General features: G+C 47.9%; 5 protein-coding genes across 6 annotated transcripts; 3 read left to right on the forward strand and 2 right to left on the reverse strand.

The window, feature by feature from the left end:
- Positions 1–878: 878 nt before the first annotated feature.
- On the reverse strand, positions 879–2,151 carry LOC135906932 (probable transcriptional regulatory protein OEOE_0768). Its single transcript, XM_065438557.2, has one exon. It carries the CDS (start codon positions 2,093–2,095, stop codon positions 1,151–1,153), a length of 945 nt encoding a protein of 314 aa, XP_065294629.1. The 5' UTR covers positions 2,096–2,151; the 3' UTR covers positions 879–1,150.
- Positions 2,152–2,345: 194 nt separating this feature from the next.
- mRpS29 (mitochondrial ribosomal protein S29) lies at positions 2,346–17,252 on the forward strand. Its single transcript, XM_065438555.1, has 13 exons — positions 2,346–2,440; positions 2,561–2,682; positions 2,748–2,852; positions 3,532–3,640; positions 5,712–5,804; positions 6,798–6,934; positions 7,927–8,007; positions 8,086–8,165; positions 8,371–8,449; positions 8,865–8,924; positions 10,056–10,169; positions 12,815–12,929; positions 17,041–17,252. Exons 1-13 carry the CDS (start codon positions 2,422–2,424, stop codon positions 17,124–17,126), a joined length of 1,200 nt encoding a protein of 399 aa, XP_065294627.1. The 5' UTR covers positions 2,346–2,421; the 3' UTR covers positions 17,127–17,252.
- Positions 17,253–25,642: 8,390 nt separating this feature from the next.
- Positions 25,643–181,528, reverse strand: LOC135904104 (elongation factor-like GTPase 1). Of its 2 annotated transcripts, none has more exons than XM_070531876.1 (20): positions 181,106–181,528; positions 180,856–180,923; positions 180,205–180,289; positions 179,379–179,506; positions 178,535–178,672; positions 177,578–177,673; positions 174,256–174,371; positions 166,807–166,930; positions 163,140–163,219; positions 159,975–160,111; positions 158,758–158,877; positions 152,846–152,945; positions 151,123–151,247; positions 150,489–150,634; positions 150,273–150,414; positions 147,989–148,268; positions 145,534–145,666; positions 143,761–144,619; positions 29,617–29,801; positions 25,643–26,059 (listed from the first exon to the last, which is right to left on the reverse strand). In XM_070531876.1, exons 1-20 carry the CDS (start codon positions 181,194–181,196, stop codon positions 25,871–25,873), a joined length of 3,342 nt encoding a protein of 1,113 aa, XP_070387977.1. In that variant the 5' UTR covers positions 181,197–181,528; the 3' UTR covers positions 25,643–25,870. The 2 variants fall into 2 exon arrangements, with proteins under 2 accessions (XP_070387977.1, XP_070387976.1); XM_070531875.1 differs by having other exon boundaries at positions 150,489–150,637.
- On the forward strand, positions 73,147–93,972 carry aos (protein argos). The gene is made up of 4 exons (XM_065438552.1): positions 73,147–73,557; positions 89,153–89,392; positions 90,541–90,702; positions 91,646–93,972. The coding sequence occupies exons 1-4, from the start codon at positions 73,393–73,395 to the stop codon at positions 91,844–91,846; spliced, it is 768 nt and encodes a 255-aa protein (XP_065294624.1). The 5' UTR covers positions 73,147–73,392; the 3' UTR covers positions 91,847–93,972.
- On the forward strand, positions 126,995–139,626 carry dsx-c73A (doublesex cognate 73A). The gene is made up of 4 exons (XM_065434727.2): positions 126,995–127,338; positions 135,125–135,373; positions 136,173–136,434; positions 137,442–139,626. Exons 1-4 carry the CDS (start codon positions 127,222–127,224, stop codon positions 137,513–137,515), a joined length of 702 nt encoding a protein of 233 aa, XP_065290799.2. The 5' UTR covers positions 126,995–127,221; the 3' UTR covers positions 137,516–139,626.
- Positions 181,529–221,545: the final 40,017 nt, after the last annotated feature.

The following is a 221,545-nucleotide window of genomic DNA, read 5'->3' on the forward strand; positions in this document are numbered from 1 at the left end:
ACAGGTGCAAGACATCTTTTATTCTGATGCCCGTTGCCATCAAGTGTATTCTGCTTCTGGTGCTGACAGTTTCTCACAAAAGTTACGAGAAACTGTGCAGCTAGTGCCTATGACACAAGCACAATTTTACTAAACATGAGCAACCATCTTATTTTAATCTTCTTGTACAGTGAACCAGAAAGGCAGATCAACTATACTGCATGCATAGCTAAGTTGTTTAAAGCTAGAAGTTAAGAAAAATGGCTAGGAGCTGTTACCCTAGCAATCTCGTAATCATACTGACAAGCAAAATAATTAACAAGAAGATGTAAACACCGTTAAGGGAGAGGCTACCAATGTTAGCGGCAGCACAAATATTTTCGAGTGTTTGCGGTTGCCTAGTTGAGGCCTTCTTTATTAGCACATCACAAAACTTGCCTGCTGGCACTATGTGAAAGGCATGTGCAAGTTTAAAGTGACAAGCATCGAAATACATGTAAGGGTGCTCCTACTTTCATAGACTGTAAAAAATTTTGTAGCATTTCAAGAAGCTTAAGATGGCATGTTGCTGCAGACCACAATGCTCTCTGCATTTACTGCAGTCCTGTTGTGGTATGCTTTCTAGAATAAAACATTACATTTCAAAGCAAAACCTGTGTAGCTGAGGCAGTTGATTACAGCACAGCATGTTATGAAATAATAGTTTAGATATTACAGCACAGTTGGACAAGACTGAACAGGTATTAACGTAGTCAGATGCAGCAATCATTTGAGCTACAGTGTATTTCTCCCTAGTCACGCTTGTTCTTTCCACACAATCACCTACTGCATAATTATGGATATTGCTTCTCTACGGAAACTATGGCCCCTTAATGTAGATGAATAGTATAACGAGCGTGTAACAAGCCCACGTTTTTAATCGAACACTGGCCCATAACTTATGGCAGAATCCTTGTGATAGCCTCTGCTTATAGTAATTGAGGCACAAATAATTAAATAAGATCAAGATGGGCGATTCTTCCGTGACGTGTAAGTGTACCCAGGAGGTGGCACGCAACAACACAGCACACTGCTCTTCATGAAATGAGTAGCAGCTTTATGTACACATCTTCCTTGCAAACCAGTTTTCCTAGATTGCATCATACTTAAGATTCATCTTTCATTACAAAGGCTACGCGATGTTAGTGTGAACCGCGACGATGTCGGAGTGTCCCTCAAGCTCGTCGCAAAGTTTAACAACTACTTCCAAGTGTTCTTCGGGGACAGTGATGGGTACATGGGGTACGAACTTCAGGCCGCACTCGGCTATCACGTAGCCGTTGGAGGTCAGCGCTTTGGAAAGGGCGAAATAGTCGTTAGGGTGGCACAGGAACTCGCACATCTTGGACTCGCCGTCGATCTCGACCACGTCTTCGGCGCCGTGCTCGATGCCCACCTCAAGAGCAGTATCGGGGTCCAAGGTGCCGCCGTCCTCCCGACCCGAGACCCGCACGAAGCCCTTTTGCTGGAACTGTTCCTTGACACCTCGCGCTTGTCTGCACGTGTGCTTCTTGAGGATCTGCTTCAGTTCGTTCCCGAATTTGCTTATATTTCCCGTCTCGACGTCTAGAACAAGCAGCACACCATGCTCCATAACGATTTCATAGTTTGCGCTCTTCAGGTTTTTCGGCTTGTCAATGCCTGCTCCCCGCCGTATCGCTTGCTCGATGCTCGCGTTGGATACGACCTGTGTTTTCTTCGCATTCTCGATCGCATTCGCCAGCGCGCGGTTTAGCTTCGGATCTGTGCTCCCACCGCCGGCTTTCACAGCGACTTCGATGATGCGCATGTACTTGTCCGTCATGGACATCTTATGTGCGTCTTTGGCCGCCTTGATGTGACGGATGTTTTGCCAGTGGCTGTGCCCCGCGTAACGTCGGCTTTCCCAAATGCGACCGGCGACGTCCCGTGGTTCCCGAAAGAGGCGATTTAGCGCCGGCATGCCGGCACAAGAGGTACTCACAAGGGCGAGAGAATGTGCTGTCCTTATTGTGTTTCTCACCAAGCATTGAGCAACCGGAGATTCAGTCACGCGAAGGACATTCAAGGGCAGTCGAGAAATAGCGTTGGCGAGCATGGTTTGTCAGAACGTGATTTACCAATCGCCAAAGAAAAACCTTCAGCCCTGCAGTTCGCACTCCTATCACGGCCAGAACGGCCACAAATCACAGTGCACGCAGAAAATGGAACCGGAACAGGAACTCCTAAAACTCAAAAAACCAAAGCGAGAACAAAAATAATCCATATAAATACTTCAAAGCTCAGAAATTAAAATAAAAACAACTTCCTAATTGAGAAAAATAATACTCAGAAGATATAAAAAAACAATGACACCAAGAAACCCAATAGTAGAGGTCGCATGGGTCTGTAGTGCCGGCAAGGTGGCGGCGCTCTGCAAGCAGCATGGCTCTGAAAATCAGCCGTGAGTCTCTGTGAAATCAAATCAATAATTTTTCCCGTCATTTCACCGACAAAGCGCCGTAATTCATTGCGGCCGCGAGTTTACGCGGCATGTTCTTTTCTTCTTTTTCTCTCTTTGAAGGCTTGCTGCTTCGGTCGAAACCAGGGAGACATGCGCGTTTGTGCGCAAAATGTCTTGCGACTCAAGTCGCTGTTGCTCCTGAAAATAATTTTCCTCACTTCAGAACATTGGAGTCCAATCCTGTAAGGCTGCATTATGCGCAGCATTTTTTGCTGGACAGTGATGACACGCTTGCGCTTTCTTGCAGACAAATCACACCATCGATCACGAAGCGAAGTTCTACACAGTTCCTGAACATGTACAGAAATCATTTTTCGAAGTTTACAAGGTGCCGAAGAAGTTTCAGGTGTTGGTAAGAACTTTGTGCATACATACAATGCGCGTACAAAGACTCTTGATGCGTGGTACTCTGGAAAGCGCACACGACGTGCCGACTTCGCAAACGAAGGTAACATGAAAGAAGCAGGGGTACAATTAAGGATACGAAGGCTGAAGAGCTCGGCTGTAGGAATTAAAAAAAAAGGGGAGGGGGGTGCAGGTAGACGGGTTTAGTTTAGTTTATGTATGTTGGGCCAATCGGACATAAAAAGAAAAAAAGAAAGAGAGATAGGTGGAGAAGGAAACTTGTAATGGCAGCAAGTTGTAAATAAAAGCGAAAAGTCGTACTTTCAACAGCACGTTGTTAATCTGGACATTATATTAAAAAAAGTTGCCGGTAGCCTCACTGCTGTGTCCGGAAATGCGTATTTCCTATTCCTGTACGGAAATGCGTATGTACGGAAAAGTGCCCTATTTATTAGATGAAATGTGCCTAACTTGTGGCTGAATTATTGTCTGTGCTTGCGTGCATCATTCAAAACTTGTATCTTTCAGAGCCCCAAAACAAAAATGTTGTGCGCTCTACATTTCTTGTGCATGACAATGCTGTCCCTGTGTGTGAAGTACTATTTTTCATTTCGAAGATAAGGAGACCTTGGTTAAATGACCATAGTGCAGACCTTGTTCTAACTTTTGTTTTGCCCTAATTTCAGAGTGAAATGTTTGCAGAGATGTCCATCATGGTGCGGCAGCCATTTCTTGAAGTTAAGTCGTACATCGAGTCATACGACTATTCACTCCCGGCCCTAAGGATCATGCTTTGTATCCACATGTGGTATTTCAGTGAACGAAGGGAAAGTGCTGTCTGTATCATTTCATTTTTTTGTGCACTGCAGTACTAGCGTGCTAGTAGTACTAGGATTTGAGGTACAAGCTCCAGAGGGATATAGAACAGGAAGTATTTGCATGACGACGTGAGCACCTTGTTGTCCAAGTCATGGCTTACACAGTGACCATAAATAAGCTAGAGGTCAGTCAATCAGTTTAATGTGACATGAATGCCTATTCACAGTGCTAGCTGTGCAACATTATGGGAGCTGTGGTAGAATCAGTACGCATTTATACACCCCTGTACTTGGTTGTTAAAGGTCGGATAACTGTTACGCAGTGCAGTATAACAAATAAAAAAAAGAAGAAGAAGTCTTGCCTGTGGATTGTATTTGCCAGCTAACCAACTTCATGTAACAGTGCGATCAAATTTGATGTGCTTTACTCATGCTCGAACAATAGGCAATGCTCCACTTGTGGTTGCAGCTCTTTACTAGACAATACACTGCAGAATTACCACATGCCAACTTAAAATATTAAATGCAAAATTTCTTTGTCATATGCATTTAAGTGTGTATGTATATGTGGGAACCAAATTTTGCAGAATCTGCACTCGCATGCCAAACTGAATTCTTGTGCCCTCAATTGAAGAAAGTGCCCGATGTTGCACCATTGGCGCACACACAATCGCTAAATGTGCACATGTGCAGTGCCATGCCTCGACACTAAGCACTTTCATTGTCAGAGGGCACAAGAATTCAATTTGTCTTGCGATTGCAGATTGTGAAAATTTTTTTCCCACCTGTGTATTCCCTCGGCACTGTAAAACACCATTATGTTTTAGTGTTGTCTCCTTAATGAACATGTCGAAAGCTGTGGTAATGCACTAGCATACATCCTTGCATAGTTCACTTGACTGAGATGCTACAGCACCTCAAAAAGGTTTTAGTTTTTTTTTTAACTCTTAAAGTTGTTAAAATGATCATCTAAGGACTGAAACATGATGGCACATCCTTTCTGGCATACAGCTTGAAAGGGCAAGTGAGGGAGGAAGGGGGGTGGGGTCTGACTTTTTGCCTTAAGTGTGCATAAGAGTAATATCTTTGTCATAGTTTTCACACTACAGACTCTTGTACTTCATTGGCACGCATCGTCTGATGTCTATGGCAGTATTGTCCCCAAGGACCTTTATAAGAAAAGTCACTGGTATTTATCTAGATGTAGGGCGTACTTGTAACAATAATCGCTTCTGTAGCGCCTTTCTCTTTTTGCTCAAACACCACTGGTGCCTAAATTCTCTTCTCATGCTATCTGTTCATCTGTCTTTCCAAATCTTGTAATATGAGCACAATTCACTGACTTAACAGTTCTCCTCAGGCAGATTGGTGGAAGATAAATTGAAGATAAAGATAGAAACTATAACTGTTTCCTGATGAAGTTGCAAAGATGTTTTTTTTTTCTGTTATATTCTAAGTGAAGTTTTTAATGATTGACTGAAGTTGGGGTGTGCATTAAAATAAGGGCATAATTTTTAGCATAAGCTAATGCAGAAGGTTAATATATAGATGACTGTAACTTGTGAAAGGTAAATCATTCATTTTCAAAACTACATAGTAATCTGCACTTCAATCGCCTAACAACCTATGTCGCTGTACAGTGCCTCCCCTATACCTATAATTTTCAGAGCGGAAGTGCTGGTTGAAAACTGGCCAGTTGGAGACCGTGGAAAGTACCACAAAGATGCTGGCCTATTGAAATGACATTTAACATAATCTGATAACAAGAATTGCATGATTGTTGCATTTTGACTTGAACCTGTATTAGCAGCTCTGTTGCACATAAAGTTGCGGGACATGGATTTTTTTTGTTTTTTTGTGATGTACTGAAGCTGCATGCAGAAAGCAATAGTAAATTATTTAATTTGTTCAGATTACTGTTTTATTTTCTTTTATGTTTCTTTTAGAAGAAATTCATTAGTGTTTGAGACATGCATTAAGAGAAGTTTGAGGTATTTCAAGTAAGCTGCCAAGCTGGAAAAAAAAAAAGCCTTGACAGCATCTTCAAGATGGCCAAATGGGCTGTGGGAAAGCACTCACACAGGCTCATCTGTTGCACTATGCAGCGGTGAACAACTGGATTATTGTTTCGAAAGAGTGGGGTGAGTATTCTGCTTGATGTTGGCATACCTTGCATTTAATGTATGTATGAAAGGATTACTTGTGGTTCATCATTGAAGGTGGAGATAAGTGAACCCATTGTGGTACCGTTTTACTGGATATAAGCACTAGTACTTGAGACGTGAGCTTTTCTAGTTTTTTTTTTTTTCGTTATAATCTTTTGGCATTCACTGGTCCTCACAAGTTTGGGAAGGAGTAGTGTTTAAGTGTGTGTGTATGTGGAGAGGATATCGCAAGAAAAAAACCACAAGAGGAACTAGAAAGGAGTTACATAGTAATAGTGAAAAGTAAAAATGGAAGTGGCCAACACACAATACATCTCGATAAAAAAACAATCATTACATTTTTGTAGTAATGGAAAAGTAATTGCATCACATAATGCTCCCATTTCCTATTTCTCTAGTTAGTCTTTTGTTGTATACAAAACAAGCTTTCATATGTTGTATACAACAGTCGCTTTACGCATTATGTTTAAATGTTTTGCTTTATAATTAAGTGCTTCTTTGTAGTTTGCCTCACTAATTTTCTCTGTAGCGCAGATGTGCCGTACTTGTAATGCTGAGTTATAAACAGTACGTGATTATAGCAAGAGTTGGCTTGATATTGTCATTAGTACAGTGTAGTGTACATTGGTCGTAGAAATAACTTGTAATTTGTCTTATAGCTGTTTCGGTACATCTCACAGTCGAAAGTGCACAATGTGACTAGGGTGCCATATAGGGCTCTGGCAGCAGTGATACTACTAGGGTTGATTTGGCACACTGTCAGTTAGTGTGTGTGAAAAAAAACACACAAAGAAAGAGTGACTTGCTCTTGCAAAGTTAAACCTTTGTTAAACCACTCCTTGCAGAGCTATGCTCAGCATGTGTGTGTGTGTGCGTGCGTGTGTGTGTGTGTGTGTGTGTGTGTGTGTGTGTGTTGGTGGCAGGAATTCATCTGGGAGAGTATTCCTGTATTGGGCTGTTTCTCTGCAGCTGCCCATTGGGTCAAAAGGCCAAAGGACAATGCCCAGAATGCAAGTGATGAAGCTCTGATGGACTCGCCGATTGACGCAGCCGTCTGGATGCAGAATTTTCGAGTCCTCAATGCTGCACGGCTGAAAGAGCTGAACGTACGTGAATTTTTTTTTTTGCTGTTCTTTTATTCTGTTTTACAATGCTGTCGCAGCACCTGGGCACAGTGACTGTTGCATATGCAGAACCGCACTGTTTTCAACCAAACTGCTGGTTTACCGTTGGTATCACTTCTGCGCGTGAGCTCAACATTAAGCTTTGAAAAAGCGTGTTACCATGTCCAAGTGACACTGCTTTTGCATGTCAACTTGGTCATTGTAATGGTCTGAGTCAGAACAGCTTTTGTTTTCTATTTGTTGTGTTAAAAACTATGCTGCCCTGACCTATCTCCGAAACTAGAAAAAAAGAAAAGAAATACGTGCAAGACATACTACAGTTTCGACACATCCAGCGTCTTACAGGTGTGGCCAGTGAAGCTGCTTAAAGGGAAGGGACACAAGAGAAAACTTAGTTGAGAAATGTTGGTAATTTACCCTTCTACAATATCATAAAAGACCCTATTACTGTGAGAAGATGCTTGATAAGCCAGGAACGAAGTGAAACTGAAAGATGTGTGGTGCCGTCGCCTTGAAGTTGCTGCACCATCCTGCCGTGATGCCATGGATTTCGACGGCACCTGCTCGGGCCCAGTTAATTATACATAGGCAGATATGGAGTACATTGTACTTTAAAGGCGCCAGGGGCTGAACTTGGCAAGCTTCAAGAACGTTTGTTGAGGCACAACAACAAAAATTTGAAAATTATTTGAAACCCACAATGTCACATTGAAGTACCAGCGCTGGGGATTTGATGTGAAGTTAAGAAGTAGACCTTTATCCTTAAATTTCTCTTTTTCAATAAACCTCTTACCATGAAATTAACAAAAAATTGTGTGTTGAAACAATAAGTGTAGTGTAAGCAGAATTAGTGTTTCACTTTAGTGTCCCGCTAAATCTACAGTTTTTACCTCACTTTCGTCGTTACAAATTGTGACAAATAACATTAAAGTGAATGTCTTCAGACATCTGATAACCTCCCTCCTTTTGTGCAGCTGACCACCACACAGACCTACAACTGGTCTGAACGAGAAGCTACACAGAAGGGAGAACCGTTGACAAACATAGTGGATCATGTGGGTATTCATTGTACAAGTCTTGCACGTGCATTGTACTTGGCCGTCACATGACAAACAATATGTACACATGCACAGGGGGTTGAACGCATGAAGCACGCATGCAGCTGTATGGCTGCTCTCCTGCAAGAGATCAAGGTGCACACCGACTCTGGGAGGTCAGTCCTCTGTGATGTGGTGATGTCAGCTGGCTTCTTGCTTTAAATTGTACAGCTGACCAACAGACCTTATTTCACACTTTCTACATTTAGGTGCATGCAAGAAAAGACGTAGTAGAAGTTGGGACATGTATTTTGGCATTTTATGTAATGAATATTAGGCATGTTGTATCATCAATCGTGATATTTTTACTCTTCGCTTAAGGATGAAAACCATGGTCATTGTCAAAGGCGTCAACAGCTTCTGGCAGGACACCTATCTCCGTCGACTCGATAAATCTTATGTGAGTGCTGCATATGCTGCTCATACCCTTTTTTGTTGTGCGGCTGTGTGCAGCTGACATTGAAGCAAGCATGTTGTCGAACATTAGATACCGTTTACTTGTTTGTGGTACTTTTTTTATTGGTTTTTATTAAGCATCACAATCTCACAGTCAAACCTTGCTGTAATGAACACGGATATAACAAAGTAAATCTAAAATGTTTCTTGCTAATATCAGCACATAACGAATATGTGCTTATAGCAAATAATGGATGTAACAAAGCTATTGTTATGTCAGGTATGACTTCATTATAACGAGGCTCGGCTGTAATGTTAGTCTATGGCCACAGGCAATATGGTTGCTCTATGTGATAAGTCCAGTAAAGTATTGTGTGCTTGTGATCTATGAAGTTTTTAACCAGCATATTGCTTTCCAGATTGCAGCAAAGGACCTGACTATAGTGAGGAATTTCAAAGAAATTCTTAAGAATGACTGGGTATGTATGACGATTATTTACTTATGGTCCTAATGTCCATAAGAGGGGGGTCCACGATAAGCAGATGCCTGTCTTTAGTTATTTTACAACTTCAAAAGGTATCTGCTTCTTTGAGAAATGCAAACTTTATTAAGCATAGGACAACCTAGTAACTGTACTGCTATGCAGATGATAGCAGACAACAGTGCTTGACAGCGCCCAAGACAGTGCCATAACAGGCAGTGTTCTGAAATTTCGTGACTGCTTTCCATCTATAAATGCACTCTACTGGTGTCCTTGTAGATTATTTCGCGGCCCTGATTTGACGTCATGTAACATCATATTGTGGGGTTTGGTGAGGGAACAGGTGTAGGATCAACTTGAAAGATAAAATTAAATTTCTCCATTGTGGTTCTTTGGAAAAGCTTGTGGACACTGGACAGTGTACGTAAATGCTTGCAGGTACTAAGAGGCAGTGCATAATTTAAGGCTATGCAAAAATTTTTTATCCTCTTTTCTCAGAATCACATTGGTTTATAGGTTATTAGTACTTTGATGCATACCTGACACTTGCATACTCGCATACCTGACAGCTCACCTGAATTTTCCATGAAGTTTATGAATACAGGCTTGTCCTATAATTTTACTAATGTTTCATCAAGTTTTACGAGAAATGAATTCTGTTCGCAAAAAAGTTTTCTTTGTTAATGTCCGGCTATTTGGAGGTCTTCAGATTGTGAAAGTGTGTGCCTTCTTGGAGCAGGTTTATTCGGACAAGCTCCTGAAGCTAGTAAAATTGGCAACAAAGTCACTGAAAAAGTAACTGTGATCTAAAAAAAAAGTGTGTAGATTGTCAGTTTGTGCTGTTGCAAGTTTGCTGCTGCTTGTGCGCTACAACCAAAGGTAAATAATTGTTAACGACGACTATGCTTACAACATGTGGTTGCTCATTAAAACCTTCGAAAATTGTGTGCCATCCCTCTTCCCACCTTCTGGTTTTGTGCCTGCGGGATATTTAAGAATTTAGGGTTTGTAGGTAAGCAGGTATGTACTTGTCAGAATTCCAGAACCTCATTAATCATAAAGACCACCATAAGATGTTCACATGAATAAAAATGTGCTGTGAGTTTTTGCTGCTACTCTTTCTTGCAGAGGAATGCAGCCATAGTCGTGAGTGTAGATCAGGCTGCCATGTCCTTGAAGCACCTTGGATTCACACATGAGAATGTACCCTGTTACTATCCGAAATACCTTCTGGGCCTTGAGGTAGGTCACACCTGCTTCCTCTGTGTTTCCACATTTTCTTGCCCATGTAATCCACGTGAAACATGGCATATTGATGTTTGCACAGAGAATAGAGCAATATCACTGTGTTGACAGCACTAGGATGTCGTCTGCTGGCATTGTGAAGCCAGTAGATGGCTCCTCACTTCTGCAGTCATGAGGCACCATTTAACTGAGTATTGAAGCTAGCTGCTTCCTGTTTGTAAACAATATTTGTTGCACGTGCATCATGGCAGGCTTTGAAAGTAATTTGTTCTCACTTTTTGGCAATTTGTGACAAAGGAAAGACTAAAATCCTTTATTAAATGTTCCAAATACAGTGGAATCTCAATAAACAGAAATCGCTTAAACGCAACTGCCGCTTAAACAAAACAAGATCCTCACGGTTGATTGATTTTGCATTCATGCAGTGCTCTCTGCAATGTCTCCCAGTAAATGGAACTTCTGTTAAATGGAACCAAGTTCCTTGGTCCCTTGAGGTTCTGTTTAAAGAGAGTCTACAGTACTTCCCTCAGTAGTTACCATTTGGTCAGCCCAAAATTAACTTGGGAAGTCCCTGCCACATTTATTATGCACTAAGACTAATCTTTGTATTTTATTGGTTAATGAAGTGAAGAAAGTGAAAAGAAAAGGCACTTGCAAGTTTCAGCTACCAACAGAATTACCTTCAGATCAAGATGAAGCGTGCACAGCACTTGCTCTGAATTACATATCTCCTTTTGCTTAAAAAGAAATCGATCTGCAGTCATCATTTGTGTTTGTCCTTCAGAAACTGTTACGAGTGATCTTGGTGTAACTGAATGAAGCTTTCTTGAAAACCTGCCACATCATGTTCTTGCATGTTGGACGCTAATGAATGAACATTATATACAGGGTCTGTTCTAAAAGTAGTAGGACTCATTTTTTAGAAAAAAGTTTTGTTCATGAGAATAGTACAAACGATCAAAATTTTTCAAAGTAGCACGCTTCCGCATCTACACACTGCTGCCAATGAGTTTTCCAGTTTTCATACGCCTCCCGGAACGCCTGGACCGGAATGCTGTTTAGCTCCCTCGTCACGGTCTGTTCAACCGCCTCTACCAGTCCGTGATACTTCCCCTTGAGTGTCGATTTTATTCTCGGGATTAGAAAAAAAATTTGGCGGGGCCAAGTCGGTGCTGTAGTTAGAATGCATCATGTAACCGCGTAAACGACAACGGACGAGGAAAGAAACACACAGTGCTGTAGTGGGGCTGAGGCAGCGTTGCCACCTTGCACTGGGCAAGATACTCCAGTATGCAAAATGCTGTGTGGCTCGACGCATTGTCATGGTGCAGCCGCCAATTGTTGGGGATGGCTGCATGGACACGAACAATGCGTTTTCACAGTCTTTTGAGGACTTCCACGTAAAAAACTGCATTAATTGCTTGTCCAGGTGGTACGAACTCTTTGCAGATGACTCCGTGTCAATCAAAAAAGCAAATGAGCATGGATTTGCTCGTTCATGCTTTCTTGGAGCGTGGGAAAGGAGGGCTGTGCCATTCTGAGCTCTGCCACTTGCTCTCCGGGTCGTAATCAAACATCCACATCTTGTCACCAGTCACTACATTGTACGAAAAGTCGGGGTTCTCATTCACATGAAGAAGATCCTGGCAGATCGCTTTCCGGTTGGCCTTTTGCTCCTCTGACAACATTTGCGGCACAAACTTCGCGCACACTTTCCTCATAGCTACCTAAGTTTTCAGTCATGATCTCAAAAACTTGGGTTTGAGGAATGCTCAAGTCATCAGCAATCATTCTGATACTCATCCTATGATTACTGTTCAGTAAAATTTTTACTCGCGACACATTTTCATTGGTCTTGCTGGTCGAAGGGCGTCCGGAGCCGTCGTCATCTTCCACGCTTTCCCTACCTTCTCGGAACAGCTTGTGCCACTCAAAAACACCTGATCTACCATGGCAGCATCACTGTAGGCCTGCTTAATCATGTCGCGAGTCTCTTTGCCCATTTTACCAAGCTTTACACAAAATTTGATCGTGTATCACTGATCCAGCATACGGTCCATGATTCTTCGTGGCATTTCGAGGCATTTCGACAGGGGTTCACAGTACAAGCGACCTGCTCTCTTCAATGGCCGAGAGCCGCCTGCCAATTTTTCCCAGCGTTCCCAATATCCCCCTTCACCAATCCTTTCGCGCACAGTCCGCCTCTCGTCCACCCATTCGTCCAAGAAAAAAAAACCAGTCCTACTACTTTCAGAACAGACCCTGTATTTCACTTTTACTATTTGGGCAGTGCTCTTTAGGCACACAGATGATGTTTACTGTGGGAAAATATTTATAGTGTAAAACATGAATTCATTGAATGCTGGCATTTTCCTAGAGGTGCATTCCTCCCTGCTCTTCCCTTGCTTATCACATTGAATGTGACAGCATAAGAGTTTATTTTGATAAACTGAACCATTTAGGTATAATGTACAGCTGGCCAAATTTCACTTTGTTCGAAGTCTTTTAGCCGAATGTGTAAGGATACATATTTTACTTGATGTGTGCCCTGCTTGTCAGGATTTGTTCTATTGTTGCACTGTAGCTGAACATAAGTTATCTTGATTACTGCAACAAACCAGACACTCTTATTATTCCAACAGGGGTTTGAGTTTTTTGAGCCATTTATACCGGTTCATGTGCCCAAATACAGTGAGAAGGAAATTGAAAGTTGCCTTGACTACTACCTTGATCGTGGTTATATTCAAAACCCAAATGGTAAGACTTTCTCTTTTTTTTTCTAACATTTGTTTAAATCAGATGGCATAAACCATCTAGAGCTCGTTGCTGTGTGGCCCCCATTGCACTTTTCATTTGCTTGCATGTGTAGCTTAAGAAGGTAGCTTAAATCTGAAATGATATTATAGTTTTGTACAAATGCACTGAGTCGATAGGGCAGTTCCTCAGCAGTTCCGCCTAAGAATGTGTACTGTTTGCCACAGCTGTCATCTGTACACATGAATTTTTGTGTGTGTGTGTGTGTGGTGTGGGGGGGGGGTGCAAGAGTAGGGCTGTTATAAAGAGTTTCTTAAAAAAAAAAGAAAGAAGCTGGGCTGCTAAGGTTAGTTGAACAGAGGCGAGTGGTGAGAAGGAATGCGACAGGAAGTTGATGATGGTGCAGTGACGATGGCAGCCGGTGGTAGGTGGCATGCACATACATACAGTGATGTCTTCTTGCAGCCGAAACAGTAATGGTACCAGCACTGTACTGTGTTCACTTTCTGGCACTGCAGGTGCGTGCAGCTATCTACAGCGTGTAGTGACTGCCCACTGTAGAAAACATGAGCACTACATTTAAGCATCATTTTGAGGCCACCATCACCACAGTGATGAGAAAAACTATGTTTGAAAAAGACGTGGGAACACATGTGGTTAAATAAACCAAAAGCAAGCAACACTCTTCACTGCACAATGCTGTACCTAAGGAGGCCGGACATAGCACGGCCACACGGAATAAATGTTTAGGGAAAATCAGCAGCTTGAGAGGAAGGAAATTTTTACCCACCTATTCGAGATAAAATTCTTATAAGTGACCTGTGGGAGCTACTCTTCACATCTAAGCAGTACTCTTAGGTATGACTAAAATTGTTTCAAGGACCATTTAAGCGCACGCATTTGTCTCTTGTGCTACTTTGTAAGGAGTGGCTGTACCAACAAAGTTAAAGGGGCCCTGAACCACACCGTGGGCTTGGTGAAGTAACATAGTCGGCGATTAGCATATACTGCTGTGAACATCTCAGCCAAGTTTTGCTGGTGTGCGTGGTGCATGGAGCTCGCAACTGGATCGCTAGGTCACCTTTCTCTCAAACGCTCTCTTTTAAACAAAAGGCCTTGTTCTCACTCTTCTAGACGCACTATTTCGTTATTCCCTTCGACGGCTACTATTGGCCGACAGCTGACATCAAGCTGCGGTCGGCTACATGGTGTAGATACCGCGGCCGCCAGAAGTCCACCGGCCAAGCACACTGCGGCTTGCAGCGGACAACCAAATTTGGCTTATGTTTGGCGCATCATAGGCACCAGAAGTGGAAGTCGTGGCATCTGTGTTAACATACAAAATGAAATTTTTAACTGCGCGGCACGGTGACATTTAGAAGGCGGAGCGTTGTGGGCATGCCCCACTGCGCCATAGCTTTTGCAGTGTAAGGCATTGAAAAAGGAACGGGAGCACAGCGGAGGCTGTGTTTGATTGCAAATAACTCAGTTTCTGCTGAACGCATTGAAGTATTTTTTAATAAAGGGAAAATGAGACATCCACCCAATCATAGCAGTTGCTACAAAGGAAACCCATACGGGTTCCTCGGAAGAAAAGCCTCACAGTTGAAGAAAACTTCGTCCTGGTCTGGGACACGAACCCGACATTACCGTCTTTCCGGAAGTCGAATTCGACTTCCCCCTACCATCTGCTAGCTGCCTGGTTAGCTCAGATGGTAGAGTGGTTGCCCCGGAAAGGTGGTGGTCCCGGGTTCGAGTCCTGGACCAGGACGAATTTTTCTTGAACTGCAAGGCATTTCTTTCGAGGAACCCGTATGGGTTTTCTTTGTAGCAATTGCTACGATTGGGTGAATGTCTCATTCTCCCTTTATTAATTACCTCTCTCCACCTTGCGCGTTACCACAGAACTATTATGCTCAAGTACTTCTTGCGGCAAAATATTTCTGAAATAGCCTATTTTCACTTCAAATGCCTTTCTTCCCTTTGATAAAAATTGGTTCAGGGCCCCTTTAAAGAACCTTAAAGTGTCATAGCACTGCACAAATGAGGATGGGAGTAGTGCTGCTGTTTCTCCCGCTTCTTTTGCTTTGTACTGATATGCTACAGTGATGGTTGGCCCAAACCAGTTTGTCCAGTTTGTACTTTTGCTGGAACCTAGGGAAAAAGATGTGGACACATTTAGCCAGGGACAATAGAAACGCTTGGCAGCTAGGCTGCAGAGGGGTGGGGTATTTGCCACTCATGATCCGAGTTGCCTGATTTGGTGTGTGTAGTGACAGTCATGCAAAAGTTCGGGAGATGGAGGGGGTGGGTGTTGTTTGATCCGCACCGATGGCACCGGCTGTTGGAATCTCAGTGCTGACGCCCGTTATTGCAACTGGGTCGCAAGCCCCAAGGGTAGCGTTGGCCTGGCGGCCTGGGGCACACTGGAAGCATCCGAAGGTCCCAGCAAAGCATGAGGCGACTGCTAACAGAACAACTTGTTTATTCTAGCATCGCAAAGAGCGGGCGGTCAGGTCGACCGAAGTAGAGAGACGGGAGAGCACGTTACTCAACAGCAGAAATCGGAGCCTCTCTCCTGGCGTCCGGGGGCAGCTGCTCTTATACTCTCGTAGTTGAGAGCAAGAGGGAAGGTCACGGGACTACGTCACGTGACAGCGGCGACAGACGGACTGATAGACACGTTGGAACAAGGAGGTGACGCATCAGACGGGCCGGCGCCGGTCAGACCTCCTCGCTTCACACTGGGGGAGCTCCTCTCCCCGGCTGCCGCGCTTTGACAAGCGTGGGCACACACACACACACGCACACACAAAGACACGTGGCACTGAACATGCCGGGACGCGCTCGGCGGGGAATGCGTCGCGGCCGCTCCGAACGGGCCAAAATGTCCGCCGCTTGGAACGAAGCTCCGGCGTACGTTGTATCCGCGCTGGCTTTACCGCGCGTCGTAGGCGAAACGTAACAGTGTCCGGCAAACAACATATTCAAAGCACAACGCTTTTTTCAAGAAACTTTGCCTCTAGCACCAGCTTTGAGAAATACGAACTCAGTCAAATGTATTGCTGCTCCAGGTAATTGCTCTGCATTTTTGCAGAGTGTGTAAACATATTAACCAGGACAGTAATGCATTTTGCTGCAGTTTTGAGAATTTGTGGAAACTAGTGCAAAGCACACACATAGTTGCTAGCAGAAGGTTATGCTTTGAGTACTGGGGCAGACTTTTACAATTTGTGCCCTCTTAAGTTATTACTTCAAGTTAATCAGTAAATATTCGGTAATAATCATAATAATATTAGCAATTACAGATAACCTTATGTACACTGCTACTATAGAATTTGGTGAGTGAAAATTGTCTTAAATGTTCAACTTGAGATGGGCTGAAGTGTTGCTGCAGTAATGCATGGTATACACTAAAGTTCTGAAAATTAGCCACGTCACTGCTTCTAAGTGTTCTTTATGCTGAGTACCTTAATCATATCCATTAAAGGGCTTGCTTTCTTTGGAGACCAAAGTGCTATCAGGATAAAAGAAGTGTGTGTGTGTGTGTGTGTGTGTGTGTGTGTGTGTGTGTGTGTGTGTGTGTGTGTGTGTGTGTGTGTGTGTGTGTGTGTGTGTTTGTGTGCGCGCTGAATTTGAAATGGAACAAATGATGTGAAGCATACATTGACGCATTTAGCAAGAATTGGGAATCAAAGGACTCGATTATTTGTTAGTGACAGCGATATAAATAAAAGCACAGTGAAAATTATAAGTGTGTATTTAAATCAGATGTAAAATTAATAGGGAAAACGGAAATGAAACGTGGACCGAAGGACAACCTGTCACTGCCAAAAGCCAGACCCACAGCCTCCCTGCATGATGCTTTCGATGCTCTGTCATAAAAGCTACATCAGTGGATAGCCCTCCATTCACTTTCTTGGGTGTTTGTTTACTAAACCTTAGCAATGGGAGCTTTAGCAAACGTTACTCGCAGATATGGTGGAGGATGTGGAACATGGTGTATGAGTTTCTGAGGCTTTGACATGGCTTTGAACCACCATGATTGCAGACATAGCTCAATGCCCACTGCCAGTCATATAGACGGTGCCTAATTTCTGTTGGATTTTTGCAGGTTGGACAGAAGAAGGCAAAGCTGAGTTGAAATTCTTAAGTGGTTACAACCCCAGAGAACTTGGAAGGATCTGTCGGTGGCGGTGACTGTGGCACGTCACCTAAGCCAGGCAGAATGACCACACGTACACTTTTAGCTATGAATAAATGGAATGTGCTCTGTTTATCAAACATAATGTAAAATAAAATAATGACGCTAGTGTTATGGGTTCATTCATGTCTTGTACACATTCAATACTGTACCTATGAAGGAAAGTACTCGCAGCATGAGATGCCAGAGCAGGTTATGTGAAAGAAGCTTCACTGAGTGGAAGCTTTACCCGAGAAGCTATCTAATTAATGTGATGTCTCTGCAAAGTAGCGAGACTGGTTTTATTGACGGTTTGTTTATATGCCAAATGGCAAGCTACATGGCATCCCCTTCAAAGTATAGGTAATCCTCGTGCAGGGATAATGTCACACGTGACATAATTGAAGCAGGAAAAATTTTATGTTCAAAGGATGGGTGCGTCAGTACCCCCTCTGTCACACCCACCGACATGGAGGTCAGATGCCTGGGACTATCGCGGGGTTGAATTTCGTGTGGTTTTGTCGCAGCTTTCTGCACATGGTTGCACACACACTTTTCCAACCTTCTTTGCCATGCCTTTGTGTACTTTAAGGTTCAATTAACAGCACAGGGACACCAAAGAGGACATTGCGCTGATTTGCAACAGTTTTTCTTTTCAGAAAGCATCACTAGTTATATAGTCACACACTACCACATCAACCATGTGCCATCAATCTGTCAAGATTTGCTAAAAATAATAACTTAATATGCCCTTTGTAACGAGCAATATACCGGGACGTATGGAAAAACACCAGGATTCATGAAAATGGAACTAAAACAAAAAAATGCTTTCGCATGGTTTATACCAGCCGGGAATACTGGGAATTCTCAGGGATTTTGAATAGTCTGGAAGTACTTGGGGAAAACTCGTGGAATTAGTGCGTCTATCAGGGAAAATCAGCTGAAATTTTATTGAAACGGAATCGCGGTAATGCTGGCTCGAGTCACATATAGGAATCGTAGCGAGTCGTCTTTGACGCCGTGTCGTCAGCTGGAGGAGTTGCCAGTGTACAGTCAACGACCGACTTTACGGTCGCACCCTAAACCATAATTTAATTTAACTAATTCAAACGGTTTCGCGGCACCACCACGTACTCCATAGAGTCAATGTATAAGCACGTCTCAAATTTCAGACGCAAGAACCCTTCGCCCCCAATTTCCCAAAATTTTTGCCATGACTGCAGGTCTGAAACGGCATTAACCAAAGCCACCACTGCCGCCATGTTACTTGGCGCTCTCGCACGCAGATACACAGGCAGCCGTAGCCACTAACGCGGCAACGCTAGGCATAGCTGCTTCCACGTTTGCTATCAAGCTTCTTGTCGTTCTATGCAGTGTTTTCATTGAAAGAATTTGGTGCTGTCAGCAATGGCACTGACACAATGGCACTTTGCGGTCCTCGTTATTGGCTTCGAAGTTCGGAAAAGCACGGCGCGTTGCATAAGCTGGTTTCCGAAAGTCAGCTTTGCCTCACTACACTAATGTTACACGGTGAAGCACATGCAAAAGTATTGCGGTGAAGCATAAGTGTGAGAAGGGGTAATTGTCACGGGACGCAGTATGTATTCCTTGATTATTCACGCGTGCACCCGCCATCTTCTATCACAGTACGAGCACCGATATGCCTAATAAGTGTACTTGCAGGTCTTTAGAGCTGTTTCGTATGTGCCTGTGACGACCTGAGCTCTTGAGGGCAGTAAAAGACGCGCATTCATTTTTTCGAACTGCCTCATTTTTCGGACGTTTTCGCGGCCCCTAGGGATTCTGAAAAATCGGACGTTGACTGTACGACTAACCAAGAGGATGCTTCAAATGGTCTGTGGGTCGAACGCGCAGCGCAAGGAGGACGAGAACAGAAAGCACTTATGCATTGAAGAATGAACGGGAAAGGAAGCGTGCCGCCGCTTTTTTGAAGAAGCTTGAGCTCAAAAAAACGAAGTATTGGCTGAAGCCGAGATGCAGTTGTCCCTCTAACCAATCCAAAATAAGCTCTTCAAGAGAGTACGCAGAACACAGAATACTTTTGGTAACAGCGCACTGACAAAAAGAAGAAACACGTAAACACGGGCACCCGTGTTGTCGTGTTTCTTCCCTTTGTCCGTGTCCCTTTGCAATGTTACCAAAAGTACGATGTGTCCTAACCAACTCGCCAACGTTGCTATCTTTCTTCATCACATGTCACTACTATGGTGGCTAGCATAGTCACCACAGTTGAGGTTGACGACTTGCCAGCTGTTGAGAGAGAATCTCGCTTCTGACAAAGTTCGCGCGGTATGCGAATAGGCTTGCTGTAGCTCATGTTCGAAAATATTTGCTTCTATATTCATATACTTTTTATTCGTATTTTAGAATGTTCGACTCGGTTTTCAATGGGTTTTACCATTTTCTTCGAAAATATCTTATTCGGTGTGCATTTTACTGACCACTCCCTTCTGTTTGCTTTTTGAATAAAATAAACGCTACTCCTTACTATTCAAACTGGATTAAGTCGTTTTTTTTTATTTTTTAACGTGCTTACTAGAGTCTGAAAGCATTAGGCGACATGGTGTCAGCCCGTCTTGACATTAAACAAAGTTCTGTGTCAGGAAATTTTGCGAAAGCACTCAGGGAAGACCTGGAAAACTCATGGAGTTTAGAAATGTCAACTTGGTAGACACCCTGTTTGGGTTGGTGGCGCCATCTTGTGGTGTAGAGTTTAACTAGAGGGGACACAGTTATTATTGAGCTAACAATACATTATCTGCTGTAATAAAGTGTCAGCGGCGACTAAACTGGCTCGAAGCAGTCCTTTCTTGTATTGCTTAGACGAGAACAGCTGACAAAAAAAAGCACGTGTAAGACAAGTGTCACAATATGTAGCTGCCGGCGTTGTTGCTGGTGTCTACATTTGGCCTAACCCAGCACTTTCGCAAAGAGTAACTAAAGCTCTCCAATATCCACTAAAATTAATATTTCGCACTTGGCTCATAGTTCTTTTATTGTGCAAGGCCTGAATATTAGCAGCTATCTTCATTATCACGTTACCGTACGCATTGAGCAACGCGCCGTTAAAATGTATTTGGTCATCACGGAATAGCAATACCGTGCCATATACCGCACTTACCGTATAGCGTAACCAAACACTGCTAAAACTCTATTTAGTACTACCACATGCATCAAGTCGACATTCTTTCATTTTTTTTCTTCTGGTGTCTGCTAAGAAAATTAGAAAACAAAGAAAAAGATGCGGATCCCATGCACTGTGGGAACCGATGTAAGCGAAGCTTTCTCTGCTGTTTGCTTTGATTGACGATAATTAGCGGTGATGTTGACGGCGAATGTTTACTTCCTTCAACGTTTATAGTCTAACATGATAGTGGCGAGTTGATGTTAAACGTTACCTTGCCTGCGCCACCACTGCTTGTCTGCGTAGTACACAGAACACACAGGGACAGGTGTTTGCTTGAGACGTTGTTGTCCGCCACACTTGACAACCTCCGAGATTCGGGCATAGGCGATTGCCTCACATGGCACATCGCAGCGTGGCAGGAGTATTAAATTTTTATTTAAAAATGGGACTGTACGTGCCAAAACCACAATCAGATTATGAGGCATGGCGTAGTGGCGGACTCCAGATTAATTTTGACACCGTGATGTTCTTTAACGTGCCCTAAATCTAAGTGCACGAGCGTTTTTTTTTATTATTATTTCGTCCCCGCCGAAATAGGCTGATGATGAAATGCGACTGTCACGGTCAGGATCAAACCCACGACCTCGAGCAATGCCATAGCCGCAAAGCTACCGCCGTGGGCACAAAAGTGTTGATTTGACGTGTGGCTGCTTCCTAGACGTTACGGTGCGCGTTAATGCTGCTCTGCTTCTGCACGCCCTGCGTAAGTTGTCCGCTTGACAAATTTGCATGGTATTTATTTTTCAGCAATAGCAGGAACGTACTGTGCCTTACACTTAAATTTATCCCGTTTGCCCGCAAACGCTGCCGAATCTATAGTAGTAGCGTTTATTTGTCGCCTCACATCACATTTTTCCTCGTCTCTCTCCCCCTCTCCGGAACTGCGAGTGAAGAGTGGCACTCGTTTCGCGACTGCCATCGGTTTTACCCTTTCTCTGCCTCCTCTGCCCCTCCTTCCTACCATTCCCTCTAGCTTCCCTCTGGACTTGCACATTAGTAGAAAAATAAGCGCTGCAATTCCTGCAATGCTTTTGAGGGGTGTCACAGATATTTACAGCTGTCAAGAGGCTAATGTGGAGACGCCCAGGGAGCTCCAGAGGGCATTGTGCACATTCCACGCGCCGCAAAGGTCTAAACGAGTTTCTCGCGTAGCCTTTCTTCTCTGCCGCGTTCCTGTCGTGTATACACACGCTCTGACCCCCCTCCCCCTCCCGCTCGACGCGGTGTGCCACACAGCAGCAGCAGTGGTGGGAAAGTCGCAGGAAGAGGGAAAGAAAACTTCGCTTTAAAATGTTGTCGTGGTGCAATATTAGAACACTTCGCTTGCAAACGAAAACTTATGAATAAGCCGCGGGGCTTTATTGAATACAGAAAATCTTTAACGTATATACGTGTCTGTGACTCGCGGTGTGCACGCCTGCGTAGATCGCAGCGAGTCGCCATTTCTAAAGAAAAGTCCGCAATGCATATGTTACTTAGAGCGGCCAGATATATGCGTCCAAGGGAACAGCTACGATAGACTAGCCATCGTCCGATTTCAGTGTCGTTGCGCGCCCCCGCATTCCCCAGGCCCCTGAAAGGTCTGCTTTTCTATACTGCACAGTTGCCTCGTGGCGGAGCGCGTCGCATACAGAAGGCAGTTCAAGCGGTGCCCAAGAGCTTGTTTTTCGTTTTTCATCGTGAAGAAAAAACTTCTACTGTCTTTGCGCTCATTTCTTATCTGATGCGCGCGCCTGTATTTCGGAAACCACTGAGCAGATTGCTATCCTGCACGGTACGGTTACCTGATGGAGGAGCGCGTCGCATACAGAGGAAGTTCAGGCGGAGTCCAAGAAGTTGTTTTTCTCTTTTCACGGTGAAAAAAGATCGAACTTCTACTGTCGCTGCGCTCATTTCTTAGCTGGTGCACGTGCCTGTATTTCCCGAACCACTGAGAGGTTTGCTTTCCTGCACAGTACAGTTGCCTGATGGAGGAGCGCGTCGCATACAAAAGACAGTTCAAGCGGAGCCCAAGAGCTCGTTTTTCGCTTTTCATCGTGAAGAAAGATCGAACTTGTGCTGTCTTTGCGCTCGCTTCTTAGCTGATGCGCGCGCCTGTATTTCCCAAACCACTGAGAGGTTTGCTTTTCTGCACGGTACAGTTGCCTGGTGGAGGAGCGCGTCGCATACAGACGGCAGTTCAAATGGAGCTCAAGAGCTCGTTTTTCGCTTTTAATCGTGAAGAAAGATCGAACTTCTACTGTCTTTGCGCTCGCTTCTTAGCTGATGCGCGCGCCTGTATTTCCCAAACCACTGAGAAGTTTGCTTTTCTGCATAGTACAGTTGCCTGGTGGAGGAGCGCGTCGCATACAGAAGGCAGTTCAAGTGGAGCTCAAGAGCTCGTTTTTTCTTTTCATCGCGAAGAAAGATCGAACTTATACTATCGTAGGGCTCGCTTCTTAGCTGATGCGCGCGCCTGTATTTCCCAAACCACTGAGAGGTTTGCTTTTCTGCATAGTACAGTTGCTTGATGGAGGAGCGCGTCGCATACAAAAGGCAGTTCAAGCGGGATTCAAAAGATTGTCTTTTTTTTTGCTTTTCATCGCGAAGAAACATCGAACTTGTACGATCGTTGCGCTCGCTTCTTAGCTGATGTGCGCGCCTGTATTTCCCAAACAACTGAGAGGTTTGCTTTTCTGCACGGTACAGTTGCCTGGTGGAGGAGCGCGTCGCATACAGACGGCAGTTCAAATGGAGCTCAAGAGCTCGTTTTTCGCTTTTAATCGTGAAGAAAGATCGAACTTCTACTGTCTTTGCGCTCGCTTCTTAGCTGATGCGCGCGCCTGTATTTCCCAAACCACTGAGAAGTTTGCTTTTCTGCATAGTACAGTTGCCTGGTGGAGGAGCGCGTCGCATACAGAAGGCAGTTCAAGTGGAGCTCAAGAGCTCGTTTTTTCTTTTCATCGCGAAGAAAGATCGAACTTATACTATCGTAGGGCTCGCTTCTTAGCTGATGCGCGCGCCTGTATTTCCCAAACCACTGAGAGGTTTGCTTTTCTGCATAGTACAGTTGCTTGATGGAGGAGCGCGTCGCATACAAAAGGCAGTTCAAGCGGGATTCAAAAGATTGTCTTTTTTTTTTTGCTTTTCATCGCGAAGAAACATCGAACTTGTACGATCGTTGCGCTCGCTTCTTAGCTGATGTGCGCGCCTGTATTTCCCAAACAACTGAGAGGTTTGCTTTTCTGCACGGTACAGTTGCCTGGCGGAGGAGCGCGTCGCATACAGAAGGCAGTTCAAGCGGAACTCAAAAGATTGTCTTTTTTTTTTTTGCTTTTCATCGCGAAGAAACATCGAACTTGTACTATCGTTGCGCTCGCTTCTTAGCTGATGCGCGCGCCTGTATTTCCCAAACAACTGAGAGGTTTGCTTTTCTGCACGGTACAGTTGCCTGGCGGAGGAGCGCGTCGCATACAGAAGGCAGTTCAAATGGAGCTCAAGAGCTCGTTTTTCGCTTTTAATCATGAAGAAAGATCGAACTTCTATTGTCTTTGATATGTGCCCTTGGATATGTGCCGCTCTTCAATTAACATCTCTAACGCCAACTTGGGTTATTGGGTACGTGCCACTCTTTAATGACAAAAAACAAGAAAATAATTAGCCATTACACCCTGTGAAGGTGGATTACCAATGAACCTTTTTAGCACGTGACAATTTTGAAGAAATGTACGAACACATTTATTGCACTGATCGGTGATCACGATAGGCACGCACACACATTCTCGTATTACCTCTGTTATTATATTAATTCCATCATATTCGCGTATACATATAGCCCGGACTCTGGAGGAGCAACGCGCCTGCGAAGAGCGACGGCAGCAATAGAGACGAGAATGCAATCGCCGCCCCGAGGAGTCGGTGGATATTATAGACACGTGACGTTTCGACGGCACCGCCACCACGGGTGAGCGGAAGGAAACTAGATACGCAAGCACTTGGGGCCGAAAAGGAGAGGGCGGTGCGAACGTAGACATGGCCTACGTGGGTCGGCCTTTTAGGCTAAGATCCGACCATCACAACGTGACGCATCATTAGCCGTATGGACACCATACCTTGAACAATAAACACTTGTGTCATTTTCTGTTTACATTTACATTTAATTTTTGTCTTACCGTTATATTTTTAACATTCGAAAAAACATCTCTGTTCTTACCCTTGTGCCTGGGACCTGTTTGGGACCCAGGCGTGACAGGGTAGTAGTTCAAGGGCGCGTTAAAGGTCCCGGAGCTCACCACCCGGTGTCCACATGCGTATGTGCCATTGCGCTTGGACCCTTTCTACACTATCAGCAGGATCGGCACACATTATTGCTTACGGAGTCCTACAGAACTTACTGGTGCAGGGCGAAATCGAACCCGCGACGCGCGCGCGCGCGCGCACACACACACACACACACACACACACACACACACACACACACACACACACACACACACACACACGCACACACACACACAGGTGGTGTCTGGATATACAGACACGCGCAACTCGCATACTGCGCGCCGCCGCCACTACATGGCGCAGCGTCCAGAGCGAAGCGCGAGGGAGGAGCCCGGTTGCAGTACACGACTCATCGTGACTGGTTTCGGTGGTGGCAATATGGTGTGTCAGTACATCGCTTCAATGTTAATTGCACTAACAGCGACAGTCATCCAGAAATGATTTCTGCCGTAATTTTTTAAAGCTCACACATTTACTCATTGTAATATTTATTTATATTTATATCTCTCATACCTATATATTTTACCTCCAAAACTTCCAGTTATTAATCTAGTTTGAGTTTAGTTGCCTCCTAATTATTATTATTATTAATGGAGTAGCATCCTTTGGCAACTTAAGGCACTTGAGTATCTATCTATCTATCTATCTATCTATCTATCTATCTATCTATCTATCTATCTATCTATCTATCTATCTATCTATCTATCTATCTATCTATCTATCTATCTATCTATCTATCTATCTATCTATCTATCTATCTATCTATCTATCTATCTATCTATCTATCTATCTATCTATCTATCTATCTATTCTCTTAGCCGACCTAGTGACCAAAGTTGTTCACTAGCTTGGGCCACCATGTACGCCGTGGTCGTTCCAACTTTGTCATCGAACTCGCGTCACGCTGTCGTCGTACAGTCGCTATTTCAGAGACGTCATCCTATTGTCGTCATACTGCCGTCGTCGTTCCACCGACACCATTCAATCGTTTCTTTTTCTCTTTTAGCTGAGTGGTATATGACATATAAAGCATTAAGGTGGCCTGGAAACACCGCGGATGTAACATTCAACAGTGTGCGGTACACTTTATTCCTTGTACCAGCGGAACGTCACTGCGCAGGTGCAGCCTTTCCATTTAAAATTATCCTTTCAATTTACGCTTCTTGCAGCTGTCAGCTGCACGTTCTTCGTAGTGCTCAGGCAGTGGCGGAGCGTTGGAAGCACCGCGACACGTTTAACGACCGTCGCCTGCTGCGGCGGCGGGTGCCCCGCCAAGTCGCCTTGCAGCTGCGGCTACTTCTTCTTGGACAGAGTGCGCTGCTTCTCGGCGTGCTCGACCACGTTCTCGCTGACGGGCAGGCCCTTGCGCCTGCGCACGGCGTTCATGTACTTGCGGGCCCGGTTCTCCGTGTCGGCCTTCTCCCCGAAGTGCGCGTACTCTTCCTCGGTCGACGGCACCCAGAAGGGATCCACGTCCACGAGCTGCACAGAGGGGAAAACGAAAAAGAGTCAGTGCAGCAAGGTGGCGAAATAGCAGCGTACTCGAAATCGCGCTCTAGCGCTGCAATTGAAAGTGTACGTTGTGATATAGAATGTTTAGAAACTTTTGACGTGAAACTGCGTCAAACGAACCGTGTAGCAATAAATGGTTCCCATTTAGTTTTTGCAGATAGTTGGGACGCATTCCATTTACAGCACCGCGCGCAATTTATGACGCATGTACTTCCACGAGGGCCTGTAGAGACTCGTGTGTGTAACAGCATGCACGAAGGTTTGAATTAACATCGCTTGAAACACGTATCGCCGAAGCTCGCCCGTCGATTGACGCGGCGCTATTTGTAGAAGAACGCGCTAAAAAAAGTTTACCCTTTGGGTCTCGTACCATTGTTACAGTTACTGGGATCTTTCTCCTTGACGCGGCGTGCCAAAAGCAAGATGGCCTTTAAGTACGTAGCATTGCCTTCGAGGCATCACCTATGTGTTGACAGAAGCACGTTTCACCGCGCGACATTCCGGCGACCGAATTGGCCGAAAAAGTTAATTTATAGGTGACTTCGCCACACGGTCTCATATTTAGGCGAACAATGCGACAGTTGTGTGGCGAAGTGTTTATTTATATATATATATATATATATATATATATATATATATATATATATATATATATATATATATATATATATATATATATATATATATATATATATACAAACACACATACTGCACTTTTCGATGTGAGCTAGGGCGGATGCATTGTCATGAGCAGCGTTAGTACATAACCCTTCTTACAACGCTAATGAAGTCACTCTTACCGTGAGAAGGTGCTTAAGCCACAAAAGGTGGGAAAACGAAAGAAGCGTGGCGAACATGGAGGAAGGGAAAAGTTACGAAAGAGCAACGTCACTCAGCCAGCCTTAGCAAGCGAACGTTCCGTGACGCCAGTCCCTTTACTCAGTGTCGGCCCAGCACGTGGCCTCCTGCGTCACGATCACGGAGCAAGAATCGAGATTTGCCGTCATGAAGGAACTTTTTCCTTACTCCATGCGAGTGGGCATCGAAAAAAAAAAAGTACTAAAACCTACCGCGCGCTCTGACGTATCCTCCGTGCTCTGACGTTTTCACCACGTGTTGAGACGACACTCTTGGCTTTAATCGCTTTGCATGATGCTCCCTCCTAAATCGGTGACGTCGCACTTACGTACCCGGCTGAGGCTTCGGCACGAAAGTCAGAAGATTTGGCTTAACTGACTTCCTGTTCCAATAATGGAACGCATTACAGCGAAATTAATGAAAACAGAGTTTTGATGGAATGCACTATCAGTATTAACTGGTTTAGAGTTTCCCTTTAGTGTCACGTTAAGGGAGTTGCGAGTCCACTTTTCAAACGGGTGTTGCCAATGCCACACGCCCGATATCTGAGCGGAGAAAATACTATAAAACGAGAATGGCGGAGAAAAGAGACGGCGAATTTTTCTCTCTCGCGAGCGTTGCGGGAAAGCATATGGTGCGCGCACCCGTAATACGCATGCATGCAGGTCTCTCGCATTGCCGAGAGACCTGCATTGCCGAGATAGCGGCTTGCGCAAGGCGAGTCACGCGCACAACACCTCCCGCGCGTTACGGCAACCGCTGAATTTCTCGAAACGCGCTCGGCGTCGCGATACGCCCACGTGCTTATCGGCGAGCCCCTTTATTCGTTCGCGGTAAACAAGTGACAGCTGCTGGAGTGAGAGTCGAAGACCTCGTTTCGCAGAGCTCCTTATGCAAACGGTCGCGTACGCGTTAATTACTACGGCGCTCCTCGGAGTTGAAAGCCGAGAAGGTGCGGACGAGTTTAGCTATATATAGGCACGTGCGCTCCACCTTCTTCGGCAGTTAACGCGACAGGTTTCAAATTGGTGTCCAAAGTGCTGTGCTTATATACAGCTCACAAAGCAGTTACAGAAACTGTGAGAGGCACATCATAGCTCATCTGCAAAATGGGAGTCATTCCCGAACGGTTTCAAAGAGCGTCGCTGAGAAGATTTCTTCGGACGGGCCCCCACTGAGGGAATCAATGCACTAAACAGCCTCGGAGAAGCGTTGGAACGCCACCGTCGTATGAGTTGCACTAGCACCAGCTTTCTTCCGACGGTGAGATCACCGACGGAACGACGTCTGATTCTGAAGTATGGTAGTGCAGATTTAGAAGGGTAGAACAGACGCGTTCGGCGCTCCACAGACGCGTTACAGGTTGACGCAACTGCGCGCAAACGTAAGAAAACGTAAGTATACAGTGGCAGCGCCTCAGCTACTTAATCTTCAAACGCTCCGAGGTTGCACAGTCGCTGGCCGGATTCTCAGTATGCCATGTAACCCTCTATTGTATCAACGGCCAACGACCCCTTAGGTCAGTGCTCTTGCAATGGCATTCAACTGTGCCAGTTCTAGTGGCTGCAGGTCGGAACTCCGCCAGCTATCACCTTTACAGAACGTGGAAGCCGCAACGTATATGGCGTCATCGGGTAGGCATGCCGAAAACGTACTACGCATAAGAGCACAACCCGGTGAGTATAGACAGCTTCGTGCCAGGCCGCGATGGCTCCCGGAGGATCACGCGTCGGGGCAGTTGTCAGCCGTTTTTCAGCTCCTGCCGGGAATTCCGGCACAGGCGGGCGGTAATCGCTTCCGGCGGCAGTCGTCATCACATGGTCATTACACTATAGCTACACGGAGCAGCGTCTGGAAAGGCGCTGGTTCGTGCAGACATCACAGCGGCTGCGACTATATACTTCGTCCACAACCGATGAGTTCAGCGCGGACATGCGTGAGAAGCTGCGCATGGGATGATCGGACGGGTTTACCTACACGGGCGCAAGCGCACGATTTATACGTTAGTGACCGCTCCGCGAAGATTCTTGGGTGTGTGTTTATTCATAACTTCGTGCAGGGCAACGAAGCCTATATCCTAAATTTATTATGCATGCTTACTGGGGAGATAGCCACAGAAAAATGACGCACTTTCAGACCAAATAAAAGTACATCACAGCATCAAGCTCGGCAAACCATTGCAGGGTACAAAATTCACGACACTGAGAGATTGCAGCTGTCCGCTCGCGTTATGTCCGTATACGAGAGGCGAGCACCACGAAGTACACGAATTTGGTTACCAGGGTTTATCGTGTGTAGTTTGAACACACACACACACACACACACACACACACACACACACACACACACACACACACACACACACACACACACACACACACACACACACACACACACACACACACACACACACACACACACACACACACACACACGCACGCACGCACGCACGCTCCTCATACGATTTATAAGCCGAGTCTTTGCCAGCAGTGCCGATTCCATTGAAGTGCTCAGAAAGTTACTATTACTTTTTAAATAAATTAAATGGCGAACACGGGAAACAGTGCCATCGCGTGCAAGCTACACATAACAGCACGGGTCCGGTCCAAAAGAACAATAGAAACGAACGAGTAATCAAAAGCCCCAGCAAAGGAACGACATGGCGTCACCTCCCAGTGGCTGAAGACGAGCTGCGGGTTGGCCAGCCCCGAGGTTTGCTTGCGTATCTCGTTGGCGAACTGCATGCTCTCCACCACGGGCAGCACGGCCGTCACCTGGAACATCTGCGAGCCCTCGCGCAGGTCGCCGCCCAGCACGCGGCCGTGACGCCGGCCCAGCACCGCGTACATCTTGCCTGCGCAGAGAGGAGGGCACACGTTATAACACGAGGCGCGCTGACGCGTTCGATGCAATGAGCGTCGGCACAGTAGACGCTTGTAGCGCTCACGTATATTATAGTCGATTCGTCGGCTCGGGGGAACCTGCAGCAACTTGTTAGTGTTATGCGGTATACGGTGTATACCGACATTATTACGGGGGAAATAAACAGTCCATGTTCTGTCTATAAAGCAAATGCTTACGCATTAATTGTATCATAGCCCGCAAAAGCGCCGTCCAAGCTAAAGCTGCTGTATACCAAGCGCTTGGCTATAAACGAGTAAGGTTGCCAACTCTAGGATGGACGAAGTCTGGACGCAAGGGGGTGGAGAGGGGCGCGCTGCGAGGACTGATCCTGTCAGTGCCAGAAACTGCCAATCTGTATACGTGCAGCAAAGTTGAACAATTCTTTTATGCGAAGCATATTACGAGAGCTCAACCCAGCTCGTCAGGCGCGGCGGTGTCGCCTTCAATATCACGTGACACCGTGACGTCACGACAGAGGAGAAACGGGGCTCCAACTCGCGGCGTCGCGGAGGTATATAAGCAGCTGCTCTTGCCTCTGCTAGACACTCACGAGGTGAGATGCCTCTTGGAGACAGAGCTGCTCGTTGGAATGAGAAGCGAAGGTTGCGGCGTGCTACAGAGACTGATTTTCTAGGTGGCTTTGGCTCAACTCTTGCAAGATGGGCTGGGTGGGAATCGAACCAGGGTCTCCGGAGTGTGAGACGGAGACGCTACCACTGAGCCACGAGTACGATGCTTCAAAGCGGTACAAAAGCGCCTCTAGTGAATGCGGTGTTGCCTTAGAAACGAGCTGTTTCTAAGGCTCAGGCGTGCGTCGCTTGCTCTGGCGCACATTTCGTTGCCGCGCCGAACGCTGCGTTGCTCGACGCTCAATACCCGCGTCCACCGCGTCCAATGCGGGGCGCGTAGTCGCTGCGCCGTAGCCCATTGTCTTACACCCCTTGGCGGGTCGACGGGAACGCTATCGCGTTCCACTCTTGAAGGGGAAGCAGAGTAACGCATGAGTTGTTTCTTCGTCCAGCCGAGCCAAATATAGCCAAGCAACAGCAGTTCACCAGGCTAAACAGTGGTTCAACAACTAAAATAAAGGCTAGTATGCTTCGCATCCTGGGCTTAACCTTAGCTAAGCCACAGCCATTTTTTTTTGTCCCTACCGTGCCATGATTTGAAACAAGAAAGGCGCACTCTAGTTGCATGACAAACACGGCTACCCGTGTGGATGGAGATATAGTAATGGAGGTACTGTGAAGGTTTAGGGCACAAACCAGAACTCGACCCACGGCAAAAGGAAACCGCTTTTATGTTTATGACAATGCAACAGAAGACCAAAAATAAGAATGTGCTACCACGCTGTCAGACATTGTAAAAAAGAAATCTGTTCTATTTATTTATATTCAATAGAAGAAAAAGCCAATGTCAGCTAGGACACTTGGCCGTCCCGAATGCATCCAATACGGATACGGGACATTCACTCAAAAGTCGGGACTGCCCAGCTAAATCCGCTGCAAGTGAACGCAAAAGAAAAATTCAACTTAAAAAAAAAAAAACGTTAGAGGCGATGATATATATGCATAATATCTTGTGTGTTCTGAAATCTCTCACGCCTGTAAGCGAGTTAAGTCATGGGAGTTTTACGTGCCAATTAATTGGCAGTAACGATAAATACATAGTTTGATCGATGTGTCTGGAACATTCTTGCTGCAGCACTCCAAACGAACTCTCGCAAAGGTTCTCGCTCCTTTTGACTTGTCTCGAACATCCCGTAAAGTCAAGAAATACGCGTATTTTCTTTTCTCTTTCTTTTCATTTCCGGAATGGTCCTATCACTCTTTGCAGTGACCTTCAGTGTCCCATGAGGAGACGTACGACGACATCTCTTGCCTAAGTATGGAATTATTCTCTTTAATGCTTGCGGAGACGGCAGGCACGCTAACACAGAAAGCGGGTCAACAGTCGACGAATGCTTTGCATTACGTTGTCCGTGCTCGTAGTCCATAACAGTGGCTGTTTCTTGCACTAACACCAACGTAAAACGAAGAGATAGGTTCACAGGAAGACGGAGGTTTGAAGTGATTACCCGAAGTCGAACAAGCAATGTCGCTGAAGCCAACGTTTCGACAAGGGGACTTGTCTCCATCAGGGCTGAATTTTCTGCACTGACGGAGACGAGGACCCTCGTCGAAACCTTTGATTCGGCGTTCCTGTTCGACGACTGCTGAACTCCAACGCATAGAAATGTGTAACTGAAATTGCAAAAGGATAATTTTCTATGCAGTTGTGTGACCGACATCGCCAGCCGTAAGCGAAAATTCTTGATACCAGTGATATCGCAAAAATATCCCTTACCTATACCCGCTCACCCCGCCAGTTGCCTCAGCTCGCATGTAATGACGTAATGCATAGGGCCTTAGGACAAACGAACGAACGAACGAACGAATGAATGAATGAATGAATGAATGAATGAATGAATGTGCATACATGGGCTGAGTAATAAACAAACACTGAGTTTTCTGAACAGGATTACATTTAAACCGCTTATTTCGCCACGATAAAGAAGCGGAGATGTGGGATATCTTGGACCGATGCAGGAAGCTTGTTCGCAGTAGTGCTACAGCTGATTTTCTGCAGTTAATGTTTTTTTTTTCTTCTCTGAGGCAATATGGAGCGAGCGCAGGAAAACACACATGTCATGCCTTGTTATTCGACGGACAACACGCCTGTACACAAGGTATATCTCGGGCGCGCCGCACAACGCGGCCGTGGTTTGAGATCGAAACATGGCGACACAATTGGGATCGCAGCTGACGATATGCAACGAACGATAAAAGTTGCACGTAAGTGCGCGCTTCACCCCTACGCACCAGGCAGCCGTCAGAATTTAGGCGTATAATCGCTTCGCCTTGGATCACGTTTTCTTCAAAGACAGGCTGCTCGGTTTCTGCTTTCCCAACAGCGCACTTACGCTAACAAACGAAGTTGACTCAAGAACTGTTTTCCGTTGGATGAAATGCTAATTACTATTGGACTCCTTTTACACGCGTCATTGTAGTAAAACAAGGCAAAGGGAGATGGTATACATATGCCCATCGCGTAAGCCGATTTCATTCCAAGCGTTCGTGTTTTCTTCGAAACTGACACGCATAAGCCGTAACTTCTCAACCTCCGCAACCTATGGCAAGGGTTCAAGGAATGGCGAAGTAACACTTGCGTGGTCATATGTAACGGACTGAAACCACGCGTTTTATGAGTCGCGTGTTGTTCGTGTGTGACTGTATATTTAACGCAGTGCGCCCAGAAACACGATGTATCCATGCGAACACCGGCTGCCAAGTGGGACTGGCACTATCCCAACTACATAGCTAACAAGGCAAGTGGGAACACCCCGGACGCCGGCGGCTAACATGTGTGCGCGTTACGCACGCATAGTCCGTGCGAAGCGACCGCTCAAATGCCAGCAGTTTAACAAGCAATTGCAGAATATAACGGGTCACTAAGAAAATTCATGACTGATGCTCGCATGCATTCGAAAGAACCTGGCATCCTAGCGAGTCCGGCCGTCTAAGTGATCATATCCGCACTAATGGCGTCGGATTGAGAACGTTCAAATGGCTCCGACACGTCAACAAGAAAGCGGACCAGATCGCCTGTAGTGCTTCCCAGAACGCCACAATGGTTGCAAACACGAAGCGCAATCTCCTAATTCACTACACACACCGCGGATTCAGAGAAAAACGCGACGCGATTGTGCAATGCGCATCCACAACAACCACGCCACGCCGAGTTCGGCCAAGCGCGAAGCGACGAATGGGCTCAGGTTCAAAGAGAGAGAGAGGGCGTCGGTTTCGCGATCGCGTAAGGTGTCGAAATGCGCGGAGAAGTCAATGAGGCGCCCGAGAGCCGACCGTGCAGACGGCTTGGCATAAGACGCCGCCTGTCTGACGTACGGTCTGCGTCATGCTTAACGCGAACGCGAATCGTACCAGGCGGAGCCGATTTCGCGCCACTTACGACCAATGATGATTCACATGAAAGGAGCGGCGCTTATGTCTTTGACAGCCACTACTCCCAACATGCGGTCTGCGGCTTCCGACGCGTCGCCGAACTGTCTGTCGAAAATAATTGGCGCATGACAAAACGTGCAAGACACGCGTTGGCGCGCTACGAAAGCGGCATCCATGCAAGAAAACGAACAATTTCGCAAGGCAAGTAACACTAATTACACATGCTTTTAAAGCGAATGACTTTCCATGGCTCTTACGGCCGTTTTCGTGGTACGACGGTGGTCGGACTTGGGGGAGGGAAGGCCAGGAAACGCGTCGAGGGAAAGCCGCGTGGTCTCGGCGTCAAGGAAAAAGGAGGCGGGGGTGGGGATTGTCGCTTGGTGGCTAGCTGGCTGGCTCCCTTGCTCGTTCGTTCGAGCTATTCGCTTACATTGACAACGATCGTCGATGGTTTCTATTTCACCGCTAAATCTGACTGTGCCTACGTACTCTCACTGCTCTGAATGTAAATGGATTTATTCGTGAAGTTCCGCGATTTATTAGCGTCATTAAATTGTATAAGGTCGCTCATTCGTGTGCGTGTAGCTGTGAATGTGCTACTTACGATGGCCCGTGGCTTCGTCAAGCTATCGATCTCGGGCAGTTTTTTTTTCAGCTCGTCTCCAGCGTCACGTATGTGCTTTAGATGCAAAATGAATGCACTATACTCTCAATTCACCGCACTGGCTGAGCCAACGTTTGCACATGCTGGCGGAGCGCGCGCAGGATATAGCGCTCCATTTTCATCCAGGATGTTTTAGCATGGAGCTCCATGACGGTGGTCACAAGATGTCAAAACTACTTGGAAGGGTGGCGACATGCTTGTTTTAAGCAGTAAAAAAATTAAGGCGTTATAGTGTAAGGACGACCGATAAGAAAGAAAGGGCCTCAATGTTAAACGATTCGTTTGTTACAAGTAAAGGTGCAGTCGTCGTCATAACTTTTGAAGGCGCAACGAATGCACATGTGATCGGGCCGACTCGTCGGTGCGTGTGAACAGTCGGCTCCCGTAGAAGTTTTGAAGTTTCGGCGTGTCTCGCCGTGGGGGTCATTGCCCCGTGCTCTTTCTTTAAACCGAGGTGGCTGCCCGACTAGGGCGCCACCGCAGCCAGTCGAATCTCCGTTCTCACCTGCGCCAAGCCGAGCTCACAACAGTTTAATCGCGTATGCGGCGTGGTTTTTCTTGAGACCGTACAGAATTCTGAAAAATCACTTGCGGCAGATAGCTTAATTGTAGTCCTTGAGCGGGATTATTCGAAGCAGTGACCATTATTGGCACGTGAAATCGAAATGCGTAAACGACTAATTAATAAAAATTAACTACATAACTTAATCAATTACATTACGGTAAATTTTGTCATTTACAAATTGTAACCGGTGAGCCTGCTCGACATATCCACTCGGGAAAAGCTATACGGTTTATAGATATGCGCCGTGAAACTTGCGGTAAAAAATATGCAGATTCCACGCACCGTGGGAATCGCTGTAAGCGAAGCTTTGTCTGCTGTTAGCGTTCATTGAGCTTATTTGGCGGCGATGTATTGACGGCATACGAAAGTCGTGGCGGTATGTCAAATGTTACCTTGCCTGCTCCGCTTGCGTTTGTTGTTCTTGCTCCGCTCGACGCTTTATGCTAGCCTTCATCTCGTCGGCACTAAGTGCACGTTTCGGCGCCATTCCGGGTTGTATCGTTGTAGCTCACAAAACTGCCTCCCTCTTTTTCTCTCTCTCTCTCTATTCCCTCACTAACATTCTCCCCACCTCCTCCCTCTACTGTGGTTGCTGTTGCGGGTGAGCCCGGAGACAAGCGCGCCAGTTCCTGCACAAAAGTGTAGAAAGCATCCTTGAACAACTCCAGGCCTAGTTAGGCGTCCAGAGGGCATTGTGCAGATGCAAAGCGGCGTAAATCTTGACACGAACTTCTCTGGTCGTATTTGTGGCACACTGCCGTCGTGTACTAACGCGATAGCGTTAAGGGCCCCGTGTGGCAGAAAATCCGTTGTCGACGCCGCGGGCGTCGCTCTGCGAATAATCACTCTGAACTACAACCGCGCAGGCCCTTCCCGTGTCGCAAACCTTGTCTTACATTCTTTACAAAGTTATTCCCCGGAATTCTGAGAATGACAGCTCATAAACAAATGTCATGAAACGAAATACCGACAGAGCATGCCTTTTATGTTTTTGTGGCATGGCCACGTCTCGGCCATGTCTCGACCACGTCCCGACAAGGCCGGCGCTAGTGGCGTGCCTCTCAACTACGCCCTGGGCAGGTATTCTGAAAGAGTCCACTAGTGGACTCTTACTAGTGGACTCTTACATTTCGGCCATTCCTGATTGGCTAGGGCCGCTCGTCTCCTCCTCGCTCGTAAGCTGCATCCAATCAGCAGCGGCCGAAATGGACAGTCCACTAGGTGGACTGTCCAGAGAACGGCATTCGCTCTCTACAGCGCCGGTTGCCGCAGCAGCAAGGCCCAGCAACAGATTCCACGACTCGTGCGGTGGGTTCGTAACTTTTGACAAATACCTAAGTAATGGAGAGCCATAGATTTGGGTTTCGACAGAAAGCGGCTAAACACAGGACGAGGAGGAGGAGGATACAGGAGAGAGGACGGGGAGGGATTACAGCCATCAGAGCGCTGACCGCTGCGTGGCGACGTAGGGGGGGAGGGCTACGCGTCGCGTACATCGGAGCTGCACCCATAACTTCACCCTGCAGCCTCGAGCAACTGCTCCCTCAGGAGGCACGCGCGCATATCTGCCGCAGCCAGCCTGCTGGTCGCCCGTGTGGGCGTGGCTCCCGGCCAGTTTTTTCCGAGGCCCCGCGCAGCACTCGGCAGGCTAGCTGGCGCACGACGCCACGCTTCAGGCACGCGCGCGAGGTTGTTATTCGGCGCGGCGCGTACGGGTAAAAAAAAACGAAAAACGAATGCAAGTGAGGAGGGAGAGAACCGATACACGACGCGTGCGCCGCACCACTAATCGCGCCACAACTTTACCCGCCGGCCAAGAAGTCAAGAGAAGCGCGCCGGATGCGCAGCGGCGATTCGCGGAACGATTTCGAGGGGCCCTCGCTCGCCGCAGCGGAGCAGAATAAAATTACATAAAAGCGAAATAAAAGAAAGCGCGCACACACACCGGCACGGCCCGTGTGGACGGTGAACCACTTGAGCCGCAACCACCACTCTCCGCCCGCCGCGGGTGTAGCGCGCACAAGGGCAGGGGCCGAGTGTGGCACGCGCCCCTCCGCCGCCGTATACACCGCAGGACGAGGGCTGCGTGGTGGAGGCGACGGGTGGTGGTGCGGCCTTACCACCGCTTCCCGGAAGACTTGGCTTCCCGAGGAAGACGAGCGCGTAAGCTCTCATCTGAGTCGAAATGAAGCAGCGCTAAATGCACGTGCGCAAAGAAACCATTCGATCAGTCACACGACTATGCGCATACATCCACAAGCTTCCAGCGAGTTTCCTGCAGATTCACAACAGCGTCGGCAGCTCCCTTTCTGACGCGGTCGTCCGATGGACAGGACGGTTTTGACGGCGTCCGATTCAGGCGTTAGACTAGTCGAACCAGCAATCGCATCCAGCAGATGACATGAAGTTCTAACAACCTTCCGGCGTGCCCCGTATCGGAAGTCATGTCGTACGCCATTTGTCTCCTGCTGCCTAAAGGAATCGGCGGATCACTAACGTGTGTCTTGGGGAATCGTTGATAGGCGACGCTATCCCAGCAGTTTAATTAAATGCTTTCACTTCATTTCTTGTAGCGCAACAGTCTTCGCTCAACGCGCACGCTGGTCCATATATTTTGTTCACTTAACATGTTTCCCCACATTCGGCTGCTTAGATCTGTTGCCGACTTCACTCCTTGCCTCCTGTTCCCATCGTCAGTGGCACGTACATGCCCAACTGCCCCGAGTATGCTGTTCGGGCACATATTCAATGGCTCAAGTTCTGTCCGCGCACACTCCCAGCGAGAGAAAAAGAAAGCTTCGATTTAGAAACATCTGTAGCCTTGAGCGTTTCTCCGGCTCCGACTCATTCACTGCAACAGCAGTGACTGACACCGCCATCTCTGGAAGAACAATTTCACGTTTGCGATGAGCACAACGTCGTCTTCGTCCGCGCTACAGTATATATTGCCTGCCGTCGCCTCCGAAATGCATGACCAAACGCCACCATTCTCAGAGTCTGCGTGGCACACAACGCCCCGCAATTATTAACCAGCGAGTGTTAAGCGGTATAGCTCAGTAGTCGCCGCAGTGGCATGAAGTTGGAAGTGGTGGCGGCGGCAGCGGTGGGCCAAGTTCTATTGCGAAGCTTTTTTCTTAGCGAATCGCCCCCCCCCCCCCCCCCTCAACTTTGCTGACAGTGGCTACTGTGTTGCTGTCTTGTCGAATAGCGCACACGCAGTAAAAAACAAAACACTGACGATTACGGCACTTCCTAATGCGAAATTTGAGCTCAGCTCTATACATGTCTTCATTTCGCGATATAATAGCGAGTCTTAGAATTGGGAACCCAAGACTCTGTTCCCAAGCCGCGTTGCGTAGGCTGCTCTTGGGTTTAGAGGATTGGCACTGTCTGGTTATGAGGCACGCCGTAGTGGAGGACTCCGGAAATATCGACCACCTGGGGTTCTTTAACGCGCACCTAAATCTAAGTACATGGGTGTTTTCGCATTTCGCCTCCATCGAAATGCGGCCACCGTGGCCAGGATTCGATCCCGCGACCTCGTGTCCAGCATCCTAACACCATAGCCAACAGAAATTGACTAATTCACTTCTTAATTAATTTACTTATACAGCACACATTGCAATGCACGAACTGTATATCCGGTGAGCTTGCAAGACGTATCCGCTTGAAATGACTTTCCAGGATGACACCAGTTTCGAGATATTATTTCCCAAGGCGTGGAACCAAATACATGGGCGTTCCGGTTACATTAGAGCTTCAATATATAAAACAGCGTTTCGTAAAAAAAGAAAATAAGAGCAACAACAGTGCACTTTCAGGGCAAGTATGATGGCACACATCTCCACATTGGCGTCATTCTGGAAATTCATTCTAAGTGGTAGCGAACTCACCGGCTACAATTCGTAAACGCAAAGTAATTCATTAAAAATATAATTAGTGGATTTTTGTTAATTACTTGAATATTTGTTGCGATTTCTCGTGCAAGTATATGTACGCCTCTCTGAATACTCTAGCTCAAGGACTAGAATTGTGTTATCTGCAACAGGATGTACTTACATACTTACAGTATCTATAGTCATATTTACGTACAATGAGAGCAACTTCGCAGACAAGAAGTCTACTAAAGCGTACACGCGTCCGCTTTTGTTTGTTGTTGCTCGTTTCGCTTGCTTTTAAATATACGACGCATGCCGTTGTAAGTACGTCCAAGTGCGAGACTCAGTTTCTAATCCTATACTGCTTAACCAAGGAACGCCGCAGACATCTACTGAATAGTAAGTTGCGTGCGCGCGGAGGATGCATGAATGACGATGCCATCATCAAACGGTGCCGCAAAACGTATAGACAATTGTTGCTATACAGGCTTAGGGCATGGTTCTCCACTACGGAGCCCGACACCTGATGGCAAGGCACACGAAGGACCTGATTCGGCATTTTGGATGGAAGGTGCCCGGGCGCTCCGTTCTCACCTTGTTCAAAGCGCTAAACAGTGCCTGACCAGCAGTAACGAAATGACGACCTCTGGTTTGGACTCAATAAAGGCACGAGAGACTGCCTCAGGACAGTAAATAGGTATATGGAGAAGCTTATGCGCCACGGTGTGACAAGCTTACAACAGCCGCAGCAGCCATGCTTTCGTAACAAAGAAAGCAAAATTCCAGCAGAAGGCATTTCACGATGAATGTCGACGTTAATGCGATTAGCAATGAGGCAATGCAGAGACACGCCGTTGCCGCCGCAGAAACGCGTTATGTAGGCTCCACGGCTTGTATGCAGCCGGGTTTCCTCTCTCGCGCGTCTCGCTGAACACGCTGCGCTATTTAGCTGAGTCATTTATAGCGGCGTCGCGGCCGCGACGTCTTCGCGTGTGCGAACATATATTCGGACAAGATTGTCTCGATATATATGACGCACGTTCGGTTCCGCCCACAGCAGATAAATTATTATTATTATTATTATTATTATTATTATTATTATTATTATTATTATTATTATTATTATGCCACTGACGAGCGGCACATATACCCAGTGACCCAAGTGTACATCGCCGTATACATTTTCCCATTCTGAAATTTGCTGGGTGAAATTTTTCGTTGCCTCCGGTGCATCGCTCGAGGCGTCCTCGAAGGAAGCAAAATTTTCACGGCGCGCGTCAGAAACTAAGTGCGCAACCAATACATCGCGCTTGGCGAATGACGCGAGAATGACAAAGTGACACTGACGCTGTTGACATCGCGGAGTGATTGACATTGACCTCCTCGGTGTTGATGCACGTCTCTAGCGCTTAGATCTGATAGCCGGTACACAAAAATTCAACCCAGTCACGTGACAGCAAAAAAGCGTACACGAGCCACACGCTTCGAGGACGATGGGTTGCAAAACAACAGTCCCCAATCGTTTGCCGCGTGCGAGCACTTATCGACAGGACGTGCCGGATAGCATACGCACGTCCACTAAATGTGTGTACGCCCGCCCGAGGCATGGGCCGACGGGAAGGCGCACAAGGCTCGAGACGACACCGGAAGAGCTCAGGTGCTGTTGCGCACCGCTAAAAGCCCGCGGGAGGCGGCGGAAACGAGCGTATTCTTTCCAGGGCGCCGATCGGTCGCCTGCCGCTCCGTTGTTTGCAGCGGTCAAGAGCACAGCGCGGACGGAAGCGCGGGAGACGTTGACAGCAGCAGAAGCGGATACGCGCGCTCCGTCGCGATAAGCTTCCATATACGGGTTCTCTCGAAAGGGCGGCCCGTATATACACCTGAGCATGCAGTCTTCTTAAAGGCGTCGTATATGCTTACTATATACGCGTGTGCTCAGCAAAACGTATGGACTGAGTGTTCTCTAAATACGCTGGCTATGTGCTTGAATACAGGCTACATAATGCAAAGAAGGGGTAAGGCGTGCAGACATGGCCACAAGAGAAGTGGACAATACGAATTCGAACGCCGACTATCAACTGACGGATGCACTGAGGCGAAAAAATAAAGAAGACACAAAATTCATCTGCCTCACACTGCCTCATGCTGACTGACGCGCACTGCCTTCGATTACCTTACATAAGGAAGATATCAAATGCCTTAACACTTGAACTCTCGTGCGTGAGACAGCCTTCGATTACCTTACATAAGGAAGAGATGCCTTACCAATGCCTTACCAGTTTTACCTCTCACGTAGACCGGCACGTGTGCCCGAATGACACGTGGTGCTACTATACTAGAGCATGCGCAGATGAGTTTTGTGTCTTTTTTTGTTTTTTCGCCTCAGTGCTTCCGCAAGTTGATAGTCGGCGTTCGTATTGTCTACTTCTCTTCTCTTGTATCCGTGTCTGCACGCCTTACCCCTTCTTTGCATTATGAATCCGTACCAATTAGCTCAGTTGTCTGTCATTCTAATACAGGCATGCATACTGCCCTTCTGTTTTGTTTTACTGCGACGACAGTCAGAAGCTCGAAATTGCAGGACTTGTTGCGTACGTGTCAGTCCCTCCTTTACGTTACGCCAACCTGGTCAAGTCTTCGTTGTTATCAGGTCACCTCCTCAACCTCACCGTCGCCAGGGGGCGAAGTAAAACTTCTGCCTACCGCAACTAGAATTCGAACTCGTGGCCCTGCGACAATGTGCGGTTGTTAGCTGCAAGCGGTAACTGCGCTATACCACGCACCGCACAAAGAATCTCTAAGATGAGTGGTCGCGTCGGTGAAAAAAAAAAAAGAAAAGCACTAGTTTAGAACAGCAGGTACGAAAGGAAATGAGAGGCGGAAGGCTGCATCGCCGATCCATTGTTCGCGCGCGACTCAAGAACGCAAGTGAGATAAAGAAAGGAAGCCGTCATTGAATTGAACGGTCATTCGCATTAGGCGTAAAACACACGTACGTTAAAGAAAAGGGGGTGGGGGGAGAGAGAGAGAGATGACCCCATATGACTAGCTCGTAAAAACAAGGCCCACTTACAAAATTTCTTCCAACGGTGTTCCAACAGGTCTATGCATGTGGCCTTTTTGCGACGCGTCGTCCGGCGGATCAGACTGTTTCAGAACAGGTGTGACACAGATCATACGTTCAGTCTCATCACCGACACGGCACCGGTGTCCGTCAGAAGAGAGCTGTTCCTATAGCTCGCCGGTTTCCCCTCAAAAACGAGACGCCGGTGACCAGGTTTTCTTTCTTTTTTCTCTTTTTCTTTTCTTTTTCTTTCCTTTAAATATAAACTGGCGAATAAAAGGTTTCTCTTGGCGGAGGCCGTGACGGTGACGGGGCGGATGACGGCTGTGATAGCACAGATGATGTGGGAAATCAGGCGAAGTTAGAGCATTGGATGTGTTGTTTGTTGCGTGCGTTTATGACGACGGTGAGGACCAAGCGTCACATTATATAAATGTCTTCTCTCTCTCTTTGATTAGCCTAGCGTATGCGAACAAGCCGCGCGCCGTCGTCTCACAGGCGCACTGTTTGCGGCGCGCGCCCCGACAATCGCTTGCAAGCAGGCGAGGGGCGATATAGAGTGCCGGTGGGACGTGGCCGCAACCTCAAAGGCACGGGATCGTTGCACTTTCACCCCAGCGTGTTCGTTCTTATGTATACATACGTACGCCGATCAGAGGCCAATGCGGAAAGCGCGAAAAAGAAAACGAGAAGGGGAAAAAAAAAGAATGAGAAAGCGCTGACGATTCCTACGGCCGTGGTGCGGGAGTAAGTGCGCGCGCCGCTGGAAACGGACGAGCACATCTACAAATCAAAGGAACGCCAGGCGCTTCTGCGCTCTGCGTCAATGGGCCGCAATGTGCCAGTAATGAGGAAGTTTCGTATACGGCAGGCGCTCGTGGGGGCGTCCTGCGCGCGCGTCGGCCGCAGTGACCCGCTCGGCGTCGGCGGCCCACACACTCGGACTCGACCAATGAGGAAACAGCTACATGGGCACACATCTCCGCGAGACGACGAAGCCTTCGTTTCGGAACATCACTCACGAAACGTTACATAAACGGATACGCAGCTGCCACACATGTGCGACAGGTGACGTGACGCGAACATTCCCGCGCTCGCGACGGGATATGCGCGCGCGCTGAATTAAGGCACGGGTGCACAATGACCTGTGCATAAAACTGGCGGGAAGTGGCCGCCAGTTCCGGGAAGCGCCGCAGGCAGCGTGCCGGTGTTCAGGGCAACAAACATCCTTTAGAGACGGAGGCGCCAAGGAGGTATGCGATTAATCCTCGCAAGGACGCCTGCGGATTTGCCTATATAGCTTGCATGTGGGCAATAAAGCGATGTAATCAGGCTAGACTAGATGATATTTTCCAAGCTAGCTTATCAATTCTCCATGACGGAACACGACATCCGATGACAAGGCGAACGAAGGACCTAATTCGGCATTTAGGATGGAAGGTGCTTGGGCTCCGTCATGGTCCTACATGCACCAAAACGCTAAACAGAGCCTGACCAGCAGTAATGAAATGAATATGTCTGATTTGGACTGATTTGGACTTTTCTTATCGAAGTGGAGAAATGCTTTTGAAGTTAAAACAAGCCATTTCAGAAAAACTTTGCCGCAATAAAAGTACTTGAACGGTTCAGCAGAAGCGGAGTTATTGGCAATCAAACACCCATTTCGCGGTGCTTCCGTTTTCTCCACTGTCTTGCACTGCGAAGGCTACGGGGGAACGGGACGTGCCCACAACGCTCCACCGACTGAACGTCACCGCGTGGTGCGCAGTGCAAATATGATTTTGGATGTTCACATGGACGCTGCTACTTCCGATTTTGGCAGCTACGAAACTACAAACTTAATGGGCTTTATCGCGACGTAGAGTTACTGTATATATGCTCCACTTAGGGAGCATATGCAGCAACTCTAGCACGAAGTGGAGGCGAGCGCCACCTGGTGGTGTTGCAAGGATTCCAGCGGCATGCGTGGCAAGGCAATCACAGCAGCAGCAGCAGCAGCAGCGCTCGGAAAGTCGGGAGAAGAGGCAAAGAAAGCTTCGCTTTAAAAAAGTAGAGTAGACCTCTGTTGAAAAAAAAAAAAAAAAATCAGGACGCTTACGCTTCGCCTTTAAGAGTGGAACGCGATAGCATTCGAAGATACCTATTTCTCACGCTTCCCGGCAACTGCAGCTTATGTAACCGCAACGTTCACCGGGAAACGCTGGCGGTGAACGCTATACATGAAGGCGAGCTTTCTGGTAGAAACGCGGCCTCTTGAGTGGGCCGATCCCGGAGATAGTGCACAGCCGCGCCAAAACGATTACATCATTTTCAGGTTTCTATAGATGATGCTGTGGCCAACGACACCAGAAAAAATGGGCTGTGGTTTAGCTCTGGTTAAACCTGGTTGAATTGCGAAAGCAACGCTGCAACGTCTTTCTCTCATTCTTCCTAGCTTGATTAGCTTTCGCCTTAGAATGTAACTGTTCCGAAGCAGTAGAGCAACTAGATTCAGATATAGACTCTTCGTCGGTAACTTCCATGGCGAGACTGATCAACCAACGCGTAGCGCACCGCTATATATCCCAGTGAAGCCGCCATGGAGCGAGCGCAGTGCGAGGAGGTCGTCATATCAACGGTGGTGGTGGTGGTGGTAGAAACATTTTATTCAAGAAGTTAATAAGAGAGTTGCTTGCTGTGCGCCTGAGAGTGACAGCCCCTAGTCCGGGACGCCATTGGAGATGGCCGCTGCCCGGGCGCGCTCCACGAAGGAACGTTGAGGCACAGATGGGGGAAACGCAGCCGCTCACGCAGTTGCCGCGCAAGCGGGTGGGCTTGATTACACCGTACAGCTCCCCACACTCCATTTCCTCGCCAAACCCCGCGGACCAAAATCCATAACTAAAGATAATGGCCAAAGGCTCGCCTAGCAGAGCACTGATGCATTACATTCGCACTAAAATAAAAGCAGACATTAAACGGAGACTATTAGAAGCTGTACCAGTACATCTGTTTGACGACAAGGGCGGGAATACTAGCGCGGAAGAGATTTTTTTGATGAAGGTTATGGTCAACATTAAATGCACACCACACATACTTGAGAAATGGCACCAAACCAGACAAGCTACCATTGCGAACACTTGTACCCGATGCACACATTGCCAGGAGTCATGCAGAGCAGACTTGCAACGCTTCATTTGGAGCTGTGCAGCTTTTTCACAAGGGAGATCGACATTCAACATTTACTACACGGAGACATTAGAACACTAGGAATTGGAATGCAAACTAACCCTGAAACACAGAAAGCCATTGCGACATATGGCAGACAAAGCGGCTTGTTTCGAGTAGTGTAGAAGGGGTCGACCATCCCATGCGAGTGCAGCGGAACTGAACATGCACCTCAGTCAACAATCCGGGAACCCACATTCCTTTCCCACCTAATCCCGAACAGCGGCCTAGAGCCGTCCCCTTCTTTAAAAGAAAGGATTCATTCATTCATTCATTCATTCTGTTATTGTTTCGCACTTTTAAAATTTAAGACTAAGAAGATTTAACATCGGTCTTTTGTTTCATGACATTTGTTTGTAGGCTGTCACTCTCAAAATTCTGAGGAATAACTTTGTCAAGGATGTAAGACACAAAACTCATCTGCGCATGCTCAGGAACGGTAACACCACGTGTCAATCGGGTACACGTGCTGGTCTACGTGAGAGATAACTGTTAAGGCACTTAATCTCTTCCTTATGTAAAGTAATCGAAGGCTGACTCACGCACGCACTTCCACCATTATAAATATGCCAAGCCTCTACCATAAGACGCGTATCTTCATTCTTATGCCTGTACAGTATCGCGCATTCATCTAACTTTGGCTTGCAGTTACAACCTCGGCAATGTAGCGAAAGATTAGAAGGCGATCCACCGGTTAACGACCTTTTATGCTCCATTAGCCTCTGATTGATACACCGTCCCGTGTCAGAGAAAGGGACGTGGTGTCAGAGAAAGGGACGTGGCCGCTATAGTGTCAGAGAAAGGGACGTGGCAGGTCTGTGTCGCTAGTTACCTACAGAACTGCCTAGCTTCACTAATTTTTTCAGATCCCTTTTGCCTACGTAATTCTCAGGTGCTAGTTCACTATTTAAGAGAGGAGAATCCGGGTGATTGTACAGCTTTTAGTATGGATATCGAAGACCTGTATTATTCCTTGCCGCATGACGGGTTGCTAAATTCCGTAAATGAGTGCATTAAAGAACAAGTGCAAGAGTCGGCTTTTATTGACAGATGCGGTGTTTCCACGGGAGCTTTTCTAGAAATTCTTTCAATGTACTTGAAGTCGACGCTGATTGGGTGGAGAGATGGCGTTTTTCTGCAGAAATCAGGCATTTGCATTGGCTCAAAGGTTGCCCCTATTCTTAGCAACATTTACCTGAGTAAGGTTGACAACTGCTTAGAGAAAGCCTTAGGTGATAGCGTTATCAAGATATTTCGTTACGTTGATGATTACCTGATTTTCTGCAATAGGGAAGAATTAGACTCGGCTGCTACCTCAGTAAGTGAGCAATTTAAACTTTATGGGGGAGGATTAAAGTTTACCAAGGAATTACCTCAGCGACGCGTAATTCAGTTTCTTGACATTTCCTTGATCTTCGAACAAAATCATGTTTGTTGGCAGTACTCCCCAAGATCTTCGAAGCCGTTGCTAAACTTTCAATCCAAGCATTCTAAATTACTAAAAAACGGAATCGCCATGTCGTGTCTTAAGTCTTCCCTCACAAGATCCTGCATGCACAAAATGAGCGCCAGTTTTAATGTGCAGGTCCGGCGCCTATTAGAAGCAGGTTATCCTAATGTAGCGGTGGCCACTGTAGCTGAGCGCCTAAAGAAGTCTGTTTCCAGGGGGACGGACGTAATCACAGAAAGCAGTAATCGCAAAAAAAGAGTAGTGGCTATTCCGTATATTCATTCAGTGTCGCACAGGCTTAAAAAAGTTGCTAGTAGATATGATGTTAATGTTGCTTTCACTGCTCCCAATAAGCTAGGTAAGATATGCGCTGCCGTACAGAATAAAAAGGAGCGGGTTAAAGGCAAAAAACGAACAGATATTTGTCCAGTGAAGCACAATAAGAACAACAGTTTTACGGAATGTCGTATGGGTGTGGTATATCAAATCCCCCTTAGCTGTGGCCAGTTCTACGTAGGGCAAACGGGACGGTGTATCAATCAGAGGCTAATGGAGCATAAAAGGTCGTTAACCGGTGGATCGCCTTCTAATCTTTCGCTACATTGCCGAGATTGTAACTGCAAGCCAAAGTTAGATGAATGCGCGATACTGTACAGGCATAAGAATGAAGATACGCGTCTTATGGTAGAGGCTTGGCATATTTATAATGGTGGAAGTGCGTGCGTGAGTCAGCCTTCGATTACTTTACATAAGGAAGAGATTAAGTGCCTTAACAGTTATCTCTCACGTAGACCAGCACGTGTACCCGATTGACACGTGGTGTTACCATTCCTGAGCATGCGCAGATGAGTTTTGTGTCTTCTTTCATTTTTCGCCTCAGTGCTCCCTTCAGTTGATAGTCGGCGTTCGTGTTGTCCACTTCTCTACTCTTGTGTCCTGTCTGCACGCCTCACTTCTAGTTTGCATAATGAATCCTTACCAACTAGCTCAGCTTTCAGTCGTTCTAATGTAAGACAAGGTATATATGAGCAACTTTAGTGATAGAAAGGTGTGGCAATATACAACCCGCAAATACCGCAAGTCATATATAGCAAGGTGTGGCATATACACACACCTAAATATATAGGGAAATTTTCGCTCACAAAACGCCAGTGCCGATGCCGACGCCGGCACCGGAATTCCTGCGACATGGGACCGTTAACACTATCGCGTTTAAAAGGGAGCGTTTGAGCCAACGATGACTTCGCGCTCCGCTTGCGAGCTCCACGCGCCGCGCACGGCTGCAAAACTTGGCTGAGATGTTCACTGCATCGCATGCTATCAGCGGACTGTTTTTTCACCAAGCCCGCGAAGTGGTTCAGGACCCCTTTAACATCTCAGTTCGGTAAACAATTACCTAAAGCAGAGAAGACGCTGTCATATGACGTCCCGGGGATCTAGCGTCAGAATTTCGAGGTGGCCTCGCCAATCGTGTTTAGTCAAGAGCTTGCTGTTCGGCTAGTTGGTATACACGGTATTTTTTGCGACCTCTCTGGCGTATCAAATAACCGCTCACGGGACGATTGTCTCCTATCGCAACTCCAGCACTGTAATTTATCAATCCAATATACAGCTCAATTGTCCTCTTTAGCGTTCCTTTAATACTCATACGACCGTAAGTGACCGCTGGTGGGACGACAGCGTTAAGCAAATGCACTCGATCGCTTCCAAGTGTTTCCCACGTTCGGAAGAACGCATTCCGTTGGAAACAAGGCGCCGTGAAGCGGATCCAGTGGCAGGAGCAGCAGTGGCGCGCGAAAGGAATTTCGGGGCTTTCCAAGGAGGACACGGATGACGACGTGACTGGCAGCGCAGGCCGCGAAACCGTCGGACACTCGGCGATCTGCGCCCCCCCCTTCCGTTCCCCCGACTTAAAACCCTCCCTTCGCCCCTCCTTTTGTTCCCTTTCCGTGAGGCGCCGCGGATTGCATGCTGAGAATGTATACGTTGACGAAAAGAATGGGGGAGTGAACAAAGAGCGAGCCTCGAAGAATAGATTATGCCCTGTGAGAAACAAGGGTAAAAATAACAACGAAAGAAAGGGATGGAGGGAGAGAGAGAGAAAGCGCAGAAAGGCGAAAGCGTCGGCGGGCCCGAATCAGGCAGCGGAATGAAAACTGTCGCAGCGCAATTACGCCGCGCCACTGTCGCCACTGCTCCTGCTTTTCTATGTGCTTGATTGAATGTTTGCCTGTTTCGCTTTCTTTGGCTGAGAGAACGCCGTCCCACGGCGAGTAGCCTTCTTGCGTGGTCCGCAGGCATCCCAGAAGTTTCCCGAAGGCGGCGGGCCAAGGCCTCGTGGCACGGGTCAGCGCCGTGGAATGCTCTGCCTGTGCGAAAGCGTCCTGCATAGTCACGCGCTGCGTGCGTTCGCGCGTTTTTTTTTTTTTTTTTTAGTGCGTACGCCCGTCGCCGGCGGCCATCACGGCTCGTCGTTGACGGGTGCACGCCTCCTTCCTTAATGGAACCGCCTGACGAGCAGCAGCGGCGGCAGCGACCGTGTAGTGGCGCCGGCAAAGCGTAGTAGCACGGGAGATGCTCTTCCTGCCGCGGGAGCCGAAAGAATAAGCACGGCGCAAGCCGTGCACGGCTGCGCGGCGCACGTCGGTACTACACGCATACACACCCGTTCGTGCGCACTGCGACGGAAGTCGAGGGAGCCAAACGGGCGGCCGCGCCCTCGCCGCTACTGTAGCAATGCTCCCGGAATGGCCAGTGACGCGAGGTTTGCGTGATGGCCCCTCACGAAGCCATGAGCGAGCGAGGAGAGCCACTTTTCGGAGGAATGGGCCTTCCATGCAGGGCGGACGCGCTGACGTCGCCGTCTAGCGCACGAAAGGACTCGAGGTATGTGCGTGCCACCGGCCACGAATACCGTCGATTAGTTTCCGCGATACTTGCGCGAATGGCAGTTATCCCGCTCTGCTCTTTCGACCGGCATGTTTCGAGAGGCATCTTTTGCCGGGTACCGCGGTCAGTGCCGCTCTACGAACATGCGAGGTCATACAACAATGCCAAGGCGCGTTGTTCTGGGATAGTAACAATTCATCAGTGAATCTGTTATTATGAGATGTGACAATAAAGCTCCGCCTGTGGTACGACGGAAGAGGCTGCAATCGCCCTAGACATCATACAAGTTTCGACCATACCGGCGCACCGGATGGACCCATCACAGTGGCAACCGATTCACAGACCGCCTGCAGGACTTTGGCACAAGGGATGGTGACACCCTACACACACCGCATATCATTACATCGTTACACCCCACAGCGTTACACAGGGTGCTTATATATCGTCTGGACAGCTGGACATGCCTCTCTCCATGGTAATGAACGCGCTAATGCGGTAGCCCGAGAGCTCGCTAACCGGGCACCATTGGAAGAGCTGTCAAACCCAGACGACGCACCGACAGAACCACTGAACTACACTGAAACTCTACTACGTTACAGAGATAGCAGGAGACACTTCCCCCAAACACATAATTCCCTTAATTGACAAGGTGCCGTCGCATGGCGACAGCTTCAAGCTAATTCATTTCCTTGTCTCTTTTATCCTCACCTCTTCCACCCCACACAATATCTCTCATACTGTCCCTACTGTGGAGGAAAGCCCACAGTATTTCATTGCACCTGGGAGTGCTCACACCCTGCGGGTAACTCCCCTATTCCTTCATCTTCCTCCTGGGAGACTGCGCTGACTAGCTTAGACCCGCAAGAGCAACGACGGCTGATCCGGCGGGCATGCGGAGTGGCGCGAGCCAACGGGGCCCTGAACTAAGGGCTCCACCTATAGTGTACTAGAATTATTCTAGTACACTATAGCTCCACCCTGCGAGGAAGTCACCCCACCTCATTAGAAATAAATGGTCCCCTCCATCCCTCCCTCCTTCCCTCTCTCTCTATCTCTCTCCACCTGTTCGCTTCGCAATTAGCAACCTGCGCCGCTATTTTGTAGCGATGCCTTCCGCTCGATTCTATGCCACCCTTATCAACTGCCATTCACGGCCAGCTGATCCCGTTGATAACGCGGGCGAAGAGTTGCTCTAACCACTGACGAAGCTCGGAAAAAGCATTAGCATCGGAAGATGCGTCACTACAACATAACGGCACCGCCTCTCTCCTATGCAACTATCCCTCTGCGGAAGACAAACGCGCCGCGTGACAACGCACAGATGCCTCAGCGAACGACAATCACTGAGAAGTGCCAAGGACCCGGTCCGTCCAACCAAAAGCGTCACAGACGCTAAGCACCGACGTGCGTTCAACTACAGTTGGTTCAACAAAGAGCATTTCGATAGGCTGAATGTTTGCGTGGGAAATGAGTCTACGAAGACACAACGTCGGTGTTCGTTCGGCCTCAGTTGCCACCAACTTCACCTATTATATATATTGCTGGTCGAGACGGCCGCTGCTTTCTTAAGGGTACCATTTTGGACATCAGCCAATTCCGCCACATTGTCAAATAGTGTAATTGCGGCCTGTTGTGCCGATCAAAGAGGCCGTATATTGCAGCCACCTGCGCCAATCAGAGCTGACAAGGTGGCGAAACCAACAATAGCAATATGGAGAAATTCTACAATGTCCAGAATAGTAGCCAGGGGTGGTATTCTAAGGCAATCATTTTCGGCGATAGTTTCCCTGTAAAGAGATTTTACGAGACTCAGCCAACGAGACCTTCTTTCTCGCGCTTGCCCAACCCTTGTTGGCATGCGTCCCAGTGCCGATTCACGTGAAATCTCGCGAAAGTGAAACCATCTCCGAAAATGACCGTCCGAGAATACGTCACAAACACCTCTTTTCTAACGACAGCACCGCTGACATCACGCGGCGTGAAGTGCGCTATGCCTCAGTTCGAACATAGAGCGAGCGGAAGGAAATGCAGTCGGCCCATCCGTAGCTACTGTTTCTGTCAAAACGGGGCCGTCAACGTCAACTAAGCCACAAGAGCCCACGTGATGACCACAGTTGTTTCCAGAAGGCTCCCGAGACTTTTCAAGGGCTGCGGTGCCCCGACCGCAGCGCATTACGCCGCAGACAACAAAAGCAGCCACGGCTCCGTCGTTCGCCGCAACCTCAGACGTTCCCTAGAAGGGCGGCAAGGCCGCATCTGTCGCTCGCCCTCCCAAAGGACACAATATCTACTTTCAGAAGAGAGGTAACCGTAGGGTGTCTCCGTCGTAAACTATACGGCTCACGGCTTTCAACACGGGGCGCGGCGGCAGCGGCACAAGTCCCGAGCTGAACAGCTCGCGTACGCTTCCAGAGAAGGAATGCCGCGTAGTAAAGTCGGTCTTCACGGAGGCGTATATAATTCGGCAAAAAAGAAAGCAAGAAGGAACCGGGCCCAAGTCCCCGTCGCTCCTCCCTTTCGCGCGCCAAGAAGGCCTCGCAGCTAGTTGCTGCTGCAGCTGCGTGCCGCGCAGCGCATCATGAAGCGACGGCGCGCCGCGCCTGTTAGCGCACGGGGCTATATTGCGCGCCGGTGAAAGGACCCGGCATGGGTGTAGCTCCTCGTCGCCGTGTCGTAAACCGGCCAGTGGTCGTCCTTCTTTTACGGCGCCGGGCTCGCCCCGCTCTCCCCGGCCGCCTGAGCGAGGCTGGGCTGGCCCACAGCGCGGGGGATACAGAACGTGACGCCCTCTTCCGGCACTGCCTTCCCGTACGCGCAGGCGCCGCGCGGGCGTCGGCGCGCCACAAGCAACGTGGCAGGAACGTTCAGCGCGCTGCCGCGTCACGTGACCCCTTGGGTGCATGCGCGGCATCACGAGGACACGAATACCTGTTTAGGCCATGCCACACACTCAAATTACACGTTAATGTTCACCGCCATGTCACCGTAAGAATACATGTGAAACAGGCCCTATTGGGGAACAGGGCAATGTCGCAAAACCGTATATAGTGTTCGCACTGTGAATGCACGGAGAGGACATGTGGAGTGCATTATGCTAAGAACAGGGCAATGCGGATAGATACAGCGAACGTAGTTATTTTATTACACGTAAATGAGATGACGAGCAGAAGGTGATACATGTGGCATTCGATGCATAAAAATATAGAGTGCGAAATGACACAGAGTGACCGAGGCATTGAAGTACAATTGCCTGAATCTGCACCACTAGTGTATCACAGGTGTATAAAAAGCCGAATCGAATACAAAAGAAAAGTGAATTCAGATTTTTACTACACGCAAGCACTGCATACCGACTGCGCGAAGAACAAGAAAAAAGCTGCATTAAGCTCCGCCGTAGCGGTTATTCCGATAGACAACCTTTTCCAGTTTAAGCAATGGAGTCAACACTGCATGAATACAGATTGCTTTCAAATGAGCTGTGGTCGACGGGCGATCGTAACATTTTCTCATCTTAATAAAGATGATTTCACGATAGTCAACACCGTATTCATTTACTGATGCTTAAACGCAGTATTAACCCAAAGACGCCCACGGCGGCTTTCAACGGCCTCCACGTCTTGACGCTTTTGCAGGGAATGTCCATAGACAACGGCGACACTGAAGGGGCATGCAGCAGCTCGACGTCATCTGAGAGTGTGAGTGAGTACAACATACTCGTGGCATCTCCAGCCCGTATGCAGAAAACTTATCTAACAGCCCCTTCTATGTTATGACAAACGCTCTTGATACTTCCTTGACACTTCGTTCCCAAATAGACCTTCCCAACGAGAGCTACCTCTGCGTCGCCATAGAGCCCTCTGGATTGTTGTGGACCAGAGTGAGAGACATGAAACTTTATTGCTGCTCAGAGATGCTTGATGAGCAGGTGGCCTCACTGCAGGCCTCCTCTTTCAGCGTGCTTCAGAGCGGATGTTCATGAGCCTCCGCTCATAAGCACCGCAGAAGCGAAACCACATGGGCTTTGTACTCAGGCGCAAAATACCAGAGAGGAGGGGCTCTCTCCCTCCGAAAGAGCTGAAGATGCTTCGCAATTCAATTTGGTAAAACATGGATAACCCGAGCTCGTGCGCCAGCTTCAGTGCCAACAATAATAGCCAACGGTAGGCATTTGAGGTGTAAACTCATGTCGGTTAGAGAGAAAACTCATCGACATCATCTGCTTCTCTTTGGCCAACCCCGGCCCTTGTGCCACATCCCCATTTATCATTACCATCATCCGCCTATCTATGTATACTGCAGGACCAAGGCCGCTCCCAGCGATCTCAATTTACCTGTGTTGCGCTAGCTGACCTCATATTATGCCTGCGAATTCCCTAATCCTAAGAGAACTTATACGTGAACAAAGCGAGAAAAAGAAAACGCTAAAACCCTCTACTGCAGAGCGCTCACTCAAAAGAATCCACAGAGAGCACCATTTGCCACGAGCAAGGTAGTGCGCGCCTGCTGGAGACATACAGAGAAATATCAGCAAGGGCAAAATTATCTACGGTGTTCCCAGAAGAATGGTAGGGTGCGCCAGTTCTGATAGGTTATTCAGAAGCAGCCATCGGATTATGACGAGGTAGCTTTCAGGAACAACGGCGAAGATCACTTCGAAACCACTGCACGAGCGCACCGACGAAGCGCCAGACAGAGCTCGCAAGATTACAAGCCTCTTGTCGCTGCGTTGCAAGTGTGGGCTTCGCCACAAAGCGCGCGGGCTCGACGCGTAGCCGCCGTCAACGCTGCAGCAGCAGTATCCCGAACGGGCTCGCTTCTCTCATTCCCGCGAGGGCTTGCCAGACGCGCGAATCTTCCCCGGACGGCAGGAAACACACCGGGGCGGGCCCCGCCCGCCCGACGACGGATCAAGCGAAGAACAAAGCGAAATCTCCCACCGCACGCAAATGGCTAGAATGCTAGCGCGGAAAAGCGGCAGATAAATGGAGAGAGAGAGAGACTCTTCCTTTTTCTCAGCTCCGGGGCGCAAGAAAGAGAAAAAGTCGGGGCGTCTGAACACACTTGCCGCGAATAAACAGGGGGAGAACCGGCACTCGTCAACGGCCCGAGCGAGAGTCTGCTCCATCTGAACCGACAGCACTGGGGCGGCGGCTGCGAGGGGGCGGAAGGGGTCAGGGTCGCGGCAAGGTCGCCCGGGTCGCGCGCACACCGCCTCGCCACCTGTCGCCGCCGAGGGAGAAGAGAGGTCCACCGACCGCTCCCAGTGGAATGCGCACGTGCGGCGGCGACGGCGGCACCTGCGGGAGGAGAGACAACGCCCAGCACTCGCGCCCATGCCCCGCGTGCGTGTGTGTGCACAGCACCGGGGCCGTGCTCTATGGGCCCGCGTCGCCGGGCTGCGGCCGACGGTGGTCGCCGAGCGCTGCCTTTTCAGGACGCGCACGTGCGCGCCGGACACGCGCGAGGCGCCCGCACGAGGGTAGGCGAGCAACGACTCTGTCGAAATGCAGGTGCAACTCCTCGCCCGGGAGGCACTCCGGGTATAATAAAGGTGGAACCACGCCAACGCTATCTCCGGGTTCGTCCGCAAGGTTTACAAAGGTCTTCCATTATATAAGTGAAGCTCCCGCACTGAACCCTTTCTTCTAAAGCAAGCGTATGTGTGCGGAGCGAGGAACGCAGACAATGACGACCGAGAGAACCACGAGATTATGCCTCAAAGGACGGAGGGAGAGGTTCAACCTGGGCATTGGCTTCCGATGTCTTTTTTTCTATGCCGTCCGGTACGATAGCGTAAGCGACGAGGTGCGGATTATCAGTGTAGTTGGAACGCCATGTCAACAAGTCCACAAAAGCCATTACTTGGCGCATGCGCCGACGAGTTGTTGCGTTACTCGCGCGATCACGTTAAAAGAAACTGCGCGAAATATTGTTTCACTGATCTATCGCGGCTAATGAGATACATTGGCGTTACTCTAAGCTTCACTTCGTAAATGCGGATGACCTATTACATGCAAACGGTTCAAGCTATACACTCCCATCTTTTTCTTTTGGTCCAAGAAACTAAGGCAGAGCCCCACGAGAATAGTTTGACGTTGACGTCTGCCAGAGAAGGACCTCAAGTCTGTCGTTTCTGTTTGTATTGCTATTCAGTGCTCTCAGATCTGCCCACAACAGTGGCAGCTGCGTTTCGTTCCTACTATCCAGTACGAATACTTACGAATACAGTACGAATACTTTCAGTATCCAATACTGAAAGATATCTATAGCGGCTCCACAGCTACCGTAGTCCTCATAAAGAAAGCAACAAAATCCCAATAAAGAAAGGCGTCAGGTAGGGAGATACGATCTCTCCAATGCTATTCACAGCGTGTGTACAAGAGGTATTCAGAGACCTGGATTGGGAAGAAATGGGGATAAAAGTTAATGGAGAATACCTTAGTAACTTGCGATTCGGTGATGATATTGCCTTGCTTAGTAACTCAGGAGACCAACTGCAATGCATGCTCACTGACCTGGAGAGGCAAAGTAGAAGAGTGGGTCTAAAAATTAATCTACAGAAAACTAAAGTAATGTTTAACAGTCTCGGAAGAGAACAGCAATTTACAATAGGCAGCGAGGCACTGGAAGTCGTAAGGGAATACATCTACTTAGGGCAGGTAGTCACTGCGGATCCGGATCATGAGACGGAAATAATCAGAAGAATAAGAATGGGCTGGGGTGCGTTTGGCCGGCATTCTCAGATCATGAACAGCAGGTTGCCATTATCCCTCAAGAGAAAAGTGTATAATAGCTGTGTCTTACCAGTACTCACCTACGGGGCAGAAACCTGGAGGCTTACGAAAAGGGTTCTACTCAAATTGAGGACGACGCAACGAGCTATGGAAAGAAGAATGATAGGTGTAACGTTAAGGGATAAGAAAAGAGCAGATTGGGTGAGGGAACAAACGCGAGTTAATGACATCTTAGTTGAAATCAAGAAAAAGAAATGGGCATGGGCAGGACATGTAATGAGGAGGGAAGATAACCGATGGTCATTAAGGGTTACGGACTGGATTCCAAGGGAAGGGAAGCGTAGCAGGGGGCGGCAGAAAGTTAGGTGGGCGGATGAGATTAAGAAGTTTGCAGGGACGGCATGGCCACAATTAGTACATGACCGGGGTTGTTGGAGAAATATGGGAGAGGCCTTTGCCCTGCAGTGGGCGTAACCAGGCTGATCATGATGATGATGATGATGATGATGATGATCTAGTACGGACGCAGCAACCTGACTTGGTTGGATTATACTTAAGATAGCATAGGCCATTTTGGATTCGAGGATTCGAGTATTAAATCTTGGTGCATGATAGTTTTGATAACCTGTTGTTCAACAACAAGTAGGTTCGTTATTATTAACTGTGAAATGACTACGTTGTTTTCTGAGCTCTCATGCTGCCCGTCTAAGCGAGTCGGAAGCACTTCCCTCGAAATATAACACAATTATAGTCAACAGAAGGAATTAAGCAGCGTACAGAGCTGGAAACCGCACGAGAAGCAACGAATGCAGCAGTTCCGAGACCTGTATACGAGCCCAGCCCTCAACCCACGATTTTATACAGGCAGCTGAATGGGCTGGTTACTTAATTTTGGATTTAGGAACGAGTGTGCTTGAAATGATAGCGAGAATTGCGCAAGAAATAAGAAAGCGTGACGTGAAGAACCGCGAAGAGGCAGGCGACACGCCTTTATCTTGGAACCGCTCAGCCAACGAAGACGTCAACAAAACACGGCGACTTCCACCTCCCTTGCTCCAAGTGGTGACGTCTCCTCACGGCGTCTCACGCGCTTCTCGGAAGGAAGCCGTTTGAGAACGAAGAGAAAGCAAGGTCGCCACGGTTCAGCGCGTGCACAATGCATGCGCTTTATGTCTTCTAAGAAGTCTCCCCTCCTTCCGAGACATGCAATGTAGAGCGATAAGGACGCGTCCTTGCGCACTCTCCGAAACATAAACGAGATCGCATTTTACAGTAGTATACAAAATGAGTCGAGAGGCTATGGCTATGCCTAAGCAAGGTAAGCCGGTCTAAGGCAAGAGGAACGAAACAAAGATGAGGCAGCAGAGGGCAGCCACCTTGAGTCGACAGGTGAGAGCCCGTGGTCACTACATGTGCCATCGGCGTACACCATGCGGGACTGGATTTTTTCCTCTGTTATCCGCATTCACAACTGTATGCAGCGCAGTTCGTCTGCACTGCATACACTTCGTGGGCTGAGGGCTGGGCTCGTATATACAGGTCTCAGAACTTCTCAGTTCCACATGCAGGCGCTCATCGTCGCCAGGACCAGACGGCATCACCTACGCTGCTTTATACCACCTAGGTGAAGATAGCCGAAGTAGACTTCTGGAATGTTATAGCCAGTCATGGAATGATGGCGTCGTTCCTGAACGGTGGAAGTCCAGCCGCTTGAAACCACTCCTGAAGCCTGGAAAGTCGCCACTTGACCTAGCGTCCTACCGACCCATTGCGCTGTCCAGCTGTGTTGGGAAGGTCATGGAAAGAATGATTCTCACCCGCCTACAGTGGTATCTTGAGCGCCACAACGTATACCCCAAGGCAATGGCTGGGTTTAGAAGAGGACGCGTTCCTCTATTGACAACGTCATCGACCTCGTCACGTCTGTACAACAAGAAAAACACCACAAACGTATATCGGTTGCACTATTCCTCGATGTGAAAAGCGCCTATGATAATGTAACGCATGAAGCCATCCTTGACGCCCTGGAAAATAAAGGAATTGGTGGACGCATGTTTCACTGGATCCGGAGTTATCTATTCAAAAGATCCTTCTTTGTGCACAGTGCAGACGGCCGAACCGCTGACCATTACACTTGCCGTGGCGTCCCTCAGGGTGGGGTTCTTAGTCACACTTTGTTCAACCTGTTCATGTCCAAAGATTGCAATCCTTGGACATGCCGACGTTCTACCACATACAGTAAACCTTTCCATATATGCTGACGACATATATGCATATGGGCGTCGGCAGTTGCACGTCTCCAGGTGCGTGCACGGCTCTAAAAAGCAGTGACCCTGACATCATCGTATCTGCGTGCTCAAGGCCTCAGCATTTCGACCGAGAAGTGCGCCTTAGTCGCTTTTACCCACAAGCCCATGACCTGGTACCCCATTTCTATTGACCACCAACCAATTTCCTACGCAAAAACTCACCGATTCCTAGGCGTTATAATCGACAGAGACCTTTCATGGAGCCCCCACATCTCATACTTGAAGAAGAGGCTTACTTCTATCTCCCATATACTAAGGTTGCTTGCCGGTAAGACGTGGGGCACATCCGTGGCATCTATGCTTCAAGTATACAGGACGCTCTTCCTAGGATACTAGCGATATAGCACACCAGTGCTGTCCAATGCTAACAAAACTAACATACATGTCCTCCAGAGCATTCAAGGCCAAGCTCTTCGAACATTTCTGGGGCTACCTCGAAATGCTTCAACTGTGGCAACAAGTGCCACCGCAAGAGACCACCCAATAATGACCTATATAGCTATCGACGCACTCCGGGCGCATGTTCGCCATATATCCAGAGTCCCTGACCACCATCTCGCTCGGTTGCCTGCGAAAAGACCCAAGGCAGCGTTCTCCAGATCAATTGCGGCTAACCGGCACTCTTTGTCTTTGAGGCACTCACCCGCAACAAGAACGCCATCCTCTATGTGGTGCTTGAAAACCCTCCTGTGTACCTTGTTGTTCCAAGAATAGCGAAGAAAGCTAGCTTGACCACCGCGGCTCTCAAGCAGATCACATTGGAACTTTTCCGTTGTTCATACACTAACCGAATCCATGTTTACACGGATGGTTCCGTCTCGGAAATTTCTACGGGCGCCGTTGTTCTACCATCTCAATCGGTCGTCTTCAAGTTTAAGACTTCACACGTAACGACATCTACAGGTTCCGAACAGGTCGCTCTTCGCGCTGCTGTCGAATACATTGAAAAAGAAGCGCCCAACAAATAGGCAATATTCTGTGATTCAAAAGCAGCCCTCCAGAGCTTGCGAAGTTTACGACGTGGCAATTATGAACAGCTGGTGTCACAAATCAACAAAACCGGCCATTGCGCTTCTGAACGAGGACATGATATCATATTTCAGTAGCTGCCAGGACATTGTGGCGTCGTTGGTAATCACCTCGCCGATGACGCTGCCCGACGTGCCCAGGCTGGCGCACCGACACTCCTAATACCTTTATCGAGAGTCGACGCTGCAAGAGAGCTTCGCAGTCTCGCTCGTACCATCACGTTAAGTTACTGGCATACACCACAGATCTCTAAGTGTCGTTTATACAGCCTCGACCCATCACTGAAACTTAATTTACCAGCGAACCTTTCACGACATGACGCAACACTGCTGTGTCGGCTGTGGGTAGGAGTAGCATTCACCAACTCCTACAGCTATCGTATTGGAATGGCGGATTCACGAATGTGCGTATAGTGCAAGAGTGAAGAGACCATCAGTCATCTTCTGTGCCACTGTTCTCGCTTCGATAATCATCGTGAGACTCTCCAGTGTGCCTTGAATAAACTGGATGGCAGGCCATTTACGGAAGCGAAGATCTTGGGAGCCTGGCCTCACAGTTCATTAGCCCAGAAAGCAGTTCGAGCGCTTTTTCACTACCTGAAGACAACAGACTTGAGTGCCTGACTATAGACATCCTACACCTAAGTTTTTTCTCTCTCTCTTTCACTCTCCATTACCCTCCCCACGTGTAGGGTAGCAAACTGGACTCAGTCTGGTTAACCTCCGTTCCTTTCCTCCTCCTCCTCCTCCCCCCCCTCTCTCTCTCTGTATGCAGTGCTATATATACGAAAGATGCGGGCGAACCGCAGTATCGCATCCATGCTGGATCACTTAGTAGAGCTGCAATTAACGAAGCTGAGGAGATAGTGGCACCGGAAGTGCGAGCGTGTGTGTGGGAGGGGGGTGTCTTCTAGAAATCAGGATGACTGTTACCGCAGGTACTCGGCCACGCAGCTGAGTGGTGAGCACATGAACGCTCCCTATTTCCCCGTTTCTATACCCGCCAAGCGCGCGCACCTGTCAAGAGCGTAAAGTAAAGGATAAAAATGGGTAGATCTGATAAATGTTGAAGAGTGGCTTAGTAGATATAAGTCTTGACAAACTGAAATCAGCGGACACAGGACACAAGCTCAACGCTGAGTCATCCGTCTGTTATAGCTTCTTTTCTTTTGTTCTCTCTGTTCATGCAGTTATCGCTGTTTTCAGCATTTCAACGGAAACCGAAATGAGAACAAATTGCCTCGGTGGCAAGAAAAGGAAAGGAAAAAAAAAAGAAGAGAAGAAGAAAAATTCGTGCGTGCGCTTCTGAAAACGTGACAACAGCAAAGACCCGTCACGTTGGTGTGCACTGCCACTTCCTCATTTTCTTCGCTCGCAACACAGCATGTGCAGCGTTGCGCGTTTTCGAAACGAGAAATGACTCTCTCACGCTTGCTTGCATCCGTGCAGGGAAGAACCGCGGGAAAAGCACCAGTTTGGAGAAGGCCGCGGTTCTCGCACAGATATTACGCAAACATACGGCGCAGAGGTCATACACACACACACACACGTTCGCGCGGTGCAGCGTACGCTTTGAGGCGCCAGCAGCGGCGATAGGAATCCACGAAGGCAAGTATACAGAGGCCCGGAAGAGGCGAAAGCAAAGCGCAGCGTTCCAAGGCAAAGAAGCCAGGCCGGAAACTCGAGCCAGCGGCGCGCCGCGCGTGAATCAAATGTCCTCGCCGAGGCCTCGACAAAGAAAGCACACACGCGCACGACGAGATTATCAGCCGCCAAGGCTCGGATCTACGGAGTGCCGATAGAGCGATTGCAGTGGATGGCACGCTTTGCGTGTGCTATCCACTGAATTGATTAATGCAAGATGGTAATGTTACCTGAGCAACTGTACTATAGCCGTAGCATACGGGCAGATCCATGGTGCGTGTAACGAAGGTAGCAAGAAGCAAGGCAAACCGACTGCGCGGATTTTCAGCGCTCAGCGAATACTTGCGCGTCCCTGCGCTTGAAATATGCTTTCAAATTGGATAAGCTCCGTAAGCGTGGCTCATTCTCAAGGGAATCGCGCTCCTCCGCAACTGACAAACAAAACTGCGCTGGCAGCGTCGTAACTGTCCACTCGACGGCTGATCTGGATATTAGCCAGCAGTTAATAGGACTACAGTGGGGTAAAATTTCACAGTGACAGGCTCGGAGAAAGCAGTGCGACTCAAAGAACAAAGGAGATTATTTAATACGTTTAAAAGAAGGATACGTGAAGTTCCGCAATCATGGCGCAGCCAGTGCAGCGTTCGCTTACGTTTATATGTATATGTCGTGAGTAGCAGCAGCAGAATGTCAAGCCCCGACTGCTTCAGGCTACGACAGGCTACGATGCGCGTTCCTCGCACGAGCAGGGCCACGCTGCTGCGTGGTCGTGCGCGCGCGCTAAAAGTAAGTGTCAGAGCCTCTGCCATGTAAGTCGTCGTTCGCGAGATAGTGGCATGCCTTCCGCGCCAGCGGCCACGCACAACCGACGCGGCCACAAGCCAACGTTGCTGTATACGTCGACCCAGTCAGCAGGCTTCCCTGTCCAACTGCCCCCTCCCTCCCCCCTACACACACGCTCTCTCTCTACCTGTCCAGAGAAGAGCTCACTATGCCAAGTGGCCTTCGCCGAAGCGAAGAAGCCAGTATGCTCCCATTCATCGAACTCTACAGCTCGAGTCGTGCGCACTGCGAGTCGACAAACGGCCGGACTTTCTTCCAAATGACGTGCGTCAAAATTGACGGCGAAGAAGGCAGGGAGTAGAGAGACTTCAAAAACTGCATGCTCCACAGGTGAACGTAGCACATACGTATACAGAAGAACATAGCGAAAGAAGACGAGAACGGACACACCGAAAGAACTGGATTCGCGGAAAATACCACACAATGCCGGACAGGTCTCCCGTTCGAGAAACCAGAAATCTAGCCGGTGCGTGAACGGGAACAGCATTGCAAGGGGGGGAGGGGGAGGCAAGAACGATGAGAAGAGGGTCGCTCTGGCATGATGAGGAGTGTGCGTGCATTGCGCGAGCGTGAGTCTCGTGGCAGTTTTGCGGACAGCCCATATAGAGCTCCCCCCCCCCCCATTCCGTCCCCCCCCTTGAACGGCGGAACCTCTCCGACGCCCTCCCCCCACCAGTGCATCCCTCCTAACTCCGTCGCCGAGCCCCTCTGGAAGCTTCCCCGAGCCACGCCGATGGCTGTAATTTCCGGCCCCTTGCCAACGCGCACCTTCCGAGCTCTTCGACGAAGAAGGAAGAAAGAAGAAAAGGAAACCAGCGCTCCCCTCCTCCTCATCATCAACTTCTACTTCGCCCGCCCCCACTTTTCGTGATCGTGGGGCTGCGTTGCCTCGAAGGCGCACCACCGCTCGCACCTAGTTTTTTTTCTTTTCTTCGTCCTGCCCTCCCGTTCCAAAGGTCGGTCAACAGAAACATTCGTGAGTTCTGCAGCGCTGTGCACACTCGTATACACGTGGGCACGCCATGCCGCCCCGGGGGTTACCGTTACTCGAAGCCGCATGGGCGGAGTCCTTCACGCCAATGCACAGTTCTCCCTCGGCGCGTGCCCGCATGCCAAGGTGGTTGCCAGGTCCAGAAACAATCTCGAGATCTCGATGAACAGCGAGATGAAATCGGCGGTGCATTTCTTCTACCACGAGCTAGGCGCGCAGATATGCAGAAGAATATCTGTACAAGGAGTAATCTGGAGCTCAGAGCGGTATTTCAGAAAGTTCTCGTTCTCGCTACGATTAAGCCGGGCTAGGCTACTCTATGCGCGAGCCTTGGCTTTTCGCTAGGAAAAGGTCGATACAGTCACGGGTCTTATCTTTTATTTTACGTCATAGTGGAGAGAATTCGTATCATCGTTGTGAGAAAATTCACTTGTTCCTTCATTTTCTTTACCAAGAACATTTAGTAAACCATAAACTATGCCTGCCTATGCACTTTCACAAATAATAAAGTAAGTATACTGGACGGGCTGACTGCTTTGTCAGTGCAGCGATTGGTTCGATACTTGGCGACCTGCTAGGAGAACGAAAGGACGAAAACTGCAATACTAAGGTACTATAGCGAAGAGAAAAGAGCCGGTGATTTCATAAACATCACCTTCCCTAGAGTGTATACGCTGACAGTGATGACAGTTTGATTTTCGAACTTCGCACAAAGGAAGACCTAAGAGACTTACTTAAGGCGTCCTCCGCCACTTTCCTGCGTTCTCCCACTCCTAATTTCGTAATGGACTCGTGCGCGGAAGTTTACTCTGGCTAGAGAAAGGGAACCATCCATCGTGCCTCTTAGAGTACATTTCCTTTTCTTTGAGAAGACGAGTCGAAACCGAGCTCTTCCATACCAATATACTGCATTGCAAAACGTAGCACTTGACGATGATCTAGCACCACAGTGGAAGCTACGAGGCACACTAGTGATTGAGCAAGCGACGTTGACGCGTAGGGACTCGCGCATGATCGCTATGTACTGACTGGCTGATGCCCAAGTCTATAAGCTTCCACTTCAAAGCCACCTTATTGAGAAACACAGTATACATTTCTTTCAACCCGCCGTGGTTGCTCAGTGGCTATGGTGTTGGGCTGCTGAGCACGAGGTCGCGGGATCGAATCCCGGCCACGGCGGCCGCATTTCGATGGGGGCGAAATGCGAAAACACCCGTGTGCTTAGATTTAGGTGCACGTTAAAAGAACCCCAGGTGGTCCAAATTTCCGGAGTCCCCCACTACGGCGTGCCTCATAATCAGAAAGTGGTTTTGGCACGTAAAACCCCAAATATTATTATTATACATTTCTTTCAGCTCGGCGGCAGTGCGCAATAAGCGGGCAACGCCAATTCATCCTCTCAAATTAATGAAGCCAATTCCCTCTCCCTCGCAACGACGGGAGTGCCGCGCTCCGCAGCGCCGGGGCCCGGCCTGCCCACGAGGAAGAAGGCACGCGCCACGCCGACCGCCTCCGGACAGAGAGCGCATGGCAAGCCAGGGGAGGAAGACGAGAGGGGCGCACCGCCGGGGCGATTAGCTGCCGGGCAGCCAGCTCGCGACCGAGGCTCGTTACGCAAAGAGGGGCGCTCGGCGAGCGAGACGAGCGGCTTCTGCGAACGGGGCACCCACATGCCGGCCCACCGGTTGCGAAAACGCCGCCACCTCGCCTGCGTTGCCCGCTGAGCAGCGGACTCCCCGATCGCTGCCCGACGGCGGCTACCGGCGCCGCATGTACGGGGCCCGCGTCGCGACAGCCGGCGAGCAGCACCGAGAAGACGCTCTGTCCCTCTCTCTGCGGCACGTCACCCGTCGGGGACAGCAGTAACCCCCGTATACGGGCGCTAAGCAGCACAGACGCTCTCGGGAGGCCGTTATGAAACGCACGCCAGGTACGTCGGCGGGGCGTTACGAGTGAAAGCTACTGACGTGGTACGTGTCGGAGCCCGTCTGCGTTTCGTCATAAAACTAATTTGACTAGCGCTTGTTCGGTCGGAATGCACTGCGTGGCTTGCTTTTCAGGGCGACACCTGTTGCCGAGGAGACTTGCTCGTCTGCTTTCGTCACTTGCAAGCGCTTGGACCGGGCCTTGTCCAGCAGCTGCGGACATCCGCGATAGTCGGTAAACTCGCATAGCGTTTATGTCTTAAATTTATTCTGACGGTGCCTCTCCACTTTGACGCTTAAGAATATCTGTCAAAGGAGGCCTTCACTGGCGACGAGTCAAATTCTGTGCGCCGCGGAGAAAGCATCCACACGATACACCCTTCCAAGTCTCCTGTAGCGCTGCACTTCAGTTACACAACATTACAGGTCAAAGTTCTCTTGGGCATTCAATTACTGCACAGACGTTATCAGACTGGGCAACATGTTAATTAACAGCGCGGAAGCAACGGGTCGCCGGTAATGTGTCGCACCAAAGCAACAGCTGTCAGGCTATATACATCGTCGGCTGCATGGTTGTGTTGTACCCTGAAAGCTGTTCATTCGGCGTTACAGGACGACCGCGGTCACGCATTGTTTGCCGATTGTGTTGGTTCTCGGCTTTGCAAGTGAGCTTTGTACCTGAAGTAGTCTTCAGGTACAAACCGTAAGTCGCTATAACCTCAATGACCGCGAAAGCTCGCCCGCTTGCCGCCGATGCTCGGCACTAACCACCCCCGCTAATCACTCACTTTCTCACGGAGGATGCACGGAATGCTCGTCCACCGCACCTCGCCACACTATATCCGGACCCTGAAATCGCGCGCGAGCAACGAATTTCCCCCAATCTGTGCGCGATCGCTATAGCGACGGCAGCGTGCGGTACTGCTCTCTCTTCGCGTCGGCTGTGTATGGACATGGGCGCGAAAGGCCTGCCTTGGTTTCGCCACTTCGGACTTTTCCAACAATGCGCATAGACGGAGGCGCTTGAACATTTGCTGCTACACGCTGCACAGTGTTACGAACTTGTACCGCTGCACCACGATTACGGCTTTGTGGTCCCGTAGCGCTCGTCACCCGTTTCGTGACAGAGCGTTGGTAGCGAAGACTCCGAGCCAGGCGTCGATGAGAATAACGAAAGGGATTTTATACATTATATACAGGTCATTGTACAGGACAAGATCGGATCGGCACTGGGGCCGAGAGCTCACACAAACGCGACTGTTCCCGCACGACGGCGTCCGGCGAAAACGCGTGACACATCTCACCCCAGTCGGGAGCGACACTCTCTCCCGGTGGGTCGGCGGATTCTGTTTTTCAGGTGGCGCGTCGCTGCTTTTATAATCCCCGAGGAACCATTGTCACTCAAACGGCCCAATACAAAGTCAGCACACGACGGTCGTCCGAGGGGTCCAACCAGCGACCGCGCTGGCCACCCGGTTCAAAGTTCGCGCGCGCGGTGACCTCCAGGCAAAGGGAGGTGCGGCGCCGGGCTGTCTGGCACACGCTGACACGTCCAAATATGCGGCTCGCCGGGGCTTCTCCCGCAGGACCCCGCTGCCTGACGGCTCAGCATCTTGACTTGTGAAGGGAGAATTAGGGCGCTCGCAGGATAGATTCGGCATCTTGCAGATTCGGAATCCGGGCTTGTGGTAATGGCACAACAGCATCCCCGCCCTCAGATAAGGCGCCGGGAAGACGAGCTGCCTCCACGTGGCTCGGATGCCAGGCGCGCACGTTCGTCAGGCTCGTCCAAGTTCACGTCCAGTGTCGGGACGCCAGGTAACTTCACGTGCCCAGGTCCGACTCGCCAGGACAGGAGCTCTGCTCACCGCGTCGTCGCCAAGGCACCTTGACCAGCTCCGCTCGGGTCGTTCCTAAGACCTTGCTTCTCGCCACTGGTCCCGCTTGGTCGTTCTGCAGCTTGCAAAACCGACCGGCAAAAGGCAACACCCAACACGAACAAGTGCCCTCTGTCTCCCGTCAAACACCAGACAAGGCCATAATCCAAATCAACCTAACTAAATCGCTATCCCCTTTTGCTCCCGCTGCAACAAGAGGCAGGTGTACGATCTAGCACACAAGGCTCAAACAATCAGTTTTCAAATTAACAACACACCAAAATAGAAACAATTAATAATCAGCAATAATAATTACAAATGGAATGGTCCCCTTGAAATCACTTGGACCGAAAACATACTTCTGAGGAAGCAAATGAGGTCATTCATTTTTCCCGGTGATATTTTCGCGGAATCCGAAGCTGCTTATATTTGCGACCCTGCTTATCCGTGTAGCGGCGGTACAATAAGCCAGATTCCTTGCCAAATGAAACCCTCTTTTTTTTCACTCCCCGTTTGACGCTCTTCCTCAGATCGGCTAATGAACAGCCTTCCTGTTGCTCGCGAATCAGACTTTCTCTTTCAACTGCAGCCTGCTCCTGCCGGCTGGCGGAAACCGGAGCGAGTGTGGAGCCCGCGTCGCCTAATTGCGGCGTCGCGTCTATATCGCGGCTAGCACTGTACGCGTCACTCCCACTCACTTCCAGGACCCGCTCGTCTAGGCCAGCCTCCGAGCTCTGCCTCTCCCGTGACTGCTCGCCACTCAAGTTACCTTGATCAGTCCGTGTGCCGCACCGCCTTTCGCTCACCGACGCTAAGTCAAGTTCCCTCGACAGCGGGCGCGCTTTGGATCGCGTGGGGGCCATGTACGCCACGTCGGCAAAGAATGATTTGCCCTGATCCCTCAGCAGCTGCTCCGAGCTATTTGAGAAGAGGTAGGAAAATTGCTCCGGGAGGGCGGCTGACACAGCGGCTTCGGTGTTAAGTTTCCCAAACTCTCCTTCAATGATAACCGTTGCGATCGGTAAACAGACACTCTCCTTCTCGGCCACTTGCCGTATCCTAACGCACTCTCCCGTAAAATCACTCGAGGAGACGAAAGACGGGTGAACAACGTCCATAGTTGCTGCAGAGTCCCGCAGTGCTCGGCACTTCTTGCCGTTTACCTTAATTTCCTGCACATAGGGCTCCAATAGACGTATGTTTTTGTGAGTTTCCTGTATCGTTGCAAAAGCAATTCTCTCTGGGCAGCTTGCAGCGATGTGCCCTTGCTTTTTGCAATTGTAGCAGGTTAACGGTTTCCGTTTTTCAAAAGAACGCGTCATTTCGTTTCGCTGTTTCGGACCATCGTCATCATTCTGAGATGCATTCTGTCCATCCCTTACAGTTTCTTTGGGAAGGGACTCGTCTTCCCGAAACTCGCGACGCGTGATTTCCTTCCGTTCGTCGGGCTTCCCGTAAAACCCATCTCTTCTATCTGCTTTTTCTATGCGCACTGCCTTGCTGTGCAAGCTGCGGCGGGTGTAATACTCTTCCGCTAACTCTGCTGCCTTGTTTAGCTTAACCTCCTTTAGCCTATCTTGCAGCCAGAGCCGGACATCCTCATCAATGCAACGGTAGAACTGCTCCAACGCGATGCATTCGACAATTTTGTCGCGGTCGTCGTAAACCTCTTCGCCCTTCAGCCATTCCACCAGGTCGGCTTTTAGACGAAACGCGAAGTCAACATTCGACTCCTTACCCTTTTTTGCATACCGGAACCTCTGCCGGAAAGCTTCGGGCGACAATTTGTACTTCCGCAGTAGCGCTTCCTTCACATCACTGTAGCTCTCAAACGCCTCTTTCGATAAGCAAGTTATTACGTCTGATGCCTCCCCAGGAAGCAACGCTAACAGATTCTGTGCCCAGAGGGATCGCTCAATGCTATTCCGTTCGCACACGTGCTCAAATTTCACGAGGTATTTGGCCATATCCTCTCCGACGACAAAGGGTGGAAGTTGATCGCGTATTCTTGGACCGTTAGAAGTGAGACTAGGCGCTGGCGAGTTATTTCGGGTCTCCAACTCTTTCATTTTAAGCTCGTGCTCACGAATCTCTCTCCTTTCCTCCACGCAACGTTCCTTCTCCCTCTTTTCCTCCTCGCGACGTTCCTTTTCTTTCCTTTCCTCCTCGCAACGTTCCTTCTCCCTCTTTTCCTCTTCGCGACGTTCCTGTTCTCTCCTTTCCTCCTTTTCCTCTTCGCGACGTTCATTGATACCCGCCAAGGCCTCTGCGGCTTCCTCAGCCGTTACGTCCCCAGTCCTCATGACCTCAAGGATCGCATTCTTTCTTTTGGTTGAGCCCAACTCAATGCCCAACTCCTCACAAATTTCGAGAAGTTCCTTCACCTTGTACTTCTCCATCGTTCACACTGTCCTCCTGCTGTTTACCCTTTTTGAATATACCTGCCGTACGCTACTATAACACTACTAGTAAGACATATGCAAGTATTTCACACACTGCCCTGTTTACCCCCTCAGCATCCCCTGGTTTTCAAAACACTCTTACTAGGCTTGAAACACACAAGGTTATCACAATGCAACACCAAATCCTTCCCTAAGCTACTATAACCTGTGTCAGAGAAAGTCTGGTGTTTGAGCTAAACTTCAGGCACTCACCGCGCCGAGGTAGCTGATGCCGGTCAATCCCGTAGCTGCCATCCAGTGTTACGACATCCCACCGCTGCCACCAGTGTTACGAACTTGTACCGCTGCACCACGATTACGGCTTTGTGGTCCCGTAGCGCTCGTCACCCGTTTCGTGACAGAGCGTTGGTAGCGAAGACTCCGAGCCAGGCGTCGATGAGAATAACGAAAGGGATTTTATACATTATATACAGGTCATTGTACAGGACAAGATCGGATCGGCACTGGGGCCGAGAGCTCACACAAACGCGACTGTTCCCGCACGACGGCGTCCGGCGAAAACGCGTGACACATCTCACCCCAGTCGGGAGCGACACTCTCTCCCGGTGGGTCGGCGGATCCTGTTTTTCAGGTGGCGCGTCGCTGCTTTTATAATCCCCGAGGAACCATTGTCACTCAAACGGCCCAATACAAAGTCAGCACACGACGGTCGTCCGAGGGGTCCAACCAGCGACCGCGCTGGCCACCCGGTTCAAAGTTCGCGCGCGCGGTGACCTCCAGGCAAAGGGAGGTGCGGCGCCGGGCTGTCTGGCACACGCTGACACGTCCAAAATGCGGCTCGCCGGGGCTTCTCCCGCAGGACCCCGCTGCCTGACGGCTCAGCATCTTGACTTGTGAAGGGAGAATTAGGGCGCTCGCAGGATAGATTCTGCATCTTGCAGATTCGGAATCCGGGCTTGTGGTAATGGCACAACAACAGCGTCCGCTGCAGCCCGTCAGGCGCTAGGTGATGAGCACATGTGCCCTTGGCTTTTCCGTCAACAGCGCGGAATGCCTCCCCTGGCAGGGTGGATTCGATCGCGTACTAGACAGGTCACATTGCAGCCTGGCCAACTTCAACGATCGGTAAAGATTGACGGCGCGTGTCTAATGTACGCGAGGTAGCGCGATTCGCACCCGCAAGGTAACGGGCGAAGTAGACTTTGTCGCTTTCCGAGTTTCTACTGAGCGCGTATATCGTTTACAGAGTAGCTTATGTCAGCAGAGGTATAAGCTCCAAGCACTCTCTTCCTTCCTAATCTCTCTCTCTCTCTCACCTCTCCGTCTCTTCTCCTTCCCCACACTGCTGATGTTCAGGTGTCAGCTGGGCGCTACACACATTTACGCTGCGGTCAGCCAGGTTTGCCTCCTATCTTTCAGCCAATATATATATGCAGGAAAGAGACGACGAACTTTTTGGAAGACTTATGTACTAAACGTTTTCGGCTGGTGGACCAGCCTTCATCACCCTAATATACATAGGGTGTCCCACATAACTTAAGCCAAGAATTTAAATGTGAAAGGCGCGTCGGAAGCGAATTGAACCATCTTATTCGCAATAGCATATAGTAACTCAGACAATGTTTTGTTTTCCCCATAACTCACTAATTAATGAAGTTTTTTTACCCAACTTTTTAATTATTGCCTGAAGACCCCAGTATGATACGCAGCTTTGTAGAGGACCTTCAGAAACCACCGATCGACTTGTTTTCTTTACGATACGTCTCACGTAGTCCTTTTTTTCGGGTTGCAAAGAAAGCCCGCGAAATATGAAAAAAAGCCACTTGAAAGAGCGCTTGCGCAGTGGTATCGTGCTGCTCTCAAGCGTGCGTTCGGTGAACAAGGTCGGCTCCCGTCGGATGACAGCGAAAATGCATGCTGCTGGCCGAGCGCTGCCGGTGAGATACCTGCCACTGCCTCGTCGCCAGCCACGATGCAGCCGACCTTGTTCACCGAATGCACACTTGCAGCAGCACAATACCACTGCGCAAACGCTCCATCACGTGGCTTTTTCATATCTCGTGGGCCTTCTTTGCAACCAGGAAAAAAGGACTACGTGAGACCTATCGTACAGGAAACAAATCGATCGGTGGTTTCTGAAGGTGCTCTACAAATGTACGTATCATACTTGAGGTCCTCAGCCAATAATTTTAGAAAGTTGGGTAATTAAACTTAATTAATTAGTGAGTTATGGGGGAAAAATATCTGAATTACTATAGGACATTGCAAATAGAATGCGTTCGGTTCAATTCGCTTCCAACGCGTCTTTCATTTTCAAATCCTTGGCTCAAGTTATGTGGGACACCGTGTATATATCTTCCTTTCATCCAACAGACTTCCGCTCAAAGGTCGCGCACAGCGCTTTAGCGCTCGCCATAACGGTCATCTTCAACGAAAGCAGCGAAATAAGGATAACCTACGTCCAATAATGCTTTCTGATATTGCTGCGGTCTTTCGCACTCCTCCCTTCCTTTAGAGTGGCACACAAGGGAGCCCTTTGCTGGCAAATAAATTATGTTTTCAATGGAGGGTACTCTTTCTGAATCTCTCACACTCAACAGACGCAATATTCATGCGCCTACCCATCCTATATACTGAGCTCGCTCACTCAAAGAGTGACGGTCGTCGCGACCGCGGTCGTGCAGCCGACTCGCCGCATGAACCGATAGCCACAGCGGCGACCGCGCTCCTACGCGAGGAAGCAGGACGCCCTCGAGCGTGACCGAGAGCGCGCGGGTCCAAGTCCGGACGATCTCTCTCTCTCTCTCTCTCTCTCTCTCTCTCTGTGTGTGTGTCTGTCTCTCCTACACGATCAGCAACACGCATGGAAGGGAAAAGGGGAGGACACTACGCGAGCGCACTCGAACGTAACGCCCGGGAAATCTGAAACCCTCAATCAGCAGGCGACCGGGACAAGGTGTACACGTACATACGATTGCAAGGAAGATCACGAGAGAAAGAATGAGCATCGATGCAAAAAAATAAATAATGTTAGGACAAAATCGAGCAACGTCCATGGACTGTCTCTCAGCTACGGCTCAAATAACAAAGAAAATAAAAAAAAAGGCAACCAAAGTGCGGGGCCAGCAAGCGCCGACGTATGCAGCTTGCGGCAAGTAAATCTCGGGTCGCGAAAGCGCGGGGACTCGACACCCATGCATGCGCAGAGTTGGTCGCGTGCCTCTCTTGTATCGCTTCTGGACGAACAAGTTCCACGCGCCTGCGGGGCAGCATCGCGGGCCAAGCGGTAGTAGCACTTCGTATCTCTACTTTAATACCAAGCAGGGAGATGCAAGGCAGGTTGGCGGGTCTTGTAAATTGCGAGCCCCTCTCTCCCATGCCGAGGGACAGCACGACGCAACCGCGGCCGACGCAGATCACGGGAAAGGATCGGAATGACGCCGCCCCTCTCTCACTTGCCAAGAAAGAAAGAAAGAAAGAAAGAAAGAAAGGAAGCAGAGAACAGGATGGGGGCATCCAGCGTGGACTTGGACGCAACTTTCGTCCACAGAGCAGGGTCGCAAGTACGCACGATACGCGCCACGCAGCTCTCTCGTCGTTCGCCCTTCTCCTCGCCTCCCGCATTCATCTTTCCACTCCTAAGTGACGTCACGAAGCGCTCCTTCTCGCCCTCTCCTAGCAGTGGAACGGCGCTCCTTCCTTCCTCTCCGCCGCCGTGTTTGTAAACACACACACAGCGAGCGCGGCCCCCGGCGAGGAGCGAATCACTCGAAGAAGGAGAAGGAAGGAAGCAGGAAAAAGAAAGAGAAATAAAGAGAAGCGCAGCGAGAAAGCGAGCTCCATTCACGAAAAAGCTTTTCCTCCTCCTCGAAGAAAAAGAACTCGCTCACACGCACGCAAGCGAAGGAGCCGGAGGAGAGGAGGCGCACCCCACCACCGCCCCTCCTCCTCGCGGCACGTCAGCGGCGGGGAAGGAAGCAGCGAGCAAGCAGGCAGGCCTAGTCGATGCCAAGGCCCCGGCACTCACGCAGCAGCTCAATGAAGTCGCAGGAGGAGCCACCACGGCCGCTATGAGACTGCTGCCGCTGACGGACCGGGATCAGGCCGAAGCGCTGGGCTCGTCGAGGCCCCCGACGGCGACCGCCGCCACGCTGGTCCTGCTGGCCGCGCTGCTCGCTGCGCCGCCCGCGCTGAGCAGTGGGGCCCGCGTCGAGAGACTCTTCTACCAGAGCGGGGTGAGTGGCGCACCTGCCGCGAGCATGCCTGCGGTGCCGCAGTCGCGCATCTTTATAGAAGCTAGGCGCAGGCATTTCGCCGCGAGCACGGACGGAGCTTAGGGAGGGAACACACCGAGTGCGCCCAAGGCTCGCTATAGGGGGATGCAGTTCAACCGCTTGGAGAATACTCCTGTTCTCCAAGCAACTCGAGACTCGTGCTTGCGTTATAGAAGGGCGGCACGCGTTCACAGAGGCTCGCAAAGACGCCACACCATTCGGCACGTAGACAGTGGGACAGTGGCAGACCTCAAGGGGGCAGACGCGTTGTCAATACGAGGCGCACTCCGAATAGGATAAGAGCACGCTTGCTAGGAGCACTGTCGTATTCCCGAGGCAACTGAAAGAGTCAGTCTTGTTGGCCTGTTTTTCTTGCCCTGTGGACGAGAAGCAAGGTTTCACTGGCCACGACGCGGCAGGCTCCCATGGTCACTAGAGTCGCCGCACAGAATTGACATACGAGAGCCGCTACAAGTCGGGAGAGCTTTACCGCCGCCTTGAGAAGTGGCGGCACTTGAGAAGCTGCGCGGTTGTGTCAATGACGAGGAGATAAGATTGACGCCAAGAAAGAAGGAGCTCCCCCACGACGTCGAAGCTTCATTGACAAGTCGCGGTCGCTGACGGCTTCCTGCACTTACGCCTCCCTCTGCGCGTTTTATCGAAATGCGAGGGGCGCTGCGCGCCCGCAAGCCTGATCGTCAAGTTCCAGGTTCGCTGACGTGGGACAGGAGAGCCCGCGTGTCAAGTGAAACGCACATCGCCGCTGCTGTTTTCGGGAGGCGTAGTAGTAGTGACGGGCGCGCTTCCTTCCGGTTTCCGCACTCGGCATTGACGGCGACGCTTTTGCTTATTGCTACTTACCGTAACGCAGCTCGCCCGTGCGACACAAGCCTGCCGCGAGATGAGATTCGTAGAGGACACGATGCCACATGCCAGTGCGGCCGGCGCCGCCGTTTCGTTCGTTGGCGTGCCGGGCTTCGCTCGAAAACACGCGCTCGCATTTCGGTGTTCAATTTCCCGCGCGAACCGTCGCTCGCCAATCGTACCACTCCTGCCAGGCGACGAGAGGTAACGTGAGCGACCGTTTCGTTCGCGCTGCGTTCAGGTGCATGCAGCGAACGGAGCGCATGCGCCGCCCGCCCTTCGGTAGCTGAAGGCGATTTGGCAAAAGTGACGAGCGTTTTCGTCAATGTTGGCGGATAAAAGCCTGTGCGCTAGGTTATAGAATCGTCTCTCTGACATCTGAGCAAAGGATGGCGAATCTTTTCGCAGTGGTCGCGACCCCCCTCCCATGGGAAAAAAAAAAGTTAAGCACGTTAGCAGCGGCATGATCTGCTAATCGAGTTTCGATACCCATCGTCGTCGCCCGTATCGCGAACAAAACGACAACTGTGACAAGAAGCATCGAAACGACCTGCTTGAAAAATGAAACAGAAAAAAAAGAACAATGAAGCGCGCAGCTACCGATAACATCGCCCACCAGCCTGTCGCAACTTTCTCTCATGTAGACGCAATGCTTCTTCGCGGCGTTGCCTTTACACACACACCGCATTTCGCCAATCCACGCGACGCGGAGTCGACTGCTAAAAGCGCGCACGCATGCTCGGAAGAAGGGGACCAGAAAAAGAAACAAAAGGAGGAACCGCGCCGGAGGGTGCGGGGGGGGGGGAGACGTTATGGGGGAAGAAAAAGAGGGAGCACACTTCCTAAACGACCTTCACAGGCCACGCCTCGGGCCGCCGTAAGGTCGCCACCGAATACAAATCACCGAGGGCCTTTCTGCCGCTGCCACCACTGGCACAGGTCGTTCGTTCCGGCATCTCTTCTTCCTTGCTCGTTCCTCTTTCGCCGGCGGCGGTGGCAGCGCGGCGTCTCTCCGGAAGCAACAGGTGCCGCTCCGAAGGCGTCTTCGCGCAGCTCCAAAATGTCAGCCCCCTCGTTCCATTCTCGTTCCTTCCACCGTGTTACGACGGGCGCCGAGCCGTCGCCGCCTTCGGTCCGTCACCTTGGCGCGCGACGTGCACTCACTCGACGCCGCCAACGGGCTGAGGGAGGCCGCATGGCGCCCGTTTTCGGAGCCCGCCCGCTATGTACGCGCAGCGGCCGCCGGAGGATATAAGTGGCATAATTTGTAGTCTATCCGGCACTGCACGCAGGTGCCTAGTAGCGGTGTGTGTACAAGCACCTCACACGGCCTTGGCAACAGAGCGCCTTCGCTGCTTGAACCGCCGTTTCGCGACCGTTCGCTGTGATGCGCTATGACCAAATACCGCGGGTTGAGAAGCACACAGTGCAGCTAGCTGGATTGGCATGTGTTTCAAACGGGCGTCAGAGAGCACGCGGGACAGATGGGATAATCGCAAGTCGCGTTGACAGCCTTGATCAACACCGACCATTGCGGTGGTTCTGTTGCTGCTGTGGCCCAGTACTCTCGGGCGACGTTTTGTAAACGGAATCCGCTTCCTAAGAGGAAATGTGGAATCGTGCCGCAAGACCTGGCGTGGATAGATGGATGGATATTATGAGCGTTTCCTTTGAAACGGTGTGGCGGCGGATGCCACCAAGCTCGTCACTTTTAAGTTTCTTCTGCACTTACCTACAGTATTTAGAACCCACAGTTCGTGTTAACCAATCATTCAACTTGAAATAAATCCATAGCTCTAAAATGTATTCCTTTTGTTCCCTGATTTTGCGCCATCGATATTCCTGTAGTCTTTTTACTATTCTCCACCGCAGATTCATTAAGCTTTTCATTACTACTGCTACTACTACTACTTACTACTCATTACTACTACTACCACTAAATCACAGTGCCTCGGGCAGAGTTGCTATATGTCCTCAGTTGTAGTACGATTGCGCCAGGGCACAAAAGTCCCGCTGCCTTAACTCTCGCCATTCCTGCCAAAACTACAGGCAGGGGCCGCGTGAGAGACCTTGTAATGTGTTTAATCAAAACGATGCTCGAACCCCTGTGCGATGTGGTATCGTCTCTCAAGCAATGACGAGAAAACCTTTTTTCGGAGGTATTATGTGTCTGGCAAAACAATATGGCAAGGGGGTCGACAGGGCGCGACGCAGTAAAAAAGTTCTGTCGTATATTTGCTAAAAAACAGCGTCACACCAAGTTTCCGCTAGCACTGCAGCTCCCCAACGCCTCTAAGCACCACTTACATTCGGTGACGGCAACACATGTGATCGATACGTATAGCAATGACGAACTCTTTATAACGGGCGGTACAGCATGCTGCAAACAGCAGGGACAGCATGCTGACAGGAAGGAATGCAGCACAGTCGTTCACCAGAATGTGGTAGGGTGAAGTTAATGTCTCTGCGTACGAGTTCCGCGTTTTTCTGCGGCTCTTGGTGATCACCATACCAGAGACAGTTCGCAAAGTGCCTTTAAGTGTAGACATGTGAATGGGCAAGAAAAAACGCGACTCCATAAAAAGAAATTGCAATAACGAACTCCCAAGTTGAACACTCGAGACTGGTTCGTTTGGTCAAGCACAAGTTACCTTAAACGTTTCCGTGTAGGATGTTCTACAAAACAAATGATTTTGGATCACATATTTTTTTCCGACGACGTATAAACAGTTGCAACATGCATGGATTGCTCGCGTGGCATAGTGCATAAGTGCATGATCAAGTCGCCGCATCCACATACATTTCATGATTCAGGAAAAGTAGGATCAGCAATCATTAGAACATGCGAATCACTTGCGGGCGGGACGTGAGCAGACGCTGCAGCGACAATGACGTAAGACTATAGACGATGTCAAAAGTAAATAATAAAAAAGCAAACAAACAAGATTTCTTACAGAAATAATCAGCGATGTGCAACGGATTGAGTCGGTGGTTGATCGGGTAGTCCCTTGAAACTGCACTCCAATTATGTGTGAGAAACGTAGCAGAAGTTGGTTCCGGGTTAATTTCGAGTGCGTGATGTTCTTTAACGTATACGCCGAAGCATCTGTAAGCGCACGTGCGCTTTAGTCGAAGTTCCGCCTCTGATAGAATGCAGTCGTCAATCGAACGCGCGACATTGTGCTCTGCACGAACCATCGAGCCGTTCCAACGGTTCTGACAGGTAGACAGTATACAGTGCGTCCCAGCTGACTTTAGCCAGAGTTTAAAATATGCCGATACACTCTAGTAAGACGATGCGACCAAATGCATGTTGCTGACTATTGTATGAAGTCACACTATCTTTTGTATTCCTGTATTTGTATCTTTTGTATTTGTATATACTACGTTCGTTAGTACGCGGAGCGTTTGGGAGCGCTGAAATCACGTCGCGCAAGCAGATATGTCACGTGGTGTGTTTTTGTATTTCACGGGCATCTGCAGTAAGCGGAAAAACACTAATGCCTAATAGATAGAAAGTTAGAAACTGTTTATTCGGGCGTTTTGCAAAGCGCTCTAAAACTTTCTAATCGGAATTTTTTGCCTAACTTTGTTACTTCCGAAGTTGGTTAATTAATATTTAATTATCCAATTAAGCACAATACAGAAAATAGCGTGACTTATAATCCGTAGAACAGTCAGCAACATGCGTTTGGTCGCGTAGTGCATCGGCGTATTATTAAACTCTGGCTAAGTTAGCCGGGACACTCTGCATATGTATATAGGACAATGCCGGATTAGCGTTCGTTGCGGAAGCGCGCGGAACTTGTCTCAGGCGCTCTCTTTCACAGTGCTGGCTCTTTGCGACGCCTATATGTTCTACTGCGGAAGCGTGCAATTATCGCAAGATACAACATCGCCGCCTGGTTCAAACTGGCTGTCGTTACCAACGAATGCAATGATATGTCAAGAGGCCTGTCAACGTCGCGTGTGGTGTCGCCGAGTTGACTAAAGCACAATGCCATGCGGGCATGTTTTATTCTGCTGTCAGCGTACAGTGTTTAAACGAAGCGCGCTGGCAGAGTACAAACGTTGTATATGTGCGTATTTAACGGCCCTGTGAGGTGGTGTTTCTGTGCTTTTGAAAGCGGACAAGATCGTTCGACTTCAAGTGAACGCAGAAGCCACACGCCTAATACGCATTTTCCAGACATCGCATGATAGAGGTAACCAAGCTGCACGACGATGCTAACGTCTAATAGCCTTAAAGCCACACAGAACCGTTAAATTGTCACGAAAGAATGTGGACTATCAGCTTCGCGCATTCGGGTGAAGGAAGTCAGCGGAAGACCTATGGCCGCTATAAAAAGCTCTCGAATCAAAAGCAAACGAGCACAAATACCAATCTCCAGTGACCAAGAAACTCGAAGACAAAGTCAACTGACGCTTCGGGTGTATGTCGCGAAGGAATGGATGAGAGAAACATTTAAACGAGAGGTGAACAAGAGTACGTGGCCAGCTACTGTGGACGCAGAAGGGGTCTAAACGGAGGACGAAGAAATAGAAAGAAAGAAGGCTTCGCGTATAAATGTACCGTGACAAGCGGCAGGGAGAGCCCATAGCTGCGGAGTTTTCCATTGTCCTCTCTCGCTGATACAAGCTCTTGGTAAAAATATATGTTGAGGCTTTTGGTGAGAAATATATAAAAAAAAAACTATTGATAAATTCTAAACAGCGGCCATCTATGTTCTGCTACAGTTTTCGACAGGACGTTGATGAGGGACGAAGCCACATTCTTTCTTTTCTGGTTCTCCAATGCCTTTGGGAAGCGCTAATTCCGCTTATACAAACAGTGATGTCCCTCGTCGTCTTGCGATGAAACGGGCTGCGGTTTTGCAGGAGTCGCATTGATCACAAGCACGAACGTTCGCGTCTGCACGGACGGACCACACACGGTCACTCATTGAAATCGGTCAAATCGCGCAAGGAGGGACAGGGCGGGAGCCGGTGGGGGCGTGGCCCGGTGCTCACCGGCGTGGCACGCGATATATAAGAGGACCTGAAGACCAGCGCAGGGAGTGGCCCTGCGGAACGGTCTTTGGCGGGAGCGCCTAGCAGCGCAAGCACTGCACCATGTCGTGCTCGCTTTGTTTACGCGTTCTTCAGCAGTTGGTAGGGAAATCCTCCCAGGGTGTTCAATAACGCTGCTCTTGACACCTCTTCGCCTCCAGGCCTTTGCTCAGCGCGTCCGTGACGTGTTGGGCCAGACATGGTATAAGCATTAATAATCTCAAAACAATAGCTCCGTATTAAGGGCTGCTATTAAAAAAAATATATATTATCTCTTTCTCTTGGCGCCCGAACGAGTATACGTTCGTCGTGGCGACGCCTTGACCGTGCCAACTTCGTAAAAGCTCAAGTTTGCTGTACTCAGAGCAGAGCGCACTCGGGATCATCAGAAGTCGATAGCAACACGTATCTGCTCTGACCGACCAGTAACGCGCGTGGCAAGTGGTGGAGCATGCACTATACTGTCCCTCGACAAGGTCTTACCTTTCACCTGAAATTAGCGTCACATAAGTTCGAGGGAAGTCACTTCCGGAGCAACTGCTACTCCTCCGAACGGAAGTGTCGTAAAGGTTGCCAACACTGAACTCGCCGAGCAAGCGTTTGGCGTGACGGTGCCGCCTCCACGTGCGGATTTCTCGTGCGCTTAGCAAAAAGGTTTTGCCGCGGTAATAAAACTAGAACGCGTGGCGCCTGCAGAGTGACAACGCGCTTTCCTACCGCGTTCGTACTTAACTTCAGTGGCACATTCGCTTCTACAACGACACTTGGAAAGGCCTCCGCAGAGCACGATCACCGTATGTCGGTACAGCGGTCGCCAACCCGGAGAAGTCGCGAGAAGCAGTGTGTGTGCTCGAAGCCAGCGCTATGCTGCATCCTTGCCCCACTACCTCGCCCCACGCGCCTTGAATGGCCGAGCGCGCCGAAGAAGCCCTCGGGCTGGCGATCGGGCAGCGATGAAGTGAGGAGGGGGGGAGTTGAGCCTGCATTGGAAGCCAAGATTCCGAGGGCGACGACGAAAATGACGACGACGCCCTGGGCGCGGGACCGCACTTACTACTGCCTTCCTCGGCGGCAGGAGCAGCAGCAGCAGCCCGCGGGCCGTCTTGAAAACCGGTTCCCGTGCCTCTGCTGCTTCCACGGCTCTTTGCATTTTTTTTTCTTCTCCCCCTCGGCTTCCTCTCCATTCTACGAGAAGGGGCGTGCGTACAGGGCCGAGAAGCGTGAGTGCCGCGGCGGCGGTGGCGCGGCGTGCGTAGCGTAGAGCCTTCGTGAGCAGCGCTGGTGTGCGTACGACGACGTGCGCCGAGAAAGGAGGCGGCCGACCGCCGCCGCCATTCACCCCCCGAGCTGGTTTCTGTTTCCTTCACTCCCCTCCGTGGAATCCAAACTTTCTTTCTCTCTTTCCTCCCTTCCTTCTTTTTTTTCTCTCCTTCATTTCTTATGCGCGCATGTGTATACGACACGCAACACACTCTCGCGTTCATTCTCGCCTGCATCCAGCACCACCACTCTGCACCGCGCCTGCCGCAGCGTCGTTGCCCCAGGACGCTTGTTTGTGTGTGTGTGCGAGCGAGTGTGCGCTGGACATGTATACATACACACGTACACCAACGGACGGCACGGGCGCGCGTATTTAAGTGCCCCCTCGGTTATGCGTTCGCGTATGTACGCGCGTGGTCGTTGCAGGAGGACCAACGTTCGTCTTTCAGCGGGCGTAGAGAGGGGTGGGAGTGCGTGCACGCAGGCGCCCACTGGGCGAGCGCGGAATAAAGGGTCTCCTTGATTGCACCCTCGGGAAAATGAATGCGCCAGGCGCGGAGGAGCCAATCCCCCATTGTTGCCCGTGAGCTGCGCCCCAGCGAACAAGTGGCCCCGGAGAAAGTGAAGCACGCTGGAAGGAGAGGAAGACAAGAGGTAGGGCGCCACTCGGTGCGCCGGTATCAATCATGCCTTCTCGGCCCGGGCATCCGCTGACTGGCACGCGGGAACGCCAGCAGCCCGCGCCCGTCCCATCGGAGCGCGATGAGTATCATCGGCAGGCGCTGGCGCAGCGCGTTCTCCGGACGCCCGCGGACCATCAGGACCCCCGCTCCTCTCCCCACCCGATCACCTGCCTCCGTGCTCTTTCGTGCAAGTAGAGGGTGCCCCACGTTCCCCCTCTTTCTTTTTCTCTCCTTTTTCTGCTCGCTCGATGATCATCCCCATAAAGCGCGCGAGCTTATACGCACAGCGTCCGCAGCGTTGCGTGCATGACGTCCTTCGTTCTCGGGGGCGACGATGCTATTTCTCCTCCCTCCCTTAGGACCGGGCTGGCCGGGAAATAAGTCTCGAGATGCGAACTGGCCCCGCTCCTCAGAGCGCAAGAACGTGATCGGCACGGGACGTGGAGGGAGAGAGAGAGAGGGCACGCGAGCCAGAAGGAACCATCGGGGTGTGCATTTCCTGAGGTTGGCTCCCGCTGCTCTTGCCCTCGCATCGCGAAGACGTGGGCAGCCCACGTCCTCCAAAGGAATCTGTGCGGCCCGCGGGAGGAGAAGAAGATGAACCGCGGACGGGGCTCGTCCGCGACCAACGGCCCACCTGTCCGCGATGTGCGTGCGTGCGTGCCTGTGCGCGCGCAACCACAGTCGTGCCATTCTTTCTCGGAACCACGCGCACTGCATGCCGGCCAAGCGGGCAGCGGCGATCGGCAGTTCGAGGCAGCGAGAGCGGAGAACACCGCCCACGCGTAGGGGCGCGTGGCCACTGCGCTAATAAACGGGTTTGCCATTGCCGAGAGGACGCTCACCCCGCATACCGGCCGCGCACCACACAGCGTTCCGGGGACACACATGAGTGGGGAAACGAAAACGGCCGTGGGACGGCGGTGTGCGAGCAGGCTGACCCAGTTGGCACCGCCTGCGCGCCGCGGCGACGGTGCCGCCGCGCGTTCCGGCCCGCGCCGGAGAGGTGTTGTTCGCCCACGACGGCGGCTGCGGCCCTGGTGGACCCGCCGCCGCGTTTCGCATGCCGCCCAGCAGCCGCGTTTTCCTGGCGTCGAAACTTCTCGCGGCGACTGGCGCGGAAGCGATGCAGATCGGAGCACCGCGCTACACTGTGCGCAGCGGGAAACGCAAGGGGCCAGACGACGCTGTGCGTGGTGTGTGTACAGCGCGCACGGAATACTAAATAAGCGCGGATTCATTTGTTTTCCACGAGAAGTGCCAGGCATACGCAGAACGGGGCTCCGAGTCCTCTCGGCAAAGTGCCAGGATCCCCGTATAACATTCCGCACCAACAGAGTGGAGACAGCACGTCATCACGCCGTCAGACAATTGGCTGCTTGTCTCCCTTGACGGACCGGTCGATTCGAAGCAAGGCTTTCCACGAGAACGAGTTGTCGTGCGAGACAAGTTCTCGTCGTTCCGCTTGCGGGAGCTTGCGCACCTTACGTCGACTCGATAAAGAGAGCTTCATTCGACTGTGGATAGGGCAGCACCGATTCACCCATTAGCCAGAAATCTCGACGAGCTGAATCGATCAAACGAACAAGCGCGCCCTCTTATGTGTACTGTATACGCAGCCAAAAAACAAAGGGCAGCAACTCCGACAAATAGAATTCGCGAACTGCTTGGGACTGCCCAAGCGCACCTCCGGACGTTCAGCAGACCCAATTTCGAATATCGACCAGCGCTTGCGCGCAGTTATTTTTTTTTACGGTCAGCACGTGCCATCTGTTTCAAGCTCCTCTGCTTCTATAATCTCGGCTATATACTCGACCACGAAGAGAAAGTTGCCAGAGAGGATCCAAAAGGTCGCACGTTTCGGGTCACGGAGAAGGTCGAAAAACAGAAAGAAAAAAAAAAATGCCGCAGGCAGACTCCGTATACGGTCCATCGAAAAACGGGGAAAGCTGAGAGCGAGGCTGTTTACGTGCGATGCCCACGCGCCAGGTCTCTGCGAGCCGGTGGAGGGACGGTGGGGGGTGGAGGAGGGGGGGGGGGGTGCAAGACGCTACGCGCGTGAGCGCGCTTTAGAGAAGCTCCTTTCTCGAATCGCTGCTTCTGCTATACGTAACGCCCACGAGTGGCCGAGGGCGGTCAAAAGAGCTTCCCAGAAACTTTGCCGGGCACCGAAAATAAGTCCGCCGTCAGCGTGGGCGGCGTACCGACAGCCGACGCCTTCTCTTCCCGATTCCTCGAACCCTGCGCATCGTCGCGCGGTGATAGCGATAGCCCAAGAGTGCACGGCCACACCACATGATAAATTTGCGCGCAAGCTAAGGTTTGGATGGGAAACACATACTATATGCGCCCGCCCGCCGCCCCTCCCTGCCGCAGCGACGTGTACACGCAGGATGCTCATTCAAGGCTTCCAATTCCACTCGGCGCATTTCCATCCCGGTGTACTTGCCCCATCCATTCGCCTTGCACACAGATGGAAACGCACTGGAGGTTCACTTGATGACGCGCTTTGCTTGATTACGTTGAACAGTGTGCGACACATACACGTCCGTGCCATTAGATGGATGTTGAGGTTACAAGAAAAAGTGTGTTTCATATAGTTGGTACGCCCCCAAAACAAACGCGTTGCGAAGTTTTAGCCACGGTCCACTGGCCGCCTTTTTTTTTTCTCTTTAAGAAAGGAAACAAAATCCAAGTCTCACGTGGTGTAGGGGTTGGAGTACGGGACTTCGGGATGAAAACCCACAACTTGGGAGGAATTTATTCTACATTTATACAGGGAGGGGAGCGTCAGGTAACAGTCGTACTGTCATTACGGGCCAGCAGCAACTCGGACGCTGCGGCCCGTGGCAAGAAGTTCGAGAGAGGTGAATCAGGGAATCAGGGCATGTCCCAGAATGCTCAGGTCTCTCTGGAAGGCTTCTTATAAACCCTTCGAGCACTGCAAGTCACGTCATGTTTGACCAATGGGAGAGTCCACTCCGATGACGCCACTTGCAACCAATGGTAGGCGCCCGTGTCGCGGGGCACACCTGTCGGGGCTCTCTGCGGTCTTGCCACGCAGACTGGCAATCACTTCTAGGCCGGAGAAGGAGGGGGGCTGCACCTGCTCCATTGTCCGACGCCCACCTGCAAATCCCGGCGACTCGGCTCCGCAGCGGTGGCAACAGCCTTCTTCAAAGACGAAGGGGGTCGAATGAGCTCCATTGTCCCAGGGCCCCTTCTAATCCCGGCGACGCACGAACTTGTTGCCTTAAACTTGTTTGCTCGGCCGCTTCTCTGGAATGCGCTTTCCTGCTCCTGCATTCCTCAATTAGCTGTGCTGCCACTCGAAGCGGTTTGGGGAACTCGAAGTAGCCTCAGGAACCAGCTCCATATCTAACAGCTCGTCCTCGCCCCGGTTGTTCTGAATGGCCGGTGAACTCAATTCGCTGGCCAGGAGGAACGCTGAAAGAAGCTGCAGGGTACTGGGGTCGAGCCTCGTTTGACGAACTTCGGGATCCTAGGCCCTGGAGAACAAACGTCAAACAAACAAAACAACACAGCGCTGCCCCACGTGTAAGCGCAGGCTCTTCGCCCCTGACTCGCCAGGCTATTACTGCGTCAAAATGAACCCTGATCTTTTAGTTCCCCAATTTTGACAACAGTTCCAACCACCCTTCCAAACAGCTATCCATTTCTCCTCGATTGCCGACAAGACCAGACTACTATTGTTGTTGCAAAACAAAAAGGTCGCTGACGATGCAAACAACAAATGAAAACAGCCGAACATAACATAAGTGGCCTAACTATACGAACAGCATGTTTCCAATCTACCGCAGTGGCGTACTTATCACACGTATTGGTGCCACTGAACAATCTGGTCAACCTCACAAGTACGTAATCACAAGCGCACTAGCCTTGTGGTCACTAAACAAAACGCGTACTTGCGTTGTAGGCAAACTTTTCATTCACGCTTACTCACGTTTCTTTCCTGAAAGTCCTACAGGACACGTGACATAAACGAACAATTAAACTTGCGGGACTTACACACTCCGCAGAACTCTTAAACTAATGCGTCTTTTAATAACTCGTTCCACGCGTACTTATAATAGAAGTCAGAATACGGCTGCCCTTCAGACACGAGCAACCCAGTCATAAATCTGCTTCCTTCCGTCCACACAGGACATGCGCTAATGGAACTAAGAACGCTTCTTCGTGCAAATCATGCACTCACTGAAAATCTACGCGCTTAACCTTAAAAAATTCAAAAACACTTAAAAAGAAAGAAGGTTAAATAAAACACACGCGCGTTACGATAGGCCTCTCAACAATAACCTTGACCCTCAGGTTACTCACACACACACAAAAAAAAGCCTATCTACTTATTAATGAGCATCTCGCGAGACTACATGTTTACATAAAACGCATCTTTCAAATTTCGAGCTTCTCGAACGAAAAGACAAACAAAGCTCAAACCTTACACATTGAAAGAAATCCTAGTCTCAAATCGCGAAATTTTCCGATGCTCAAAAATAAAAAGCAAACACTTCATTACTACGGAAGGGCTCTTGGCCTCCCTTTCCAAACGCTTGCGTCTGACTCATACTTTGAGTCTAACCCGGGGTGGGCGAAGTTTCAAAGCTACTCTGGCTGCCGAGAGACAACAAAAGGGCTGATTCACTATCAGCTCCCCCAAGACGTTACGGTCTCCTGCCAATTTGCGTCCCGGCGCCCCGCTTTCAACACAAACACGATTGACCGCGTCGCCACTCCCCACCTGGTCTCGCCCTGCCACCTTGCGTTTCTTCGAACTGCACGCTGAGCTGTGAAAAGAACTACGGAACGACGAGCAGCTTAACTGCCTCGTGCCCTTTGTCCGCGTCCGTGCAGAACATTCTTCGCGGTCCCCTTTTGACCTGTGGCTTGAACGTTTTCGATGCGTCAACATCGTCCGAGACGACCGCATCTTTTTCCTCGCGCCCTGCCCATTTGGGTTTCTCGCCATCTTTGGCGGCGCTACATTAATTACCGACTTTCGGTCTTTAACGCGCTTCTTTTTACGGCGCTTTCTCTTCGCACTCACTTTCATGTCGCCTCGTGCTTCGTGCTGGCCGGTACACATTTCGTCGGCCCGGATCGGTCTCTTACCCGCACAGTCTGAGTGATTCTCACTTAAATCAACACTCACTTTGCCTCGACTGGCGGACAGCTCAACCGACTCTGGCACAATGCAGTAGGCTTTACTCGAGTAAGACAACTCGCACTCTTGCGAACTGCCGTCTACTACATTGCCCAGCTCACGCTGTGAATCGGCACACAGCCCGTCGGTATCGATCGCTGTCTCACGCGCACAGTCCGAATGATTATTAACTGAACCATCCCTCTCTAGGCTATCTAGACTGGCGGAGAGCCGCACCGATCCCTGAACAATGCAGTTGTTCTCTCGTGAGCTACGGAGCTCGCCACCCCGAGAGCTATTCTCAACTGCATCGTCCAGCTCGCACTTCACTTCTGCACGCAGATCTGGCTCTACATGGGTGCTCGCTTCTGTCTGGTCAGCCGTACCCTTTTCTTCGCTAGCAACCTCGCTAACATTACCAGCGACGCACACGCTCGGTAACTGTGCCAATTTGTTCGCAGCTGGCCTAGCTGTCTCTACAGTCATCTGTTGGCACAGCACCTCGTCGCTCTCCTTGCGGCCTTTAACGGCCTCTGTTGCCACTAAGGCATCGTTAGCAGCTAGCCTTTTCCCTTCACTTATGAATCTGCAGCTACTCTCACAGGCACTACTCTTTTCGTCGGCTTCTGGCGAAAAGCCGCTCGATGCTGCCTCATCCTTTCGCTCTGTACTACCTACAGAATTCTCAGATAGCCGTTGTCTCTGTACCAATAACTGATCACAATCCTGTATCGCTTTGATCAGTGCTGCCTTCTCTCTCTCATACTTTTCCTCTCGCTCAAGCTTACGTTGATTCTCACGTTCGTGAAGCTCACACCTAAGAGCAAGTTCTTGAAGCTCCTGCTTCCGTTCATTCTCGCGTTCTTCACGCTTATGCTTACTCCTAAGTTCACGACGAACTCGCAAACGTACACGACGCACACGCTCCCGTGGCTCCTGTATCACCTCCCAAGCAAGCTCAATGCTTTTGTCATCATTGCCACTATCTTCAATCGCCTTTATGATAGCCGGCGTTTCCATCCGTTCGTCCGCCTCAACTCCCAAATCGTCGCACACCAACAACAAGTCCAACCTCGTCAACCTTCTAAGATCCATGGCAGCTGCCCCGACAGGTGGTTAAAACTGTTTTCCTTAATTAATTTGTGCAAACACACAATGCAACAAATTCCCGATTCCCAGAACTATCAAAATTGAACACACAACCTTTGAGTCTGGCGAATCATAAGGAAAAAAACCACGCGCTCACTTACGGTTGCAGCACCCTGCCATCCGGTTCGTTCGTCCGCTGTTCCCGGCTCCTCCGGACTCCCTGGGTCGAAGGCTCGCTCCTTCTTCGCTACTCCCAGTTTCTTCGGACCTCTTTCGACGAAGGCTTTCTCTTCTTCGCTCTTCCCGGTTCCTTACGATCTCTCTGGACGAAGGTTGATCTGTAGCGCTGCCACCAGCTGATGCATTCGGAGGCGATCCTACCGCTGCCAACCAGATGTAGGGGTTGGAGGACGGGACGTCGGGATGGAAACCACAAAACTTGGGAGGATTTATTCTACATTTATACAGGGAGGGGAGCGTCAGGTAACAGTCGTACTGTCATTACGGGCCAGCAGCAACTCGGACGCTGCGGCCCGTGGCAAGAAGTTCGAGAGAGGTGAATCAGGGAATCAGGGCATGTCCCAGAATGCTCAGGTCTCTCTGGAAGGCTTCTTATAAACCCTTCGAGCACTGCAAGTCACGTCATGTTTGACCAATGGGAGAGTCCACTCCGATGACGCCACTTGCAACCAATGGTAGGCGCCCGTGTCGCGGGGCACACCTGTCGGGGCTCTCTGCGGTCTTGCCACGCAGACTGGCAATCACTTCTAGGCCGGAGAAGGAGGGGGGCTGCACCTGCTCCATTGTCCGACGCCCACCTGCAAATCCCGGCGACTCGGCTCCGCAGCGGTGGCAACAGCCTTCTTCAAAGACGAAGGGGGTCGAATGAGCTCCATTGTCCCAGGGCCCCTTCTAATCCCGGCGACGCACGAACTTGTTGCCTTAAACTTGTTTGCTCGGCCGCTTCTCTGGAATGCGCTTTCCTGCTCCTGCATTCCTCAATTAGCTGTGCTGCCACTCGAAGCGGTTTGGGGAACTCGAAGTAGCCTCAGGAACCAGCTCCATATCTAACAGTGGTTAGTCTGCTGACCCAAGCCTGCAGAGACTTCTGTGCCATTTCTCGTTTGCATGCAGCGATAGATGTGAACTGCCCCATTGCACACCTTGCATCAATTTTCTCAGGAACCAGAGCCCGTCACGTGTATTGACGAATCGAATCGTACAAACAGGCCCCGACCAATCGAGAGTACGAACATAATTACCAGCAAGGGCGATGACAAGTCGGTCCTCACGAACCAAAACCTTTGCCTGAAGCTGGGCCCCCGACCTGCCTGTGCCTCTGTTAGCTACACAGCGCTGCAGTCACCGCGGCAACAGCTCGTGCAGTCGGCTTTCCTGCGCAGGCACCTCGCCGCGACGGTGCTCAATGGCGCGCTTTGTTTCCTCGCAGAGCTCGGAGTCGGAGCTTCCCGAGTGCGGTCCGCGCGCCGTGTGCAACCGCGTGGACACGTACGGCACCCCGTGGGTGGAGCGCCAGTGCCGCTGCCCGGGAGGCCAGAGCTGCCCGCGCAGCCTCGACGCCCACGACGGCCACACGGTGCGCGACAAGTGGCGCCTGCTCAAGCTGTGCGAGCCCGTGGACGACCTGCCCCGCTGCCGGTACTTCAGGGACGCCGCCTGGACCGTGCAGGTATGTGTTTACGCACGTACGCAACCACCGCTTCGCTACATGTCAGGGCACACACTGTTTTCATTCAAGAGCCCCAACAGGTTTCACAGCTGGAAATGCGAAGGGCGGGACTACTCGCTTAAAACAGTTTGTCCCGCAACAATAACAGTGATCTGCCCTGCTTGCGTTTCCTGCCGACAATGCTATGTAACGCTGATAACGCGCATGCTGTTCGCGACTTGCGCTCGCAGCGTTAAACAAAGGAAATGCGGGCAAGACAGGTGACGATTATTGTTGTTGGACAAGATACACCCCAAAGGGTGCAAACGTGTTTAAGAGTGTAGTTGTCTCGCAAGAAGAATTTTGCCTTCATCAGCGGGAAGAGCTTGCACTTATGCTTGAGCTTAAATGTCGGTCTCCCGGCGGCCATTTAAGCGACGCGCTAAGTGTGACAAAGAAAACCAGCAGGCACGGATTATTTGTGAACATTTTAGACAGACGTCAAAACCTAATGTCTCGCTACATATCACTAACGCAGCAACGCAAAAGAAGCATTTGTCCCGAAGAAATGAAGCCAAGGCTTCACGCCGCAGTGCTTCTAGAAAGCACTGAATGACTACAAAATTCGCATGCGCGCCTATCGGCTGAGTCCCGACACACCATCATCAGATGGCGTCCACGCGTCCATACATGACTCCAAGTGACACGGTGACTGACGACACGAGGAAAACGCGTCTTTGTCGCTATACAGCGGTTCCCCACGAGAGCAGCGCCAAGACACAATAAACACTATGTCAGTTGTCGATCCTCGTCGGTTGCTCGGCCTACCAGGTTCTGCAAGGACGACGCGATTTCAGTACGCCATAAGCTTCGTTTACACAAACCCGACGCGTTTCGACGGTCGAGTCAGAAGTTGAGCCCACCCAACCCGACACGACTGCGTTAATTTAACATACATTCGCAAAGTGGGTTTGGCGAGTCAACCAACCACTTGCAGGTGGATTGACCGAACTCGCCTAGACGCTCGCTCGACCCGACTTGTTAGTGCTTACAAGCCGACTCGACCCGACCGTTATCGGGTTCATGTAAACGTAGCTCGGGCATGCCATTCGCGGTTCTCTGGGAGTGCTCAACGGAGAGTTAACTACGTTTCCTCGTCCTCCCCGCAGGCGTCTCCGTCGAACGGCACAATGCAGCAGACGGTGCACTGCCTGTGCCCACGTGGCTCTGTGGCCTACATCTTCAAGCACCGGCAGCCGCAGCTGAAAGGGTCCAACCCACTGGCGACGCCATCCGTGCTACGCTACGCCTTTGCCTGCTCACCACTCAGCGTAAGTAATATACCCGGCAACATACGTGATGTGCGCATGCTACGCGTTCCTGTGGTGACGACACGAACCAGTCCACAAGTAGCTTAGCGAAGTGCAGTTTTAAATTACGTTCGCACCATCTACGCATACTAGAAACTCAACGACCGCCATCAATAATAATAATAAGAACAAGAACAGACACGCCCACTCGCGACTTGAAGAGCCGATATGTATATATATATATTATGAGCTCGTCGCCAGCCTCGAGTGACACCGGACCCAATATTTCCTTTCGCAACAACCTAAGATGTCACAGCATTAAGCACAGAAAGGCGAATTGTCAAGTTCAGAAATTTTAAAGGAGAAAGAAAAAAAAAAAAGCCCCACCGAGGGGGTCAACTTGGCGACGAGCGTATAAGGAAACAAGCTTGAGCGTGAGTGCACAGCGAAACATAATTTATTAACCAGCTTTCCTTCTGGAGAGCGAGTGATTCACGCGACATGTCGCAGTCTCCCCTGAGTTTCTCGAAAGGAGCACTAACTTACAGCAGCTATAATTAGGCTGGCGCAGTAAACTTCACTTTAAATGTCCGATTTCCAATGAATGGATCTCGTTACTCCGTATTGTTTCCGCGAGGAGGATCGAGGGAGAAAAGAGCAAGAGAGAGGCGGCGCTGTTGGCTCGATAAGCTGGGTCTTTGGCCCGCTACTCCGCGTATGGCTGAGCAGGAAAATACGAGCGAGTAGACAGCTCAGCTCAATCAGCTATGTACTACACGTGTAATGCATGCGTGACGTCGATACATGCCTGTACATAGCACACTAGCACTTCAGCACACACAAGCGCCTGGCAAGCGGCGTCACTGAGCCTACAGTCGAGGTGTAAGAAGTGTCAACAGCGCTTTCTTTTTTTTTGTTTGTGCGGTGAAACCGAATGTAAACGAGCGTTTTACATCTACCGCAGAGGCTGCGCTGCCAGCGGAAGGAGCCCTGCCGCCTGTTCACGGTGCGCAAGAGGCCCGACGTGGAGGAGGTCAACGCCAGCACGCTCTGTCAATGTCCCAGGGGATGGCACTGCCCCGGCAAGCACACGGAGGCCGTGCCCGGACCCCGGTACGACCGGGTCCGGACGTACTCGGCCTACTGCACCGCGCCCGACCACTGATGTAGCGGGGCGCCAGACCCCGACGCCCCACACAGGTTGCAGAAGAGCTTTCGCCCGTGCGTCGAGGCAGCACGACGGTCGACCGCTGCCACCGATGAAAGACCTCTCTAAGGAAGCACCGCGGATACGCCGTGCACGGTGCTTGTCCGCCCGCCGGGCCGAGCTCCGGGGATCGTGTTTAGAAGCGGACTTCTGAACCTTTTCTCATCACAGTTACCCGGCTTAAACGAGTTCACTACGACACGAAGCCGACGCATTTCGGGAGCAACGACGACAGCGCACTGATATTCGTGGCCCAATACGTTGCGACCTTTAAGAAACGCTCAACCAAGGAGAGAAACGAACGAGAAAAGGACAAGGCACGATCAAACGAAAGCAGCACCTTGCCTATACGAATTTGCCAGTGGAAATGCATACAAAAGTGAGCGCTCTAAAGGTTTCTCTACCAAAAGGCATACACGAGCCAGCCGAGGAATAAAGAAAGAGCAGGGTGCATGACGAAGCACAGCAGGCAAGGCGAATGGAAGACTTCTGGCTCGCCATGTAACTAAGGATGAAGTGCAAGCGAAAGCGCAGACCCGGTGACGAATCGCAAGAAAAGAAAAGAAGGAATGCGGCGCCCATCGTGCAGCGATGACTAACGTCCGCAGCATCCGTGAATGCTGGAAAGCAGCAGCCCAGCAGTCTGTGCTCCTCACTTCGCGCACGAAGCAGAAAGGAGCGCCGGGGCCTCTCGACCCCCGAGGCTTCCCGACGCAAGTTGACGCCTCCCTCTGGTAGCAATTCTCGTCCGAAGAAGGCAGGCGCAAATTAGCGGGAGCGAAGAGCGAGCGGCGCAGGCTTGTCAGGGAGGGTCGACCGAGGAAGGAAGGGGCCTCCGAAGTCATTCGTCGCGGTGGGTCGCCTGGCACATGAACGTCCCATCGGCGCCACACTGACTCAGATGGCCGAAGGCCTGGGCCATCTTCCCTCCGAGAGACGGCGCGGACGCTGCGCCTGCCAACGCGGAAGTCGACGCCGCGCTCATGGCCGAAACAGGACACCGCAACCTTCGAGCCGAGCAACATTGGCAGCGTCCACGATACAGCGCACAAGATGGCGCCAGATCCGGCGGGAACGCGGGCTGTTCGCGCTGTTAGCAGCGTGGTATAACGACGAAGAAAAAAAAATTGCTTTCACCTGCGACAATTTGCGACTTCTCCGCCTCCGAAGAGGAACGTCCAGAGAGCGTCATCAGCTTCCAGCGGATGTTGCCGCAAGGGTACGCAAAAGAACCACAGAAGCTGGCTGAAAGCGCCTATTGACATTATTCGGTATCAGCACAACTACTGATCGGCACAGCGAATTCGAGCCCACAGATGGCGTGTCGTCGGCTGTACATACGGGTTGAGCAGAAGAGTAGCGGAATGTCGGCGACAGTTTCGGACGAAGCAGGGTGTTCGCAGTGTGTACTCCATGAGGACCTGGACTGTGGCGAGGACGCCGACGCAATGCAATGTCGCCGACCGAGTGACATTGGCCCTGGCGCTAACACTTCACGCGCTGAGTGGTACAGCAATGGAGGGACGCATGAAACAGGGCCCTCGAAGCGGTCTACGAAGAAAAGGCCACCGGTGTGACTCTCACAAGCCTACTGGTACTGCATGCTGCATGCAGGGGAATTCTGCAAGTACGGACCACAGCAAACAGCTCGTGAACGAACTAGATACGTTGGATTCGCAAACAAGCATAAATCCATGTGCTCGGCCAGTGTGCACGTGCGCGCCGGTGCTGAACGGGGGTTGCCATCTCGTCTCGCGCTTGCAGTGACGACAGTTCGACAGCAGGGCAATTTCGCCGTTGTGTGATGTGTGCGCGAACATATGAACGGGTGCGCGAAAAGCAAAAACAGGACCGCTAGCTACCGCGTCGGGATCACCCGCATGCGACGTTCCGGTGGGACTTACGCCGCCTCAGCCACATAGGCCGGCATCAATTTTCTTCCTTTTTTTTTCTGTAGATAGGCTTTCCTTCTCGACGGAGGTGGAAAGAAAACGAGAGTGAGTGTTGCCCGTTTTTACTTGTACAGATGTAAATAAGCCAGAAGGTTGTTATCAATAAATATAATTAATGAAATCATTATAAAATGCGAGTAGTTGTCTCTTCAGTACCGGGGGAACAACGCCATAAGGGCAGCGGAAGAGGAAAGAAGAGAAACTCTTCTCGGAAAGCAAACACACCTTCGCGCACAAGGTACACGACGCTCGTCATCTGCACGCGCTTCCTGCGTTTTATGCGGGCCTGGCCGCCGCTGGGAGAGAGGCAGGTACACCACCAGCACAGGCGGTCCCTCCTCCTCGCCCCATAAATAAGCCCACCCGGAGGCCGATTAAGGTGACCCGGTGCCCGCCTCACAACAAAAGGGTCGGCGATGACCTCCGTGACCCCCCGCGTGACCCCCTTCCCTGCTCAAATTTACGATAGCGATAAAGAGTTATTAGACGTGGCAGGGCGCAGGGGCGCCCGTTCCCACGCTGTGCGTGCACGCGCATCGCGCGGTGCCCTCTCCGCCGGCTGCTGCTGCTGTCGCCCGCGGCTGCCCCGCTCTCCTCGCGTGCGCTGCGGGGACGCGGCTCGGAGGCCTGCGCCCGGCCGTACGCGGTGACACGCGCGCGCACGGAGAGGACGCCGCACTATCGCCACGGGCCAGGCTGCTGCAGCGAAACGGGGAGCCGCCGCGACAGCACTGCTACGGTAAGGAGCACTCGGTGGACAGCGGCTATCGCGTCATCTTCCTCCGACAGGCATCACGAACACGGTAAACAAGTCGTGCGGTTGCCCCTGCACTTTTCGCTCGCGGTGCGCACCGGGGTGCCTGCAGGCGCCGGCAAGCGATGTCGCAGCAGGAACGATGGACGCCGTGGCGGCGTCGCCACCGATCCCGCGACAGGAGAGCAGGCACCCACGCGTGCCGCGTACAAAGCGTGCAGCCCTTTCTCGCACGCACACTGCCTTCCGCAGATAGGAAGGCGGTCGCCCAGTGGGGAAACCCACCGGCGCGCTTCCTAATGACACAGCGCGACGACCGGGCTCCCTCCGTGGCGCCTAAAGACGTGGCGCCGCTCCAGGCGCGCGGATGGCTCCGTCTCGGCTCCCGCGCGCACCGGCATCACCGGAGTGGGGAGGTGGTGCACGATATTTCAGTTTCAAGGTCACAACCCAACCTCCCTGCGCCCTCCCTCCGCACGCATATGTTCGGCGGGGCAAGGTGAAGGAGGGGAGGGGTCGCGAGATGGGAGTGGTGCACAACGGGCGCCTTCTCCGAACGCCACAACCTGTGCTCCTCCGGCGGCAGACGGTGGCCCGTCTCTCCCTTGTCCCGCGCGGCAGGCACCTTCCACGCACGCTGACTCGCGGACGAGTCCGTCTGCCGGGGGCCTTCCTAGCGCGACTGTCTTCTGCACCCCCGACTGTACTATTCAGCTCTTCCTTTTTTTACGCCCCTGCGTACACAACACACCCTTCTCGCGTCGCCCCAAGCTCGTCTTTCTCAAGCTTTCTTTTTTCCTCTCTTTCGTTTTTTTCTATTTTCCTTTCTCCGTCTTCGTCGTCTTCGTGCCGGTTCAACTCCCCTCCGGCGGTTGTGCGCGGGGAAAAAAGCAAGGAAAAAAAGAAAAGGAAGAGGAAAAAAGAAAGGCATACGAAGAAAAAAAAAAGGAAAAGAAAAACGAGAAAGTCGGCTTGCGACAACGGCGCTCCCCCAAGACTGGACGCCTGTGTCCTAGCGAAAAACTCAACGGCGCCCCAGTCCAGACTACGGCGCGTTGAACTTACTACGGCGCACCGATGTCACGCGTTGTATACAGACATGCATGACTGAAAAGCTTTTTTTTTTCCTTCATTAGCGAGACCGCAGACAGCCAAGTCACAGCCGAAAGTCGTTGGCAGGTGTTACGAGCAACTTGGCTAGAGGGGAAAACCCGTGAGCATTTGCTGCCCACATAAAAACGAAAAGTAACGCGTAAACCCGCGGAAGTTTCGTGAAACACGGAAGCGCCGAGCGTGGCTTTACAAAGCGGCATCCCGGACGCCTAAGGCCACACGTCCTTGTGCAAGAGATCAGAAAAAAGAAAGAAAAAAAAGTTGTTGGCGTTCTTTTCACATACTGCGCTTAAATACAATATAAAGTTCAGACATGTTGCCCACGATTGCCGAAGCGGCGCATCACTTTAGCAACTTGAGATCGACTTACTACTGGTGAGTCTCCTCGCATCCTTTATGAGTCTCCTCGCATACTTTAACTGTGCCGATGAATTAGCGCACCACCTCTGTGCCTGTTCACACTAGAGTAGCGCATGGAGAAGCGATGCGCAATGTACTTGACAGGCGTACAGACGCAGACGCAGACGCAACACCGCCACCACAGCAACTCCGCCTGCGAGCGGGATTGCCCTCGCTTGTCCAGTTCCCGACGTCTACGTGCTTGCATGCTCTCCGTGCTACCTGTGCATCGTGTGGACCCTTTATGCTATTGGTGCTTTTCTCTTACTATAGGTTCTCCTTAAAGGCTAAATCAAATCATTAAAAAAATGTCTCGTTAACCTGCCTGCACTGCGTAAGCTCTTACTATCTCTCTAGTGCCGCAATGCGTTTTTTACATCCACACTCTATTTCACAATAAGCTAGAAGCGGAGCGATAGTACGAAGCCCCATCTAGAATGAGAACACGACTCCATGATGCGTGTGAACGCGTGTCAAATAAGTGTAAGGAGTGGAATACACCACGAAAAGCGGCATACCACTTTCATATTTTTACACATGTGCGCCATATCGCTTTAAGTCTACGTATTCAAGTCATAACAGCATGCCGATCGACGCCTACTGAAGCTCTACCACTGGTACGATGCAGACGGGACCGGGCCGTAGAAGAATAGGGCCCATATGCGCACACAAAGGCACGCACGCACGATACAAGAAGAAAAAAAAAGTTCACATGAGAAAATTCCAGCCGATACTGATACAGAACATATTATCAGTGAAGGTGGCCAGCCAATGGAAGTGAGTACGTAGGAGCAAAAGCTTCGTGAATTCGGCTTCACATTGGTTGCCACAGAGTCGGCCGAGCAGGCGGCGTGTGCGATCCTCGCCTGCGCGGTATTTCCGGCCCAGACGGCTCTGTCACAGCTAGCGGCATCGCCAATGTCGGCAACAACTTATACGTCTGACACGAGATAATATCGCATAGAATAAAGTGGTACCGAAAGACCGCCTGTACTGAGAAACGGCGCCCAGTATACAACCCCTAGAGTGATCGAAAGCCGCGATACAAGGGCACTTCCACTCCCAGGCATTTCTATACCACAATGCGCTACAAACGTTACATTTCTTTGTTTCCCCCATTCAGGTGTCACTTCGTATAGCGGCTACAGTTCTGACAAATATGAAATACAAAAGGATGGTTCCATGGTCAATGACTGCATTGGGACCTACACACTGTGTCGAACTTTCCACCTCGGAAAAGAAAAATGAAAAAAATTCGTGACGGTTGTGTCATAGTCGATCTCGAAGCCAGCAGGTTAGCGAAACACGGGTCACCGCCGCAAACACACTGTCAAAAGATGTCGTCACCAGCATTGCTTCTCAGGTGTATACGTCACCCGGTATTTTCCGGTACACGTCAACGCTGTAAGCCTTCGCTACGCTAAGGGTATACATGCGAAACAGAATTCGCTACATGCCCACGGGTTGCACACTCAAGTCAGCGATTATTCTGAGAACTAATAAGTTGACGCTTCCTTGCCAAGCCTCAATATTTTTGGAAACGGTACAAAAAAACCGAAAGCTAACTCTCATAAACGAAAAGGAATGACGCCAAACTATATGCACCTACGGATGAAAGCTGCCGTAAAATTCGTCAAGTTAACAAACTAACCCTCTGCTTTGCGATGTCAGCTGTCACGCTTGCATCGGCACTTAGTTTATTAGGTAAAACTATAGCTAACCTTCATGACAGTAATCCACTGGGCCAGTCGGTGCAACATATCGTAAATGAATGCGCGGTTTGATGGCACGAGTGAAGAAGCGTGAGTCCTGTCACACCTTCTTCACTCCTTCCGTTAAACCGCTGATACCTTTACGATAGCTAACCTCACAACCTCCTCATTTTTCGAACGCAAGTGACTTAGAACTACTATGGGACTTTCTCGGGAGAAGTTGACTCTGCGCAGCAAAGGCAAACGTCGAAATACAAACTGGTGATGGTGCCATGCAGTGCTAGAGTTCCTGTGCTGCACAGGCTTTGAACACTTGGCTTTCCCACATGTGCGATGTATTCATGAGGAGAAGAAGGTTCCACGTCCTGAAACATCTGTATTTAATGAGCTCGCATCCGCATATATGTGACAGGCACACAGTTAATGCAGTCCATATACATGAGTGTGCATTAATCTCCATAAACTATGAATGCGGGGTTCCGTCTAAAGCGCGATTTTGTGTGCGCGTGCCAGGCATCGGCAGTAATTCTATTTCCTTCAATTTTCTAAGTGGAAACTGTTGGACAGAGAAGCCTCTCTCCGGGCGGCATGCCATGTTTGATTTTTGTAAATGTTCTATCATTTCTCTCTCCTCTCTCTCTCTCACACACACACATACACACACACACACACACACACACACACAGAGAGAGAGAGAGAGAGAGAGAGAGAGAGAGAGAGAGAGAGAGAGAGAGAGAGGCGCATGCTTCAGGTAAGCGCTGAAGTAACAGAAATGTTCTAACGACCATAGTGCGAGTTGATATCTTGGCAATACGGAACTGAGAGTATACCGAGTCCACCGATGTGTCGCCGTGCTAGCAGAGAATGCGATCGGCGTGCACATAAATTCGTAGGCTGTAAATGCAAAACGCAAAAGCTAAGCAATACAGGAAAAGAAACGAGCCGTGGCAGCTTGAAAGTCCGGAGCAGGAAAAGGCACGTTTTGCTGCTTGAATTAGCATCGCTTAAATGAAAATAACGACTGCCACACGGAAGCCACACAAACACGGTGAGACTATGTACTCTCAATTTGCACGAGGCCATTTCACGCATTAGCTGTGGCTTACACGCATTCGGGTCGTCGCGCAAGATGTACACGGGCGCTTTATGTTTCTACGAGGACTCAAGGTCAGAAAGACACCAGAATCTTTCTATTAAAAAAAAAAAAAGAGCCAGAGAAAAGAATATCGTGTGCATACTTTCCCAGGCTGCTCGCGCTGTTCCTCAACGCTTTTCTTTTGGCGGAGCATCTTCCATCTTTCCGTACCCATAACGTCGCCGCCGGTCTCGTATAGATCTTATTTCCCCTTGTGTTTGTCTCTCTGCCTTTACTCCCAAGACGTCCATCCATCTAAACGTCGCAGATAACGGAGTCGTATTATGCGCAGACTCGCACCCGTTACGTACGAGAGAAAGAAGACAAGAAAACAGTCCCCTCAAAACGAAGCACGAAGAAGGTGAAGACTGTGCACGTCGCGAAGGAGCGGCCGTGCAGGAGGAGGAGGAGGATGCATATATTACCGGCCGAGGACACGTTCACGGGCGCATCCTGGCGGCAGTACATAAAACTCAATGCGGAAGGCGATAAATTTCGCGCGATCCCGGCAGCGAGCAAACTGAGCCCAACGAGGCGTGACATTCGCAAAATGGAGCGGAGGGTGAAAAAAGAAAGAAAGAAAGGGGGAGAGGGTGCTGCTACGGTCTTCTTCGCAGATACCTAAGCGTTGCGCATGACGCACAGCCGCTGCTACCTCGGCAGCGTTGGGAAGGGATCGACGGAGACCCACGAGGGACTGCAAAGAGGAAGGCACCCGTCTTTCCCCTTTCTGAGGTCCGCGGGAAAACGTTCAAGTAAACAGAGGCAACACAATGCGTGAGCGAGAGATGGCACTGGCAACACGGAGAGGGGCGCCCAGCGGTGTATTGTGGGGATGCAGAACACACAGGCGCACACACATGCACGCATGCACGCACGCACGCACTCACCCAGCTCGGCCACATTTGCCGTGTGCCGCGTATACGCGCACGCATCGCAGATTACGCGCACACCTGCTTGCGGTGTGTGACGGTGTGTGGCACGAAAGTTAGCCGCGTGACCGAGCAAATTAACCGAGCAAATCTCCGCCGCTCTCGCTTGCACGTGAACAATGGAGGAACAAGAGTCTATACACCGTGGTCTGGTTGGACGTGCCGTAGCGCGGTACACCCCTTCAGTTGGGCATTATCAATAACTGTACCGAACGTTGCAGTTAAGTCCGCGAATCAAGGAGCATAACGGTGCTTACCTCGGGAACCGAAGCGTGTACAAGCGAGTGCAAGAATTAAAACACTTAATGATGTAACATCGAGAGTTTGCCACTGTGAGCAAGGTACTAATCAATCACAACGAGCGGGAGCGACACCCAATTCGGACGTTCTAAAAACAAGCGATGAGGGATCGACACCTCAGTGTCTAGCTCTGCAACATTTTTTTTAAAGGTTCACACGGACGTATCTATTGGCCTCGAGCTCCACCACTGGAAAAACTGGCGCCACCATCGGCGTGACGTGCTAGGAGGGATCACGTGGACATAGCGGCCGCGTCAGCTGCTTCGGGCGCGCCGAAGCGAGCTGAAAATGAGTTTAAATTCCCTCGTACGCTGCGGTCCTCATTTAGTGGCGAAATTTTCCCGCTTCGAGTGTCTCCTTTACAACGCTTGAAAGCACTACAATAGGTAGTGGCTGCCTTTGAAGGCGCGCAACATGGTAGGCTACTGCTCGGTGCCGCAGGGCCGGACGCACGTAACGGAGGCCGGTGTCAGCCTTCTTCGCACGTAGCCGCAGGACAAGAAGCTGTGTGAAGCTTGGCTCGCGAAACATAAAACCGGCAAACAGTCATCGGCTACAACTCGGGTATGCAGCAAGCACAGACGCGAGGAAGATTTCTGCTACGGCGCCCGGTCTGCGATGTTCTGAAAACGCGAACTAAGACGCTCGCCCGAGTCCGCTACCCGACTAATGTCATGATGGTTTGGTCTATAAACTTGTCGATGCTATAGATACTGGCAAGTTCAGTGGAGTGGAAAGGCAGCGGTAAGAAGCACATTTAAAAAAAAGCATGGCATATGGTCATGTTTGTGTTATGAATTAATGCACTGGATTACAAAAAAGGAGCAGTGGGAAATTGCACGCTGAGAACACCGATAAACATACAGTGCGACGCAACTCGAGAAATAGTATTGAAAGGTCAAAGAATTTAGAAGAAAAAAAAATATTAAATCGTCGCGACGGCACATCACAGTCCCCGTAGGCGTCGAAGTCTCTACAATGAAATTATTTTTGAACAGCTCTGATAGCGCCCACGCAACAATGGTTGCTTGTATACTGTCAAATGCTCATATTCTGCGGCCTAAAGCTCATGGCACGGTGCGAAAACGCGCGCACGGAGAAAGCGAAACAGTGCGCGGACAAGCATGCAGACGTGCAGTCGGTCGCTGCGAATCTGCGCAATCGCTGCATTGAGGCTTCGTTCTATTACACTCCATTTAGTTATACAAACACTATAAGAACAGATATCACATAGTTTGCTCTCAGCGTTTACCTACCTTTCACGCAAGAAGCCGGTTCGGGAGACTCCATGCATCGCGGCGACCGCGCGCAGTGGCGTTCACTGTGCGTATTCGGTAAAGAGATAGCGTCTGTAAACGATTGTGTGCTTTCAGTTTGCGCAAGATTATTATTTAGACAGTAAGAAACTTCTCTCGTTTCGAAAGTACTTACAGAAATTTCCGGGAGAGCTCGTGCGTGGTGTTTTCAGTGAGCGCTGACAGCAAAACCTATGAGGAGCGCGCCACGTGATCCCTCATACTACGCCAGCGAGGCGCTTCCGATAGATGGCGACTCCGTAACTCCTCGCCGCCAATATACATTCCACCCGCGTTAGAATATGCGGCCGCCGACGACCTGGCGAACCAAAGTCATATTCACATAATCTCGCGTGCACCGTGAAACTGCGCGAGAGACTTGCGGTGGCGCATCGTCTCAAAGCGATGCACTGTCGAATACGTCTGAAACATTTCCTCCCAGCATAAAAACGCGGGTTAAAGAAGAGATGGGTAACGTAATCGGTTGCGATTTGCCATAAAAAGCGCATGCGTGTTGCACAATTTCCTTCATCCTTAGTGAGTAGGAAAGTGGAAAGATCATGGCATGTCTGTAGCTACTTGCAAACAAGGCCGCGAGGCCTGCCTGGTAAGTTTCTTGTTTCTTATTATTTATTTCCTGTCGAAAAAAAATATTAATCAGTGACTACAATTTCGAACAACTTATTAAGCGTTATTTTAGCGGTGATCGCATCACTGCCAACCACACCCTTAAAGAAAACAAGACGCCTCGCAACAAATAAGCGCGAGCCACACCAACAACGAACGTCAATGTGGCAAACGAGGCTCGGTGTATACAGGGTGTTTCAGCGAACACTTTCAAAAATCTTTAAAGGTTGCCTGTGGTAGATATCACAATTCTAGTTCATGAGCTGGTCTACTCGAAGCGGCGTACAATACCTGCACAGAAAATTGAGATCCAAAATGGATTAATCGATAAAAATTCACTAATTAAGTTCTTAATTAGTAACATTATGGCCCATATTGCAATTTACAAATACTAGCCGCGGAGTTCGCAAAGCGGATCCACTTGGAACGAATTTTCAAGATGACCCCAGTTTCGAAATATAAATTCCCGAACTTTGCGGAGAAATGCATTGGAGTTCTAATTAATTTGTTAACAAAACGTCGTTTCATGCACTGGAGCACACAAGTAACTGGAGCGCCAATGCATTTCTCCGGAAAGTTCGGGAATTTATCTCTCGAAACTAGTGTCGTCCTGAGAATTCGTTCCAAGTGGATCTGCCTTGCGAAGTTCACTGCTAGAATTTGTAAATTGGAATATGGGCCATAAGTTAATTAGCTAAAAGTTAATTTGTGAATTCTCGTTAATTAGTCGATTTTGCATTTCAATTTTTCGTGCAAGTGCTGTCCGCCGCTTCGAGTAGACCGGTTCATTAACTAGAATCGAGGTATCTGCCACAGGCAACCTTTAAAAAATTTTGAAAGTGTTCGCTGAAACACCCTCTATACCAACACAGGGAAGGGATTACGGTTCTTCTCTCGCCTTACGAACATCCAGCGCGGCTTGCTGTCCCATGTTTATGACAGGAAGATGTCCTCTCCCCTGTCGTATTCAGCTACCAGCCTTCCTAAGTGTCGTCGACTACCTCGACTCGTCGGGGCTCTCGGCGAGACTATAGGACATTTCTACAAAGACGGATGGCCTAACGGCCATCCCACCACTTCGGGCTTCCTGATCGGCCACTACTTCGCTTCCATCTCTACGACACTCTACCTTACTCCCTCCTACCCTCTCTCTCTTTTAATCCCATCCCCTCCACCCTGCTGGCGCTGAGCTGTGCTCCCGCATGGGTTGCAGAAAATAGCGCTAGCCTTTTCTCCTTCCCCTCAAGAACCACTTCTCTTGCTGTCCAAGTATAGGCATGTGGGATTATATGCCGCATAATCGTAATGCACAGATGAATCACGTAACTTGCCAGGTAAGTACAACAGTGGCGAAATGTGCTCTACTTCCGTATCGAATGCTAACGGGGCTACATCGAGAGACTTTTAGGCTTTGCTAAACGACCGAGCCGGAAAAAAAAAGAAGAGAAAGAAAAGGTGAGAAACACAGCCAATGCCGCTCGTACGAGCGATCTCTCAATCGAAACACCTGCTCCAATCGGTATAGCTATACACACACGTGCATTACGCAACTCTCACGAACGCGCACCACCCAACGCAGGCGTTCTGCCCTTCGTTCAATCACTTCCCCGTCCGAGACGGAGGTTATGCGCTCGTGCCGCAATAGTAGATGACCCGCATACGACGTCTCCCGTGGTAGCAGCAGTATCATCAGCAGCAGTAGCAGCAGCAGCAAGAGCACACTGCCGTCAACGGCTGCATTTCGCGAGGCAAACGGCAACCGCCTCAGACTCCGAGAGGCGAACGTGCAATGGAAAACGGCATGCAGGGCTGAATTAAGGCAACACACACACACACACACACACACACACACACACACACACACACACACACACACACACACACACACACACACACACACACACACACACACACACACACACACACACACACACACACACACACACACTGCAGAAAAAAAACCCAACACACCTAACATCCCTACCATTGCAACCTCTCTCAAGCACGATCGAACACATAAGGCTATAGCTTGTCGCTGCCAAGAGGATAGGTGGCGTAGTCCAATAACAGACGCGTGCGAAGGACGAAAGGGCGGGAGAGAAGGGTCTGCCTTGTACTCGAAGGATAGAACTGATCGATGGCGGCCAACGGCAGCAACAGAAGCAGCAGCTCGCCCAGCCACCGCGGTGTCGTGTGTGAATGAGCCAGAGATCGGCCGAGCCGATTGCCAGATGAGTGCGGCGTACACGTGCTACTACGCGGCGTGGCGGAGGCGGAAAGCGCGGTTGCTCGGCGGCGCCAGCCATTATTAACGCTCCTTTAAATACTACGGCACGACTACTATACGCCGGGACTCTCCTTATCTGCTTGGGACAGGAGCCAGCCCGCCAAGGCGACGCCATTCACCCGCGCCCCGCAGCTTGCTGCGTTGCACCTCACTACGCCGCATATCGAAGTGCGCGACACAGAATATGCTTTTCTTTAAAGCGAAGCTTTCTCCGCGTACCTTTCCGGATTTTGATGACCGTCGCTGCTGGGTTTTTGCCGCTGTTTTGTCGAACAGCTCACTCTTGAATAAATAAATAAATAAATAAATAAATAAATAAATAAATAAATAAATAAATAAATTACATGCGAGATGGCGGCATCCAACATCGGTCCCCCAGAACAGCAGCCCAACTATTCGGGCTACAATAGCACGAACACTTCAATCGCGTCAACGCCAACTAGCTTTTTTGAGATTAACGCCGACTGTATCGCAATGCGTAAATAGCACGGACGCGTGAGAGCGCATGCGCGCGCGCCAGTATCCTGTACGTAAAAGACGCCGGAATGAAATGAGCAAATTCATAGCATTTAATTAGCCGCTCCACGAAAGCTTCGCTCTACATATATTAGAACATGTGTGTTGGACCTGCATATTATTTTTCAATGAACGCGCACGCGTTTATTTTATCGACGTTTCGACCAGCCTCCTTCATTAAGGCACTTCTTGAACACAATATACGAGGGAACTTCATAAAGTTCGCATTGTTGCCATGAAGGAATAGAGATTAAGCGACGGGACTCTGGTGGAAGTTTGATATGATCCAGTACTCACGTTAACCTGCACGCTGCACAATTTCCGAACAATCGTCCGCCGGCATGCAAGCGCTAGAGTATCTGCTTGCGCATCAATTTGTGGTTCACCACAGAGCGACGGCCGGTCGCTGTAGCTTGTTCGGCCGCGTTGAAATCGTCAGTGCCGTTTCACACAGCAGCGTAATAATAAGCTGGGTGCATGCAGTTATACCGCGCACCATACAAGCTCGGTATAAGTTTCCTTAGCATTGTTGTTCCCTCCAATTCAGAAAGCGGATCACTGCTGATGCTGCAACCAACATTTCCGATGGATGCCGCCATTTTTTATTTGATGTCCCAGGACTGTTCAGCGGTATTATAGGGAGCACAATTTTCACATTTCGCTGAAACTAGAGGGACGTGTATTCCAATCAATTTTTATTCCAAATCGACCATTAGCCCTGCCTGATATGTAAGAATGGTTCGGGTCCAGCCCATGCATATGGGTGGGCGCCACACACACATGGGCAGAGCCCGAACCATTTTGACCTGTCACGAAGAGTTAATGGCCGATTTGGAATAAAAGCTGATTGGAATAGTTTTACGTTATACCGGCCATGCGCTCATTTTGATGCCTATTGTGTAGTACGCCTGTTCCAGATTTATGGTACCAATAATATGAACTTTATGAAGGTCCTTCGTGTGTGCGTGCCTATACTGTGTTTATATATTGAACCTTCATCGTAAGAAAGAAAGAAAGAAAGAAAGAAAGAAAGAAAGAAAGAAAGAAAGAAAGAAAGAAAGAAAGAAAGAAAGAAGAATGCGGGATTGAAACATGCGAAGAATGATGTAATGTCGAAGCGAAAAAGGTGGCTTCACTGTGTGTCACGTAAGTACGACGGAGAAGTGTAAATAGGATGAACGAAAGTGCACGGGAGAAAGCATAGATAATTTGGTATAATATGTGAAAAAAAATAAGTGAGAAGTGGTAAGGCATGATCTAATTAGGTTGAGGAAAAAACACACTGAGTGAACGTAAATGAGTAGTACAATATCTAGACCCAAAAATTTTTTTGGCTTTTTCCTTCATCTTGATCATTGCTCTTACCGCTGTATAAGTATACATACATACATCATCACCATCATCAGCCCATTTTTATGACTACTACAGGACGAAGGCCTCTCCCGGCGATCACCAATTAACCATATCTTGGGCTAGCTGATTCCACATTCTGCCTTTAAAGTTTTCTAATTTCATCACCACAACTAAATTTCTGCCTTCCTCGAAAGCGCTTCCCGTCTTTTGGCACCCATTCTATAACTCAAATGGTCCACCAGTTATCTGCCCTACGCATTACATGGTCTGTCCAGCTACATTCTTTTTCTCTTAACGCCAACTAAAATAGCGGCTATCCTCGTTTGCTCTCTGATCTACACCGCTCTCTTCATTCTCTTAATGTTACGCCTAACATTTTTCGTTCCATCGCTCTCTGAGCGGTCCTTAACTTGTTCTCGAGCTTCTTTGTTAACCTCCAAGTTTCTGCCCCGTACGCTGGCACCGGTAGAATGCAATGATCGTATACTTTCTTTTCCACGACAGCGGCAACTCTCAGTCAGAATTTAGTAATGATTGCCGTATGCACTCCAACCAATTTCTTATTCTGTAAATTTGCTTTTCATTGTCAGGGTCCCCTGTTAGTAATTGATCAAGATAAATGTACACCTGCACAGACGCTAGTGCTTGTGCCATAGCCTCACGGAACTGCAGTCGGAAAAACAACGTCCACGTCTACGTCTCTCTTGATAACTTAAACAAAGTGGCCATACAATGTTTGACAGAAGGCCGTGCATTCGACGGATGATGTGGCATGACGTCGACAAACTCACAGGTAGGGGCATCCAAACAGAATTGTACGCACGCAGTGCTACGCAATATGATAGTGACGCTGCATTCGAGAGGCAAAGGCGACATCCCATCGGTGTCAAACACAATCTGTGCGACGCGTATGGTTGCCATGAACGAAAATATTATCTGGCACTTGCTCGTATCTAAAGCTCGAGCTCGCCGCGTAATTTCCCTTCGAAGTGAAATGACACTAAACGAGAGAGAATTTCGCGGTTGTGGAGAGGCTGGGCTAACCAGCCCCTGATTTTCGCGTTTGGCACACGAATTAGCTATTTAGCTAATAGCATAATTAGCTATAGCATAATAGCATAATTTTCCCCGTAACCTTACGTGGCGTGCTGAACTGCTTCGATTCCTCAGCGCGTCTCCATCAAGGAACTTCCTTCGTTCCTAATTTTCCCTGGTTTCTAACACTGCTTCAGACCGCATATGGTCAAGTTTTTTTTCTTTCTTGCGTCTAAAACGTAATCTCGGGATGGACGCAATCGGTTGGGGCCCAGACGAAAACATGCTGTCACTTTAAAAGCGCGCGTCTGAGATAGATTCACGTCAACGTCATACGACACAAATTGTCCAACAAGGAAACGTAACGAGAATTTTCTTTTCTTGCAGGTCGTTTGTAATGCATTGGGCAACGGAGCTCCTGCAGTACTCATTCGAACGTATCAAGCAGCACTTATTTTCCGGTAAGCAGAGCAATTAAATTTAATGAATTCAATTATGGGGTCTTACGTGCCAAAACCACGCTCTGATTATAATGCGCGTCGTAGCGAGAGACTCCTGATTAATCTTAAACACCTGGTGTTCTTTTACGTGCACCTAAATCTAAGTACACGGGCGTTCTTGGATTTAGCCCCAGACGAAATGCGGCCTCCGTGGCTGCGATGTGATCCCACGAGCTTGTGCTTAGCAGCGCAACGCCATATACAACCACGGCGGGTACGGTAACCTGACGCTTTCAATCATTGCCTGAACTGCACTGTCTCCTGTTTCATGCACTCTCGCTATTCAGTCGCGGCTCGTGGGCGATCGCTCTGACGCTGATCGTCAACTCTGGTCTGGCCATCTTTAATATGCTCGACAAATCTTAGCACACTGCTCGATCTCATTAACGCACAGCCATGCACAAGCTGTAACTTATTATCAATTCCTTCCACTTGAATTTGCTCGTTCACCAGAAATAACACCACCGCAACATGAAGCGAGACGTCGTATACTGCCGTTTTATTTAGCGCCCTGGTGGCTAGATTAGGTAACCTGGTGGTGCCAAATGACCTTCCATGATTGCTATAAAGATGGCGCCAGGTACCACCAAACACCCATATTTAGTACGCTTCCAGACTAGCGTACAAAAAAATAGTTGATCATTACTTTCAGTAAGACCCTCGTTATGCTTAGGCATTTTCTTCTTTTCTTTTCTTTCAGAGAGGTGAAGCCCTCCCAAAGTTTGGATATATATATATATATATAAAGGCCTATTTTGTACTAAGCACCGCGACACTTTCCCAATGCAATAAACAAAAGTCCTGCTTTGAAACTTAACAATATTCATTAACATCTCGTTGGTTCCATACTGCCTCTTACATATTTTTGAAAATAAAGAAAGTTTACGCTTCTTTATCACGGAAGTGGCTCTTCCTCTGAGCCCTCTATACTATATTTTCGTCACTGCATGAAAAAAGAAAAGAAGAAATTGATAGAACTGCTCTTCAATTCGAACTTTTTTTCACAAAATAGTGACAAGTAAGTGAAAATTTGCCATTTAATGCACTTGCGGCCGTGTGTGCGCACTGAAGAGGTCTAAGTAAAATCGGGTTACCCGATACAGCTAATAAGGCACGAGTAGGCAGTTCAGAGAGCTTTATAGAATCAAATTTCGTATAATATATATATATATATATATATATATATATATATATATATATATATATATATATATATATATATATTGCAGGTTCAGCCCGTGCTGCCACTTCACTGCACAACACCTCGGTGTTTTTTTTTTTTTTTGCCGTTCAAAGCGGTGTGTGCCAGGTTGCGTCCGTCGGTGCCACAATTATAAATACTGTTTTTTTGCGTTGCATCATAAGACGACTTGCTAACGCCGCTGAGGACTAGAGAAGACGAGAGAGAGCTTTCAGGGTTGTCACTTAAGCACCATGGTGGGACCCTTTTCATACTGTGAAACATAGAACGGCTAAATCAATTAGCAACAGGCTAGAGCGTTGGCGGGCCAGTATAGCAGACAACTTTGCCAGCCTGGTGCATGTCATTTGTTGCGCTGGCTGCAAAAGTCTCCCGCACAACCCCCACTGTTGGCAGGAACCCTAACGCGCTAGGTTCACCCTTCCTACTATGAGTGCGCTCTACCGCTATACAAAACGTGCATTGCGGAGAAGCACACTAAAGTACTTTCGCCACTTCAGAACACATGTATGTAGGACCATTGCGTTTGTGCGCGGTGTGCAAGACGCAGCAGGCCAATGTTCGCTCACGTTTAAAGCGTGCCCGGTCGTTGATTCGTACTTTCAAGAGGTGGTGCGATCAGAACTGAGCCTAAACCGTCGCACAGTTTCTCGTAAATGCCAGTGACGTTCGAACCTGGCGCGCAGACACTCGCCTTCGTTACTCGCCCGGCTTCCATGCCGCCTTCAGACGACTAGGGCCACCTGTTGCTTGTTCCGGAAAACTGGCGTCAGCGCGCGCGACGTTCGAAAGCTCTACGTTGTTCAGCGTTTAGCCTCCGGCGGCAGAGGCGTATCGCTTTGACTACAAATGGGGGCACTTCGTAGAACTGTTGCTCCCATAATTAATTATCGGTTGTTTGACCGCTTTTAACGTCTCGAAGCAACGTAAAAGCCATGCTAAGAAGGTCCTGACTTCTGCCAGTAAAGGGCCCGTTATTTACTTCCACCAGGCGGGACTCGTGTCAAAATGTCAGCATGATAACGTTTTTGCGATTTCCTCCCACCGGAATTCGTCCGCGGCATTCCAAGTAGAGCTCGGGTCCCTTGGCCGTCACAATAGGACACCATAACCGCGCATTCAAGCTACGGCTATCTCGATGTTTCAAGAAAATTTGGTTGTTGGGGTGAGGAACGCGCAGCGCGATAAAGTGATTATAAGAAACGAAGCGCAATTTCCAATATGGATGATAAATTTACGGTGGCAATCAGAAGTTACCTTGATACCAGGCCCAGCAGAACGTTACCTTGCTTGGGTCACGTATAGTGAGTGCATTATTGTTCACAACAACATGGCAGGCAGTCAAAGGAACCGCCAGTGTTCTTTCACGCACCTCCCGCAACTACATGTTTACTTTCGAAACTGCTTAATTACTAGAAAAATATTAATAGAAATTTAAGACCTGTGGTGACGACCGAACACCATAGGTTCTGTGTCTTGTACCGAGTTTTCTGAAATCTTTATTTTTTCTTCGAACAGTTTACCTAACGTTAGCTGGGACAGACAGCATTTCTTTCGCGTTTGTGTTCTATTCGCCCACCACCGACAGCTCGGGGAAAGATGGCAACAAGGCAGCCTTACGGTCTCTGAAAAAATCAGCGCCCGCATTCACACAACTTCTCTTACGTAAGCGCCACTTAAGATTCGCCACTGCCGCATCGGTTGCCTCGTTATCGGGACGATCGCCCTCGTGAGCAGAGGGGGTGCCGGAATGGTGGGCAAGGAGGAAAAGCTCTTACGCAAGAGAAATTGCTTCGTAAATACGGGTCCATCATCTTCGATGACGTCCCTCACGTGATCCATCAACATAATGGCGATGGCGATTTCTGATGGTCTCCCCTTTAAGTTGGTCCAATCTTTTGGCTGGGTGATTATCTTAGCATTCCATTAAAATTTGATGAGTCGTGTCCGGATTTCGTCCTGCAACAGGCACACGCTCACCCTTTTGCAAATGTTTGTTCCTATACGTTTTTGTCCTCATAGACAGCCAGCTGGGGCCACAGAAAGCGAAGCACTGCACTTTGTGTTATTGTAGATATTTTCTTGATTTCTTGCTTTCAGTCGTCGTCAATTTTCATTAACTTTTTTGTTTCCGCACGTTCCATCCGTTGCATTCGGTTTACCGTCTCTTCCCCGTACACTCTCTTTGATGACTCCGGGTTGTTTGTCCATTTGGACGTTCAATTATGGCGCACTTGAATTACAACTATCTTGGCCTCTTCCTCCATTCCGTGACCCTGCTATTGAGGTCCAAATATTGAGCCATGCATTTCTTTTCGTCATTATATTGAGCTCTGAGCTTATCTGCCTTCAAAGAAGGCTCAACCCATGCCGCCCTGTACTGCGCTTCATTTCTGGTTTTACCGAAGGCCCCCCAATGCCAATCGGCCCATCGACCTTTGGTCAACTCCCGACGTCGACAAACGCTCTGATTTTAACCACAGAATTGCATTTCCGAACGTTAGCGTTGACACAATTACTCTTTTCCGAATTCCTCTCATCCCCTCATATTTATTGTAGTCCCGAGGTGTTCTAAGTTCCATTACAGCTGCAGTCCACTTACCCTTCATCCTCAGATTATCTTGTACATGTTTGTGCATTTATGTATATATCTCGGTATTTAAATCGCTTACCTGTGGATGTATGACTTGATGTTTAATTGATAACACGTTATTACTCGTCTTTTCACTAAATACCACACGCTCCAATTTCTCTGAGCTAAAATTAAGGCCTAGATATTCATTGCCACACGGATTCACAAGTCTCTGTAAATCGTCTGCGTTGTGCGCAAGTAGAACTATGCCATCCGCATACAGCAGCCCAGGGACCCTCTGTTGCACCATGTGCCCACTACGGATATAATATAAATTAAAACCTAATTCACTGTTTCCCACTTGCCTTTCCCTGCATTCAACACAATGCGTGGACAACAATGGAAACAGAGGGCATGCTTGCTTCGGTCCTCGGCGTATTTCCACAATTTCCATGCATTTACAGCGTTCTGACGTGATTTGTACTGCGTATTCCTATGTATCTCCCTGAGAAGCTCTACGAAATCGTAATCTACGCCCTCGTGCTTCAGGTTATTCTTAGCAATTGCCTGTCTACGTTGTCGTAAGCTTTCTTAATATGTAGAAATGCTTATACTGAGATAATAAAATACCTATGCACTGAGTTAGTACAAATATAATATGATGACGATGATGATTTACTGGCATACCCTCTGAAACACGTCGATGACAAATAGTCACCAAGCCTGCTTGAGCTAATCAGGTATGCTATACAAATGATATACATGGCACACATACATCTGAAGTTTTCGCACCATTGATCTGTACCCCAGCAAAGTATCTTCCGGAAAGCGCAGTGCGATCGCCATGATTAAGATGCGTCGGTGTCCACCTAGCCCGCGGCTTCGAGCGAGGAGGACATCGAGGCACCCTAGCCCTGGTAGCTTCGTTAAAGAGCTTGCGCCTTTTCACGCTCTTGTAGCTGCGTTTTAAAATTTCGTTGGTATGCTAAAGACTGGTATGCTAAAGACACCTGGCAATGAAAGCCAATAAAATACGTTAGCTCATTAGTTGCTAGCACTAATCGAACGCACCGTGAAAAAATATATATAGAAAAACGAGATAAAAGAACAAGCATTAGCCGGCGTGCATTCCCATACTATAATCTAGCGATTCCTCCGCTCTGAATTGGTTTGCTGCGATAGCATCAGGCTCTCATTGCGGACACTACCACGTCCTCAAGAACAACTTTTCTGCTAACAAAACAAAGCCGTTCTCGTCCGCTACACGTAGTACTGCCGGCGGGCAGCCCGCTCGCGCCGTCAGATTTCAAAGCTCATGCGAGCCCACGCGGACACCATGGCCTCCGAGGTGTGACGGGCGCCGACCTATACCTCGGGGGCCATGGTATCCGAGAGATCCTTCCGAAAGCGGCCGTAAGGTGGCCTCAGAAGGCTTCCCCTAAGCTTTCTCTGGCTTTTTCGTTTCTTCGTAAGGCTGTGACTATATTCTCTACCGTTACACTATGTCTACGTAGAGAAGTACATCTCTGTTTTGCATGTTTACAAACTGATTTACTGGTTCACTAGTTTCTACTATTGAGATTTTCTTTCTATAACGGCATACTCGTCGTGTAGCTAGTTGAACGACACATGCTTCTTGTGCTCGCTCTGTTCTCCTAACGCACTCTTCGTGGGCTTTGTGACACCGACGCCTCAGAAGGGAACTCTATTATGCTCGTTATCGAGCCCGTCTCTTCCTGCCTCAGTCGCCTTGAAAGCCACACCTTTCCTTGAAAGTCGTCGTCCGACTGACCGTAATGATGGCACGTGCCGCCGCAAACGGTTGGCTTTGTTTGCGGTGACTACAGTGGCCAGTTCAGGTCGAACTCCTTTCTACGCCATCGTGCCGCGAGCTTGCACCGAATTTAAGACTACAGATCGAAAGACTGATCAAGTGGAACCACATCGCCTACGCGACGCGGACAAGGGAAGACAGACAGAGATGGTGCGCTTCAGTATCAGAAGAAAATATAATGCAAAGGTCTGTTCTCGTGAACCGATTAACGCCGTCAAAGACAAGTCAGCGGATAGAATTGATGTATCCTCGGTAATTATGAAACCAAGCTGCCCTCTCACCCTGAAAGCTTATCGAGGTCGCGTTCTTCTGAGGAAAAAAAAAAGTTACAAAAAGAAAGACGGGAGGGGGGGGTGGAGAAGTAGAAATTCGTGAACTGACCGCAGCTTTTCTGGAAGCTTCAAGAACACAGCCTACATAGGAACAGTGCTTAGTCGCGGGAAACGACCGAATGGAGATTATACGCGTGTTCTCACGTAACGTTTTCACGCCCCTCGGATATCCTTCTTCTTGTCGCTCATATACGGCGCTATGCAACTAAGTACAGCGCGGTGTGACTATATATAACGCTACGAAATTATGCAAAACGACATACATTTACTGCAGTGCAAAGAACGACGTGCCACAACGCAATTCACTATGCGAGCTAGGCGTTCAACAGGCCCTACCTTTATTAATATAAATTTTGTTGCCTATCTCATGCTCCCTACACGCGTGATAAGCAGAGCGCGGCGGAGACACCTAAAGCCCTCTGAACCCAGCAATGCGAAAGCACCGCTCACAGTTGCAGCTGAAAAGGTCACAGCTCGAAGGTACACGGCCCAATCAAGAATTCAGCACCACAATGGAACGGACGGCGGAGATCGTCGCTGCTTAATTACGTTGAATTCTTGACGCGCCTAAACCACTCTGCGATGCTTTATCTATAGAATATATTTGGACTGTTCCAAGGTTTATTTCTGTGTGTACTTCATGCTGAAATATAATGTTGCGTGAGGTGCATGGGGCAATCGCGGGAGTCAGCGCAATTCGTGCTAGCTACTCGCACGACGATTCTCTCGTTAAAGTCACCTGCCAACATAAAAAAAAGAAGATCAACTTATACATCGAGCACATCGAAGCTGTATAAAAAAATTAACACACCCTATGAATGTATAAAAAAAAATGCTTCTTGGGGGCGGAGGTCTCGACGCCATTCTCGCAGGTCACACGGGAGGGCCGGCGACGATGGACTGAGGCCCCCTATGTTAGCTGCAGGCGGGATCTCCGGCAGGCTCGTGCATGCCGAAGCCAACGCTGATGATCGTGCGTGAACACGAACGCTGAGGTGCTTGGTACGCCGCTATTTCGCTTCTCAATGTGGTCTCTCCTAGCTGACTTCCAAAGTGGAGCCGATTAAACGTCACGTGAGAAACAAGAAATTGCGGCAGAACCCAACTCACGATGACTGCCGACGGTAATGCGTTAGCACAGAATAAATACATCTACACAGCGTATTGCCACCGTCGAAACGAGTTATGCATGAGGCGGGTACTGCGACAGGACTCCTCTTTCGCGCTTCCCCAAGAACAGTCGGCCACGGTGCACCCGGCGCAATATAGCGCCACCGACGCGAAGCCTGTTCGTGGCCTCTCAAATGCATGGCGTGCCGATGCGAGCGAACACTGAGAAACGCGTCAAGGCTTCAACCAAGCTCCTTTCTCGTGCTTCGTTCTGGAGACGCTGCGCCATCTAGTGGCACTGCCGATAAGTCCGTGCATGGCCTCCGAGACGAGAAGCGTGACACGCCGGTGCCTATACGAACGCCGAGAATTGCTTCCTCGCTTGCCGCACACTCAGTGGCACATACTCAGTGCCACCCAAGTTGGCAACAGGCTCACTGAAGAGCAGCACATACCTAGTGCATTTGCGGCGCAGCTAGCTAAAACGTTGGCGTGAAAGGGGTTCATTGAAATGCGGCACATACCCGATGCAGTTGTGGCGCAGCCTGTTAATGCGTCGGGTTGCTGTCCATGAGGAACACTTGTGAGTCGTGACAAGGGTCCGATTTGGCTCATCATCGGAGAAATTTAAGGGATCCCTTTCGTCACTGCAGAGCGCCACATTCCAAATGTCACATATCTAGTTACGCAAGTTGGCGTCAAAGATGTTCATTGAAGAGCGGCAGGCACCTACTGACACATCCCATGACCCAAGCTGGCGTCAAAGAGATTCATTTTAGAGCAGTACAGACCGAGTGGCACATACCCAGTGTTCCAAGTCGGTGTCAAAGAGTTTCTGCGAACAGCAGTTTACTTACCCAGTCCCTCTTTTACAGTGACCCATGTGGGCGTGAAAGAGCGTTTGCTGAAGTGCGGCACGGGCGTACACATTACCACATACTCCGTGACCCAAGCTGGTCCGCTGGTTAGCTTCGAACCCTGTTACCTCAGCACAACAGCCCGATGCGCTACCCATTCGGCCACTGACTAGCCAGAGATCCAGGTATAGGCGTGAAAAAGGTTGGGTACTAACATACAAACATTGATACAAACATAGATATAAACGTAGATACAAAGATAGAAAGATAGATGCATAGCCCCGGAATGTGCGCGAAGTACCCTAAGAATGCTAACGCATTAAAATTATTAATTACTGGATAAGATAAACACGCAACGAAGTTGATGTCTATTCGAGTGAGGTATACAAGCAATGTATCTTTGATTTATAATCGTTGATAGTTAAGTTTAAAAGCAAATATTCGCTACTCTGATGCAGGTTGCTTTGCCGGCTTTAAGGAGCCGTTGAAAGGTTGCTTTGCCGACTGTTAAGGACCGAATAAGGAGCGGCGCGCCAGCCTTCACCGCCGCACGAAAACGACTGTGAAACTACCCTTAAACAGCTTCGTTGCAAAAGTAGAATACAGAGACGGAAAACAAGGAAGTGAAGGGCAACAGGAACCCTATAAATTCCTAACGGCCGGCGATTTGCTCAACGACTCTAAAGAGCCCGCGACCCGTGCACTGAGCGCCCGCAACGTCCCATCGGGCGCGGAATGCCGAGACGCAAGGACACATTCCGCCCCTGCTGGCCGCAGGTCGGCAATGCCCACTTGCTCCCTTCCTCGCGCAAGAGGATGGGGCGGCAAGAAGAGCCTCTCGCTGTACATTTGCATGCGTCGTCCAACGCCGGCGGCTGCGCGGATCAGCATTGCGGGCGGGTGGGGGATGGGAGAGTATACGTGTATGCGTGTATACACATTTTTGTGTGCGTATACACGTACGGTCGTGTGTGCGCGGAACGCGCCACCACACCGAAACACTCCCCCCCCCCCCCCCCCCCCGAAACGGGGGCCGTCACGGCCTCTGGTGCAGCCCAAGCGTGGAACAAACGCGGCGGGAGACCGTGGCGGCAAACTTCCGGGGGGATTACGTCAACGCCCGACCAACGCGACGACGGGACAACGAGCGCGATACCATCGCGATGCGCCTCCGAAACGGAGAACGCTTCCACGCCGTGCGCTCCCTGCTAAGCTGTGTTTCCTTGTTCTTCCTTGGCTCATACCGTATACTTTCCAATCCTTGGTGAGCGGTTAATTTTGCTTTGCAATTCAAATCCAACCATTGTCATGCAACTTACTTGTAGATATAGCGATAATCTCGTTTTTTGTCAAATAAATTTGTTGCCTAAGGTAAAGTGGCAGGACAAGGACAACGGCGCATGTCGCGTCAATTCTCTCCTCCTTTATGCTTGTCTCGCTAGCTAACCTAAATGCAGCTATGAATCAATTCGAATTCGTCCACTCATTTTTCAAATTAATTTGTATTATGATTCTGCATTACCCTCTTTCTTGGTCAAACGCCGTATTGGTTGGTTATGATTGGCTTTTCCCGGGGGTTTCGCGTTCGTCGTGGTTTCTTTGCAGGATATATTAATTCATATACATGTCAAACGCCTTTATAACGATGTACTTCGGACCTCCAATTATTCGTTATACAAGCAACTTCGTTGTAACGATCGCACACCGTTCCGCTCACAATACAGCAGGCGAAGTGCGTTCAACATGAGAAAACATTTATGTAACGTGAAAGACAGTGACTTTAGCATACGCTAAATAGGATGAAGGCGAAAGCCTGCCTGCGCGCTCCCGAGATCCTTAATTAACTTCGCCCTAATCGACACCAAAGGTCGTGGGTTCGAGTGCCTTGATAACTATATCTTGAATAACTGTGTCTTAATTGGTCTTAACGCCAAAGGTGGTGTGTTCGACCCCCCCAATATTGGTGCTTAAATTTTGGTGCCATAACGCCAGACGGTCAATTTTTTCGACCCATGAGCCTTCTAAGGCATTCGCCATAATAAGTCGCTAATGTTTTGTGACACTCCGTCTAAAGGAATATGCAACTGCAGCCAAACTTATTGCACCACGTTAACGGCATGCTCCACGGCGAGACAAAGCAGTGACACAAGGTATAGCTGCACATCGTCGCATGCTGCTCTCACGTGGCTTGCCGTCGAAATTCGTGGTTCGTTTGAAGGCGCTTCATTACAGTTGCTTTCATTCACATTCGCGTTCTTTCCGCCCTAGATGTCGCTGAAAATGTCGTCAGTCGCCAGTTACGATTACTTCATCACGTTGTAGTCAAATGTGACGTATTCGTCAGCCACCGCACCCGCTGTTGAGTTACAAGCAGCACACGACCTGAGTGATTCATGAAACAGTGCAACAGAACCGCAACATTCGCCGACACCGGCACGCACGTCAAGTACGTCACTCGAGCTCAGTGGCGTAGCTCAGTGGCGCGCACATGCGGAGAGCAGCGGTGCCACCGCTACGCGGCGTTCGCTGTAAAGCAACGAGCCAGCCGTCGAAGACGCCCAAATTGCTTCGTTGTACAGACAAATTCGTTCTAGAGGTCTTCCTTGTAAAGGGGTTCACAGTGTACATACGAGAGACAGGAATTTAGCCGGGACATAACTATAACCAATTGTTACACAGGACATTTCGTTGTAGCGGCGTTCGACTGTATACACGAAGGTTACAACGAGATCCATCGTACTCATTCCAGCTTCATGAACCCATCGTCGCCCTGCCATCTTTCGCGATGCCACCACCGTGACATCATCATTGTCGTTATATCGCCGTCATTCCAGCTTCATTATGTAATTTTTCGTCATGTCATCGTCGTTATACTATCGTCATCATTTCGACATCGTCGTCCCATTGCCACGACGACGTCGCTGCCATTCCAGCTTCGTCATCCCATTGACGTCACGCTGTCGTCACAATACCGTCGTCGTCATTCCAACGTCATCCCATTGACGTCACGCCGTCTTCGTCATTTTGTCCTCACTGCGTCATCGTCATACAGTCGTCACGTCGTCGTGGTTGTTCCATCATCGTCATCCCATCGCCATTCCGTCGTCGTCGTTCGTGGGATCCCCGTACGTTCGAGCGCCGTTGAGCGAGGAGTTTCCCGCAGTGAAAATGTACCATCCTGTCACACTGAGTCATTTTTGACAAAATAAACGCAACCTTTAATTCCTAGCTGGACTGCTATCGTCAAGCATTCGCGCATGCGATCAAAACTCAATCAGCAAAAAGAGGAAAAAAAAAAGCACAGCTACTACTGAGTTTTTTTAGTCATCGAACAAGATTCTTTTTCTTTAAATATTGACCAAGATCTTTTAAATTTGGACTTAAATGTCAATTAGATATTAAGGTTAGTATGCTCTACGTGAACCTTCTGTATAGGAGAACAAAAACAGTGACTTCGAATTCATGTCCTTTGTACTATAAGTAGACGCTTATATGAAAATATTTCACGCAACACTTCCGGTACATTTTATGAACGTAAAGCTTTTTCGAACGGTATTGAAGAGGCACTTTACCACTGATCCAATGAATTTCTTTAAGACCTGCTTTTCTTCTATTCGCAGCGTCACTACGGCAGTAGCTGATACTTTAGAATATAAAGAAAACCTGTTTAAAATGTTTGACATTCTTGGTCGCCGCAAATCCTAACAACGAATATACTTAAGGGTATAAAAAAGAAATTTTCGCAGATTTTAAACATTTCTTCAGAGGAATATCTGAAAAAAAAAGAAGAAAGAGCAGTAACGATGCTCATTGCAGTGCCGCATTTGTAGCATTTAGCTACAACCAACACGGACTACATAAAGCCTATAAACACGAAACCTTCACGAAGGAGTTTACCCCATCGAAAGGTACTTATGAAGCTAAATACATAGAAATGATTCTATGCTTCTATGCGCCCATTTATGGTGTACCCCTGCGCCAGCGCAAAACAAAAAAAGAGAAAAAAGAAAGCGATGGTCAGACTAACATATATAGTAGAATGCTAACAGCGTCGTATGTTTGCGGATATTCGATAATGACACCCCCCCACACACACACACACACGGAAGCCACCACTTGACGAACGAATAGAATGTTTCTGCCCCACGCACCAGCGACTCCAGAAGCGTGTTGTCGTCCGGCATCGCCGAACGGCAACATTCTCGCGTCAGAAATACGAACATCGGCACGTAGCGAACGCCTATATATATATATATATATATATATATATATATATATATATATATATATATATATATATATATATATATATATATATATGTGCGACAAAGCCGAACTGTTGCGCCGAGGTCGTTCTCGCCACTTGGTCATCACGGATGACTGGAAACGAGAGCACCGACACGGGCTACTTCACCACGGTGGGGGGTTCTCACTAGGAACAGTGTGCGCAGAGCCAGCGACAACAACGACAACATCCGAACACGTCTTTTTCTGGCGGCTTCCGCGACCAAGGGCACTGTGCTGTCAAAGGCAACCGACGGGCGCGGTACAACAACCACCGCTGCATACGCGCGCAGGTCGACGACGCCAGCGCGGATGTGGGTGCGCTGAGCATCGTATTCGAACGGAGACCGTTATTTACGACAAAGCCCGCCCAGCAATAGCTCTATTCGCACGCCGTCCTGACAACGCGGTCGTCAGCCAGGAGGCGCGCATACGCGCACACGCTGTAATCACAAGCTGCGCGAGCAGTCTTCGCGGTCCCGCGGTTGCAGTCCCATGTGCGAGTGAACCTTGTCGCGTAGAACACCGCTGTGCTGATAGAGAAAATTTCTATAGTTGAGGAAGTTGGCATGCTGTAGAATATATAATAATAATAATAATAATAATAATAATAATAATAATAATAATAATAATAATAATAATAATAATAATAATAATAATAATAATAATAATAATAATAATAATAATAATAATAATAAAATATCGTATGCGAGGTTTATGATTAGAAAAAAAATAAGCACGAGAGAGAACGAATACGAAAAGGAATGCAACAGGACACGTGTCCCACGCAGAATACATCAGTGACACAAACGTCAACCTAGGAGAAAGCGAATATGACAGGATTACAGTTAGAATCCCACGTATGTTATGACGATTAGCCATTGCATCCGTGCATGTTTCAATGGCAAGGTTGTATATATTTGTGCGTCTTTTCAGGAATAAAGAACTAGTTCACGTTGATGTTGAGTCCTTTTGAACATGGCATATGTCCATGAGGGAGACTGGCCACAAGTGAGACATTAAATGAGGTAAATCAATGAGAAATTGAGATAAATAAACTGAAATGAGAAAAGCCGGCAGATCCCACACCATGTGGGAATATATGTTATGCGAAGCAGCGTGCGGGCGGCTGACCAAGTTAACGAAACGATCATGAGAGCACCAAGACGTAGGCGGCCGTTTAACGACCTACATGACACACATATCATGACATTCATGTCACGACCTATCATTTATGTTCGTCATACACTCTTGTCATACTATGCCAATTTTGGTAAAAACAAAGTTAACGAAACTACCATGAGAGCACCAGAACGTAAGCGGCTGTTTCATTACCAACATGACACACGTCATGATATTCATGTCATGACCAATAATTTATGTTCGTCATACACTCTTGTTATACTATGCCAATTTTAGCGCAAACCAAGTTAATGAAACGACACGGAAGAGCACCAAGACGTAGGTTGCTAGATAGATATTGTCAAAGTGACAGATGTTCGCAAAGAAATGCCTCGCATTTAATAAGTGAACACTCCTACTGTTGTCGTCCTTGTCGTTGTTCTGTGCGAGAACTGCAAAGAAGGCGCGATAATTAATGCTTTTCTATTTCTCGTACGGACACTACACGAGGTCCCACACGCAATTCCTATCGTAGCGCTTTGAAGCACAGGCAGTATGCATTCATCGGTCACGAAAGTACGCCTGTTCGCGTACTTTCGGCAACGTATTGATTTGGGCAGTTGGTACACATTCATTAACGGCGTGAGACACGGGACAAGAAGCTAGACGACACGTACGTCTCCCTCCCTGGCCCGCATTTATCGCTGTTAAAATGCAGCGAACAAGAAGCCGGATATCGTTTTCCAATGCCAGGCGACGCTTGAACTGCTGGGGCGTTAAAACTGCTGGGGTTAACGTTCTAAGGCTTCTGGGCATGTTATGGATACCGCAGAAGCGTTTTGCTCGGTATCACTTGTAAGCCCTCTCGGTTTGTTCAAACCTTATAAGCAATCGCTTTCGCAAACCATAACGCGGCCGCCACGCCCGGGATTCGATGCCGCGACCTCGAGTTCTACAGCAGAGCGCCATAGTCACCTGACCTACCTCTTTGTGCACGGCGGAGCAGTCGCACACCGTATGTGGGCGCCCAATCGTGGCGGGGTGTAACCGCACTCTGATGGAAAACACGTGTAAAGCGTGTCACGCGGAAGGTCCCCCTCCCCCCTCCCGTTTTTTGCCCTCCTGACAAACGCAATGTAGCGTGCGTGAGTGCCGACGGCTACCGTTGCAGAAGAACACGCGAAGACAACCGAGACAGGCATGCATGCATGGGCGCTCCTCGTTCGTTCCTCGCCCACAGGAGGAAGCAGCAGCAAACACCAGCGCGCTGGGCGCACTCGAGCCACGGTCCAGCGGGCAAATTCAATCCGCCCGCGTAGAAGGGGGCGGCGGAGGTCTTGTTCTCGCGAGGCCCGAGCGCAGTTCGCTTCGTTTCGCTCGCAAAATAAAGACGCTCGGTGATCACTGGAACAGGGGCGAGGTGAAGGAAAGGGGAGCGGAAGAGAATGCAGGCGGAAAGGTTGAGGGGGGGGGGGAGGGTGTATCGCCGACGCTTGTACTCGAATCGGTGCCGACAGTGAACCGAAAACAGCTGGCACGGCAGTGCAATTCTGCTACCGGAACAGGAGATACGTCGACAGACAGTGAGCTTTTCTTCTGAAGCCAGTGGCTCTGTGAGCTCTGGCTAAGGAGTAACGGGGCTGGCATCACCGATCATTTGTTCAATGTCAAGCGGCAAACTACAAGGTTCAAGCGGAAAACTACAAGCGGCAAACTACAACTACAATTCTGCGGTATGGGCGACGTCGGGTACCTCCGATGGCAGCTCTAGCGCTAGAATTATGGTCATACTGAAAAGTACATGTTTCACGATCATCACCGTGCTCTCGTGGAAAGGTTTACGTAAGGCAAACTAGTCGATGTTTACCTCTTTCCCTATGGGGAGGATAGGTGCTTCTTGTAGGTTACGCCAGATTTCTTTTTCTGAAGGAACTACTGCACTCAATATTTTTTAAATTCATAAACAAAAAGCAGAATGAATGCACTTTTCACGCATAAAAGTTTTATTAACGAGGTGCATGTCACAAAAATGATATAAATTGCCAGAATCACGATTATGAGCAAAAAGAGAACAAAGTAAAAGCGGGAGCCAACGTTTCGACAAGTTGTCTTCTTCAAGGCCACTTGTCGATATGCTGGCTCCCGCTTTTGTTCTCGTATTGCTCAACGACTTGAATTTCCACCTCCCGCCTTTCCCGTGTTTTCCCAGAATCAGGATTGTGGGATAAAATTGAACAAAGTTTGTAAAGACACGCTTTTATCAACTAAGAAAAATATGTAACAAAAATTATGAGATATACAAAATGTATTGCGTGTTAATAGGCGCTATCTCCGAAAAAAAAGTTAAAGAAGTTCGTTGAATAGGCATTCCGTTACAGAAATTTAAGTGCACTGCACTACTGTCTGGCGTGCCGGGCGGCGGCTGCCGAAGTTCCGGGCTGGCTTGCGTCGTCGTCGCTCTCAAAGTACGGCGAATATCCAGCATAATAAGACTCACTGCTGCTCGATCCATCGATATAATCAGCCGCAAACGCAGCGGAATCGCGAGATCTGCGATCTTTCGCAGCGCGCGCGCCGCTCCCGGAGGCGGCCATTTTTGTTCAAGCTATTAAACTGGGGAGGTTTAGGAGTAAGGATCGACGGCGAATATCCCAGCAACCTTCGGTTTGCCGATGACATTGTTCTATTCAGCAACAATGCAGACGAGTTACAACAAATTATTGAGGTCCATAACAGAGAGAGTGTAAGAGTTGGGTTTAAGATTAATATGCAGAAGACAAAGATAATGATGAATAGCCGGGCACGGGAACAAGAGTTCAGGATCGCCAGTCAGCCTCTATAGTCTGTGAAGAAGTACGTTTAGCTAGGTCAATTAATCACAGGGAACCCTGATCATGATAAGGAAATTAATAGAAGAATAAAAATGGGTTGGATCGGATACGGCAGATATTGTCAGCTCCTGGCTGGAAGCTTACCCTTATCATTAAATAGAACGGTATGCAATCAGTGCATTTTACCGGTGCTGACATGTGGGGCAGAGACTTGGAGACTGACAAAGAAGCTTGATAACAAGTTAAGGACCGCGCAAAAAGCGATGGAACGAAGATTGCTAGGCATAACGTTAAGAGACAGAAAGAGAGCGGTTTGGATCAGAGAGCAAACGGGTAATAGACGTTATTCTAATTGACATCAAGAGAAAAAAATGTGGCTGGGCAGGTGATGTAATGCGCCGGTTAGATAACCGTTGGATCATTAGGGTTACAGAATGGGTACCAAGAGAAGGGAAACGCAGTCGAAGATGGCAGAAGACTTGGTGGAGCGATGAATTGAGGAAATTCGCGGGCGCTAGTTGGAATCGGTTGGCGCAAGACAGGGGTAATTGGAGATCGCAGGGGAAGGCCTTCGTCCTGCAGTGGACATAAAACAGGCTGATGATGATGAAGCACGTCCGATTGCGCAGTGTTTCCGTGAGCGGCGCGCGCAGATCTCGAAAGCGGAGTTTCAAACCGTCGTTAGCGGGCTCGTGAGCATCGTGCACGATGCCCAGTGGGCGAGGTATGGAAATAAATAGATATCATGATCCAGGAGCATGCACTCAACATAAAGCATGGCACCAGTTCACATTTGGCACTTCACTGCCGCACAACCTGTTTCAAACCGGTTTCTGATAAAACTGAGATTCTGCACCGGGATATAGTCCTGAAAGAAAAAAAAGGAAGAGAAATGATTGAAGCGTTTTACATGTCTTTCGAAGGTGACCGATGTATCAGTCAACCTTCGATAGCTTAGTCACAGGCAGAAGTGTGATACATATTGGAGTGTCTGCGAATCCGCTCTTGATTAGCCAGCCACGGGGTTGCCACGAGTTTGCTTCTTACGTTTTCGTGCACGCATGAGAGGACTTCTGCTATGCTTTCTTTGTGGTGTTTCTACTTATTCTAGTTCGTTGTAAATAAAATGTTAGTTGCGAGCCAGCATCCGTGTTTGTCGGTCCTTTCCTGCTCCACGTCTTTTTCATGCTGGTTTTTTGTGTGTGTGTGTGTGTTAAGATTGACACAACGGTAGGGTGGAAGCAGATGAGATAAGGAACAAGGCTGATCCAGTTCACGTGGCAACAATACTGATATAGCAAAAGAAAACAACATCCCAACGGGCACATATAAACAAAAAAAGGTCGACGGCGCCGATAATTGGCGGAAAAAATTTCGTACGTCCGCAAAACCATTCCACAGTCAACAAACAGACGTTCGACAATCAACAAACAAGCACACCCTCGAATAGCGGTTCCACCAGTTTCATCACAGCGCTACCGTAGCGCATCACTTGCACGTTGACGTTTCGCCGACTGGATGGAATTCCGAGCAAAATTATGGCCACTTATATATATATATATATATATATATATATATATATATATATATATATATATATATATATATATATATATATATATATTCGACACAACGGCATCCGGCTATTAACGCGCGGTACGCAAACGCACACGAGAGAACCGGACGGCGTTTCTACACTGACACCCCCCACCCTCCCTCCCCCGGAGCAATTCTCGATTCCGTTACGTATTCGAGGACCAGACCCACGGCCGGAATAGATCATCCAACAACGGCTCCCGGAGATGATCGGACCTGTCAGGGGCAGCCCATCTCACGCATCGCGTGTGCCCTCCGTACATGGCGCATTTTCACTCAGGCGTCGCTCGCGCGTCCGAGACGAATGCGAAAGGGGTCTCCTGTCGACGGCGCGTCAACGTAATGGTACGCCGGCGAACAAAGCGGGTCAAGTTCGGCGCGTGCGGCGAACGGAACGTGCCGCTGGCTGTTGGGACGAAGCGAGCGCGCGACCTTGATGCATTCTTCCCGAGTGCGCGCACAAAGCGCCGGCGGCTTCTTTTTCGCGAGGAGAAAGACCGACTTCTACGCACTTGCGGCACGCGCGCGCGAGAGAAGAGCTGCACTTGCTTCTGGGCGAACAGATTTTCCGGGCCACCGGGCGGCGATCCGCACGCGTAGAGGCACTTCACTCGTGCCCCCCCCCCCCCCCCCCCCCCCCGCTACCTCTCGAGTCACGAAGACGACGTGCGGACGCAATCGAGGCAAATGGGACGCCTTCCAGAGAAGGGCGAAAGACCGCGAACGTACAGAAACGAAGAAAAGGAGGTGGCGACGAAGGAGGCGGCGGGCGATTGTCCAGCTGACCCAATTAAGGGAGCCCGCAGGGGTGGAGGTGCTTGCCGCAAGCAGGCGAGAAGAAGAGACGAAATGTGTTTAATTTGGGCCACAAACCACCGCCCCTCGTCCGCGCTCGACTCACCGGATCTGAGAGCGCGAGAATATGTTTTTCGTGCCCGAAAATGGCTTCCATGGCAGTGCCGCAACAACGAGGTGCGATTCTTGAAGACCTCATCAGTACAGGGCGGGCGGCAGACGACCGGCTGACAGTGAATACGACGCCTTCATCTGCCAAGCAAAGTTCGGCCCGCGCGGATGGAATATAGGGCGCCCATAACACAGCCCGGTCCTGCCATGCGGCAGACAACAAAAGAGCAGGCTTAATTCGACGCATTCCCCCCCTGACCGAACTCCGTGTGTGTCTGTGTATACACGGGGGACCCAGTTTTTCTTCCGGCCCGCCATGAGGACGGGGGGTAACGCGTGTGTCGCCTCCCCGGGGTAACGCCTGGGACACGCGGCGAACCGACCGGGCTTGCCGTCGTTGCCATTGCTGGTACAGACGGCATCGTCGCTTTAACGAGTCCCCATCCGATGACGTCACGCGCTGGCAGCGCCTCCGGCGGCCACAGCCGGAAACAGGGGCAGCGGCCGCCGGTACGCGGTCATGTAAAGAAAACTCCCGTTACGCACCGTCGTTCCCTTCAAAAAGCGCGCCGCCGCATCCCAGCACGGTCCGTTCGGTGGAGGAAAGAGAGAGGCGGGGGTTCTCGGATGAAGTTCGGGCGGTGAGGGGAGGTTTGCTTTGCGGGGAGGTGGCCCGTCGACCACACCTGGTCCCTTCAGTGTATACTGTGACAGCGCAAAGGGCAGCATCACGAGCGGGCCCTCTATGTCGTGCGGCCGCGTGACGACGTGACGAGGGATGCCTGCCAGCCACTGGGTCCTTGCCGGGATATTGACACTCGCCGTCCCTCTGTGGCTGGCCGACGGCGCCTGGGCAAAGCTTAGCCAAAGTGACAACCAGGAGCAGCAGTCCAAGGTCAGTGCGTGCCTGTTCTTGACTTTGGTCACGTGTTTAATTGTGCGGCGATGGGGAAGACGCCAAGACCGCTGAGCTAGAGTGTACTAGAAAGGGTCAACATCGCGTGTTTTCCGCACGGCTTAATCTTGAGCGGTGCTGCCAGTGTATTAAAAATAATCCAGTCACCAAGCACAGCTTGCATCGGAGAATTAGTGAAGGCGGTAGATCCGCTCCCCGTGTACCGAAGAAGTCGTGCCACAATATCAGCGCTAACGCGCTTACGTAGTCTATTGGGCAGACTGTGCATCGTGGTGGCTGCAACAATATTCACTAGACGCAGATGACATCGGAATATTATGTTTAAATTATGCCTCGAGGCCTATATCTATTTCGGGTAGTTGGCAACAAAAAGAGAAACCGGGCTAAGTATAACTCATATGGAACCTACACATGCGAACCTCCATAGTGAGCGAAGTGAAAACGGTCTGACGTTAAAGAGACACTTAACTCAGACACGCAATGAGGTGATCGCAAAATCGGCTCTTCACCGAATAAGGCCACTACCACGAAACGACCACATGATTTGTTTCGTTGTGACATTCAACATCTTATTCTTGCGTGGCTTACAGCAGAACCACATGTAGAGTCGTAGCTGGCGACGTTATATGGCCATTGTTGACGTTCAACGCGCAACAGAAGGCTAACTTCGGCTGGTTGGCACATCACGAAGTCAAATTGAATAAATAGCCCAAGAGACAGGACAGACAGAAGGAAACGAATGAAGCGCTGTCTTTTCGAGTGTACACAAAGTTCAGTTTAACGGAAGAGTTTTCGCCATGCCGCTTACCTGTGCCAGGCGTCGACGGTATATAGTGGTATAATAAGACGCGATGTTGATGCCCGCGTGCATCGCAAATAAGGGACACCTCACACAAGCTGCGAGGCAGCGCGCTTTCGATTTCCTCGGAGCCATCGCAGCTGACCTTTGATCCTCGCGACGCTGGTCTCTGGCTCTGGAAAGTCCACAGACCAGCATGCGAGCTTCAAATAACGGAGACGATGCTATATATCTTAACGAAGCAGCACTCGACAACAGTCGCTTGGTCAGCTGCAATGCTCCCAACGCCGCAACCGTGTTCGCGAACTGGTATAGGCGGCACACATATAGGGAAATTGTTTCATTGTCCCCTTCGCACAGGAGCGAGGAAAACCGCCACAGCTCGGCGAGCAGTCGCTCGCGGATCAAAGGGCCGCGTGTACTTTTGTTCGGCGACAGATGTACAAACATAGAAAGAAGAAGAAGAAAAAGAAAACTGCGGTGCTGCAGCAGAGGAAAACCGCACGTGTTGCCGAGGACAATGCGACTCGTCGCCAGGGAACGGAGGCGCGGCAACGTGACACGGGCAGGAGAGGCCCGCCGCTGGCACGCGGTGCCACGCTCCCATGGCCATACGCCGCCGCAAAGGGCGGTGCGCGGTCACGGCGCCAGCGGTTGCCGCCGCCGCCGCCGCGTGCACGCGCATACGACGAGCTCCTCGGTCCACGGGCCACGGCGGGCACCCTCCCTTTCCTCGCCTCTTCCCCGCGGCAGCCACCTTTCGACGAGGAGCGACACCGCCTCGACGACGGCAATAGAAACATCGGCACGTACAGAGCAGAGGGTCTGCACTTTCGAACCAACCACATACACTTGCAGGACAGCTATTCATATTCTCTGTCGTGTTCTGCATCGTAATAACACGCCAAGTTTCGTTGGATTCAACCGGCTCGCCAAATTTCGCAACCTATTACATGTCATCGAGAAATTCGAAGCTGCGAACGCAAGGCACGCTTCCCGAGTTATAAAGTATAGCGTCCCGAAATTACGCAGTGAGTTATGAGGGACGAGCCACACTAAAAATAATTTCGCAACCGAATTTTTCAGCTTGCACGTGAACAAGAAGTACGCAAGCGTTTTTGCATTTCGTGCCGCCATAAAAATGGGGCCGCTATGGCCGAGAATCGAATCCGCGACCTCGATCGTGCTCAGTAGCAGAACACCATATAGCCACAGCTGTGACGTAGGCACTGACTGAGGGTGAAGGCCCCGTTTCTTATCTCACCGTTGCAACCACGCACCAGATGGTTGGCTCTCAACTATATAGTAAGGGTGATAGTCGGCTGACCTCCATGCCCTGTGTTTTTTCTGTATGCTTACTTTCCTATTGCACTGTAAGCGGAGTAGACTCTTCGCTTCACGTTTTCGCTTCGGGCTCATCATCACTTGCAATCCTTGCCACGTTCTTCTTTAACTCAACGAACTGCTTCGAAACTTCGAGTTTACAACTGAATCCACCGTATAAGAGTTTTAGCCCCGGTGCTTATCCGTATCAGACGTTTACGGTAAAACGGTAATCCTCTGGAAAGATCTACCGTGATGCCAGGTGTCTTTCCATATACGCTAATAAGGCACGGACCTAATAAACGGTTAGTATTTGCGTCACCATTCAAGGCCAAGCTTGTGAGAGCGTGCATCTTAAAAAGGCTCCGGATTAAGTTCGCGACCATCTGCAGTTCTTTAACGCGTGCACGTGGTTATTCTTGTATTCCGCCCCTGTTGCACCCTTCTTCCGCATCGACCAACACTCGAATCCCAGACACAGTGCTCAGCAGCCCACTGCAGCAGCTACTGAGTGCACGTAGGTCATGTTCACTTTCTTGAGACAGCAACTGAACACTCTGCACTCTGTGCCAAGCGAATTCTGCCAGTGGCCGGCACTGTGACTGTCTGGAAAAACTGCAATGGATTTAACACAACATGGCGCTGTCTCGGCGTTATTTGGTTAACAGACACTATATATCGCGTTCTATCTTCCTCTGTCAGCAATAACGCAAAATATTTCGCAGGAATTCGCGCGGCAACTGCCGCACGCCATGACGCCCCCTGACCCATTGGTCGAAATCCTTGAGCGTCAATAACCCTGAAAGCGTATGATGCAAATTCGCTACGGCGGTTCGCGAATATGTTCCATGTCTGGAAGAGTGTGCAATCGACTGTAGTGTTGCAAGCCGTAAATGTCTTGCCAAAAACACCAAAGTAAACGTCAACGGCATCCCTGTACTGCAGAGATCACGAGACTTCAATAACGCCCCTCGGTAATTCCTGAGCTAAGGTTTCGTAGGATGGCATGCTGTCAGCACTCGATCGAGCGCACTGGCTTTTTCCGCAAGCAACTTCTTATTGCAATGATACAATCAAGTGATGTGATTATACGTCTGCTTCAATCGAAGGGTAACGCTGGAGAGTACTCGATGGTATGGTACACATGCTTTAAAAAACATACGGCGGTCAAATCCCGCCCTGAAAGATCTTTAGCGTAATGTGAGGCTGAGTGTGCCGCAGGCCAAGTATACTATAGTGACAAAAAAAAGAATGCTTCTCGTAGTACATTGCAAATCAAAGACCGCAGCGTCGTTGCGCGACGACGCAATAACACGTTGGATTGACGTGGTGGTTGTCCAGAAACATCAGGACATAGCTTAAATAAAATCAGTTACGCAAGCAATATGAAAAAAAAAATCCGCAAGCAACGCGAACTATTACAACTCCAGGTACTTATCCACTGCCCGCGCTTATAGACTATAAACAACACCTGTACGTTGCCTGGTGTCCAAACACGTGAATGTATTCTAAGAGGTACCCTCTTGCCGTCCACTAACTCCGCCAGTAACCACGCATGCATGTTCCATTCCGTAGCGTAACAAGCAGTTCCTAAACTTCTAAGGTATTCCCCATATCGAACACCCTTGCCGCCTACGGGTACGGAAAAGTTTAGCGGACGAGCAATGGCGTCCAACACTGACCTCCCAGAAGCTCGCGTGCAATGTAGCAAACTGTAAGAACACCCCAGTCGTCACGAGAACAAGTCATCACCTCCGAGATCGGTGGGCATGGAACCCTCCACTGCGCTCAGAGTCTATGCACAAGTATACAATGATACCTCTAGTCGAAACCTGATGGCACCCGATAAAAAAAAAAGAAAAAAAAACTTCGCATTGCAGTAGCCGGACGGGACACAGTAAACGAGAAGGGGGTGGGGGGGAGCGAAAACGCGGAAGACGTGGCCTCACGCACCCGGGAGGACAAGGGACGTCGCGTGATGCTTCACATTAGCGCTAGGGCAAATATTGACGCAGGAAAAATGACCGAATCCCTCTCGATATACTCTCGGTAATTTGGCGACCACGTTACGGCACCAGCTGAACGAGAGTGCCCAGTACACGCACGGCATATGCGCGTTCCCAGCCGCTGCCGCTTTCGCCCGGCCCGAAGCCACACGAAACCGTACCGGTTCCGAAGCTTCAGAGCATGCAGCTCGTACGACACTGCACTTGCTAACGCGTGGAGATGACGGCGGAGAAAAGACCCGCTGCGCGCTGTTCGACGGCGACTTCCTCGGGGCCGCTTTCCCACGAACGCGCCGAGTTGGCGAGCGGCAACGTGAAAATGTATGCACGGAAGAAGCAGAGCCGACGTCGCGTGAGGCCGTGGCGGTAGATCCGCTTCCTTCCTACAGGCTCGCTGGCTCACGGCAGACGGCTCCCATACCTATAGAGGACCGCAAGATGCGTACCGTTGATACGCCCGCCGCAAGAAGAGGACTCCGCCAAATGACCTTCCGTTCGTCGTCTTGTGTGTGCCTCACCCTCTAATTTCGAAGACCAACGCCTATACTTTAACTTATCAAGCACGCTGTATTCTGAAGAGCCTCGTATGGCACTCTCGTTCGTCGACGCGCGTTGACTCGCGTCCTAACGTGCACCTGTAGCGGACACGAGATGGAAAGGGTGTCGCGCCTCGGCGTACGTTGCAGCAGGAAAATACAAATCGTCCCCATAAGTGAAAAAGAAATCACAACCTTTCTCCGCTCGGTGAAACACACGACACTTTTTAACAGTCAGCAGCAACTTTCGAGGAGGCGGCTCGCGCGTTATTTTCGTAACAGGTCCACGAAGTTCCTAACATTTGTGGCGAATTGTACTTGTCGATTTGTAGCAGCCTTTCGCTTCTCCGCTGACAGTACGGGTACGGGCGCTGAAGTACGGGTTTTGTCTAAAAAAGAAGCGTCTAATCCCTCCAGTGGAGTGAAAAAAAAAAGTTGCTCCAAATAGCCCAGTGTAATTCGTCAGCAGTATAGACGGAATCTTGGCGCAAACGATGAGCTAAACCTCACTGTCTCAACGCACTGATTGAAATTCAGGTGCGAGATCTGTGGTCATGGCGTGCTCCCGTTGCTCGAGATAGCGTTACTGAGTCAAGACTGAAACATATCAAGGTGTCCCTACATGGCGCGATTGGACTCGCCACGGGGATCCCCAGATCCCAGACCGCCTCTTCGAGTTCAGAACTGCTGGCTCAAAACACGCGAGAACGCCTGGTCAGGTACAATGACATCACCAAGCACTACCAGCTAGGCAGGCGGTTGCTGCCCCCACCTCACCCCATGCTGAAACGTCGCCAGGCAGTCATCTGGCGACAATTGCAAACACAAACCTTCCCCAGTCCGGTGCGATTGCAGCACATTTTCCCCGCGCAATACCCGACTGCTCTTTGCAAATTATGTCAGGCAACTGGAGCGACGCTGTCACACATGTTGTGGGAGTGTCGGGTTACATCAGCTACAATGGCAGTAGCTCCGGAGGCTCTTGCGTCGAAGTGGGCCGCCACTCTGCGCAGCTCCAACCTCAAGACACAAGAGTGGGCTGTCCAGCAAGCCCGAGAGGCGGCGACGAGGCAAGGCCTCGAAGTCCCCTCATGGGAGACCTGAGCCCGGGTCGTCAAATTTGCCGGATTCAGAATAAAGTTGTTTCCATCCATCCATCCCCAGAAGAACGGTCGCTGCCCCAAATCCCCAAGGAAGGGAAGTGCTCCTCACTCCGCCCAGCTTGGAAGCTTGGAAACATAACAGGGCCCAGCGACATACATGTTTGCCCCTCGCGCAGTGGCTTGTAAACTTTTGCCGAAAATTGTACATGACGTCAGGCATATCGCTTGCAATCAGCCAAAGATATACCCAAGATGTCTCGCGGAAAGCTACCGCAGCATTTCTTAGGCAACGGTCATAAAGTGCCGACAATTTGTTTTCGCCTGTTATGGGGGGGGGAGTGATGCCGGGAGAAGGAGAGGCAAGCTAGGTCATTAACTGCAAGCAAAAACTGAGTGTTTTTAGATGCTGAATGGGTGCCAGTAAAATGCGCCCAGCTTCAATATCGTGGTAGCCACTTGAACTAGTTCGATAACTAGACCGCAACTTACACGCGAAGCGATAATCTCAACCAAGCAATACAAAGTTATGAACAATTGGGCCGTGGACAACCGGCAAACTCTCGTCGCACGGTGCTTGACGGTGAAAAAGAGGCCCGCTTTTCGGCCAACGACTGCGTGTCAACGAAGCGCTAGGCGTATGTGGGTTTCCGCGGTTCCCGCACCTGCATTCGCTCATGGCGATTTCTCTTGCCAGTGTCCCGATACCGCGTCATTGAGCTGTGCGCCTGTTCTTCGCCTTCATAGCACGACCGTCACCGGTGACTGCGGACACCATGGACGGCGTCCGGTGAGACTGCGACACGAAGGCGAGGCAAACTTCTTCGACCGTGGAATCCGGCTGACCGCGAGGAATACCAAAGCCCCGCGCCTTTCTGCCGCATACGCTATCTTCCCATCGGCGCTCCCACTTCCGCCGTCCACCCGAGGGATTAGAACTCGAGAAGCGGGGGACCGCGACAGCGACAAACAATGAAATCGGAAGAGGTTTCACGCAGCGGGAAAAACGCCGCCACGGAAGGCAAATCGAACGAAAGACTCACGTTTCCGCGGAAAAAAAGAACCAAAGAGAGAAAGAAAGAAAGAAAAAATGGAAATAAAAGAAAAAGTCGAGGGGGCAGAGTCTAGCCCTACACCGTCAATAACTATAGAGAGGGTGATAATGTTTACAAGAGCAGGCAGCAAAGATGAGAGGAGCGGCGAACAAAAGGAACAAGGGGAAAGGGGGGACGACGATGGCATGTACACATATAAAGCAAAGCAGAGCGGCTTCCGCGGTCACTCGGCGCTCTCTTCCGCGTGCTGTTCTCCGAAGTGTGATGTTTGAAAAGGGAGGGGACCGCGGTCAGCTGCACGGGGTGAAACCGCGAACGCAGCCAAGGGCATCGGAGGAGGATAACGAGGCCGACGCGTGCGCACTGCCCGAGCGAAAACCGTTTCACGGCAGCGGCAAGGCGCGCGATTGCCGCGTCGAAGGCAAGCGCACCCAATACCGCCAAGGAGGTGAAGCCCCGCGCTACAGCGCCGCGCGTAGGAGGGCGTAACAATGCGCGGATAAAGGAAGGAAGGAAAGCGGCTGTGTTCGACCTCCCTCCCCACCCCCGTTTTATGAAACAGCGAGACAATGCTCTCGCTTACGCGTGGCAATGGAAAAAAAAAGAATGCGAATCCGCAGCCCAAAAGATACGGAAGGTCAGCCTTGACCGAGCGCTATGTTGTGCAAGCTGGTGCGCTTTAACATGTACCTCTTTAACATGTACTATACGCAAACAAAACGGGACAGACTGGTTATATATTGTAGTAGACCTCACAAAGACAACTTGAACCGGATCCGGCTCAAATTTTTGCGCGCCTCATGGTGAAAAATTAGGCACCGTTTGTGAAGAGACAAAACCGAATTATTTAACTACGCGTGCCTCAAAGTGTCAGCTTTTAATTCAGCTGCGATGTCGCCGCGCATGCGCTAATGGGGCCCACCGAAACTCCGCGGAATGTGCGCAGGCGGAGCAACGTCACCGACCCTGGCAGCGGCGCGGGACAACGGCATCGCCGGCGCGCGGGTTGGGCGCCCTGCCGGAGTGTGCGGCGCAACAGGTGTGTTCGGCGCTGTACGTGCGCGTGAACCGGACCCAGCCCCTGTGCGCCTGCCCGGCAGCCTTCGCCGAGCCCTGCTCGGACTCGGCCGAGCTCGACGAGCACACCATCAAACTCGTCTCCAACGACAAGCAGGGCACCTTCAACCTCATCAAGGTATGTGCGATGCACGTCACTCCTATGTGTGTGGGGTTGCTGTCAGACTATATAGTCTATACCTAAAGTGTGCGTTACGCACAGAGTTTCGCGCATGCTTTGTCAAAACTTCTCAAGCCACAATGCGCCGTGAGATGACCCCGCATTAAGAATACGTTGCACATCCCTTCGGGGTTTATCTTCTCTCTCAACAATAACCGTCATCAATTTTGAGTACACTTAATTTGGGGCTCCCCGCTCGCTACTTTCCTGTCATGAACACCATGACACGCTGACAGACACGAGCCGTTTGTGACCTTCTTAAGGGAGCGCGAGAGGTAGATGACGGTTATTGTAGGAGGACACGATAAAACCCAAAGGGTGCATCATTTTTTCTTTGGCAGATTCAGTTGGTGGTTTTACAGCGCTCGGCAGCACTGCAAACGTTGTGTAAGGCAGGAAAAAAGCTTTAGTGAGACCGTAAGCGAGCTGATAATAAAATAGTAAAGTTATCTTAACGCTACTACACCTGCTTTCTAACGTAACATAGCGTCAAAGCTGCTTTTGACGACTTACGCAGCATATTCAGAATGCTATAAAAGAACTATTAAAATGTGTCATTAGAGAGCTGCCGACTGGGACATCTGTAGGACTTTCGCTTCTCTAAAGCCCTGGACGTTAGGACGAACAGTGCTCAATTAACTCTTCCGAGCTTAGGGACCCCCGGAGTGCTACGGGACCCTCGGGGACTGATCTTCCTGTACTCGCGGAGCGACTGCGAAGCCCCTGACAAAGAGCGCACACAAACTGACGGGCGCAGGTATGCGAGCCGGTGCTGTCGGTGCGGCGTTGCCAGGAGCCCCGCGACTGGCAGCTGCTGGCGCTGCAGAGCACCCGCACGGGCCGCGCCCACTACCTGCTCGTGTGCCGATGCCCCACGGGGTCGCGCCTGCTGGGACCCGTGCGACACACCACGCCGCCGTACGCCAACATACCAGGCATCCGCGTCTACGGCATGCTGTGCGCTCAGGGGCCCGCCACGTCCTCGCTGCCGCCTAGGGACAGCAGAAACTTCCAGAAGGGTACGTCTTATCTTTCTTTACATGCGCGAGCCTGCCATGCGGGTGTGCCGAGCTAAATCTTCTATCACTGAGCTTCTGCTATAGGTCAAATTTGAATTGTCAGTCAGTATCGCCCGGCCTTGCCTTGAAGGACGTAGTTACATTCATCGTGCTTTCTTTCTTCCTTTCTTTCTTTAAAAATCTGAGCACATACCAACCCAGCCAGCTGTCTGCCTGCACTCGTGTCGAAATGGATTTCGGCCTCCGATCTTCCAGGGCCAATGTCCGTCGCAGTGTATAAAAGAATACAAGAAAAAAAAAGGGGGGGGTGGGACGGAGCAGGAACACGCGGTATACGGACACAGCGTTGTGCGAAGCTTCATCCCTGCCTTTCCATAACACAAGTAGCAGCAAGACGCGGATAATATGCAAGCCCTATAGCAATCACGAGTCTACGGGTCGTCCAGTTTTTTTTTCTTTATTTTTTTTCAGCTAGGCATAAACACGCGCTGCTTCCTACTGTGCAGCGTTGGTGCGGCTTGAATCTCCCTGCCCAGCTAAGGATGTCTTTAGGCTGCCGGAAAACCCCCTGACGGGTTAGAGATTGCTGTGGTTTTTCTACTCGGCCAGACAAATCACTGCAGCAGCTAAGAACCGCCGTCCTCTAATTCAGGAAAGCGATCCGAGTCCGCCTGGGGTAAATTATCCCCGTGTTGAGTCAAATTAAGCCACAAGCTCCTGAGCATGCTCCGTGACGAAAGGCGTCGCTGAAGGCGGCCTAGAATATCACGAGACACCCCTCACCTACTGTCGCCACATTTTGCCACAAAGGTGCGGAGGACAGACGGGAAAAATCAACACAAAAGCAGCACTACTACACGCAAAAGCCAAAGTTCACGCTTAAATTTTGCGAAACACCCTTCGAGGTATCCACAAAGTCCGTACATGAAACTAAAGTTTGGTTTTATTCCCTGAAAAGCAGTAAACGGCAACGTTGTTCGGGAATCACAACATTTCTTCTCTCGCAGGTTACTACCCGGAGGCCCCCTGGCCTAGGATCCTCGAAATGATCAAGAAATCCGGCCTCCATTACAAGCTCTGACGTGTAGATGTAACGAAAACTGCAAACAACGTGAACGCAACGAGGCAGCAGCGGCACATAACTTCGACGGCAGCGAAATGCAACAGGCAACGCACCCACTCGGACCTAATCGTTACGCGACGGGCACGGACGCCAGTGACGTGCGGTCACAGCGCGTGCTGCTGGCGCCCTCTCATCGGCGACTCGCGGATAACTTCACAAACGAGAACATTCTTCCATCCGCGACATCGTGCGTTGACAATGGGATAACGAGGGAACACTGAAAGTCAGCAGCGACGTGGACACTTCAAATTTAGGTGTCACATCCCGCAGCTCCGTGGCGGCCATTTTCTGGCTGCACTCGGCGCTCAGTTTCACATGCCCTGTTTCGCCACATTGCATTCGGCAAAACAACATAAGAGGGCCACTATGCTTGGCGCAACAATCTATACATTCTATAGAAACACGAATGATTATAAGAGAAAATCAGTGAGCACGCAACGCGCACGTCGCCATGAAAAAACTGTGAAAACATTCAAGAGGCGCGCCAATCGAAAACACAAACGCAACGGCAAGCTGGCTTCACCGCACATATACTCTTTATGCAGCGAAGCCACCTTGTCGACAAACTGGAGGAAGGACGCGAAATTTGCCTAGAAGAAAAGCGCATGAAAGAAACGCCTCCGTTCTTTCTTTGCTGTTCCTTGTTTTATTTCCATGTTGCGTTACCATTCCTTAGTTTTTTCTCTGAAATGCGCGTTTGAAGTCGAGAGACGAGACACTACATTTTAACGCATGAATACGTCATCCATAAAAGTTCTTTTCTCTCACACCTAAACATCGAAGCGCTAAATTGAAAAGCACCAGTGTCATTGTTTCACCAGGAACATGGAGAAACCACCCTGTCGGTTTTTCAGACGAACACTGCAAGATGTTTTATGTTGCTTACATAAGGTGCGCCTGTTGGCATTGCCATAACAGCAGTAGGATGCTACGGACATATTTCGCAACATACACTCCATCTCACAAGATGGTTTTACATGCAGTTTTTACATGCAGGCCAGTGCCACTTACATATTGTTCCTAGGCCTTTGAGCCTACACACATCACATCTAGCAGTAGCACATGGAATTAACTTTTACATTAAAGTCAGCTGACCATATCACTTCTTTTCATAAATTTGGTGTTTTGCATGTCCTCAAAATCACAAGGCACCAATAGTGTTTGTTATACTGAATATCCTTTTTCATAGAGTTGTAAGCACAAGCAAGATATCTGCAAAAAAAGTAGGCCAATGTAAAAAAAAAAATGTTTAAAGTCGCATTATATGTTAAAAAGTGTGGCTAATGTGAATAACTTATACGAAGGTCTCTGCTTGTATGTTGCAAAATCCCAGCTACTGTTGCATCATCATTTTATCACCAGTAGCTTGTTGCTTTATGCGGTAGCTGGAACTCTAATGTTATCTGTTTATAATAAGAGCTGTTTACTATAACAATAGAACCTACAAGGCAATCTTTGAACATAAACAGTTGCTGTAACCAATGAACAATCCCCTGTAAGAGGATTATTCACAGCTGCTGCTAAGCAATGATAAATGACATCTACAAACCGCATATCATTGAATTCACTGTCCAAGTGCATGTTATCAAGCTGAAAAAAAAAAAGATGCCACAAAATGTATTTAACGAATTAAAGCAATTTGAATAACCAAATTTAGTCATCCTGACCCATTCCAGCTTTCTGTAATCATAAGTTTTGAATTGAATTGCATCAGTGGTCAATTATGTAGTTCAACTGATGGTAATTTTGCAGTAATCAAATTTGGTGTTTGCGTCTCCAGTTATTTTCTGAATTCTAAGAAATTTCTTTCAGATAACTCAAGTGGGTATTTCATTAAAATAAGTAAGAATTCTGACATTGTTTTAGTTTTATTGGTGCACATCATTTTTAGGGGAGTGCAGAAAGTGACAAATGCTGTCATTACTCATCTTTAGGTAGGCATATTTGCTGAAAGGTGTTAGAAGCTTCAATATTTAAACGTTCGACTGTGAAATGCCAATATGTGTGTTTGATGTACAGCTTCATTTATGCACTGAATGCTCAATAAAGTGTTCCTTCATTGTCTCTGAGCTATTTTGCGTATTTTGTGTATTTTAAGCAAAGTGACAAAGATCCAATAATCAGGTTTGGCTCGTCTTAATTCTATTTAACCTGCCACTGATCACTTTTTCTGCCCCTTTCAGCCATTCAGCAGGTTCATGCAGTTTTATGTAATGATTCAACAAAACTATTCTTTGCATAGCTTACCCTGACTGCACGCATTTAAAAAGTTTCTGAGAACTTTCTCAACTTTATGAAAGTCCGTTGATATGTGATTATGCCAGTAAATTTTCACCACACTAGTCTGCAATCTAGTTGCAACTGATTCTCCATTTCGGATATCACTGCTTCATAATTCTGCTACAGACTCCTAATAGGCAATTAGAGTAAGGGCCTTGTTTATCTCATTTCATGTGATTTCCCAGTGTAACATTCACGATCCAGAACACAAAGAAATGACCCTATAGAGTTACGCTTCTTTTTTACTGGTAAATACATTCCCAAAAAACATTACCTTTTCACACCAACGTTCAGTACATCACCACACTGCGATCATATGATACATTTTTTGGCTGCTAGATAATAAGCGAACAAGAAAAGATACGAAGCATGTGAAGTCGACAGAAGTAGGCACCCATCATGCCAGCTTTTCTGCAGTACTCGCCCACTTGTGTCCCGTAGAAATGCCGGCACACATTCAATTTCGCCTTCTGGTACCAGCAAACCTCCTCTCGGGTTGTCACAGGCTGCATTCACGGCTATATTCAAAGCTATCACCGCCAACTTTATTGCAATAAGCACCTTCACCTACAGCATGTGTGGCTAACTGCCCTTGGAAGTGTACAGTGCACTTTAAGAGACGACAACGCAAACACACCACCGTTCCCTGCTGCAGGCGGCACGAAGTGAGCATGATGTTTAACTCTAGCAGAATCATATTCTGGTGTTGCCTACCAGCTCGAATGTGTTTGGTTTTCGTGTGCTGTACGCAATTAAGAAACGACAATGCATCCATCCGACAACGTCTGCCGCATTGTACGACAGCATCCAACAACGCGTGACTTGTCTGGGGACACTTGGACTGTGCTTTAAAAAGATACAGGATAAAAATCCAAGAATATTGAGAAAGCACCACAGCTGCATTCCCTAAGACACTATTGCTCTTGTATATAGCCATTATTTGCATTATTTTTGAGTGGATGGCGTTATTTTTGACGCTCTGTGAGCGGCCACTGGGTCACATGCAACACGTTCCCAACAACAATCTGGCGGATCTGACGTCATATCTACCTTCAGCAGCGACGGGGCGAACTGACCAGCTGCACGCTGTTTTGTTTTCCCCACGTTGCGCCGTGCACAATGTTTAGTGAGAGTGCTGGCATGAGCGAAGATGATGACTCCGACTTCAATGAGCGACCTACTGAACGACCATGTACGATAAAGGCATATGCGTATGATCCGTCCGCGTCATCTAGCGACACTGATGACGACTCACTGTAGCAGCCCCCTCCGCGGTGCCAAGGGAACCTCGACCAGCAGCGTGGTAAGTGTTTACGCCGTGCATTGCATGAATGCGCGTAGATATTGAGATATCAGGGGCGGCATCATAAGTGGAAACCATATATAAATGTGGTTCCTGCAGCTCGGGTCACAAGTTTGCACTTGTCATGAATGAGAAGGCCAGCTGCTCCGTACAGAGTGGAGACACCCATGGCATATACTATGGCATTGGCCACGCGAATTGCGGACGCCATAGTAGACGCCTTTGGAGGATGTATTGGCGGACGCATTGCTGGCGCTTGCATCTTGAAAGCATGCAGCAGACCCTCGGCATCCTGTGGCGTTGACACAGCTGCTCCTCACATAAACCACAAAACCACAAGACGAAAGACGAGATTCTTTAACAGTTCACACGAGGAAGCAGTACGAATTGGATGGTCGAGCAACAAAGCAAATGCGTTGCAGCAAATGTCAAATTCTTCCTTTTGCACGCTCAGTGCGGGCGATCGCTCGCTATGGGCGGGAAGCAGTGAGGCAGGCAAGTGTGATTACTTTTCGCTCATTTCTGCTCAGGAAGAGTGTTGTTTTGGTCCCTCTCAGTGTAATGGGGAACCAGCGCTGGATAGGCGGCGCGTCGAAAAGAGTGCGTTGCACGCCGCCCTGGCGACGAAACGCGGCATATTTCAGCCACACAACCAAACGACACACACATATGAAGCCGTATTATAGTTCGTATGTTTCCGTTTTCGCACCGCTTCAAGTGGAGTTTTTGTAAAGAAGCTAGCGCTATCAAGTGAAGAAATGACGAAAGAAGCTTTTTAAGCTTTAAATATTTTTCACAGTGCGTCGCGGCGAGCACGTGTGTTTCTTTAACGGTTGCGTCGTGTATCGATGCCACGCTTGCGTGGCTGCCTGCCTCGCAAATCTAGCAGTTATGGCTCCGGTCGTGCTGCGCTATGGTTTCGTAAGTATTAGCTGGCCTGAAGATATTCCATATTTCTCTGGCTAGACATAAAAAATTCTGATGTTACTTCGCCACAGCAGTCAATGGAGAAGAAAGCTTTATCGCATCAGCTGACTCGCGCAAGCAAAGGTTTGAGTGCTCCGCTGCTTGATCCTAACAATCCTGGCTACATTTAGCACTAATTACATAAATTTGCCGGATGCATCTCAGCGCCGAGTCCTTATCCGCATGCGCATTTCTATAAACACATAGGTGGCTAATTAGTCGCGCGTGCGCCGGCATTATGCGCATACAACTCGTATTACAAGGCAGCTTCCCTCCCACATAATTCTTGGCAATGAATGGATAATTTTTACCTTTCGTATCGTTCACTTGGTGCGGTGGCGTTAGAAGGGGCTTGGCGGTGGCATTGCGAAGGAAAAAAATGGTACATATGCCGGATGGTGCATGCTATTGCTCATTTTGTTTTCGACGAAATACCGACTGCAGATTCTGCTGTTTGGTACTGTCTGCCATGGCTGACCATCTTCACTATCGAATAAACCAGGGATACACGCGAAATTTGATTTAGAAACAAGCCCGACACCGCTTGACAGGGCGACAAGACGGGAGCTTACTCCGCTCTCCTGACTGCTTGGATCCAACGCCGCCTCCGTTTTTGTTCGTAGGGTTTAGATGGAAAGACGCAGAAGGATACATCCTCCCTCATCCCGACTTAGTTGTGGCACTTGTATAAGCAACAGTATCGTCGGCGCCGTTTTGTTTTCCTTCGACTTTAAGGGCACGCAACGCAATTTTCATCCGCGGGGGAGGCTGCATTGTGCACGTTCTGGCCGCCAGGGCGGCGCTGCAGGCGGCGCTGTGAAAACTCCAGCGCTGGTTCCCCATAGCTATAATTGGAGCCAGAAATTTCAGCAACAAATTTTTTATTCTGTATCTTTTAATGACTCCTGAAATGCTTCACATTATGTAGACTCCACTACAGTTGAGTCTGCAAAATTTTTTAGTGACTTCAAATCATTTGTTGTCCTGGTTAGTGCATTTTTTCTCATGCTTTCTTACAAATTGTACGGACCAGGTCCTACTGTATAGCTTGGTAAGTCCCTGTGAATGTTTCTAGTATCTAACCACTTGCAATAAATTATGATGCATACTTTCAGTGTACTAATTCAATTACTGAACTGAATGTTGCAGCATAGGCTGTCTAGAGGAACCAGATGTTCAATGCGAAAAATTTGCTACCATTTCCTCAAGAAATCCTCCTTGAGGACATCACTTACATTGTGTTCTAAGTGGATGGAACTGCAGTACCAGATATCAATATCTGGGGGGGGGGGGGGGGGGTTGGTACACCTGTTTTCCGTAATGCCTTCACACCACACTATGGTCAAATGCACTGACAAAATGGGCAAGAGAAACTAATTGACTGATTGATTGGTTGATAGAGTGACCAAAGCTGCACAGGTTTAATATAAGAGGCCCTGTAATGAATCATTGCATATTATTAATTTGATCACCATCTATGATGTGTATTAAAATCTAAGCACGGAATCCTTTTGTCCAGCATCCTTGAAACAGCTGAAGTGCCAGATGATCAAAAAGACATGTAACTTAAACTACATTATGTGAAAGTTAGAATTGCATCACAATGCATTGATTTAGGATGTGACATAGAGAAGAATTTGGGTGGAACACTCACGAAGTGCGTCTGAAGTGGCCTGGATGGTGCAGCTGTACATGGCACAGAGGAGCCGTTGAGGCTGGACCTGAAACGCACGTCTACAGCCCTCTTTGACAGTTGAGATGATCTGGCCAGAGAGTGGTCCGTAAGTCCCTGGATCTTCCACAGACAGGTCCAAATCCCACTGATCCACCACAAACGCAACGCCCATCATTGGCTCTTGGCACAGGGGGCCCATCAGTGTGGCCATTTGGAAGCCACTCACAAAACTGTGATCATAGTCGGCCAACGTCTTAACTCCGCTTGAGAGGGGGCCTGGAGAAGACTTAAGGTTGTGCTTGTTGTCTGGTTTGTCACCACCACTACCACCACCATATTCACATATGTGACTGCTCTTCGACTGCACGTGTGGCTCCAAACCTGCTGGAGAACTGCTGTCGTCAGTATGAGTTAGCTGCAAAGCTTTCATGCCTGTAAGGTCTACATCACCCTCCTCCTGCCTAACTAAAGTGGTGCGCTGCAGGCCTTGTTGAAACACTGCAGTTCTTTTAAACCTAGGAATCCTATTAAGAAGCACATTGGGCCCACACCTACGTGGGCCAACAGACCAAATTTGATCTATTGTCTCATCCGGCCAACCGGCATCTGTAAATGCCTTGGCCAAGTTCCTTTGAAGTTCAGTAATGTTCTTTGCCAGAGATTCTGGCAGCTTCTGGCTAGACAATGCCTGATCATAGTCTCGGATGAGTGATGTGTGCTTCTCGAGCAGCTCTGTGACCTCCTGTGGTAGTGATTCCGCTCGCAGTTTGATTGCAACTTGACGGTTTGGAGTGAATATTGTTACAGTCCCATCCTCTGCAACACTGTCATCGGCCTCCTGAAAGACAAGATGAATGCTCTTGAATGCTGCTTAGTGAAAGAGGTTGTTAGCAGTTACACCTGCATTCCAAGCCGACAAATATGTGTTATAAAAACAGGGACGTTAAAATCATTGTGAGGCATGAACTTTATTGGAGGAGGAGGACACAAGCCAACATGAATATACACTTCCCATGTGACGCAGCATGGCAATAAATGCATTGAAATGAGAGAATCGAATATGAAGTAAACATTTTTTATTTGCCCTGTTTGCATTTTGGTTATGATGGCATGTACCACAGCTTTTCATAATTAGTTGCCATTTTCTGGATTTTTTGAACAACAGATGGCCTTTACCAGTTACTACCACAACCAAAACAAATTGCAAAACAGCTCTTGCCGCAATTCTGATAAACCTTCTGCCCTCCTCCTCCTTTTTTCTTTTTGGTGCTGACGTTTGTGATCAACTTGTTCGCAGGCTGCACACCCCTTGCAATGTGTGATTGCGATTCCGTCACATGCGATCAAATCGCACCACATGAAATGGCCTTCACATTGCACCAGACATTCATGCCCACAAGAACCATACATTGTTGGCATCTTTGGAGGTCTGGAATTCTCATCACAGATTTGTAGTCTTTAAGATTTATATAAAATATCCTTTAGTTTTTCTTTATCAGTTGTAGTTGGTGGATATGATCTATAAGCCCCCCCGCAAAAAAAAGAAATGCAGGAAAGAACAACAAATGAGTACTTACAATGTGCAATAATAAAAATTTGCAGTGAGAAGCTTGCAAAAGATTCAGTTAGGTTAGCATGTTCAAATTCCGCACAACAAAGTAAGGAGACAATTAGTGGCCGAATAGCACTTTCATGAAAAAAAAAAAAAAGATATGAGCAGCAAAGGGAATGAGAGTAATCAGAGGGCCTTACATCCTTTGGTGCCTTCTGTATGGCGTTCTTGTCCTCTATAGCCTCATTCACCATGTCCACTTTGGGTGGTTCCACAATGGTCTCACGAAAGGGCACAATTGGGTCTGACACATTGATTTCCACTTTGGCAAACCTGCATGGCAAAATTAGGAGAAGTGGACCACTGCCCTGACGGTTGATGGTCTACAAAACAGTATCAGATGAGACAGTAAAGCTACATAAGCATCACATTAAAGTGTGACCATCATCTGTGGTGCTCCCTTCAGCATGCTGCAGTCGCTGTCGCTTACCAGCAGTTGGCAGTGTTATCTGTAAAGCAGACGAAAGCAGCTGTGGGCAGTAAATTTGAATAAATATAGTGAAAGCCACTTACAATGTGTTACATTTGTGAAACAGTTTATGTCCTCTGTTAGCGGCAGCTTGTGCACCCTTTTGACATTAGTGTTTGATGGCAAGACAAGCTGCTATAAGCCGATAAACAGTACAGGCCTGTGCTGATTATGCACAGACCTGTCACATGGTTTTTGGTGCACATGTGCAATACTTAAATGCGAAACGATGTTTATGTGAGTGACTAGCCAGCAGATGGAGACTTGCACATTGCTATTAGTCTAGAAATGCATGTGCACATGCCTGCTTTTGCACACTGCTGTATTGCTACACATGGAAGCAGCATAGTGGTTAACCAAGTATACTGTGTGTTTTCATTTATCCTTTCAATATGTGTGAGTGAACCAGCACAAAAGCCCATGCTTTCAAGGCAAAGTCGAATCTTACGATAACAGAGTAGCATAGCAAGTAAAAAGAGGCTATTAGTTGTTTCCAATACTTGTTGCAGAAGAAGATGGGAAAATCTGAGCATCAATGTCAACAGAACCATGCAAGCAGTACTCAAGCACCTCCCCCTTGTCCACCAGATGCACTGCAGCAAAACTTGTAACTTCATGTTTGTGACAGTGTAATATCATAACTTTTCAATTTTACTCGCATTAACATACACAATGCAGGATATGGTAACACCAATTTGATAAACGAGGACTGATATGAATGGTTCCACTACTAATTGAGGCGACATTTTGTTTGTTTGTGAAAATGTAACAGCGTTTTCACAGTTAAATAGTACAATAGTAACCTGCATGCAAATAAAAGTTTCCATTGATATAACTGATCATAAGTGAACACTTATGAGTTTAGCTAGTTTACATAAGTACAACTCCAAATCAAACAGCTGCAAACAACTGCAAAAGTAAACAATTGAATTCCTTCATTGCATTAGCTAATTTACTATAATAACAGGAGTTGCAAAACTGAGTTCTGAGGAAGCAAAAGGTTCTGTGGATGGCTTTAATGGTTTCCATGAGCACTCCACTCAATGCATACACGTCACTGGCCCTCTCCCCTTTTCTAAAGCGGGGAAGTGGCTGTTAAGGAGCAGGACAATGTATGTTTCTGCTACAATCAAGGAGCATGGTTTAGTGAGTAAAGGTGTTGGAGGAGAGCAGCAGTACAAAACAAGGTAAAAAAGAGGTAAACAAAGTATACAAGTGGACCCCATCACCAAAGCTTGCTGGGTAGTCGACAAGGTTCATAATGTGAGCATGTTGGTCAGACACTGAATTGGGATGAACTGTAGCCATACACCGGGGAAATGATGCGACAAGTAACCAAGAGGCACTGTATGTTTGTCGTTCCTGGTAGTCTCCACGTCCTGGTATTGCACAACACTTCATCCTAATTCACTATTGCTAGTAATGTTGGCTGAAGTAAGCACTGAGGACATAGTGTGGTGTACTGAAAACCAAACCGTGGATGCTCCAGTGTTTCATCAGTAACATAGTGAGCATTTGCTGGAAAGGATGCATTAACTGTTCCAGTGCTTGTGAATTGTAGCCACTACTAGTCTATGCATGATGGTAGGGGATACAGTACCATCTCTTGCAGGTCGGGCTTTCTTAAAAAAAAAAAAAGAATTGAGGGCATGCCTGAGGCAGTGCAGAAGTCAGGATGGCGGAGAACACTAAACAGTGCGATGGAAGTACATTTTATTGAGGAAAAAGGATCAAGACCTGTCTAAATAATTGCATCCATTACCATGGCTGAAGTGCTATATTAATCAATTCACATACACAAATCTCTGATACAAAAGTAGGTATGATGCTTTCTTTTGCTGCAATCCCTGAAAATATATGAAAATAGTGGAAGTGGCCAGACATGATGAAAGCCAGCACTCAAACGTCTGCAATTATTAGAGTATGGCTATCGGGAAGGCAAGGACATGACACTTCCTTGGCACCTTTTTCTTACACTTGATAGGGTTCTTTGAAGCAATAATGATGTGGAGCCTATGGGGTGACATCAATGCTTCATAAAATAAGGCTCAGCTGCACAAGGGCAAAGACAGTGCGTTGCATTCCATAGCGCTACACCACCAAAAAGTAAAGAACTGTGCGCATACCTCTCAGTGAGGTCGTTAAGGCATCGCTCCAGGTGCACCTCCCCGGCGGTTAGCAGCACATGCTCGCCTGTCTCCTGGAGAAGCACCTGGACACAGGGGTCAGCCTGGTGCAGCAGCTTGAGGCCTCGCACCAAGGTGGCCATGTCAGCTAGACGCCGCGGCTCAAGGGCCACCCGCAGGATAGGTGTCACTGGGCCCCGCATGTCCGCAAAAGGGGCACAGGCTGCACAACTGGACAGTGTGGCCGTGCGCAGCACATGTTCCTCAAGGCCGCCTATGCCTTAAGATGTACGGACAAAGAAAGGAAGCAACCAGAGAAAACGGCTTGGATCGTTAGCTCTTACCAAAAACGTACTTCTTAATACATTGCTGCACTTCCCTATTCCAGAGTTTATATATTCGCGGACAACTTTCTGCAATGAAGGACAAGCTATGGAGGCAAAGTACACGCAAGCAAGAACATTCCTGAAAAAAAGTCCCAGATTCTCATCAGCGTTAGCTTAAGCTGGAGATAAGGAAACATAAACATCCCATTTAAAAGAGCAACATACTGAGTGTTAAATTTGACTTGGTTGTCTGTGTTTGTCTTCTGTGTTCAGGAAAATGCAAAACCATTGCATGTGAAAGTGATGCTGATTCGGTATCTGCTCCACGAAAATGAAAGCACTGTGAAACGCTGCCGCACTACTTGGAGCAGCTATACACGTGCAGAAGCTCCATCCCTGTAGCTTTCCTTTCATTGCCACAGAAAGATGCTGATGAGTATAGTTGCCCATGTGACAAAGCTGTTGCAAACGTAAGCAGATGCACCTATATTGTATACAGTAGACTTCAGTCAACTGGACTATAGTTAATTTTATTTTCTTTATTAATTTGATCTTGACCGAAGGTGCCAGTGGCACCCATGCATTTCCATGGGCTCAAAATTTCGTTATTTCCATCCTAAAATTGGCCTTCACCAACCAGTTAACCCGAAATTGACCAGTTAGCATGCACGTGCCAGGCCTCTATGGTGACTCCAATGCCTATTTTCGGACTGCCCCAAGAAAGTTTTCAAGCAATAATGGTAGCTCACAATGTCTGACTACGGTACTTACTCGATTATAATGCTTCTTTTTTTCCCCCAAGAAAATTGAACCGAAAACCACGGTTGCCACGTTTGTATGCTTTGCCGCATAACACAGCTGCATTACGGCGAAGCTAATTTTCAAAAACCGCGTGGCGAAGCTGATTTTAGGAAACCGGCTGCCACTGTGCAGCACATATTAGACCCTTGCCCATTCTTTTTTCTAAGAAATCGGGTGTGTGTTTGATTTCTAAATTGTTTAGAAGCTTTAATGTTATCACTGTGTTAGCTTTCAGCTCTGGAGACACAGAAAGCGAGCGCGCATTTGGTACGGGCTGTTAGAATAAAACAAATATTGCCAAATAAATCAGCACTGCGTTTTGAAGTATTTTTTTCTTCATCTTTCTTAATTTGACCTGCCCTATAATTCTACCAATTTCGTCGGTCCTGTCAGGGTCAAATTAACAGAAGTCAACTGTAGTCACATTTTTCTGTAAGCTAGATCTTGAGTTAGTGGCTTTGGTAAATGCTGGAAATTTATTGAATTTAAGAGAGAAAGATCAATTCTAACAGCTCTAGAAAGCAGATTTTCAATTTAGGACCTTGATGTTTCCTGAAAAATTGACAAAAATCGGTAAGTTACAAAAATTAATAGAAACCTGAAGTTTACAAATCAATAACTCTGCACCAAAAAGAGATAGCATCACCGTTCCCTTAGCTGCACCTGTTAGGGCATTTTAACTGCACAAATATGATAATATAAATTTACAGCTTACGTGACACGGTTACAATGTTTACAAGGGTTTTGCAAAAGTCCTACGTGCTCTGAAATTAGTAATATATTTCTGGGTGGTTTATAGTGCAATATATCAATTTTGTCCTCTTTATATGTGTTATTAGGTGCAGTTTGTAGAATTGTGATATCATTCTTCATTGCTGAGTTACAGGAGTTGAGAACTTGGTACTTCAGATTTTTGCAATTTGGCAATTTTCAACAATTCCTGTAAAGTAACTGACCGGATAAATAAAGGAGCTGCTTTCTACAGCCACTGGGCTTTAACTTCCTTCTTTTAAATGGAACAAACCTTATCAGAATCGGTGCTGTGATCTCTGAGAAAAACTATTTCTCCATTCTGATGTATAGATAGGAGCTCCTGAGCTGAAGCTTCCTCTTAACGTTGGTGTGCAATGCAAGCAAATGCCTGAACAAGGGCTCACCAAGAATATTCCCTGCAGGAACACAGTTCAGCTGCTCCAGTTCCCTTCCCATAAGCAGATAAAGCTTCTCTACAGTTGCTACGGTGACATGTTCTTCTGGGCCTAAGTCCTTCAGCCTCAGAGCAGGATCAACAGTTGCAGCCTGCAAGGCATAAGAGATCAACTGTCCTGATGCCACCAAAGGAGACACGTGGAAATTGAACTATTGGTATGCACCTTCTCAAGGAATTTCCCAGGATCATGCTTTGGGCCAAGCACATATACTTGCTGGCCACGTTTCAGCGTGCCACTGAACACGCGGCCAAATGCTATGAATGTAGAGTCGTCCTCGTCACTCTCCTGAGAAACATCGTCTTCCTGAACTGCTGTAAGAAGCAGGAAAAGTATAGTCACATGCACATTCACATGCCTGCAACACATGATCTAACATAACAGCATCTGCTGCTAGAATCTTACAAAAACAGAAACTTTAATTTTTTCTTAATTCGTGAAAATGAAATGTTGGATGAAGGCGTCCTAAAAGGTGGTGTCCAAATCCTTGCTCCTGGGACAGATCTCTTTGCGTAAAAAAGTGAATCACGACGGTCATGCTTTAGCCAAGTGTGTGTGCTGGAAGCAATTGCGGAGCTGCCAAACGTCATAGACGGCATGTTTTGGACACCACCTAATGGATGACGAAAGACTGACTAAACGTGCCAGATGTCAAATCTTGCCTAACAGGTTGTAAGACAGAAAGAAAAAGAAGAACAAGCTCTCATAGTATGTGTCAAGTAAAAAGAACAGGCATACATTAGATTTTGACTGATGTAAAATGAGCACTGGAATAATGTGGCAAAACCTCAATTCGCACCATCATCGCCATTCTTCTGAGCATCAGGTGTTGTAACCGAGTCCACTGCCGCTAAGGCCATTCGCTCTGCATGACGCTGCCGAGCCTGCTCCCTTCGCTGAGCAATCTCTTCAAGACTGAGCACCCTGCAAGAAGCAGGCTTGTAAGATGGGATAACCAGCTGAAGTTCCTCATAGAATGACTCAATTTAGGACACATAACAACAATGAATTATCAGCACTGTTGTGCTGTGTGCTCAAGTCCTCATGATTACGTTGTGTAGTGAATTAGTTTGTTCGAGGACTAACTGCGAGAGACAAGAATAACACAACAGAACCATTCCATAACGAATCAAAAGAGAACTGAGCCAGTCAGCCGCCTGAAGTCGGCTGTTACAAAAATGTATAAATAAATGAGAAACTAAAACTGACTGAAATACTTGGTTGTCGTTTTACAGAGTATACAGGGTCTCCTAACTAATGTTAGCCTATCTCAAATAACAATGGAACCTGTGCATGCGAAACTGATGCAGTGGTCTTTGCAGCCACCTCGCACAACTTGAGATGCATGTTGTATGGCAGTTGTCAGTTGACTAGCTAAAATTGTTTAATACTTCACACCGTAACAACTGCACTGTCAAATGTCCTGCAACATCATCCTGGCTCCATTCCTGGTCCAGAGCCTTCATCAAATTGACAGGACACTGAAAATCTTGGAGTCTAGCATAAATGCATTATAAGCACACTCATGCACAGGTTATTTATTAATACATGTACTGCAAAAGAGTGCAAGTGCATACTGCTAACATCAGTGATACAAAAAAAAAATTATGTGGCTGCCAGCACAATCAATGACTTGTTGCATCGATGAGGCCCCCAAATTCAAGGACACATTTGAGATCGAGCAGTGATGGCACACTGTCTGGTCGCCACAGGATAATTTCTTACTTCCATTGACTTTCTTTTCAAGAGAGCATGATGCAAACAATTTGATCTGATGCTTTCAATGATGGCTTAAAGCTTTCTGCTTTAACACAACCCAAAAAGTTATGCAGATCCCAGATCTGTGGGAATTAATGTCACGTGGAGCATTTTGCAGGCAGCTGGCTATCTATCAGGGCTCACTCAGGGCTCTTCGAGTTACAAGATGGGTGAACGTGTTTGTGCAAAGCCTCCACATGACAACAGAAGCATGACGACATCATGTCATGTCATACACGCATGTCATGTGAACATGTCATTCATGTCATGTCGCGTCATGCATGCATGTCATGAATATCCTGATATATATATATGCAGTCAAACCTTGATATATCGAATCTTGATTTAACGAAATTCATGATGTAATTAACTATTTTCATTTCTCAATCTTGGTTTAATTGAAAATTGTGTATTTTTTCGTGAATTAACAAAGTAATTTAGTGACCCGGTTTTGCTTTAACGAATACTTTGGCCCTTTCAAGCATGCACTTGGTACCTGTATGGCTGGTAAATCTAGCAAAAAACTATAAAAATGTCAGCTGTTGAAAAAGTTGTTTACAAGCGTACCTCCACATGAAAAGTTCAAGTGGAAGAAACGCCGTCGACGCATATCCTGTCCTTTCTTACTTCTGTCCTCACCTTGCAAGGATTGCGGACAATCAAGTGTAAACCGGCTCAATTTATAGCGCTAAAAAACACATGATGCTGTTAGTATACACCATACAACTATGTAAACAGAAATTAACTAAGAAAACAAGACAAACCTTGTTCTGTTTTCAGGAAGCTGTTTTCTCTCCACTGCTACCATTTTGGAGATGCAGACGATCACTGGGGCTTCATCACATGGTGAGCAATCTAGAAAAGCTGTCGTAAACGAATACACTGGTCAAAAGTTTTGACAACCTGACTAAAAAGGTTCAAAGTTAGAAGGACAAAAACATGACATGTAGAACACACATTATACAAGACAGTGGAATGGCTACTTCAATTAATATAAATGAAAACCATTGCAACAAGTCGACAGCCGTAAGAAATTGAGGAATTGCGAATGAAGTCAGACGACACAGTGAAGTTTTGCCGCATGCAGTAAAGCATCATTATATTGAAGTTGCTCCATGAAAATACTTTGTTATATTCTATATTCGTTATAGGCACACTACCAATATAAAAAAAAAAGGAAAATAGAAAAAGAAGAGGAAAGGAAAAGAAAGAAAGAAAGATATTACGATCGAGTCTATGCGATAAACATGCAAGTGTGATGCCACCGATGGGTCAGCAAAAGGACTCCTGTTCCTTTTGACTTTGACAGTCCATTAGCAGCTTCCCATGTTGAAACATGGCATGTTGCTTTTCTTCTCCTTTCTTTTTCTTTCTATTTGGAAGAATTTGCTGAGGCATTAACCCTCACATTAAGAAAGAAAGGAATAAAAGAAAATTAAACGAAAGCTTCCAAAACCGTTGCTAGTAAGTCTGCATAATTGTTTTGCATACTTTCACAGTGTCGCGAGTTGCCCACATGTTATGTGTATAGGGAGGGGTCCAGTCTTTTACGCATCCGTAAAATGTGGATGCGGAGAACGGATTCAGAGAATGCAGTCTAGTAAGCACCGAGTTTGGATTCCACCGACAGTCAACTGGTGCGCGAGTGTTGCATGCAGTGTTGTGGCACCGGCTGGCGAGTCCTTCGCTGGCTAGAGACGTCACTGAAGTTTAGAATGGCCTAGCAATATTGGCCACGTGTTATGTGTACATGGTGGGGGTTCACTGCCCTCTGCATGCGGGCGGAAACCGTTTGTGTTATTGAGGGGTCAGAAGGTCGGCATGGTGTCGACTGACAAGTCACAGTGTGTGCCGTACAGACGTGGTACGCATGCAAAGAACATATTCGGAGAATGTCGTCCTGTAAAAACTGAGTTCGCATGCTGCCGACAGTCATTATTTTCCCACACAGACAAACCTTGAGTCGGACTGTAGTACCTACAGTAAAACACTCGTTAAACCGTACCCGCTTAAACAGCAATTTCGTTTTAAAAGTAGTAAAGTCAAATCCCTGATTCAGCAGCCATTGAACATAATGTGTTTTGTATCCGCATGAACCGTACCAGCTTATTGCGTACGTATTGGTTAATACATAGTGTTTCGGCTTTTCATTGCGCAAACACGGCGGTGCGTCATCTCCATCAGGCGGCCTGGCAGAACAACAAGCCTCAGAGATTGGAACAACGGCCTCCAAGTGCCCTGTGCACTTGCACTTAAAGCCACATCAACATCAAAATCATTTCGGCGCCAAGCCAGAGAGCGTTGTGGCGTTGTGCAATTAAGGACTCGCATCATGCCGAAGCTGGATAAAAAAGACAGCGGGTGCTCAGCATAGAAGAAAAGTTAGACATCGTTCGTGCTATCGAACATGACACGAAGAAGTCGGGGCTGGCAGACGGCAGGGATCTGCTGTTGACTATGGTGTGTGGCATTTGGAATAAGAAGAAGATGCTCGGCAGCGCTGCTGCGACCGCGAAGAGATGTCAGCTACGAGGTTCGACTTTTTGCCATCGTTGCCTCTGTTGTTGCCGGTGTCGACTAGTGAAAGTGATGAGGATGGCACGGAAAGCGACAGCATGGGTGATTCAGGCCCGGCAGTGCTAGAAGCTGCGCGATACGTCAGCCTCATGATTACAATCGTCATGATGAGAAAAGCACCCTGCAATGGAAAAGACACCCCGTGACTTCCGCAGCACTATCGCGCCTGTACAATGAGAATTTGCAACACCAACGAGGAATCTGCCATGCGAATGTTTGTCGAGAAGAGGGGACTGGCTGAAAAGCTGGCTCGCATCTTCAGTAAGTTTGGGGCCGCTGTCGTCGCTGCTACACCGCCTCGGCATCAGACGAAAATAACCCTTTTGTAGCGCGAAGTGAATAAATAGTGCATGTCTTTCTTCCCCTTTCATCGGGCTCTCTCTGAGTTCGGTTTTTGATAGGTAAGTGGGCGATCTTGTGCTATTTCGGTTAGGCAGTGCCATCGTTTAGTATGTACTTTTTCTGAGCTCCGGCCAACTACGGTTGAACAAGGTTTCACTGTAGTGTTGTGGCACTGGATCCTAAGTCCTTTACAGGATAGAGATGCCGCTGAATATTGAAGTGGCCTGGCAATAAATTGTGCATGCCTAACGCTTTTCACTGAGGCCGTCAATGATCATGTGGAAATAGGAAATGGAAACATAGTTGTAGAAAAAGAAGAAAATGTATTGTTCTCCAATACGTCTACTTTCAGGAGTAAGCTAATTCTTTTGGGCTGTGGCCCTATTGAACTTTTACCTCTCATTCGCAATTACATACATGAGACGGGCCAATGAACCTACTGCCCTTATTTTTGTCTGTTTGAGCTGTGTTAATCCAAGCAATATCCTGACCCTCACTATGGGCTGAAATCAGTATAGCTGATAGATGAATGAGGGTCCTTAGAATGTATGTTAATGGGAGTGTGGGCTGTAATCACATTTACTGACAGATGAGTAAGGCACTGTACAGTAGTCTGGGCTCTAAGTGTCGTTGAGACAGACGAAGAGTAAGACGTTGCTTGCTCTATTGCTCAAATTATAATGAACTTGTTTTATCTGCCATGTATCAGCATAACAACTGTAGGCTAGAGGAAGTGTTACAGTGCTTAAGTCATGCCGGCCTTCAGCTCAACCTGAAGAAATGCCACTTTGGCGCATATCAGCTCATTCTCCTAGGCCATTTTATATCGGTATTTTATAACGGCATTCTTCCTGATGCCTCCAAGCTCCGTGCAGTTACTGATTTTCTCAAACCTTCCTCTATAAAAGAACTTCGCAGCTTCTTTAGCCTCTGTTCTTAATTTCACCGCTTCATTCAGAATTTGGCGTCCATCACTGCTCCCTTGAATAAGCTTCTATGGAGCAACTCAAACAATTATACCTGGTTGCCCACGTGTGACAATGCCTTCCAAGAGTTGCGTCGTCTACGAACGTCTCCGCCGATACTGCGTCACTTCGACACTGCAGCTGCAACCGAAATACACACCGACGCTAGCCGTGTTAAACTCAGCGCTGCGCTCGCTCAGCGCAAAGCTCGATACAACTAGTACGTCGTAGTATAGGCAAGCCGCACCCTCACCAAAGCAGAGATGAATTATTCTGTTATGGAGAAGGAATGTTTGGCCACAACCTGGGAACTTGGTAAATTTTGACCCTACCTCTAATGCTGCCCCTTCGACGTAATTACAGACCACCATGTGCTTTGTTGACTTTCCACGTTGAAGGACCCCTCAGGCCGATTAGCTCGCTGGGCTTTGCAGTTGCAAGATTTCGACGTGCACGTTGTCTACAGGTCTGGCCACCGCCACACCAATGCTGATCCACTTTGCGGTATGCCCATGTCAACCAAAAGTCCTGCTTGCCTGTCTGCCACTGACGAAGTACTTTTGTTCCCAGCAGGCTGCGACATGGCTTCGAAGCAACACAAGGATGCCTCAATTATCGCTGTTATCCGCTTCCTTTCAAACCCGTCAATTCTTCCTCCATCTTCTTGAGCTTTGCGCCGTCAAGCTTCTCCCTTTAAAAACCGGGATGGCCTCCTTTATTGCCGGAACTACCTCTCTGACGGCCGCAAGTGGTTGCTAGTCATACCTCGACATCTTTGTGGTGAGATATGTTCTGCCTTACACGCTGACTCACAGTGTGCACATGGGGGCATCTTCAAGACGTACACCCAGCTTCGCTTCAGGTATTATTGGCGCGGCAAGTACACCTTTGTGTGCAAGTACATTTAATTGTGGCCTCAGTGCCAATGCCGCAGAGTTCCTGATCAGCACGTCTCTGGTGCACTCCAGCCAATCCTGTGTCATGTCAGGCTCTTCAATCGCATTGGTATTGATCTATGTAGTTCCCTTCCCGGCATGGCTTCTGGAAACCACTGGACAGTCGTTGCCATCGACTAGTTGACGCGATACGCGGGAACAGCTGCCCTGCCTGCTGCAAATGCTTGTGATATAGCATCCATCCTCCTGAAAACTTTATTTCCGTCATGGTGCACCTCACAAGCTTTTGAATGATAGAGGACATGTGTCTCTCCCAGAAGTCGTAAGTGCGCTTCCTGCCGAATGTCACATCATTCATCATACCACCACTGCCTACAATTCTCAAATTAATGGTTTAGTGGAAAGATTTAACCGCAGCCTTCATGATGTGCTGACACACTGATTGGGACCTTATTTTGCCATTCATCACATACACCTACAACACTGCACCACAGGCGACCACAATCTTTTCCATCTCGAAGTGACAATGACCACCCGCATTAGCACTTTCTTCCAGATTCCCTTGTGTGGCTTTGGGTTTCAGCTGTTCCTGCTGTCCTCTCATCCAAGCTTATCTCCAAATATCAGGTACCCTACCCTGTTGTAGTGCAGACATCACCTGTGAACTATATCGTCGTTTACCTATAACCATTTCTTGTCCATCTGATCTACATTGCTTCCTGTCTGCATTTGATCATCACTGCCAATCATCATCCTAGGAACTTCGCATTCCAACAAAGAACGAGAAGCAAGAAGACGAACCTGACAACAAAATTTTATTTTGGTGTTGCTGAGTATTGATGCTTTTGCTACCGGAATATATATTTCGAGCTGTGAGCGAACAAATATTCACATCATTGTAAGCAATGTTGTCTCAGATCCAGCATTTCCTTTTTTTTTATAGCAGTAGAAAACTCAATGAAATAATGCACGGCCAATCGTGTAGTGTTTTGTTCACTTCGTCATATCTGATAACTTGTTATATGAGTGTTTGTTATACTATATTTACTTGTGTAAGGCCCACTTTTCTTAAAAATTATTTTATGCACGGTGTAGGCCTTGCACAAAGCAAGGCTACTCACTGAAGTGGGAAACTGTGCTTGGACAACTATGCAGAAAAACGCAACTACTAGTGGCCGACTATGAACACTTTTGATCAGTTGTCCTCATAGCTTCTCATATCCTTGTCGTTTTGACGAGCTGGTTGTCCTTCGTGCCGTTTATTACTGTTTGAGATTCTTGCCTCCTTGAAGCTCTTAATGATAGCCTCGAATGAATGAGCACTACATGCATTTAAAATCCAAGTGCACACTTCTTGCCGCGATGCCCTCTTAGTACACTTGAAAGCATGATGTGGCTAAGCCTGCTAAATAATACAACTCAGTACAGCCGATACCACTGAAGCATACTGAATCTATGTCGTGGCGTAATTACAAACTGGCAAGATATGGTGATGATGACAATGCATTTGTCAACAGTACTGACACTAGTGTCATCTAGTAGTGGCTTGACGAAACGAAATAATCGACACGCGGGAGTGGCTGCCAAGATTGCAATGGCATCCCAGCACTGCCTTGGAGGCCATGCACGCGGCTTATGCATGTGAAGCTAAGTGAAACGTTTTTCCAAATTTTTGTGCTCGAAAGTAGGGGCGTGGGCTTTATAAGAGGGTGAGCCTCACACGAGTAAATGCAGTATCAAGGTTCGACTGTACTAGTCATATTGCATAACGAAATTATGTATGTTCTTAAAGTTAGAAAGTGGCATGTTATAAATTCCAATTTTCACATTATTGTGCATAAAAGTAGCACAAAGAACTCGAATCAAGATATTCTTGAAGGGCAGCATAAAGCATACCTTTTTTCAGCTTGCGTGTCTCATCCGGAAGGGAATCAAATGAGCGTGATGGAGGACACATCAGGGACTCAACTCTTGCTTCTGGAAGCTCAGCAGGACTTGGAATCAGTATCGTCATTTCTAAATTAAAATAATAAAGACAGAACATATATGAACTTATGAGTAATAAATTTTCATAAGCAAATTCTTAGTCATGAAGTGATATATGTATCGTTAGCTTACATGCCAGTCTGCTCAAAGAGCCACGCTCAATATCGGTGCTACATAAAAACATAGGAGCCTGGCTGTTATACCAGGCTGTATTGACAGCAAAAGCCTGGACAGAATTACAGAACCTGAAAGCATGATGTTTGGTTGAGTGTGCGTAGCAATGGCACATCTTCCATCATGTTTGAACTGTTACAGGCCATGACACACAAGTTTGACTAAATAATGAGAATTGTGAGGGCAATACCTAACCCTGACACTTGTGTTGGATTGACAAACGTAGCCACATGTCTATATAGACTCAACAGGAAGTTTTAGAACACGGGTCCCAAGCCTAGAGCGCCCCAATTAGCACCAAGACGGCAAGTTGGGCCAGTTGGTTGGGATTTATAGTAAGGTTCGTTACGGCGCAACACAAGACAAGGACAAAAGAAGGAACATGCAGCGCTGTGTCGTCGTTTTATACCTTCTTTTGTCCTTGTCTTGTGTTGCGCTGTAACGAACCTTACTTTGTGCCCCAATTAGCACCTAGTTTGCACTCCCGGGATATCTCGGCATGGATGCATTTTAGTATAAAGTTCTCGGCTTGCATTATTGCTGTGTAAGCGCCATTACAGCTGCAAAAGAAAATTTTAGAAGTACAGTAGAGTCTCTCTCATATGTTCTGGAAAAAGACAGAAGAAAAAATGTACTAACCAGAAAAAACATACAATCCGAAGTCACAAAAAATTGGCCAGGCTCAACTATAGTTGAGGTCTACACAAGGCGAAGTGTTGTACAAATGTGCAAAGCTTGAAACTTTATGCAGCTCACTTTCATCCGTTTTTAGGGCCTCCTTAATCAGAAGAATGTATCATAATTATTTCTTTAAATAAATAAGAAAGCACCTCAACTTTACAGTATGTTGCGTATTATTATCAATACTATGTAAAAGATATTAGGTACTGCAACAATGCTGATGTTCGTGAGTGGTAATTCTTTTTCTATCTCCAGACAGGAGGCACCATTACCTAAGAAAGCATCAGCCAGTGGTAGCCACTGTGAGCACAACGCTTGAAGCTGGACACGAGGGTCATTGTGCCGAGTATCTCGTGCTGTTAGCGTCACACCAAGGGACTTGACAATTTTCTCCATGGCCGCCTTGTCACTGAAAGAGAGACAGGGAAACACAATGTGAACATGCTGCTTCTTTTAAAAAAAGAATAAAAAAAGAAAACAACAAAAAGGACAGCCTTGGCCATGTTCCTCTCAGATTAAACCATTCATCTTTGGTGTGAAATCAAACAGAAGTCAAGTACAGCAAAAAGGTCATTTTATGCGAAGCATATTACGAGGGCTCAACCCAGCTCCTCAGGCGCGGCGGTGACCATGAAATCACGTGACACCGTGACGTCACGACAGAGGAGAAGTGGCTTTGGCTCAACTCTTGCAAGACGGGCTGGGTGGGAATCGAACCAGGGTCTCCGGAGTGTGGGACGGAGACGCTACCACTGAGCCACGAGTACAACGCTTCAAAGCGGTACAAAAGCGCCTCTAGTGAATGCGGTGTTGCCTTAGAAACGCGCTGTTTCTAAGGCGTGCGTCTCTTGCTCAGGCGCACATTTCGTTGCCGCGCCGAACGCTGCTTTGCTCGACGCTCACCGCGTCCAATGCGGGACGCATAGTCGCTGCCCTGTAGCCCATTGTCTTACACCCCTTGGCGGGTCGACGGGAACGCTGTCGCGTTCCACTCTTGAAGGCGAAGAAGTAATGCATGAGTTGTTTCTTCGTCTAGCCGAACCAAATATAGCCAAGCAACAGCAGTTCACCAGGCTAAACAGTGGTTCAACAACTAAAATAAAGGCTAGTATGCTTCGCATCCTGGGCTTAACCTTACCTAAGCCACAGCCATTTTTTGTACAGAGTGCACTACTAGCAGCATACATAAGCCTAGCTTACGATGAAGTTGGTCAAGCACCTTTAGTACAAGACAAATCACAGGTTGTTATTTATGGTATCTCTGGGGTCGAGAGGCCAAAAAATTTCAACGACGCTTATTTAAAAATCAAATCAAATAATGGGGTTTAATGGGCTATGAGACATGCTGTAGTGGAATGCTCCAGATTAAATTAAGCCAACTAGGGTTCTTTAATGTGCACGTAAATATAAGTATGCAAGCAGTTTTACATCCCCCCTCTTCTTATCTGAATGCAGCCCCAGTTACTGGGAATCAAAGCTGCAACCCCATGCTCAGAAGCAGAGTGCTATAGGCATCCTGCCGCACAGTTTATGTGCGACCCCTGTGCTACCTGCAACTGACACCCTGGGGCAATGACCAGATGCTGTTCGTCAACTGTCATCTCTAAGTCGAGCATCTTCCTCGACCCCAGCGCTCGATTTCTCTCCTGGTGGTAGCACGCAGGCGAGCATTTCCAACACTCGCCTGTGAGATCACACTCGTGCAGATCGTGGAAGGTGTTGCCTGCGATGGCTGCAGTTGTGCATTATTGTCGAGTCAACTTTCATTCTAGCGATGGAAATGGGCTGACACAACTGCGGCAAAACTAATGCTTGCCAAGGAAATCTTATGAGACGGGCAGATGACAAAGCAAACCGCACTCTAACTAAACTTTTGCTTTCCAGAGCATGGGCTACGCTGCAACCACGTCAGGATGCTCTGCACATTTTCTCGTGATCATTGAGCTAAACAGAGTGAGTGTGCAAAGTATGGTGAATAACAGATGGATGAGTGATGACGCAAGTCAGTCGTTTGGAATGGCCTCTCATTTTCATCAGTTCCCCAGCGGCCAGCGGCGGTGACGCTGGTGCAATAAATAAAACTGTCCTAGTGCCCTCTGGCCAGCGCAAGGTGCCTACAGTCAACCCACATATAACAGCACCAGTTTTTAACAATATACCGCATGTAACAATGAGCAGCCCATGCACGGTCAACTTTGGTATGTGCTCTATGATAAACTATAACGCTTAGTACTACAGTGATCCTGTGCCACGTTATTTGCTATATGTAACAATTAAATCTGGTTACGATGTGTGTGCACTCCAAAAGAAAGAACATGAAGTCCTTGAAAAAAAAAGAAAATAGCAAGCCCCATTGCCGTACTTGCCTTTGTGCCCTGTGCATCTCCCTCCTATGCATTGCCTCGAGGGTGGGGGAAGCGGAACAACCCCACCCCAAGCCCTTTTGTCACACCTGCTTTTGGGGCGCACCCACCTTGCACAGCATGCCTACATCGCACTGCCTCAATTAATGAACACCAGACTGCTAATTGAACTAGTTAGAATGTTGGATTCACGGTTACAAAATTCAGCGCAAACACAAGTGTCATGCATTTCCTTCTTTGTCCCTTGTGTTCTTTGTACCTCGTGTTCGCACTGAATTTTCGTAACCAAGGAAAAAATGTCAGCCCCTTTGTAAAGTCCTCCTTTCTGACAAGCACTCCACAGCGTTCGGCATGGCATGGCACGCTTTTGTGGTGCTCCTCTCCCGTCTCCATTCCACCCACTTGCTGACATTATAGGGGTGGAACGGAGACCAAAGAGGGGCGAGTAAAGCATGCCGTGTGGGATGCGCAGCACTAAGATAAGGGTGGTGAGGTGCCTCGCACTTCTTTTTCCCCCTGGATTCCGCATTCCTTTTCTTTTCCATGCAGACACCGAGAAGCCAATAATGCGGCATGAGAATATTCTAGTAGGTAGGTTATTTTACCATAGAACACACCCAAAAGTTCAGGGTGGGGAACCCACACATTGTTACATTCGAGTATTCTTAAAACTGGCAATATAAATGGATTGACTATGCTTTTTTCTGTCTAAATAAAATGTTTTAATGTTTGTCCCCTCTGCTTTTTTTATGCAACCCATCTATAACAATTATTGGTTATAGCAACAGGATTTTCTTAGCACTTGAATATTGGCACACTGACGCGAGTGTTAGTACATATACAGAGTATACTGTAAAAAAAAAAAAAAGACTGCATGGGGAAGAGACTAGATAAAACAAGAGACACAGTCTGCCTCTTTTATGTATTGTTGTCTTTACACTGCAGCAACACTGCTATACATGTAGTGATACACCAGCACTAACAAATGTTACAGAGATTAGTGCACAAACATGGTTGAAGGACACGAATGAATGCTACAGTGCAATTATAGAAAAAAGTAAGCTGTATACGTACCGTCTACAGAAGACAGCATCGTACACCTTCCAGAGGTTCTCTAGAATCAGCTGGGCAAACAGGGGCTTCTTGCATTTGGCCTTAAAGAGGACAGCAAGCATGAAAAACTGGCGTGAGGCACCAAGGCGTAATGACGCATATTGAAGCCCCCAAATTTCCATCACAAGCTGTGCTACTAGACTGGGGGTGAAAAGCAGTCCCCAAGCTTGTATCCACTCAGCACCAGTATACTTAGGTGGCAATTTTATTTTACAGCAGATGCTGTGCTGTTTGGGGCACTTCACTCAATTTACATTGCATTTCTCAGTTAATATCATCATCATATTTTCTTGTGATTACGACTTTGACAGCACTGCGATGAGAAATTTAATGAAGGTTCAATGGCTCACATGTGACAAACATTGAGTCCAATCTTGCACGGGATAAACAGTTTTGTTTTGCGGGGAGACAAGCAGACACGGTTGAGGCAATTTTTATTTACTCTGTCTCACCTACTTCATGCAGTGCAGCAAAGGCTAGGGCTCGTGTTAGCCAATCAGAAACAAGAGCCGGTGAGTATGTTCCAGAGAGAGAAGGAGGGCTCACCCACAGTGAACTACTAATCCTTCTATGAAGCTTATGTTTAGTTGGCATCATGTGGCGGACAATCAAAGATGGACAATGAAAAGGCCCTCCTTCTGGTCCTCTTGTTTGACTGGCTGATGCAACCTATAACTTTTGCTGTTTTGCGTGGAGTTGGTGAGGTGGAGCATAATAACTTCTGTGACTTGGCAGCATGGTTGAGTCTTCACGTTCCAAAAGAATTCATTCCCAGGCTAGTCGATACATTGCTCTCAAAAACAAGTTTGTGCAGCGCAAATGGATAGGACATAAAGGAACGAGCGCCTGTCTATGTCAGTTGTGTTCCTTTATTTCCTGTCTATTTGCGCTGCACAAAATCAGCTTTCAAGAGCCTTCACGTGCCTGCGAAATTCCTGTTGCAGTCCGTCTTCCGACTGTCTGCAGTACAACCGCTAATATGATGTGCACTCAATGAAATGAATGCACGCAACGATGCTGAGCAGGATGCAGAGTCTAGATTAAAAATTTTGTCTCGCTTAAAGCAAAAATTAAACTTCGTGTTGCACGTTTACTTGTACCACCCAGTGCACAAATTAAGGTTAAAAGTGGAACAAGACAAAGTTTGACAGATTTCTCTCTTCATTTCTTTCTTACATAAATGTGCATACTATCTTGGCCCAAGAAGGTTTTTGCTGAGTGACGCCATAGGATAATTCAAGAAAATAATATACAATGAATTCTCGTTAAGACGAACTCGGTTAAGCCGAATTCTCTCATATAACGAACAACAATGGAACGTTTGTTTGGTTTTCCATAGACTCAATGCAAAAAAATCTGCTCAAGACAAACTGCCTCGGACGTACTCTTCAGTTAAGACGAACATTCAGAGTGACCACCACCGCTACCGATCCTGGAGGCTAGGGTGCCTCGATGCACCATGCCCGGGGGTGTGTGCATTGAGGCATCCTACTGGAGGCCTGCGGCTCACATTGCCCGTGGACAGAGGCGAAAACATGAGGAGGAAACAAAAAAGTACAAGTGACGTTTCACTTTGTGAATGCGGGTGATGTGCAAGTGTATGGGTGCTAGAGCACACAAGAAGCTATCTGCCCTTGGTGTGTGCGAAGACACTCATCGCATCGCAAACGTATTCAAGACAGGGCTTGCATGGCAGTGCCATATGCAGCAGCTGCCAGTGTAGAACGCCCCCTTGTACACATTTCCTTACTAGCTAAATTAACAAGCATGATGTCAGCGGACACAGGCAGACATGAACACATCACACTCAATGACCGCGGACACTCAATGTCAAAGCGCTGGCATCAGGAATCGCAGCAGCAGCTGTAGCAAAGTGACCTTCGTGCTGTCTATCACTTCAACGAAAATTGAGCGGCAGAAACACAGTGCATGTAAACCTACAAGCCATCTACCTACCTAAAATGTGCCCCCAAAGTAGATCACTTTCAAGACAAAGCCTGTGTGACCACGCACGGCCAAAATAACCCCCCCCCCCCCCTCCCACTCGGTGCCATGCGCACGACAGAAAATGGCATACTTCTTCCTCCTTTCCTCCCTTGCGCACACAAGATTGAGCTGCGATCGACGGCTCACCATCGCATGTTTTCACTCACACCCATAGCATACGACGTGTGAGGACGATGTTATCACAAGACGAACCCGGTGCGTCCATTTCGCAAGCAAAACCTGCAGCAACTGCTAGAGGAGGTCAACCCAGTGCGCCTATGCCTACCTTCACCCTCTGCAATGCTTCATCTCATTTCTCCTTTCCCACTTTGCTCAACTTTCCTCTAGGTGGCATTGCTTTGCCGTGTGCTCAGCACGCTCCTCAGTAGTTTTGCTAGCTTGGAGCCGTACTGATGACCTGTGAGGCAGCAGATGCCTGCTTGAGCTCCCTGGTGAACTTTTTCCAGCAGCATGAAGGCACAAAAGGATATTTAAGGTCATTAAATGAGATGACATCGTTTGTCACTGTTCATCGATTTGCACAGAAACATCAAACATCCATCACGGACGGGATGAAATCAAGCAAAAATACCACTTGAAGACAGTTTTCTCTTAAGTTCAGCTAAGAAAATGTTTTTTTATGTCATTTTTCCACCGTTGTATGTCTACTTCATTTACCATGTTGAAGTAAAATATTTGGTTGCACCTGGTCACGTTGCCGATTATTCTTCTGATAAGACGAACAAATTTTCATGGTCCCTTCGTGTTCGCCTTAAAAGGAGCCTACTTAATAAGGAATAAATAAATGTAGTTTTTCCTTATAAAGAGGACTATGAGATTGCCACATCTACATCAAAATTGGTCACTGCTAAAGAATGTCTAATATTATTAAAATTACGATAAACACTATTATACATCAGTCAAATTTTTGTAGTGCTTGCAGTCGTAAAGGAAACCTACTTAATAAAGAATAAATAAAGGCAGTTTTCCCCTATAAAGAAGATTGTGAGGATGCCACATCTATATCAAAATTTGTCACTCCTAAAGATTGTTTAAAATTATTAAAATTACCAGAGGCACTATTATACAATAGTCAAATTTTTAATTAGTTAGTTATCTAGGTCTATATGGTGCAAAAGCAACAGAGGTTATGATGCGCCAACCACATTTTTGTAGTATTTGCAGGCAAAATTGGGCAGTATTGCCCACAAAAATGTTATAATAAATTTTCCTGCAACACCCATGTTCTAATGCACTAGGAAACGTTGAAAGGCTTCACATGAGAAAATTGCTTAGTGAAAAATAGTTTGCAAGCAGACTTTGTGCAGAGCACCAAGAAGCGATTATTTTTGTAGAAGAAAATTTGAGAACATCGAGCAGACACTGGGCACGAAATTACCTGAGTAAAGTGATATTCAAAACAGAACCATCAAATATCTGAAATCTAATAACTTAGATAGATGTCTGTTTTCTTTGAACGTTGAAATTCATGCGAGTCAACTCTGTTCTGCATCGCGTTTCTGTATGGAAGCAATTGTTTTCTTGTCTATGTCAGAAGAGGGCAGTAAGCCTTCTGATAAAAGGAAATGTGTACTGCCAAGATTAACAAACAAATCTAAACAAGTGATAATCAAAAGCTTACCTGAGCACCTTTGAAGATTCGCTTAGCCTTGACATTAATGTAGTAATCTCCCCAAAGAGTTTTCTCGAGAACTTGTCTCTTCATGCCCAACTTCTCAGCATACAACTGAGCGAACTGGGATGTACTGAAGGCAGCAAAATAGAGAAAAAATAAATATATGTATATACATATAGAAGGAATTTCAAGTGAATTTGTAGTCACCATGGTAAACATTTATTTCAAGTTTAGAGCTTAAACAATTCGTTTTGCCGAAGTAACTCCTAAATACCTGGAGGGATGATCATTCGATGCACATTACATCATTCATCATTAGTACAGAAGGAGGTCCCGGAGTTACAAGAACTGTCAGGGGGACCTCCTATTAGTAATTTAACATTGCATGAATTAATACATTTTGGCAACATAGCAACGACAGACATCAGAAAACACGAAGTTAATGAAAAAAAATAAACAAATACAAAAAGTTGCTTACAATAATTGAAGTTCAAAACACAGCAAATGAAACAGATACAGCGTATGAATAAATAAATATGTGGTAATTGACGCGTTAATGAAACACAGGAATGACACATGTCAAAGAACACTAGGTTATTGCAACAGATAATTAAAAATAAATATGTGCTTACAATACGCAAAGTACAAATGTTATATAGGCTATGCGACAAAAAATTTGAAATGTCTAAGAAAGGATTAAAAAGAAGACAAAGGAAGATTTAGAATAACCAATAAATAAAGGCTGTCGATACAATAGGTAAGTACAGAATCATTGAAAACTGGGAAATAGATTTGTACACAATATATACTTATAGTAATGAATCAGTAGCCAGTAGTGTCGTTAGTAAATATTTCTTCGTCTCTCTCCTGAATGTTAATGTTGTGCGGCAGGCTTTAATATGGGGTGGTAGTTTGTTCCAGTATTTAATGGCCGTAAAAAGGGAAGTAAACATTCCATAATTAGTGTTTATTCGAGGGAGTAAAAAATTGTTGTTAGAGGAAAATCTCGTATTGTTAGTGTTGGCAAGAGCAGAGTTATTAAATGCATCTAAAATGATTTCATGATTTAGTGTGCGGTATATTAGTAAAACCAATTTGAGCTGGAGCATGTAACGTAATGGTAGTATTTTTAAGGAACTGAAAATTGGTACTGCATGTGACATGTAACTGGAGAAAGTAATGATCCTCAAGGCTTGATTTTGTAAATGCTGTAGATGTATTATGTGCGAGCAATATGTGTTTCCCCAAACTGAGATACAGTATTGCAAGTGACAGTGAATAAATGTGTAATAAAGTGAAGTTCTAACGTTTTGTGGAAAATACGAGCGCGTTAGGATTAGTACTCTTATTCCAAAGGCAATTTTTTTTGAGACCATGTCAGCATGCAAGTTAAATTTAAGTTGGGGATCAAGTTTGACGCCAAGGAAGACAACTTCATGTGCAGGTGAGAGAACATGAGTTTGTAAGACGAGTGGTGGCGCGGATGCGATGACGCGTTTATGTGTATGAAAAAGCATAAACTGAGTTTTCGAAGGGTTGATGTGAAGTTTGTTACTTGTGCACCACGCAGATAAGTTGCTTAGGTCAGAATTTAGTCATTTTATTACAGTATTTACACATTTGCTATGAGTAAATATAGTCGTGTCGTCAGCATATAGAATAGATGAAGTACTGGTTAAACAGTGAGGAAGATCATTAATGTACACCAGGAAAAGTAAAGGGCCTAAAAGTGAGCCTTGTGGGACACCCCTAGTGACTGGTTTAGTACGTGAAAGTGAACCTCCGAAATTTACAACTTGAGTTCTGTTAGTCAAATAACTGCGGATGAGCTTAAGAGCTGGGCCACGAATGCCCAGAGCTTCCAACTTGTAAGAAAGGATGTTATGACAGATGGTGTCAAATGCTTTACTGAAGTCAATGAAAACTGAACCAAAAATATAGGAGTTGTCAAGGGCATGTTTTATTTTGTCAGTGAATGATGTTATAGCTGTTTCAGTCGAATAACCTTTACGAAACCCGTGTTGTTCAGGCGAGAGAAGATTAAATTTGTGAAAGTAGTTTGTTAAGCGGGTTACGAGTAGTTTCTCAATGACTTTGCTAAAAAAAGTTAGCATACAGATAGGACGGTAGTTTGAAATTAATTCTTTGTTACCTTTTTTAATATGGGAGTTATTTTACCGTGTTTTAATTCATCGGGGAAAACGCCTGTTATGAACATGCAGTTAACAATGTGCACGAGTACATCGGCGATATGGGATGATACTAATTTGATTTTAGAAGGGTGTAAATTATCAAGGCCGGGACCTGTACTTCGTAAACTAGCGATTGAATCAGATACTTCTTTGGGTGATGTAGGGAACAAGTAAAATGAATAAGGGGTTTGCCTGAGTACTGGCTGTGGTATACTGTCTAGTGAATGATCATGTGTAGGACAGAAAAAACTATTGAATTCATTTGCGATGTCAGTGGCTTCCGTTACTACCCTTGTTCCTGTATTAAGTTGGTTCAGTGCGTGGTTTGGTGAAGACAGATGAAGAAATGACCTAATGGTATCCCAGGTTTTGCGGGTGTTATTTGTGTGTTTAACAACCATTGTCTCGAAGTAGGAACGCTTGGCTTCTTTCAAGAGTCTGGTAAGTGTGTTAGAATAAGTTATGTACCGCGACTTTAAAGTTACATTAAAAGGTTGGCGTTTTAATTTTTTGTGGAGGATATCACGTTTTTTAATACTTTTTAAGAGGGATCTCGTTATCCATGGGTTTCTAGGGGCGGAGAACCAGTGAGTATGCTGTGTTAGGTTAGTACACTCCGAGTACACGCTTTTAACTTTGTTGTTAAATTGTTCGAATGCTAGGATTGGGTCTGTTATAGAAAGAATCGGGTTCCAGTCGATTTCAGCAATTTGACTAATGAACTTAGTGGTGTGAAAGTTTGCCGTTTTTATGTTTCGTTGGTACGGTGTGTTAATAGACTTTAATAGAACGAATATGGGATAGCGGTCTGTTATGGGAACAGTGACTACGCCAGCACAATGCTCTAGGTGTAAGTTTGATAATACATGATCTATTAAAGTGTGAGATCCGGACGGAGGACATCTTGTGGGTATGGTTATTAATGAATCTAGGCCATATCCCGCATAGCAGTTGGTATAATTAGAGCAATGACTATCATTGGGGTTAGTAATATCTATGTTTATGTCACCGAGGATGACAACATTTTTGTTTTCGTTTGCAATGATGTTCAAGATAGCATCTAGTTGAGAACAAAAGTTTGCAGAGCAAGATGATGGAGAACGGTATACTGATCCAATTATTGTGTTTCTACTGTTAGCTGAAAGAAAAGTTTTATCGAATTCCAAAAATACAGATTCAACGTTAGGGCAAGAGAAAGATAGATCATGGCGACGGTGATATGGATGGTTATCTTGGACAAGAATTGCTGAACCACCATACCGAACATCCTTACGGACACATACTTCCATTGACAGATACATACACCATAAACACAGATAGGTCATTTTGATGATAAAAGAAAAAAAAAAGCCTGCCCCATTATGACATACTAAAAATATTTGACTAATAATACTAATCTTTAGAATATGTACTAAGCAGATGAAAATAATTATGCATTTTTAAAACAATATCGTATAGTCCTAAGATGAAGGATTAAATTAAGAATGGGAGGAGAACATACAAAGTAAATCTCCATTCAAGTTAAAATTTTTCTGAGCCACAGTTGTCCAATTTTAGGGTCATATAACATTTTATATTTTCCTATAAAAGTCCTGCGAAGCAAATTTTCTTTTGTGACCGAGCAACTTAATAAAGATCTTAAAAGACATATGGACTACTGTATAATGATAATTAAAATGCTCAGACCCATTTTTCTGCAGTCAGAAGGGCCTTTTTTTTTTTGCTGAATCCCAACGATGACAATGTACCACTTGCATACTCAAAATGCCAAGGTCAAGTACTGAAACATATTTAAGCTTGCCATTTCAAGCAGTTTGTCTGTGAACAAGGCCTCCGCATGGAAGCCGAACTCTATAATACTTATTAAAATTACCTTTTTAGTCAGCATCCTTTTCCTTTTTTTGACATCAATTCACACTCACGAAATTTGACATGAAGGTTACACACTTCAGCGTAATGAAAGCTGCATTGCAGTGATGCGAGGAGGAGGCTTCTGATGTAGGAGCGTGATTATTTGATTTGCAAATCAAATATAAACTATATTCAACATTTAGAATATTTGCTAAATTCAGTGCAGAGACCCGTGCAGTGCCATGTCACGTGTATCACGAAGCCCCTCGTGTTCGATGCCACGCAAGCGAGCATTTCCGGTGCAAAGGGAGCGCTGAGCACACAGCATATCAGAAGCCCCGGCTGACACGGCAGCAGACTTCATCCCTGCAAGCATTCCCTGATGTCGTGCGCCTAGAGGGGACACTCCAGATCACAGAATGTGTGACAGGTGGCAAATCACGCTGAACCTTAAAACGAAACAGCGTGGACAGTAACAACTATGCATAGAGCGAGGATCGAGCCATGTGATGTACGATTTTCTTGTCTGTCGCACAGATTGGCCTTACGATAAACTACTTGCCGTAAAGTTGGGATAGCCCTTCTATATTTTGGAGAAAAACTGGAAATCAAATAAATAATAGAGTGCCGCAAAACACAGATCTGCTATTAGACAGAAGCTCATTCGTATCTTGTACAAGAGAATGCCACTAATTTATTAGTTTCCAAGGGAAAAAAGAACTTGATTCTATACAACAAAAATTGAACCGACAGATGTTTTCTTATTTTCAGACCTTCATATGGCACTAGGACGGGGCTGCAATCAGTGCTGGCATACTCATTTGGTGTTTCCTTTAATAAAAGTATACCATACTGTACATCCTGATTTCTGTGTACCTAAGTTATTTATAGGTTGCAACACTCATCATGAAATGCTAAGAGACGCTCGAGTATGCGCAACACCACATTTCCTTGCCCAAAATTTGTAAGCATTGAATTTTGTGAAAAGGTTTCAGATATTCGATTTGATATTCAGCTTTCTTTCTTGATCCCATTTGATATTCAATTCGAAATCTATTTACACATCCTCACTCAGATGTTTACACAGAAGTCACTGAGCACGTGCTGGTGGGCGAGTTGAATATACATGATTACAACGACGGCGGCAAATAAAACAACAGACGAAGGAAGGCAACGTGGGACAAACACGTAGGTGCATAGGTGGTTGTCCCGTGTCGACTTCCTTCATCCATTGTTTTATTTGGTGCCTTTGTTGTAATACACAGAAGTGGCACATGTCTATTTTCCAGTAACTCAAGCAGCAACTCAACACATACACCACTGTGCAATGCACGGAAATGTTTTTCATAACGTGGCACTAAGAGTGTGCTTGCATGGAGTGCCCCGAAAAACACGCAAGGTAGTGTGGCAGCCCTGCAGCTAGTGTGCTCATCATCCCTCACAGTTAAAGGGATACTGAACCAAAATATAAATATATGAGACAAGTGTCGAAATTCGACTCAGAAGACATGAATATTCGAATATGCAGTGTTTATTTCACATATATTTAATCGGATGGCTGTATTTTTTAATCATTGTAAGCGTGTGGTGGCTGCACGCCGGCATGCGCGGGGCTGCATGCCGACCGCCATGACATCATGTGTGCCGGCTTGTAGCAGCAGCAGCAGCACCAACCACAGAGTCTCCTGCAATAATTACTAGAAGGAACTCTGGCACTGCAATCGTTCAGCCACCATGGAAATGATGAGAAGTGCGTGAACTTGTCTGATCTTCGTGCTTGTGGATTCAGACGTTCTTGTGGCTTTATTATGCTTTTTTGTGACTCTATTGTTGCAAATTTCAGAGCAATCTATACTCTTAGAAGTGCAGAAGATGCTAAGAACACGCACAATCTCTACTAACTGTGATGATTCAGCTTGTCGAAGTGGCCAAATAGAAATGCACCAAGCGTCTCAAGGCATTGGCTTGCCCGCTATAAGTTTATAAGGGCATTTTATATCGCTCATCGATGCATGCATCAGTGGCATAATGGTTTCAATATCAGGCTTCTGTGCTAGAGGCCCTGTGTTTGAAACCTGCCGTTGGACAATTTTAATAATGTTTATTTAATTGTTTATTACGCAGTGCTTTGTTGAAAATGATGAGTTTACAAAGACACGAAGCCGTTTGAAGCTGGAAGGACGAGGTTTAGGCAAATCCATGCACTTGTCATAATTCCCATGCTGGGTCAACAGCTCCCATTGCAGCTCCCGCATACACTAGTGCCACAGTTCCCTCTTGTAATTATTGTAAGAAACTCTTTGGCAGTAATAGAGGTGGGCAGCTGGCGCTTGTATGACATCCATACGCTTTGCTCTTTGCACCCATGTTGGCTGCGATGACTGCACATTGCAAATACATATCCTTCGATGCTTTGGCTTTACCAGAAAGGTATGAAATGGCTTATCTCGCCTGATGATACTTTTTTTGACACCCTTGTGCAAAGCAGCGTAAAAGCATTCTACCACGTTGTCCCAGGTGTTTCACTGATCACATTACAACGCAGCACACAACACAAACAGCGATTCTGAATACTTGGGCACAAGCTCCGCTTGTGAATACAAGTATGCAGCCGTGAGCAACTGTGCAGTTGAGACGTTTTTCGCTGCCGTCTAGCACTGTCCATGCGGGTGGAGAGACGCAGAGGATGGCTGGCACGCCAGTATCCAGTGGAGAAAACATCACAGAAACGTCACTTTCTCTGGCTCATGGTTCAGCCGCTAGACACAGCATTTTGCAATCAATGCGTTAAATTCATTATTTTCTGCTAGTTTCTGCCTGAAAACAAGATTGTGTCAACTAATTTCAGAACCCAAGCTTTCATTTGGGCTAAAAATCCTGGCAGCAAAAGTTTTGTTCAGTATCCCTTTAAAGGCATATTTACAGCGATAAACTCAGTTGTTTTCACCGCCACAAAAATGACTTATTTCATGCACAGAACGGTCATGAGTAGTCAGCCCCCGTGCTACAGTTAAAGGCAGTCTTCAATTGCTTGATGTATTGCTGCCAATAACTTCGGTATCACAGCGCACCATTAAGGCTCCCCTAAATACCGACTGGCCATTTGAAATTGTTACAACAGAGAGCAGCTAGGCAGCACTGCAAGTGAACGATAAGACGTCAACTAGCAAAAGATGGACATCTGTTGCCTGCATGTTTAGTTATAGAAAATGGGAGGGATAGAAGGCATGCGCAATGGACATGGTGCAACTGTGACCAACTGACTTAGCAGACTGCAGCACAGACACTGAGGGGTGCTCCCCAGTAATCTTCTAGCAAAAGCACAAATGGATTAAGGTGCTTTTGCCAACGTTCACACCAAGCGGGCAAGTTGCAAGGCTCTCTCATGAGTCAATACGACGGGTATCCCTACCTGAATCCCCAGCCATCAAAAGCACTGGCGAACACAACATTTCCTTGCTCTGGGGAAAAGTACAGCGTGGAGTCATCAGCATCATCAAGACCACTCGTCCAGTCGAACAGTGAGGCCTTTAGAAAGGAAAACATTCAGGTGTATATTAGGACATGCAAGTGTGATTTGTAGACTCACTGTTGCTCCAAATTAAACACACTTAATCATGATGACGGACTATTAATGCAACCAGTGCAAGTGCATCAAAATAGAACCATTCAACACAAAAACAGTCCCATGACTGGACTACACTTAACTAAACAAATGCCGTATGCCCATATGTGGAATGCCTCAACTCCCTAACAACAGAATTTTAGCAGATTTCAGCTACTCTTCTGGCTTTGAACTTATATACTGTGACAGCAGTTAGTCATTTAGATTTCACCAATATCCCCCACCTCGTGCAAAGCTTCTGCAATGTTGCCCAAGCTCCTCCGACTGTATACAACAACAAAAACACAATGACAATGATGAGGATGGCAGTATGATGAGTATGACAGAATAATAAACACGACAGTGATGACAACATCCCAACAGTAGCAATCACAACGGCAGCATGGTGACAACGGCTATAATAACGGCAAAGTGATAACGGCAAAGTGAGCGGTCTGACAATATCAGTGTGATTAAAGCGCTGTCACAGTCAAATGTTGAATGGGGTGTTCACATTCTACGAGGGTTGATCTAAAGATAAGGTTCCCAAAGAGCTCCTGCCACACGAGAAGGTGTGAGGCGAAATCCGGCAACAGTGCTGCGCATGACTGTTCCCCAACTCTCAACTGCCCTCAGCTGCGCTTCCCTGCGCCGCTCATTCTTGGCTCAGCAGCTGTCCGATATGGAGGTTCCCATTGTTGATCCTGCCAAGTGCGAGATTCATTCCGTAATTCACTTTTTGCACACCAAATAGACTCCACCCGTGGATATTCATTGTCAGTTGACAGAGGTGTATGGCGACAAGTATATGTCTGTTCAACATGTTCGAAAGTGGTGCAGGGAGTTTAGTGCCGGTCAGAAGGAAGTCCACGATGAAGAACGGAGTGGAAGACTGTCAGTTTCGGAGGCGGTTATCGAGATGGTCCAATGCGAAGTGCTTCAAAACAGGAGGATCACTGTCCATGAACTTGTTGCTCAGATTCCTGGGAATTCTTATGGTACAGTAGAAAAAGCTTTGACTGAAAAATTGGGGTATCACAAGCGTTGTGCTTCGCTGGGTACCGCGGCTATTGACATCAAACCACAAGGAGAAACGCCTTGACTGTGCTCTTCAAAAGTGTCAAGATGATAAGGAAAGATTGTTGGACTTGATAGTTAAGGGACACAAAACGTAGGTCTTTCATTTCACTCCCGAAATGAAACAAAAATCCAAACAATGGCGTCACTCAGAGTCAACAGTTGCAAAGAAGTTCAAACAAACTCGTTCTGCTGGCAAAGTCATGGCCAGTGTTTTTTGGGATCATAAGGGGATACTGCTGATCAATTTCTTGGATCGTGGAACAACAATCAACTCAGACAGTTATTGTGCAACACTAAGAAAACTCAGGCGAGCTCTCCAGAACTGCCGGCAAGGACGACTGGCAGCCGGTGTAACACTGCTTCACAACAACGCCCGACCTCACATCTCCCATTAAACTCAGGAACTTTTGACAAACTTTGGGTGGACTGTCATGCCTCACCCACCATACTGTCCAGACCTCACGCCTAGTGATTATCATTTGTTCCCCAAGTTAAAGGAACATTTGAGTGGCCAATGCTGCCAGAGCGACAATGAAGTCAAAAAAGAGGTGAAACACTTCCTCTACGGGATGGCAGCGGAGTCTTACGACATTGGGATACAGAAATTGGAGCACCATCTACAAAAATGCATAGAAAAAAATGGTGATTATGTAGAAAGATAGAGCAAAGTTTCATCTTTCCAATGATGTAAATTTATATGAGAATAAACAAAGTTGTCTATTTATAAAATTGATGGGAGCCTTATTTCTGGATCAAGCCTCGTATATTAATTAAACAATGCATGGATCATGGCACAATGTTGAATGCTGCAGTGTAGGAGGACCGATAGATGAACTGACAAAGTTAACACTGTTTAGAGATCTTGAACTGCTTTCACAGTAAAAACCATGAGACCATGCTAAGACTTTCGCAAGGTTATAGCCATGCACAAATCTGAAAAATAACTACATGTAGTGTTTCAGAAAATGAGTTCAGAATTTCTTAAAGATAAGGAAGTTGAGATCCTTGAGCGATTTCGTCAGGACTGCTTTTAACACAGCAGTAAACCTCTCTAACTACTCAAAGTAGTAATCCAAACAAGACAGAACTTTACAGGAAGATGAAGGCTAGAAGTTCATGAAGAAAGATGAGCAGTGGTCGAACAGGGAACGTCGCTGAAGCTAACGTTTTGACAAGGGGACTTGTCACGAAGGCAAGTCCCCTTGTCAAAACGTTAGCTTCAGTGATATTCTTTGTTCGACTACTGCTCATGCCCTTAAGTTTGTTCTCAGGTAAGTAATTAAAAAATTAAACTGAGAGTCACACAACTGATTCTAACTTGTGTGAAACTCGAAACCTGTCATCCAAAGAGTTTATAATCGCTCCAGGCTGATCGAATGCTGATACCTTTAATGTCTGTGAAGTAATAAATTCCAGAAAATTTCGCCTAGCTGGAACTGCAAGGCCAAAGGGTGCAAATGGCAGGTCGATAGCAGACACCCAGGAGTGACCTCACTGATTCTGCTTCGCTGCCTAGCGATCCTGAAGAGAGAGTGATCACAGTTTGATAATGACGCTCCCTCATGCTTGTGTGCTGATGAGGCAGAATTGGTTGTGTCACTACTAAACACCTGCTAGGGATGTGCAGCAGGAATCTTCAGCCTTGCAGTTTCAGATGCATGAAATTAGCCCAAATTTATTACTCCACACAAATTAGCAGTGTCAAATTTTGTGCAAGTCTGGGAGCAGTTCTGAAACATTTGGATGATGGGCTTCAAACCTCTAAAGACACTTATGCTTGAAAGACAGCCCTACTTTTTTTAGTAGAATGTGTTTGCACTGGTGCAAATTAGGTTTGAATGCAGCGCTGCAGGAGCAGTTTTCGCTGTGCAACTCAGAACGGTACGTATTATGCAAAATATAAACTCCTGTAAACTGCACTTCGTTTCGCAGCATATGGGGCATCATGATTACATTGTATTGGATTCAGCTGCGTTATGTATGCTTACACCAGCCGTTTACCACAGCGTGAAAATGGGTCATAAATTGTAGGCCATACTTATGTACTCACATCATCAAATTTCTCTGTGGGATTATCCACGGATATTTCATTCGACGTTTTCTCCAGCACATCTGCAGCAAAAAGCTCCCCAACAACAGCATTCACCTGCATAGAAACAATATACGGGAAGGTCACTTCAGTTAGTCATATATAATCTAGTGAGCCATTCTACAGTGAAGCTGATAAGGAGAATTCACAACCGCTTTCGTGCAGTGGTGAAGGAAGACATACAGCACATGCTCAGTACCAATCATCAACCCAACCTGCATCATGGTTCTAACTTTTTTCATATAATGTAATTTACAATGATTATGAAACAAAAGTTAATTTACGTACACCTTACAAGAAGAAAGAACACTTTCATTGCAAAGAATTTTTTAGTAAGTAATCCGTAATCTTTGTTTCTCGTGCTGTATTTTATCAGCTTCGGGAGCCCCTGCGCAGCCATATAACCAGGGCATTGGTGAGAACATGCACGCAGTGTCAGTGATGCATCATCCCTAAGGATTATGTTTTTCTTTTTTTTTTTTTTAACCCGCCGTGGTTGCTCAGTGGCTATGGTGTTGGGCTGCTGAGCACGAGGTTGCGGGATCGAATCCCGGCCACGGCGGTCGCATTTCGATGGGGGCGAAATGCGAAAACACCCGTGTACTTAGATTTAGGTGCACGTTAAAGAACCCCAGGTGGTCGAAATTTCCGAAGTCCTCCACTACGGCGTGCCTCATAATCAGAAAGTGGTTTTGGCACGTGAAACCCCATAACTTAATTTAATTTTAATCCCCAAGGATCAGTCAGCAAATGGACTCCTAGTACTTTCGGCGGGTGTGAGAACTTGCTTATACAGCTTCGCTGTCTTTGATGCATCAGTTGCTGAGATTGTCAACTGAAGTTGCGCGAAAGAAGTTGCATAAAAGTTCTTTACACATCTCAAATGATAGGGCAATGAAGTAAAAGTAAGCATCTTACCTGTTCAAGGATCTGTTGGAGGTGTATATATGCATCCAGAGGTGCCATTTTTTTCTCAAGGATAAGGCGATCTATCTTGTTCAGTACCAATAGTGGCTTTAGGTTCTCAGAATAAGCGAGATTCAGGGCAACTTTAGTCTGGAAAAAGAGAACGTCAAGCATCATTATACATGCTACCACACCCTCTCTTGCAGATTTTCATGGGAAAAGAAACCAACTACAATAACAGAAATAAATGAAAATACTACTATAGCATCAATGTAGGCTTAAATCTTCAGCCTCAGCGAGCTGTTGTATTAGGCAGGCATTATTCTTTTTCAGTGTTCTCCCTCCCTCTTAACTGTCCTCCCCTCTTCTCTCCTTCCGTCTCTTTTTCAGTGTGTCCTGGAGCGGCATGAATGTGATACACACAGAGCCAAATACTATAGGCCATCATGCTCAAAAGTTTCATGCGTGTTATTTCTCTGTAATCACCACCATTACAAAGGCTAGTTGAGCACTGGCTCGTACAATGAACTGCGCACTTACTCTCACTCAGCAGCTTTGCATATGACCGAACAAGCAACCATGAAGTGGAATGATGACTGTTAACACATCAGCAACGTTTTACTGGTGGCAAAATGAACCAGGGATTCACTCATGCTATCAATTCTGGATGCTTCACACCTTAATGTTGTTAAAGCTTCAAGGAGTGGCAGAAGCAGCTAGCTCCTATTTGTGCGGGGTGATTAAGTGGCGCTATACAGTGAACTTATTAATTTTTTTTCATGAGCTTCATTCCAATCCATAATGCAGCCAGTGCAATAAATTTGGCTATATATAAAGAAACAATTGTTCCACTCACCTGTGCACAGACACCTTCTACAACGTCAACAACAATGACAGCACCATCACAGAGTTGAACAGCTGCCATGACCTCACTGGTGAAATCAACATGGCCAGGCGAGTCTATAAGGTTGACTAGCAAAGCTCCTAAAAATGTAAGAAAACTAAATTAACACCAACAATACTTCCCTGTGTTCACAGTGATGATTAAGCCCTGGAATGGAGGTTTCTGCAATGTCAAACTGCCACTACAGGGACACGCTAAATTAATCAAGACTGATAAAAGTATTCTTTCAAAACTCTATTTTATTAGAACAGGAAAGTAATTTCAAAGTTCATTTGTTTGAACTTCAAACGCCACTGCTGAGATATCAATGTGACATAAAAGATTTCAAGGCACTTTTGCATGTTTGGGCCATTGTCACTCAGTAAAAGCTTTTGAAGTTAGCTAATTAGTTTTTCTACATAAATATGGAGTCCATCTTTACCGATAAAAATTTAACTAGGCATAAGCAGGTGCCGTCAAAATCCATGACTTTACAGCAGGATGGCATGGCAACTCTGGCATTATAGCCACTCGCTTTATGTTTTTGAGTCTTTCCTCTTTAACCAAGCCTCTCTGATGGTAAGAGAATATTTTTGGTATTGAAGTAGAGTAATTTATTAATACATGTGAAATTATATTACTCTTCAGTGTCTCCTTAAACTCCATTGATACCGATGTGGGGATTTGTTGGCTCGAGCAATAGCCCCTTCTCGATAAAGGACAATGTGCAAGAAGATTATGCTGTCCATGTGCCTGTGTTGCAACATATGTACAGTGAACGTGAAGGCTTACAACATACGTTTGGGATAGTAAAGTGTGATTGCACTGGACTTCATGGTGATTCCACGTTCTTGTTCATCCTTTCTGCTGTCCAGATAGCGCAACTGCAAGGTGGCACAAATGAAATATGCATCCTTAACACCATTAGGTAGACGCAGCAAACATTGCCCAAAGCAAGTGATAGCACGTCATACATCAGATTTCATAGAGGCTTGTGAACAGGAAAATTTAAAAAATGCTTGATAGTGCTGACCCCGATGAATGTAAACTACTGATAAGTGCACCAACCGTCTGCTGAAAACACATTTTTGTTTTAATAAACAAATACATGTCAGTTTAAGACGTTCAATTTAAGCGTACTAAGCTTAAGCGGAACTGCATGGAAAAGAAATGCATTCAGGGTATGCTGTTTATTTGCATGTCATCAGTGAGATATAATTCAGATGCAACCATCTTAATGTGTAACAACAATCGGCGGCAGGCCTCGCTCCGTATGAGGAAATCAGTCCCGTCAAAACAGGCGATACCATGAAAACATGAAACTGTCAGACACGTTAATGCAGGCCAACGCATGGTTCTAAACAAAAATAGGTCGACGATGAGAAAACACGTTAGCGTTCCGGGTGTGGCGTGCAAGTAAGCAGAAAATGAAATTGAAGATATTACGAACCTTTCCGGCTAATTTTTGTGATATGATGCCGTTGCTAGCAACTAACGAATCTGCCAGCGTCGTTTTTCCTGCAAGAAAAGGCACAATACAGTTGGCAGTGCGCTTGATCAAGTGGCTTGCATTCTCGATCCAGCGCTAAATTAGCGTAACGTAAAAAAAATTCTCTACGCCACAAACCACTCATTTGCAAGCAGTGACACCGTAAATCTTGTGACTGCGTGAAAGATGGTTCGCGCAGCACTGCACTAACCATGGTCCACATGGGCGAGTATGCATATGTTTCGGATGTTTTGAGTGCGTTGTTGCAGCTCCTGAATCTTCTCGACAGAGATTCGCTTCATGGTTTCAGTTTCACTCTTACTAAATATATAAGAAAACAAAATAAATCGGTACGGTTCACTACACTCTTAGTCTCACAGTTATTGCACAAACACTTCGTGTCAGTCTGGCTTTCACTGCATACTGAGTAGCAGCTTCACAGTATGTCCTCTTACTAAATATATGAGAAAATAAATTAAATCGGTACGGTTCACGACACTCTTAGTCGCACAGTTATTGCACAAACACTTCGTGTCAGTCTGGATTTCACTGCATTTTGAGTCGCAGCTTCACAGCACATACTCGTTCGCACGCCTGCTACGCTCGCCAAAACACGCTTGCACATTTGGCTTTGGCTTGAACTTTTGGCTTCGACTTCGTATAAAAGTCGAATGATCGACGATGTTTACATCGCTCGTGCTGATGGCATGTATGGAAGCGCCGCTTCTGCTTGCTTTTCCTGGTGATCAATGTTTACGGTTTTTACTGCATGATTGCCCAGCGAAAGAAGGCATGACATATGAAAAACGTAAACCAGCATAGCGCAAATTTGTGGTTGAGATGTATTGTCTCGTATCATCTTTGTTGCAATAACTATGCAATGTGTTACAACGTTCCTATTATAGTGGGTTTGAGTAAGTTACCCTGCAGTTTCAGACTATCAAGCCTTTGCAATGTTTGCACAGCACGACTATAGTTACACCTATTGCGTTGAACAATATTATAAAGCGACGATTCCACCACCGAAAAACGGAACAGGACATCCACTGATAGAGCAGATAAAATAATCTCTTTCTATGTGGCGTGCGTCCAACTCAAAATAAGGCCAGACTCAGGCGAGTCCCACATTAAGAAAGATTTGAATCAGTTGATACCAATCCAGCGAGGAGAGACGTTTGGAATTTTAAGTTGAGGACAAAATGAAAACAGTACAAGAGAGCAGCAGGCAGAGTGTCTCAACCAGAGCAGCTCGCAATCTCGAGCTCGCGCCTCTCGGACGACTGGCTATGTGGCTGCAGCGCCGGGCATTCCTCTTCACTACACTACATGCTTCTGCTTTCCGCTGCGCAAACATTGACCAAACGACATACGTATATACGTATGCCTTGTCGGCTTTACCTTGAGTGGATCTATGTTGACTACATCATAGGGCACGTACACTATAACAAAAATTTACACCATTTGAGACGTACCTTGTCCCCAAATAAGGGAGCTCTAGGTTTTGCGCACCCAAAGTTAGGGAATGCAAACCGCCGGGCATACAAACGAACGCAAGCAGAGCGTGGGGCTTCGGAAACGCAGTGAGGCTTGGGCGCGCTGTTTCTAAAGCTCCCTAATACCGTCACCTGTCTTGCTTGCGCTCTCTGTCTTAAATGATCTGCGCTCGCTACTATTCTGTCAGGAATACCGATAACGCGCATGTGTGTTAGTAATTGCTATAAGTATACCAAGCGCGCCGCGTTAAAAAAAGGAAACTAGCGCAAGATCAATGATGATTATTGTTTGGAGACAAGATAAGCTCCACAGGGTGCAAACTTTTCTTTCTAATATATGCACTCACACACAGTGAGGTGAATGCTTTCTTCCATAGGTACATGTGCACTCTTAGTAGCTCGGAATCCATATCAAGGTTCTAAGAACACGCACGCACGCAGTACATAGACACAAACACACACACGAACGGGCTGGTGATCGTGTAAGCAATATGAGCAAATAATATTTATCAGCGAGAGTTACTAAAGAAATTCCCGCAGCAACAAAGTGTATATCACGGATGGTGACATATTGCCGAGGGCGCCAACTCAAAAAGTTCAGCATCTGCCAAGCACTGCCAAAAGGGAACATTAGAGGGTCTGAACCATTGGAAGCGGGGTGATGTGAGAGAGTCGTGCGTGATACTGTCGAGTATAGAGGTGTTAAGCGCGTACAGCACGTGCCGGACGTCTAAGCGCCGTCAAGGTTGCTGCACCAGCGTCCAGCGTCACCGTTTGTATACGGCTTCAAGTAATGGTGTTGGCTAATAATTGCTCCAGCATCACATAAGTGCTCCAACATTTCAGGCGTCTGGCACTGTTCACAGTCAGGGCTAGTCGACCGGCCTCCGACGAGACGTGGGTAGCAGTGGGTGAAAGCAGTGCATATAGATGAGTCCTGTGTGGCAAAGATGCCAGCCTTCGCATAACCTTCGAAGGTATGTATAATCTGGATCGAATACACTTAGGCGCCTGTGGATGCTGCCAGCCAGAGCTCTGTAGTTCGTGGTGAGGTCCTGCATGAGTGACGTGATCAGCGAGTAGGTATGAGGTCGCAAGTAGGCTATCCGCATTTCGACAGAGAAAGCCGATCATGTGTCTTACTATCAGCGAGTTCATTGTCAACCACGCCACGTTGAGCAGGCACTCACTGAAACGTGATACCGTGGCCCCTTCGCTGGGCACTGTCGTGAAGCTATGCAATATCTAACAGTATAGGACGTAACATAGACTTCTTTTCAAAAAGCACTATACCACTTGTAACGCTAGCTTGGCATCCCCGAATTGAATTGAATTGTGAGGCTTTAGGTGCCAAAGCCACGATTTGTTTACGAGGCACGCCGTAGTGGGGGACTCCGGATTAATTGTAAACTCAAGAGGACGTTTAATGTGCCCCCAATGCACGGGACACGGGCGTTTTCGCATTTCGCCCCCATCGAAATGCGGCCAACGCGGCCGGGATTAGATCCCGCGGCCTCGTCCTTAGCAGCGCAACACGTCGCTAAGCCACCGCGGCGGGTCTGGCAACACCGAACAACATCCATTTCTGAGATACGTGAACAGCCAGTTCCGCAGCCAGTTCTGTAGCAGTCAATGTCGATTTGTGGGCTAATCGAAATCCCCGGGTAACGCCAAGTTGAGGAATAACAATCGCAGCCGTTGTGAAAGCTGGTGTGACCGAACCGTGGGTATATACTTGTAGCACCCAACTATGTAGTGTAAATAGAAAGGTTGAGTTGTTTCCCGCCAATGGGAGAGACGTGGGACTTCTTCGTAATTTCAAGCGTTTGAAGCATGACTAGTGGTCTCAGAATCGCCCAAGGAAGTGTTTCGGGACTGTCGGTGAGCACCTGAAAAGAAATCTGCGCAAACCTAATTGATTAGCTACTAGAATAAGAAAACCTGCTTATTGGGTTCCGCATTTTTTGGAGGAAGACAGATAAACTCGTGTGCTTCCCGCGATGAGCTCCTTCGAATAGAACAGGAATGGAAAGTGACTTATCTTCAGAATATCTTCTGTTTCAGTATTTAATCGATAAAATAGATAAATCCGGTGACGGGAAGTTCGGTCGTGTTCACAAATGATCACTCTTGGATGTTTTTCGAAAAGTGGTTCCAACGATTGCGAAAGCCTACCATGTCAACTTCTGTAATGTTGAAATATATCACAAATAAAATAGATTGCGAAAGTCCACCATGTCGGCTTCTCTAATGTTGAACTAGTATAAATAAAGTGCAATCTCAAAGTAAAAAAAAAATTAAGAAAAGAAAGTGACTTGTAAATGAACTTTTTCTATATAAATAAATGGCCTTTTGAAACTTCCCTCACGCTTCCAACTTGCCAGCCATCCCCTGAAAAATGGGGGAGAAAACAGAAGTGGGCTCCTCCACACACAAATTTTCATTGAGAAGAAGCCAACTTTAAACGTCCGTGTATCATACTACGTGCAGACACACCGAAAAGCTCAACGCGCGTCGCTGTAAACATATCGCCTGCAGAAGTCGCCTCCTGACCTGGGATCGTAGAATAGCCTGGAAAAAAACCTGACTGCAGCTTCGATAGTCTCGCTTCTGAAGGGAGAGGGCGTTATGTTGGGTAAAACGCGCGAGGCTGCTAATGCGCAGTGTTCAGATGTCCAGATGAAAAGCTTCTTTCCGATTCCTATTATTACGCCACAGACACAGATCAACATTTTTCTCACTCCCCAGAAAGACGACGCATTAGTACCGCTATTTAGAGTCCCTAGTTTGTCCACAGGTCATAGCGCCGGAAGTGAACTCGCGTTGACACAGATGTATTATTTCCATCTCGGGAGTTGACTGTAATAAATGTTTTCCTGTCTTTCCTTTTCAATTGTTCTCCTTACTGATATTGATTGCAATAAAATAATAGGACGGACACCGCAAAGGAAAGAGCGGTGTTTGACTGGAGAGATATAATGCAATGTGATACACATAAGCAAACAACGGTTATAACACGGAGCAGTACAAATCACGTTGTTAAAATCTTATCCGGAGAGACAAATAGAACATGATAAATTGCAGAGTAGGGAGTGAGGTCTTCCGGAGTAACATCTTTGCTGATTAGGTGCTCTATAACCTAAGGAGACGGAAAGATGGCGGAGTGAACGGCTGGTATATAACTAATAACGAAGATTTTAGCAGGAATGCGTTTTTGTGCGAGGAACGGAATGTCACTCAGCTAGTACCGTATGACGACGATCATAATTGATCGTACATTATGCTTTGTGATGCTGGTGCAAGAAAACCTGTTCGTCTTACTGAGCGCTTGTCTTGGGATTGGTCACGTTAACCATAACTATGCAATAAAGCTGGAGTATCGAACCGAAATTTCTATCTATCTATCTATCTATCTATCTATCTATCTATCTATCTATCTATCTATCTATCTATCTATCTATCTATCTATCTATCTATCTATCTATCTATCTATCTATCTATCTATCTATCTATCTATCTATCTATCTATCTATCTATCTATCTATCTATCTATCTATCTATCTATCTATCTATCTATCTATCTATCTATCTACCTATCTACCTACCTATCTATCTATCTATCTATCTATCTATCTATCTATCTATCTATCTATCTATCTATCTATCTATCTATCTATCTATCTATCTATCTATCTATCTATCTATCTATCTATCTATCTATCTATCTATCTATCTATCTATCTATCTATCTATCTATCTATCTCTTCATTCATTTCTTTCTTTGTTCCTAGGTTTTGTTTACAGACAGATGTGTCCGCTGTGCAAAACCAACAAAGCTTCTAAAAAAGTGTTGTGTTCAACGTCCCTAAACTGCACTGTGGGTTATGAGGCTCGGCGTAGCGGAGGGCTCCTGATTGACCACATGTGATCCTTTACCGTGAACCCAAAAATGCAACCCACGAGCGTTCTTGCATTCCGCATCAGGATGCAGCCGCCACGGCCTGATATCGAAGCTGCCACCTCATGCTGCGCAACAGAAAGCCGTAGCCGCTGAACCAACTGCGGATGAAACAAAACCCGGCGCTATGTCGATGCCGCTGATGTTCCGGTGCGTAGAACCACCGCAATTATCAGCAAACTTGCTTGATCAATGCCCTCATCACTGCCTTAGGACGTGAATGTGTGCGCATTTGACGTCCGCGTGTGTCACTTGCGTGCGCCAATATGCTGTTGTAACATCTCGTTTAGGCGTCTCAGTTGATTATTTTTACCGCTGACTAAGGAAAAACATTAGGACTATGGACGAGACCATCAACCGCGCAGAGGGCCCTAAGAGCACTGCTGCACTTTTTGAAGATGGCTGGGCTCTGCGAACGTCTTTGATTACTCTGTGAACGCTATTTTGCGTGCGCGCACATTACGGTTTATGCACTTCCTTCTCCCATTTAATGTTCCTTTTCTTCCCCCTACCCCAGTGTTAGGAGAGCAAACCAGTCATACAAACTGGTTAAACTCCTCTTTCTTTCTTTCTTTCTTTCTTTCTTTCTTTCTTTCTTTCTTTCTTTCTTTCTTTCTTTCTTTCTTTCTTTCTTTCTTTCTTTCTTTCTTTCTTTCTTTCTTTCTTTCTTTCTTTCTTTCTTTCTTTCAACCTCTCCAATGCATTCAACCTGTGATAAGAGTCCATGGTTTTTGGTGCGGTGTCTTGGGGAACTAAATTCCCGATCGTACTCCGCGTTTATTTTTAATGCTGTTAACGGCGTTATGCATATTGAGGATTATGCGGTTTACACGCGAACTAAATATTGCTTGGAAGACAAGAGAGCTAAGATGTCTTGCGCTGCAAAAATCGGGGCAAGCGTTTTTATGATAGAAAGAAGAATGCGGGCAGTAATGTACTCTGATGTGGTTAGGCAGACCAAAATGAGAAGGTGACAACTGCCAACATTTCATTTCTTTTCCTCTCCAGGAAACCATGGCACGCCAGGAAACTGTCACGACCAAACGAGGTCAGCCTAAGATTTGGCAAGGCATTGCCGAAGAATAGCTTTCTGCAATAACTTTGAGGGAGAGATGGGTAGTAATAGAACGAAGAGGAAATACATGTATCTAAAAAATATGCAAGGTGAACACGCGCCAAAGTACGGAAAGGCGACATATAACTTATTGAGCAAGTGCAACAAGATATGATATATCTTGTTGGCTGTGGCTATATGGCTGTGCCACGTTTTCAGGCACACTGGCGATGTATGTACTTTTGTTGACAGCGGACAGCGTCGATGCACCGAAGAAAGCATGTGCCCAAGGAGATAAAATAAAATGCAGTGTCAAGGTACACTTCGTTATTTTCCTCGCTCACGTTTTGGAGCAGGGAAGCCAGCCATTTTGCTGTTTACAAACAGACCCTCGAAAGCTTCCGGTTTTTCTCCCAGAAATGGGGTGGGCAAGAAAGACAATGTAGAGCCGTAATATAGCGCGGCAATGCAGTAGCGCATTTCCGCGTTTCCCTCTGCAGCTAATCACAACTTTACAAATCGGTTTTGCCGTATATATTACACGGAAAATTATATCTTTGCTTGAGACGAGATGCCATTTCTTTCATTTGACAAAGTAGAAGGAGCCGTTTCGTTCGTTGGGCAAACTTAGAAACACGCTTTTTATATTCACCGTAGTATATAGGCTAATAGGATACGGGACCGGAAGTTTCTTTTGATTGACGGTTCACTGCTGTGAAGAGGCGAGCAAATTGTCTAATAACCTGGAGCTTTTGGTCGCTGGGCTCCAGATAGTGTTTTGTTATCACCTGCGGTTTGGAACATGAAACAGTCAATGAAACATAATCTTTCCTTGAATCAAATATGTTTTTGTTTTCTCCTTGTCAACACGGTTTCAGGAAGGACTCCTCTTATGAAATGCAATTATACTCTCTTTTAAAACTAACAATTTTTTTGGAGCTTCTGACAAAAATTTGATAACCGATTGCATCTTTTTAGATTACGCTAAAGCCTTCGATACTGTATCACACAAGCTCCTCTTCCTAAAGATGAGCAAGCTTAATGTAGACCCTAATATCCTAGACTGTATCCAATGCTTTCTGACTATCCTCTCACAGTATGATCACGTTAATGATTATGACTCCCCTACTGTTCTTGTTACTTCAGGCGTACCACAAGGATCAGTTTTGGGCCCATTACTATTTCTTGTTTACGTTAATGACTTACCTGTCAGTATTCACTCTCGCATTAAACTCTTTGCTGATGATTGTGTGCCTTACCGTGTAATCAATAACCCACAGGACGTTTCTATTTTGCAATCCGACATTGACGCTATTTCTAAGTGGTGCGACAAGTGGTTTATGAAGCTATAGATACTTCAAAATGTAAGGTCATGAGAGTGACCGAGTTAACCGAAGGTTAACTGTCGACAACTGCCGAAGGTTGTCGTTAACCGAAGTTAACGACAACCTTGCTTATAGCCTTAAGAGGAAGCTTTAGCTCGAGTGCTCCTATCTAAATACATGTAAAAGGAGAATTCGTTTTTCTCGGCAACCACTGCACCAAATGTGACAGGGTTTGCTGCATTTAAAAGAAACACTTAAAATATAGAGACTGTTGGTTTCGAATTTTCGATTTAGGTTGTCAATTTTTTATTAAAAATTGGCAAAAATCGCACATTTTCAGAAAACGAAACTATCAAGTTTAGAACTCTGTAACCCAGCAAGAAAAAATGATATCGCAATTCTGTGAATTGTATCGGATAGCACATCTAAAGCGGACAAAATTGATATGTTACACATGAACGTCAAAAAATTTGTCAATGTGTTATTACAACTTTTGCAGAACCCTCGTAAATAACGTAATAAATTCACGTAACATATAAAATGACATATCAAATTTGTCCGCTTTGAATGGTCTAATGGATGCCGTTTACAGAATCGCGATATCTGTTTTTGATGCAGAGCTATTAGTTTGTAAACTTCGTGCTTGTATTTTTTTCAAACTTCTGAATTTTTGAAAATCATTTTCACAATATTCAAGCCCTAAATCAAAATTCCGCTTCCAACAGTCACTAGAATTTAACTTTCTCTCTCAAGTGCAACAAATTTCATTAAAATCGGTCCTGGGGTCATCTCAGAAAAACGTTTTTGCGTTTTTACATGTATTTGAATAGGCCGCGTCGGAGTTGGGCCCGAGCTAAAGCTTCCTCTTAATCACTACGCTTTAACCCCCGTTACTTAATTTGTTACAACTATCTTGGCGTGCATGTAACTCACAACCTCTCATGGAATATACACGTTGAACATGTAATTAGCAACACTAATCGCATGCTTAGATTTCTCCGCCAAAATTCTTCCTCCGTTCCCTACGCTTTAAATACTAAATTGTAAGCAGCTCTAGTTAGATAAAAATTAGAATATGCTTGCTCTATTTGGGACCTATAGCTCCGCATTAATCGCCGCCCTTGAATTCGTTGAGAACCGCGCTGTCCGATATGTGCTCTTTAAATACTCTCGTTACGCCTGCGTTTCCTCAATGAAAGCTAATTTAGGTCTACCGACACTTCGGTCATGCCGCAAGTGCTTCCGATTAAACCTCTATCACAAAATCTTTTACACTAACCCAACACTTAAAAACTATCTTTTCCTCCCTTCAGATTACGTTTCCTCACTGATCGATCATAAACTCAAGGTTAAAATTCCTTTATGTCTCACTAACACTTACCATGCCTCTTTTTTTGCCGCAAACAAGCACTGACTGGAACCACGTTCCCGCGTCCGTTACTGCAGTCGAATACCCTGCTGCCTTTAAAGTTGCGATTAACGATTTATTGTTAGAACGCTCCTGTCTGTAATACCCTCGGGTCCTGAGAGTACGAAAATAAAATAAAATAAAATAAATAAATAAATAAATAAATAAATAAATAAATAAATAAATAAATAAATAAATAAATAAATAAATAAATTAACGTCGCGTCTACATCAGTGTATATAAAATACAGAACATGATCATCAGCCGCTGTGGTGATGATCGCGCCATTCTGCTGCCGTGCTGTTTTTTTCTTTCTTTCCTATGTTATAATGACTGTTCCCGCACGCAATGTCATCATACTTAACTCACTTAACAGTTCACTGTAATTTAACAGTTTACTGTTTGTGGAGAACCCGGGGACAGTATTTGATCAAAATAAATAAATCTATGAAATCACTCCACGCAGCGGGCAAATTTGTAGAAGAGACGTAACACTGTAATATCCCCATAGCGCGTTTAAAATCCTACCGTTGGGTAGAAACAATAAAGTTGTAAGAGGCGTTTTGTGTTATAAAAACTTCCCGAGTACAATCAATCAATCAATCGCTTGATAAATTAATCGATAAAACAAGCAAGCAAGCAAGCAAATAAGCAAATTATAAGTACAAGTATTTATAGCTATTGTGTTCTCACACAATATAACTTTGTTCTTTGCGTGCATGAGCTATATATATATATATATATATATATATATATATATATATATATATATATATATATATATATACACCGGTCTTCGCCGAGTCATTTTACTTTGTCAATAAACAGTAAGCATTTTCGCGCAAAAGGACGACTAGTGTGCACGACTAAGCGTTCCCAGACTGGTTCCATCGTGGACAGCAGTGCCGTGCCCACAGCAAGACGCACGCACGCACACACACACACACACACAAGACAGCGGGTCGACTGTCTTTGTTGCGCAGTCGTGACTGCGCGAGAACGCAGCCCGGCCCCGCCCTCTCCATAGCCCAGCGGCGCGCGTGCTCTCGTTTAGTCGTGTGCACTACGGACGTTCTGACGACGGGCGTCACGAGAGGTCAAGGTACTCCGAGCCGCGCTCCGTTATTCAAGGCAACCCGGCTTTCGCGCTTCCCACGGAACGATAATGGTCGACGCGAAGGAGACAAGGACAGCGGGAGAACGACCGCCCCTGGTGGTGTTTCATGAGAGCAAGCACCCACGAATGCATCTTGAACATGACTCAGACGACGAAGGCTAACAACTTCCGAAACGATCGTTTCCGCCTTCGCTTGGTTGGTCATTTTCCTTGACGACATCGTTGTGTGCTTGCTGCCGCCGCATGTGCTGCGCTTTAGGATAACATTGCAAGAGCAGAATGGTCGCCGCATTTGTTTGTACTTGTACTTGCACAGGTATGTGTAACAAAGGGAACAGTAGTGATCACCTGGCGGGCACGCTGGGTTGCCTATGGAGGCATAGATTATCATTTACGAGCGCACAGCCCTCTCCCGAACCTCTGTTGGCACAGGGTAGCTTAACAAGTCAGCTCTGTGCTGAATGCCGTCTTTGCTCAGCGGAGCGATGAGACGCTAATGAGCTTTGGTGAGTAAGCTGATTGCGTGATTGACATTGTGTGACTGACATTGACACTTATTCCCAGCACAAGTCTCTGCTACCCGAATGGTCACGCATGCTCTGCCGAGATTCGACTTCGCCGTCGGAATCAAAGTGACACCATGTCGAACAAGCTCCGTAATACCGATGAGGTCCAGGGCTAGTTCGCCATGCTGCTAATTATGCGCTCCACACAGAGACGCGCAAGTAAGCTGCACGTCATCGTAGTTTCACCGGTAGTCGGTTCGCAATATACACCATAAGGTGTTTGAACGCGCCACCTCCCAGCTTCGAAGGAAAAAGCGTTCATCGCATTTCAACGAAGTTCGTGATAAGTTCATAGTTTGCGGAGGTATATGTGTCCGTTGGTACGCCATAGCAGCGGAGATAACGACAACGTGAATGCGGCAATAGCAGTGATTCATGACCGTTGCAGCAAAGGGTCTACTACAATGTTCTCTCTAATGTGCTTGGGCAGCAGTTGTGTTTCTTCTCTGCAGTACTGGAGTGTCAGCGGGTTCCCTAGCCGTTGAAGAACGTGCCTTCCCTGTTGTGTCTTGTTGAGGCGCTCCCTTGGGTGGCACTGAGTATGTGCCACTGAGTGTACGACAAGCGAGGGAACAATTCTCAGCGTTCGCCGGCACCGGTGTGCTCCGTCTCTCGTCTCGGAGGCCACGTGTGGACTTCTCGGAAGCGCCACCAGACGGTGCAGCGTGTCCAGGAAGAAGCGCGGGAGAAGATCGCGGTTGTCGGGCGACGCGTTTCTAAGCGTTCACACGCCCTGGCATGCCATGCATTTCGGATGCCACCACAGGTTCGCGGCGGCGGCGCTAGATGGCGCCGAGTGTTGTTCGGGAACAGAGTTATTGTATATTCTGCCAATGGTAGCAGAGTTGCGAGTAGGTCCGCCATCTTGCACGCTCAAGCATCCATACTGTGCAGGGAGGCCACTCTTGACTGCAGGAGAGGTGCTCGAGCCAGCGGCGACGGTGCGCTCTCGCTCATTTCACGTCGTTTCCGATAGCAACACTATCGTTTAAAATTTAAAACCAGAAATCTTGAGGAAACAGCGATTCCCTGTAAAAAAGTGCTACAAGTTCACTGTAATTTGTATTCCATCAATAATAAAAAACCATGAGAACATTGGTCAGATCGAGTCAGATCACGTCCAACACATGCAGGAAAGGCTGCCAACTTTTATATTGCGACGTTTAACTAAATATGTTATGCTACCTTGCTAGATCTGTTGGCTATATCTTCGCATGTCAGTATTGCGGAAGTTGTAATCTGTTTTTGGTGGCCATTTTGCACTGGGTAACGACTGTTGAAAAGATATTGCCTAACGCAAGACGTACGTACATGTATCGGAACTGTCGAGAATGTTGTTGCCGATTCTACATGAGCTCGACGCGAATGACGGTGCACGATCCGAAACGTACTGGAATGTGCGAATCATGTATAAGTAGCCAACGATATCTGCCCGGACGTCCAATTTGGCAACTGCCGACTATGCTCGCCGCGCTTTTGGCACAAGTTCGCCACATGAAGTTATATGACTGTCAGACGGCGTACTTTCGATCGTGGTTGGCTCCTTATACTGCAGCTTGCGCAAAGGAGCCAATCACGATCGAATCACTGCAGGAAGGAGCCAATCGTGGTCGAGAATTTCGATCCTGATCGGGCACGAAAATGCGAAACGGTACTCTAATTGCGTTCATTGAACCAGCATATCTTGATTTTCAGAGCTGTCGCACTGAACAGGTGCAGTGTGGCCCAAGGGGTCGTGCAGAATAGGGATTGTTTCGATTACCCGCCGCAACGGGCAACCTCGCACGCAACCTCGCGTGCTCGTATACGTCAAAACTGTGTTGCCCTTAAACCAATGAGGCGGGCACGAAGCAGAAGGATCAGTGGAAACAAAGCAGTAGAGAACGAACAAATGTCTGAAAATATAGAATTATGTTGTTAAACCGAAGAACGATGGCGCGGAGAGTGAAATAATGGCGTGCACTCAGTATAGCGATCGCGCTGCTCATAAAATTCCCCCGCCGACGGGCGACTTCTCGCTCGCTCTTCGTTAGCTCTCCTTGGTTTACGACCGCGCCGGCGTTCTCGTTTTCTTAGCTGCTTTTCTCTCTGGGCACGGATGATTAGCGTACGTGCACGACGTTTCGTCTCCGGGCTGCAGGCTATTGGACGAAGATGCATATACTGCGGGAGGAAGGAGACGGGACCACCGTGTCTGAGCAGCGGCAAACGGCGCGCATGCCGTGCTCATGAGCGACCGAGGTGTTGCCGGAAGGGTGCAGCAGCAGCCAGCCATGCGTATTCCCGGCCCCGGTTAGTGGCCGAGGCGGCCCAGCGAGCCGGCGCCGGCGCCCGCGCAACAGCTGAGGGCCTGCAGCGCCGGCCGGCCGGCTTGCGTGGACGCACCAGGAAGCACCGTCGTCTCGGTGGCCGCGCCACGCGAGCACGTCGCTCGACCGACCGACCGACCGCACGCACGCCATGGTGGGCAGTAGAACGGCGTGAGAGCATGTAGCGACTGCGCAAGCAGCCTAGAATTCGCTTGCGGTAAATGTGTGCGCCTATACGTTTACAATTCAATACGCTTTCGTGCTTTCTACGGGAGAGAGAGGAGCATATGTATCCATACTTGGAGCACGGCCTGTTTCAGGTCTTGAAAAGATGGCGTTTCGTGCCTCAAATAACTTTTTTAATTAGATGGGACGTACATGTGTTCGAAGTACTAATGTATATTTGGCGTTCCTAATATTTTGTTTAATTTATTTATTTTCTCGTCGTTCAGTGTGCTGTGCCTGCACAGCGTTTATTTGGGGGGGGGGGGCGGTAAACTTTGATTGTGGTGATGATGATGACTGTGATCACCACTACCGCCACTCTGAAAGCTTCACAGTGGGTCGTCAAAGTTACCCATGCTGATTGATGAACGACCGTTCCAGAGCCCGTATACCGCTTGTGGACGGTCGGCGAAATACTTCGGTACGTAGCTAAATAGAAGCAATCTTACTATACGCGAAACAAGACATTGGAGTGACTTCGCTATGTCAGTGCTCCCAATATAGGAAACATTACACACAGTCTCATACTCCGACTCACTGCTTCTGCTCTTGTCACGTGCTGTTTTCTCCCCGAGGGACGAGAAAAGAAAACGAGAGGCAGGCTGAGGATTGTTGTCGCTGTCGTCGTGATCGTCACCATCATCATCGTCATCACCACCACCACCACCATAAAAAAAAATGGCAACCCCACCATCATCTTCATCAACAACAACAACAATGGAAATGTGCCAGAATGGATCATCGGGGTTGCTCCGTGCCGTCTGTCGTATGGTTGTTCCTAAGCAGAAACATGTCGATCAGTACCGAAGTGACCTAGCCAAGTTAACCTCCTTGCACTTCCCACTACCGTTTCTCCCTCTCTTTCTCTCTTTCACTCTAAGCAAAATTTTGTAGCGCACGTCGTGCGTCGTTTGCTGCCCGAGGAACGAGAGAACGACAGGGGCACGTGATAGTTTGGGACTATAGCCCCGCGACTCGAGCCGAAATGCCATTTTCTCGAGGCATCTTTTGTCGTGTCCGCACGCACTTCGTGCGCAGATCACCTTCGACGAGATCACAATGGCACACGTCGAGTACGTAACATTCTTGCGCCCGAGCGTGATGCGTGCATGCACAGTAGAGGAACTGTGGCTGTGTCATGCGAACAATGGCTCGGACGAAATTGGCTCTTCCCTTATCTCTCTCTCTCTCTCTCTACTCTACTCTATTTCAGCCAGGAGCTGTCAGAGTACAGAGATTATGGGGAATCGCTGCTTGCTGAAGCGAGACAACTTACTGCTATTGCTCGCGAGGCATTCTATAGGAAATAGCTGTCTCCGTATTCAGACCAGAAAAAAAAAATGGCCAAGAACGCTTGGTGTCTAAAGCGTTTTCTTTATGTATTCGCATGTGGACTGCGTATGGATTGCGTGCGGGTTGAGGGAGCAGCACTGTCAGCGGATTCGAACTCTCTTGGACGCTGAACCTAAACTGCCATCTGCATGTGTACTTCTATAGCAGCCATATATGCTGCACGTCGACTATGAACATAAAGGAAAAACGCAAAACAACGTTGGCCATTCGGCTACAGAGGCCTTTAATGACCACCTAGCTTCGAGACATCCTGTGCAATTGCGTTCTGACAGTACCTTGTTTCGTCGATTGCAAAACGAACAATCGCGCAAGCGCCACGAAACCTTCATCGCTTTCCGGATTTCCGTCTTCTGCTGAGCGGCCAACTGGTCGGTTTCCTTTTATACACCACGCGTTTTCAGCCACTTGGGGCGTATAAAAGTCTTGGTCGCAGACGAAGCAGCAAAACTAGCAAATGCCCTGTTCCGGTTTCTCAAAGGCGGGGGGCAAAAAGAAAACTGTGAGGTGGTTGCATAACAAGGCAGAAGGCGGAGTAAAAGACGTCCTATGGTGTGCCGTAATATATACGTTACAGGGAAATATGCTTGGACGGCGGCGCTTGACAGCTTATACTGCACACGCACGTCGTAAGTCCATCACTACAAGCAACAAAATAATGCGCAGTTAAATATCTGAAAGATCCGTTTACACATACTGCCAATCACCAGAGACGGTGAAGCGCTCTCAGGCAACTTCGTTTGAATTGTAAAAGAGACGCTGGTCTGACGTACAATCACGAAGAAAAGCCGGTAGACCGCGAGTGCACCGAAAAAGCTTTCTTTTTTAATGCGAATCATTCTTTGCATGCTTGGTCACGTTAGGCTATCTATCTATCTATCTATCTATCTATCTATCTATCTATCTATCTATCTATCTATCTATCTATCTATCTATCTATCTATCTATCTATCTATCTATCTATCTATCTATCTATCTATCTATCTATCTATCTATCTATCTATCTATCTATCTATCTATCTATCTATCTATCTATCTATCTATCTATCTATCTATCTATCTATCTATCTATCTATCTATCTATCTATCTATCTATCTATCTATCTATCTATCTATCTATCTATCTATCTATCTATCTATCTATCTATCTATCTATCTATCTATCTATCTATTAGATATCAGCATATGCATGCATGACATTAAATGAATGGCATGACATGAATTATACGACATGACTGACATTTGGACCACAAGGTCACATGGTCATGGCACCGTCGTAGTAGTTTCTTTAACCCTGTAATGCCCAGACACAATTTCATATGACTAAACATTCGAACTTGTTCTTTTTTATTTCTGGCCAGGAACAGTACATTTGTACCCATAGAATGAAATGTTATCTGAATAAAATTATAATAGGGTATGAATAAATTTTTGGTAATTTATTTTTTTGAATGTTCAAACTGTAATATTGCTCCAACGTATCAAAACCACTACTATAGGGTGTGCCGTTAATTATCCCGTGCCCAAATAATAATTTCAAACTTAGTGTAGCAGTAATGCTACGCTGGGAATGACAGAGTTAACTGGATATGTACCAGGATATGCATGACATGACATGCGTGGCATGTTCATGGTCGTGACGCTATTATATATATATATATATATATATATATATATATATATATATATATATATATATATATATATATATATATATATATATATATATATATATATATATATATATATATATATAAGAATATGCATGACATTACATGTGTGTATGACATGAATGAAATTGCATGATATGAGAATAAAATTCGTTGCTGCGCTAGTTCTCTCATACTAATAAATGAATAATGTAAGCGCAGATTTTTTTACAGGACAGAGAAGACACAGACACAGCGCTTGTTTCCCGTGGAGACGTCTTCTTTGTCTAGTCGAAAAATCTGCGCTTACCAGTATTCATTTATCGGCATGGTATGAGATTTTGGCCACTAGGTATGTGCTCGTGGTCGTTTCTTTTACTGGCTATATAACAAGATATACATGACATGACATGACATGCATGCATGACATGAATGATATGACGTGCATAACCTGAAACGAGTAACATGTATTCCTGCCATGACAAAAATGACACCTAAGGCGCTTTGCGGGAACCACAAGCGGTGTTGGATAGCCAGCTACCTGCAAAATGCTTCGCATAACATCGATTCCCACAGAGCGTGGAATCTGCATAATTTTTTCATGGCTATAGGCAAACAGATTATTATTATTATTATTATTATTATTATTATTATTATTATTATTATTATTATTATTATTATCCTAGTGATCATTATTCGATATCAAAACACGTGTACAATGGACAGAGATGGAAATAAGGGAAGAAGCAGGCTAGCAACTGCCACTGAAAGGGGCGCGACACCAGCGTCTGTTGTTTAGGGAAGAGTGGATAGAAACAGAAATTGAAGGCAGGAAGAAAGGACGTAATGAGGAAAAAAAAAAAACGAGATCACTGATCATGAAGACAAAATTAAAACAACGACAAATAACATATTACGGCGGTAGAAACTGAAGAGGAAAGCAGGAAGGTTAGCCGGATCGCAATATTCCCTTTGCCCTGCGCCGGTGGAGGAAAAAAGGGAGGATTAAAAAAAAAACTGAACAGAGAGGGAACACAACGTCGTCAGGAAGAGCACTACACATACTCGAAATCAAAAGCACGCTCAAGTGTGCAGCAGTTCGCAGAAATATTTGTCCGAAAGAAGTGCACAATACCCTGCGCTGACAATCGGTAAGGCTGCTTTTGGATCTTGCGTGCATGAAATGACGATGTCTTGGGAAGCATTCCTCTAATAAAGGGATTCTAGCACTGCACTCTGTGTGTTGCGCACGCGCATGGCATTTTGAAGAGGTTTTACAACAGCTATAGACGAGCAGACTGAAACGTAACGGTACAGTGCACCACCTACAATGCACCTCTTCATTATACTAATAACTCTTCATGTTCGACTGCTGTAGTTCATGTCCCAATTCAAGGAATCGAAGGCGCATCAGAAGAAAATTCGCCGCTAGCAACGGGCAGTTGCCACTTTTTGACGCCTGCCAACACACAAAATTTACTTTCTCGCCGATTCACTCGCGACAAAAGCATACACGATGACGCTTCTCAGAAAGCATGCGAAGGTCAAGAGAAAACACAAACAAATGTCCTCACTTTATTTTTCCGGCCTTGTCTTTCATGGCTGTAAAACCAACTTTTATTTTTTTCCTTGGCTCTGAAAAGAAACAGAGGAAAGAGAAATGGAGAGAGAGAAAACAAACGTTCATTTTTTAAACACTCGCTGCGCGCTGCATGTGAGGTCTCCGAAGCCACAATGGCTGAGCGCTCCCGAGCAGTATAAATATGCGCGCACTTTCAAACGAAAGACGTGCGTTGTGTCATTCGAAACACGAAAACCTCCCAGTTCGCCGTGTACAAAAAAACTCTTAATTTTGCGCACTTCTCCGGCTTGTCACATGTGCGCCTTTTCGTACACGCTTCTCTCGTCCGCGTGCTCGTGTGTGGGCGCCGCTCACGCGCTTTCGTTCGGCTGAATGTCTAGGCGCACCAAGTCCGGCTCGGCGGAGAATGCGACGGCCACGACAAGAAAAACGAATAAATAAAACGCGATGCCGCGTGTAGATGTGCAGCCTAAAGCGCGCCGCGGTGACTTGAAGTCTCGCGAGACAGACCCAGGAAAAAAAAAGGAAAAAAAAGAAAAAAAAAGAAGAAAAACAAGAAGAAGAAGCAAAAGGACGCGTCGGCGGATTTCACGAAGCCAAATCAGAGAGATGCGAAAACGGGCCTCGCGCTCGCGCGTGAAAGAGGAAAAAAAAAGCCAAAACGGCGTGTGTGTCGGACTGCGAAAGCGGACTAAATGCAAACAGTGCAGCGACAAAAAAAAAAAAATACCCGAGAAAGGTGGAAAGCCAAGAAAGAAAAGAAAGAGCTACAAGCAAGGCGAAAGCCACGAAAAGCAAAGCGCAGCACAGGCCCGACAGTACTCTCCCGCATAAGCGCCACGCGCGTCTTCTGTCCGAGTGGCGGACGGGCGGGCTGCGAGAGTCTAGCGCGTGTGCGTGCGATGATGTGCCGAGAGCTGCACGCCGTTGGGCTCCTCGGCCGCATGCAGCAAGCGGCACCATCGGGGCTAATGCTCGACGCACGCCTTCGCGTCACGCCGGGCGTCCGCGTCCCCCCCGCAGCACAGTGCGCCGTGAAAACTCTCGGGGCGAGCGAGGGTCGACGCTCGGGATGTATGCCCGCGCGTGTGTACGGCTGGCACTGCGCGCGGGCCGTTTTGCGCGGCCCGGACGGGCGAGTGAGCGCGCCGCACGCGTGGGGCATCGAGCCGCGCCGGACAGAATTCCGAGCCAACAGAGTGTGCTGACGTTTTTCGTGCATACGTAACGGGAGGCACATCGTTTCGCTGCCCAGATGGCACCATACCCTTCGAGTTTCCACGAGAAGTATTGTTCCAGGTTGGCCGTGGATGGCTTCGCAATATGTGCCACGTGTCGCATGTATTCGGTCCGCTTAGAAATATCTGACAGCTCGAGGCGCGGCCCATCGGACTGGAATTCGTCGGGCGAGCTCGTGCGCGCACTAACCGGATGCACGGGTTCGTCTGGCAGTCTAAATGGGTAGCTTTACTGGGACCAACAGCCGGCATAGAAAGTCTACGGACGGCGTGATCTGAGAAAAAAGCTGAAAATTTGCGCAGCCTATACAGGCATACTCGAGGGGCTGAATTCACAAAGCTTTTATTTCGTGTAAGTTTTCTTTCCCTGCGGGTGGCATCCTTCGCTAATAGTAGGCCCAGCGTTAGGATTGGCTGGAATTTGCTTTCGTGAACAAATCTAGCGTGAGAGCATTATTCAAATGCAGGCTCAGGATTTTAGTTCAAACGTTACGTCGCTTTAAGCCCGCAGGTGAACTCCGAAAGGCTTGTGTCAATTCAATACGATGCCCTCCGCGTCTTTATAGATTTGGGACGTTCCGTATTCTCAAGAGCTTTTTGCGATAAAATGTTATGTGGAACGTAATTGTTCGGAAGAGCATGTGATCAACCAATGCCGACGTCGGACATATATTATTAGCGTAGGCAGCCGGCGCCAATGGCAAAGAGCACCTACGAGCGACAAGCTTCGCGAATTAAGTCCCGTGTTTTTATCAGGGTCTAAAGAGCAAACAGATCGAGATATAGAAGATATGTAGAGAGAGAGAGAGGGAGAGAGAGACAGAGAGAGAGAGAGATAATGTCAGTACAGCGACTTCCTCAGCCTTGCCGGAACGAGGAAAACGAAAACAAGCAAATCGACCCTCAAGTCCACAGCGGCGGTCAAACGACCCAGTTTGTTTCCTCCGTTCTCTCGCGTGCGTCTGTCCTGAGCGTCTTCACGGTCGACAGGAAGCCAACAATAGCGCTTTTTCGTCGGGGCCGAGGCGCTAAAGCGAACGGCCAACCAATCACCGCCCGCGCGTGCAACGCCGGTGGTGACTGACAGGTGAGCGCCCGATGCGCGAAATGACCGGCCGCGCGTGATGGCAGACTGTTCTCGTATACTGCCGCAGCTTCGGAAGGGGGGTTCATGTAAAGTTCGTTTCAGAAGAAACGGCGCAGCGTTGCGGGGTATACAGCCGACCAGCTAGGAGAGAAAGCGCATCAGCGCACCGTAATCCTTGCCATGTGCACGTAACCAGCTTCAGCGTCACTTGTTAGCGAGAAGGACAAGCCTATACAAAGATAACAGGAGGCATGTGACGGTGCAAAAGGACGAGCGGTGTGACGTGCGAAAGAGCGTGCGCTTTTAACCGCGCGGTCAACGTTTCCTTTTACAGAACAGAAATCAAATTGAACTACAATAATGTCCCAAAGCAACTGGATCCTTCGCTATGAGACAAATCGTATAGTGGGGGCTCCGGAATAATTTCGACCACCTGGGATTCTCAAACTGCAGATCGTGCTCTAACTTGCACCCGAAGTCGGTACGCGAGCGTGTGTGCATTCGCTCCGCCACATTTCATAATGCGACCGATATATACTGCCAGGAATCCCGCCCGCGACTTTCAGAAATAATTTATTTCTTCGGAACTACCCCCGGCATGGCGCCTCTTACCAAGAGATACATATCCGAACCCGATGGCCTACGTACCACCGCTGCTACCCGGGCCTTTACACGGATAGATGTAGACTTTGTCGAGAAAGGGCGGGCCTACAACCTATGATTTGGGCTTGTCCTCGGACACCCGTACAGAATAAAACACACAAGACCAGAGGGCAGTGGGAGACCGCGTTGTTCAGCTATGCACCGGATCGAATACCAACTTAAGGGCAATCCAGGAGGCCAAAGATGCCGCCAGTGCCCAAGGGCTCAAGGCCGTCATCTGGGTAGAGAAGCCTAGGTCTCATAAATCCACTGTACTAAAATAATGTTTATTCCTCCTCCTCCTCCTCCTCCTCCTCCGGAAGTACACTCGCAGAATATTTTCATAATTTCCCGAAGCAGACGCTTTGGAGGGAGAAAGTTGAGATCGCAGGCAATAAAATAGGTGCGAATTTTGAAGCAAGCAACGCGAATGCATAAAAAAATAGGCATAAAGCGCAAATATTGGAACGTGTTACGAGGTAAATGAAGGAAACCGCTGTCACGACTCATGAGTGCGAGCTTTCGATCATTTCTAAGAAAGAGGAGGACGTCGTTAGCTACAGACGAATTCGGGGCCACATTTACAACTTGCATCAACAATCTCAGCCTGATAAAGGCACATCAGCACCGCCCGAGCGTATCCTTTATACGTGTGGGGAGATAAACATGCCACAAAGTTAAATGTAGCGTGAGCAAGTCACGTACCACCAACGCTGCCGCTAGGGACCGCCTCTACAACCCGCGTATAGTTTCTGCAACCGTATACGCTGCTTCGACGAAGAAAAGAATAAGTAAAATCGTAGTTCAGGCGAGTAGTAGTTAGGAGGGCATATGGTCTATAGCCAAGAGGATACGGCCTTCCTGGACGGTGTCGTACGTGCGGAACGCGGTTGGATTGTTTTACAACGCTGTACCCTCACTCCCGGCAGGCTACGAGGAACTTGATCACATGGCACGTACTTGTATAGCTAACGTGAAGACAGACACGGAAAGATAATTAAGTTTACGTAACTCGTCGAAGCGTGCGTAATGGTGGGTGTGATGAGCAGGCAGAACAAACAAGCCCTGAGGTAAGGAACGTATACGGGGTGATAATATTTTTTAAGTTTTGCGGACTTTTTTTTTTCAACATCGCCTGCTGCAGAAAGCCCAATTCCTTTCCTCGAGTTGAAATCTTCGTTGTCCTCTTCGTAGCTACGCGCTGCATTCGGGCGGATGACAATTTTACCTTTCTGGAGTTGGGATGTTCGAAGAGGCGGACATTACTATAGGACGAGAAATAGAAACACATGTTCAACGAATTAACAGAAATTCACAAATTAACTTCTTAATTAATTACTTTACGGTACACGTTACGATTTACGAATCGTAGCCTATATGAATTCGCAAGACGTATCCACTCGAAGTGAATCTCCAGGATTGCACCAGTTTCGAGATACAATTTCTCAAAGTGTGGAACGAGATACATGGGCGTTTCAGTTACTTGGTGCTTCAATGCATAAAAGAACGTTTTGTTAAAAAGTAAGTGGAACAACAGTACATTATTACGGCGAGTTTATGGCGCATATTTTCGAACTGGTGTCATTCTGGAAATTCATTCCAAGTGGATACGCCTTGCAAACTCACCGGCTACAATTCGCGAATTTCAATTTTGTGCGGCAAAGCAATTGATTAAGAAGTTAATTAGTTATGTTTTGTTAATTAGTGGAATGTGTGTATTGATTTCTTGTGCAAGTATTGTCCGCCTTTCTCAATGATCCAGCTCAAGGACTAGAATTAGGTTATCGGCAACAGGCGATTTTTGAAAATCCCGTGAAACTTCAAATTGATCAGCCCTTATAGACCGATACTGCGACACGTTGAAACTTTGATCACGGTAGTGTGAAAAGTTGACGATGACTCAAGCAGTGGTAATTGTTACGGCCTCTTTAAGATGTAAAACAATGCTAAAGCGTTAGAAAACGATGTAGAAAGGAAGACAATGATCGCCATTCTTGTTTCCATGCTTGTTGCTAAAATAATTCTTTCGGAACGCGTCTATAGGATCAACCGCCAGATAAGTCAGTATACTAGAAAAAGCTATTGTAGTGCAGATAATACCGACACCAAAAACAGGAGACAGGACTTCGCGGCCGGTACAAAGATACGTGGTCTTCTGTTATTTGACCTTTGTGTCTGTTTTATACGCACTACGATAGCTTCCTAGCTTCTTGCCAAGCAAGAAGTTATTTGGAGTCGATACTTGTTGGTATCTGCTTAAAAAACATAGCAGGGCAGAACGTATGTGCTGAACCTTATTTGCTGCAACCAAGATTAATTCTCGACCACATGACCAACATATCACGCGCCACATTACGTCCCTTTGCGGTTCTTAACAAATCGAATCCACGTTCAGTGACACCCCCTCCCCCCGCCCTCCTGCCCCCTCCAGGCCTCCTTGCGTTCACACACACACATCCTTCTTGCGACGTGATAGAGAGTGAGGAATTTCGTACAGGATGAGAACGAGTTCCGCACAACGGGGACAGAAGGTTTGTTTAGATATATTCCGACGCAACTGGAGCGTGCGGCGAGGAAGAAAAAAATAGGTGAAGACGATCCGCGGAGCCCAGTTATCGAAACGGGCGAGAGATGTCTGAGAGGGCGATGGATGCGACGGGCGCTCGCAGGCCTTGCAAACGGAACTGCGCTACGGGACTGGTAGGACAACAAGGGCGAGGAGGCCGAAAGTGGCCGCCGGAAAGACTTGACAGGCAGCCGGCCGCCCAATTAAAGATCATGATAAAAGAACGCCGTGTATAGAGACAAGGAAACCGGAGGGAGAAGCGGCGGGGATGGCGGAGCGGCTGATTGCACGAGCCGACTCAAGCCATACCTGCTACCGGAACTGGCCGAGTAAGCCGCCGTCACCGCAAGTGATGACCCGTCGTGATAAACGTAACACGCTTGACGATAAGCCCAGCGATGGCTTTTTCATTTACTTACTTTTTTGTCTCTCTCTTTCTCTCTCCTTCTCTCTCTCTCTTTATCTCATTCATTGATCGAAGACTTCTAAACGTGCCTGCGATTACTCGAAGTCCCCGAACTAAACTCCTCTGTTCCTCATTTATCGAAGCCTTGGAAACGTATCCTGTGAGTACTTGAATTATTCAGCAATAAACATGGTCTATTTAAGTGAGGTGGATAAGTTTTAACCGGCTAACTACGGCTGTCGGCGAGAGCCTGCATACAAAGCCTACCGAGCTGACTCGTTCCTCTTTTCCCTGCAAAGTGGGGCGCTGCTTACCTCCGCCGAGGAGCGTATTTTGTGTCTGTGTGCACGTGCGCGCTCGGTATCGCTGTTTTGAATCTCAGAACTTGCTTCTAATATATATATATATATATGTGTGTGTGTGTGTGTGTGTGTGTGTGTGTGTGTGTGTGTGTGTGTGTGTGTGTGTGTGTGTGTGTGTGTGTGTGTGTGTGTGTGTGTGTGTGTGTGTGTGTGTGTTCCGATTCGTGACAAACAAGATGTTACATAAGGAAGGCGCGGCACGTGGCCAGCACCAAGATTGGCTTAATTTGTTCTCACGAACGATTCTAACATAAAATCTTTTCAGTGGATACGAATGCAGGAACCCAATGACAAAGTTGTCCGTTCTTAAGCGCGGTTTGCCGTTGGCTGGCTGCCTTCGCTAATACCACGTTGTCCTACAGGGCCGGTCACTGAAGGTAACGCTACTACAGAATGTTGAATAGAATAGTTTCGACGCTACAAACGTGAACCTGAGTTAGTTACCTCTAGAAAAGTAAGTAGAGCCCGAGGAGCCTTATCACGTTTAGACGCACAACCACTGGGGTACAAACATTCGTCGAGTGCCGTACACCGCAGGCCAAGGAAATGATAGTTTCTCACTAGCGACATGCGCTGCCCACTGAAAGCGGGACACTCAAATATAAGGTGCCGAAGTGTCTCACAGCAGCTACAAGTCGTACAATGAAGGGGGTCGCCTATCAAGCACCGTAGGGAATGCGTGCGATGAAAGTGAGAGCGACGTGAGACTGTTTAATGAAAGCTGGAAATGGCTTGGCTGGCGACTTCCGACAAAAGCGAAGCGGTACTTCAGACGAAGGCGATGGCGTACACATGAAAAATGACGCGTGCACACAAAGTACACATGTGCACTCACGCAGCGCACACATGCTCGCACTCACAAATACACATCACTCTCTATGTGTGTGGTCGAGACGAGTGTGTGCCGCAGGAAAGTCATAAGCTCATCCGTAACGCTTCATTTTGGTTAATAAGAAAGTTAAGTAGGAAGTGTAGCTGTACCAAGTAAAATATGAAACTAATTGACTCGGATCTGACGCGACGTAATTTCGCCTCGTACCTCGACAAATGACATTAGGCCAGCAGGAAGTGCTCAGCGCTTCAAGGATTCATTCCGTCCTTCAGTACTCTGGTGTCCTTTTTGTTCGTATTTTCCCCCTTTCTTTTGGTGAGCGCTGTAGCGACAGCGGAGAAGCTGAACGGAACTAATTTACAAACTGGAGCTATAAAGGAACACACACGAGCGGACCGCCATCTTTAAAGCAAAGCGCGTCCAGACCTGCGTCCGGTGCCGTAAATAAACCAGCGCCGTATACGCAATAAGCGTAATCGCGGTGAGGAAAACGTTCACGCAACTTACGAAAATATGTCATCTTTCCGGTCGGTGTGCGCGAACGTTTTTCTCGTTTCGGGCTAGTTGGTCAACAAAACAATATGCAAAAGGGTCTCCAACTCATTACCAATTCATACAGGACGCGCAAAACGAAAGAGAAAACTCGGAAAAGGTAAAGTGCGCAGGAAACCGACAGCCTGTGAAAGCTTATATGAATGCCCGCGAAGATTTTCCTCAAACTCCAAGCGGGCGCCGCAAACTGCCGCCCGAAACAGTCACGATTCTGGACCAAAGCGGAAATGGAAATCGTGAAAGACAGCGTTTATGTATAGGCAAATAAGTGAGCAGGTCATTTAGCCTCTTCTTCTTATTTGTTTTTTGTAAGCTTACATTTAGAAACCGTAATGATCGGCACTATTAATGGAAAGGTGTTTGACGCGGCCGATCACTTATAGTAATACTTGTACCCACCGCTTCGGAGCCGCGGCTATAGTGCTTTTTTTTTTATTGCGACAGCGTGTCTTCTGGCATAAATGATTATTTACACGTGTAGATACATGCCGGATTCTCGAAGGAAGTCCAGCAGTGTCCGGCTGTGGGGCCCCAAGATTCAACTGTCTACATCTGGCGGCCGACCTGGGGGTGGTCCACATCGAAGCAGGTACATGTTGCTGGCGGAGGGCGTGTAGAGAGGGCCAAGTCCAGAGGAGGTGCCCAGTGTCCACCTCGCAGACGCGGCTATAGTTGCATTACCAAGCGTGAGATCGCGGGTTCGATCTACTGCCGCGTTTCGATAGCGACCGTAAAATGTGGAAACACACGTGCACTTATATTGACGCGCATGCAAAAATAACTCCGGATAACCTGGAGCATTCTATATACGGCGTCCCTCACAGGCCAGACGTAACATTCAGTCTTTAAACTTGGAGAAAACAAATGCATGAAAGATTTAGAGAACCTGTTGCGTCACTCTGCGTATTGCTTATAATAGGTGTGAACAAGAAAAGCAGCTTTATAGCGATAGCAATTATATGGACACTACAAGGAGTTTTTTTGCCGTCGTCGTCGTCGTCGTCGTCGTCGTCGTCGTCGTCGCTGGCGTCGTCGCCGGCGTCGTGAGGTTCCGTATATATTTATTTACATGTACGCTATATGCCATGCCTTGCTATATGCCATGGAGTATATGCAGGTTATATTTGCACACAACGGGGGAGGGGGGGGGTGCAATCCGTCAGGACTTCACAGCGATGACGCACAACTTACGAAGATCGTTCGTTCGCAGTTGGAAATGACGGTTCGGAGTCGGCGACCATCGCAGTGCTTGATTCAAACACGTGTTAGCGGAAGCTAAGGATGCGAAAGTCTGATGTGGTCGTTGCAGCGTGACATCACTCTACTGTTTTAATTTTCATAAGCATACTGTTGCGGCAAACGCTATTTCCAGATTGGCGCGATGACCAATGATGAAAAAGAAAAAGAAATGTCAGCAGACTTGTGCGACGTTGCAGAATCAGAACCCAATTAAAAGCGAAGCTGCTTCTTTCGAGCATGTTGCAATAAGAGTTTCAGCTACCCGTAATGAAATCACATGCTTTAAAACGTTGCCCGTATATGACTGGGCCGTTTGACATCTTGCCCGCATATAACGTTTTCGAGCACTTGTTAAGAAATTATTTTTTTGGCGTTCATGGTTCTCCCAAGGCAGCGGCCTGAATTCTGCATTATTCGTAAAACACTTTTATAACTTAGAAGGATGGTGGATTGAGTTAGTTGCTTTTCCATACTGATACGTGATTGGATTGGAAAAACTTTAATAAAAGTCCTGCAGGACGCACGTCAGCGCGCAGTGGGCGTCTCCCACGCAGGGACCGACAGGGAATACCTGGCGGCCGCTGCGCGAGCCTGCTGGACGGCCCATTGCTGGTCTTGTAGCAGCGGGCTTCTTAGGGTCTTCTCCCACTTGTCGGAGGTAGAGTCGGGCGGAGCGTTTCTACACTCCCAGAGCACGTGTGCGAGTGTCGCCGTGACCCCGCACGAGGGGCACGCATCGTCTGGGTAGACGTCCGGGTAGATTATGTGTAAGGTGGCCGGGTTTGGATAGGTATCCGTCTGTAATAAGCGTAGCGTTAGCGCCTGCGGCCTGTTTAGTTTGGGGTGCGGGGGCGGAAAGAGTCGTCGTCCCAAGGAAAAGTGTTTGGTTATTTCATTGTATGTTATTGGGGCATCCCTGTTCGCCTCCAACTCATCGAGACGTAGTTGCCCGGGGGTGACGGCGCGGTCGGTAAGCGCGCGCGCAGCGTCGTGGGCTGTCTCATTGAGGTTGGGCGGGGCGCCCGGAATCCGACCCAGGTGGGCGGGAAACCAGATGACGGTGTGGTGTTTGAGGGTGCTTGGATCAGCGCCGCGGAGGATGCGTAATGCCTTGACGGAGACGACTCCTCTCTCGAACGCTTTGATGGCTGGTCTCGAGTCGCTAAATATTGTGGTTCGCTTATCGTCGAGCATTGCCAGGGCTATGGCCACTTGCTCCGCCACCTCGGGATCACGTGTGCGTACCGTGGCGGCGTTTAAAGTTCGTTGCGAAGACGAGACCGCTACCGCGGCGAAGGCTCGGTTGCATCGGTAGGCGGCGGCGTCCACGAAAGCGACGTCATCCGCTTTCTTGTTTACTCGTTTGAGGAACGCGGTGGCCCGGGCTTGGCGCCTGCCTCGATTGTGTTCCGGATGGACGTTTCGCGGAATGGGCGCGATCGTGATCAGGTCGCGGAGCTCGCGGGGAACCGGCGTAAGCTCCGGTGGATACTGGGTGTTCAGTGGGAAGTACCCGAGCTCGCGCAAGATGTGACGGCCGGTCTTCGTCATCGTCAGTCGTATCATCTGCGCTCTCTCCTGAGCCTCAGCGATCTCTTCGAGGGTATTGTGCACCCCGAGCTCGAGGAGTCGATACGTCGGCGTCGTGATCGGGAGCCCAAGGGCCCGCTTCACTACCTTTCGGATTAGTGTATTGAGCTTCTCACGCTCCGATTGTTTCCACTTATGCATTGCTGCGACGTAGGTGAAGTGACATAGGACGAACGCATGTACGAGACGCAGCAGATTGTCTTCTTTGAGGCCGTGGTGACGGTTGGCCACCCTGCGTACAAGTCGTATTGCGTTCTCCGTCTTTGTCGTCAGCTTGTGGACCGTTTGGATGTTGGATCCGCCTGCCTCGATAATCATTCCCAGTACTCGGATGGAGTCAACCCTGGGGATTGGGCGACCGTCTCTGGTGCGGACAGTGATGTTGCGCTCGGTGGGTGGTTTCCATCCGTTAGGCCTTTTGCCTCGTCGTTTTGGGCTGTACAACAACAACTCCGATTTGGCGGAGGAGCACTTGAGGCCCGTGTGGTCGAGGTAGGATTCGGCAGTTTCGACTGCCTCCTGCAGAGCGGATTCGATAAAGCCATCCGACCCCGCGGAGCACCAAATGGTGATGTCGTCCGCGTATACCGTATGGTTGAGGCCTTGTATCTTCGACAGGCGTTCGGAGAGCCCAATCATCACCAGGTTGAACAGCGTCGGCGAGAGGACGGAGCCCTGGGGGGTGCCACGCTGTCCGAGCTCGACTTCTTCCGACGTGAGGTCTCCGACACGGAGCACGGCCTTGCGACGGGTTAGGAAGGAGCGGACGAACTCGTAGAACCGGCGCCCGAGCCCTAAGGCTGTGATCGCCTTTAGTATTGCCGAGTGCTGGATGTTATCGAAAGCCTTCTCCAGGTCAAGGCCAAGTATGGCGCGGGTGCCCCAAGTAGCCCCGGCGTCTATGATTTGGTGTTTCAGGAGAAGCATCGTATCCTGAGTCGAGAGCCCGGGTCTGAAGCCGATCATGTGGTGTGTGTAACAGTCCTGGTCTTCGAGATACCGGCCGACTCTGTTGAGTACGACATGCTCGGCCACCTTACCCACGCACGACGTTAGCGAGATGGGGCGAAGGTTATCGACGCCAGGCGCCTTGCCCGGTTTCGGAATGAGGATCGTCTGGGCTAGTTTCCAGGCATCAGGTAACTCGCCCCGCCCCCACACGTCATTGATGGCGTCCGTGAGGTACACGACCGAGGAGTCGTCTAAGTTCCGCAGGAGCTTGTTGGTTATGCCATCGGGGCCTGGGGCGGAACGGCCGTTTAGTTCATGGAGAGCCCGGCGTATCTCTTCGACGGAAAAATCGGCGTCTAGGACACTGTTGTCGGTACCGGTGTAATCGGGATATAGGGTCGGCGGGCCTTTGGGTATCGGCAGGTACTTATGCACAAGCGTCTTGACGATGTCATCCGGCGAAGCGGTGCCTTTGGCCTGGTGAAGGACTTTGGTGAGCGAGTGGCGCTGGTTTGTGCGGGTGTTGGTGTCGTCGAGCAGGTGTTTGAGGAGGTTCCACGTCTTCCCGTTGCGGACCTGTCCGTCGACGGAGTTACACACCTCGTCCCATTGCTGTTTGGATAGGGTGCTGCAGTGTTCCATTATGGTCTGGTTCAGTTGTGCAATGCGTTTGCGGAGCCTGCGGTTGAGACGCTGGCTCTTCCATCGTGTCATTAGAGACTGTTTGGCTTCGAGCAAGTGGGCGAGGTGGCTGTCCATCTTCTCGGTTGGCATATTCGTGCTAAATATTTTCGTGGCCTTAACGACGTCGGCCTTGAGCTGAGCCGTCCACGTCGCGAGGTTCGGGGCAGTGTCTGGAGGGAGTCGTGAGGCGCGAGTCTTGCGAAAGAAGTCCCAGTCGACCCACGTGTACGACTTGGGCTTCCTGACGATGCTGGGTAAGTGCACGGCCAGTATGAGATGGTCGCTGCCAAGATCCTCCGCAAGATTGGACCAGCGGGCATCGGCTGTGTTCTTCACGAAGCAGAGATCTGGAGTGGTGTCTCTGTGCGTGGATGTGCCGATACGGGTAGGGAACGCCTTGTCTGTCACTAGGGTGAGATCGAGCTCGTTCGCATGCTGCCACAGCGCGGTGCCCTTGGGGGTGTCATATACGTAACCCCAGGTGCGATGCGCAGCGTTGAAGTCGCCAGCAATGACGAGCGGGTTTGAGCCAGCAAGACGTATGGCTCTCTGGAAGAGGCGTCGGAAACGGTGACTCGTTTGTCTGGGGCTGCTGTACACGTTGAGTATGTACACACTTTGTCGGGACGCGTCGCTTGGGAGAATCTCCGTCATGACGTTGTCAACCTCGGACGTGCCGAGGTCATGCGCGAGGCAGGTGAACTTTTTAGAGACCAACGTGGCAGTACCACGTCCTCCCGCGAGGCCTGGTAACCACTGGTAACCGGTAAACGTGGCGGTGTGTGTTAAAGTTTCTTGCAGAAGGATTACGTGGGGCTTGGCATCGTGGCTACGTAGGTATTGCTGCAGGGAGGCTTTCCGTGCAGTGAAACTCCTGCAGTTCCACTGCCAGATGCGGAACGCTTCATCTCGCCTGGCCATCTTGATGCTTGTGGGGATCGGCCCGGGCGCTTGACGGTTGGAAGGGGGCCGCGTGTGTGGGTGGATTGAGCGTGGGGTGTTGTGTCGAGACCGGCTTAGCAGCGTCAATGGCGGGGGCTACGACGTTTTCGAGATAGTGTTCGACTATCCCCAACCGATTACCGTGGGCCGTGAGGGTTGACTGTACGCGGGCCATATTCTCTCCGAGAAAGCGGAGGCTCTCTTTAATTGCCGACAGCGTACTTTTAATCTCCTCTAACTCGGGTTTCAGTTCAGGTATGGCGCGAGCTACGGCGCGTTTCTTGGGCGCGCTCTCGCCGTCAGCGCTATCAGCGCTAACAGGGTGTGGCGGTGGTGACGGGGCTACTGCCTTCGCAGCGTTTTCGGCGGCGGGCATAATGGCTGCGCGCGCGCTCCTGTCGTTCTGTAGTTCGGCAATCGCGGCCGTAAGTTTGAGGATTGTTTCTTTCATAGCGGCGTTTTCGCGTTTGAGTAACGCTATCTCGGATATGTTGGTGTCTGTAACGTGCTCTGGGAGTGAGCCCGACCCTACCTGTGATGTGATGTCGTTCCTTCTTCCCCGGACGACATCTGTCCAGGTGAGGGAACCTCGTTTCTTGTTGCTTGTTGGTGGTGCCGGTGAGCTTGGCAAACGTTGACAAGAGGGCTCGGAGCGGGATCCAGAACGGGACCCGGGCCCGGACTTGGAGCGAGAAATGGAGCAGTCCCGAGATGCGCCGCGCGGCGCACCGCGGGAGCGGGCCCGTGGTCGGCTCCGGGATGTCGATGCCCGCCTGGAGCGGCTCCGAGATCGGCCCCTGGATCTGGAGTGGGATCGGTCGTTGTCAGCGGCCCGGGCACTGCCAGGGAGTTGCGGGTAGGCGTCTTCGGTGGTAGCGATGGCGGACTTGGGCATTGTAGTGCAGTCGTCGCCGTTCCTCGTCGAGCGTGCTCTCTCCCATCGCCGTCGACGGACCACGTATGGCATGTGGTAGCGTTCCTTGCAGGCTTTGTCGGCGGTGAGATGGGGGCCACCGCATAGCTTACATTTGGGTGCACAGTGGTGCTCCCGAGTGGGGTTTGGGGCACCACAGCCTCGGCAAATAACGTCCCCAGGGTTTGGGCACACGTCCGCACGGTGGCCGAGCCGACCACAGGCGTAACATATGTCGACCTGCCTGCGGTACAGCGTGCAGTGCATGAGGACCGAGCCATAGCGCACGAAATTGGGCACTCGATGGCCATCGAATGCCACGATTGCTGCGGTGGTAGTGCCTATGCGCTTGGCGGCCAATGCCAGTGGATTTCTGTCATTGACGATTTTCGAGTCAATGTCCGTCGGCCCATCTTCCACGGGGACCCCGCGGATGACTCCCTTACAAGTGGACTGTGGTGCCGCTTCGTAGGCGCTGATCTCGTGGGTGACGCCTTGGATGCAAATTTGCTTTAGTCGCGCGTAGCGGTTAGCATTTTCTCTGAGCGGAGTGCTTGCCACTAAGATATTCTGTTTGTTGTTGGGGCAAAGCGTGTCCGAGTGTTGTTGTGCCGGGCTGAGGCCAGCCGAGGCGGCAATGGCGTTGGCAACCACCGCAGGGCCAACCTTTGCTATGTTAAGTCCCCCACGAGGCCTTATAATAATGCGGATGTCATCTTTTGGCAACGGCGGCATTCTGCTCGCGCGGATTATGGTGTTTTTAACGTTTTCACGGCCGCGGGTCTCAGTTCCTCCACGTTTCAGCACGCCATATGGCGGAGTATGGTTAACGCTCTCACGTTTGGCTGCGGCGCGGCGAGACGTGGCAGTCTGCCAGCCTTGATCCGGGGTGATGTCCGCCAAGGCAATGTCATCCCCAGCCACTTGGTATTCCATGTCTCAGCACAATGATTGTAGCCCATGCAGCGGCGGCGACGTCGTGGAAGAGAGAGCAACGCGCCAGAAGCGTCGCCGCGCTCGACACGTCGGATCAGAAGCTCCCCTCGTTAGGGCTAGCGAGGCGGCGGCCGGGTGACGATGGCAAAACCGCTGTAGATGGTAGAGATAAACACTCACAGTGTCCAGGAAAGTGTCCACAGGGTCCGTGCAACTTCACAAAGCCGTGTTGCACAAATATTTCCTTGAAATCGTGAAAAATCGCCACGAAAACATTGGTAGAAACAAGAGCCGAATAGAATTCGTCCGCGCACACCGGCGTCTTCTTCTTCCTCTCTGATACGTGATGCCGCGCAAAACAAGACGGAAGGACGAGAAATCCTCGTCTTTTTTTCTCGTCTTTCGATCTTGTTAGGCGCGGCATCACCTATCAGTGCACTTATATCAATCCGAACTCTCTGCATACGTGATTTATTGCTAAGACCGAAATTAGAACACAAATTATGGACTTCGCCTACACGTATACCCATAATCTTAAATAAATACAATAATTAATTGTAAATAATTTTAAATAAATATAAACAAATGCCTTGTTTAGTTCACCAATGACTAAAACGACTTGATTCACACGCATTTAACTGCGCATATAGATTTCCCATGGAATTCGCCCCATTTTTGCTAAGTTTGATCACGGTGGCATTTGTAGTTAAGCTAGATTTTCGTGCTAAATTCTGCGTCGATCGTAACACATGCTCACGACGCTCCAGATCGCTTGCATATGTAACGTACTGCAAAGGCCGCAATTAACACAGAAACTTCTCACTTTGGCTACGAATCACCCATAACCTGGCCCTTACTTTCCCCAAACGTGAAAAGGGCGTCTCGTTTAATTCACCGGATACACCGTGAAAATGCACGAACCTCGTATACTGCATAGAAATATGTATTAGCCTATGACGGAGGTATGCACTTTTGAACACTTGCTTAAGAAATATTTTGCAACAGCTGTACTTAATTTACACGTATTTAAGTTCGCGTACTCATTCGCCTATAGAATCTGTGCAGGACCACATTTATCTAGGTCAATTACTCACAGGGGACCCTTTTCATGAGAAGGAAATTCAGAGAATAATAAAGATAGGTAGGAGTGTGTGCAGCAGGCATTACTAAATCATGACTGCTCGTTGAAAATAAAAGTGTACAATCATTGAATTCTACCGGTACTAACATACAGGGCAGAAACTTCGAGGTTAAAAAAAAAAGCTCGAGAACAAGTTAAGGACCACGCAAATAGCGATGGAAGGAAGAATGTTAGGCGTAACGTCAGGAGACAGCAAGAGATCGGTGTGGATCAGAGAGCAAACGGGGATAGCCGATAGTCTAGTGGACATTAAGAAAAAATGAATGGAGCTGGGCAGGCCATGTATTGCGCAGGATAGATAACCGGTGGACCATCAGTTTCGCTATGTTTACTGTCGGTGACACATCAAGAAATGCAAAGGCAAAATGTTATGCCCCAGTAAAACACTGATAACGCTCCGGAACGCTTGGATACGTAATTTATTGCATGCAAATGGCTTACTAAACACGCTTTAAATTTTTCCTACACACCCCGTTACCCGTAACGTGCCCCTTATTTTCACTAAATATAAACAAGGTGATTTGTTTGGTTCCCCGAGGCCACCAGGGAAACCAAATAAACAGCTCGTATAATGCATAACGAGAGGGGGAAAATGAGAGTTGAGTAATTATTTGCCGCACTTCTAATTAAGCTATATACGTTGAAGTTGCGGCACTTAACACTTCACAACACTTAGCATTATCCCTATTTTACCGAATTCGAACTCGGTGTCATATACAGTTCCTTTAGAACTCTGTAGCAGGCCAGAGTAAGTTACAGAGCTCTGGCCGACCTTGCTGCCTTGCTGTATATATATATATATATATATATATATATATATATATATATATATATATATATATATATATATATATATATATATATATATATAAACGAGAAGAAAGGGGGTTAACCGAGGGACCCGATAATTATTAGTCATATAATGAGAAGCCAACAAACACTGACACCAAGTACAACATAGGGGAAATTGCATGTGCTTAATAAATGAAATAAAGTAATGATAAATTAATGGAAATTAAAGTGGATGAAAAAACAACTTGCCGCAGGTGGGAACCGAACCCACAACCTTCGCATGTCGCGTGCGATGCTCTACCAATATGTTGTACTTGGTGTCAGTGTTTGTTGGCTTCTCATTATATGACTATATATATATATATATATATATATATATATATATATATATATATATATATATATATATATATATATATATATATATATATATATATATATATATATATATATATATATGCTTGAATAACTAATGTTGGAAAAAGGGTATAATTAACCCACATGAATTAAACAATTATGCTCCGTCACTCACCTTTTGTTTCATACTTCAAGAAAATACGTGTATAAACAATATGCGTTGTATAGTTTACCGAAGAGACCGGGAAAATCAACTACACGCCTCGTACAACGCATGTATTTAGCGAGCAAACGAGTATTCAATAAACATTTTCAACGAATGTAATTAATTGACCCACTTAAAGCTTTCGGTACACGTCACACGTAGCCTCGCCTCCATTTTCTGTAAATGTGAAATTGCTACCGTTATTGCCTTTCCAGGGCAGTGGAAAAACTTTCTAAGCGTTTCGTATAACGCGTCTAAACAGGCCGAAAGCGAGGGTTTGTCAATTTTAATTTAACCCCTAACTAGCACACACACTTCAAAATTTGCCTAACATTTCACTTATTTCCAAAAATATAAACTTCGTTAGATGTATTGTTTTTTTCTTCAGGAAACCGAGAAGAACAAGCGTATAACTTTATTGAGTGCTTCTAGTCGCAATTACAGCGAAGCTGTTATTGTGATTAAAGGCATCTGATGATTTGAGGATGAAGAGACCTGTGCAATTACCGACCAATTTCAGTGGTATCTATCTTTTCGAGAGGGTTTGAAAAAAAAAAGATTTTTACATGTACAAATTCATTCTGTGACAAACACTTGTTGATATCACCTTCTCAATATGGTTTCGGGAAGGACAGCCCAACGAATCAGCAGTATTAACACAAAAATCAATGATCATTAAAACTCTTGAAGACAAACAATTCACTATGTTCATTTTTTTTTACTTTTCAATAGTTTTTGATTCATTAAGTCACTTGACATTATTAACGATATTAGAGCATAACGAATTTCATGGCCAGGCTTTAAATTTTATGACGTCATACCTTATGAACAGAAAGCAACATGGGGCAACAAATAAAGACGTTTATAATAATAATAATAATCTTTATTTATTTCAGACAACAAGGTCTCGGATACAAGGGCAAAAGGCAGATGTGCTCTGCCTGACGGGAACCCAGCACCCAAATGCACGTACTCAGAGCATGCACAGTCGTTTCAACCCGCAAAGAGCAGCCCTCTCGGCCACCCTAGACAAACTGGACAAGCGCCCACTGTCAGAAAACAGGATCCTTGGACACTGGCCTACGCGAACATCAGCGCGATCGGCTATGACGGAGCTGCTGCAGTATTTAAAAGACACTGGACTTTCTTACAGATTGTGACTTCACTGTGTGACGCAGGATTGTACGGTGACACTAGGAACGCCTTTGTGGGCTGCGTGACTGTGCCCACAGAAAAAGTTTGTGTGTATGTGCGTGGGTGTGTAGGTTTCTTTTTTATATCCTTTTATCCTTCTCTCTCTCACCTATCGGATCCTCTTGCTCTTCCCCCAATACAGGGTAGCCAGCCGTAGATAATCTCTGGTTAACCTCCCTGTCTTTTCTTTGCGTTCCTCTCTCTCTCTCTCTCTCAGTGCATGCAGCAACGGAAACAAGAACATAATAGGCTATCGTTACATACAGAACACAGTTTTATGCAACGTTAACAATGGAACAAGGTACAAACTTTTGCAATCATAAAGGAAAATTCGTACAAATAAGGGAACCTAAGGATCATAAAAAATTCTGCATACACAACCTATTAATCATTAGGACAAGAAAGGGGGTAAGCTTTAACATTCTTTTTTAAAGAGTACGGGGACACTTATTTGTGAATAATTTTATGGCATGTGTATGTCTGTTGAGAAGACTGCGTTGAGAGAATGCGTTGAGAGTTTTCAGCGATAGAAACTGTGCAATCGGGTGTTCCTCAGGACAGTGTGTTAGGACCCTTATTATTTATATGTTTATTAATATTGCAAACGTAACGGAGCAATCTTCATTCATAATCTATGCTGACAATACAAGTAAATATTTAAATTCTGATCGCTCTGATAACTTTTCCATAAAGGCAAACATTCTTCTCGATAAATTAAATAACTGGAGTACTGCAAACAAACTGCATATCAAAACTAATAGGGCAAAATAAATTTTGTTTACGTCATACCAGAACCATATACACCTTAACTTTAGTCTTAAGATCGGTCTCAATAAAATTGAATTAGTGTCAGAAACTAAACGTTCTAGGCGTAATATTCTGTGAACACTGTCTCTAGAATTCTCAAATTAAGCATATTCGTCGTAATTTTGCTAGAACAGCTGAGATGCTGTGCAGCTGCTGGTATATGTATTACCTGCGGGAGTGAAGGTTTTACAGTACAACTTAGCTTTGTTTTTCGCCCACACCTTCCCAAACTTACACATACTAAGTACGATGTTCCCCACGCAGTATAGCGCAACCTGTCCGTGGTGTGGAGCTAAACCAACATTATACCACATTACATGGGAGTGTACAAGAAACCAGGCATTCCACAAACACAAAACACCAAGTGCGGAGCAATGGGAGAGCTGGCTCACCAGCCGCGAGCTAGAGGCTCAAAGAGCTCTTATAGCGCACGCGTGCGAGGCGGCCCGGCTCAGTGGAGCCCTGGACTAGGGGCCCATCCATGGCTGAAGAGGACCCAAGCTTCAAGAACGAAGACTTCGGCCTCTACCCGCTAAAACCTTAAAAGAGTCAATAAAGTTTTCCATTCCATTCCATTTGTTTTTCGCCCGAGTAAATTAGTGCTCGCTAGTGTGGGGTATGACAAAATGCATAAATATAGACAGGATCCACAGAATACAGAAGAAAGCTCTCCATCAAATTGCAAATGTTCCCTGGAATTCGCCATGTCCTCATCCATTCCTTACGAACAGGATATTACCTTTTGGGCAGTTATACAGGTACAGACAAAATGAGTTTAATGCCGTTCATGTTACTGTGCAACCCAAGGAGCGGTCCCGATAAAGCGCAGAGTTTCCGTAGCAATACAGTCTGGCTCATGTCTTTCTGCAGGACAACTCACGACGATAACAGCAGATAAGATCAATAGAGCAGACTTTTGAATTAATTTCTTGTGGCACTAATGTCCTTGGTGACTCACTGTTCATATCGTCCCTTGTTTAAATATACTTTTTTTCTAAACACAAACACAGATGAGGCAAAGTGATCTGAAATTTTATTTTCTAAGCAGTTTTTTTTAGTATTGTACCCGGTTGTCATGTACCCCGTTTGATTTGTACCGAACTTGTGAAATGCGGTACGTTTTTCTCCCTTTCGTACTTTGATAAGTATGTTCTTTACCTGCACACATTTTTTTCTTTTTGGATTTCATAAGCGATAATTTTTGTATTCTCGTTAGTATCCAAGTTTTCATGCTTTGTATAAAGCTTTATTGCTGGTAGCTGCCACTGTCGCGCTTCCATTGATTGCCTGTAATGGTACATAGATACCGCCAATCTGTCGACTGACAACTGACTGACTATTCCCTGCATTTCAGAAGTACCCGAAGTGCAGAAATAAATTGAAATTGAAATAATAAGCGCTTACGAAAAAAAAAAAAGAACACGGAGATACAACTCAGTGTTCAACTGAGTTGTATCTTCGTGAAATACGACTCAGATACAACTCAAGAAATATGTTAAAACGTATTTTCTTCGCTGCTTTATTGTATAACTTCCTTATGTACCTCAATGTTATTGCTTTGTTTTCCTTTTTTAACATTTTCTGATTAAGATGCGAATCCTATGTTGTTTTGATATGTTATAATACTTTGAAAATTGTAACACTTGTTGCTCTTGTTTGCTGCAGAGTGTCCACATGCTTTGGGGGCTGCAGCCTTTGTCAGGCAAGAATACTGCTTTTTGCTGCAGCACCTGAGACAGCTGTATGTCTCAAACAACAAATAAATGAAATGAAATGAAATGAAATAGTCCGAGCGTGCAGCACGAGTCATCACTCCCATATGCAACAGCGGCAGACAACTTTGACTCCTAAAATGAAGTTCTTATCAAGCAAAGTCATGCTCAGGAACGTGACTGCATACCAAAACAGAAGGTTATGATAACATGCAACATGTAATGACAAACAACGCTCTCGGAATACCTTTGCAAAAATGTTAGCAAAATTTCATGCCGAGGTTTTCGGACAACGCGTGGCGTCCCTCCTTGTATATACGGGGCTGAACCCTGACTGATTTCGCACATATTATTCCACTTACCTTTTATATTGTATAACATTTCCCGCGCCCACACGTGCGAGCGCGCGAGAGCTAGTTTGCTATGTAGTTCGAGCACTATTTTCTCTGCGCAATGACAGAGAATATGTAATTGTAGAAAGTTAAAGAAGTGTATACTACAGTGTTCCGCGAACTTACCGATCTGAGGCCGAATTCACAAAGCTCTTAGTTCGTAAGTGTTTCTTTCCATTGGGTGGCCGCGCCTTCGATAATATTATGAAAGACATCAGGATTGGCTGGAACTTTTCTTACGAACAATTCTAGCGTAAGGAATTTTTGTGAATTCACAAAAATCTCACACGCTTTCACAACTACGATCACCACGATCTGCTGCAGGCTCATCAAGAATTAACATTTCCCAGTCATATGAGTTTGATTTGTTTGTTTCTTTCTAGTCCCCCCTCCCATCCTTTTTTTTCAACAACTGTATGCAGGGAGATGTTTGTTGTTGTTATTGTTGTTTATACTCTCCTCTTCATGTCAATTCAAACCCCTTCTTTGAAGTAGCAAGCCCGCCATATAGTACGGCTGACATGTTCGGTTTCCATTAAACTCTTTCTCTCTCTCTCCCAAACAATACGCTGGAAGGTGCGGGAAGCGCGGCGCACCAGTATATTACCTGTGAAGTCACTTATTACGAGCGAACTGTGAGTGGTGAGATCACCGCTTACCGAGATTTTAGCGTTAGCAGCGTACGCGTACGCTTTCAGAAAGCAGCGAGGAAGAAAAATAAAAGCCACTTCACTTGTGCCGTTTTGCAAGAGCGCCCCGCTGTGAGGAATGGAAGTCGGCCATGGAACACCTCCTACTGTCGTGTCCTGTTTCGTGCAGTGAAAGAGGCTTCCGTGCGAGAGCCGAAACGTCACTTTCTTGTTAGAGTTTTTAACCTACAGTCAGCGTGCTTCTTCCCTTCTCTTTTAACCCAAATCTGCTCAGACAGACGGGTTCCATGAAACCAATGATCGGCATGCAGTACCTACTACGTTATATATATTATATATATATATATATATATATATATACAGAGAAAGAGAGGGAGGGGGAGAGAGAGATGGTTACAATTAACTTACAGATCCGTCACAATAAT

The sequence above is a fragment of the Dermacentor albipictus genome, chromosome 1 (genome assembly GCF_038994185.2).
Source record: "Dermacentor albipictus isolate Rhodes 1998 colony chromosome 1, USDA_Dalb.pri_finalv2, whole genome shotgun sequence".
Lineage (NCBI taxonomy): Eukaryota > Metazoa > Arthropoda > Arachnida > Ixodida > Ixodidae > Dermacentor > Dermacentor albipictus.

Bases quoted from the DNA above. Each gene is read 5' to 3' on its own strand.
- LOC135904104 (XM_070531875.1), bottom strand. From the start codon at position 181,196: ATGAAGCGAATCTCTGTCGAGAAGATTCAGGAGCTGCAACAACGCACT. The intron at 178,673-179,378 runs GTGAGTGGAACA...CTCTTTTTCCAG, and splicing joins TAGAAGGTGTCTGTGCACAG to ACTAAAGTTGCCCTGAATCT. The intron at 163,220-166,806 runs GTAAGCTTTTGA...GTCCTCTTTAAG, and splicing joins GAATCTTCAAAGGTGCTCAG to GCCAAATGCAAGAAGCCCCT.
- dsx-c73A (XM_065434727.2), top strand. From the start codon at position 127,222: ATGCCTGCCAGCCACTGGGTCCTTGCCGGGATATTGACACTCGCCGTC. The intron at 127,339-135,124 runs GTCAGTGCGTGC...GAATGTGCGCAG, and splicing joins ACCAGGAGCAGCAGTCCAAG to GCGGAGCAACGTCACCGACC. The intron at 136,435-137,441 runs GTACGTCTTATC...CTTCTCTCGCAG, and splicing joins CAGCAGAAACTTCCAGAAGG to GTTACTACCCGGAGGCCCCC.
- aos (XM_065438552.1), top strand. From the start codon at position 73,393: ATGAGACTGCTGCCGCTGACGGACCGGGATCAGGCCGAAGCGCTGGGC. The intron at 73,558-89,152 runs GTGAGTGGCGCA...GTTTCCTCGCAG, and splicing joins GACTCTTCTACCAGAGCGGG to AGCTCGGAGTCGGAGCTTCC. The intron at 89,393-90,540 runs GTATGTGTTTAC...TCCTCCCCGCAG, and splicing joins ACGCCGCCTGGACCGTGCAG to GCGTCTCCGTCGAACGGCAC.
- LOC135906932 (XM_065438557.2), bottom strand. From the start codon at position 2,095: ATGCTCGCCAACGCTATTTCTCGACTGCCCTTGAATGTCCTTCGCGTG.
- mRpS29 (XM_065438555.1), top strand. The intron at 2,853-3,531 runs GTAAGAACTTTG...CCCTAATTTCAG, and splicing joins CGAAGAAGTTTCAGGTGTTG to AGTGAAATGTTTGCAGAGAT. The intron at 8,008-8,085 runs GTGGGTATTCAT...ACACATGCACAG, and splicing joins TGACAAACATAGTGGATCAT to GGGGTTGAACGCATGAAGCA.